We start from the raw sequence: 288,358 nt of genomic DNA, 5'->3' as shown, positions 1-288,358 counted from the left end.
GAAAAAAAATGAATCAAAGTGAATCTTAGTAAGGGTGATTAGTATTAAATTAGCATTGCTGTACCACAAGTCTGTGCATCTAACTAAACTTAACTAGAATATTCTAATATTCAACCTAGAATATTCAACCTAATATTCAACTAGAATATTCAACCTTTAGTTGATTCAGAAGAACTATCCCGAGCCTTGGTAAATTTGGCATTTTCTGTCTATCATTTCTGGAGGCAAACAGGTCAAACCTTACATGAACAGAGCAAGGCCCAGAGCTCCTGAGGACTGAGCTCTTAACACCCACATGAATCTCTGAGATTAGTATCACCATACTGCTTACACAATTCATTGGCTTTTGCCCAATGAACCTACTCCAGCTTCAGGAGAGAGACTTTGTGCTTGCAGTCTGTGGTGTTGCTCTGCACAAAGCCAAGAAATTCTTGGAAGCAAAGAATTTGTTTGCCAAAATCTGCAGTATATTTTCACCCCAAAACTATTCACAGACTTAAGCTGAATGCAGTCAACAATTGTGGCTGGAGGTACTTTTGGCCAAGAATAATTTAGTCTGTGATACACCAAAGAACACAATAGCAAGAACAGACTTTTACTCAGTGACCCAGTGATTCATGGTACCATACGGCTGCAGGAGACCACGGCACAACTTCTCCTTGTAGATATTTGTAAAAGAACTTGGAATATCTTTAATCTCTGTCATACCCTTACATTTATAGGCAAAGTAGGAAAGTTCACACTTGCCACTACTTGCTTCAGGTGACTAGAAGACCTAAAAATCTGAAGCACATCTTTGCTAACAGACCTCTGCTGACATTAGTGTTATGTATATTTTGTAAGCAAATAATCTGTCTCTTGCCATTAAATTACTCCTATTTTTTATTCTAATTGCAAGTAAGGAAAACTGGTTGTATGATATGATCCTCCTAATAAAAAAGAAAAACTGCCAATGCATTGACTCTTCTCCCTCCCTCCAAAGGCACATATCAACACTCTGTAGTGTTTAGATTATATACGTGTAAAAAGTAAGAGAAGAAATTGGTTAAGCAGTTAGTCTGCTTGGTCCAGTTGCAGATACAGCATACAATTCACAGAAGAGCAATAGTGGAGTGACAGTGTTGAAAAACAGGTCTTCAAAGGAAAGTTACTTAAAAAACACAGACAGCACACAGAAGAGTAATAACATCTTGGCTTAATCTGACTTCAGAAAGGAAGCCTGAGATGGCTGTGATCTCACAAATGATACTGGGACCAATATGAATGCAGGTGGGGGTTTCCTTCCTCATTTTATGTTCTTCTTGGCTTTTCTTCAGGGGCTGTTTTTTATCAGTTTGGAAAGTCAAAATCTTAACAAAGTGCTTGAAAAAGAAACAGTGAAAACCAGAACATGTCTGAAAATCCGGATAGCTAGAGGACTATTTTTCATTCCACCTCCTTACTTATCTGCATTTAGCCATTGCATATTAACATATTAATACAAGGAAATGAATATTAATAGCACTCCGCTTATCTGCCCAGAGCAAAAAGCAAATGAATACAGCATATAAAGGAGCAACACTAGGTGCAGAATTCAGACCCATGTGCCTAAGAAGAAAACAACACAGCCTATTCTTTAATCTGTTGGTGTTGTCATATTAATGAAAGGAGAAGTTAGCCCTTGTAGTTTAATCTACACCACACCATAGACCTATCTTGGAAGTAGCTTGTGTTAACTGCATTAAGAAGGTAGGCAAAAGGTTGCAAAAAAATGAATAATTTGGCATTCTCATGTTTGTCATTTTCCTTTTTAAAATAAAGCATTTGAGCTTGACTGCCTGTTTTACTTATTTTTATTAGACACTTTACCTGATAAATAAAAAATGATCCATCTCTGAGATATTTGCTGTCTATAAAATTCTCTTTCTGATAAAACCTTACTAATGTCACCGGATGCAAGGAGTGTCTGAGCCTGTTGCTGCCATCGGCGGGAGGCAGAGAAACTGCGTGCGTGAGGTGCGAGCAGGTGGATGACCTGCTCCGCATGGTGGCGGAGCTCAAGGAGGAGGTGGAGAGGTTGAGGGCCATCAGGGAATGTGAGCGGGAGATAGACTTCTGGAGTAACTCCCTGCAGGGCCTCAAGGGGAGGTGCCGAGGTGAGACTCCTCAAATGGGGGCGGACCCCCTGCCCTGTCCCTGTCGGGCAGAGGGGGGGGATCTGGGAGCTGAGGAGGAATGGAAACAAGTCCCTGCTCGACATCGCAGGCGATGCCCTCCCCTTCCGGCCCCACCCTCCCAGGTGCCCTTACACAACAGGTTTGAGGCCCTAGAGATTGAGAGGCCGGTGAGGGAGGAAGAGGTAGCAAATGTTCCCAGGAGGATGCCTGGGGCGAGGAGGTCGACTCCGCGCCTCAGGACTGCCTCCACCAAGAAAGACAGGAGGGTGATTGTTGTGGGAGACTCTCTTCTCAGGGGAACAGAGGGCCCTATTTGTCGGCCTGACCCTACCCGTAGGGAAGTCTGCTGCCTCCCTGGGGCCAGGGTCAGGGACGTTGCCAGGAAGCTTCCTAACCTGGTACGCCCCTCTGACTATTACCCCCTTTTGATAGTCCAGGCGGGCAGTGATAACATCGAAGAGAGAAGCCTCAAGGCTATCAAAAGGGACTTTAGGGGACTGGGTCGGTTAGTGGATGGAGCGGGAGTGCAGGTGGTGTTTTCGTCCATCCCTATGGTGGCAGGGAGGGGCTCAGAGAGGACACGGAAAGCTCACCTGTTAAACACGTGGCTCCGGGACTGGTGCCAACGCAGAAATCTTGGGTTTTTTGATCACGGGGCACTTTACTCAGCACCTGGCCTGATGGCCGCAGACGGGTCCCTATCTTTTAGGGGAAAAAGGATCCTGGGCCAGGAACTGGCAGGGCTCATTGAGAGGGCTTTAAACTAGGTAGGAAGGGGGATGGGGCTGAGGCTAGGATTGTTGGGGCTGTGCCAGGGGGAACAATGGCAAGGCTGGAGGATAAGGCTATGGCCCAGCTGAAGTGCATCTACACCAATGCACGCAGCATGGGTAACAAACAGGAGGAGCTGGAAGCCATCGTGCGGCAGGCAGGCTACGACTTGGTTGCCATCACGGAGACGTGGTGGGACCAGTCTCATGACTGGAGTGCTGCAATGCCTGGCTATAAGCTCTATAGAAGGGACAGGCAGCATAGAAGGGGTGGTGGTGTGGCTCTCTATATTAGAGAGTCTTTCGAGGTTGTAGAACTCGAGGTTGGGAATGACAAGGTCGAGTCCCTTTGGGTTAGGATCGGCAGGGACAACAAGGCTAGTGTCCTGGTCGGGGTCTGCTATAGACCGCCGAACCAGGATGAGGAGACGGATGAGGAATTCTACAGGCAGCTGACAGAGGTTGCTAAATCATCAGCTCTTGTACTCGTGGGGGACTTCAACTTCCCTGACATATCCTGGAAGCACAACACAGCCCTGAGAAAGCAGTCTAGGAGGTTTCTGGAGAGCGTGGAAGATAGCTTCCTGACGCAGCTGGTTAGTGAACCTACCAGGGGTGGTGCCCCGCTAGACCTTCTCTTCACAAACAGAGAAGGACTGGTGGAGGACGTGATCGTCGGGAGCTGTCTTGGGCAGAGTGACCACGCAATGGTGGAGTTCACTATTCTTGGCGAGGCCAGGAAGGGGCCCAGTAAAACCGCTGTATTGGACTTTCGAAGGGCTGACTTTGAGCTGCTCAGGACACTGGTTGGTAGAGTCCCTTGGGAGGTGGTTCTGAAGGGCAGAGGGGTCCAGGAAGGCTGGGCGCTCTTCAAGAGGGAAGTCTTAATGGCGCAGGAACGGTCTGTCCCCACGTGCCCAAAGACGAGCTGGCGGGGAAGAAGACCGGCCTGGCTCAACAGAGAATTGTGGCTTGATCTTAGGAGGAAAAAGAGGGTTTATAAGCTTTGGAAAAGTGGGCAGGCCACTAAGGAGGACTTTAAAGAAGTAGCGAGGCTGTGCAGGGACAAAATTAGGAAGGCCAAAGCTCATCTGGAGCTCAATCTGGCTACTGCCGTTAAAGATAACAAAAAACGTTTCTATAAATACATCAACACAAAAAGGAGGACTAAGGAGAATCTCCATCCTTTACTGGATGCGGGGGGAAACTTAGTTACAAGAGATGAGGAAAAGGCGGAGGTGCTCAATGCCTTCTTTGCCTCAGTCTTTAGCGGCAATACCGGATGTTCTCTGGATACTCAGTACCCTGAGCTGGTGGAAGGCGATGGGGAGCAGGATGTGGCCCTCATTATCCATGAAGAACTGGTTGGTGACCTGCTACGGCACTTAGATGTGCACAAGTCGATGGGGCCGGATGGGATCCACCCAAGGGTACTGAGGGAACTGGCAGAGGAGCTGGCCAAGCCACTTTCCATCATTTATCAACAGTCCTGGCTATCAGGGGAGGTTTCAATCGACTGGCGGCTAGCAAACGTGACGCCCATCTACAAGAAGGGCCGGAGGGCAGACCCGGGAAACTACAGGCCTGTCAGTTTGACCTCAGTGCCAGGAAAGCTCATGGAGCAGATCCTCCTGAGAGTCATCATGCAGCAATTGCAGGGGTAGCAGGCGATCAGGCCCAGTCAGCATGGCTTTATGAAAGGCAGGTCATGCCTGACGAACCTGATCTCCTTCTATGACAGAGTGACGCGCTGGGTGGATGAGGGAAAGGCTGTGGATGTGGTCTACCTTGACTTCAGCAAGGCTTTTGACACCGTCTCCCACAGCATTCTCCTCAAGAAACTGGCTGCTCTTGGCTTGGACTGGCGCACGCTTCGCTGGGTTAGAAACTGGCTGGATAGCCGGGCCCAAAGAGTCGTGGTGAATGGAGCCAAGTCCAGTTGGAGGCCAGTCACTAGTGGCGTCCCCCAGGGCTCGGTGCTGGGGCCGGTCCTCTTTAATATCTTCATCGATGATCTGGACGAGGGCATCGAGTGCACCCTCAGTAAGTTCGCAGATGACACCAAGTTAGGTGCGTGTGTCGATCTGCTCGAGGGTAGGAAAGCTCTGCAGGAGGATCTGGATAGGCTGCACCGATGGGCTGAGGTCAACTGCATGAAGTTCAACAAAGCCAAGTGCCGGGTCCTGCACCTGGGGCGCAATAACCCCAAGCAGAGCTACAGACTGGGAGAGGAATGGTTGGAGAGCTGCCAGGCAGAGAAGGACCTGGGAGTGATGGTGGATAGTCAGCTGAATATGAGCCAGCAGTGTGCTCAGGTGGCCAAGAAGGCCAACGGCATCCTGGCTTGTATCAGGAACAGCGTGACCAGCAGGGCGAGGGAGGTGATCATCCCCCTGTACTCGGCTCTGGTGAGGCCGCACCTCGAGTACTGTGTTCAGTTTTGGGCCCCTCGCTACAAGAAGGACATCGAGGTGCTTGAGCGGGTGCAGAGAAGGGCGACGAAGCTGGTGAGGGGCCTGGAGAACAAGTCCTACGAGGAGCGGCTGAGGGAGCTGGGCTTGTTCAGCCTGGAGAAGAGGAGGCTCAGGGGTGACCTTATCGCTCTTTTTAGGTACCTCAAGGGAGGCTGTAGCGAGGTGGGGGTTGGCCTGTTCTCCCATGTGCCTGGTGACAGGACGAGGGGGAATGGGCTTAAGTTGAGCCAGGGGAGTTTTAGGTTAGATGTTAGGAAGAACTTCTTCACTGAAAGGGTTGTGAGGCACTGGAACAGGCTGCCCAGGGAAGTGGTGGAGTCACCATCCCTAGAAGTCTTCAAAAGACGTTTAGATGTAGAGCTTAGGGATATGGTTTAGTGGAGGGCTGTTAGCGTTAGGTTGGAGGTTGGACTCGATGACCTTGAGGTCTCTTCCAACCTAGAAATTCTGTGATTCTGTGATTCTGTGAATTTGATAATATTTTCAATACTTTGCATGAAAAAAAAAAAAAAAAGATATACTCTCACATGAAAATAAGCTCTCCGAGTCTTCATTCAGGTAGGGCAATGTCGTGCTGTTTCATTGCAGATCAATATGCTGATCACAGCAACAATGGTAATTATGGAGTCCATCTTCTGGGAGGTGAGGATGCACAGCTCCCAGGAAATCTGCAAAAGTCAACAGCATTTGACGTCTTACATCAGGAGACTTTAAAACAGAGAAAAGCCAACAAACAAGTGAGCCAACAGACAAAATCCAGCTTCTACTTCAGAGAGGGTCAGTAGATTTTTCCTCTTCATCTATGTACTTGTGCCAGAGCTAAAGTACATCATTATGGACAGTCTCCTTCTCTGAAGCTAATTAATTCAGAGACCATTTTAAAAATAACCTATTGTTTTGTTTTTTATTTTTTTTCCCCATCTTGAGCGTGTTTATATCTCTGTACTGTGCTTTCTGAGAGACCAAGGAAAATAACTAGAATCACCTATCTTTTTGCCCATTTTTGAAAGAGTATGAGAAGCTGCATTTTTCTTTATAGACTGAAGCTTTAATCTTTAGGAGGCATTTGGATTTAGATGATAAGCTAAGTGGAATGTTCATGTTAGTGCTTTATATTTAAAAACACCTTAATGTCTGCACTAAATAAAAAAATGCTGGAGGTCCATAGGGATCACAATATTGATATTGTGGAACATTCTGTGTTTCCAAGTTGCTTTTTAACGTGACTCAGAATATTTTTAGTTGCTTTTGTTGTTGTTGCTGATGATGTTGTTAAGTATTTTTGATATAAGAAAGTAAAATCAGACTTGTTCTGACCAGCTCTATCACAAAATAAATTCTTCCATGACAAATTTTACTACCATACTGCAAGTAGCAATATGGGTCTATGAGACTTTTATTCCACCATGGCAACTCATTTTCTTTTGATCTTCCATGGTTTACTTTACAGGCTCTTTGAAGCAGGGGCTTTAATACCAAGTTTGTGCTGAGAAGCTGCCATGATCACTTTTAGGGCTATAAAAATAAATCTAATACAGCACTCTTAACAGCTTGTAACCCCAAATATTTAGTTGAGGCTGGGTAAACTTTCTCCCATAGGAAAAAAGTCTGTTAAACTGGTAGCAGTTGCAAGTAGACTGATATTCAGTGCCAGTAGTTAAATGAAAGCTATTGTAGAGAATTTATTTGTCATGCTTTTTGATCAGAAGAAGAAGAAGAAAGTGTAGCAGTGCTGATATTTTCAAACATTTTCAGAAACTTAATTAGTTGTTTTTGATGTAGGAAGAGGAAATATGAATTCAAGATACAGTATCTAAGTTTGTGTAAAGTATTTTTTTCCAAAATTAGTAGGTGACAAATCTGAAATGTCTTAGGGGTTTCATTTTCTATGAGATCCCAGAAATATATGACGTTAATCTCAACTCCTGTAAGTTAGGAAATAAGACTGTGTGTTCCAGAGGGCTTGTGTTCTTCCCGTGTCTGATCAGACATAAACACCCTGAGGATGGATTATACAGAAGGATATTGAAGTTTTTGTGAACACCATGAAAGACAGCCTTTAGCCTTCAGCTGAACAAGAAAAGAAGCCTCTTGTGGTATAGCACTCTGCAAAACAAAGCACATCAAGCTAGATTTGACAGAGAAGTTTTAAGTTACAAGTAAAGATGTTTTTTTAAAAAACTCACGTGTGGGAATTTTTATTTCCAAATTCTATTTTAAAGAAAATTTTAAACCTAAGAAAGTATGGGGATGGAAAGTAAAGGCTTGAATGAGATTTACAATTGTGTGAAGAAGAGCTGTGTGTAGCTGGGCAGTAGCACACACCATAATTGCCAAGTTCCTGCTTCACATCTGAGGCACTTCATTGACATCGGCCTTCTGTTTCACCCTTGCTTTCCCACTTTTTCTTCTCCAGATTCATTCTCCCAGAGGAGGTCCAGCCTCCTCATCAGTTCTAAGTGTCTGCGCTTTAGCAGGCAAAAATTGATTAACTGCCATAGCAAGTGCTAATGGATCATGGGCAAATGATCATTCATGGTGGCCAAGGAAGATTTATCTAATTTCTTACTGGACAGCTGAACAGTGTGAAGGAAAGGTCTCTGAGATGTAAGCTTCAAAAGGAAAGAATGAAGCTGAAAAGAAGTGAAGTACAGCACCAAATCCAGAAGCACCTGGAGCATCAATACTAGGAAACAGAACAAAGCATAATTGGGTTGGATTTGATTGACAGTTGGACTCGATGGTCTTGAAGGTCTTCTCCAGCCTAGATGATTCCATGATCCTGTGGCCTGCAACTCCAGCTACTCTACTCTCTCCCCAGGTGAGCTTATGGCTAACTGAATGTTACAGTTCATGGAGTATGCTGAAATCCAAGAGAGATACAAAGAGAACCAGAGCAAGAAACAACTGATTTTGACCAATTATTAACGGCCTTTTTGAAGTACTCTGTTTGTGATTACTATTTTTAAAGAAGCACAACTCCTTGTCTCCAAAGACAATTGAAAATATATAACTTTTTGCCACCTTGCTTGGACCACCCTGCAATGCCAATGGGTTCCCCATAGTTCAACACCATGAACAACACCTCCAATGCAAAGCTGCACCTATGGGTTGCAGGGAAAGAGTGATTTGGACCATTATCAGTCATCTAACATATCTACAAGAGCTTAGACAAAACACTCTCATACTTTTTGACACCATTGAGCTATGCTTAGGGGCACAATGCCCTATGTAAGTTGGTGGGGGCTGTGTCCCATGCGCACCTTTGAAAAGCCTGACATTCAGTCTTTTTAAGTACAGCTTGAAAAGCATCTGCTTCCTTAAGGAAACCAAAGCCGATTTCTATTTACATGTATGTTATTAGTAGCAAAATGGTTGGAAACATTTTTCATGGGATTCATCTATTGAACTGCTGGCTTTTCCCTGTCAGGATACAAGGCCATTTTGGGCAAAATGAATAGTGAAGTTTAATAAATATAGATCTCTGCTGACTGCACTTCACACAAGTGAGGTGGCAAGAATTAAAGTCCTTAATGGATATTTAATGGTGGATGAAATGAGCTTTCTCCTTATTAGTGCAGCGGCTTATTAGAGCAGGTTGCCCTCTCTAAAGCGGCCACCTGACTCACCTCTCAGGCTGGTGTTTAAAAGCCCTGCTCTGATTGCTAACCTCAGCTTCCCTGATCTGCAGCTCTTACATACAGTAAAACCCCTTTTCAAAAGGCTTCCTGTGAGATCCACAGTGGTCATATTTCTGAGATTTGTGGCATAATTTGCAATTTCACTGAGGTCATCACATTCTTCTCTTTGATGCCTCTTTACAGGGAGACTTTAGTGCCTGCTTTAATGCCTCCTTCCCACCCCGAGTCAAAGGCAAAAAAAAAAAAAAGTCATCAGTGTTTTCATTTTCATGCTCTGACATTATGCCTGCATGTGATGCTGAATTTTTAGAACGGGTTTCCCTGACCACCTCTCCTTCACCTGACTTGAATGCAAATAGAACATTTGTGGCTTCCCACTGGCTGGATGCTGAGCTAAAGGAGATCAAGATCAGACATAAGGTTCTTTTAAAATTTCCGTCTGTGTTAGTTGGGATTTCAGGGTTGTCACTTTTTCAAGAAATTAAAGCAATGACTAACATTTCCCTCAGTATGGTTTCAGCACAGATGAGGAAAACCCTTGGGTATGAGGGAAGAAATCCATGAGTCAGTTCTGACACACATGGGAACATGGGTTACTGCCATGGGTCAAGCAAAACTACTCACATCTCACATTTTCAAAGTGGTGGGCATCCGAGACCAAGGCAAGTGGGTAGAGAAGAGGTGGCTGCCCTGTGAAATCATTGGGAACCTGCAGAACCAGGTCCTGTTTGCAGCTCTGCTGTACACTCTGAGCTCTACGCTTGCTTGCTGTTGGACCAGGCCCATGACTTTCTGTGATTCGCATATGTCCTGGCCAAGTTAGTTAATCAGCTTTTACAGAGCTGTATCTAATCTGCATTTAAATACTTGCAGGTTTCCTTCTGTACTTGACAGAGGTAAAATATTACAATTTGTGAGGGGTTTGGAAACTGCAGTGGAGAGTGCCATAAAATATCTGAGTAGTAATTCACATCAAATAAGATAGCGAGAGATTACTGTATATGGTCGCATGAATGAAATTGCAGGTTCTTATTTGAGGGTTTAAATATGAGATGTGAAAAGCCATACATTTGCCAGCATGGAAAATATCTTCTTATGCATGTGGTTTGTGGAAATCTGGGAGGAGATTTTTAGCTCCACCTGAAGAAATTGGAATTTTAGTTATGGAGTTCATTAGATCTGAATTTTACCTCAGCTTTTGTAATGGGAATAAGAAATTAGATACTGATATGTACAGAACTTTGGATGTATAATTGGCCAGTGCCTGGCATTATATATTCAGCAGAAGTAGTGGTAGTTATGACACAGATTGTAGTTATAGCTTCAAGTCAATGAGAGGCACTAAGTCAGTCAGTCTTGTCAAATGAGCCAACTTTTTTTTTCCTGTTGAATTGAAATTCAAAATTCAACTCTGACAGCTTTGGCAGAGGAATTATTAAATGATGAAAATAGAAAAATCTTTGCTTAAACAAATTACCTAAGGAGAATATTGGAAAATCTCCGTGTCTTATTTTTGAGTGCCAGTTCTGGCAGAGGCACTCAACAGCTTTACTCATTTGAAAAATATATCCTGGTTTATAAGATTATAAGTAATTGATCTGTCTTAACATGTTCAAGCCTGGTAGTAATTCAAGAAGGTGTTTGGTTTTTGTCATTGTGTGTATATATCATCTGTACCCCTTTCGCACATTGCATGGACATAAAGACTTTTATTCTGCATCTGGACACAGAACGTTATGCTCCTTGCCCATCTGCCTACACTTATGGTTGGCCTTATCAGTGGCATCAACAGCTTCAATTCTAGAAGACGAGAAGGGTCTTACTGCCAGCAGCACAGCTCTCCTGAAAAGTGAAGACAAGCTGGGGAGTCTAGTGCAGGCAGGGGTTCAATCTGGACACACCACAGAGAGCCCAGAATTGAAATATTTTTCTGAATATCAAAGAGCTCATTCTTTTAACTCATCCCTGACCTGGAAGTTATCAGGGACAGTGTGCTACTGGAAACACAAAGTGATTGGAAAGGCACTGGAGGGTAGCAGAAACGGAGACTAGGGGGCTGGTGGGAAGTGTGGGAGTCCCAGGGCTGATGGCTGGGAGGAGAGAGTGGGCAGAGGGGATGATGTTTGCAGACCTGCTCATGGACAGGGGGCTGGGAAGTCTCCCCCAGTATAACAGAGGATGGTGTTTGCATCTGAGGCATTGGAAGAGCTAAATATCCACCCATAGCAGGGGTCGAGGGGTGGGGAGGTGGAGAGCGGAGCTCTGTTGGGCATTTTTGGAAGGGACTTGAGTGGGATGTAGGCACTTTTGCAAAGCTGAGCAAGGGAAGTTGCAGGAGCTGTGATGGAAAATGCGTAAGGGAGGTGAGAAGCGGGCTGTGAGGGATTATTGTCTGAGCAGAATGGGAAGGCCAGGTGTTGAAAAGAAAGGCTGTGGAGGAAGAAGCAGCAGGCTTCGGATCTGGCATTCACGCAGAGTGCGAAGTAGCTGTGGTTTATTTACCTTGGAAAGGCTCGAAGCACTTCTCCCTACTGAGAAAATTAAACAACGTGAGTGTTAACTACAAAACTGTGTACATTACAATCACCTCTCAGGAGGTCACACAAGTGACTTCAAATCTTGGCTCCACTGTCTTCCTCCTTCCTTCCCATCATGCACACACCTCTATTTGCCTCCACGATCATTTCTTTGTTGGAGGCTCTGAAGGGCCAACCGCAGGGGCTGGCATGCACGGGGTGGGCTGCGGCAACCGCGATGGATGCCTGTGCCTGCTCCTCTGTGTCCTCCAGGTTGGACGGGCTGCCCCTGCCCCAGGGTGCTGATGGAGACCAGGCCATACAGCCTGTGTGCTCGTATCAACAGGCCATGGGGCCCACATCGAGGTGTTGTCTGTCCACGTCCTCCAACATGGTCACCCCTTGCTGTGGCTGGGATCAATAAGGGGTTTGGGCTTTCATCTCAGGGCCTTCTTTTGTCTCCTGAGTGAAGACAAAACAGGAGAGCCTCTCCCAGAAGTGAGAGTGAGCCATGGCATTTCTATTCTTCACACATTGCATTTCCGTGATGCGGTGCTGAGTGTGTAATTTTATCTGGTAGGTGATCTAACACTCAGCTCAGTCCTTTGCTAAACTGCAGACATAAATGTCCATTTCTTACATCCCCGTAAGCTACACTCCAGTGAAGTATGTCTTTTTGGAATATTGCTCAGCAGCTCATGTGAGTCTCTGAAAACAGGTAAAAAATCCCCATATTGACCTCTCAATCAGTCTGCATCAAAAGAACATCCATCATGATTACTGAACTTCATAATTGACCTTATGAGACTGCTAGAGAAAACTCACTAAAATTATATTAATTTCTCCTGTGACACCACTATTTTCTTCCATGTTGTATGAAAGACAATTAAATGAAGGTCGCCTAAGGTCAAAACATCTATTCAATAGATTTGAGCCCATTTCCATACACGCGCTCTGTGAGCAGGGGTTATAAACATGACATCAATTTCAATTATATGTACTGATGCCTAAGAGATAATGAGCTGATTTATGAGGACGGCACATGGTGCTGGAACACATTCATTCATTCATGGACTTGCAGGAAGATTAGTGCCTCTGCTGTGCTGTATATGTTGAAAATATGCAACATTTCAGGATACATAAGCAATAGTACATTACTGGAACATTAATATAATGTAGTTGCACTTCTGTGATGCCTTATTAGTCAATGCTATGAATGATGTAATGTCAAACAGATATAACAAGTAATGAATAATCAGCAAATTTGATTATTTATGAAGAAGAGATCCATAGTTAGGATCCTTTTCCTGCCCATTGGCCACTCATTCTTGAAAAGAACAGGACTGAAGAAGTTCCAGCTTAGTGAAACCAGATCAGTTTAGGTGACATAAGGCAGCTACCAACAACAAAGAACTGACTAAATTTGTCTAAAATTTAGTTTTTATTTGGAATAAAACAAGATTTTTCTCCAACAGTAATTCAGATGACTAGACCTGTTTTATATATATATATATATATATATATATATATAAACAATAATGTTGTTTAAATAAACGTTTAGCTACAGAACGCATGTTTTTACTTTATATTAACTGTCATAGCTACACCGTTTTATCATGATAGAGGGGCTGTTCTGATATTTCTGAATTCATAATAACAAAACTGACCCTGTGAAACTAAGCTGAGGTTTAATAATGCATTTTCTCTGAAACTACCTAGTATTTTTAATCTGTACAGAATATAAAAATACATATATTTTATAGATATAACACACTGTGGTTGGGAGAAAAAAAAAAAAAGAGAGAAAGCATAAAGAAAGAAACAAGGAAGGGTACAGATGAGAAGCAGAATAGGAATTTACCCCAAATATCAGGAATGCTCTGGGTAATTTTTTATCTTGAAATAGCAGGTTGTAAAAGTAGCTTCTTTCTCCATTAACCTGTCCCAGTAGCTATCTGCTGCTGCACTGAAGGCCCTTTGTTAATAAAGACAGTTCCTGATGGTGGTGAGCAGATAACCCAGCTGATTGTAATCGAGGTGCTGATGCTGACCTTGCCGGCTGCTATCTCATTTACTGGTGCAAGGGGAAAGAAGCCTCCTCTGTCCTCTCCCCAGAAACCTGTAGGGCAGAGGATGACAAAAGAAAAACAGCAGTGGTTGGGCTCTTGGCACTGAGGAGTCAGCAGCCAGTAGGCTGCCTGTTTGTTGGATGGGAAGTGTGGGAAACACTGTCTTGTTGAAGAAAAAAATACTTTGAAGCACAGTATTAACAGAAGCAATGCGATTACTTATCTCACTGGATGGCTGATACACCCCTGCTGCACAAATAAATGCCGGGAAAAACATTTGTGAAGTGCAGGCCAACCATCCTGTCACAGGTGAATGGCCACCGGTCAAGCTGATGAAAGTCTGGGATGGCCAGATGGAAAAAAGAAGCAGGGAAAATTAAAGCTACTCCAAATAAATAAATCCGTTCCCAAACCGTGACAGACTTATCCCACTGAGATGCCATGTGTCATTTTGCCTGAACATTTCACAATTTTCTGCAGTAATTATGTGTTGCATTTACTATTTAATTTCTCTACTTTTAAATACAAGAATCCAGCAAATAATTGCCTGTTAGTTAGAGCAGTTGCCTATCTGAGAGTACATAATTAGTCCCTTCCCTCAGCAACTGCTACAAGCTACTGGCAGAGACAGGCTATAGGAGGAGGTGTTTCAAAGGCTTTTTCTTATGGATTGTATAAAAGATTAAAAAAAAAATGAAAATGATGATATTATTAATGCCATCATATCCCTGGAGAAAGGACTGAACAGCTCTGCCACCGTTCCTCCTGTGCTGACAGCTCGCTTGAATCGGTCCTCTTAACTGTAAATCATAATTAATGAAAATGACAAGAAAACATCATGTCTGAGCCTTTCCATTTCAGAGGGAGAGTAATTGAGTCCCAGTAGCCCTGGTTTGTGCCTTGGAGCCACTGGGAACACAAGGAAAACCGTACATGGGGCCTTCCAACCCTGCAAGCACACAAAACTCCCCGACCCTCGTTGATGATCCCACTGCACATGCCAGCAGTGTAAGTCAGAAGCAGTTTTCTCCTTGTGGAAAAAAAAAAATAAAAATAAACAAGGATGTTGATTAACAGAGCTGGAAGTGTTTACTTCAGCCATTCACATGCAGAAAGATTTGTTGCTCCCTGCTCGGAGACCAGCAGTGATGCTTGCCACCTCTCCCTTTTTGCTCTGGATTCCTTAGTTTTTGCCAAGTTCACCTACATCCAAAACATCCAAAACAATTGGTTGGATGAACAGCAATAATATATATATACATACAAGAACTACGCTAGGAGAGATCATGCTCAGGCTCATATTACTTGTTTTTCTTCCAGACAGGATTTAATGCACACTTATATCCCCAAAACTGGTCTGTCCATGAAAAAAACTAACACTGTTCTCATGGATTTAACATAGATTTCATCAGAATTAGAAGTGAACTGACACTGTAACCTCCGCAACAAATTGCTCATTACTCAGCACTGATGTGCCCTCCCTTATGAAGCAGCGGCCAGACACTCACCCCTGCTCCATCAGTGCAGGGTTCCTGCAGCACAGGGGGCATCCAGTTCAGCAGACATGTACACAGTGCTCCGGGAGCCTAATTGCAGTGGACTGAGGTGTTTCCCACTCAGATTTAAACAACCAAACTGGGCATCATTGATTCCACATGTTAACATGGGATTCCAAATTAATTTCAAAATAGCCGGGCAAGCTGCCTGCTTCGAAATCTGTGCTACATTGCTCTGTTGCTGCATCCCAGGGAGTGAGCTTAAAGGTAGATCGGTATGTGGACACAAACTGTAGTCATACCACCAGACTGCAAAAGAGACCTGCCCTTCATAAGTCCTGGATACAGCTGATTAGGTGTGAGGAAAAGAAAACAAGAAAAAAGAATGAATATTAGCTCTTTGGCTTTCAGCATTCAGCAGTGAAATAGCATCATGCTGGCAATTAAAGTAATAATAATAAGACAAAAATCATTCCAACAGAGAAATTATATTCAGCCATGTGCCCTTGCTTCAGTCAAGCAATACAACACAACATGTCATGTCCAGCAGTCTTAACTTTTGTCATGTTTTCTACTTTACAACAGTATTGCTTCATCAAGAAGGAAATCCAATGGGCTCTCACTTGAGTTGACTCCAGGGAAGAGTGCATTGCAGGGTTTTCTAGTCAAAATTTAACTATATAGCCAATCCATAACTAGCCTTTTATTTATTACTCTAAATCCGACATTTCATAAGCCTTGCCTCAAACCAGCAGAACACAATGAGGCCACAGAGAAGTACGATCCCAGAGGCTTTTCCCTCAGTTTTCCTTCAGACAAGTCTAAAGATTAAACCTGAAAAAATGTCCATCTGCTATTAGCAGTCACAACTCTGCTCTGGCCAGGATGGGATAAGTGCTTGGCATCTTCGGGGCCTTTTGTCCTGCTGAGGATGGAGTGTTTGGAGATGCATTCCTAATCTCTAACTTCAGCCTGGTCCTTCCCTGTTTCCTGATCTGGGGGGAGGAAGAGGAAGACAGAAATTTGGATTCTGCCTGGTTCCCCACCCGTAAAGAAAGTCTCATGGCCGCAGGGACTCTCTGGTGCCGTCAGGAGCTGGGCAGGACTGGCCGAGGCAGAGGATGTCTAAACCCACCCCTGGGCACTCCCCACTCCAGATGTCCCTGAAATGGCCCCTGCCCAGTGTTTCTATTTAAAAGGCATTTGGAACGAGCTTACCATTGCCAAGATAAAACTCGTTACGGGATTTTTGTCCAGTGATGCCTGCATGAAATCTTTTCATTTGGAGGTCATTGCAGTGATTTAATGGTGCTTGATGGTTGTATCCTTTTTGTTTTGTTTTGTTTTTATTTTCCACTGAATGTGGAACCAATCTGATCTCAGTGCTTACTTATGTGTTGCTGGGTTGTATCACCACGTGGCACCAAGTTTGCTATAAGCAAAGCCAGAAGATTTCTGTTCCATCAGAGAAACCATTTCCCCTCTTTTGTTTCCCATAAAATCCTGTTGGGGCAGAGTGGTGAACTTTAAGCAAGCTGCAAATTCATTGTATCAACACTACTTGTGCCCAGCTTTTCTTCGTTACACTCCTTTAGGAGCTGAAGCAGTCACAGCAAGAAGCTGGGATATGTCAAGAAAGCTGAGCATTGAGATTTTATTACCAAAACTGATCCGTGGCCATAACTCCTCAAGATCTTTGAAATTTACTGAATTTAAGTTAATATTAAAGTTGGTAACAAAGAGAATGGACTGCTTGGCAAATGTTCTCTTACTTGTGCTGAATAATTTCATTTTTGGGGGGGGGGGTTTATCCTACAACCTAATAGTAACTGGTTATGAACGCCACGAGATCTGTATTGAAGACAGAACTGCATCACTAGGCCAATATGTGATCGTGAATGATATTTTTCTGTTTCTACATACCAAATTGCTCTAATGCTCCATCTTCCAAAAGAGGTAAAGAGGTGCTGTGTTGATTCAGATAATTTTGACAAAGAATAATCACACAATGAACTATTTCAACAGATTCACTCTATAAATAGCATGGCCTCATTCCACCCTAACACATTTTCCATGCAACCATCTTTATAAGCAGCTTGGAAAGATTCTCCTGATGGCTACCAATAAAAACAACCATCCGTTGCAATTTCGACTGTGCAAGTAATGTCTAACCACTCCATCTGTATAAAAGATGTTGTCCAGATCTCCTGATGATGTATAGCACTTGCCCTGATGGCAATGTGTTAAGGATTAGAATAATAATAATAAAAAAAAAATCCAGTTCTATGATATGAAGCCTAAAAAAAACCACACAACACAGGACTTTTGTCTTTGGCTTTTTCCTCTCTGGTCTCCAAGGTGTCCAGACAATCTCAGCAATGTATTAATTTCTGCTCACTTGCCACAGCCCTAGAGGAACAATCAGTTTGTGGGAGGCACACATTTCCCAGGGACACATTTCCTGTTAGAGACAGCAGGGTGAGCCTTGCGTTCCCACAGAGTGCATCCAGCAAGCTCTGGCCTTCTTCTGGCAGTGCCTTGTGATGATGCCCAGTGGCTGTGGGCACACTGAGCTCTTCATGATATGTTTGGTATCTTCATTTCTCCCTATCTTTGCCATTTAATTGAATGGCATTATTTCACAGAACAAACAGGGGAATTCTCACCAAATTTACCACAGTCCCCCATGCTTTTAGGGGGTGAAACATAGTTTAATGGTTGAATTACAGAAGTTAATAGTCACTGTTGTCCAGTGATTATCAATCAGCTCCTTTCAATGTCTCTCAAGAGAAAAATTCCAGCTATCATCCTCATTAACGATGTAAATGCTCCTGGGGCAACTGATAGTTGAAATATGGTCTTTTATTTGTCCTGCCTCCCGTGGACACTAAGACACATTTCACTATGCTGATGTGTATTGTAAACACGAGCAAACACATTCAAAGGCAACCTTATCCTATAACTTTTTATTTCCAAACCTCTTAAAAATGAAAACTCTTCATTGTCAGGAGAGCTTTTAATAGCTTCCATGTTCATCTATCACAAAGAGGGCTTACTCAATCCGCCACCTCTGAGCTGTCAACCATTTCAGATTGCCTTGTTTATACGCCCTGGAATTTTGTAAGAAATAAAACTGATATTCTAAGTTGTATAGACTTGCAGACTTATTCTAAGGCTAAGGCCACAGCAAATTCTGGTTGTTGTATCAGCATTTAAAAACTAGCACGGAACAAATCTCTCTGCTTAATGGCTCATGTGCAATTTGAAATGGAAATAAAATTATACGGTTAAAGTCTGTATAATACATTTAAATGGTTTAAAGAGAGAATAAACAATCAGTGACAATACATGTGTGCATTAATGCAGAGGAGGATCAAGTCTTTCAAGTCTTTTAGATTTCTAAGGGGCCTCCCTGTTTTAAAAGTGGCAGGAGAGCTTGTTCACAAGAGGATCAAAATATATTATCCTGCAAGGAAAACACAATTTATCTCCACACAGACAAAAAAAAAAAAAAAAAAAAAAAAAAAAAAAAAAAAAAAAGGAAGCACACACAGATCACCAAGGAAAATGAAATGAAAAGCCAAATTCAAATCATCTCAGCCCAACATCTACTTCTTTTGGAGATCCAGACCCAAGAAGGTCCTGTGTGGTGGGTCTCCTCGCCACTGCTTGGAGAGGGCAGCGTGGTGCTACGTGGGACATGGTGCCACATGCTGGGTGTGAACGTGTGTCTTCATTCAGACCATGGGATGTCTTGGGAAACAGCCGCTGCCACAGCTTTCCAGTCAGTGTCCTGCATTCAGGCATTTGTGGTGCTGGCAGAACATGGTGCAGGCATCTCCTGGGTGCTTTATCCTCCCCTACGATCCTGGAGCACGCAACTGAGATATGCGTAATGGCTTCTTCCCATCCAGAAATACCAACAGGAATGGGCCCTGCCTGGCTTGCATCAGAGAAGTCCTGACTAAAGCAATATGGTAATTATTTACTGTACAGAGCTTTTTAGTAAGTGTTTTGCTATAAATATTTAGTTATACCACTGCAATTCTTTCCCCAGCTAGAGTGTTGCAAGCTGTAGGTAATCTTCTCTTATTGTTATTTTTCCCCTCTCTTGAGAGCTGCCCAGAATAACTCAAACTGAGTCTTTTTGGAGAAAGGACCATCTCACTACCTAAGCAGAATACCAAAACCTTTATGCCAGGTAGAGAAGGAAGCCAGAGGCTGATAATCAAGATGTAGTATGTAGGTTTAGCAAAACTGTAAATTTTCAGCTTTGGGAATCTAATACATTAAGTTACCAAAGGCCTGATCTTTCTCAAACTGCACACAATGTACTCAAAAACTGAGCTGAAGCTTCAAATTTTGTTGCCAGACAGTTAAGCTGGTGTGGCTTTTGTTTGACACCAACCTCCAACTGAAAGGCAGTGGGATTTTCAAAGGGGCTGCATGTGTTTGTGGGAGGGAGAGGGAAAAAAAGATACAAAAATGTTCTCTCAGTCTCTTAACAGGACCCTCATTTTAAGAGGTACATCTGAATGTTAGCTCAAGGATTTAAAACATCTGCTCCCATAGGTCAGTGAAATTACACTGTGATGTATATCCTTGGGTTGTGGCAAGGATGAAGCTTGGTGGGGAGATGGTGGTGCTGGGAAACTTGGAAAAGCTGGACTGCTTTGGAGGATGGCTAAGCAATGGCTTGGTTTCCTATGGTGCTTTGTCTTATAATGAGAAGTGTATCTCACCCCCTGCAAGACTTTTAGGTAGTGGGATCAGGCTGGTTTAGACTTACTGGTGATGTGCCCACCCAGCTCCTGGTCTGAATGTTCCCCCTGCCTCCTCCCCATACCTCTGACATGGCCCTGCTGGGTGTACTGGGGTCCCCATCTCTGCCCATATTCTTTCTCTTCTGTTCCTTGGGATATCAAAGTCCCTATATGCCTGAGGAAACAGTAGCATTTCTATTAGACCTCTATCAAACAGCATCAAAACTCGGAGAAGTATGTTCAAAAATAGAACGGGGTTCACAGGCTGAGGGAGGGCAGCTTCTATAAAGTTGTGCAAACACCCAAGGAAGCAGCCTCTCCCATGTGCTAATTTAAAACCCCTCTGCAAATGGATGATTATTTCTACATTAAATATACATGTACATACTGTTAATGTTTGATAAATAATTCAGTGCTATAATACCACTGAAAAAATAGGGCGCTAAGCACAGATTTGGTAATGCATTGTATATTATATTTAGCTTCAGTCCTCTATTTACACTAACCTTTTTCTTTTCTATTTTTCACCCATATACATGCATATACATACATACATATGTATACATATATATAATAAAGAAAAATAAGGTAAATTCCCTCAAAAGCTTTGTTTATGCCTTTATGAAATGCAAGCTATCCCATGGCAACTGCTGGTTCATCTCTCTGTTACATATGGTCCAGAAGTGTCTATCAGATTAAAGTTTAAAAGGTTTAAAGTCCTTAGAAGTGGTGGGGGAGGAACGGGACTGTGTTCCTTGTTGTGCTGTGATGAGTATTTCCCTCATCCAAGCTACAATCTTCATTGTATGACATTAGGAAAGGCACAGAGGGTCACAGCAGCTGGCTGCCTCGTGTAGCCACCTCGGTAGGGGAGAAGGCAGGGCTGGGGCAGATGGGGAGTCCTCTCCTCTGCTTGGGATTGAAAGTGGGGAGGTTGTCTTTTGCCCCCCGTAATGGATAAATATTCTTCAGCATTGGCTGATGAGGGTGGTATCACCATTTATTGAAGTACCTTGCAGTGCAAGAGGGTTACATAAATAAGGGCAGCATCCTGAAGACTTCTGAGGATATGTAATAGCTTTGCTTTCCCCTGGCACACAGAGATTTACCTCTTGCACTAGACATGGTAAATTTAGAGTGCCATCAGCCAGGCAGCTGGGTCAGCATTTCATCAGGTCTATAAGCCCTCAGCCTTCAAAGCACCAGCAGAAGTTGATGCTGTCAAACCAGATGGGTTTTGACATCAGAGAGCTGCCCCTGGGTGCTGCTTGCAGATGGGGGTTATTGACCTTCTGTATTGAGTTTGTGAAGAGCAACATCCCTTTCCCTGTCAAGGAAAACCTCTCCCAATGCCAGTGCTGAGTCTTCTTGCTGAACAAAACTGCATCCATACAACTAGCAAAAGGCCAAGGCCCTCCTACAGAGTGAGCCTTGATTTATGATTATGTTCACAAATTAAAATTGTGAATGATTCAGGGTAGGCATGTTGCCATTTCTCTGTGAGGACTCTAATCATGAGGGGTTTGTGAATGCTGAATGTTTCACGGATTGTACGATGAGTTATTATCAGTCCAACATTTTGCATCAGAAAGTGTAATTTATAATCAGAGCTCTCTGTTCCTTCCTCAGATCCTTCATTCACCCAGGTGGGACAGAAACAACACACAAGGTCAATGGCTAATCACACAGCCACCTATGAGACAATCCAAAGAATCCTTTAACACACAAGGATTATTCATCCAAACTGCTCTGAGTGTATTTATTAACAAATACCTGCTATCATGATCAGCTCACTAATGACTCACTTCGAATCTGGATAATTTTCAGATGAAAGGGAAAGGACAGTGGCAGAATCATAATTGCAACATGATTATGAGCATCTCCTCCCTTTCCCTCCCTCGCCACTGTGGGAGCTTTAAGGAGTAATTGGATATTCATGTAGGAAGGCTGAGGAGCTAAATCATGAGCAGGTCAGCCAAATGCCCTATCTTTTGTTCACAGAAAACTTTAAATGACTGTTGCTATGCAATCATTTCCAAGACAGCTCTTTTGAAAAAGCATCATGGTTACCAAGATGCTTCAGAAATACTGCACATAGACACAAGGAATCGGGAGTCTTCAGAATAGTGGATTAACTACCCAGGAGGTATCAGTGCAAGGAATGAACGTCCACACATGTTATCATCAGGAAAGCAACACTATGTAGCAGAAATGGTTAGCAAGGAACGCATGAAATGGAAAACTCTACCTCCATGGGTGGTAATAGTTGGTAATATTTCAATATAAACTATGGAACCATTTAGTTGCTGTGATGCATTAATATGATGTCTCTTAGCAATCCTTATCAAACTTGTTCCTCAAAAACTGAGACATTGCTGCAAAGATCTAGGTGGCTCTTTGAGGTCCCTATCAGCCTTTCTATTTGTGAATTTATTTTTAATTAAAAAATTAACAGTTTTCTTTGGAGAGCATCCAATGTTAAAGAAATTCCCATTCTATGTGGTTACAAGGAGTACTACTGCAAATATTTACTGCAGTGCTAAAACATTATTTCCTGCTTATCCATTGTGATTAACTGAAAATAAACCAGGATTTTACAAATTTGATCTCATAGTACCAGGACAATTTTTGTTGTTTATTCTCACATTTTATTGTTTCATATTACAGGTTTTGTGTAGACATTTCCAGATTTTCCTAATGTGGCTGTTTTTCTTCCTGGAAGATCTTTGTACCTCGGTGAGTTGAGTTGCATGACAGCTTTCCTGAATTTCAGAACTGATCAGTAATGAAGCATGTATTTTCTGTGACCAGTAATAAGTAGAAATCATTGGCTGAATGTAGAGTGCACCATGGAAAATTGTCTGAAGAAGTGCAGTGAGAGAGAAGAAAAGGTATCTTGGACAAGTTGCTTGTCTCTGTGTCTCCTTCCTTTCATTTTCATGCTTTATAACCCTGAAAAATTGTTTCTCTGTCTTGGTGCCAGCCAGGTACAGCATAAGCAGATACAGGATGAAGTGTGCAGCACCTGGCAACATTTCTGAACCCTGAGCTGAAATGACAACTGTGAAAGGACCAGAAGGGAAGTGCAATTTCTACAAGAGAATCCCTGTCATGCCCGCTAATTAATGCCTCCGGCATGTGAACCCCTGTCCCTATCACACTGGGCTGAAACTGAAGCTGTCAGCTCATTTGGGGCAAGTCACCATAAGGGCTATGAGGCTGTAATATCCCCTACAGCCCTGTCATGTTGTTTGCAGCCCAGAACAATATAGTCAGCACAGGGAAGCATCCTCCAAGGAGGAAAAAAAAAAAAAAAAAAAAAAAAAAAAGGTGTTGGAAAACAAGAGAACAGAGAAGCAAAATCACATAGCAGTAAGAATTAACAAGAAACACATGAAAATGAAAACTACCTCCATGTATGTCAATATTTGCCATCTCCAGCAGCATGACCCCCAGAACAAAGGCGACGGGTTCCCTGCTGCCTAGTGACAGAAATGAAAACAAACATTTCCTACAACCCAAGCCTGGCTGCAGAGCTTGCAAGTAATCTCTTATTTATATATTCTGCTCAGGGGATAACCTTAGCTCCAGAAACGCCTGGCATTTCAGCAGAACAAGCCCGTCTTTGGGAGGCACACAATGGCCGAGCTGCAGGCACAGGGCTCCCTGCTGTGTTCTGCAGGAAGGGCTGTGATTTCCCTTCTTGGTTTCTCTGCATTTGCAGGGGTATTACTGCTTATTCACATAAAACAAAAGAAGGAATACAGTGCATATGGTCCCACCTTTTTCTCCCCTGCTTCAGCATATTTAGCAATTACCACGAGACCCCATCCTGGAGAGATGACTTCTCGCCTTCACTCTCCTATCAGAAATGCATTTCCAGGATCATTCCCAGCAAATTAGTCAAATCAATGACTCGGTTGTCATTAGATGAGAATGTAACACAAACTCTCATTACTTTCCACACTGGCCTCCCAGAAGCACCAACTGCTTGATGAAAATGCTTTTGACTAAGCAGTACCCAAGGGTAAGACCTGGTGGCACTTCGAACTGACCCTTAGCTCCTACCCCGTGGTCCACAAGTGCCCGCTACCTCAAGGGCACTGAGACAATGAAACCATCCTCAAACCTTGTGTCTCTCTTCAGAAAAGATTACTTTTAGCTCCTTAACATGCCTTAAACCCATCCATGTGAGCTGTACGGATGGGTGGCCAAGGGACTCGGGAGAGAAGTATGGGACCACAGAAGCTTTGCTTTGTTTCTGGTGGCTCTCATGAAGTTCAGGAGGAGGCTCTTGCCAGCACAACAAACATCACACAGCAGTGTGGCAGGTTCCCACTCACACAACCCTTCTGATGGGGAGCCTCCCACTTACTTTTTTGTCATACTACACACACATAAAGTCTTAGGGCATGTGGTTCCTTAGTGCATTTAAGGTCTGGGTGTTATAGCTTGGAATAAATAGTAATGCCATGTAAAAAGTGGGGGGTAGGGTGAAAAAAGGGAAGAAAACTGCTTTCATCTCCACACCACCTGAGTTTCCAGTTCCTAATCAGCAGTTGCCTGAGTTTAACGAGGGGCTTTAGCTAACTTGTCTGCTTGGGATCAGTACCATCAGAGCCAGCCCCGTTGGTATTCCTGTCACCCAGGTGCTTCTCCCCGCACCTCTCGGGATGTCATACACCCTGCCTGGACCATGCTGTTAGGTCCCTGGATGCTGCACACCCCATCTCCCTCTGCTCTCTCCCTGCCCCTGCTCAGGCGATGTGGGAAGACGGATTCATTTGCAAATGTAAATACCGGCTGTCAGAGAGGGCAAGGGATTAGCTTTACATATGAAGAGGGAGGTGGCACTGCATGCTGTCAGGCTCATTAGGGAAGCAGGGCCCGTGTAGCTGGACCATTTGGTAATGATCTACCCACTCTATCCTTCCTTTGTTTCTTTAACAACCCTCCGGCTCAGGCCAGGTCCCCTGGGCTTTGACATTTTCCCTTCAAAAAAAAACCCTATAGCCCTGATCCATTTGTAAGACGGGTTGAGAAATCCAATACAGACGCAGAAAGGATCTGTACAATAAGAGATATATATATATATATTTTTTTAATTAAATGTAACCCCAGCCATACCTTTCCATCACCAGCCTTGTATCAGTTGGTGCATTCGCATAGCAAACTGGATCAGCTCACAGATCCTGCCAAAAATAAATTCTGTAGGATAGCAGTGGACTTCAGCAGGATCCATGGGCTGACTGCATTCACTGTACAGCTGCATGATCAAACGCACAATATTCAGTGCAAACACGCAGGTGGAGGTGGGAGAGTGCAGGTGGAAAGGATGGAGAGTCAGCAGTCTGCTTCGGGTGGCTGCGTCCTGAAACAGACACGGAAAGCTAAATTAACTTGACAGGAGCTCATATTGTGCTACGCATCTTGGGCCCAGCGGATGCTGCAGGCCAGAACAGACGTGATACAGAAAACACCTGGGAATTTCACCACGTAGCTCTGGAACCAAGCCCATAGCTTTACAAAAGCCAATATTTATTAAAAAAAAAAAAAAAATCAGATTTATTACCACTACAGCTGTGGATCACTGGGTTCCTGAGGACTTGTCATCTAGCTGAAACCAAACTTTGATTTCAGCTTTTTGCATCACTAGCATGAGCTTTTTGCAGTAGGGTCATTAGGAGGTGGAAGGGAAGTCCATGGCTGCTGCTGCACTGCCAAGCACACAGCTGAAAATTGGTAACATATTCTCTGGATTTCCATACACAGGAGTCGAAACCAGATGACCTGGGTGAAAAAAATCAGGAATCCTGACCATGAAAGAGTTCTAAAAGGATTCCCCTACACCCTGTTTTCTCTCTCATTCAGATCCCTTGCTTCTCTGCAGTTATTTAGACTAATGTAAAAACAAAATTCTCTGTAAGAGGACTTCTGTAAAAATTAGTTGAAAATTGGCTGCTTATTTCAGATGCTCTTTGAAGGCAGACATGCACAGCCACCACACCATGCACACATCAGCTCTGCGCTGCACCACCCATACAAGTTTCAGTTCCTGGTCCAGAGATGGCCAATCTCTTCAACATTCACGTTGTCTAAAATGAAATTCCTTAAGTCAACACCCACTGCCCAAACCATGGTTACTAACCCAGCCCAAACAACTTGGGATAAAATGCATTTATATTCTCAATTTGCATAAAAATTAGTACAGAAAATGTTCTCAAAGGCAGCAGTGGCATGAAATAAAATGCAATTCTGCTCCATTTCCTACTGGCTGCAGCCCATGCTGGCCATCCTGTTTTCCAATTTCAGTCTCTCCTTTGAAGTTAATTGTTTGCTAGTGAGAGCCGCTGAATAGCAAACCCAATGTGACTCACTGATAGCCTTTCCTCTGTTCGGCAATTGCCTTCCAACACCTCCTGCAGCCCAGGAACCTCTGGGGGCTCACACTTCCCCGCCAGGCATCTTACACGAGGACCTCCTCCCACGGCTCCGTGGAGGGACCTGCCCAAGGACGGCTCCAAGCTGCCCATGCTCTTACTGGGGCACCTGACCTTTGCGACTTGAAGTCACACACTGGTTTCTTTTGGCTAATTCAAAGGCTTTCACTGTTTAGAAACGAGGAGCAGGTGGCTCTCTGTTTTGGCAGGTGAGGTCTGTATACTGTTGTTTCTGTATGCTGGGGAACTGCTCGGTGGATTCCCTTTGTGAAGGGAAAAGAGCACTCTCCAGACATCTTAACAAACTCTTGATTTTTTAAAAGGGACTAAATTCTTCACAGTGTGAAAGTAAGAGGGAGAATTAAGATCTTTTTTTTCCTATCCTTTCAATAAAAGCCTACAGAAAGTTTTCTATTAAAAGCCCCTTTTCACATCCACACAAAGGAATTTGCATTTACATGCTTCTGCGCTCAGGAAGCCCGTGGTTTCATCACCTTGTCTTCCCGACTGTGAGAGCTGGGGTCATGATGCACAAGTTTAACCAACCATGTTTTTTTCTCCCATAAGAGATAGTACTTCATTATTTCTCTTAACAACTGCACATATGCTTGCAAGCAACACATTCAGGTACAAACAATATTATAAAGGAGAAAATAAATTTTCTGTAACAAGCCATGCATACAACATCATTCACAAAGGCACTCAGACAAGAACACATTAAAATACATGCAGCACAGTCAAAAAATTTGCAGATTGCTGTATTGATGGGTTTATTTTCTTTATTATTTCTTCAGCTCTAGCTTTTAGCTAATAAAGTCTTATTATGCACCTCCCTACACTGAGAAAGAATTATATTTACTAGGAGAAAAAGAATACTATATTGCATCCCAGACCGCCTAAGACATTTTTCTATTTCTGTGGGTTCTATAAATGGACTTTATATTTCCTTGAATACATTTTAATACATAAATGCAGGAAAATTATTCTCTTGCCTGAAGCAGACAACTTGGCAAAATGAAACAAAACAAAAGAAAACAAAAAAAAACCTGAGTGGAACAGCTGTGTTCTCTAAAAGCTGCTAAGAGCTTGGATAGTACCGTTTGTTGCTTTTGTGAGAGAAGACAGGAAATAAAAAGGTCAGAACTGTGTGAAAAGCACAAAATAAAGGGAAATAAAAGCAATTCAAGGTTTAATTTAATTTTCCTTTGGTTTCTTCTGGAAATGTTAAGACTTTCATAATACAATGGAATTTTGCCCCAACATTAAATTTAGCTAAGCTAGATGTTTTAAAACATATGATTATGTTTTATTAATTCAATGACTTTTCACTCTTTTGCCCTCCTGTTCTTCTCATCCCTGCTATTCAGCATGCTCCATTACCACAAGGAAATGCAGGAGCAGGAAATAAGAGGAACTTAATTAAATTGCAAATCTCCTTAGAAATCTATGTGATCTACTTTCCAATCACCTTTTGGATCTGTCTCTGAAATGACCACTGCCATTTTCTTCATTTTTACTATCTTCTAGGGTGTTTTTCTCTCTTTTCTAATCACAAGTAGTCATTCCTCTTTTCTGAGGAGCTATACTCTTCATATAGTGTACAAGTCAATTTTCTTGGCTAGCAAAATGGTTCAGTTCAACTTTGTTTTTTTCATGAAAATGTGTCTGTTTTACTCAGTTGAAGGGAGTTGGAGAGTTTCTTTAGCATCCTACCTTCTAAACTCGAGAGGTCTGCCACAAATTCAATAGTGCAAAACCTCAGCTAAGTTATAAATTATTGCAGTGAATTCATATCTCCTGGAAACAAACCAGCATTTTGTTTTGGTTTAGTTGATTTTGGCTTTGTATTGCTTCTATATAGAACAACTGTTTTGAGAAAGTGCTCTGGTCCAGGGCTGTGATGAGTCTCTGCCGCCTGTGCCAGACAGGGAGTTGCCACCACTGTGCCAACAAAACACAGGAAGAAGTACATCTCCCATCTCTGGAGCTGCCCAGCCCTGAGTTAAGACCTTCTCCTGTCACTAGTTGCTGCAGGGACAAGAAGGGAGAAGTTGGTCAGACCAGGAACACAAAAGCGATGCATGTGATGTGCTGGCCTGCATCACCTCCTCCCACCCTAACCCCTGCTTCCACACCCAGCCCGGCACTCTCCCCTCCCACTAGCACTATTTTGTATCTCCCTTCAGAAGTATGGAAAAGCAAGGCATGTTTTTCAAGCTTTGAACTTTAATGAAATAGGTGTGGGCTACACAATACAAATATCTATTTTCACTCAGGCCACTGCTGGGAGAAAGTGAAAGAAGAGACCAGGTGTTATTTGTTTGCTGCTCCCTGTAGGATTTTTGCTTTAAAGTGCTGTGTATCCCAGCCACTCTCCATTCTGCTATCCATAGCATGGCTAAATATAATTCTTCAGGACTGAGGAGGAAGCCATCAGCACTGAGGATGCTGGCAGCCTCAATGAAAAGCACTGATCTTACACAGCTTATGCTGTAAAGCTACAGGATCATGACATCTTAATACAAGCAAGGATGAAAGCAACTCTAAGCAGACCCTTAGGTGATGTATAAACTAGCAGCAACAAGCCGGTTCTCCAGCTAGGTCTACACTAGGGCGACTGGAAGAGCACTGAAGTGTGAGGTCCTGGTGTCAGACACGCCATGACTTCAGGCTGGGTGGCTGCACTCCATTTCCCTTGACTCCATGTCTGGAGTGTCCCCTGAACCAGCATGTGTTGATATTCATCTGAAACCCAAACTGGTCAGATTTAATCATGACGTGGTTTATTAGACTTACATTTTATTTTTAGTGTGGTGTGAACATGACTGAGGAAAACAAAGATGCAGGTAACTGCAGTGCACTATATCCCTGCCAAATTGACATTGTATGTGTCACTTCAGCTCAATCCAAAGCAAATATACTTCTCCACATGCAACTGCCCCGACTGGTACTCCTGAGTAAAATCAGCATGCAGGGCTTTACACCCTGCTGCAACCAGGCCAAGTTCACTTATGGCCAGACCACCAAGAGGAATAGAGATTTCAGCAGGAATTAAGTCTTTTTTCTCTTCTTAAATATGAATTGTGTTCCTGTTCCTACAGTTTTGCAGGGTACCTGGTGGCAGGGGAATTCTTTTCAGTGTTGAGCAGTAGAATCATTTCTATATTTTTGTAAGATATGGTGAAGATGGGTATCAAAAGACAGAACTGATACTGCCTGTATTTGCTTATGTATGATGTTTATCTCATTCTGAACTGAAAAGATGCAGGTTCCCTTATACAAATGTCTTATAAAATAAAGCACAATCTACCTCATCTACCTCTACTTGACTTTAAAACATAAAAGTGAGGTAATAAGAGAGAGAATCACCATTCAGGGTTTTCCAAAATCCCCAGTACAGACATTGTTTTTCATTTGGCATTTCAAACAACAAAGCTTGAGGGCCTACCCCGATGTTTCTTTATTCACCTGTTTTCAAAATAAAATAACTTTAAACATATTCCTTGTTAACTAGGAGTTAATCCTACACAAAGAATAAAGACTTGGCTGTGAAAGTGGTTTTTGCCCTGCTTATTAGTCTCCTGGGGGGGAAAAAATGTAATATCAATGCATCAAAAACTTGATGCAAGCCTCTAAGTCTGCAAATACCTGCACCTGCACTCACATGTGGAGAGTAAGAACCTGACCCAATGAAAGTCAGTGGGATTTCTGCCCACAGCTCCAGCATGGTCACTGCTTTACCCTGTGAGCAGTCAGATTAAATGAGAACTGTGCACAATCAGCTACTCCAATATTTGTAGGGGATTGTGCCCATGTTTTTAATTCTCTCCTAAATTAAAGATTAATTATTTCAAAGTGTCAATTGTATTATTTTGCTAATTTGTCTGTGTGTGATTCCCCATGCCAGCTGGGCACATAATAATGTAAGCACCACTCATTTTGAAAAAGGCTCAAACCAGGCAAAATGTTGAACACCCTTTGTAGCGATTAAGTCCTCTGAAAAGAGCAGAGGATGGTGTGGTAGTCAGCTTGATGTTCCCAGCACAGAGCTATATAACAATCTCCTGGTGTGAAACTTTGAGCGAGTTCCTGGCTGAAATGTAGAAAACAAAAGGAAGAGGATTTCTTGAATGTTTTGCAGTTTATGTTGGAAGCCAATTGGGTTTTCTTCCATAGTAAGCAGGTAATAAATACCTTGCAGAAGCAGGAGAGAAAAATCACAGTTAGCAGTTTTCAAGTGAAAACTGTTTTCAAGTGAAGTTCAAATTATGTTTCCTCCCAAATCTTTATCACTCACAATTCGTGTCAGGAAAAAGAGCAGACATTGACTTAGGCACATGCAGCATTAAAACCAGTTCCATCCATGTTCTGCTTCCCAAGGTGAATACAAATGTGGAAACTGGCAGAGATGTAATGCCTTTACCTTCAGGTAGTTTGTGAAACTTAGATCAAAACAGTCTTTGGGGGAGCTGCCATTATTCCTGTTTGTGGCAGAAGCACCCAGCAGCCTGACAAAGTGAGATGTAATGTAGACAGATGGAATTCAACCTCACTTTAGGAAGGAGAAAAACTACCTTAATGACGGTTTATTTATCTTAAGCCATTGCCAGTCCACATCTCAGGATTTTTGTTAAACCTTTCATATCAAATGGCACATCATGTGCGGCAACTCATGAACAGCTGCAACCTTGCTGTAAATATTTTATATGACTTCAATTAAACATCTGTTTTGTTGGTGTACTGCAGCCAATGCTTAACCTTGGCTCCCATCAGAATAATGTGCACCTCAGAGCATTTCAGTTTCTGAAATCACATTTAAATAAATCATTAGCTTCATAAATAGGGACATCTTATCATATGTATTGATTGTTAAATGGACCTTCTCCAGGAAGAACAGTCTAGTGAAGTAAGATTTCTTCTTACATGCACTGATGTTCAGCTTCAACAAACATGTGCAGTACATACATGGGCAATATGCACCAACAAAAGGTGTCCATCTTCTTGAAAAAGCAAGGCCTGAATCTGAAATGACTGGCACAGGTTTCTTTCAAAGAAAATCAAAGCCAGAATCCAGAGTGTGAGAGCCTCAGAAATAGTATCTTTCTGTTGCTCAGCAGGGTGTGAAGTTATCCACTGCCCCCATGAAAATTACCTTACACTTTCACTGTAATGGTTTTGACATCTTTCTGCCCAGGTGAAGAAAAGTTGATTTTCTTTCCCCTTAGTTTGATTTAAGATCAGACAAAGTATGTAGAAGTAGCAACACTCATACTGTGTTTATCAAAATGCAGAGAAAGAAACTATAAGCTCTAATATAAAAGGATGAATGATTACAAGAAGAGAGTTGTACAAATAAAGAAATGGGATGTAGAACTGCTTTGCCACACTATGCAAATCAAACTGTCATTATCTCTACAAGTTTAATCACTCAGCATTTATCAGACTGATTTTTTTCAAGAATTCAAATTAAGGGTCTGGTTTCTTATTTCAGGATTCAACACCTCCATAACCAAGTGGAAAAACTACATTATCAATCAGCAGAGAAAATGGAAACTGTATATCACAGATCAGAGCGGCCCTGCGTATGTCTCAGAAATGCACAACATATTGGATAAATTTAATAGGATGAGTTCACATCACACAAACAAACTCAGCAGGCAAGTTACCAAAAATTAGGTGTAAAGAACTGAAAATCTGTAAACTTCAGAAGACAACCACATGCTTAACAGGAATCCTAAACATGCTTAAAAATAGACATTTCCCTGAGCTGGAAGCTGCTGAGTCCCACATCCGTTGCTCAGAGCTATCTGAATGCATTCCCAATTAAAGGCGCTGTTAGCAGCAGTGCAAGTGCAAGCTCAGGCTTTCCATGAAAATGGGCCAAGGACACTGATTTTAATATGACAGTGAATGTAGTGAATGCTCATTATCTCTTGCTGATTTTGATGGAGAGCTGAGAGAAAACATCACTAGAGTGAGGGGGAAAAAAACAAGAACAAGAAACCTTACATAGGCATGTTTGATATTCTGATATAATGAAATTTGGGGATTCAGCTTTGGTGACTTTAACACAGGAGAATTTAGTCTAGCAACTTATATAAATTCCCAACACCCTGCTAGAAAGTAGAGTGGAGTTGAAAAACATTAAATGAAAGGTGTTTTGCTTCACATTTTAACTATGAATCCCAACACATCTAACATGCAGTATTAGGCCCAGCATCACCACATTGCTGGCTTGCTTTGGACATGCTCAGCCATGATTAGTGTTTATTTATGACACCATCAAGCCTTTAGCGCATGCCTGGGACCTGCTCAAAAGCTGTTTTTTGTGTCTGTGTGGGGGGCACATCCACTGGCGTGGATGAAAGCTAAGTTGGGGAGAGTAGCTGCAGCTTTTGTGTGATGTCTGTAACTGAGGTTTTTGGTCATTAAAACCGAAGGCCTTACTATTAATAAAGGCCAAGCTGTTCTAGTAGTGGATTTTACCTCATTTAATGCAGCCATGTTACTTGTGATCTCCCCTTCAGCTTCACCTATTTAAATTCAGTCAGAAACATGATGCCTGGTTGGGTAAGAAGGCCTAGGGCCTCTTGTGCCTCAGCTGTCCTTTCTTTCCCCAAGCTGTCATGGAGAAATGAACACTGCAGATGCCTATGGAAATAGCAAAGGAATCACTCGGTCATTTTGAAGAAAAATACATTTACATTTACAAGGCCCAAGGTGGGCAGGGCCTTGAGGGGCACATTTTAGAGGCCCAGCCAACGCTGGGCTTGTTCTTCCTTCCCTCCATGACACAACCAAGGCTTGGAGAGAAACCATGTGTCCTTGCATCAGAAACACCTCCACAGACATATATTCTTGTGCTGGAGGGGCACCTTCTGGTGTTTTGGGGATAAGGAAGAGAGGTTGTGCCTCTGGTTCCTGGTCAGGTAACGGGCACAGCCATCCTGTTTGCCAGATCATCTCAGTCCTCGGGCAATTACAGGACACATTCTTCATCTATCAAATGGCACCATGGCTCTTTCTGAACGCTGTTGGCCCGCTTGCCACAACTGTGAAAGGCACAAGGCCTGGGCCGAGAGTTTTTGTATTGAATTCAGTACTGATGCTCAGTGCCAGCCACCGCCTCAGATCCCTGGGAGAACAAGGCCCCACTCGCAGCCCAGGCTTTGTGAGCCCAACAGCTATTGGTGTTTCCAGCGATGAAAGGAGAGATGTGTCTGCCCCTCATGTTACACGGTTGTATGCTGTATTTTGCTAGGAAAGCTAGATGTGTGCTAGACCTGTTGGCAGATTTATCACTTGCTTTGCAATGCTGTAGGTTCTTTAGAGAACAGCACAGTAGCTTCCTGTGCTGTTATTTTAAAGCAGGTTTTCTGTTACCATTGATCACAGACACCGTCTGTAAGCTGAGAACTTTCCACAACTTAAATCTCGATGTGAGGGCTCTGAGGGACCCCTGCATCCATGGAAAGATATATGCCTTTGCTTTGGAGGGGAGGGGGGTAAAAATAAAGTCAACATGAGCTTTTTGTCCTTGACCAACTTCAAGAGTTTAAATTTCCTAGCAACAGAGAACTTTGCCCATGACAGAAATAACAATTGCCCTTCAATTCAGTGAGGAAACATTTCCTCTGTGCTCCCAACTAAGATTTGTGTGCCTGCACCCTCCATTCTTGTAAGGTGCAATATACCACTTTAGGGATGTCCTTGCTAATCAGTGCATAACGCCAAGGAGAAGTGCTTTTTTATTTTATTTTATTTTATTTTATTTTATTTTATTTTATTTTATTTTATTTTATTTATTTATTTTTATTTATTTAATATGTGAAACATTTACTCAGTTTATATGCTAGAAATCAATCTCTGCCTTCAAATGTATGCCTTCAAAGGAAAGAAGAAAAATAACTAGAGAGAGAAAAAGAATGAAAGAAAGAACTTCGCTATGAAACTTTGGAGAATATTTTCAGGTGTTGGTAAAATCCCTTAGAATCACAGATAAAGTACAGCATCAGGAAGAGTTGTAAAGAAAGGGTCCATGGGTATCCGTATAGCTAGTTGTTCCCTTCATTTTTTGGTGGCACTACATTTCTGAAGTAGGAAATGAAGTCTTTCCTTGTGGCTGGTTGAGTATGGGCCAAACTTTTTGAAAAAAAATTTGCCCATCAGTGAGTCCAAAATCAGATCAGTTCATCTTAATCATCTGCCACTGTCCTTTTGCTTAACACACGACAAATGGATGTTCCCAGTCCCTACACATCACATTTTATAAGGGATTATTATGAGAAAAGCTTATTAATCTTGTCAAATTGTTCAGAACACAGTTTAAAGGATTATTTAACACCAGGTTCTCTCTCTCTCTTTTTTTTTTTTTTTTTTTTTTTCCCCTTACCCATTTTATGCCTTTTCTGTTTGCTCAGCAGTTTACCACCTTAGTCATGGTACATTGTGTCTCACATAAAAAAAGACAATGCTTTCAGTGACAAGCATTTGACATGCTACATGGAGCAAATATAGGAAAAGATAGGGCTAACAGAATACCAGTGCAAAGACAGCTTTTCTTTTCTTCACACGTTGGAAACGTGAACAGGGCGTTTTAATTATCTAAAGTTTTTGCAAATGAAATTTGGATTAGTTTTGGTGGCAGTTTCATTAAGGTAAGGATTATTGCTATTTTCCTTCATAGTCTGTATATATGTACCTTTCTCCATATTTCTCTGCTCTCCAGCTCTTTGGCTCTCCTATCTCTTTTTCAGTCTGTCTTACCAGTAACTTGTCTTTTCCCTTTCAAGAACACCATCCATCTGGGATTTCTGACAATCTACTTATATTCAATCTTGGGAATTGCATCTAATAATTTGTCACCTTTATAATGTGCTAGTTTTGGAGGGTTCATTTCTCATATGCATGACAAAGCTGATTTCAACAAGAGAAAAAGAGAGAGAGAGATTTAGATGCTAATAGGAAACGACATGATGTGTGCCAGAACAGAGAATCTCCACTATCCCTTTCCACATAAAGGAGTGTCACACCACTCTAAGAGGGTCCAAAATATTTTTTACCAGCAAGAAGTATATGTTCTGTAAATGAGTGACACCAAAGTTAGAAATAGTTAAATATCTCTGAGTAGAGTAGCCTTAAGTTAATTTCACTGCTTTATTAATTAAGGACTAACTTCTGTCACCCCTTGTTAAGGAAGATGCTTTGATCTAACTGTATGTCTAAAATATGAAAGCTAAATTATAAATGACATATAATATATCTTACAGATATGTTTTACAGTGAAAAACTACAAAGCAGTTATATACTTTGTGCTTCTTTTCTGGTATATGTTGAAATATCTTTTATTGTGGGAAGTGTACTGCAATAGTGAAGGACAAGTATTGCCACCAATTGGCAATACTTGTGTCATCCCTGTCTGTCAATCAAACATCTTTGTCAAGAAACTAAAGAAACAGAAGGAATAAATATCTATTAAAACAAACAAGCAAACAAACAGAACAGCTATCATGATGAAGTAAAGTTTTATAACAATAGTGTGGTAAATAATTTGATTCTGTGCAAGAAAGCTATTTAATCATACCATAGAAAATCAAAATATATCCTGGTGAATGAAAAGTTTCATAAATGGCTGCCTCTCAGATGACTGGGCCGGGCAGGTCACACTTCACCCCAAAGCAACTCAGTATGTGTGCGTGTTTATGTATGTGTATACGTGCATACATATACACAAGTGTGTGCATGTGGGTGTATTTAAATACACATATACTCTGTAACAGGATTTTGGCTCCTTAATCAACAAGTTTATATTACTTAACACACTATTCCTGGCTTTATTTCTTCTTCTTCTCTGGATACATAGAGTCAATCACCTAGATACAGGTTGAAGAGGAAGCCAGTGGGGAATCCAGGCATCCTCGAGCCCTACCCAGTGGCTTTCTGGCCTCATTCACTGCGCCCCAGAGGACTGAGCCCTGACCAGCGACTCATCAGCCCTTACCTCCAAGCCAAAAGTGCTCGGAACAGCCCAAAACGGTCCTGCACCACAGGAAATAACATGGATTTCCTAAATTCACAAAGCACTGCAAGTTACTGATTTGACAGCATTTTTTTTCCAGTAATTCCTTTACATAAGAAGAAATAAAAAGAAAAAGAAAAAAAAAAAGAAAAAAAAAAAAAAAAGAGAGAGAGAGATTGGAGATTGTTTTGGCCTCAAGAAATAAATGTGATTCTTTATAGATATTCACAAGGTCTCTTGCTGTTCTCATTTTACAAGTCATTTTGTTACCTCCTTCTGCAGTTATCCCTACCTTTTTCCCTTAAGATATCCAAATTTTTTAGTGGAACTAAGGGGTCATAACTCTAGCTATATGGCAAAGAAGCAGACAAATATGTGAAGTCCTCTGATTAATATGCATATGTTGCTGAGTTTAAGGCCAGAATGAGTGTTATTCAAAATTGTAAGCCTCCAGCTTAAAGAATAGCTAACAGAAATGCTGACAGAAACTAAAGCTGCTCTAATAGCAAGAGAGTGCAAACAACTGAACATTTTTATGCCCTTGAACTATTAATTATACTACCTTGGAAGGATTAAAAAGAACTTCTGACTGACCTAAGTTCTGCTTTGAAAACAGAGAGAGAAATACAGTATTCCCTGAGTCCCTGACTAGTTTAAGTATGCATTTGTTAAATTTAAGACCTGCCAAAACCCAGTTATTATTTTCTAGCTGCTTTGTACCCAGAAGCTTCTTATAAGAAGTGACTTATGGAACATTTCAAGGCTTTTATACCAGCAACAATAACCATCATAAAACTTGTGGAATATGACATTAGACTCCAAAATACCCACAGCATATGTTCTGACAATATTTTGTACAGCAGCAGACCCATGAAAAGATTTTAATACAATTAACGAGGCCATTAAGAATCCTAGGGATATCATTACATTTGATAGGCACTCTGTGAATAAAAATAGCTTAAATTATTGTAGCTTTCCTTATTAAAGTCAAGTATTATTTAAAGATTTTTTTTCTGTGTGTGTATTTCACTGCTAACATGCTGGGCATAAAGAAATCAATGTCAGACAAGTATCAAACTCCTTCAAATCTTTATGACAATCAAAATAATTAATTTACTAACTCATTTTGACTATGACAATTCCAGCTGTTAATCTCACCCTAGATTTTATTTGGCTTTGAACAGACATTTAGTGATTTCCACTCTGGAAAACAATTTAAAAGGCCTGTCTTGAGGAGAGGGTTTGGTAAAAAGCTCTCACCAAATTAAGGAGAAGAAACCCTGCTTTAAGTCAGTGCAATCACTCCAGCTATTGCCGTAGACCAGTTTGTAATGTCTTTGGAAAGATTTGGGCTGTCTGTCTGGTGACTGCACTTGTGCTCTCTGAATCTCCTACCCACTGTGAATTAAATTACAATCGGAATAGCTGGAGTATTTCTTGCAGAAGAAATGTAGAAACCATCTCCGTAGCCCTGATGATGGGGAACTACTGCCAATCACAGATCAGTATTTGTATGCCCCAAAAGCAGCTTGTATGCTTGATCAGGACTCAGATGGGCAGCAAGGAAGATTTATACCAATCTTTGGTATGAAGAATTAAAGCAAACAGGCAGAAATTGATTTCCAGGAAAGACGAGCACTCCAGAACATAGTTTAAATAAATCAGCATGTTGATGATACCAATTGATTCATCAACACAAGTAAAATTAGGTACAAACTTCAGCCTTCTGCATTTTTATTTTTTTTTTGTCAGTCCTGTTATTTTCTGAAAATTAGTTACTAGCGAGAAAACTAGCGATGATAATGGTTTTGTTACAGGCTATGATTTATCATTTTGTCATTTTCTCTTTCTCTTTTCCTTTTCCTGTTTATTTTTCTGTGGAAATGAAGGTAAACAGTCCCAGCAACCAAAACAGGGAATGCATTGGAGCAAGAAGCCACTGCAAGCCAGAAGCTAGGGCATAAGTACCAAGGCTTGAGAAGCTCAGCCTGGTAATGAGCTTGTCCGTAACCACTGGAGAATTCCAAAAGGAGCTCGTCTGCTAGCAGAGGGAATCTGTGAAATTATTCTTAATCGAATATTACACTTTGTTGTTTAAATGGGAGCCAGCTAGAGGAACACAAATGCAGCTTCTTGTGTAGGTGTAGACATTCGACATGGCTCCATACGTAATTGAGTTTAAGTGGTGGGTGGATGAGAGATGAGGGGAGCCTGACTTCATGAATGCAGACCAGAGCCCAACTGCAGTGCCTGTCTGATGGTTACTGAGTGACCTTGGAGAGAAGATCTCCACTGGACATCTGTCCCTACCACAGTGGATACCAGAGCTGGTGCTGGAAGCCCTACCACTGCAATATCTAATCACGAACTGAAGATGTTTCCCTTTGGCAAACATTCCCCACAGTCCAACTCTGAGGTCCATAAATAACTAGATTAGGATAAAAGACAAAAACAACACAGTCCCTCCAGTGCCTCTATTCACCAGCCATAGTGCAGCTGCTCAGGCTGTAACAGCCGTGCAGGCAGCACTGTTGATGGGGACCCGACGTTTTGCCAAACCATTGTAAAAAATAGATGACACATATACTGCTGCACTAGGACTGACGTGGTCTTGGCTCCCGCGCAGCTGGAAAAGAAAGGCAGTGTTTCTGCCTACCATATTGCACCTCTGAGGTGCAAGAACACTTCAGCTTTCAGAAAAGACATGCATCTTGCCAAGGAAGTAAATTTTTAATGGTAAAGTCCTCTTGAACTTTATTTTTCTGAAACACTTCTATGTGCACCTTCTCTCTGCTGTGTTCCTCCTAGGTAATGTGCAGCTGTTCTGAGAGAAAATGGCATTTTTTCCTGCTGCTCTGAAATTCTGGGAAGTGTTTTCTGTCTCAAAAGTTGCTTGTTGGGGTTGTAAATTCAAATTACTGCCATACCTTATGGCTTTCTTTGGCAGCAGAGCAGCACCACAGAGTGCAGTGACATATTTCATCCCAGGGAACATATCAAGCATATGTACACTATGCTGGCGGTAAGAAAAATGGAGCCCCTTTGTGTTCCACTAGTCACGGCAGGCATTAATATGCAAAAGGAAAAGGCTATGCCAAATGAAGAAAAATGGGAGAGTGGCGTTGCAGAAGAGCAAGAAATTTACTTTCTGTAGGTGCTATAAATACCCATCATTGGCAGACTGAAGCGTGCTCTATCTCACACCACCACCAAGACAAACTGGTGGTACAACCCCCAGTCAACACGAGCTGCTTGGGAAGACATTTCATGCAAACACCAAGGCAAGGCCCCATCTCTGAGGGGGTTTGCTCTGTGGGAGTTATTATATTTCAACAAATTATTAGGGACCTAAATAAAGTAGAAAAATATATGTTGTAGGAAGACATGTCTGGAGGAAGATCAGGACAGCAAGGCTACAGCTAGGTTGTGAGCTGAGACTGTAACCATGAGGTTTCTCTTAAGAGTCGGGAATGAGCTGACAGACCTGAAACGGCCAAATGTTTTAGGAAAGCCTCACCACTGGCAGGGTGGGCAGGTTGCTACCAGTACTGCCTAGGCTGTGATGTATAGGGAGGTCGCCAGCCCTCAGCTGTGCCAAGAACAAGACCAGAACAAGGCCCTTGGGGGCACCTCTGAGGAGGGCGCAGACCAAGTAATATGAAGAGCAAGCTGAGAGACCGATAACTCATAGGCCACTAGGGCTAATAAAACATGAATAAAATCTGGAAAATTTAAAATAGAAAAGGAGTCTCTGGCCTGAGTCTCATACCTTTATTTATGAGTGGTCATTGCTAACCAAAACTCACCATAAAACACTCCTTGCCATTGCCAAAAAGGGCTAGCAAAGCTCGTTCTCTCCTCACACCCTGAAGCACAGAGATCTTCATATAGATGCACTGGAGACTGTTTATCCTGGTCATGCTCCCTCCATTTTTATCCCTTTCCTTCAGGTTTTGTTTGTGGTTTTGCCTGTGCAGATGTAAGCCTGTTCTGAGTGGTGTGTGTCTTTCTCTCATGTAGATATGCTATCATCAATCATTTGGGTGCAATGGTAGCATTTAATCTTTTTTTTTTTTTTTTTTTTTCTGTTGTAGAGGCTCAGAAAGCCAGTCCTGCAAATCCCTTGATTGCATTTAGCTTGTGTGATTTAGCCCTATACAAAGTGAGATAAGAGAGTTTCAACATAACAACTCCATCTGTCCACTACTGCAGCCCCCAACCGTGTGCCCAGCTGTTCCCACTGCCCCTCTTCATCCCTCTTCCTCTCTGCTTACCAGGTTACCCAAACCTAGATTATTTGGACATGGGTGAGGGAGCCCTCACATGAGTGAGAGCTGCTGTGGGGTAATGCCAGCAGATGCTGACACCAATAAATATTGTGGTGGCTCCTGTGGGGCCCATCCAGCATGTGTGGTGCTGACCAATGATGGGCAAACTAGCAGCAGCGCTGTTATAATTAGCAGTAACAAAATATGGCCATCAGAAGAAGGCAACATCTTTCTCAGGAGTCAGGAAGGGTAAAATACAATCCCTTTATGGCTCTAGGTTAGGTGACTAAATGAGACATCATCCAGCCAAGCCCCACAGCTCTCAGACACCTGGAGACAGACCTCAGGAAGGCTTTCTAAGTTTGAATTTCTATCCTTTCTCAGAGAAGTTTAAAAGTTTGAACAGCTTCACCAACTTCTTTCCACTCCCCTTTTTGTTTGAAATGTGCAGAACTACATGGAGGTCACAATTTCTACAGCATTTTGGTGTTCAGACCCCACAAGGCTCAAACTTTTTAGGGCATGCCATAGGCAGCAGAGAGCATGGCCTGCTATGAAAGCCCTGCATACAGAGTGCTGCCTATCAATCCTCTGTGTCTGGAGCAGACCAGGAGCACAACAGAGTGCCCTTTGCAGTGCTGAGAAATTGCATACCCCGCTGGCTGACTCGGTGAATTTATTGCTATCCATCTTTCTTCCCTGGATCATCACTCAAATCTTTCCTATCCTGCTGTAAAATGTCATTCCGATTAGACAGCTGAAGAGAACAAGAAAAAGTAGAGTCATAAAATGGCATAGCACAGTCAGAAAGTAAATTTTAAAGTTATGGGTCTCCTTCAGGTTTCCAGGAATGTAGGCTTTATTCCCTCTTTCTGCCGCTTACAGTTTGCAAAGTCAAATGACCAAAATATAACATCCAAACTTAACTACTCTTATTTTCTTATTTTGGATGCATTTCATTATCAAATACTCAAATATTTCTTATTTGGATATATTTCAATATTTCTGCTTTATCACTTGGCCATTCGTAACAGCAAACCCAAAACCTTGTGTGGAAAGGAAACATCAGTGGAATAAGACATCCGTGGCAGTACAGCTCCAGCAAATTAGATGACACTGTTCCATGATGAACAAAACAGCAGCTGAAGTAAAACAATACTGCTATATCTCCATTTTATATAGAGAGGGTGAAATTGATGCACAAAGATGGTGGCACTGTCACGATCGCTCTGCAGCTCAGCTGATAATGAGAAAAGGATTCATTAAGCCTCCTGTCATACTTTCCTCCCTCACATGTGCAGTATTTTCTCTCACCTTTTCCTCAAATGTTTGATTAATCAAGTTGAACTACAGCCCTGGCTTTACTAGTATATACAGAGCATCTGTATAGGTACACATTGCAGAATATCTTTGTCCCTCTTCAATCAGTGAGGATTATTTGCTGTGGCAGGGGAGCAGCCTTGTCACTCCCTGAGCCCCATCAAGAGAGCAGCAGCAGTAGCTATCCCAGTTATTAGTGAGAATGGTAATAAAAAAATAATCTTCTTGTGGCTTTGAAGGTCCCTTATTCCATTGAAGCAGTAACAGTTATATACTTTTTTTTTTTTTTTTTTTTTTTTAATGTTTAATAGATAAATTTGCTTTTCATTGTGGGGTAAGGGGATTTAGTTCTGCTTGGTGCTCCCAATGGAGAGGCTAAATTAACTTTCATTAGAGGTGGATCTGGCCCTGCATGGCTACACGCATAGTCCATGAAGTTGAACAAGAGGGACATAACGGCACCATAGCATCTAGTCCTGTAATACTGTAAGAATAACAGCAAAGTACAATTATTCATGATTCATGGTTCATTTATTTACAGTAATATTTTGCATAACAAATAAATGAGGATTTTGCAATCTGCTTGTGGACATGCTCATGGTTAGGAAAACTGGAGAGGCTCATCCAATAAATAATTAACTGTGAATTAAACATTCATCACCAGCAGTAGAAAAGTAATAAAAGCATTTGTTTGCATTCCTTTTTTATGAAGAGTAAAAACAAAGATTTTTTAATTGGTTTTTAATGACAGACCTAAGCCATAAGTGTAGATGTTGAGTTGAATATCTCTGAGGAATTTTTACGTGTTGAATTTTACTTCAATCTATTATAAAAATATACTTCCATATATACTTCCAATATACTTGCAAAATATACTTCCAAATACAAAGACTGTTGCTACTTGACATTTCAGTGACCTGGATCCTGGATTGCAATCAAATAAACCAAATGAAGGAAATATTTACAGTCGACAGGGGCTAAGCCTGTGTGAATTATGTTTAAAATTTAAACCAATTTATCATTTGCTTATTTGTTTTCTCTTTCAGATAACAAGAAAAAAAAAATGCTCAAAATCACCAGTTTATAGTTACAGATTGATACGAGGCAAGCATGTTTGCAACACCTTGCAGCTTGAGCCTAGCCCAGCCAGACACAGAGCTTTCCACGCTTTCCAGATGCTCAGGCACTGATGCTGTTTTCATGATCCATGCCATTTGGGTTCCTAGTAAAAATCATCCCACTGGAAAATGGAAAAATGCACAAAAAAAACAAACTCCTGTCAGAGTGCCCCACAGCCAAAAATCTTAATTTTGTATTTTGCTGAAAGGTTTCTGAGATTTCAAAGGAGCCAATGTTTTAATGCAGGTCAGATGGCTTTGTTTCTATGTATTATTGCATAGGAGCTTCCTTATGGACAAGAATACAGTTGTTGCTTTGTTTTATTTTTCTTAGAAATATTATGTCCAGGCAAATATTTGATGGCATTACTAAGAAAAGATTATTTTCTCAGAAGTAATTTTACCTCTCCGTGTGAAGTAAAACCCAATGTTTCATTTCTGTGGGAAAAAGTCGAAACACAAGACAAAAGTGTTTAGGATTTTGTTTCATGAAGCTATCAGAAATGTGGTATTTTATTGCTTTTGGCACTACCATACGTTGTTTCCCAGCTCCACTGCTCATGTCCCAGCACATACAACCTTACACAACATGACAGGCAAGTAACTTTGGGATCTTATGTAATACGAAATTCCCAAGAAGGAGAGTGGGATGACTCAGGAGAAAGAAGCGCAGCCACATAGTTGGCCCGAAGACAAGCTCTGCCACTACTAAAGCAGGATGCATTGCAGTGCTTATGACCACGAGGAGTGAAGCCTGGGAGATGTGTGGTGGCTTCTGCTCCCCATGAAGGTCCTACAGGACTGTGGGGAGCCACAAAATTTCACTCGTTTTGCAGCAGTTGCAATCTGCAGCATCGTGGATGTGGGATTTTTTTGGAGGACTGCACAGGCCTTGTGGTGCTCAATGTGAGCCCATTGCAGCTTTCTGCTGGCAGCCGGGATCAGCCCCAATCATTTGTCTCCGCAGCAGCCAACTCAAAGAGCTCGCATGTCCTATAGGCAGCAGCTTATTTCTGGGTCAGCCATGACCTTTCCCTGCTCGTATGGATGTCAGCTGCTCCGCACTTATCTCCAGCTGGAGAGGACTTGCATATTTTGCTTCAGCCTGTCACGGGGTGAATACAAAATGCAGTTTGCAAGCACAGAGCAGAAACGTATGTGTCTGTTGGTCTGGTGGAAGTCAGGCCAGCTCTGTTACGGGCCTCGACATTGACACTGCAGTGTGGGAACAGAACCTGGCTTGTTGGGGCTGATTTTCATAAAACACTTTTTAATGATTTATATTCCTTCTTTGGGTATTAATTTAAATGACAGAGAGAGGTTTGGGCCACTGCATTAAATATATTAATGCATAGTTTTGAGAGTATTTCTGGGCATGGATACCAAAATTGAAAATCCAGTGTACTTGCAAAATTGCAAGTATAAATCAAATAACATCTAAAGCATTTCCTCAGACCAATGGTTTTAAGTGCTCTCAACAGCTGGAAAAACTGCAGACTCTTTGCTATGCAAAATTGGCGTGTATAGATTTGGAGCACAGACAGACCTTTGCTAAACTGCAGCAATCTGTCATGTTTAAATGTGTTTGCTGTTAGCAGGGCACAAGCCTGATTTGATTACCGTGGTGTTCTGACAAAAAGAAAACCATGCTTTTATTGGGAAAGACAAGAAAATAAAGTTTTTGAGAACCAACTCAAGTTACCAAATATTAGAAAGGGGAGTTCTGGTTGTCATCTCCAGTATTCTCTGTTTTGGCTTTCCATTTATTTATTTATTTTGGAGAGAAATGGGTCAAAAATTAGAAAAATACTTAGATATAGAGGAAAGTACTTGACCTTTAGCTTCTGAGTGAAATTTGCAGTTGTAGCAGATAAGTCTCATATTTTTTACATTATTTATACAATTTATTATCAGTCTTAGCAGGTAAAAATAACCCCTTTTTTTTCGAAATAAGAGCTCCATGAATGGTTCTTCTGAAGGTAGATGTGGAACCAAAGAGAAGGAAATGGTGCTTAGCAGTTACTGATCATGCACCAAGTCTCTGTAGTATCTCCTGTAGCTGGCTGAATGAGGAATCCAGCTAACTGGAAGAATTAATTTCACTGAGGTTTGCTAATTATATAGTTCAGTACACATCCTGAGGTTTATTCTTCAGAACAGTTATTTATTTCAGCTTTCATTGTACAATTCACCTTTTTATGAAAAAAAGAATTTGACCTTTTGTGTTACTTTGACCAGAAGAGTTCATTAAAACTTGGAAAACAATACCAAAACAGAACAAAACAACAACAACAACAACAAACACACCTTTAGAGTTCAACTGAATTGCCATAGCTCTTCTTTGCAGGCACTGCTTCAGTTACCAGCATGCGAGGAGAGAGCCTGGACACCACGCAGAGGAGCACTGCTCACTAACAGGCTGCAGCATCCAGGCAGAGAAAGGCACATGCTGAGGACTAAGTAGTTTAGGTAAGATGCTGCCAAATGGTTAATAATCATCCCGAAGGCAGAGGAATCAGCATGTGGCCTTCAGTAAAAAGGCTACAAGCCCACAGCTGCACAGGGAAATGGATCCCTGGTGTTTCGGAGACTGTGGGAAGTGGTCAGTGAGCTGTGATGAAGCAGCTGTGTCAGGAAAAAGCAACAGGATGCAAATATCCCTGCCACAGGGACTGGGCTAACTTGTAGTTATGTTGTATATTACGGCTGCCTAAGTTTTATCTTGACACACCGTGAGAAAGGCCTTTTTCGTTACAGGCTAGAGATTCCTGTGAGCAGAGCTGTGCCCTGGGCTAGTCACTGCAACAGGCTCAGCTTTGCTTTGCATCTATGCTGGGCTGCACTGCAGCGTACTGCTGGCTTGGAATAATCCTGGCTACTTCGTTAGCTGCTGTAGCCACATATTCCATCTTCATGCAATGGTAATTGCTGCATGAATTCGAGGGAGGCTTAAGTGACAGCAGAACTCATTATTTATAGATCCACAGCCTATTCTAAAATGCAAGAGTGCATATGTTGTGTAAACAGGCATGTTTATAATGGGCAAACAGTTGCAGGAGATGAAAGCAGATACTAACTCAAAGGTACTTTCCTTTAGTTATAATACGCATGGGAATTAGGAATAATGACTGTGTCCCGGCACTTTTATAGGAGCCTGGGGAGAAGAGCTGCCAAAAGCACTACTGAAAAACAATTGACAAAATATTTATTATTTTCAACCATATGCATATGCTGGCTTTAACTATGCAAATGGTCTTAGATGCAAAGGTCCTACATGATAACTGAAAATAATTTCTGTATTGTTATTGTCCAAAGAGAACAGACAAACAAAAAACAGAAAATGAGAAATTCTGTTCTTTGTCTTTATGTTGGTGATGTTTCTAACATTCCCCAAGAGCAACAGGTATTTATCTAAACTTGGAAAAAAAAAAAAAAAAAAGAACAAGAGAGAGATTTAACAAGCAGGACCCAAGTAATATCTTCGTTTTTTACTAAATTTTCTTTTCCTGTGAACAGTGACACTCTTGTGTTTTCCTTTCCAAGATGTAGCTGCAAACCAGTTTATCAGATACAAATAAAATTTTCGTAACTTCAGCAGAGGAGAATAATGAATTGGCTTTATAAGCCTATAAAACAACCTGAGTCTGTGGACATTTGGAAATAATGGTCTCAATTAGGATCTGTAATGCATTCTGTGAGATATCATAAGAAATGTGGCAGCACGCTCATTTTTTTCCTCTCAAAATGATCACCTGCAATATGCAATAAAATGCTAGGATGTACTCATAAAAGAGCCATCACAGTATCCTCCCTAATATATATGCAAATATTTCATCACTTGGAAACTTTGAGGCACATGGGAAAGCTGTTACAAATTAACAGCAACTTCCAGCTGCCATATAAATCAAAGCAATAGCTCTTCTCTAAATAAAGTACCCGCTCAGGGAAGTAAGCTACTTGGATTAAATGGTGATATGAACTGATCCTGCTCGGCACCGCTGCAGACAAGAGACAGAGCCTGGCTCTCACCACTCTGCGAGTGTCTCACCACTCTTCGAGTGTTTCCCATCGCTGCTTGCCACATGTGTTAGAGCCCATTGTGGTGTTCTCACCTTGGGACTGTCACCTCTCTAAGGTTGAGGCTTTTACAGTTTAGAGGACTTTACAATCCTCTTTGGTCACCACACTGTACTGATACTGATCCACTGAGGCCTGACCACTCCTACTGATTCAAGGCTTTAGGAGGTGTCTCCATGCTCCAGGTGAATCCCAGAAGTTGAAAGGGGGTGAGGATGCCCTGGTTCAAACCCTTTCCTGTGAAAACCTTTGAAATTACAGACAGTGGCTTGTTCTGTGCACTTTGTACCAAAAAATAAGGTAGTACTGCAAGAGACTTCACTCTTCACAGCAGCAGGCAGCAGCAGGATGCCTGCCCACGTTAGCACATCTCTGGAATAAAGCAGCCTAAAGGAAGTAATCAACATTTTTCTAAAGTTCAGGGGAAAGAAAATATAAGCGTTTTGCTCTCTAAGAATCGTCACAACTAAATGATTACAGAGAAGATGAAGTCAGGCAGGCCAAATTACATTAGTGCCCACTGTGATACTGCAATGAGCAGTGTCCACTCAGGAGCAAGTGCTGCTCAAGTAGCAGCGTACTTTTTAAGGTCTGCTAAGTATTCTTGTCCTCAGTGCATGCAGAAAATGATCATTAAATCTGTGAAGAAAGACTGTAAATCAGAAACTACTTGTTCCTGATCAAACAGGGAAGCGCAGAAAAAAAATAGGACATTTAGGTGGCAAGATAAGATAAAAAACGAGATAATCCAAAAGACAGATAGTGTACCAAATTCATTTTCACTTGTGATGAGTTCACAATTCACTCATGTCCTCCTGTATGCACACTTTTCTATGTATAAGCTGCCTTTGCATACATCTACACTGGATGAACATTAAAACAATATCGAGGTCTGCACAGAACCCAGGAACTGCTGCCAGTTAATGAACAAAATGGATTTGGAGGCTGCAGGCTGTGCCGCCTGCTGGCTGGTGTTGCCCTACCATCCCCCAGTTCTCCTCAGGACACACTAAATGGCATCGTGGGTGTGGAGATGGGCACTCTGCACCAGCTCCGCTAATCCCCGGCCCTGCTAATGCAGGCTCATTCCCTACTGACAAACAAGTGTATTTCCCTCTGGTCTGACTTCAAATGTGTCAAGTAGTGCGGCTCCAGTAGAGGTGTATTTCACAGGATAATTGATTTCACTGTCAGAAATGGAGCAACTCATGGCACGTAATTCAATGGATAACATTTCTTCCCCTGCCCACGGTAATCCTGCTAGCAGTTCAGGAGTCTCTTGACTGTCTCTGCTTTGGGGAGTGCTTTGTGCACAAATTTGCTGCCAGGCAGAGAGCAGACCTTTGCAGGTGCTGTCTTGCCAGAGCCTGGGCTGGTTATTCTTGGTCCAGGGACACAGATATTCCTCACTGGACACAAAACCCCCATCTTCAGCAAGAGGATCTAAGCAAACCATTAGGGTTCAAAAGCTGTCTGGAGAAGTTAAAAAAAAAAAAAAAGGTGAAACAGGAGGGAGCAGCCAAAGGCAGGAAGACTTAATGCTGAGCACTGTATAAGCCCTATAATTCAGTATTGCTTCACAAGTATTTTAGGAGAGTAGGCCCTGGATCTGATTCTCAGCTCTTCTGGCTCAGAGTATGCTGAAAATTTTCAAAAGCACAACATGTCAAGGGAAAGCAAAGAAAGATAAAAAGAGCTGCTTGCTCTGAGATTTCAGAAAAGGAAACATTTTTGCAAACTAAATGTTGAGCATTTTCAAGCTAAACTCCAAGGAAAGTTACACCATTTACTAAAGATCTACTCTTGGTTTTGGAAAAGATTAAAGGCAGTAGTGCAGTTTGCATTAGAGAGTGTGAGTTATATCTCTGTAAGTTATATAGCATAGACAATATTGCCCATGAAGCAACTGTTATTGAAAGCTCATGGCTCCTCTCCAAGAACGAAGATTTCTTTTCCTTGCCTCTCTGGAGAAAAGTTTATGATTTATGTGCCCTATCCCCAGACAAGCTGGGATGTTGCTTATTTCTGAGGTGAGCTGTTTTGTTCTTGGACAGGGAGTGGGAGGGCAGCAGCAAGGTTACCAGCTCCGAGAAGCTCAGTCTTATGAAAGCAAGACAGACAGGAGAGGAAAGTGGGAAGAAACACTAGTGTTGGCTGCAGCCACGCAGGCAGGCATGGTTTATTAGCCGGAAAGAAGTAGCTGCTCACAACAGCAGCATGGAAAGTCCAGCAGTGAGGGGGCTCACATTAACTGTTTTACATTTCTTCATGGGAACAACTTCTAACCCCGTCCTGCTGATTCCAAAACCCAGGAATTTCATGCTTTGAAGAACTATAATAATGCCTTTGTATATGCTTACGCTACATCCATGTGTTGTGATATTTACAGCTGGAGCTGACAGAGGCTGCTTGCTGGGGTCTGCACATGCTGGGAGACCAGGCAGAACATCGTGCAGCTCCTCTGAGCAGGGCAGAACAGAGCAAGTACACGGAGCGTAGCCACAGCTGCCCAAGCCATCACATCACGTATGGGAGGACCACGGCCACACAGCCTGAGGAAACCAAAGTGACTTGGTGTTTGTCCAGCCCTTACAAGTCCTGTAGTAAGTTGATCTTCACAGCAGCAAGTGGGTACCGTCAGCAGCTGAGGACTCCATACATACATGTATGAGGACTCCATACATACATACATACGTATATACATGGCCTTCACTGTCTGACATCCAAAGGGGCCTTCAGCTGTAACTTCCCATGAAAGTCAGCACACTCTTTGCTCCTGTGTGTCTATTTTAGCTGAAGAATTAAGGATTAACAGGAAGGAGGGACTGAGTGAACTGAGTCCCTGCGGCCTGAAGCTCGTACCAGACAGGTGGACAGATCGGCCTGCAAGCTGCGAGAAGTGACTGCAGGCCCTCAGGAGCAGGTAGCTCCCTCTGCACAAAGTCAGGGGGACACAGCGAGTGTGCTGGCTCCCTGAAATACCCAAATCCCACTTGCATGATTCCTTTTAAAGAACCACAGTTTATAAAAACAATTTAGAGCCATGCATTTCAAAGAGAACATTGTGTCATGCAATAGGCAGCCAACACCTCGCCGGGTTTTTCAGGAGTAATTAAATTGGTTAGCTTGCCTAATAGGATGGACAGAGAGTTTAAAGGGTGTGTTTGGATAAGCATATAAAGCTTACTCCAGCTTGTGAGCCTGCCAGAAATGGGACTCTCAGATTTGCCAGAATGGCATTTGTGGCTCCTGCAGGCTGGCTACATGTTCTTCAGCAATGCCACCTTTTGTTGGACTGCCCTCTAAAAAATATGACTGCAAATTTGCAGAAAGTCTAATTCTGGCACATCTTTCAAACATTATTAGAGCTCTAGTCTGGCTCTAACTATCTCTTTCACTGCTAGTCACTAACCTGGCTAAATACAGATGGGTCTTCAATGTCACCTGCCGTGCTCTCTGCCCTGTCCTCCCCTCCTGCTCAAATGCTATTTCCACTGCAATAGATCCAAACAATCAAGGCTTTGGGAGGAAGTGATTTGTTAATGTGGTACCCATGGCATTAAAAACAAAAAACATCAACAATATCAGCCAAGTGCCTGAGCAAAAATCAAACGATGGAAAAAATAACATTTCTGTATACAGGAAGTGCACAGATGAGGGAAATAACTCTAGAGGGAGCATAAAGACATATCATTTTTAGGGAAAAGAGGAGACATGCAATCTGCTACATGATTTTGGGCTTTTTGTTTGAATGACGCTGAGCAACCCTTCTTTTTAGCTGATGCCTAGGAATACAAATTGTCTACTAAATATCCACAGCTGCAGTCTGTTCTGCTATTGAAGTGGCTGCAGCATGTCACTGCTGTTTGCATTGTGTAAGAAGAGAGAAGGGGGAAGGGTTCAAAGAGAGACAAAGACCACAGCAGCATTACTAAGGCCTGTTTATTAAGGCTGTGGTTTTTAATGTTTCCCCTTTCAATTTCCCCTGCTCCTCTTGGTTTGTTCAGTAAGAGAAGGGGAAGTGGCAGAACAAGGATAAGTGAAGAACCCGAGCTAGGTGAGGTCCATGTTCAATTTGAGACGATTCCTTTCAGTAGCACACAGAATTTTGTTTTAGGAAAAAATAAAAAATAAAAAAAAAATAATTAAAAAAAAAAAGAGGGGAAAAAATCATGCTGTTATGAAGATAGTTCGATGAAGGATTTGGAGGGGTTGATGCAATAGAGGTTAATGGTGAATTTTGAAAAATCATTCCTATGCAATGGAGTCTAATTGTCAGACTGCAGAATTATCTACAGGAAATGCAGGTGAAGGAGCTTGTATCAGTGGCAGAATGAGGAAGGCAGAGGATGAGGACAAGCAGAATCTGGGATGGTCAAAGCAGAAAAGGTCCATGGAATAAAAGGCTGAAGTGCTGTCATGGGTCAATGAACAGAGCAGGGCATGTCTTCTTCATCAGATCCAAAGGGAGAAAATACACAGAGTGGAAGGAGAGAAGAGATGCTTCTCCAGGAAAAAAAAAATATATATATATAAATAAAATAATCACAGATCCCTTCAAGCACTTTTGTTCCTCTTTAGGAGATATAATGTCTTGTAAGTACTTATGCCTCACTCAGGAACATGGCTTGGATTTCTACCTGGTCCACATCCCTGGTCCCTGTGTCTTTCATGTTGGAAAAGCCAATGCACACAGCTGAATGTGCTGTCTCCCTGTTGATTTCTTGTCATTGCTATTATTTATTATTTGTACTGTGGTAGGATATAGAAGTTCTGGTCATGGCCCAAGATCTTATTTTTCAAGGGACAAATACAGACAAAAGCAATGTAACCTTTTAGAGGACTAAAGATTTATTGATTTTTTTAAGGATGTCTGTAGTATGCAAAGTGTCTTCCATAATGCAGCAGACCAGATTATAAATAACACACAAATGGCGTATTAGAAGCCAAAGAGAAAGCAAAGCACAGATTCATCAAAAGCTAGAAACTCATAGCCCACATAAAAGACCACTGAAGCTCGAGGTACAAAACTCATATGAACTTCTGGGATTAGGCATGTTGTACGTTTTTAACCTTCAAATAAAAATGATTAGCAAGAGTAAAGGAAGTTGTAGGAATGTTATATATTATCATGTTGCTTAAGTTAGCACTTTCTTTCCAGTCTGTGCTGTTTTTAATTCGTGGCTGCTGAAAACCAAAATCACTTTATTTTAGAGAGTGAATCAGTTATAATACTATGTTAGACAACAAGACAAAGATCAAAAAGTCACATTTTTAACATTTTAGTGAAGTCATTTAAAATATAATATCTGCGTCAGGCCCTTTAGAACCAAGTATGCCAGTTGCACTGCGAAGTCTCAAAGCATACAATGTTTTTCTTCGGTTCTAAATTCCTTCATTTAATGTCCGATGGTATCACCACTCAATCACAAAGAGCGTGAATCCTGCTATCTTCCTACTGATTTCATGGGGGATAAGGGCTTTGTTCTTCTGACTTTGAGGGATACATTTGCACATAGATCAATACAGAAGGCAAGGTGAATTACATCGGGAAATAGAGACAGAGAATAATATAGTACTTTAAGTCATTTCAGCTACCTGCATTTATCAGATGAAATATACTAATCAACAAACTTAATTGACTTTCAATTAATAAAATCTGTCTAATTTGAGGTATTTTTAAGTCATATTTTAAAATCCAGACATTACTCTATTCAGACACACTTGGAATAATTTTGCTTGTGTTTTGAATAGCTAAAGAACCAAAAGATTATACCGGGGCCCTCTAAATTAAAATTACACTCACTAAAAATGAACCCCACTTGCATATGCAACACTTGAAGTTTTAGCAAAATTTGATTACTAAGAGATCTGAATGTTAATTTGCTTTATTTTTCATAGCAAATGTATTATTGAAATATAGACATTTATTCAAATTTGTGTAAGATATGCTATGTGTAATAGCGTGGGTACAGTTTTTGGAATAAAAATTGACAGTCAAAGTGCTATTGAGAGACAGAAAGGTACAGTTCCATGAAAATAATGTTTTAGACATGTTTCACAGCAGGAGAAGAATGGCAACAGAGAGGAAAAGGAGAGAAAAGGGGGGAGGGGAGGATTGAATCAGAGGAAAAAAGACTTAGAAAAATGTTGAAAGATGGGTATATATATTGAAAGAAAAATGCAATGGCTTTGCAAATGTTAAACTACTCTGAGTTTCTTGCTATAAACCTAAAACTTACAGTAGGCACACGGAAATAAATCTCCATTTACTGAAGTTATTTCTGGTTTCAGTGACTCCGTGTGGATATATGAGTAGCTTGACTGGGTCAGGGTAGAAGCATAGCTGAGCACCAAGTGCAGTCACTGACATGTCTGTTCCTTTATGCTGAAAGACGGGCTTGATGAGTTTCACCACATTTTTGCTCTATCAATTGATTAAGACATCTTTTCAAGAGGAATCATTTCCAAAGTCTCCTTCAACTGGTGCTTGATTAAGCGTGATTTGTCCTTACACCACAGCATAGCAATCTCCTGGCAGTGACTGCAGGCATCATGAAACTGTTCTCATCACACAAGCTGCAACACTCATCTCCATCGTTGTGCTCCCTGAGTGGAGACAAGTAAGGAAATAGATGCTTTGGGCCTCTCTCTTTTCATCTCTTCTCAGAAGGTGTTTTGTTGTCCTTTGTATTTCTGCATGGGAGAGAACTTTGCCAAAGGAAAGTGAACCATGGAATGATTTATTGAAGAAAGCATGTGATAACAGGAAGAATTTCGAGTTTGCTCGGTTTTGAAATATACTGCTGGTTTCCAATAATGTTTCTCATGGTAATATGAAGAGCGATTCTTAAGCCAGTATAATCTGCTAAAATGCAGCTTCAAGCTTTTTTTTTTTTTTTTTTTTTTGCTTGTTTGTTTTAGTATCAATAATATTTTACCTCCCTTTACAGCCATGAGAGCCTTAGAATTGTTTATGTTAGTGACCTGCTTTCTGAGAGCAGTTACTGAAATTGTGTTTAATTCAGGTTCTGGGTCCATGTATGTCTGAAAGCTCTCCTGGCCTTGCAAGAGCCCAATGGAGTGCAGGGCAGTTTTCAGACCTGCCCTCAGGTAACTGCACAGAAACCATCACACAACAAGAGCTTTTGAAACTCTTGGCCACCCCACATTCCCAGTTTCCTTCCAGATTTTTCACTCCTTGCAGAGCATCCCCTACAACAGAGGTGGTCATTGCACCATGGAAACAGAGACACAAATTCGGGATGGCTTTGACAGGTCTGTTTTGCTCTTCCATCCATAGGGAAGAGTTGCATACTAATTCACCATGTGCTCACTTATTCTGAGTTGGTATAAAAGGTGATCTAGCTTGAATGATAGTTCTGCTTTCCCATCTTGAGTGTATGTAGAGATCTGCAATTAAAATTACCTATTTTATTACTTTTAGTGTTCTGTTTCTAATATAATCACATCTGGCTTATATCAGACAGGTGCTAAGCATTTTGTTCAACTGCTTATGGAAAAAGCTAAAAGTGATTAGAGGTGACACACTGAAATTTGATTTCTTTACCTAAAGGAACAATGCAATTACAGGTATTACTATTGAATGTTTCAAAATTACTGTGTTCTTAGAAACAAATCATCAGTTTATGGGGTTGCTACTTTTCTCAGAAAGATAATCCTGCTGGCAATTTGGCTATTAGGAGCAGCTGAACAGAAATTAAAATCTAGGCTGAGCAACACTCATTGAAAGGAAATTATCTGAAGGGATTAATTGATTCTACACTGTAACATAGCTCTTCAAACAGCTCTTTTTCCCATCATCTCCTTAAAGTTAGCAGTGAATTTCAGCTGGCAAAATACATACCTTACAAAGACAGCAAAATAACTTTTTGGGGGGACTGTGGAGACCCCTCCAATGTCAGGATTAAATCTTCCAGCTGCTTAGCAGGTGTTGTCACAGGTCCCCATTGTGCAAGGCCTGTGCCAGCATCTTTAGGGCAATGAGCCACTGACAACACTGGGATACCGGGGAGCATTTCATAGAATTATGGAATCATTTAGGTTGGAAAAAAGCCTTCAAGATTATCAATTCCAACCATCAGCCTTACTACTGAGTCCCATCACTAAACCACGTCTCTTAGGGCCATGTCCCCACTTCTCTTAAACAGCTTCTGGGATGGGGACTCCACCACTTCCCTAGACAAAGTTGGGTCTGCTGCTGCCAAGGGGCTTCTTTTATTTGAAATACGCCTTTGTGTTACATTTCTTCACAGTGACATACTTCATTTGAAGTTAGAAGGAACTTCCCATGTTTGTGTGTGCACTTTGCAGTGGTTCCATTACATATGGTGGCTGTAATAACCTATGTGAAATGCCCTACCACAGAACTGCGCCCCATCAAATCTGTTGAATGGGGATTTCTATTGAGCATAGCTGTAGCTTTGCTTCATGTAACAAAAATTTCTCCCCTATGTTACCCATCCTCAAAAGTCATACTTCATATATGAAATTTTAGTGTGCTCTAAGCAACAGCATCTTCCTGTTGCCTGAAATAGATAATTTCTCCTACACTAACAGAGTGGAATAGCTAAAACACCCAGATCTGGCTTATGAAAAGTTTATGACTGCATTGAAAATACTTGCAAGTATGATATTTGATGGTCTCACTTCAAAATAAATTATTTAACAATTCATATTTTTTTTAGCCTTTTAAAGCCATAAATTATATTAGCATATTTAAAGAATTAAATTAATCCTCAAAAATCACCTTGTAATTGAAAAGCAAGTCAATTAAACCAAGGAGAAATCAGTCAGTCTGACTATACACTTTTGATGTTACTCCTACATGTACCAAAGCTTATTTACAATTAATAATAATGGTTTTATTCAAAAAGCAAATACTTGAAAAGATATGCTTTCTGTTGAAAGAAAAGAAAAGAAAAGAAAAGAAAAGAAAAGAAAAGAAAAGAAAAGAAAAGAAAAGAAAAGAAAAGAAAAGAAAAGAAAGGAAAAGAAAGGAAAAGAAAGGAAAAGAAAGGAAAAGAAAGGAAAAGAAAGGAAAAGAAAAGAAAAGAAAAGAAAAGAAAAGAAAAGAAAAGAAAAGAAAAGAAAAGAAAAGAAAAGAAAAGAAAAGAAAAGAAAAGAAAAGAAAAGAAAAGAAAAGAAAAGAAAAGAAAAGAAAAAAAGGAAAAAAAAAGGATAGTCTGATCTTTCAAAAATCTTTTTGCTCATAGACTTTTTGACAGAGACAGTTTGGGGCTGCTGCTCACCAGTTACCACTACTGACCTAGTAGGTGTAAATCCATTGGTTCAACTTGCTTTGCAAAACGGTTTCCTTCTCTTTGACACTTCTTTTGCAGGCATTTTACCTTTGTATAGTAACTTCTGTTTATTTCCCTTTGGGATTTTAAACCAGCAGTTTGGAGCAATAAATGTATTATTTGTTCCACCAATTGGCTGCATGAAGCTGTTACAGACATTTTACTCTGTAAAGGCATCTGGCTAGAAACAGGCAATGTTAACTAGTATCATAGCTATAAAAATAAAACAGAGCTTAAGATCATAACTGTAGCAATAACCTTGCCCTAATAGTATAAAACAAAATAGGACCTATTATGAATTTATTTATTTTTTTATTACCATCTGTCACAATTTCCATTTTGGATAACTGTGGAACAGTTTCATCGTTTCTTCACACTAAACAAGTTTGGAATAAAATGCAAGTTAGAAGGAAATGAGATAACATTAAATCAACTTGTCCTGCTAAGTGCAAGCATTGGTATCATCATCTTGATTTATTTCTTCCTACCCTTTAAGACGTTGGCTTATGATCTCCATTCCAGTGAGAAAGTACGAGACAGAAAGCAGGGAACAGCACAGAGGCACACAGTATTTCTGTTTTAGTAAATCTCCTTGAAATGACACCAGAACATAAGGGGTACATAAAGTAAAACCACCACAATGATACGGAGAAACAATATTCTTTCCCTGTTTAAAATGTCAATGCTGTTCATAACAGGTAGGCAAAAACTAGTGAAAGGATAGTTATAAGAAAAATTAGCACAAAAGCAAAAAAAAAAAAAAAAATTTTACAAATGGCACATCATGTGAGTTTTGGGAGGTTGACAGTTTCACTGGGCATATTGGTGTAAATGATCTGGCCAGAGGAAGAGAAATGGGACAGCTTCCACAGCAGAAGAGCCCTTCCTGGAGGTGATGCTTCATTGTCTTCCCACTGCCAGTCCCATTGCTTCACCCTGCCTGGCTGTCTCTGGCTGAACCAGAACACAACCTGCTGCACCGGGTCTGTGCTGTAGTCAAAATCACACCAGGGACCAGTCTGTCCTCTCCACTATCTGCCTCGTCAGCCTTTGGGCCACCTGGAAACTAGATTTGCTATGTTTTTAAGGTTATCTCTCCAAACCACTGATATGAATGCTAAGCAGTGCACAGCCAAACTTTCTGGCCATGCTCTGGCTGCCCACTGTGAGGACCCATAAGAAACCCTGCTGCCAGTGATGACTCCTCATGGGTAATTAATGTACTCTACCCTAACTGTCAATACTGACCCCACTTAAGTCAAGGCCACTGTATAAATTTCTGCCATCATATCTATCTCCTTTAGGAGTATGCAAAGCTGTGGTCTGTGATTTACAGTCTTAGGAGCTGAAGAGCCCAGCGTAGATAGAGTTATACTTTATCAGTTTAAGTTCATTCCAGTTTCTACCTACAAAAGAGAGAAGCTGCTGCAAGAAGCTGCTGCAGAAGAGCACAGCTGGATTAAACTAACTAGAGATACAATCATTTTTTGGACAGCATGGCTATGTAATTCTATCTATGCTGGAACAATTTTGTGTGTGTGTGTGTGTAGGTAGGTAGAGAAAGGGTGCTACAAAAAACAGTCCTTAGCAATACTCCAAAATATGAAACTAAAGGGTTCCTGTGTAAATATTTGCTACAAGATTAAAATGACTTCCTACGGATAAATCCATGCAATATAGATAGATAGATAGACAGATAGATAGATAATACCTAAACATTACAAAGGTTGTTTGCAATATTTTTTTTTTAAATTCCAATTGTTTAGTTGCTAACAAAGTGTGTTATAATAAGTACACACTTACACATTTTTACATACATTTCTAATTCATAATTTCACTGACTCTTCTTTCTCAAAGACTGGAATGACTACACTGTCACTGTAGAGAATTTCCTTGACTTTATTTTTTCCTTTTCTAACAAGATCAATATGGCATTAGAAAATCGGTTACCAGTAGGACACATTTTCAAGTACCCCTAAATGTAGGAGTGAAACTGAGTGTTTGGGTAGAGGTCCCTGAAACAAAGTAAAGCAGCTGTTGGCTTGTCAGTGTAAAACATCCTACAAATGCATAAATTTGTGACATATGTTCACTGAAACAATTTTGACATAATTTTGGCTCAACATACTGTATGCATCTTTCCCTAAATACTGTATATATATACTCTTGTTTAATATTCACAGAATTGTGTACCATTTCCCAAAAGCATAAATTAAAGAAGTAATATTTCTCTGTCATTACAGTTTATGTCCTAAAATAAAAATACAAGGTTAAAATGATTTCCCAATCACTGCACCAAAGGAAAACATCACAGAAAATGTATATGCACATGTAAATTGAAGTAAATTAAATCCACTGTGTTGCAGTGGCAGAAGGGTATTCATCACTTTTGTAGCAATTAAGACAACTTGGTACACAGTTTTCATCATTTATAGAAGTTGAGGGAAATCTGGCTGTTGTTGCTGTTTAATGTTTAACTGAACAGCTTTACCACCATTACATGTAATTCACAATGCTTTCTGAAGAGAGTTTGAAATTCACTTCTTTCAGGAAAATTATATCATTTAATATTTTATCGCCTTCCCTCCAAACTCCAGTTTGCCTGTTCAAAGCCGAAAACTACTCCCAACAACAAGGTATTTACACCCAGCAATCTTGTTCTTCTGAAGGTATTGAATCACAGAATCACAGAATCACAGAATTTCTAGGTTAGAAGAGACCTCAAGATCATCGAGTCCAACCTCTGACCTAACGCTAGCAGTCCCCACTAAACCATATCCCTAAGCTCTACATCTAAACGTCTTTTGAAGACTTCCAGGGAATGATTCAGAGCCAAGGCCAAAGAAATCCCCAAAGCACAAAGCACCCTGCAAGATCCCAATACCCCAATGGGCAGTGGGAGAGAGGATGGAAATTTGAATGGGAAAACCTATAACCTGGAGCAAAGCATGCCAAAAAAACTTTTGTGCCCATGTCTGGGAGAGGGGAAACAGCCTCCAGCTGGCAGCTGGGCACTTGGGCTGCCCACCTCTTGCCCCAGACAGGGCTTAAATAATGTAGTATTTACATAGTGGAAAATGATTTGTATGCTGCATGCCATTTTTTTTTTTCATTTCTTTCATCATCATCATCATCATCATTATTATTATTATTATATTTTTCTTTTCTTTTTTTTTTTTCTTTTTTTTTTTTCCTTTTCTTTCCCAGACTCAAGCTGAGTTTTTTGAGTCCATTTCATTCAGCACTAGAAGGCCTTGTCAGAAAAGCAGCAAGATACATAGGACAGGTCTTCCGGGGAAAGAAATATAAATTTTAGTCAGCATTTTTATGTTTTGAAGATCTAAATGTTTTAAAAAGTGATAGGTTATATACTATTAATTTTTATGTGAGTCATACTGTTAATTTTTATGGGATCCATATACTGGTGAGTAAGTCTATAACCCAAAATTATCTCCAGTTCCATAGTTTCTTATCTAGCAGAATGTCATTTCAGTCAGAAGCAAAGCTGCTCCAGTAAATCATTGTCATTAATTAGTTGAATCAATAAGTTTCCAAGTCTGATTTCAGAAACTGTAGTTTCCATTTTTGTGGACACTTCGGGACAAATCCTGCTTGCAGAAACTGTGGTGCAAGTTCTGAGAGGCAGCGTTTATGCTGGCTGAGGAGCTGGCCAAAGAAAAATAAATTTTACTGAATTTCGATTTGGCATATGCCCACTGCCATCAGTATCTTCCAGTTGGGATTTATTTATAATTTTATCGTGTTTTTAAGAAATCTGTATAGCTAATACAAACACGGTTTTGGCCAATCTGTTTGCACTGGAAATTCTCAGGCCTACACACCTCTTCAGTCCCAAGCTGAATTTGGAGCAGTGGCTGCTGGGGACAGGGGAGTAGGCAGGGCCTGGGGCCAAGGGTTCAGCCTACTTAAACCATGTCAGTGCTAAGGAGGCTTGTTAAGGTGTATAGTCTCCTGAAGTTGTCACACATACCCAAGCGTTTATTTCACAGCTTAATTTGGCCATTTAAAAAAGCACAGATGAACTCTTTGTCCATTCTAGCACATTAAACATGTTCAGAAACTTTCTAGAAATGCTTAAATGCCTTTAATCTCCTAAACTACATGTCTGCACCGAGGCTGTGGGGTTTGGTTTCTTGACTCCCAGGCCATGTCCAGGACACTGGACAGTGCCATTAGCCACAGTGAGAAGAAACATGAGCAATGTGCAAGTGCAGTGCCCAGGAGCAGCCACACTCTACAAAGTCCTTCATTTCCCTGTCACCAGGCCTGCCCTTCCTTGCAAAGCCTGTGCTAAAAATCAGTGGGTGTGTTAGGCTGGCTTTGGTGGAGAAGATATATATATGTGCCCCTGGCTGAGTATTTAATATTGGCTAACAGGGGAACTGAGCTGTTCCTGTGCCCTGGAGAGCTCACTGAGGTTCAAAGCATTAGGACGTTGACATACAAGTTTTCAAAATACAGTTTTTATATTAATCACAAGTGGACTCAAAACTTTCTTGTTTGTGTTGTACCATCTTCATTAGCCTGAGGAAAAATATAGCCTTATCTAGGTGGAAGCAAAAGAAATGAATCCCTTAATTCAAGAAATAACAGGCTTTTTCAGTCAGGCCACACAATTATGTTTGTGATTTAATTTGATATAGTTGCAAAGTTCTTCCATCATTTATTGGTTGTGCAACATTTGAAAATGCGCAGAATGAGAAGATACTGGAAATTGCTTGCAGCTAGTAGAAATATAATTTCATTCTGCGTTAGCAGAGAATGCATGTGTCATTCAGTGCCAGTGGAAAGTTTTGTATCTTTTCCTTTTATGTCTGTTGTTAAGAAAAGTCAGACAAGAGGCATTGTTCACAGTCTCATCAAGTCATGCTGCCATGAAAAGAAAGACAACAGCAATTAAACTAGGCTGATAATTATCAAGACAACAGAAATCAGACTCAGTTTTAGAGGACAAAGGAGTGGGCAGGGGGCCAAGAAGAGTTAAAGGATGTAGTCTCTCTACCTTGCTGAAAAAGGAACAAGATCAACTTTATTTTGTGTGTGTTTTTGTTTTTGTTTTTGTTTTTAGATTGCTTCAATATCTATAAAGGTCTACCCATTCTTTTCTTATGGCTTCCTTTCATAGAAAACCTCTTTCTGTTTAAGGACTAGGGCTTGTAGCAGAAATTACAGGGTGGAAGCAGCCTGTGCTATGTAGCAGATCACATTATGTGATCAAAATGGTCTTTTCTGCTACTAAAATACCATTGCTAAATATTCTCAGATTTAGTAAGCAGTTTATGAAGCACTTTGAGAGCCTCCTGGAGCAAAGCCTATAATTAGGACCACCTGATGCTGCCTTAACATAGAGGGATGGACAGCCACATCTATGGTGAGCAGTGAGTCTGTATTGCACAAATCATTGTTAATGAAGGTCCTCAGGCTTCCTTAGTCTGTTGCCTTCTCAATCCCCAGGATTTCTTCGTCTCATCCAGAAATCACCCCTGAAAAATTCAAGGCCAAGGGGAACTGTGTCCTAATTGAAAACAAAGCCCCACTGAGGAAGATCACTACATTTTACTCAATTAGAGTTTGTGTTTGACACTGTGAGCCATAATTTATCCAGGAAAAATGTGCCTGTAGTCTTACAACAGCCCCTCAAACTGACCTACATCCTCAGGGAATGAATTTTGTTCTTGGATTCCTTTGAATTTGTATCTACCAAATGTTGCTGACGGCAGGAAAGAGAGGTTTGGGGATTAGAGCTCTTTTCATTTGTCTTGATGCTGTCTGCCATAAATATTGTTGCCTATGCAATGATGGTAAGGCCACTATGCAAGCATGAGAACAGAGTAATTGTAACTATTAACGGTACTAAGTTTTCCACATCTGTGGGCAATAAACTCAATTTAACAGAAAGAAAAAAAAAAATGGGACCAACAAAACATTCCACAACAGCTAAACCTAAACTTGCTATTCAAGTTCAGTTCTTTCTAAGTACCTCTTTGTTAAGTCAACACTTAATCTTTTGACTGATGATGGTGAAATTATTACTTCCTCAGCTCCCACTCTTTAAAGCATTTAACCCCTTAAATCTCTTAAAAGCACACTTGTGGTATCTGCTGCTTTTCTATCAATACTGTCACTGTGGTTGCTTGGGACTGGACACCTTTGGGCATCTGGTCTTTGTAATACCAGCTATATCAGTCACAGGGGGACACTTGTGCCTGCTCATGCAGTGACATTGGTTCATGCAGTGACACTTCTAGAAGATGAGCTGTCAAGCTGTTTGGTGCCTGAGGGACATCACCTATGCTATTGGTACAGGAGCTGAAAATGTACGTGTTCTTTCTAGCAGCTGAACTAAAGGCACTTCATTGGGTAAATGACAACAATGTGTTGACAGATGTTTCAGGACCAGTACAGAAGAAAATTTCATTCTCAAGCTCTGTGAAAATGGCATGTTCATGCATGCACATTTGTGTGTGTGTGTATGTAGAATTTTGCTTTTTTAATGTTTAAAGAAAGTTTAAAGATCATTTAATGTCTTTAAAAGTGCAGTCATGTCTTAGAAAAACTGCATCTTCAGGTCATTTATGAACAGTCATATTTGTAAATTTTGGCTGGTATAAAACTCCTCACAGGCACATGCAGTTCTAGTATGAGACAAAGATTGGAGACTACGGTTACATTTAGGTGGCAGAGAGTAAAAGGTTTGCCACTGCTTAGCTTGTGGAGCATACAGCATGAAATTTTACAAAGCTCTTTGCCACTTCATTGTTTTGATTTTCATCTTATATTTATTGTTTCTGCTTTTTTTTTTTTTTTTTTTTTTTTTTTTTTTTACCCCTCCTGCTACTTTTTTAGATGAGGGTCATACTCTGCCATTTAACCTACACGTTACTCCCACTGATGTCCTACTTATCAGGATGGGACAGTGTATTTAAGAGTTAAGCATCTGAGATAACTCTGTTATTCACATATCCTTCCTGTGTGATGGCTACCTCCACACCCACACATTATTTTCCCCTTACCCGTACCTTTTCCCCTCCCTCTTCCCTTCTCCCCAGTTTTCCTGTTCAATTCCCACTTTCCAGTTCTTTCTGACTCACTCTCAGACTTGTTTTGTGCCTGATACTAGTAAGAAACCTTTTGCCGCTCACCAGCCAGCTCTCACACCATCACCTCTTTCACCATTTCCATCCACATGGAAGAAAAGGAAACTTTTAGTCTAAGAAGCTGCCAAGACGCCGTGACCAAATCTGAGCTGAGCCCACACAGTCAACATCTTTTATCAGTGGCAGATCCGGGCCTATATTTTAACAGCACACTTTGCCTTGGAAAACTTGAGGTTGTGGAGTACTGGGTGGGCAAGAAGCTTTAGTTTAGCAGGGAGAGTCTCACAAAATACATTCACACCACAGTCCTTGGGGCTGGCAGCAGTCACTGAGCATTATCTCCATGCACTCTAGCTGCTATGTCAGTTATTTCTTCACTGAGTGGTAAAGAACAGGCAGCTGTAAGTTATACATCAACAAACACGATCATTTGTGTCACAGAGCTTAGAACAAGAGGGAGAAACTGTTTTGGTCAAGTTTTTTAGCAAAAAAAATAAAATAAAATAAAAAAATCGACATCTATAGCCACAATAAAATATACAGTGACCCTGTGCTTGATAATTGTGCTCCTTCAAAAAGAAGGACAAAAATATTCAAAACTTGGAAAAAATGTTTCCCTTAAAGCAGTATCACCACACGTGTATGTGCTTCACTTGTTAAATGTAAAATTATGATGTTTCTTTTTAAAAGATCTGTTTCAGTTCTGATGCTCAAAATCTGAGAGGTACAGTGACACATTTTGCTTGAACTGAACAGTTTTGGTTCCTGGACGTCTCAGATAAATTTCTTCTCTTCTTTTCATCGCACTCCTCAGTTTTACCATCATTAGCAGTTAGAAAGCAAACACTTGCTCACACAGTTCAACTCAGATAGTCTGCAACTGCATGGGAAAGAAACTCAGGGAGCAAGGCTCTGCCCTGGGTATGGATGTGAGACTTTTGCTATGCATCAAAATCAAGAGAAACTCATGCCTTGGTCCCTGGGGACACCAGCACCACTGTCGAGCTTTGCAACAGCCTAGCTCCGTGCATGCACTGGAAGAGGGATTGAAATGCTTGACATGTGGGGAAAATAAGGTAAGTATCACTCCATTGTGTTTATTGATCACATTCAGGTTGTACAAGCTTGATGAGAAATAGTCCAGAAATTTAAGATAAGAAGAATTTTTATATTTCTCTGTTTATATGAATTCTAGATACGGAAAATTCATGTACGCAATGAAAACTTTACACAGGTTGGACAGTACTATTCCTAGTCTTGCAGATTGCTCTCCTACTGCAAATAGCTGCCTCCCTTGCTACATGTCTGAGAGATGACTTCATATTTTAACAGTCCTCTTCTCCTATTGTATGGATGGGAAGGACTTCCTACATTTTATGAATCAACATGCAAATTTGAGACCTTCCCATAAAATCCTTCAGTAAACAGGATAAGTTTGCTCTAAACAGTTTTCATCCAGTAACAATTCACTTTAAATTCAGCTAGCATCAACAAACTATTTTCCCTCATGTTCTTCTAATATCTGTTTCCTGGTGTAGAATAACAAGAAAAAATAACAGATATTTTGTCTACCCATTGAAGAATTTAAGTTAAGTTATAGGTACTTTTTAAATAGTTACAGTACTCTGGTAGTCAACTAAATTTTTTTTTCATTTTAAATGCAAAATAATGAATGGAATTAAAATTGGAATTGATTGGATTCAGTAAGTGTAGTATTGCAGAAAATTGAAGTAGGAAAAGTTTCAGAAGTCCACTACTTGGCATAAACAAGAATTTCACAGAGGATATCCTTACTGGAATGCATTAATAGAGTAAATAGACTTTTGTTAGATGTTATATAAAAGATTGTCAGAAAGATTGATGGTACAATAGTAAGCAAAAGAAAAACAAAAAGGCAATTTCAAATTTTACGCATATTGAAATTCATACTTGAATGTTTTCAGTGCCAAAGTTAACGATAATAACAGGATAAGGAATTGATAAAAACAGTACAAAGAAATATTCGCCCAACAGATATAACACTGCGTAAGGTTGGGATATAGAAATGAGTCTCACTAGGCATTTGCAAAATGCAGATTAATATGTATGTTTTCTTAATTCATAAGTTGCTATTTCAAGAGAAATACTACCAGGAACACATTTTTAGGCTTCTATGTAGTCTTACTAAGGGGTAAAAAGCAAACAAAGTAGATGCTCAAAGAGAAATGTCAAGAGTAACTTGGGCACCAAACTGGCGCTACATTAAAGTGGCTTGAGACCAGGATCAACAGTTGTCAGAGCAATAAGGGGGTGACAAAATGGCTTGACTTATTTTAAGAGAACCTAAACATTGTGTTAACGTTGACAGCTGACAGTGAAAACATTGCTGAAAATGGAGTGCGAGACAGAGTTTTTCTTGATAGCCACAGGATGTCCTTGGAACAGAGGCTGCATCTCAATGAACTTGATTCCATTCACAGTACATTAGAAAGAAATTAGTTAGGGTTGAACATAATCATAATGTCAATGTAGTTTCTGCTCCAAGATCCGTCGTTCCAGTTAAGAACCATGCCATGCTTGGGAAAAACAATGTCTTGTTTCCAAACAAGTCCAAACACACAGCAAATCACTTCCAGACCAAACACAATGTTTCTCTCCACCTTTCTTCTTCCCATGTTTTCTTCCTCTTTCAAGCACAGTTATAAAAACTCATGTTTTCAGCTGCTTTTGTCAGGAGAGCTAATAAGTTGGAGAGGGACTAAAAGAAAACATGGTAGAAATGGGTCACTGAGAGGTTAAACTTCATGAATTTATTCATTGGGATTCAGCTCACGCCCTTCTGAAATGAGATGTCATCATTAAAATTGTGGATGACACTGTTGCACAACGATGCTTCCTGACAAGCTGTTAGAAAGACATGAAGGAAATAGGTTTCATTTAGCCTTCAATACATCATTGAGATAAGGAAACAAGCCTAAATGAAACAAACAATGTCAGAAAAGTCCTGAAAACAATCTGTATCTGTGTAGGATGATTGTAAAAGAGAAATGTTCTAATTTCATTAAAAAAAAAAAAAAAAAAAAAAAAAAAGCATCTAAGCATCTTATTATTCCTTTCTTTCTTTTCTGGAATTAGTAGTTGTGAGACATGAATAGCACAAGTACCTTGGCAGTGAATATATTGCTTATTTCATCCTAGTACTTCTGGTATAGCAGAAATGTTAGCTGGGTGTTTTTTTTAAGAGAAGTGAAGAATCTAGTTTTTTGAAAAGGAGAAAAAAAGGAATAACAACCATTTCTGATGAAGCACGAAGGGTACAGACTAAGGAGGTGCAGTCCAGGGCTGATATAGTCCTTTCAGTGCACGGGCTGACACCACTGGCAGATGAATCAAACAGCTATCCCAAGGCAGAAATCAGTCATATCTGGGCCAGTCCTGACTGGTGCTGTTCTACCTTCTTCATTGGTGGTTGGCATCTTTTTCCAAAATGTTGCTTTAGTGCATTATTATCCTTTATTGCTAGATGGCTTTCAAGTGGCTAAATGAAATCTTCCTGGCGGTAATTGGAAACCATTACTTTGTGCCTTATCTGCAATAAACCCTTTCCTCTTTGCCCTCTGTACATTTAAACACTGCCACCCTATCCCACCCTCAGTTTCCTCTTCCTTTAATTCACTACACCTCTTCTCTCAGGCATGTTTTGGGGTCTCCCCTGGCTCCTGTTCCCCTCTGGATTCCCCCTTGTTTCCCATCTCTCTCCAAACCAGCACTGCAGGCATAGTGGTTTTTAGGCAATACCTCACCTTGAGAGGAAAAATTGCCTGTCTACAGCCTGCACTCTCATTTATGCAACCCAGAATGGCATTTTCTTCTCATGAAACAACATGCCATTTACTGTCTGATTCACCATCAAACACAAACCACTTCTGCTGAGCTGCTGCTTGCCAGTGTGCTCCTGACTTGCATGTGCACAGCTGGCCACTAACTTTCTAAAGTGGCTTAACTATCACTTGTCCCAGCTGAGCCTCCTTTTATTTGCTGCAGACCATACGTGTATTTAGGGAAGAACATTTGGAATTAAAATCCCATCTCCTAAAACGTTTCCAGCCCTTTCCTGCTTGCTGAAGTCTACAAATCTCATAAACCTACTCACTATTAATACCTCCAGCTTTTTATAACTGGATGTCTCAGTTATGAACAGCATTTTTCCTACCATCCTTGAAGGCTGCCTTGTTTTTTGGAGAATTTATGGGACTCTGAAGCTAACCAAGTTGCCCACAGAAAGGTTGCTGGCTCATCAGTGAGATTTACAGCCTGCTAACTACTCCATAATAAGGTAAATTGGGAACTGCTGGGCCATCAGGGAGTCTGACACAGAGAGAAAAAAAAAAAAAAAAAAAAAAAAAAGGCAGTTTCCTCTCCTTTCCCAAGCCCCTTGTCTTGTTATGTTAAAAAAAAAAAAAAAAAAAAAAAAAGTTTTAATAAGATGGAAACTTTCCATTTTAAGATAAAACTAGAGCTTTACTAAAAACTTTGAAAACTTTGAAAAACTTTGTAAAACTTTGAAAGTAGTTGTTGAGATTAACGGAAGTCAAGTCTGAATAAATACCATGGAACTTTAAATGGGATTTCTATCCAATGGAATCCAATGGAAACCAAATGCCCTACAGAAGAAAGCCATCTCTCTGATTACTCTCTGTGCTGTATAATTGCCATCCATTTTATCATGACTCTCCAATTCAGAACAGCCTTGATTTTTACAACTGAGAAAACAATGAATAGGAGAAGACAAAGTCCCATATGACATACAGCATTTGTTGGCAGGGAATGGAAGCATTCACATGAACCGTAGATAAACTAAGCTGTAAATTAATTTTAACAGAATTGAGATTTCTTGGAAAAAAAAAAAAAGGGGGGGGGGGAAGGGGGAAGGGAGAATATACCTTTTTTTCTGGAAGAATTTATGGCACTTTCTCTGCTCTACATTGGTGATGTCTCTGCTTGCACTTTGCATTGCTCTGGAGTAGATTAACTTTCTGGGTAGCCCTCATTACCACATTTCATTGTGTGACAGCATTTCTGTAATGCTGAGCTTTAAAAGACATTGCCGTACACCTACTGCTGGATCCCTTCTGTTCTGATTAGCTACCCTGGGAAAGCTACAGACTGAAAATGAACTCTTCTTTTCTCTTCTTCTTTTAAACGTATATACTAATATGATGAAAAAAAAATCACACTTGTCTGTGATGTTATTTGGAATAAACACCCACACATTGAAAAGAAGCTGTTTTCATCTCAGTACGTCTACTGACTATACCTGCATAACCTTTTCAAGTAAGACAACCACAAAAGGCAGGTGATTTTGGTATTATTTTGTTTGAGGTGACTTTTTCAGTATACTGTACAATTAAGCTAGCTGTTGTTGTTGTTTTTTTGTTTGTTTGTTTGTTTGTTGTGTTTTGTTTAAATCTCAAGAAAATAAGTCAAAAAAATCAGTGCAGAGAGGCAGAATTAAAAACTGACCTGGAAAATATCACATAACTGGAACTGCAAACATTGATCTTAGCAAAAATCTGAAGGGAAATGCCAGCCAGAATTACACATTATCTTGAAAAGAACAAACACAATTTTTTTCCTAGAGCTACCAAAGGATCTGGTCCTAGTCTATAGCAATATAGTGTGGTTTATATTCCAGGTGTCCTCAGTTCACTCCCTTTACTGCTGAACTCAGACATTTAGTCTGCAATTTGTTCCATACAGGTGGACATGTGCAAGCAACAGTTATGCTGATTGTGACAAATTAGCTCATTTGCTTGCAATTGCTGAGGTTGAGGCAGTTGGAAAATGTAACAGCAAGGATTTTCCAAGTAAATGGCAAAAACTTGTACACATATGTTCAAGATAGCTCATCTGCAAGGTAGTAGTAGTGGACAAACCACTACCCAAAATACTGAATATAGCTATTGCAAGGAAAACATTGTGTGCTGAAGAAAGAAACAGGGAAAGTGAAGGCTGAGATTCCTTTGGAAGATCCAGTTCTGCCAAGGGCTCTGTTTGAAGTGGCCAGCTTGTAAGTACTGTTTGGAGTGATGTGCTGAAATGTCATAAAATCACTTCTCTATTTTGAATAGCTTCACTTGTCCAAAAAAATATATTTTTAATGCAATAGGAGCACCTACATGCCAAACCAGAGCAAGCAAAAATCAGCAAAAAGGCCATGCACCACTTCCTCTGAGAAAGACAAGATACTGCTTCTCATAACCTCATCACCATCATCTGGGCTCTTTGAAGGCATTTCTTGCTTCTTTTCTGTTTGAAACCCTATGCTCATTTCAAGCACACTCTGTAGGGACAGACCCAAGGAACTGTGCTGTGTGGCCATAATGGTGATGCCAAGGTGCTGTTTTCTGTTCTGTTGCTTGATTTTTCAGCCCCTCACTTCTGTACACTGATATTAGGTACACGGCATGTATTTTGATTCCTAAGTGTTTCACGATAATGCCTTTCATATGTGGGTAAAAATTACATCTGTGCTCAAGCTCCTGACCCAAATCCATAATCCTGACCTGAGTTTCCTCCAAGGGGAAAAATGTTTGCATAATAATGATATGCTTGACCTCAGATCTTAATCTGGGAGACATGAATCAGAAGACAGGACTGTGGAATGACAAGAACTAACTTATATTCTCATGTCTGGCAACGGCTCACTCCGTGACCTGAGGGAGTCATTTCTTCCCTGGGTGCCTTGCTTTCTCCCTGTAAACAGAGGTAATAATGCTTACCCTCACAAAGGCAATTTGAGGTCTATTGCCAAAGGCTGCTAAGATGCATTTATAACTGCCTGGGAAAATTTTTGTTTTGTTTCCTAGAAAATGATCAGGATAGCAGCTTTTACATAGTTTAGAGGTATTTACATGCAGCAGTCCAAATCAGCCATTGCTAATACAAATCTGACTGGGTCTTCGAGGATCTCTGTGTATTTATTGTCCATCGACAGCCTCTATAATTAGGCTGCAAATACAGGAATGAGCTCATGTTTGGAGCTTCTGCCATTGTTTCACTGTTATAGGGAATTTCTACACCAGTTGCCCCACTACCAGTGAAGCAGGCATGTTGGAGAAGGAGGAAAGGGAACGAAAGGTCTTACCAAAGACCAGGACCCTTAGGACAGACTCTTCTTTCCATGCCCAGCTCTGCTAACGGGAGCTCTGACCCCCCATGGATCCTCTCCGTGATGCCAAGCTTGGTGGGCACCCCTCTCCACGGGTACACACTTGCTGTGACTGCCACCCACTCTTCAGCTCAGCCTGGCTCTCCACTGCATGGGTCTGAAGTTTATCCCCCCAAAATCACATGTCTTTACCCAGGGGAACACTGTTTCCTTAGAAGAGAGCTGGGTTGACATCTGTGGCACCTTCTGGGGGTCAGCTGCTGGTGGTGGGGCCTGTCACAGCTGATGCGGTGTGTTAGTGCAGCTAGGCCCTTCTGAGTCACTAACCCCAGGCTGGATATACAGGATGCAAACCCCTCGTTACAGGATCTTTGTCAGCCAGATACATGGTCTTTCTTCTTTCTCAGACTTTGAAGTGGTTTTGTGGTTGTATGAAAGCTGTTTAGTCAACACAGCTTCCCTGCTAGGCAGCAAAGTAGTTACTGGGATCAGAGTGTCAGGAAAGAAAGAAAATATAACGCTGCATTCATTTGGAAATTTTATATTCATCTATGCGTGTTCCTGCAAGGTGGGAAGCCTCCCAAAGTTCAGTTAGAACAGCCACCATCCTCAGCTGTTCCCACAGGGATCCTTGGGGCTGCACTGACCCCAGTGCCTGTGCCCAGGCCTCTCAGGCAGGGCCCACCTCCGCAACAGGGAAGAGCTCCCTCTTCAATTTACCAGGCCATAAAACTGGTTCTGCCTGTGGAGATCACCTCTCCCTGGGTTTCACTAGATTATGGACTTCACTGTTTTACGGGTGTGCTGCTTCCCATTTGAGAGCTATCTGACAATGCAAGTAAATAGGACAGAGTCTGCAAAGGGTTTTCCACATATGTAGATTTCTATCAAAGTCACAAAGCTTATGCAAATTAGGAAAAATTTAAAAAAAAACTGCCTGGAAAAGCATTTTACTAACCCTAAACATCCTTTGAGCTTAGAGAAATCCTTTCACGGGATCCATTTTGTATACCTCCTTACTCAGTAGACCTTTGGTCTATCTCTTATGTTGAGATAGATCCCTCTTCATCTAACAGGACACGGTCACTTCAAGCCTCTTCAAGAGATTCAAATCATTGTTGCTGGGGTAAAAAGAAGAGAAGAAAATAAAATAGAAAAAATACTGGTTAGATGTATTGAGAAATATTGTTGTGTTTGAATATGGGGTCTTTCTGGTTCATAACTCCAGATCTCAAGCCGTAGTCCAACAAAAGAGGGAGAAAAAAAAAAAAAAAAAAAAAAAAAAAAAAAAAAAAAAAAAAAAAAAAAAAAAGCAATATAGTTGCCTGATCAAAATATTGCTTGCAGGGCAAGATAGAGCTTTTAGTATGAGGTAAGACTCCATTTTTCTGGCTTTTCATCTAAACATAAAGTACCACTCCTATCTATAAATTAGTATTTATTTGTATTGTTGTATTTCTTAAGAATTGAGCCATGGACCAGAAATAATATGTTGTTCCTTAGCAAATACATGCATGCATAACCACAAAGCTGGAACCTCACTGCAAAGAGAGGATCTTAAAGGCTCAAAGAAAGAAGATGAAAATGCATCAGCTTCATTCCAGATCTAAATCACTTTTAACTCAATCATTTTTCTAGTTTCAAATGTTAAAGAAATTTCCTCTTGTGCTATGTAGCTGATTACTAGGTGTTTTCTGCCACATTTAATCATGATTAGATATAGTTTTATATCTTAGAAAGCTGTACTTTGCCTTTGTGCAATCTGTGTGTGAGAAAGGTTTGAGTAGATTCATTTCTCACCAGAAGATTATATTGGAATAACAAGTACACACTTGCAAAATTTTCTTCTGATTTTGAGGACCATCAGACTTTTATACGTTATTTTTTCCCTCTCGGTTTGGCTTTTCTCTGCTTTCTTTTTCAGTCCCTCAGTTCATTAGTCTCACACTTTCCCTCCACTCTCTCTGTCCTGCCATACCATCTTCTCAGGTTTTCCTTTTTGAAAGCTGAAATATAAGAAGGAGAAGATGCTTTTACTGCTACTTCTGACAGTACAAGTATGAGCCAAAGGGTGATAAGACTTCAACTAACAGCTACGAGTGCCTGCAAGGAGAACTCCCCTTCCTTCCCCACCCCCCCCACCCCCCCTTTTTTTTTTTTTTTCTTCCATTTCTCTTGATTTGGAACTAAAGAGAAATCAAAAAGCCTGATGCCTCAGCATTTGAACAAAAAACACAAGAGGAAAGAGACATCATAGAGTGTGGCATGGTCCCAGACCCACCTATGATACACTAAATCACAAGGGCCCAAGGCTGCTGATGTACTAGTCTACTGGGCAGAGCTTTAGTGGGACAGCCAACAAAATACTCCTTATCGTCTCTGAAAGTTTAAGCCACCTTCTTCATCTTAGAAGTCCTCATGATGAGAGATATCTTTTAGAGATATCATTTATTCTTCCATGAAACCTATTATTACTCCTTCTCCACTGGGTTGAATAGGTTTACACTAGAGAACAGAATCCCTTAAAGTTTTCAAGCATTAGGTAAACTAAAAGACATGAGAGATCCCTTAACAGAGGAAAGTATTATCCTAGAAGCTCTGAATGTTTTTTTCCTGTCATACAAATGAATATAGTGGATGTTAAAATCCAGCATCCTGAAGGTTAATATCTTGCCAACTGGAAGAGGAGGCAGCCTGGAAAGGTTCTTATACACACAGCTCCACCAATGCTCTTGGTTTTCAGCAGGAAAGGGGCACTTCTGAGCATGGCAGAGCTAGTTTATAAGATGGCCAGCGTGGCCATAGCTGTCTTTGCACAGCAGCAGGGCTAAAGCAGTGCCGTGGCTGAGAACCAAGGTCCACTTGGTTGAGAGCTGAGGTCCATCTTTATGGCAGAGCCCAGTTTCCCTGCTGGTACCATACCCACCTGTCCTCCCAACTCATTTGAGTAAGAAGCTTTGGTTCACTGTTATCTCTGCTTTAAATAAGTGATTTCAGCAATCACTTTTTGCTAGTTTGAAGTGTTTCAAGCTGGCTATTGCAGATGTTGAGCACTCGTCTGGGTCTCTGCCCAGGTATCACTCCAACCATTTGAGCAGAAGCATTACATGCTTGAGTGATAGCTCCCTCCATGTCCCTACCTGGACCTACCCCAACACACAAATGCTTCTGGGGCTTAAACCATCCCCAGCTGATCTTCCTGTCATGGCCAGCTGCTTGGTGCTGGGTATCACAGCACAGCGGTGGGGAATTGTTTAATATAACACTGCAACTTGAAAATGCATTCTTTTCAAGCCAAGGAGACTAGTCTCCTTCAAGCAGGACTTTGAATCATAAATAATGTCACTTGTCTTTATAGAAAAGATGACACTCAGTTAATAGGGTGGCAAAGTTCATACGTTACCCTATAATTAAAAAACAAGGGGAAAGATGGACCACTTGAAAGGGTTTCCCGCTGTGACAAATTCTGTAGATAATAACATTTCTGCGCTGCTGTAAAAAGCTACCACTTTGGCTGTAAATCCTCCAGCAAGGGTAATGAGTAACATAGTTGGCCTTTCATTTGTTTTGAAGCCTGATGCCCAATCTTTTTGGAAAATAGAAGCACAATGCCTGAATCATTGGATCAATTGATCCAGAATGTATCTTAAAGAAACAGCTTTGCTTCCGCTTCAGTGCTTAATTTCAGTTGTGTAATTAAGGCAGTATCATTTGCATTTTTGATGTATGTGCCTTTTGGTCTGCACAAACAAATGCCATGTCCATGATTTAATTCTTATCTTTATTTTCTGGTGGCTCACATTTCAAATCTCTCTGTACATTGACAATTTATGATTATTATTATAATTATTGTTTTTGTTATTGTTATTTATTATTGCCAATTGACTGCCACAAATCCCCTCCCACTAGAGACTTTGGTGGCAGGGAAACATTCTTCCCTCATCTGCCAGCAGCCTCTTAGCACACAACCCTAGATTAAGAGCACTTCACAGCAGATAGTATTTCTAATCTTAATAGGCTCAAACTTTAAGTTTCGTTTGCACCTTTGTTAACCTCAGAACAGAAATATAGCAAGTTCACAACTTTTTTTATTTTTTTGTATAGCGTGTAATGAAAGAGCCCCCCCCCACACACACACACACAACCTCCCATTTCCTCCTGCGATTAATTGAAATGCAGCCCCCTAAACCTCCACTAATTTGTTTTGAAGCTAGCTATTTCCTCAACCAGTTGCAGCAGATTAAAGTTGTTGATAGGAGACAGCATTTTTTTTTCCTTCCATTGCTACATGCCAGTTAAATCCCTAGCTTTGCTCCCCTATCTCTTGACACGTATATCGGAGCCACCACAGATAAACCCACCAGGCTCAGACACGAGTCCACTAGGCCTGTGAGGGGCTCACTTTGCTCTCTGCTGAACAGCCTGGTGACAGGCAGTGAATGTAGCCACAGAGGAGGAGGGACAAGGAGCAGAGCGCCTAGCACTTAAGGTTATCATTTCCCAGGCTACTTCAGGGGCCAGGTTTTTCCACCCTTTCCCATCCTGAGCACTCCAAAAGCAGGCAGCTGTTGAGCCAAGCAGGAGGCCAGTGCAGCTGCACGCATGTGAGGCAGGCAGCGTGGAGGGCTCTGTTGTTTGACTTGCCAAAAAAAATTACAGGGCACATTTATCTGAACTCTGGGATTCAAGGCAGCATAGGGAATAATTTTACCAAGGCATTGACTGGGAGATTAAAGCTTGTTGTTAATATGTGCATGGTTGTATACTAGCTAAACCTATTCTCCTGAAGGTTACACATGACTGGGTTGTTCAGACAAAGCCCTTGTTCTCTCTTTTTTTTTTTTTTTGGCACTACAGTTAGCTTGATTTCATCCAAGTCATTCTCATTCTTCATGTGTCATGCTCTGCGTATGCTTGCCGGCAAATTTACATCCTAAGGTGGTTGTGTCACAACCTTCCATACAATTTTTTTTTCCTGTTCTCAAATGTAGACATTTTCTTTCTGGGACTGAATCCCAGTTTCCTTCTATATATTGTTGTCTTTAGTTTTCGACTTGTTTGGGACAGGGGGGTTCCGCTGTCCTGCTGGGGCTGGGGGGAGCTCAGCTGCAATTGATCTAGCACTTGACTGACGTACTATGTTTCTGTTTCATCAGCTTTCCACACAATTGACCATAAAATTAAACCTACACTTCTAAAGCACTTAGTCAGCTGTAAGAATTACCCATTATGCCCATTTATTTGCTGTATGAGTTTTTAGTTTTATTTTATTTTGTTTTCTTTTTTATTATCATTATTTATTTTGTGCTGGTCTAGTGCTTTGCATCTCAATGTGGCTATTAGTGAAATGTAAAAGGGACATCTAAGGGCCACATAAGCAAGGAGACATGGACCCACCAGGCTCTGAACCATGTTGTTTTTTTTCTTTTTTCTCTGCTTTTGTTTCCACTGTCATTGACAGTGTTAGCCCAATAGAGTTTGTAAGAAAATGTCTTCAAAGTGCAGTTCTGTTGCTGCTTGACTGCATTTGTCTATGTTTTTTCTTTGTCTGTCACTGAAGCATTGACTCAAGAATCACTGAAAACTTACATCAATTTCTAATGAGTAAGACTTTACCAAGCAGGTATCTGGACAAAGAACAAACAAGCCCTACTTTTCTCTCCAACCCAGCTGCTTTGGATCCCATTGAAGACTGCCAAATAGGTTAGAGTCATGCGTGAAGTTTGTCACTTCTGAGTTGCTGACAGTACCTACCTCAACGTACTACAAGCTATGCATGTTAAATGATTTTACTGAAAGAAATTGAAATGTATTGAAGCATTGCTGCCTGTTATGTAGCACTATTCTTTCCACATGCAGTTGGGAAAAAACAAGAAGTGATTGTGTTTTGCCATTACAATATTTGGTTTTGTTAAATATGAACATTTCAGAAGCTGAATAAAAGTAGTCACTATAACATATTCAGCCCATCTATTCCAGCACATGTTTGATACTAAAATATAACCTCCTGCTTAGGACTGTCTGCGATTTTACATATATAAATATGCAATAGAAAGAGATGTTCTGTAGGCTTATAGTGAAATAAAAAGTTCAAGGCAGACCAAAATTACCTCCCTGCCTTCCTGCTTTCTAAAGGACACTTTTCATGGTACGTATGTCCTTGTGTCCTACCCATTCCTCCATGCAGGAGCTCAGCAGCTCCACCACTAGTTCCTTCAGTGGGGAAAGATCCAGCCTCTTTCTAGGTATTTCTGTCAGCATGTTTTCATCAGTGCTGAAGGATCATAAGCAATGACTATTGCACATCAGAAATCCCCCATAGTCCACGGATCCACGCAGCAGAGGCTATAACATCTCACTGACTCCTTCAATATTCAAAGACTCCTTGGAATTGTATTTAGCATTATACTGAAGAACTTTTTTCACAAGATATCTTCGCCACAGACGGGAATAAACAAGAAAAATATATCTGTTGGCAAAGATCAAGTCTGAGTATTAGAAATGTCATTATATCACTTACTGGTAAGAATACTCTTGTTTTAAAATAAGGCCACCAAGCCCCATGGTATCACTATTTCATTGCATCCTTTGGACCATTTTTTTTCTGATATATTACCATAAGTAACAAAATATACTCATCAGGAATGGCATCACTATGGTAAGAAATTAAGTGAAATTATTTTGAGGTTCTGTTTAACAACTTCTAAACAACAAGTTGGGGTGTGATATTAAGTGGTGAAATGGAAAAGGTCCTTTTAAATTTAGTCTCTCTACCTAATCCACAATAGAAAGAAGTTATTTTCTTTGGGTAACAATTCTTTGATAAGATCTGTCAGTACCCAACTATCTGATAATAGCTGGTAACTAGAGATCCGGTGTCACCTTTTATTTTATTTTCTTATTCTGTCAGCAATACAGGGATAGGCGGATACAGTAACTCCAAAGTTTTCAGAAGTTTTCTTAGCCATAATTTATAAATGAAATCCCAAAGGAACTTTCATTCTTTTTCATAAATCACAAATTAAATATGATCCTCTGAAAGAAAAATCACTACACAGTAAAGACAACTGACAGTTGTGACTGAAGCTCTTGCCAGCCAGCCATGTGTTTAGCACAAATGCATTTCTTACCCCTGTGGTTCCCTCAATTACAAGCTGTAAATCACATCTCCCAGTGATATGTCTTACCATTCGCAGTCCAAATCATAAGGTTTTTGCCACTACTGTTAAGAGCCCATGTGTGTTGTAGTGGCCTGGCACCTCTGGGGCTCGGGGCTTGTGTGAGCTGGGTTTGCTGCGGTGCGGCATGCAAGCTGCGGGGCCATCTCTGGGGAACCAACTATTTTAACCATTTTTATTAAAAAGGATTTTTTTCATTTTTATTTTTCATTATGCAATGTAGACTCCAAGGGCATAGCGTTTTGACTAGACCAGTAATAAACTCTGACAGGGGGTTAAAGAATTAATTAGGCTAATATGCAATTCTTAATTCCATAGAAGTCAGTAGTTATCTTGTTGCTCATAGCAAAACTTTGTGTGAAACATCTTGGGCTGGGATTTTGAGATGTAACATGAATGATTTCAAGATGCTTTCTACTTCGAACTGTCCACCTGACTCTATTTTAACATACTCAGTGCTCTGTTTTGAATTTTAGGCTTGCCAATTCAAAAGAAAATGACCTGGGAAGACAGTTTAAATAAATAATGATCAGTTATTTGCTATTATTCAAAGAAGACTGTGACATAATACATGTTTTAAAACCAACAAGGTGTAGATAGTTAAACTATTGTATTAATCATAGATAATAATGAAACTATTACACTAGTAATGTAATTATGCAAAACCACCATTTAAGTCTATTTATTTTTGCTACTGCATATGTATATAATGAACACTTTCCACAGGTCCTCTGTGTAGCTTTTTTATGCTTTGACTAGACCATATCTTGTCTTTCCTGATGAACACGCATTGATTTGCAACTCCATCTACCGTATTTAAACTTTAACTTTAAAAATCGGTATATCTGTGAGCATGCCCCCTCTGTGCCTTTTTATCAGACCAAATCAGCACGCAGGAGGAATCGCAGGAATCCCACTCCCGGCTCCGCTAGCCATTAAAGCTTGACCTGTGACTCTGTGGCATTCCTCACGTCTCCTGTGCAGTCATTCCTCTGCTGCCACAGAAACTGCCAGTTATTGCTGGCAGCAATGGCCAACTGCTTTGATCACCTGCCTTGCTATAGGGGAAAATTATACACACCGTTCCAGCACACCTACAAAAGGAATACTTAGCGTTTTCCTCAACCTCTTCCTAGGTCATTGGTCTGGTCCCTAAAACAAAACTACTGGAAGTTTCAGCACTGTTTTGATTGTGTCTGCATGGTGAGGAAGATGCTCAGCTGGTAGGAATTGTGCATTTAGAGGCACAATGAAGAGGACCAAAATGAGGATCTGCTTCCCTTGCTGGGGATACCCTGTACTGCACTACTATTAATGTTTAGTTAGTGATTTAAAATATGTCAATTATTTCATTTTTCTAAATCATTAAACCCCAAAATCTTTATTTCCATTCCTGAATAGTGAATACATCAGCTTTGATTCAAAGGTTTATCACCGAGCTTGTCCTTTATCTTGTGTCATATACTTGTGCTTTGTACTTTTCACATACCTGAATTGTACATATCCATAGAATGATTTATTTTTCCACATAGTTTTGTTTTCATTAATTTTTTAAGTTGCCCTAGTAATTCATTTCATTAACATAATCTTATAAATACTACTGAGGAATAAACCAAAACAAGTTACATAAGAAACTGAGTCTTAGTAGTGCCAAGATTTTATTTTCTGTGTTGCACATGCAAAGTTTTCCTAGTTAATTAAGAACAAACACACCCACAGCACAACTAGCTCCTACAACGTGAATTTCATTTCCTTCAAGCTAAATAAAGACCAAACAAAACTGTTCTTGTTACAATTCTGATCTTCAAAGGAGTTTATTTATTTCCTTTTATAGGTCTGGACAGCCTTGAACGCTCTGTGTTTAGATTAAATCAGCTCCAGAATCCCTCTGTCCCTTTTTGCTGTAAACAATGCTGAAATGGGAATGATACCTTAAGATTAAAGCTGAACCCCCTGAATCAGTGGGATTAAGTGAAAAGAGGTTGCCAAGAAGAAGGAGCAGCCCTACCCTAGACTCCTGCATTCTGGGCCCTTGCAGGTCTCTGATGCTGGGCAAACCACTGGAAACAAACACCCCATATCCCTGTTTACATATTGGAATGAGGATCTGTTCCTGCCTGCTCTGGTGTCTCTGCCAGAGGAATTTGTTTGGGGCAGGAACTGCCTTTTTATGGATGTTGGTGAAGTCCCTGTTATCACGGTGGTGTGAGGTACAAGTAAGAGTACATGGCTGCCATCTGACCCACAGGTCTCAGCATCGTCCTCCAAGCTGGGCACTGAACTGGTCTTCACACATGTTGGTGAATTTGTATGATGCTGTCAATAACACCTTTCATTTTTCTCTCTTTGCCTTAAAACTGAGAACTCTGGCTACATCTTCAAATTTAAATAAATAAATAAATAAATAAATAAAAGTATTTTTTGTCCACTTTCTCTTTTGTAAATGTTTTTTATCCCCTTCAGGTTACTAAAACACATAATCGCTGCATCAAGATCAAATTTTTGACTAGCCACAAATTTTTCTAATTGTTTCTCCATAGCACTTAACTTTACTGAACCTGTAAGCTGTCCATGACCAAAACAAAACAAAACAAAAAAAAAAACAAAAAAGCCACGTTTCTTCCTAAAAAAGTCTGTTATGTTATACTAAGACTAAGCAAAAGAAAGGAAGACAGTATTGTCCTTTGCAGGAGTGACGAATGATGAACGTCTGGTGGAGCTGTGATGAATCGTGGTGTCCTAAGGACACCGGAGGTAACACAGGGAGGGGAACAAGAGTCTATGAGGTCAGTTGGTATAGAAGGGAATCTCTCAGACATCTGCTACCTTCTCTTACATAAGTGGTCTAACACACTCATCAGACTCAGTCCTAAATAATTTTTCTCCACTTATATCCAGCTTTGAAACTTGCTAGTTTTATGTTCAGATCTGGAGAAGGCATATTCACCTTTGTATTTGTCTACATTGTAGAGGGCAAGTATTGTCATAACTGGAGGTGTGCTGTGTGCTTTATGTTTCTTGCCTGAGCATTTAGCATACTTTGCCTGATGCATTTAGCATACTTTGGTACACAAGAACTTTGCCTCTAATGGGTTGGGTGAGAAAAGACATTTTTTAAAGGCTGGAATAGAGGAGAATGAGAAATATTTCTTTCTAAGTGTGACATCTTTCTGTTGTATCCTGGGGTAGGTTAATAATTTTCAATATGCATTTTAAATTTTTTAATATGCATTATAAAATAGGATGGTATGTAAAAATTCAGTTTTCATTGTGAGGCACACTCTGCACAGAATGCACTTCCATTAAGACAGAGGGTCCCTGAGATTGAATAGCCTTGGCCCTCCATCCTGTATCTCCTAGCTAGCACTGGAGCACTTCTTTCCATTGCCAGTAAAAGCTCAACTGCTCACCTCAAGCAGACCACCTGGCCAAGTCTAGCCAGATGTCTTGCAAACTTGATTTTCATGATTGGATAGAAAATGTTACTCAAAGTAATGCTATTTCTAAAGCCGCTTATTATATTCTTGTTGTTTCTGTGCTGTCACTTGAGAGACTAGATGAGATTGTCTTTGATGGATGAGCAGTGGTTCATAATCCAGGATCTGTGTTCCCTCACATGTTTGAAAATGTCAGTACTAAAATCTCCCTGGAAGCCACTGAAGCCATCACAGATTAATATTAGAAAGGAAATTACAACATAACACAATATTACAATATAATACAATACTGCAATAACCCCATGTCACCACTCCTTGCTATTAGTACATTACCATTGCTGTTTCTTCCAGTGAGGTCTAGCTGTGTGGACCAAGCTGCTGCCTCTTCTCAAACACAAAACATGCACTTTAAGATCTCCTAGAGTTTTCCACCCTGCTCCCTGGCTCCCAAGGCTGAACATTGTTTTCCATGACCTAAAATATTTTTCCCCAGTAAAACTGAATAGTTGAATACACATGGAAAGCAATCAGTTTCACAAATCATTGTCAGTGCTGTGTGTAGCACTTGGGCTGACTTATGCACACATCCTCTTGGCTCATCTGGGGAATGCCCATCCTGCACATGCATGAAGTGGTACACTGGGGAATAAAGGACACTGCCTGCCCATCCCTGGTGCAAGCTGGGGGGAAGAGTGCCGTTTTGGGGACCCACGCCCCTGTCCTCCCTGTGGCTGTGATGGTTCTGCAGGGAGATGCCATGGCAGTGCACATTCCCCCACCACGTGGCTGTTTGTGAGGACAGGAAAGTTTTTAAGCTTCTACATCCCTCTTCTTGATTACCCCTCAATACTGGCATAGACTCAGTGCACTCACTGATATGGATGTGTGCTCTCACAAGTACACAGAAGCAGGTTGTACGCCCTTCAACACGTACACTAGCTGGTATCTCACGTGTGGCTGCTCAGAGGGAACCACCTCAGCATTCCCGCAGCACCAGCTGGTGCCAAGCCAGGGTGTGGACAGCCTGGATCATAACGCCAGGCTCGAGACTTACCCCCCTTGCCAGTAACAGGAACAAAATAATCTAGTTTAAATAATTCCTCAGCAGAACACAGGTCACACCAAAACGACCTGCTCACATCCTTTCATTAAGTCACTTTTCACACAATTAAAATAACTAAATAATAAATAAACAGGATTGCTAGAAGTTAACAGAAAGTAAAACAACGTTTATCAAGAAAATTAAGATTAATTATTCACTGAACTCTCATTAGGAGAAAGAACCTCATGAAGAGGGAAATGATAATTTCATTTGAAATGAAGACTGGTTATAAATGCGTTTGGGTATTTTTGGAACAGGTTCTGGTAAACACAAGATAAGCTGCATTAACTTACATTGGATAGCTGTTTAGTTGTTAAAATAAATATTCCAATTAAAATAACATGAAGTATGGTGGAAGCATGCTATGCATAAGCTTTATGCAGAGCCCAGTGAGCAGGGAACTGTCTGGCAGTGCTCTGTGATGGAAACTGGTCAGAAGAAACTGAAAACTCACATCGGGAGCGTGCCTCGTTGAGAGCACTGTGCTTAAAAGAACAGGAGGTTAATGAGGTCCTTGGTGGTATTTCAGGACCTGAGAAGAACATACTGCTCACTGAAAGCTTTTTAAGTTATTTATAAAGTGTGTTAAAAAGGAACTAATTCTCCTTAGATTACACCAGTGTGTGAGGAATTCTGTTCTTTAAAAGCCCAAAGCCATTTCTTTTAATGAAAGTGATGCTTAATTTATATAGACAGAATCAATTTAAAACACTTTCCTTTTACATTACTCATTATTATTGTCACAAGTAGCTGCTCTTCCGCAGCACTGAAAAGCTGGTAAAGGCGAACATCTCTACCAAGCCTGTCACTCATTTATATCATCATTTTGGGCATGTTTTGCAGGTTGTCTGTCTCTTAATCTCTTATAATTGCAGAAATAAGTGTATTTGCCCCCCTCTGTGCAGCACTTTCAGATCTAGTGTTGAAAGTACTGTGAAAGCATTAATTATTATCTTACTAGTGGCAAGTACATGAAAAATTACTTCAAATCTTGCACAGAGGAAATGTTTCCAAACCTGAATGTAATTTTTATTGCATCCTATTCATATTACACAGGCAATAATATCTCTGTAATAAAGCTGAAACACGCGATTCTTTTGTACTAGATGCAATTTTGTAATTAGTTCCATGGGATAGCTCAAGAGATGAGTGAAACTGATAAAAGTATTTAGCAGCTTCATCCTTAGCTTGCACGATGGTTCAAATGCTGCTAAAATGAACTTGCAGCCATCTCCTCAGCGTGCAGATTGGCCACGAGCTCCTGGAATGTTGTGCCTTCCCCAGAGAAGTGTTCTCTTTCTGCCCACCCCACCAACACCCTGCCCCATGCCGGGTGCTGTGCAAGCCACACACACCCCTGAGAAATAGACTGTTTGTTTTTTTTTTTTTTTTGTATGGCTAAAAAGCAGGAAAAGTCGGATGAGGACTGGAAACTTTTCCAAAAGACAAAGTTAGTCATAAGGAAGGTTTCAGTGTGATAACCCAGAGAAGGAAATCCTATCAGTGTGAGCAAGAGCTAGAATAAACAAGTCACCACAAATACTTCTTTCCCCTTTAATAAATATTTGACTGAGGTCACCAACCTCGCCTGAAGTGGACTTATATCTGACAATGCAGCTCATTCCTCCCACTTAGAGCTGAAAATCGGCTTTGCTGCTTTTAGAAGTCAGAGCTGGCAAATCGGTTTGCACACAGGCTTTTTCATCCTCTACATCAGCAAACAATCAGGAACTGTTATTACACTGGTGTATTAACAAAATCTAATGACATGGTCCTGAATAAGCCAGTTACTTAGCTTCGTCCCTCTGTCCCAGTCCACCACTCACAACTGTTTCCAGAAAGTAATGCTGATTGCGGTACCCAGAGCCACTTCCCCTTTAGGGGGAGAAAAAAACAACCCTTGGCAGATTAAAGCCATGCCACAAGGCCATTCTCCTCACTAATGGTCCAAAAGAGTTTCGGTAACATATCTTTCCACTTGATTCATCTTGAAGACACTATTTTGTCTATGGAGAAGAAATCATTCACATATTCCTCTGTTCCAAATTTCTTATTTTATGTTTAGGCACATTCAGTTTTATTGTGCATGTGTCTTGGCTGAAAAAAGGGGAACAATCCTGAGAAGCACTGAAAACAGTTATCACCAATTGATGCATTGCATTTCTAATCACCTTTGCTTTCTGAGCTTTCTACCCAAATATTAGACCATTTCCTATGGGATCTTAATTACCTGGTATTGCAAAAACTCTCTTGCTGGCAAAAAGTAGTGCAAGAGTGCCAACCCCTGCTTTGTGCTGTAGTGTTTTCACAGGTGGGATTTGCTGCAAAACCTCTTCTTTGTATGACATATATAAAGTGCATGGTTTCACTTTAAAATATACAAGTTCTCAAAATATTTGAAGTGCAAAACAGACAGTGGCGATCATCCTGAGTTTGGAGGAAGATGCATTTGATTCCAGAAATAAGCATGGAACACTTTTTCAAATTGTGTAAGCTGACCATAACTGCACCATGTTCTGCTTTGCTCTCTGAAACACAAAGCAGCTGATAGCTTATAAGGAAACTGCCAGGATTCCCAGCGGATAGAAACTACAACAGCCTCATGTTCCTGACACCAGTGCTGCTGAAACACTCACTTCTAAGCCCCCTATCTGTAATACAGTGTTCTGCATAGCCAAGTATTTCAGAAAAAAGCAGCAAAGGTTTTATAACTCTAGATATGAGAGAAGCAGTGACATATGGTATGTCCTAAAGGCTAAAGAAAATGTGGCACAAATCATTAAGCTGCCAGGAAGCCAACATGTTTAGTAATTTTCTTATCCAAAAGTGGGTCCTGTATGTTAGGTGTAAAAAGGACGTTGACATCCCTAGAGTTTGCTGCTTAAAATGCTACCACCTTTTATTGTAGCAGAAGACAGGGCATTACAGGCTATTGTTTCATGGGAATGTAAGGGTGAAATTCTCTTGTCCTAAAATATGCTCAGTGTCACAACCACTGTCTTACTATACGCTGCAATTCCCAAAGTCTTTGGCTGTGCTATGGGTGTTGATGTTCACAAATCTCCAGCTCCCTTGGACCAGTCATGGGAATGGAGAAGGCAAACTCCCCAAATGTGAAAGAATATCTGAAAATATACAACTGCAGACTTTCACCAGGTTGAGCATAGCCCAACCACTGACATATTATCCACATGGTCTCCAAGCAATGGCAGGATGCCCATGGCCAGGATGCTGGTTTGCTACTTGAACCATCAGTAACAAATGTATTGAAAAACGAATACCTGTAAGTTCATATGGAGAGAGGTATGGTCCTAGATTTCTTTTTACGTCATCTGATTACACATCACATCAATTTGACATATTTTTACGCATCAGATTTGACTTCCGTGACTCCATAGTATGTATACAGATCTGCATGTTTAGAAGTAAAAGGTTTAAAAGGTTTTGTCAAGCATTCTTCTGCTGTTATATTTCTTCTCATAGAATTTGTAATCTATTTCTCAGTATGTTCCTAGTGCATCCAAAAACAAGAGCAAAGTCTTTCTATGGTTAATCTAGTGACCATAAATTCTCAGACCGTAATGAAAACGTGTGTGACCTCATGGATAAAGTGTTTGATTCATATTTTGAAGGTCATAAATTCAAATCCTGTTAATAGTCTCTCTTTATTAAATGTCTCATAGCTTATTTTCATCAGTGTAATTGCACACGAGGTCAGTTAATTATTACTAAATTCCTCCAGCAACAACAAAAAAGGCAAACTATATACTAAAAACAACCTAGAATGTAATGCTTACAAAATGATTAGCAATTTAAACAGTCTAATTAAATGAGGTAATTAAGTTTAAGTAGATTCCTCATTAGAGTAATTTTCTGTACTTATAACTATACAAAACTCTCATAAGGCTTTTTGGGAACTGGGGAGTCTGATGCATTTCCATGAACTTAAATGTGCCATGATTGGGGCTCATATGCATGTACCTGATGAAAGAATTCAGCTGGGGGAATTTATAAACACAGGTATGGGAACTCTCAGTCAGAGAGATCTATTCTCTCTAATAGTATCTTGTTTAAATTATTGAAAGATATATCACAGGCCTTTCCTGAGTTCATTTGGAAGAAATGCCCTGTTCCATTGTATAAAAGCAAATTACACCTTGTTTTGAATCAATATTTCTAGGAAACATGAAAATATTTTACAAATAAAAATAGCTTTCTGTAGTATTTTATGTTTGTATATCAAAATTAATGTACTGCTTCATTAAGCAGCTGTTATATTTTGCATGGAAATACCTTGCCTCTCCTGACTTGTGAGAACATACAGTTGTTTCTCAGGACTCATGGCAATACTCTTGCTTAAATTGAATAACACTTGGCAAAATACATAGAAAATCAGGGAAAATGGTGGTGACAGAAAATGATGAGATGTTGTATTCCTCGCTGAAGGAAGAGGGCTTAAGACAAGCCGGTCTCGAAGGCACACCCTTAGCAATCTGTGGTGGTTTTACTCAGCTGGGCAGCTGAGCACCACCACAGCTACTCTCTCACTCCCTGCTCCAGCACGGGTCCCCCACAGGTGGCAGCTCCCCCCAAACCCCCTGTTCCAGCGTGGGCTCCTCTCCACTAGCTGCAGCTCTGGCCCGGGGCCTGCTCCTGTGGGGGCTCTCCATGGGCTGCAGCCTCCTCCAGGCCACATCCACCTGCTCCAGTGGGGGCTCCTCCATGGGCTGCAGTGTGGAGATCTGCTCCATGTGGGACCCATGGGCTGCAGGGGGACAGCCTGCTCCACCAGGGGCCTCTCCACAGCCCGCAGGGGAACTGCTGCTGCGTGCCTGGAGCACCTCCTGCCCTCCTGCTGCACTGAACTTGGGGGCTGCAGGGCTGGTTCTTACTCCTCGCTCTCCCAGCTCCTGTTGTGCAGCAGGTTTTTGTTGTTGTTGATGTTGTTGTTGTTGTTGTTTCTTTGTTTATTTTTTTCCCCTTTCTTAAATCTGCTCTCACAGAGGGGCAAACAACATCACTTATTGGTTTGGCTTTGGGCAGTGGCAGGTCCCTTCAGAGCTGGCTGCAACTGGCCCTTATCTAACATGGGGCAGCTTCCGGAATCTTCTCACACAGGCCACCACGTACACCCAGTACACAATCACACAGCACAACAGGCTGACATGCTTCAGAGCAAAAGACAACATAAAATGGCAGAATTCTTCTTCTGAACAGGTCAGCCCCACCTGCTCCTTCAAGCAGCTCCTGCTCGCTCCTCTCCAGATTCCCGCTGGGCACTGCAGCCAATGCGCTGCTTCATGTGGTGCATCAAGCCAACAGGGAAACAACCATGCAAGTTTTAGTTCACTGCTGTTTTAACAACTCTGGTAAAACAGACAAGGTAGGAGACTCTAACCCCAGTTTATATTGCCATTCACAAACATCAGACCATGAGGTTTAACTCCTGTGCTGATGTAGGAGTAAGAGAATCAATGAAAGAAAGGGCAAAAGTATGTCTTCATCTGTATACTGCCATAGGGAGGAATTTTTCTGTATTTTCTTCCACCAACTGGAAGTGTGCCTTTTTAATAGCACATAAAAATCATTTGCATGTGCTCAAAAAAGTGCCTATATAAAAGTACAGTGTTTTGGATTTTTAGAGTAGAGTTTGTTATGACAATTTTATCCTGACGTATCAAGAACTAAAAATAAAAATGAAAATGTAAGAAGTGGAATGAATAAGAATATAAGTATATTCTTTCTAGAGGTGACTTTCAATCTAAAGCCAGCATAATTTGTCTGGAAGCACACTTCACATAAATATGTGTCTCACAACATGTTGAGCCCTAAGGGAATGCTGAGGTGAAAAACGTGTTTTATTTATTTTGTATGGTTTAAGACTAGAAACTTTACAATCTACAGCTATCCATGCATGAAACAATGAGAATACTCGGAAACAGAGTACTCAGAGAAACAGAGTACTGGCAGTATGAGGCACAAACCCAGCACAGACTTCAGCACTGGGGGAAGAGGGCAGCTACTTTTCTATGTAGAAGTAATCCCACAAAACTTGCTGGTAAGGTTTGTCTACAAGAAATTGCTCATATGAGTGTCTTGTAAATTCAAGATGAAATTCATTGTCAGTAGCAAATATAACTATATGAGAACAAATGGAAGTTATCAGTGATAATGCACACTTTTGTTGATTGTTCCATGGGTGAGGATTTACTTTCCCAATCTGTGATATCATTAAAACAATATGAAAATATTCAGTTGGTATCCCCACCATATGGAATAATAGCAGAGGCAGGAAATGAGTCGTGTTTTCCTTTTCTGAGGCAAAAGTGAATCAGTGTTGTAGTCTAAGTTTACCATCCTTCATGGCTGCAATCGGTGTAGCTAGATATTTCCTCTTTCCAGACTACTGGCTAGGTTGGTGGTCTGGATTGACATTATAATGTCAATGGATGAGGAAAAACAAAACAAAACAAAACAAAACACTTTAAAAGTGATCAGTGATTAAGAATTCATCAGGATGAGCTGTGCCATGGAGACACTGAGGTCTTGATTTGAGATCTAGGAGTAAAAGCAAGACAATACAGATGGGCTGTGAGTGGTACTGCAGAGAGCCCTCTAGGAAGATGATTTTTTTTTGTTTGTTCGTTTTTGGTTTTGTTTTGTTCTGTTTTCTCTCATCTCTGTACACTGCCATACAGAATCTTCTGTCAGTAAAGGTACCCTTAATATTTTCATTGCAAATTTGAAAATACATGTTAGAGCACAAACTATGTATTTGATGAAAATTCATTTAGCTTTTTGAATGTTTCCTGATCTTTTAGACTTAATTAATATGCAGCTTTATCAATGACCAAGTTATTCACAAACTGTATACCCTCACAAATTTTAAATTACAGTATTCTATTTATCAACAAAAAAAAAGTCTCTGTTGCTTACATGATTGAAGGCCAAATGATTGCTCTTTTTTCTGTATGAGATATTTTAAACGGAAGAAATTAGAGGTGATATTCTAATAGCTGTATAACACTTGTAACTAGAAAACAGAACTCTGCATTGGAATATAAACTGGTAAAATTACTCATCTAGCTACCTAATTGGACATTCAATCAATTAAGAAAACTTTTTTTTTTTTGTCCCTATATTTTATCTTTGTTGTTGTTGTTTGTTTTGTTCCTTAAACCACAATTCAGAAGTCTGAAAGGAAGAAAGTTTTGCAAACTTGGTACATAAGCATATTATATATACAGTAGCAATTTCAAACTCATCTGTGTTTCTTTAATCTTGGATTGGATTATAACAACTGAGGTTATGTTAGAATGTAACAGCCACTGTCAAAAAAGAATCCTAAAAAACGTAATATGAGAAAATACCATACTTCCCTCTGTCCTCCCAGCTCCAGAAAACCCACGTAAAATCCAGAGCAGCTGTACTGTCTTATGAAGTAGAAGTCTGAATATTGGTCCTATCAAAGTCAATTATTATATTCTTCTATCAAACTATGGCAGTGATTATGGCTCCCTGAGGAAAGAAAAAAAAAAAAAAAAAAAAAAAGATGTTTTGCATAATTTCTGTTTATTTGTGAATTTGGCTTGAACCCAGTGAATGGTATCAAATAAATAAAAAAATACAAAAAAAAAATAATTAGACTGAGCAGTGGAGAAGAGCAGTTATCACCCCATGGCTCCTTGCAATAAGACAGTGCATTTTTATCTTTGGAAAATACAGAAAGTACAGCAAATTGGGGTTTCTAGCTTATCAGCCTTGCAAGGAAAGAAAGCATACTGAAATATACATAAATGCTGCAACTCAAGGAATTATTGCACATAGACTTTCAATTGGTAAATGTTCTTTATTGCAGATGTTATTTATTCTGTATCCACTAGTACTTTTGTCTTTCAATAAGAAGCAGAGACACAAGTTAGCATGTTGATGTGGGATGAAATAGATGGAAGATATGAAAAAGTTACGTATAGGAAACAAGCGGTTATCTTTAGTCTATTTGCCTGAGTAAAGCTAGAGACATCTGGGTTTGATCTTATATATGTACATTGCTTTAAAAACATTGAAGTAAATGCACACAAGTTGTTAAAGCTAATTATTTTTTATTTTTCACTATAATCAATAATCTTTCCCCTCTGGTATTTGGCATTCCCAAATGCCTGCCATTAGTTAAGAGTCCTAAGTAATGTGTGCCTTTCTACTGTTTATTTGGCTTCTGTTTTGTTTACATGCAGTTTTGTTATTATGCCACCCATAGAAATCTGGCATACCTAAAGAACAAATAGCACAGGAAACAAAGTACATAACATCAGGGGAAAATATAAAACTGGGAGAGGTCATGGGTATATCTGACACACACAAACACACAAAAAAAAAAAAAAAAAAAAAAAGATCATGAGCTCTGAATTCCAGTTCAGTGGGTGTTGCTTACCCAGCAATTACCTCTGACCCTTTGCATTGAATTTTCAGTATAAGAGCTGCCACCTTTCAGATAACCCATCCTCAAAATGGACTTCTGAGTAATCATTCAATGCAAAAGCAAAGTATACAAGAAAAGTTAAGAATGTTTCAAAAAGCAAACAAAAAGACTTGGACTGAAGTGTGCCAAACAGGACAAGAAGCACACAGAAATGGAAAAAAAAATAAATCTGTGTGCATTGAGACAGGGCTACATGCTGGACTCAGAAAGCTGCAGATGTAGGTTTTAGAAAGTGCCAGAGACTTCTGGAGGCAATTGTACTGTGTCAGCTAAATCTTCCCACATGGACACCTTTTCCCCAAGCCCTCATGCTATTAAAACTCCCATCAGTTTCTATAGATGCTCCAACAGCAAGGAAAAAAAGATCAGCTGCTGGAGAAGTGAGAAATCTTAGTTCTCACTCTGTTCTCACCAAAATGATTCTGATTCAGGGTGCCAAAGTGAATGGTACTGAGCACGGGCTTTTCACTAACCCTAGAGAAACAGTGAAGTGTGCCTTCAGAAAGAAGAAAAATAAAAGTGGCAAAGCACCTATATAAATGGGCCCAAGGCACCACGATAAAGCCCTGCTTTGGCTGGAATCAACAGAGATGGTGCCACTGGCTGCCCTTTGGATAGGGCTCAGCTACAAGGACAAGGGTGTTCAATCTACCTGTTGAAATAAAGGCTCATTTGCAATTATAGTGGCCTTCAAGGGAGTACTCACAGAAATAAGGCATCTCAAATAGTATTAGTTAATGTAATTCAAAACCAGTGGGTACTGAAGCCCCCTGTAAACCCACAGCCTAGACCTATTTGAACCAAGTGGGGTCTTTAATTGCAACAGGGTTCTCCATGGCTTCCAACTAGCAAAGAGGAAAGTATGTAGCAGAAAACAGTATTTCCATCTTGGAGTCACTGCATTAAAATATTCATTAATGGGCAAATAACAGAAACTAAAGTGAACTAAAGGAGTATACATTGGTAGATATACATGGTACATGCCTCAGGAGTGCTACAAAAGTAGAAACAGTGCAGTTGCTGAGTGACCTGAGACAAGTGCACTTCGGGACTGCACATACCAGTCATTATTCTACCTGCGCAATGGCATTAAGTGAATACAGGAATAGAACATAGGGTAAAAGTACTTAATGTTTTTAGTGTATACAGCCTTTTTGTGTAATAAGTATTTCATTGTGTTTGTATCATGGTATCTGCTGGTTATTTCTCTGCAGTGATCGATAACCGTGCTCAGACCTGTCTGTGTTCCATATGGTTACTGCAGCCAGAAGCAGGTTCTTTACAGCTCCTTAATCAATTTTAACTTTTGGTTTTCTATTTCCTATATAACTGTCATAAAATAAATATCAACTCCATGATCACTCATATGTAATGCCCTTGGCACCCTTTGGTGTGTACTACTACAGAGAAAAGGAAACAGGTTTTTAACTCCTTAAGCGCTGAGCCATCACCACCATATGAAAGGGCAAACAATGGTTAAGTATGAAGGAAGAGTAAAAATGAAAAAACAAGCTTGTGGAGACAGAAGTCAATCTTGCAAAGCGATGAATTCACTTCAAAAAGGGAAGAACATATAAAGTACTGCATGGTTGGAAGTAGTGTTAAAATAACAGCATGAGCAAAGGCATAGGAAAGGAACAACAAAACAAACCAATTAAACTCAGTATTTTATATTTTGACCTTCCTTTAATCCAGTAACATGGCAATCAGCAACATTGTTTTTAAAAGACTCAGGAAAACTTTAAAATCTGACATGCATTGATAAGCAGAAATCCTTTAAAGTAAGCCTGAGCTAACAGTTTAAAGCTAAATAATAGAAGGGTCCAAATTAAAATTCTGGAAAGGTTGTTAGGTTAGGTCAAGGAGTTTATTAGCACCTGGAAAATCTGTGCTGCTTTCAGATATTTGTTACAACACAAGAAATATGACCATAACTTGTGAGGTGGAACTCTCCTGAAAGGAGAAGAAGCCTCCCGGTTCCTGCTCTGCAAGATTTCAGATTTGAATCCAAGCTTTTGACATCCTAGCTTAATTGCTGCCTCCAACTGCATCTAGGTACAGTTGGGTATCAGGGATAGCTTCTAGGTCTGTGAAGCCCTTTTCAGCAGGCACACCCTGCCTCAGATCCCAACTGCAAATAAAATAAGAGATACTTCATTATAAATGGAAAATCAAAGCAAAGACACAATTATAAGAGCTACTCTTTCTTAGTCCTCTCAGTGGCAATAACAAGCTTCATTACAGCAACATTATAATCTTTGTTAAATAGAAACAAGTAAAGGAGAATTACTGTATTATAAATAAGGCTACCACATCTTAAAAAGCAATACAGCCCCACTACCTCATAAATTCCTCACTTTCCATTAACATAGAAATAAGAAAACAAGAAACCAATTCCCCCCTAGATTCCTTTTAAGAATTTTAACTCCCGTGCTCCACCCACTATCACAGGTGAAGGGCATATGGTCTGGAATCACGATGCAGGTGGGGTGATATATATAGTGCATCTGGGACAGGTAAGAAAAAGTTAATGCTAATTTCTGAGGATGGGGTAGCAATAGAAGGAATGGAGAAGCTCTAGTATGAAGTGGTGGTTATAGAAGCTAAATATAAAAGTGCATTTTTTTTTTTGCCTTAATAAGAAAATTAAGAAAAATGAAGCTAAAATGGAAGCATATTTTTTTTCTCCTCCTCTTTATTGCAGCAGTAGATTTTATAAGCTGAAAAAAGTATCTTTTATTTCTTGGAGTTTTATCATTTTCAATTCTTTAGTAAAAGTGAAATTTATTTTATATACTGCAGATTTCTCTTGTGACTGCCTTTGAGGAAAAATAAAGAAGAGATGAGGAATAGCTATAGCAAAAGCAAGGTAAGGCTAACTTATATAGCTCCCTAAATTTTCATATTGATTTGTATTAAGAGGTGAATATAGCCTGATACAGGACCTGAAGGTTGTTCTGTAGATGCACTCAATATTTGTTTAACCTTCCATAACAGTTCTTAGGCCATGTAATTATTTTTAAGGCTGTAGCTAAAATGTAAGAAGCTAAATTGGGGATTTTGTTGATGTAGAGAGGCTGTACTATTTCTTCATTGTTCTATTACTTATTCTAGTCTGTCTATTGATACTATGATATTAAGTGGAAAGAAAAGCTTCTGTAAACCAGAATGTAGACTCAAAGAAATGCATAAGAACAAAGCCCTTACTGTATATGTAAATATGAGTTTTGTGCATAAACAGTACTTTTCGTCTGTTGTGAAACATGCATGGAATAAAGAAATAATTGTGATAAAAGGCTACTCTATTAAGGCCGTATTTTTGCAATGAAGTATTTGCATAATGTAAACATGCCAGAAATTCAGTAGAGTTCAAAAGTAGTGTGATCATGAGCAGAGTAATTAAATTACAATTTAAAATATGTGAGCCATCTGCACTGCAGTGTGGGTCTTAGTACTAAAACTAAATCTACCAAAGCTCTGCCTATTTTTCAGTCACTTCAACACTTGCTATTAGTAGAGCCCTTGGCCTTGTTGAACTCTTATTAGGGTATTACACTTGTGTGGCTCCATAATTGCTTCAAAGGCCTTACAAAAGTGGATTCTAATGCATTTTATCCTAGGTAGGCATTCTCTAAGTTCATTAAAAGAATGTGAAAGACAGAGCTAGGTAAATGTGTAGGAGCATTTCAAATGGAGAATTTAATGCAGGCTGGAGGTTATTCAAAGCAAACACATTTTCCTACTGCTTTTATTTTCATGCTTGTAACAAATATATGAAAGTGTAGCAGCTGAACTTAACATCTAGGAGATGTCTCTGGTACTTCAACTTTAAATGTCTTTTGACCTTGAGAGAAAGGCATAGAAAATACACTGGGAAAAGACAGCTGACTGTCTAATCCAACAGATGATTTCATCTCATCTGCTGTGGTTTGCTTAAACAGAAGAAATAGTAATTCTCTTCCCTATTAAAACCAACACACAGCAACACTTCTTTTTGTGCTGACTTCAAGACTGAAACCCCTGTGAAGACCAGTGACATTAGGAGTGGCTGTTGGGAGTTTGTTGTGGATGCTGTTGTGGACCCCTCCTCCCAGAGGCTGTTTATCAGATGTGAACAGGAGAGATCATGTGCCATCTGTCCACAGCCTTATGGAGAGGCTTCTGGGTTTTGCTTGGTGCAAGGATGGAGGACTGAGACTTAATGTAATGGAGGGGTCCAGTAGCATGTTGCCAGGCAATGCTAAAGGTAGCCTCCTGCTACCATTTGATTCTGCTGTAGTTTGCACAGCCGATGGTTTTCAGCAAAATTTCAAGCTAATTTGAGGAGGCTGGGGTAGAGGGGAGGTGAACCAAAGGATCATCAGGGGCTCTAGTGGAAAGGGAGATTGTACTAAGTGGGAGCACTCTCTGAAAGGAATAATCAAGAAGCCATAACTGGGGGAAAAATGACTTATTTTCTAAGAAAACAGGAGAAAAGGTAGAAATAATTTAAACATTATGAGCTATGCTGTGCAAATCTTGTTAAACTAGAAAAGCAGACTAAATTGGTACTTAGCAGGATAGGTTGATGCAATTTCTGTTGCATTTCCCTTTAAAAGTGACTGTAGAAAGACTTCAGCATCTTTACTGACCAAGATAAAGGCAGGGAAACTCTTGATTGTTTTGTATTGTATGTGGTTTGAAGGTGTGAGCTTCCTGGAGAAATAATGTTTCTTCCTGGACTGTAATGAGGAAATAAAAAACAAACATGAACTATGTGTTTATCTTAGCTCTCAGATTCCTGAAAAACTGAGTACATTTAGAATTGAATTTGCCACGGCATGCTTTTGTAGAATTAAATAAGTGGTAATGTAGAAAGGTAGGGGGAGGGGGGTGAGGATGGATGTTTTGTGTTCTAGGAAAAAGCTGTTGCAAGGCTAAAATGAAAAAGCAAGAATGAAGAGTTGGCTTCACTTGGATAACTGATGCTTTAGTTTAAAAAAAAAAAGCAGTCATAACTAGAGAACATTTCACAGCAGAGCACTACAGGAAACTCAGCTACATTGCACAGGAGTGAGAATTTTTAGTTCAACATCACTTAGAAAAAACTTACTGCTAGTAATCCTTTTAACATTACAGAACAGCTTGAATTTGTTAAATTTAAAAGTATTAGGATATAATAATTTTCAGTTACTCCCATCCAAATGACAGCAAAGTACTCAAAGATCCCTGTCATGTCCATCAGGAGTCTTCTTCCTTCTGTCTCTTCCCAAAAGGGAGAAAGGAAAGATTTTACAATCTTCTTGTAGAAATCCATAAAGCTAAATATTTCTAAAAAGATAATGAAGACAATGGAAACTGGTACAGAATTTAGCTACTGGACCAAGTATGCGTCTTATGTAGTAGAGTTACAGGGAAGTCCTAAGGAAACAAGTGATTGAACACCAGAGCTATGATGGGAATCCTAGGTGGCTGGATCCACTTCAGCTATGGACATTGCATCTGAATTGAAACTTGATGTCCATTCAAAACCTCTGCAAAAGATAAATGATACAGTAGCCAGCTTTTTTCCACAAAGTTTTGAGTATACTGAGTAAAGTTAGTCACAAGCAGAATCTTACTGAATGAGGAAGTTGCTATAAAATATTTCAGATTTCTAAAATGCCTTAACAGTAATGAATTTCTAGTCTAGCTCCTGCAGCATGGGGACTAGGTAATTCCACTATTACTCTGACCCATTGTCTGTGTTAGTTGAGGGCTGTGAACCTCTGTGCCCAGATAGCAACACTGATCCTTAAGCTGAGGATGTACCTGAAGAATATTTTTGGAGTGGCTTTGTAATCCACATACTTTCATTACAGAGAAAGTGTAAAGTACAGTTGTACTGAGAAGCCCAGGTAGATAACTTCTTATAGTTAAAATAACAAATTACATAGACATAAATCGTGGAAAGCAATATTAGTTATTGCTTCCCACTTCTGGAATAGTGTGTTGGCAGGAGGGTGTATGGTTTGGGTAGTTTATTTTTCTTAACTGCACCTAGTGATTTTAAAATTTATCCTTTTGTATGCATTTAGATATATTTGTCTCTAAATTGTCTCTTTTTAATAAATATTTCCTAGGACTGGGAGTATAGATGGAGTCCTGTTTGTTTTTTTTGCTACAGCAATGCTAAATCTGCATATTATTCATTATTAGATGTATTATAGGCTGCTTATTATTAACCTGAGTGTTATTTGAAGATACATTGAAATGACTTTTCTAAATCTTCCTTACTATTATATACGAATCAGGAAACTCAATGCTGTTCTTCAGTGTGAAATACAGAGATTGACCAATTTTAATACAATATAGTGTTTGCCTCAAACATTTCTGTAGCTCGCTGGGATTATGCATGATTTGCATGCTTAATGAATAATGCGTATTCCTACTAATTTCAATTGATGAAACCCCAAAACAAAGATGAACTCCTGAAGGACTGTTGGCAGATAGATATTTAATAATAAAAATAATAATAAAATCTTATCCTAGTTAAAGTCTACTTAGATATCTAAACAAGATCACTAAACACTGTACTTCTTATTCCTTTTGACAGTTCTTACGTAAAAGTAGAAAGGCAATATATTTTTACTTGAGTAAATTCTGAAATTATCACAGCATGTTTTCCTGTGTTGAATACTCAGCATAATATTAAGTCATGCAATTATGTCATTATTAGTTTGGTAGGAAAAAAGAAATGAAGGGGAAGGGAAGAGAACTCATGTGGCCAGTTTATGAACTCAATTCAAGCTATGAGCTTTTTTCCCTCTGGTATATGACCCTCCAAAGAACACGAGGAACGGACAAATGTAAATACTTAGCCTTCTGTCCATGTCTAAAAGCATTTCCTGGATTCTGGGTATGTCTATATATGTATATTTGTCATGTCTTCCTGCAGAGCCCAATCAGAGCTGGAACATTCAGTTGTAATGCAGTGCTCTGAGACCAGTTTTTGACCAAGGCTGTTATTGCACCTGCATGGGGAGGCTGAGACATCAAAGGCAACACATGAAAGGGAGAAAAACAGTAAATTTAGGGATTTGATTATTTGTGTAAATCATCATAGATACAGCATTTCTCTTTGATGTAGCCAGCACAGCAAAGGGTTGGGAGGTCACACTTAAATTGTAAACTGCTTCTCGGCTCCTCCATGATCCTCCTCCAAAGCAAGATTTTTGTGCAATATAGTCCTATTCCACTTCATTTCCACCCCCCACTTCCCCTTTTCATAGTTTTACTGTGAAGTGGTTACTTATTACTTGTGTAATGCTGGTGGGATCAGTACTAAAAGATGTTGATGCAAAACCCAGTCTCCCTCTTGGTTAATGAAGTCTTCAAGCTAGTTCTTTGAATATGGCTTATAAGAAGGCATTTCAATAAAGTTGAAATCTGATTTCCAAAGAAACTGGAGGCAATCTAGAAGCAATGCAATGGACATTTTTGGCTCTTGCAAAACCAGGCTTCTGCTAGGGACAGTGAGCCGAGAAAGGGGTGCACTCACTTGTGCTCTGATTGAACCTGGGAGATGCAAACAGGGCTCCTGTCTCTGCTGAGGTAGCCTAATGCTTAATGCCACTGATGTTCCTCTGATCAATAATCTCACACATACTAGGTTAAGAATGTTTTTAATCAGTAAATTATACATTAAAATTTGCTAGTGTTCAAAAACTTAAATGAAATTAGTTATTCTAATCATAATTGACTAATATCTTTAGCTTGTTTGCTTAAGCTTGTTGTCTGGGATACTGTTATTAGTGTCCTCCAAAGAGAAGGATGTTTGGTACAAAGATCTCCATTAAAGGAAGTAGGTAAATTCTCACATTGCTGATCTATGCCACAACATTGTCTGACTTAGAAACTTGGTGCAATTATGTTTACATGAGCTGCAATAGTTGGATGGTACGTGTATGTGTGGCATGAGATCCACAAGGCAAATACAGGTTTGCTATGGGAGCCCTGGCAAGCTTCCAGATCACAATTTAGGCATTCTTTGCACTCATTTCTGTAAACTCTTCCTGAAAGTAAACCTCTATGAATTCAGGGGAGTTTATTTAGTGAAACAGTTTTTTGACATTGGTATTTTAAAGTTGTGATCCTACTCTTGCATTTAAGCCACTTTCCATGCTACAAGACATCAGTCTACCTGTGTTTAACTAATAAGTCTCTTACATACAGAATTTAAAGGCCATTTTCCCTCATTTCTGTTCTCAGTATAATGAGGAAAGGACCTTAAACCTGTGAACTTGGAGGAATAAAGATATTCCTAGACTGGAGCTTTTGGGCACCTTTGTTATTGATAATTCAATAGGTACCAGTGACATATTGATCACACTGGGGAATCAGCATCTCTGAGCTCAAGTCAAACTGTTTCAGCTAACTGGACAACAACTGAAGAAATGCGTAGACTAAAAGGGAAATTACCCACAGGATGTCACAAAGTAATTTATCCCATGGGGCTGTTGACTGGATTAATTAGTAATGCTTGCTGAAATCATCACAATTAATGTATTTTATTAGCTTGAATATTTTCCCTCCCTTCCTCTCCCCCCATGAAATTGCCTCTGAGAAGTCTATGGATTTTTAAAAATGCGTGTAATTGGGATAACAGTCCATCTGGATTTAAAATGCTTATCCAGCAAAGCAAGCTTCCTGTCTGCTCTGTCACATGGATCATGCAGACTGTGGTCCCAAATGATACTGAAAATACATCCCTCCATTTCCTCACCTGCCTTCTGAGTTAGACACTTTCCAGGACAGCTGGCTCCAGCTACCTAACTTTATAACCTCTCCTGCCTTCTGTCCAGCTCCAGGACACACTAGGAGTATTGCTCTCTCTATGACAGTGAATGATTGTTCTCTTACCTTGAAGTTTGTCACTCTACACCAACTTTTTGTTAGTGAGGAGTAGTGATGTACTATGATAGCGTGTGCATTGGAACCTTAATTATGCTTTCAGTGTATAATTGATTGGCCATTGTAGGAAAAGACATACACCCTTAACTTGATGAAGATGACTTGTAATCACTTGTTTTTTTTTTTTCCCTTCAGGGGAAAATACAACAGCTTTGGGTTAGTATTTGAGCCTCTACTTTTGAGGAAAATGGATGATATTTTAGATCAGACTATTAGTAATTTAGTCATACTGTATTGTTACAAACCAGAATTCCAGAGAGCTGTGGGAGGAAACTGCCATTTCCTATCCCATAATAATGCATTATTACTTTAAAAATACTTCAAATGCATCCTGAGGTATAGAAAATTATCCTGTCTTGAATACAGATACGTACAGAATACATGCAATAAAACAGGAAATGTTTTTCGAAAAGCATGTTTCATATACCTTTGTTCCAGTGATGAAACTGGATTTTCTGCTTTTTGCATCAATTTTAATTGTGCTGATCAATGCAGACTGGAATGCATGTGGAAGCCTGTTAGGCTCTAGGGAGGTAAAGAAAAGTACTTTACATTTTCTTTATATGCCTGTAGTATTCTAAAGCATAGTAATAAGAAAGCAACTATACCTATGTTATAGATCTTGTATTCTGTAGCAATAAAATGGGGCTCTGTGGTGTTCATTACACTTTAAATCTCGTGTGGTGCAGGAGCAGATTAAATAATATGCATGAAAGCAGGCCAGTCACTGTCACTTCAGAGAAAATAATCCCTTGATGACTCAAGAAGGACCTAGGCTCTTTAACACCTATGGGCAGGTGGTGTGTTGTGGGGGGATTAAACTTCTTGAATGAGTCAACTGCTCAGGATTAACTTTTAAATTCTGTGAAAATTACATCTAGGAGAAATGCAATGCAGAGTGTTTACTTATTTATTTCTGGCAAAGCCATTTATTCCCATGTGGATATATAATTACAGGCAAGATCCAGGTATAATTCCTGGAAGATTGAAATAAGACCAACAGCAGGAAAACTGCCTCATGTGCAAACTCTTCCTCTGCCCTTAGGAAGTGGCACTGAGGTCACATGCTTGAAGATTTTTTCATCAAAATTTTTATGATTATGTTCATCATAGGATTAAGAGAACATGTTAAAGTATATTTGAATACAAAAATGATCAAGTCTTTCTTTGAATATCTGTACGCATAGTGAGAGCATCATTTTTCAGAGGCAGTCTTGGAGAAGGAGCAAACCTCTGTGATTACAGCTGCACAATTTATCCCAGCAGAGACTCTGTGCTTTTGCGAGGAGATCTGTCATATCCCAGCCCTGTTTAAATTGGCAACACTGCTTGCGACAAGGTCCCCCAGCCTTTCTGGAGGGGCAAAACTGCTCCAGTGGCTGGGTCTCCAAACACTCCCTGCTGCAAGGTTGTCAGTCTGCTGCTACTCTTTTACACGCTGCTTGTGCTGATTAGTTTTGATGGAAGAATTGCTTTGGAAATAGTATTATACATCAGCGTGCTCAAAGTGAGTCTTTCATTCCCTCACGGACATGATTATCTCCATTTTCTCTTTGGCAGTGTTTTTCAGAGAGGAGTGAGGTGGCTTGCTTGGGAGGGGGAGGCTGAATGCACAGCCCTCGCTTGCTAGCCAGTGCCTCCAGATCTGCTTCTGTTCACCCTGTTGTGCCAACCCAAAGAGGTCAACAATATCAAGGAGTATTGCAGATTGCATTAACAGTACTCCAGGTTGCAGCTTTTGAAATATCTTGTGACTGATGAATGACTAAAACCATTAGCATTTCCTACTAATGATTTCCAATTGGTTTCTCTAATAAAGAAAGCCACAAAAGGGAAATGGAAACAAAGCCGAACACGCAGTCTGTGCTAGGTAAAGCTCCTCAGCTGGAAAGATGGTAGTCTTAATAATTGGATTTTTTGTAAAAGCGCAGAAGAAAAAATAACAAAGGAGCCCAACTACTAATTGGCTTTATATAGCTGTTACGAATGTAGCACTGAAGAGACAAAATCCTTCCAGAAAGCCCCAAGGCAGGCTTCAGGGATGTGGTTATGGCCACTTTGTGTCTGCTGCTTTAGCCCCTGGGCTGGCAGGGCAGCTGTTAGCTTTCTGCACCCACGAAGGAGCCTTTCCCAGCTAATTGTTTTGCATAAACACAAAGGATTTTTCCCTCAAATCTCCTCTCAAAGGCAGCCTTTGAAGAGCTGGCAAGAAGCCTACATCTCCAATGAGCAGGGCTCTTTGTGGGACCCTTTCTCTACTCTGCTGCGCCTTTGCTTTTGCAGCCCTACAAGCTCGCTTGTGGGTAAATTCAGCAAGGTAGCTCAACTATGACTTTGTGTGTGTGTAACTCTGCCATCTTCAGTGAAACAGCTTGACCATAGGTAGGTCAGTGTGTGACAGTTAACATCCAGGCTTTGGTCCATCTTACAACCTCTTCCCCAGGTACCTGCACACCTCTGGGTGGACCTGCACTCTCTGCCCTGCTGTGCCAGTTTCTAGGTGCGCAAATACCTGTGAATATATTTGTCCAAAAAGCTGTTATTCCAAAAATTAGTTTATATTTGTGCTATACAAGTTCACAAACCAAGCCTTCTGTTTATATTTTGAGTATATTTATGTACAATAAAACCACATCCAATTCCTTTCTTCTTACACGCTCATAACAGAAAACTCAATTAGGAGTTAATCTGCCCAGTGCAGTGCATGCTTTCCAAGATAGCAAACATCAAATTATTTTTAGGTGACTGCAGTGCTCTCTTGACCTTGCAGTTTTCCACCAGAGAAGCCTCTGGCTCATCTGCAGCACCCCATGGGCTGCTCTGTGCTCTGCACTGCTGTTCATCCTCACTGTGCACTCTTTCCAAGAAATGTTACTTGCCTGCACCTCTTTTCCCAGCTGCTGAGGTTTCTTCTGCCACACGCAAGTAGCAATCCGTCTCCACTAGCTGCTGTGGTATCTTCACTGCTCCTGTGTGCTCCTGCTCCTCTGAGCCTGTTTAGCAAGGTATTTAATACTGCCTCATGTCAAAATTTGGTTTCTGGACTGTCACTTGAACCCCATATTAAGGGAGACTGTGATATTTGTCTTAGGAACAGGAAAGGGTTGGCCAAAATGCTTAAGCAGGGTCACCTAGAGCAGGTTGCCCAGGACCATGTCCAGATGGGTTTTGAAGCACTTGGGTGCTCTGCAGCATGTACAGCACTTGTTTCAGGGAGAACAGTGCTTGAACAATTACAGAAACATCATTTATGTCTGTGTAATGGATTTACTTATCAGAGTTTATCACTTGGGCACGTGGTGGGAGGTTGTTTTAAAACCACAGGCTGTGTTCCTTTAAGACAACAAAACAATTCCCAAACTGCAAGTGTGTAGCATAAATAGAGACAGAAACACCAGGCAGGTGCAGGTGAAGCAGCCCCAACTGCAGCTGCAGGGCTCCCTATAGCTGCCAGGTCCCCAAGGCTCTGTCTCGTGGGGACTTCTGGGGACCACAGCACTCATCCCTCATATCAGAGACAAGTCCCAGGTTCCCAGGCCAGCACCTTTGCTAGGGAAAGGCCACTGGCTTCTCGTGTTACCTTATTTGTGATTGCATCTTAGGGCTGTGAGTTGGGGGGGGGGGGGGGGGGAAAGCTGGGCTAGACGTATCCAGTTAATCTGATAAAATGTCAAAATACTTCTGTGTATGAGATAACCATCTGCAGGCTTCCTATGAGTGCTTTGTGAGAAGAATGGCAGCCTTGTTCAGAGGAAATGCCTGGATAAAACAGTACCTTTTGAGGCAGGTAATCTTTGGGAAGATATTCTGTTAGACCAGCCCCATATTATAAATTATCTGCAGCTCCTACTGCAGAACACCCACAAATAAATACTTGCCTACCGGTAGCATGAAAATTAATGGAAGAGCCACCTCTTGTATGTAAAAACTGATGTAGACTTCTTGCCTCTAGTACAGCTATGTACTCTTTCACCAAGTGACTCTATGAAATGACATACTCAGAAACTGTGTCTTGGGAAGCTGTTTTAGACAGCGCAGAAAAAGATGATGGATGGTTGGCCTTCTTCTTCTTAGGTTTGCCAAGTGCCTCCATTCTTACAGTTTTAATTTGTTCTAAAAATGTTAAACCTAAATGCTGAGCTGAAATTTTCCATGCTGGATGTCAGCTTTCTGCTGCTCTTATTTACAATTTCTTCCAGTAGAAACTGTTCAGTAATTTTAAGCAAGAGAAAATAATTTTACTGTATTTAATAATTAAATAATTTTGTGGATGCTCTTAAAGACTAAATTCCCATTTTGATCCAATAAAAATGTATTTATGGAATGGATGATATCTGTATCACAGGAGTTTCCTGATATGGTAAACTTTTTGACATGACAACATCAATAGTATTATGCTATTTTTCATGTAGCATCATTTATAACAGTGCAATAAATAGTATTACTTCATTTCCATTCAAGCTGTTTCTCTTCTCTCATTTCAGTCCCTTATGGACAAAGAGTTGCAGGGCAGCATGACATATAAGAACTGTAAACTGCAAATAAGTCCTTGCTGTAAGGTGATGATTTAAACGTGACTTTCTGCATTTCAACCTCATACTCAAGTTTCACCCACTTCTTCCCTTTGCAAATTGTTAACAGTACAACAGTAAGGATAAAAAAAAAAATTTAAAAAAGTTTCCAAAAGACGTTACTATTTTGCTTCAGGAGTTCCCTATACATCACAAACTGCCTTGCAGGCATTTCGGAATTGCCTGTTGTAGGTTTTTCTGTACCTCTGTCTCCCATCAGGGACAGGGAACATTTGAGCAGAACCAAGAGGACGATTGCATTAGCTTTATTTTGAGGTTCATTTTGAGCTGGAATTGGAAACGCAAGACAATCCTCATGTTACTGAGAAATGAGGGAGAGTCAGTTTATAAAACTCTGAATTTAAACTCTTTAAACTCTAGTCTCTTTTTTTTTTCCTCACTACCTCCTGTGTTTTTATGAACACAGTCATGTAAGATGATAACGTTTAGTACACCATAATGATTCCAGAAGGAAGATATTTCAGTGTTAAATGTATCACTTGGAGGGAAAAAGCACACCTCAGTGAAGAAGGTTATTTTCAAATTAAAACCAACCTTTCCTCTGGATGCTTGAGGAGCAGTGCCTCAATTCTTCATGTGGGAGAACAGAGTCTGTGTAATGTTTTGGAGGTACTTACTAACAATGTATTATAAGCCTAAATCCCATACAATGCTCACCTGTGTTATTAAAGAAAGATGTCTGAGACTAGAGGCAGCAAATGAAGGCTCTTATATATATCATGTGCACTAGAAGGTTTCAGATAGTCTGGCTTAGATGCAGCTTATTCTTTTTCCTTATAAAGAGAGCTTCCAGTTTATGGCTGAGGAAATTTAAAAAAAAAGTTTTACATCTTCCCCATGTTGTTTTGGATTCTCTGCTTCCTTTTCATTACCACAGTCACCTAATTACTCCCTGTCCATGTGTGTTTCCTCTTCACCCTTCCACAATCTCCCTGCTGCATCCTTTCTGGGTTTCCCCCTCCATTTGTTTTTTTGCTTCAGCCCCACTCCTGGGCCTACTGATCCCAACGTCCTTGTCCTAATTTCTTTTCCAGACTGAACTCATTTCCTTTCTTGGCCATATTTCTCCTGACCCATTCCAAGCTTCCTTTACACCTGCCCAGAGCTGTTTTCCTGCCAAACCCAAAATACAGTAATTGTGCTATGAAAGTCTTTTAACAAGGCCAAATACTGCAAGATGAAGAAAATGACAGTGGTGTTTGCTGCATTGCTCTTCATTTACACGGCTTCTGGTGATCAAAGTGTGGGTGCCAGTGAAGAGTGTATTAGATGTTGGGTGCCATGTATCTCAAAAAACATGTATCTGAGAATAAAAGGACAGATGTATTATTTCAGTAAATTCATGTATCTCAGTTGCAATAATAAAAAGATATTTGATACCAGATGTGGATTTGATCCCTAGAGGAGGAAGATACTGGGGATTATGAAATAAAGCACACTGTTTCTTGCTGGTTTGCTTGTTTTCAGTGCACTAAACTTCCAGAACTTTGTTTTGCATTACAATGATATTACTGGCATGTCTGTGCTTTATCCCACAGAAAAAAAAAAAAAAAAGAAGGAAAAATAAAAGCCAACATCCTAGTCTGCACTGTTTTATTCTGAGCAAGAATTCCTCCATTTGCATTGCCCTTCTTATTTCTTGTCTCATACTTGGAACTCTAGTTCCTTTACTCATTTGACTGTAAAAGTCGGTCAAGCACTGAGTGTTAACCTTTTTAAAATCTAGATTTTACCAGGACTTGTAAAGTTTCATTCCTCAGAGCCTCTCCTGCTTTAAAATTAGCTAGCACAGTGCTTCCTGTATTACCTCTGCATCATAGGAAACAAGTTACTGTCGGAAGTTACTTCATGGTATTCAAATTGAGAAAGGAGTCTGTGGTCAGAGATTAGCTTTTGTTTTAAATCTGGATGAACTAACAAAAAAAAAAAAACACAGAGAAGGAGGGTACACCCCCACATGCTATACTGTGTATGTAATCTAAAGAGTGGTGATGGCTGCAGATGCTAATGTATGTTGCAGCCACGGTGTCTCGGGCTGTAATCTTGCCACATCTTTAATGTAGCATTCAGGCCTGGTCTACATCTGGGAAATTTCCAGAGAAAACCTAAGTGTTATAATGAGTGATGGTGGTGATTTAAGAGGTGACACTTTCCTCTCTGTATTAATCTTAAGCCAATGTCCCAGCATGATGCTGAAGAAAATTATGTTTCTAGAGGTGTTATGCTTTGAAGGAGATGTAAAATGGTGATCCGTTTCTTGTGTCTTTATTTTGTCATTGTATGATACCTCATGTGGCAGTTCTGTTCCTTCAGAGTCAGTTTAGAGGCAATTGTATTTCTGCAACAATACGTTTTGTGCTTGTGTTAGGTCTTTGAAGTGCATTAGAACAATGTTATTTTCTTGTGATATCTCATACTTAATGTGGGTTATGGCCACTGCCTCTTGGTGGTCTTTGATGAAATAGGGAGAAATGTCAGTAAGACTAACTTGCAGAAGACAACTAGTATGTGTCTGAGACCTCTTGCTAACCCTATGTTTCATCTAGCTGAAGTTTCAAACCTTAGCTCTTGTGTTATTTTGCTGAGGAATTTGTACATGCATGCTATGATTCTGAATGCACGTAGGTACTTATTCTTGCCAGTTGTATTTGGACTTGATGCACGTTGCATTGTCTTATTGGAGCACTGTTCCAAACTGCACCTGATGGGTCTGTCTGGGAATGCATCCTAGCACACTGTGTTTATCTAGAGACAGATAATGAATAGTTGGGAAAAAACACAAACAGGCGCTTGCATAGGGAGTCTAATAATGGCTCCCTGTTGGTGATATCTATAAGATGCAGATGTGGGAAACAGCAAGAGGTCCTAATTGATTGTGGTGGAGGGATACTGACAGTGTGAGGAATAAAGGTAGTTATGAACCAAATACTTCTTTCCCATCCAAAAGAACAATGTGTACTACTGGAAAATATGGGATGACAGAATCAGGTAAACACCAATTTCACCCTCATTTCTGTCTGTTCCATAAAATTTCACATGGTCATGTTTTCAGTATTCCCCCACTCCCCCAAATACATATTGGATTTGATAGAATATCTCCTGCTGGACTTCTCATTGTCCTGTGTATTCCCTCTACTACATCAACACCTCTCTGTGATGAAGATCAGCTGTACCATATCCCAGATGCTTATAGACTAGCCAAGATCTTGCTCAAAACTCATCTGTCTTCTTGGCACTTGAAGGTCGGGGATGTTTTTGAGATTGCTTTCTCTCCCTCCAGTCACAAATGACCAACTGCCTTCCAGCCTTGGAAGTCATCACTTCCTCTGGGCTAGAAGTCCAAAACCCTGTAGTGAAGAAAACCTTAAGGTATAAAACCACTGTGGACTGGGGGCTTTGTGTGCTTCGTATTTCAGAGACATCATCCAGCATGAGGGTTTCACTGAGCTCTGGGCTATGAGCACAGAGCAAAGAAGGTCAGGATGAGGAGCACTTGCAGAGGCAGCTGCAAGACTTAAATAAAAGAAAAAGAAAAGTAGGGCTTCAGCAAAGATTAATCAATCAGCAGGCAGTAATCACAACTGTTATATATATATAAGTGCAGTCTGCATAAAATGGAGACACGGCAATTAAGTATGCAACTTCTGTGCTTTTTAATGTGGCTGAAGGAGAGGTTTTAAACAGTGCTGCTAAAAAAGAAAAGAGGAGAGAAAAGGAGAAGAAAGGAAAAGGATATGCCCTCCTGTTTTAACACATTTTCTTTCTGAAACTTCTACTTCTTCCAAAAATGAGCTTGCCTCCATATGTCATAGCTATTCCTGAGGAAAGACGTATGATAAAGCATGCACACAAAATGCTTTGGCTGAGATACACGTTTGAAAATCATGTAGTTTAGCGCCATCAGCCACCATGCATAACTGAGATGGTATTTTGATATGCATGTATGGCATCAGCTGCATCTTTGCCAGAAATCCAAGGTGCAAACAACATTTTACTATGTTGCCCCAAGAGCAGAAACCAAATGCTCATCTTGTTGCCTTGATGAACTCTTGACTCCATAGCTGTGATGTGCTATGGTGCACCAACAGAGGACCACATTCTGTTGCACTTGCTGGCAAGGGTAAGAGTCCTACCTTTGCATGGCATTTCCTTACTGCCCTTTACATCCTTTGATGTAAAGGGTTTTATTACTTCTGAGATAGCAGGATATCTACATTCATATCAGGAAAAAAAAAAAAAAAAAAAAAGAAAAAGAAAATAATAAAAAAATAAGAGCCCTACTTAAAAACTCATCACTAAACCTGAGAGAAATCCTGATCACTTTTAAGGCAATTTCAGATATTCACATGTCAACCTCCATTATCCTGTTTCTTATGCTGTAGGAAATTCCACTTACATCATTGACTTCCTGCTGCTGTGGAAAATAGACATTGGTAATGGTTTAGAGTTAGAATTAGCCAGATCTCCAGTTCTCAGCTGTGTCAGTTTAATTACCCAGAAATTATCAGAGCAGTCTTTTTCTTTTTCCTCCTTTCTTTCCCCAGTTTCCACTCTATTAAAAAAAATCAAGTTTTTGCAAGCCAGAGTAAAAGTAGAATTTAAAGCTGTTGATGCTGCTCAGAGTAAGAATCTCCCTCAATTTAAAAGCCGTAGTGGGCATAGGGAATTCTCAAACTGCTGGGAATATAATTGGTTTCTACAACTGGGGAGTACTGCAATGCTCATTTTCAGAGCTTAAAGGTGCAGTAGTAACGCTTGTGTTGTCTGAGCCCAAGAAAAGCAGCTGTTTCTCACAATTTAATCCAAAATGCAGCCATGTATCTTAGATTAAAATAGCTGCTGCTGCAAGTCACAGTGCCTGATAGGACCTGCCTTTCTGAATGTTTTCTGACAGTTTCCAGAGGTACCATGTAGCTGATATGCTGGTGGGAAGTTTCTGCTGGTTAAGGATGTGGCAATGACCTTCAATGGACGATTTGGGGGAGATTTTTAATCCTTGTAAGACACATGGCTGACACACTGGTGTATCTGAAGCACATGGGATTCAAATGGGTGTTTTTAGGACTTGTGTTTCATCCCCTCTTCTCAGTCTCACTGTGCATGACAATGTGTATTTGCTGCTCATATCTGGCAAGCACAAGAAACAGAGGAAAAGAAATGATCCCTACATTACTGGTAGCAGTGCGTGCTTTTTGCTGTGTCACATATTTGTAGTGTTATCAGGGATGTTATCTTAAGACCATACAGCATCAAGAGCAGCTGATCAGTTTGACTTTGGAGAAGAGATTCAGAGCCTAAAATGGCAAACACCATCTTTGCTTGAGAGTAATTGCTTTGTGGTTTTTGCATTCACACCTCTATGTTATGGAGTGCGAATGCCATGGCTCCTTACCTTAGTGCTGGAATGACTATTTGTTGTCTTTCTTGCTGATCTTTATAACGAGCATTGCATTTTCTTTTTTCCTCTGTCCCTCCTCCCAAGTGAGAACACTTCCACATGGGGAGTTGTCATGCTCATCCATTCCCACTTTTTGGTTTCTTTTTCAGCTGACAGTGCTTGCCAGGAGCTCAATCCACAGGTAGAGCCTCCCAGTCTGGGCTGCGTTCTTGTTTACTCAGATTATTTTGCTGAGAGAAATGCCCTGCTGTGATACTAAAGGAGAAGAAAAAGTGGGAGATTTGATTAATGAGCTGCCCGTTGATGTGGGGATGTGCAGGCAGACTAGTCACAGGAGCTAAACCTGGGTGCTGAGAATGCTGCTCAAAGCGTGAGGATATTTGCATGTTTCATTCTCTAGACTAGCATCTCAATTCAGGCTCTTGGATGCAGCTCATTAGCAAAACTGGGAGGCTTTGCCATTTGTCAGATTACATGGTAGTAATTAGCCATTAGAGTGCAGTCCTATTTTTTAACTTTGTGTCAAAATTTCTCTGTTCATTATCTGTGGAAAACACTCACAAAACAATCAACATCCATTTTGCTGTAAGTACAGTTGAATGTCCTTGCTTTCTTCAAGACGTTCCTTTCTGATGTTCCCCCAGTTGTCCCTGCTGTTGCTCTCTTATTTTCCTGCCATGCTTTGGAGAGACTGAGGATGGCATTAAGTTTGAGAGTTTTATATCATCTCTGTGAGCATCCTTGAATGCTTACTAAGACTCATTTAATGTAAGTAAATGATACATAACTTTAATAATCTAGTAGCTGTGTTTATAGTCATACCCAGAGGCTTAGCATATGCCTATACTTTGGTAATATGGGTGGTGTAGTAAAGCAAGGCAAACACATGAAACCAATTCTGGTTTAGCCCTACCAAGATACAAAAGTTTGTTAGTGGTAACAGAGGTTAGGGATATGGTTTAGTGGGGACTGTTAGCATTAGGTCAGAGGTTGGACTCAATGATCTTGAGGTCTCTTCCAACCTAGAAATTCTGTGATTCTGTGATAAGTCTCTGGGACCTGATGTACCCTGCCCTGTTGATGCTGCCCTACAGAAGATGCAGAAGGTGAGTGCTGGAGACAGCACATCGATCCAAACCACTCTCCTTGTTTGATCCCAGGGGGAAAAAAAGCCATTTTGCAAGTCAAGGATGATGCACTGCATTTTTTCCTATACCCTTTGTTTCTCTAGAGAACAGAATTTAACACATTAAATGCAGCTTTTCAAACTGTTCTTGAAAAACAAAGGAGGAAGTGGGGTTGTTAGATGTGGTGATTGCAGACAAACACTCAAGGATGTGTCTCCTTCCAGTGAAGCCCTTTTCACATCCACGGGCATCATACAGGTATTGCAAGCATTCAAGACTCCAAAAGACAACAAAACCCATCCCACTTACAAACTTTATTCTTCTCACTCCCCTGTCACCAGCTGGAAATAGGTGGATCCCTAGCTTTGATGTCTAGGCAGTGGAAAAATATCCCTCTCTGCAAATACAGGCAGGGACAGATTGTCATAGCAATAGGCAGACACTCACTCCCACACCAGATAAATTCATCCTGTGAAGGATTGCTTTAGTGCTGGATAGCAAGAATTTCACTGGGAAATAGACATAGTGACGAACAAGGCAGAAATGCACTGAGGGAAAGTCTAATTGATCTAAAGGATATTTTTACTGCCAAATCAGAAGTGAGCTAACAAAACAAAAACAAAGCAACAACAAAAACCTCATGTGGAACTGGGTATTAGTTTTTCTTGTCCTGGAGTCCCAGAGGTGTCCTGTGCATGGATGGCTGGGTGCTGGCAGCCAGGGGCAGGGCACACACCCTGAGGATTCACTGGTGAATCTCACCTCCCCTTTGTTTTTTCATGATCATATGCCACTGCTAGGCAGTACCTAGAGAAAAGTGCACATAGAGACTCACAAAATTGTAACTGCTGAATTTTTGACAGCCCCACTACAAGAAGGTTCATGGTTTCTTTCAAGGTTTCCCAAGAAACATGGTGTGTACACATTCATAAAGGAAGAGCGGAGAGGTCTCTCTGATGCCTTGCCCTTGCTCCTGTTCTTTGTCCTCACCCTTTCAAGGCACCTGCTTAGTCCAGAAGTGGTCCTCAAATGCTCATATACAAAAGCCACCAAGGAAAAGACTTGGAGGTGTTCCTGTTTAAGTCCCCACAAAATGTAGGGACTTCTTTTACACTGTCATTCTGCATTGAGCCTGTAACAAGTATGCAAGCATAGCTGAGGCCATAGAGCAGCCCAGCAATCTCATGCAGTTTTGTCTCTTTACTTACAGCATCCAATTTTCCATTTTCATCCTAACAGCAAGTGAGAAAGGCAGGTATAGGGAATTTTTACTTTCAAGCAAATATATCACCTCTTTATAAAATCAAACCAAATCTTTAATAGATCTCATCCCCTTCATTTAAACAACAGACAGCTACCAGGGACAGCATTACTGCTGTCAGTAATTGTAAAAAAGCTTCCACAGTATAACACAAATTGGCTCCCAAGAGTCACCGGAACTAAACATAATGGTCCATCAACTCTAATTTTCCTAAAAAGTGGTCGGTAAGAAATGCATTAGAGGAGGGAGTTAAAAATTCTACATCCCAGCTATTTGCTTGACCTGCCCTCCCAATGGGCATTTTTTTCCTAGTTTTATGCTCTGAAATACAACAGTTCCCTTCCCTTCCTGTTAGTCTCTTGGGTAGGGAGGGATGCCTGTTTTTGAAAAGTTCTGATCATTCTTTCAATAAAAATAAATGCTTTTCTTTTTTTTTTTAGTCTTGAAATATCTTGGGGTAGTGAGTTCCACCAGTCACTGTGTGAATATTTATCTCCTCTGAAACATGGCAAACACAAACCACACACCCACTGAACACCCCTACCCATCATTTTTGAGTTTCTAAGAACAGGCAAGCCTAGCTTGCTTCCTTAATTTCCTTCTTTATTCTGCTCGGTTGTGTGTTTTCTTTCAGTCATCTCTAAAGTACAGAGGCCAATCTTCTCCGTCACTCGGGGCAGCTGTCCCTACCAGTGCACACCCATGTGAGGGCCATCTGTGGGCTGGCCTGAAGCCACTTGTCCTGCTGGAAGATACGTTCCCATCTCCTTGAACATACAGCAACTGCTTTAAAATAAAAGCCTTCCATTTGCTTGCTTCAAAGGAGCAATTTCTTGGCTGCCTCATTTCTAACCCTGTTGCCAGCCTGACATTTGAAAAGGGATGAATCACTTCACTTTAATTGTGGCTTTTTGTGGTGAGTAGCAGATAGGTTATTTTGTAAAATAGCACAGAAGACCATAAAGCTTTAGAAAAAGTTTTCCTATTTATTGCAGAACACCTTGTTTTCCTGTTAGTGCAATGACTAAAAGACACAAAGACACTCTTTCCCTATAATCAAGTTACAGCATCACAATATGGCTCTCTTTATAGGGGTCATTAGGTCTTTTATTTGGGGAAGAGAGTTCTTTCCATAGCTTTGGTGAATTAACTCTTTTGTCTGTAACAGAAGGTTCTTCCCTCGAGCAAGCTTTATTTAGGCTCTACAAAGCAATCTCAACTGCCTGGAACTTGCATATTTATTTTGCTCCCTTCGTTAGCAAAAAAAAAAAAATATTTTTCTGAGCAAAACACTACATAAACTGCATGCTAGCTCAAGTGTCTTTTTTTTTTAGATACCAGTTTGTTGTTTGTATGCCATTTGCCCTTGGGGAAAAAAAAAAAAAAAAAAAAAAAAAAAAAAAAACCTTGGAATAACTACTGCAATATTCAAAGAGTGTAAGACTGTACAGGAAGGCCACCAATGAAAACTCTCTGGTGTTCATTACCTAACCTAAATTCTGCAGAGCAAAAGGAATGTGTTTGGATTTCTATTCATCAAAGCATCAATTAAAAAAAAAAAAAAAAAAGCTTTTCAAGGTAAAAACTTGTCTTCATTCACTGGAGTGGAGTATTGTTTCTGATTTACTTCTTTCCTCAGCCTTAGCTTCCATCCGAACACAGCAGCTGCTGGCAGCACTCTGCAACTGGACTTAATGGAAATGGAAGTATGTACGTGTATATGTTAGAAGAGCCCTTTGCTACAGCTTTCCATTTGGGGAAATATGCAGCAGGAAGTTGCTGTTACCAGGCTCTTACCTGCTAGCTTTTCATGTCTGAAGACCTCCTCTGTGAAAAGTATCATTGAATTGAAAAATGTCAAAGTTCTTCTGGGCAAAGATTTTAATGTCTGCCACAACTAAGACTATGAAAATAACTCTCTACGCTTTTTGTCTTGGGGCTCGTTCTCTGCTGAAACCATGTTTTCCCATGAAGCCAAATGAAGCAACTCCTTTCCAAAAAGAGGGGAAACAACAATATGATTAAGCCAACAGATGAGTTGTTTTGAAAGAGCTACAGTGACCTTGGACCAGGCAGCAGTCTCCAGTAGGGAAACAATTGAATCACCTTGCTAGCGCGTGACTCTATGACAATTAACAGATTTTAGCAATGCCCCAGATGTTATCTACAAGGGGAATAATATCTCATTGTATTATACCCGCAGGGTATAAAGCTAACTCATGCCATCAATGCATACTCATTGCACTGAGTAGGAAGAGATCCAGTTGTTAAATTCTTTGCCTGTGCTCTGCTGTTGCAGCATTGGTGAGCCCAGATGGCCTTGGAAGCAGAGACCAAGTGCCCCTGGGAGGTGGGCGAGGGAGAGCAGTCACACAGCTGCTCCACTGGCCCCCACAGCTGACCATACAAAAGAGCAAGCCAAGCAGCACCAAGCAGGGAAATGTCCTGGTGTGGGTGCACATCAGCCAGTTTGCATTCTGGAAATTTGGGGGATGGAGAGGCATGCCAGCTCTCTGCCCATCCAGGCACTGAACCCTGCTCTCCATTGCACATTGTTCCCTTTACAGTAATAGACCCAGTCATATTTTTTAAAGAGGAAATGCAAGAATCATTTCTAGAGAATGCTGCTCTCCTGATTCCCTCCTTTTTTCCCCCCTGTCTAGCAGGAAATCCTGCTGCTGTCCTCCCCTGCCTATAGTGTTTTGTCCAACAGCCTTTGCATGCGCTAAACAATACCAAACACTCTTGCTGCTGCAAAAGGCCAGATTTGGATTGCAGATGGCAATCAAAAATCTACCAGCTCCTATTATATCCATTACATTATTCAGTAAGTAGTAAGAAGGCTAAATATGTTCAAAAGTAGAAAGGGAAAAAAGAAGAATGGAAAGATAATCTGAATAAACTACCTGGTTATTTAAGTATTATTTTTAAGCAATAGATTTTTAGGTTTTAAACAGGCACTTCTAAGTATTTTCCACAAAGCCAGAGTAAGATGGTGGCATCTAAAAAAAAAAAAGGCTGAAACTTTCAGCATTTCAGTCACAGAAATAAGTAAGGAAATCCCAGCAGATGATGGCACACTGCCATACAAGGGGAACCCACTGACTACAGGGCACGTGGTCTGGACAAGTAGCCTGAAGGTTGGAGGCCTTATACCGCCAGGCTGCGCAGGTGATGTGTGTGCAACCTCCACTGCTTATTTGGGTCACTTGGAGTCTACCTGGCTCTGCCTTTTTTGTATTTTTTTTTTTTTTTAGACTTTTTAAAAAATGTACCTTTAGAAGTCATTTGCTGTTCTCTGTCCATATCAAAATAATTATGGGCATTAGAAGAACAAGGATAATTGGAATCTACAGACACCTCTCTTCTTGCTGCCAGTACTTGGCACAAGTGGAATCTGGCCTTTCTTTGTCTCTCTCTTGCTGTGTTTTTCCATATACTTACCTAATGCACTAGAAAAAAAAAATGTAATATGAAATGTTAATAATACTTTGAAAAATTGAATAATAGTACAAATAATATGTTATTTGAAAATTATCTCTGAGACATCATGAAATTCCAAAATTTTTTCAACTGTATTAAAAGCATTGGCTGTTATTCAGTATTATGCTCATCCTTGTTACCACAAGTAGAAAAATGTTTTATCTTCCTTGAAGTCAATCTAATTCTCCTTGCACTTTATAAGGTCTCCTTCCTCCATGAAATTAATCTTTGTTCCACTTGTGGAGGAAATTGTCTCATTCCCAGATTATACTGAAAAAAATATCAGTGGCTTCAAGAGAATTTAGGGCTCATCTTGCTGCACTTTTCCCTTTTCCTTTCTCTTTCCTTTTTCCTTTCCCTTTCCTCCAATGGCTTCCCTTGTTTTCTATTTGTTTAATTTGTTCATTTGAGGTCTTATAGATATACTTTTTATGAACGTCAGGAGAGTATTTTGATTGTTTCTCTATCTTCAATTTCAAATACCTTCAATACAGATCTTACTATTTCATCTATTCTTCCCGATTGGTAAGATATTTGCATTTAAACATCCTGTTCCATTTGGTTTATTTCCCACATATCTGAATTTGCTAAGTAGTGTGTGCAGCCTTATCTTAATTAGCAGCTTCTGATCCAAACAGCTGTATAATTGAATTTATTATTTCTTATACTTCAGGGCTTATATTCCTGCCTTTGTGGTACAGTTGAGATGTGATTCTTCCTCCACAGCTGGGAAAAGAATGCTGTCAGGACAGTATTAGGAGAAGTAACAACAGGAACATGTAGAAATTCCAGCTGGAGCTGGGGCTCATTGTAGGTGTTGTTCACTGTATCCATGGTGTCCTCCATGAAAAGATTTGCAGACAAACCAGATGAGGACACAGGTAAGAAGACATGATGTTATTCAGACTTTATTATCATCTCTGTGAGGAAGAAGATGCCGTTTCCAGGCTCCTAATTTTGTACCTAATCTTTGATCATACTTCCTCCTGATAATGGGCTTTGCTAGCATAAATATTTATCATTATGTCATAAACTGAACAACCCAAAGAAAACAGAACAAATCCATAATGACAGCAGAAAACAAACAAGAAAGCCATGGCAACACAACTGAAAAAGTAGCGGGCTGCTCTTCAAAAGCCATTTCAAAACCAATATTGCCACGTTGTGCTCATTCAGTAACCTTTTAAAGAACAATCCTCTTATGCCAAACATTATTTTGGCAGGGAAACTTAGGGAATAAGTTAATAAATCTAGCAACATCTAAGAGCCTTTTGAAGAGTATTTGCTTCCATTCACGTCTCCTCCTTACTCCACTCTCAGTTTGAAGTCCTGAGTTTTGTTTGTTTCACATAATAAATAACAGGGCTAATTGGTAGCATGCTATTAGTCAGACCTCGATACTACATCAGGCTTATATGAGAGACTGATTCAAATGTCTGCTGGATGGAGAATGACCAGCTTGACTCCTGGAAGCCCACCAAAGCCTGCATTTGTGTCCCCTCTGCGGTGTACATGCATCTGCTGGTGGAGAAGCCAGTGGGGTCAGGAGGGCACATGCTGCAGAAATAAAGCCATACACTGATCTCTCCTCCCCCTCTTCAACATGATAGCGACTGCAGTGGCTTTTCATCCATGAAGGCATACATGCATCATTTATTTATAACATGTCTGTTATATCAAAATATGTCAAACACAAGCCACTGCATCCGGAGTCATCCAAGAAATTGAACTTCAGGGTGTAACCGAGCGTGAAATAAGTCAGCCAGCACAGGTAAGCTGCACAAGTACCAGCACAGTGAAAAGGAGCCTTCCTCCTCTGACTTCTAAAGTCCAGACCACTGTTTTTTCAGTTCATAAACCCGCTGATCCTGATGATGGTTAAAAATGCAACTGCCGACAGTAACATGTCCTGTTAGCCTTTATAAAGTGCATAAGAATAGCTGTTTCTCCTAAGAATAACTGCTACAGCAAAACCAACTTTAAAGCTGTCTTTTGAATTAAAAAATATTTGGCTGAAGTTTACGCTGATGTCAGTGAAATATCTATGAGTGAGGACTGTTAGCAATAGACGATGGTGAGGCGATGTTTATTGGGGCAATAAACAGTTATAGAAATAGGGCTGTGGGTGGAGATTGCCAGACCTGAGCCTGGTGGGGAGAGGCGATGGAGGGGAAACGCATGCCTGGCTCATCCAGGGTGTCATTTTAACACCAGCATCAATGACCAGCCCTGAGCTGGGCAGGATTGCTCCCACCTTGCTTCTGGTTTATGATCCTTGCTTTTTTTGCCCTGCAGTTTCACCCTGAAGTTGTTTGAAAACAGACATCATTTCAAGATTAGTAGATCCTCTTTCCAGTCTCAGTTCTTCTTGAACCTTGGTTAGAATACAGAAAACAAATACATTCCACTTCTTAACCAAAAATCATCAATTCAAGCCAAAGGAAAATTAACAATTTTTCCTTCACAGCTTCTATCTTCTTACTCAATGAGACAGCTTTGCTGTTCCAGTCCATTGGGTTTATTATATTTACTTGTTTCCTCAGTTTCATTGATTCATTCATTATCACAAGTAACCTCATGTTTACCTCTCAATGAACACAAAACAAGCTGTCAGAATACCTGGGGAAAATGAATACTCTGGAACTGCAGTGCTCCTGGTGACATCTTTGCTGGGGCTGTAGTTACTATTTTGTGGGGCAGGGAACTGGAAAAAGCAAGCCACTCCTTTAAGTCTTTATTTACTTATCTGACATGTGAGTTTGTACCAAAAACAAAATGATGATAGTATTTAATGGTGGTGAACCAGTTCTTTAGCTGATGCAAATAGTCATAGATTCTGACTTTTGCATAGGTTCCTTAGCAGCTAACGTACATGTCAAAGTCAAATGGTGTGGTAGACCACCTGTGAGCTCATACTTTTGTGCTGACTTAAATTCATCTGTACTATATTTGACCTTAGTTGAAACACCAAGGAAGAAGGAAATTCGCCACCACCAGGTCAAAACTTCTTGCTCTGCAACATATCCTATCACTATTCAATTTTCTATGCTATTCACCTTTATTCATCAAGCTTACTCTCCCTCTTTTTTTTTTTTTTCTTGTTCTTTATGAAAATGTAGATGAAAATATTTCTCTCAGGCCAAGGACAGCTGGTTTTCCTTTTCTGGGGGAACTGCAGGGTTTGTTGACCTGAATTATGATGGAATATCTGTAGCTACAAAGAAGAAAATTTCTAATAATCGCTTCTTTTTTATATTGTCTTCTGCAGTATGAATACAAGATCCATAGCTTCTATTACAGTAACAGATATGTTTGTTGAAAGACAAACAAATAGCTCTAGTCTGGAAATAATATATATACTAGCAACTCCACAAAATGTTACGCTTACTGCATACAAATACTTGATGTTTTGTCTATGATTTGCAAAACAAAACAGTTGTGTTAAAAGAAGAACAGTATTTATTCAGATACTTGTGTATTTTTTTAAAAAAGTTCCTTCAATATTCAGAGCCATGCACATCTAAAAACAAAGAAGAAAAGTAAACTAGAAAGAAGCTGTCCAATGGCTTCCCAAACTTCATTTTTAAAATCAGCTCCCTGCAACTAGATGACAAATAATTTATTGTCTGACTGGATTATGCAGATGTTGAAAATACCGTAAGGTTTTTTTTTGGTTCCACAGAGTCCTGCGAGGCTGTTTGGGCTCGCCTCCACAGTACTGGGATTTGGCCAGCCTGGCTTTCTTGGCCTCTTTGATGTTCATATGCTCTGCTGGGCTTCCTGGGATTTGCTCCTTCCTGATTAGAACAACTAAGTACTTTCCCAAGCCCATCAATTCCTGGCACTACTCTGCGCCGTGAGTCACAGGAGGCTAATTGAATCAGTGGTGTTCAATTCCCTCCATCCCAGGACCTGCCCCCAGCCCCAGCAGCCAGCACTGACATCAGGGAATTGTGGCTGAAGGCTGCTGATGGACCGGATATGTAAAGGGGGGGGGAAAAACCACCAACAAAAAAGGATGTTGTGTAAGGAGTGAAACAGTGACAGGTAGGGGACATCTGAGCAAAAGTTTACTGCAGAGGATGGAATAATGCACATTCTTAGAGATGTTCTTTGGAATGTTTTTTTGTTTGTTTGTTTGTTTGTTTTTTCAGGCTAAGGTAGATTTCACATCTCCCTGTTCATATTTCTAGATATTCTTTGCTAGCTATGCCTGAGCTTGTTTTATCTCCTGCACCTTGTCCTGTCTCCCCTTGATTTCAACTAGACAGAAGGTTCAACCATGCCCCTCAGCAGTGACTGCTAGCTAACACTTCCAAGAGAGAGGAGCTTTGGTACTGTGCTGGCCACTTTTTCCAGCTCCTGTGGTAGTCGATATACTTCTCAAAGGAGAATAGAAAGTTCCCTGGCCTGGAAACTAAACTGCACTGAGTCCTTGAGACAGGGATCAGACCACAAGTCTCCACCTGCCAGGCAGTGCGGCAACCACAGGGGCAGGAGGTCGTGTTCCTGCTTGCAGGCTCCCCTTTTAGAGGGGAAGTACATCTTGCAACACCTTTGATTGCAGTTTCTGAAGTTTACGGAGGAGCCAAAACATACAAATGTTATAAAACAACAACAGGAGCTGAACCTTAAGGTTTAGCTCAAGGTTTGCATAGGAGTCATGTGTCTGGAAGGCAAAGAACTTCTGAAGCGTTATGCAGGGACGTAAACTTTTAGCACATCTCCTCTTTCTTCTAGAAGGCCTGATTGCAGTGTGCAGGTAGTGGCACAATTTCCTTTTACCAAAAAGTGCAGAGGAGGAAAAATATGCCAGCTGCGACTGTCTGAAGAAAAGCCCCATTGATTTATTTGCAAACGCAGCTGTCACTCGCCGGCTGTAGCCAGTAAAGCCAAGCAACAGGACGCGGTACTAAAACACTGCAGGGCACTTGCACTTTTCTGTGCTTGCAAAGCACCTCACCCTGCTACAGGCCCACAGGGATAAAACAGGACTGTAGGAAAAAGCACACTCCTATGCCTTCCCTTATCCAGCCATGCTTGCTGGAGATGCAGGGGCTCCATCTGCTGCAGGGAAGGGGGCACCCCACTGCAGGCACAGCATGGGGAGCTGGGTGGTACAGTGGGATCTGACATGGAAAGAAGTGGAAAAAAAGCACCACGGAGTGCAGTCTGTGCTTTAGCAAGCTTCTGCTGATGAGGAATAAGGCTCAGGCTCCCAAAGGTGTGGCAAACAATGGGTGTCCCTACATGGCTGTACTTTGGATGTGATGTAGGTACTCCAACTCGCCTGCCCCAGCTCAGCGATGGCCCGACAGAAAGCCCATGGAATAGCTGAATGAATATTGTGTTAAACTGCTGCTGTGCTGCCTTCTCGTATTTAACTTGGGATGGCACATGGGATTTTTATGTGTAATTCTGGGGGCTCCCAAGCCCACTGACTCAGCTTGGGGTGTGGAGTAACACGTACCAACGATAAAAGGGAATGTTTCCTGAGTGCTAGTTTTCAGTTCTGTACAAAACAAACACTTCTTTCTTTACTATTTCACTAAACTCCATTTCTGAAGTTGATTTAGATCTCCCTCCTTTTTTGCTCCAGTTTCAGTCTGTTGGCCACATTCCTCGCCAAGCCAGCCTAATGCCCACATGAGCCCCATTAAGCTGCATGCTTCTGTGTATGCAGAAGTACATGTTTTTCTGGGCTGAGTTTTGTTTGCCAAATCTGGGCCTGTTTTCACAGATAATGACCTCATTTTTTATCTCTTTCCCATTCTGTGTCCTTCTTCTCCGTTTTTGGTCTTTTCAAAATGTAATGTGACCCTCATACATCATTTTTAATGGACTTATAAACCTAGTATAGTATGGTTGTATGTAAATTCATGCATTTAGAGGCAGTAAGAAAAAAAAATCAGTTCTCTCTCAGGAACTGAGGATACCTCTGTCGTTCAGAGTCAAGGAGTTTTTATTTATTTATTTTCTATCTGAAGCTATTAGTTTCAACAGTGATATATTTAGGGTAAAAAATAGAAATGTCTTCTTTTCAAGATGTCATCATTCATGCCTGCATTTTTTGAAAGGCAAGATTCTGACATTCTCTCACTTTTCATTTGGAAGCATATTTGTATGTGGTGTTATAAAACGCATGAAATCAAAATATAAAAAAGATTGATGAAATTAAATTTTTTTATTATTTTATTTCACAAAGTACATGGAAGTTCTAGTTTGTTCTTCTCACTAGTAATGAAAAATATTTTGGAGAAATATACAAAGTATACTTTCAGAGTAGTATTCATCACAGTCATATTGGTAGCCTTGTGTCTGTGTGCTGGGTAGAGAATTGTTGCTGATGAGGTCTTGGTAAACTGCCCTTGGCCACTGAATCAGCACACAGCTTTGCAGCAGTAGTCAGCAGCAGTTTAAATTTTGAAATGAATTTCGTAAGAAGGACATTAGTTTAGTTAAGGGCCCCCTGAGAAGGATGGGGAAGGGTTCCCCGATGCTGGCAGCACTACAATGCCGTGCAATGGGGACGTTCAGGTCTAAGTGCCACAAAAGCACCCGTGGTACACATGGGGCTATGAGGTTTCAGTTGGTTATGCTATACTCCTGTCTATTGATACTCCCTGATAGCATCTGGGATTTCTGAGCACTACAGGGACCTTTGTAAATGAAGTCGCCTCAACAATGTTTGTCCTAGACTGAGTGCGCTGGGGCAGACAACTGATAAGGGACCTACAAGCTTGACATCAATACACAGTTGCTCTGCCATAACAATACAACAGCTACCTCAGCCTCTAGGTTACAACTTCTCAGAAATAAGGAATGCTCATTAATGTGGAAGATAATTGGAAGTGGTTTCCTAGAAAGGAAAGCCACTGCAGGCAGCTGCAATGTAGAGGGCGGGCGTTTACAATGGTGGCTTTGTTTAGAAGCCATTGACGTCTGCAAACAAAAATCTATTTAACTTCAAGAGAAAAATATTACAAATGCCTTGTCCTTCCACTCTAAACTGAGTTGACAGAGATTCAGCAACACTACCTTCCTCTGTACATAAAACAGGTTTATGTTTCTAAAGACATTAATGTGAATGACATGGGTTTCTTTTTAGATTTTTTTCCCTTCTCCAATAGATGTGTACTAAAATATCTTGGCAAATATCAGAAGTCAGTCAGGGCCAGGGCAGTAGAAATATTTTTCAGCAATAGCTGTGTTGCAGAGTGCCATTGTTTCTTTTCACTTGGAAATAATTCTATTTAGGATTAAATGGAAATGTTTATTTGAAATCTCATTCTCATCATATATCTCTCAGATACTTAAAATTTTATAGGCGCAAAATGAAGGCATTTATTTAAAGAACATCTACCAAGCACTGAATAAGAACTGACTGACATACAGACAAGTATCTGTAATATACAGACACAGATAGGTAATCCTTACTCAAGAGCTCTTCGTTTTAAATCTAAAAACAGTCTGAAAAACCTGCAAGCTAAACAAAAATACCTCAGAGATATCATTTTTATTAATAATTATTCTTTCCAATTCAACAGCGGAGATCACAGCCATGTTCTTTTTGGGCCATATCCTGCACTTGCTGAATAGCTAGCGTAATTCTTCCTGTGGACTTTTACACCACTGACCTTTTAATGACGTAACTTAGGTAACATGCCACCTGTGAGTACACAGAGCAAGGTAGCCCCTTCACCATAAATTTCATTTCCTCCATCGTTCTTCCTGATTTAGGAGAGCAGTCTTCTTGTCTTATTTCTCACCTCCTGCCTATGGAGTTTCCATCAAAATCAAAATTTGCCTGTGATATTTGTATGAATGCTGCAAGAAATTCCTTGCTGAAAAATATCAAGGGAAACAAAATCTCTTCACATGCAGAGGAGTCCATTCGTTATTAGAGCTAGAGTTATAACATCAGTATATCTAACTACATGCACAGGGTGCACATTTATGTAGGTCTGCTTCATGTGCTTTTAGTTAAGGTGAGGTTGAATTTTCTTATCAAATGAAAAAAAAAAAAAAAAAAAGTGAGCTTTAAATAGACCCAAGGATGTTCATAATAGTTCTGTTTTTCCCCCTTTTCTCTTCTTCCCTTTCTCTCACTCTCAAGAGTTCACTTCCCTTCTCCCTCCCTCTCTCTGTAATACACATATATATTATGAACAAAAATGAAAGGACAGAAATAAAAGAAAACTGCAGAATATTTCAAATTGCAAAGTAAAGAAAATTTAGTGCTATTGTGGAACCAACATCATTTATAGTTTTAAAATTATGATTTTTTTTTAGGTAAACCCACTTTTCCCTGTCATCAAGAAATGATATAGATGGAAGAAAATTTTTGATAGCCAATGTTTGTGTGTCAGTAATTCCAGCATGCTTAACACTTGATGAACAGAGAGGTAGAATTAAGGTGTATTTTGTTTTGTTTTTATGCCAGATCTATAAATAAGTATGAATATGAAAATAAAATATATTATGATATGTTTTGTCCCTGAGGATTTTTCAGTGACTGTTCTGAAATGAGAAACAAAACAAACAAATAAATAAAGACAGAAAACAAAAACAAACAAAACAAACAGGGAATTATTTTATTCCATCCTTTACTTTTAATGCAATTCCTGTGACAGAGAATAAATTATTTAAAGAAGAAGTTGGTATCTGAGATGGCACTTTTCAGTTCTTGGTTGGAGAGTTTTGCTGTCTGTGCTGAGCAGGGGTGGCATTTTCCTCTGCAGTTTTTGGAGCATGTGCCATGTCACTGCCTTACAAAGCCAGCCTGAACAGTGAAATTTTATATGGAGATTGTTAGATCTTTCCAGATGCCTGAAGAAAAAAAATATATTTTTGTATCCTTTTAGCTTCCTTTCTGTTAATTATGGAGTTTATGGACTGCTGTAGATAAACTACACTCCTTTACGAAATAAAAAGCAGAGTGAAAAGTAGGTACTCTCCCCCATTGATTGCCCAGATGAATCCTTTGGAAGGGTCACCGTGTGGTGCCATCTCAGGTGGCAGGCTGGGGAAGGACAGTTTGCCCAGGCTCTCGCCAGCTGAGAGGTGGGTATGGGGCTTCCCCCCACTGCTGAGCCTCACCTACCTGTCACCTCAAGCAAGACGTTTCTCTGTGAGACTACCCTGTAGACTTCAAGGAACAATCGAGCCATAAAAGCAATGACAGGAAAGTGCCTCTGATGTCTTTCCACTGTTTTCAGTCCCTTGGTAAGTATCACATTGTCAATAGGAGTCAAAAGCTCAAGAAGCTCATAGGTGATAACGTAGAAGATAAAATGTAAGACTGATTGATTCCTCAGTCTTCTTTCAACTCTACCATGAAAACTTTAGATTTCATCTCATTTTTTTCTTCTCTGGGACTGTTGATGGGTACAAAAAGGAGTGATTATTGTGATGGTAAGGCTGCACTGGGAAACCCTGACAGCATGAGTTTCTCAGCCAATCTGGATATTAAAGCACCTCCTATCCCTGCTGTTTCAGACTCTTTTACCCTGACAGCTGAGATGGTCTCCGGGCTGCATCTCTCTTCTATGTATGACCTATGAGCTAAAGTACATCAAATTTTGTCTGGTATTTGCTTCAGAGTTAAGCATGATGCTTTTTTTTTTTTTTTAATGAACTGTCATAGAAATTTAATACTGACTAGTCTACTGGTTTACAGATACATTTTGGTAATTACAAGAACCTAGTGGACACGCATAAGGTGAAATCCTAGGATTTTTTTTCCATTAATTTAAATAAAGCCTTGATTCAGAAGAAAGAACATGAACATTATTTTCTTAGGCATTTCTCTATCTTTTGAAACCTTTCCTCTAACTTGTAGTATTTCACATATGTATAAATGCAAAATTTTATGGTAAGCCCTTGGCTGATCATATCTACATCTTCTAATTTTCAATAATTAGACTTATGGAAGTGCTTTGAAATTGATGAATTTGCCTAAGTTCAGTGCTGCTTCAAATTTTCTTCACTTAAGGAATGATGGTTTAGATGTTTCGTGTTTAAATCATATCTGGTATTCTGCTAGATTAAAAAAATACGATACTCTTGTTCCTCTCTGCTCACAGTACAGACATTGATTTCATGTTATCCTTACAGCCTTTATTACCAAATATAATTTGTTTTTCAGATTCTGAAGCCAGATGCTATTATCTTGAAAAGCATTTGATGTACATAAATGTAACAGCCAATTCTATAAAACACTTCATGGGTTCTTGTGTTCCAGGGCAGCATTGACAAGATTTTGCTAATTAAGAAAATTAGTTTTGCCCAAGGAGGGAGAAAAGGTCATCAATATTAATAATAGCATGATCTTCCTCTCATAATCTGAATCACACTTTTCATAATAAGAATCATAAAATTATATTCTTTGGAAGACAGAAAAAAAAGATCAGTTTTGCCAGGCATCCACTGAGCAAAGATAGATAGGTACACTGCAGGCTATACTGAGCAAAGTATTTGTTGTCTATGCTGTGCGTATGGCAGCACAAGCTTTCAAATATGATTTCGGGCTCCAAGAGGAATGATCAGGAAGCTCTGATCTAAAATACCTGTTAATGTGTAGCTAGAAGTGAGCATAACAGGGCTTTTCATTTCTGTGATGCAGCATTTCCAAGAATATTAGAATTTGAGATGAAATTTGGCTTGACAGGATTAACTCTAAATGAAAATGAAGGGAAGCCGCCAATGTCCAATTAGCAAACATGCAGAGGAGATAGCTGCATAAAATAAAAGTGTGGCTGTTCCACGGGCACCAAAGCTGTCTGCAGGACATACTAGCAGGGCGCTGCAGGTCTGATGTGCACAAAGCAGTGTCCACGGGGTGTTTGACAATCACTGGCTTCAATTTTTTAAACAAACAAACAAACAAACAGGGTTATTACATGATACTAATGGGGCTCTAAGGAAATACACCTGCTTGGAAAAAAAATACAGAAATCAAAATGTAGCAAGGACACAAAACACTGTCTTTAAAACATAATAGGAAAGGAATGAGTAGTATGGCTGGATGATGAAAAAGAGGAACCCCAGTGGAAGCAATTCTTACGGTGTTTGCTTACTAGCATGAATAGATTTTGAAATATATAAAAGCCCCTTTGATAACTGAGTTGGAATCAATTTTATTACCTTGAGACTTTTTTCCTGGAAAAAAAATAAATAAATAAAAAGAAGGCCAGAGTGGTACCTGGACCTGCAGCTGCCTCCAGCGGGGACAAACACAAGTCGCTGTGCTGGAACCACTGTTGCCTGCTTCAGTGGTAGAGGGAGATTCCACAAGCACAAGCCAACCTATGGCAACCACCATTCAGCAAAACACTGGTTTTGCAGCATATCCCATGTATGTCACAAATTTATTTTATAAGGAAGCAATATATGCAGGTTAAATCTGTACTTTCTAGGGGAAAAAACAAACAAACAAACAAACAAACAAACAAAAACCTCAAAGCATTATAATCCAGAGATAACAGGAGGATCTTAAACAAGAATTAAAAACTATTGTTCCAGTAAACAGTTAGAAATTGTTGTATTCTTTTTCTTTCTTTTTTTTTTTTATATATATATTCAGACATCACTTCATATATATTATGTTTCCTTCAGAACATTGCGTTTAATGGTGGTGAAAAAGCTGGTGTGCATGGATCATGCTTGCTGCAGGACTTAATTGTGCCTTATGGGGATTCCCTTCTGCCAGTGATTAGATGGATATTGATCCATGTAGCTAGAGGACCTTTTTATTTTGTACTTATTTATTTATTTATTTATAATTGATCTATAAACAGATATTTGAAAGAAAAGACACCAGGAAAGGAACACTTTCATCTTTCCAAATTCAGCTATTAGAAAGCCTACTAACAATCTGTAGATATCTTGGACCGTATCTCTTACTCACAGGCAAATTTGACTATTATTTCAGGGAATGAACTGGAACCAGAGTCACAATTTCCCTTGCAGCTCAGGTACTTGCACAGCACATGGTGCAGAAGTCAGCAGCTGGTAGGGACTGGCCGTGGGAGCAGAGGAGACAGACCTCAGCTGTGGGCAGAAACTGCTCTCAGCTGTATCTGCATAGCAAATCCACCTGTGTGATATTTGGACATATAATTTAAATCTCAGGTGCTACAGGGCTTCTGTGTGCAAGTCAAACACAGCTTTTCTGTGTGAGCAGAAGAGGTGGAGAACCTCCATTTATGTGGTGGCCAGGGAAGGTGCTGAGGTGCCATGGTGGCCACCAGGTTTTTCCAACCACTGCCTGAAATCACACCACTCGTTGAGCTCACTAAAACAAAGATCTTCCTCAGCTGTTTCTTTTTTTTTTACAATACATCACATTATTTTCGTGGGGTACAACAGGTGCAGGGGAGATTATTCAGCCTAGGGCAGAGAGGCCTAATCATAGGGCTGCTGTTTAGACGGTACAACCTTGATTATCCAAATGTCGTGGGGACACTGAATACGTTTGCATAATTAAGGCCTTGGCTAATGGTAGTGCTTCTAAATGTAATTAATAGCTTTCTGGGGATATGATTATTTAGAAAAACAGGGAGATTGTGGTAAATGAAGTTCAGAAGACAGTGGTACAATTTACAAGAGCTAGCATGAAATTAGTGGGGAATTAATGTGAAATAGCAATTTATGAAGAAATATGAAGATATCATTCATTCTTAAAGGTGTTACTCAGGTATGTTAGAAGAAGACGTGCAGCTACATTATGTGTTAAATTTAACAGAAACTGTAATTGGAAAATCATATTCGCAAAACTGAAAAAAAAATGCCATATTAGGTTTATGAAGGCAGCTGCCAAATGTATTTCATCATTTAATAACATCTTTCTTCCTTTTTTATTTGTGTGGAGGTCATTCTCATTTTGTTCAAGGCTCCTTCCAATGAGCATAGCAGAAGTAGAATATTTTCTTCCTAACAGTACAACTTGCACTTTTAAAATGAGATACAGGCACATGGTCATGACTCCAATGAGAATTTATTGCCTTTTTTTGTTTGTTTGTTTTGTGTTTTGTTGTTGTTGTTGTTGTTGTTGTTGTTGTTTTGTTTTTGTTTTTTAATGTCAAGCAGACTTAAGAGTGACTATGCAATACACATCCCCACCAGATCCGAGCAGGTCCCAGCCTTGTGCCCCTTCTCCTCTGGCAAGTGGGAGGGTGCGGGCGGCCCCAGCGTGGCGGCCAGGCTGGGGGGAGCATCCCCCCTGCGCTGCTCTGCAGGGAATGCAGAAAGATGACTTTGTGTCCAGCACGGATTGGAAATAGAGTCCAGCTTTTCAAATGCCTGGATCTGGGCAGACAGCTTGAAGGAATTCACATAGATGCTCCAAGAAAATACTAAGGGTATTAGTTTTTGCAAAATCTTTTTTTTTTCCCCCGTTTCTCAGAAAATAACAGAGAGCTACTGTACCCTGCTGAGACCAACATCTGTGCAGACAATTAAACCCTTTTAGACTCTGAGCAGGGGAAACTCAGAGTAACTGGCCCTTTTCTACTACATCCTCTGAAGGATTACAGATAAATAAAAGATTTTGCAAATAGCTGGGCACATACATAATTACAAAGAGGTCCTGCTGATTTGTTTTTAAATAAATTTGGTTAACAATGAAGATTTATTTTCTGAAAAATACTGATATTGGCACTTGGGTCTAAAATGTAGCTCTGACATCTTTGTTGTGTACCTCCTTTGGAAGGGAGCCAGATCTAAGGTGACAGAATAAGCAGTTGAACAAATCCTTGGGTTTTGTTCTTCACATTTCACAGGAAATAATTTTTTGAAACTTGCTTCACAATGATATGACACCACAAGCTCATTATACAGGATTCTGTTTTCTTCTCAAAATGTCTTTCATTTTCCTTAACCTTTTCTATCATTTAGCTAGGGTAGGGCAAATGGCGCAGAATATTTCTGCAATTTAAATTTATACCTGAGATTATAGTGTGAAGGGGTCTCCAAGCAAGGACAGGTGCTGGTGTTTTGTGGGTAATTTAAAGGTAAATTTAGTCACTGCTCCGAAGGGCTTAAAGCCTAAATAGACAAGGTAAGTGAGGAAACTCAAGTGAAGAGCTCTGCAAAAGGAAGAGAAGTGGAAAAGACACAATCGCAGATATCATTTTAGTGTCACTTTCTAAGGGAAAATGCTTCTGTTGAAATTATTCTGACCCAGGGCTGTTATTAACAGTGTTAATCGCTGTACTTTTCCCAGTGCACAAACCATTCTGCAGAAACAGAAGCTACATTAAGTTCTAGGAAATCACCACCAGCAATTTCAGGTTCCTAGGAGAACAGACAGGTTAGCTGGGGCCAGCCTGCACCCCTCGTCATGGCGCAGGAGGGAACTCCACCACCTCTGGGGACAACTAACAGGTGGGTGCTTTTCACACAGTGATTTTGGGAGCCTTTGGTTCACTCTGATAGATGGAGGTACTGATAAAAGTACACCATGGGAAATATGCACTCCTTCAACTTGGGATGAAAACATGTGATGGATGGACCTCCTACCACAGAAAAGATGCCTGAAAAATTCTGACCTGTCAAATTTTAAACCCTTGGCATATCTACAGCGTAAGAGGAAAACGTCACCTCTTATGACATATCTTTTTTTAATTTAAAAAAAAAGTAAAGCCCTGTATTCATGGCACAATATCAGGAAACGTGTTCTGCTCCTTCTAATTTGTCAAAACCAATGCAATTCTCTGTACACAAGCCCATCAGGGAAGTTATATAAGTTATATTTATATAAAGTTATATATATTAAAAGTTATATATATACATATATATAAACATATATATATATTTATATATAACTATATATAGTTTAAATATATATAGTTATTTATAGTTTTATACTTATTTTGTTATATATATAAATAAATATATATATAAAGTTATATATATGTATAAAGCAAATGTGAAGGTAGAAGATAAGATTATTAATGTTTGGGTATGCCCACCATGCAGGACAGAGTATGTTCTGCAGTACAGCCGTGTTTGCTTCCTGCAAATATGACCTAGGCAGGTGGGAGCACCCACAGAGAGAGCAGAAGTCTGGATAGGAAGAAGAGTGTGCTTATAAACAAGGAGACCAATCTTCCTTCCTGAAACCGAGATTCTGCTTCCTATTTAAATGTAACCCCCGAATCCAACATGATGCACAAAGGTACTATGATATTAACAGTGTTGTTTTCAGGAGGCACCAAAACTGCAGTGATGGAAATACTTATTTCAGTGTGAAAATGTAAGCTTTCCTAATATTTAGTGTGTATCTAAGTATTAGTTTCAAAATGTGGCTGTGATTATAGAGAAAGAAGACTTACATGTTTTGAGAGAAAATAATAGTTTAATTATGTTTGCACACCAGGTTAGCTTCATAATAACATTTGTAGAACATATAATTATAGGCGTTTTTCTAATAAATGATCATGAAATGAAAGAACACCCCTGCCAAATCTGAACTAGTCAAACTTTGATACCCAGAGTGCCTCCCCATGGTTAACCGTGTGCTGTTCATGCTCTGGGAGAAGACTCCACTGGCTGAGACCCTCTGCTTTCAGGTACACTGTGTATGAAATAAATGGCCTGCAAACAGGCTTCTGCTGGCTTTTGCCAGTGCTCAGCAGGACATGGAGACAGCCTTCGTCTTCTCTGTCTGAACTGAGTGCAGTGAGCTCTGTCAGAGTTCCTACTGGTTCCTGAAGCTGGCATATTCAGGAAGCATAATGGGGAGCAATAGAAAAAAATAACAATAACAGAAACAGCAACAGTTACACTGTGAGTGGGGATTTTCATTCTCATTACTTCAAAATTAAATTGAAGCAGCCAACTGTAAAACAGAGGATGGATCAAATGTAATGGAAAGTGTCTCTTCCATATGGATAACGAGTCCTTGAGAAATAGAAACAGCTTAGCCTCAAATACAACTTGCATACAAAAAAAAAAAAAAAAAAAAGTAAGAAAAAAAAACTACAACAACAAAAAACACTTTATTAATATAAGTGATTCTGTAAAATTGCAAATGATTCAAGACAGCATTTCTTCTGGAATAATGCAACGAATGCATACTGCAGTATGTAAGCAAAATACTCCCTAAGGGTAATCGAAGCAGAAATATCAGTAATTACCACTACAAGGGCATTTCAAATGAAGAGGGGCAAAAGAATTACTTGCTGTGCTCATTCTCCCTCATCTGGTTTTCTGTTTCTGTTGCTATTTCATTCTTTGATGGAGACCACCCAACCTCAGCTTCCCTGTTTTGGTTGCTCTAACTGGAGAAACCTCAGCTCACACTTCAAGAAATAGGAGATGTCTGAAGCACACGATTAACACACAGAAGTGATGCGAGCCCACATTGAAACACTGCAATTTCACCATCATTGATTGCCAAAGGCAATGCTGACTAGCCTGGGGGAATAAAAGCCATGCATATATGTATCAGCCCACGTATTGTTTGGTTGTGCTTGATGGTAGCAGGGATGAGCAGTGAGTCCCAGCTCCCTTGGTCACTAGCTGGGTGCTGGGGCCACTGCCCTGGGTTTGGTTCTGAAATCCTCAGAGGGTTTTGAGACTCAGCTAGTGGCTTTTCTTTGGTGTTAATGACTTAGTCTGAATGCTTGTCACTGGATGCAAAATTACTGGATCCAGCAACACTCACAGGGGGGCAAACTAACCACATCCACCTGAGTTTTGCATTCAGTATCAGTCAAGAATTTATCTCCTGTTTTAAAAATTGCATGACAATAGAGCATGACAATACAGCGGATCTAGTATCAACACTATTGACTGCTATGCTGGAGAAGCCTTTATTTCACAGGAAATTTAAATCTAACTATGTGGGAAGCAGAAGCTGCTTCAGTAGATGATGATCTATCCTGTAATTAGCAGACAACAACACACTGACAATCAATACTTTTTAGCTGACGTGGCTCTTCCAGTAGTATGGCAATATTTGTCAAAAGAGGGGACTCATTTATGTCTGATATTTCTTTACTTCTTTATGATGTTTCAATGGCAATTATATTAAAACACAATGTTTTGAAGGAAAGTCTTGTTTGCAACAAATACTGCTCTCAAACCTAGTGACCAGCTAGCCATGCTTGTGAGCCAATCATAAAATAGGGCAAAATATACCTTTATGAATTAATCTGAGAGCAAGAATGCACCCCCAGCCTGATATTATCCCTGTTGCTCAAGTAGTATTACAAATGTACTGGGCTGAAGCAAAGCCAGGGTGTTCCTGCCTTCTACACCACTGCATAATCATATTATTAATTTGGCACAGTATTTTTGTGAGACCAAATGGATTGCCTTAAAGCTTTGTTGGATGCATTTAGGCCCTGAAACCTTTCAAAACAATGAAGATAGGAAACTTTCTTTTTGACCCTAGCAAAGAGGAGTAGGAGAAAACAAATCAGAAAATAATATTCTTAAAAAATATAAATCAATTAAATGAAAGTTACACATAAATAAAGTTTTAGTGTACAAAAAAAAAACCAAAAACAAACAACAATATATCAATGTCTCTATATTATTGGGCTTAATTTCTAATTTTTAGACCTATAATAACTCATATGAAATCTATTTTTTTTTAATGTTACATTGATTTAAAAATAATTAATAATGATTTACATTTCCTAACCACAAAAGATGCTACAATTTTATAGAATTTAGTACTTTGTAATCCGTGTTGCAGTTACCAACAACCCCTAGATATTTTTTCTCTAGGAAGTACTACCTGCAGATTTTGCATAATACTTTGCGTTTGCTAAAGCTTTCTCTCTTCCTGTAGTTCACTAACCTCACTACAAAATACATTTCTGTCTCATAGTCTATTTTGTAACATTGTGCATCCAAATGGTGTGGCATAAAGCTCTTATGAGGCTTAGTTAATCAGGTCAAAGTCAACTAAGTAAAAATATTCTGAGTGTATTGGACAGGCTCTATGTGCCCCAGAGACTATTCACTATGAAGGAGGGGTAAGCAGTTTCTAATCTGTATATATATATATATATATTTGCATAATTGTGTCTCTTAAAGTCTTAAAGTTAAGGCAAGAGTAGCCTATTTGCATTAGGTAATGGTAAGTAACTTCAATTCCATTGAAGTTCATGTTATATTGTGTGTACTGGAGTGCTCATATGAATTTGCACATATGTATATGAACATCTTGAACATATTTCAGGACAAAGTTCATGTTTAGACCAATATCAAATTAACCCATCACCTTGGTGTCATCAAATTCCACTTGTGCTGCAGAGGGCTGCCCTGTACAGCTATGCTTTGCTGTTTCTTTCTCTGCAGACACCTATTCTCTGGAGCTGCAAGCAGCCCTGCAGGGAGGTGAGGGACCTGGTGTACCAAGGGATGTGTGGCCACTGAGCTGTTGGCAACATCACTGCCCTGTCCACAGGGAGCGGAGCTCACGGGGTGCACCCATGCAGCTGCTTCTCAAGTGATAAGTAACCATTCCTCATTCATTGTCAATTTATGTAAGTTCCCAACACCCACTTTCAGTCCCCATTTAGCACTTAGTTTGTTGTAATTACACCTTAGTGTAATACACGTGTACTTTAGGATGAGATTAAACAGTGATATAAAGTAGCTATGCCTTATCCTAACATTCATAATATGTTAGAATATTAATATTACTTTTTTATTTTTTTTGGTAAAAATAAAATTCCACCTTAATCAATAAAATATGAAATGAATGAATTATGATAGACCATAACATATTTCACCTTCTGTACAGCCTGAAGGCTCCAAAGTTTTACCTTTTAGGGGGGAAAAAAAAAAAAGCCTTCATAATAAATCTCCATGTCATGTCATTCTAGAAGCAAAGACATAAATATCTTGTTCCATTTTATTTTGAGCCTGATCTAATTCTGCGAGCTTTATTTTTTTATTGAGTATGAAATAGTCACTTGCTTTAAGGAGATGTAAGGTAAAGCCTATGCAACACTTACATCTCATACAACTCAGTACAGAGCCTGCATGCTGTTTTGCACCCTTGAACACATCACAGGTTTTCTAAGGTGTTTAAAAAAAATGATGAATGATGTCTGCTTTTTTTTTTTTTTTTTTTTTTTTTTAATCTGTTACTTCCTATAGACTGTATGCATTTTTGAATGTTATGCAGATTCTCTTTCTTACATAAATTTACCCCCTGCTGTTCCTTCAAAGATTATTACCTATTAGCAACTTGGGTTGAGCAGATAACAACAAAGTATTCCAATGATGAGTCTAAGAATTTAATTAGCATGGACTGAGCTTTGTACAGCTGTTATCAGTCACTGTATCGATAGCTTAATAGAAGCTCATTTATTCAGGTTTATAAGCAGCTGCAAGCGAAGCCCTGAAGAAAGGGTTTAGAGACTCAGACTGCTCCAGGACTTCAGTGCCTGACTGGGAGATTGCAGGGTGCTGGGAACTGGGAGCTGCTTTTTGGACAGTGCTATCAGCTCTGCAGATCAGAAATACAATGACCAGTAGAAATAGCTCTTGAAAATGTATAAATTAAAGTAACATATGTGAAAACCTTTATTTTTTTTACTGTTCCTCTCCTTCCCCCCTCTTTTTTTTTCTTTATCCTCTAATTACATCCATATCTGTGATTCTGTGATACTGAAATAACTGCCATTATATGCCCAATTTATAACAAATATTTCTTCTTCTGAACTCCAAGTCAATTTTAGCTGAATGGATTTGCTGTTTCAAACACTGCATTTGAAACATGGGTATATTACTCAGCTTCCTTAAAAAAATGGCTTCATGAGAAGAGTCAGTAAAGCACCACATATCACACATATCAGTAAAGCTGCTGGACTCCAAAGGACAGATTTAACTTTCAGATTTGTTGATTTGCACAGCTGTTGTACTGGATGATAGGCTGTATTTCTGATTTAAAGGCATCTTTTTCTTATGAAGACAGAGAAAAAGCCCAGCAGCTTCACAGTAATTGATACACTAAACCAGATTACAGATTTGCAGGATTCAAGACAAATAGTTGGTTTTCTGAATGTCCAACTGTCAGTGGTTACTAAACAGATTGGACAAGAGAACCGTATCCAAACAGTGTGGTATACAGATGTCTGAAGGAGTATCAAGATGCTCTCATTCTCTTTCTTCAAAATAGATAGCAAGGCTAAACAAGCAATGAAAAGTTCTCCAAAAGTTCACAGAAATTATGAAAAAAAAAAAAAAAAGTTGAAATTGAGCTTCTGGGATATTATCAAAATTAATTATTATTTATGAGTTAGCAATAGTATCTGTTCATGGCATAGGCAACAGTAACTCAGAGATTATGCTACTTCGCAGCTGTACTACACCATCTGGTGGGTATCTAGGAAATTACAGTTTCCGTATCAAAATCATTAGTAGGTTTTTCAGTCTAAAATTGATGAGAGCATTGCCATTTCTTATAAGCAGCACACTATGAATAGAACACTACCAAAGCTTTTATGTAATTTGTGCTTCCCATTTGTCATGTGCTGAGTCCCAATGGTGGGTGCACATGCCACATATTCCAGTATCTTCCAGTTCTCTTTCAAACTTCTAACTTGATCTGTGGAAATTTTACAGTGAAAGCAGAAAAAGAGAGCGATACAAACCTTCTGCTGCTATTTAGGGTCTTAAAATGGTGTGCCAAGGAAATCAGAACAATAAAACTTAAAAGAAATGAAAACAACAAAGACAACAAAAACAAAAACAGTAAAGAAACATTAGTAATACCCTGGATAATTCCTTCCTGTCTCCTGGCCAAATCAGATGTCCTTAGGAAGTCCCAGTGTCCTGTCTGGGAAGCAGAGGATTTCTATCTGTTTTGGGCTTTTCTATGGTTTTTATTTTGCGTTGTGTTTTGTTTTCAGAATCTCTTTAAAAACCTTTACAAATGGGGCAGCTGCTGACTTCAGTAAGATTTCACCAACAACCAGGCCACGGCTGTTAAAAAAGAAGACATAATTTTGAAACAACAGTGCCACAGCCACCATACACAGTTAAGAACACTGCTGAATACTCTGGCTGTTAAAAGAAAAAGAAAACATACTGTTGCAGACAGATGTTGCAAAATAAATCTACTGGGCTCAAACCAGTATATTCCTAGGCTATAAAACATGGCTGGAAAAAAACATTCTAATGTTTTTTTTTCCAAACACTGCTGGTCTATTAAGTGCTAAATATCAAAAAGGCCAATTCATCTCTCATTAGTGTGACTGGGAAGACAACTGAGAATTGAATCAGACTCAAAAGGGTTGATCCTGCTGCTACCTACCAAAGATGCTCCTACCAAAGACAACATGCCCCTCAGTAACACATTATCAATTATGCCAGCCTAAAATCTGCAGGGTCAGAGCAAAGAGAACTTGAGTCTTGTGGAGACTAAACAGGGGCATCAATAACAAGGCTCTGTGATGAATTATTTTTATTTATTTATTTGTTTGTTTGTTTATTTTGACACGCTGCTTATAGTGACACATGAGTCATTGCAAGCTCCCCTGCAGCCTTGGTAGGACACAAGTGCCCTGCTTCCCTTTTTGTAAGGCAGAGAAGACAGCAGGGGCTGTGTAAGGGAATGAAGAAAAAGCAGACTTCCGTCAGCTGTTTTTGTAACCAGTGAAAAGTGGGTGTTCATGTCAAGAATAATAACCTTGCCCACGACTGAAGATAGGGTTTCCCATATTTCCTATGTTGCATCAGTTTCCAGAAGGATTTTCTGCATTGAGGTCATAGCTTTGAGCCCCATGAAAGTGTTTACAAAAGCGTATGAGTGGAGCTGATTATGCCAATCTAAGTCCCTGGGAGCCCAGGGTTTTCTAGGCATAATAGTAATCGCATATACTCACATCCATGGATTTTAATTAATTCCTTCAACCGACAATGAGTGGACCTCAGGAGATCCATGAATGCCATCTGAAAGTCCTTATGAAAGGCAATGGAAGAGAAACAATCCTCTTGTCAGGAGGTTTAAATTATCTACAATGACACCGCTGCCTCACTTGCTCATGTCTATGGGCTGGCTTGTGCTAATTCTTACCTAGACTGTTGTCCACATTTGGCCACTTATGTGCAGACCTGTTTTTTTGGCAAAATGATAATAATGAGAAGGTTGTAATCAATAGTGATTGATTTAAATCACTATTTGTTCTGCTTCAGTTACTGATAAACTTCTTCCTGAGGAAAATATTATATTGGTATGTCACAACTAAAAGCAATGGAGTAAAGCTGTTTTTTTCCCCCGTATCTTCCCCTGACTGAAATACAAAATGGTGTTTCTAATTTGAATGAAGTTAATCAAAGGAAGCAACAGATAGAAAGCTCAGCAGAAGAACTGAAGAAGATTAGATTTACCCATTCATCAACAGATGCTTCACCCTCTTAAGAAAAGGGTGTCTCAGATGAGGCAGAGGAATATGACAAGTAAATACAATTCAGATAAAAAGCTAGGAAATCATGAAACTGTACAAGTGGGTGAGAGAACATGGGAAATTGTCCTTTGCAACTGTGTATTAAAATAACTACAACAACAAAAATCCCAACACATTTAATAGAACCCAGCTTTGCCATCAAGTTTTGTAGTGGGAAATTCGCAATTTTATTATAAGACCTAGAATTTCCTATCGCCATGCTGGTCTTGGGCCTGAAATAACACTGTGGGGGGGAAACAGATTCCAAAATGTGCCTGTGATAAAACTGTCTGAAAACTGATCTCTTGGTCTCCTTTGAGGATGTTCCCAATTCTCAAGCAACTTGGTTGTCATAGCACCTTCCATAAAGCTCTGCCAGAACATCGAAATATCACCTCTGAGGGAGGGGTTTTATGGGCTAATAAAACAAGCTGTCTTGGACTGTCATTAGCACGTGGAACATAGGTTTCAACAACAACAACAACAACAAATTATCAAATGTTGGTTTATGTGAGTAATGGCAAGGCTAGTCCTGTGGTAAAAGCTCCTGGAAAAACACACTCTGGAACAATGATGAAGAAAACGTTTGCTTGCTTCAAACACAAAAAAGGAGAGACATATAACAAAAACAATATTTACAGTACAAGTCAAGAACTGTAAGCTTGGCTTCTGCAGAATACTTGACAAAGCACATGAAACTCTAGTGGCCATATGTGGTGGTGCCAGGGCACGATGCCAGCAAGGTGCCACCACCACCAGGTGAACGGTGGCTGAGGCTGCACTCCCCTGGTCCATCCCCAGGATAAACAGAGCTTAGGCAATCGACCTCAAATGTGGACCAGCAAATGCAGCTTGAATCTTAACCCCCACATCCAGTGCTAGTTTAGAAGCCTATAGCATATTTCAAGGTCATAAAATTAAGCTTATTGAATTCCTACATAGCACTAAGCCTAAAGGACAGCATGGCTTAGAGAAATGACTGATACCTACTGAGAAAAAATATAATAATAAAATAAAAACAAATATTTTTGCTAACTGCTTTCAATGGACTGAAAGATAGCGTCCATTCCTGGCAGCTGCTGTACACTCAACATGTAATTATATGACTTGTCTCTTTTCCTGGCATCTTATGACTGGGTACACAAATGTCAGTAAAGCTGCATTAAAAAAAAAAAAAAAAAAAAAAAAAAAGTGAAAAAAATATTAGAATAATTCTTGGCATGCAGGACCTGGATTGCTCATTTTAAAAGTCCTTGAACATATCAGTAAAATACTAAGAGACAGTTAAACAGTTAATAATGTACGTTCAGACAGGCTGGAAAGGACAAGCTGGTTAGTCTGTTGTCTGTCATACAGTCATGGAAGACTTGTGCTGGGCGAGGGCAGAATTCGAGCAATGAATGCCAAGTTGATTTGTGACACATTTTGAAATAGGCTTTATCTAAGAAAAAAAAAAAAAAAAAAACACAACCAAAAAAAACAGACAAAATCACATAAATATTGAGTTTGATACTAGTTTTGTGAGTAGTGATACTAGGGTTCTTTATAGCATTTAACTCAATCCCATATGAGTCCTGATAAAATATCTCTGCTCAGAGAGCAGACTGTGTTCAACAGGCTAACTTAACTGGACTGCTGGAATAGGACAAAAAAAAAAAAAAAAAAAAAAAAAAAAAAAAAAAAGAGGTATCCTTGTTGTAGTAGGGTGTTTGTGGCAGCTCTGTCAGAAACCATCTAGTCTTGGTCAAATATCGTTCTAGATTTTTATCAGTGGTCTGGGAGAAAATGGAATTAATTTTGATAAAAATGTCAGAAAAATATGTGGTATAGCCAAATGGTAAGTCAGTTATGTCATTTATTCTGAACAATCTGGAATGTTTTTTTGACTGAGGTATAGCCTACACCATATGAAAACATAAAAAGGAGTGGTAGCATCCCCACACAGCCTGCTTTGTCGGTTATCCTCACTGTGCGGGGAGCTGAACTCAGAGCAGCCTGTGTTTCAGTGTGGTGTAACTCTGTATGTATAGGAACAGGGAGCGTCAATCACACCAGCAGGACAGCCGAGGGTGCATCTCTGGGACAGGCTAAAGCTGGAAAATATATCGGCCCCATTTCCTGACTACAAAGGTCCCCGGTGCAGGGCTGACGATAAGAAAATGGATTCAGTTGCTGTATGTAGGAGTACAGGAATACCCTCCCGGAGCTGTGAGGTGAAATTTCCTTTATATATCATATGGGTGAAACTAGTGAAACTAGAAACTGCTTCCTGGGAAGACCCAGGCTGTCCTGTGAACAGCTTCCAGCTCTGCCACCCACCCTCACAGGAATGCCATTAGGCAGGCACAAAGATTGAGTTCTTCCGAAAAGGACTGACACCTCCTGCCATAAATGAAGCCGCGGCACGCAGAGGATGGAAATGTGGGGGGATTCCAGCTGCCTTCAAGGAATAGGGGAAATGCCCAGTGCCGAGTCCCTACTGAGGAGTACGGTGCATCAAACAGGCAGAGCTTTTGTGGTCTTGCCTTCAGCACGGCAAGTGCAAAACACAGAGACAGATCCACCAGATCTGCTGAATCCATAGCTGGTTTCTACTCTGGCTGCAGGGTAAAATGCTGTCTTTCTTGTAATATCTGATCATAAGCCTGAGGCCTCTTAGGACTCTGTGTGATAAGAGGTACAGATTCAATCTGCATTTAGCTTACACAGGAAGGAAACGTGCTTTATTTATTTTTTTTTTTTAATTATTTTTATTTTTCCCTATAATGTGTTGCTCCAAAACATGAGTGCTTCTTATTTCATTCATCAGCTTCTGTGCTTTTGGTGCCTCCTTGCACAACGTTTCAGCAGTATCACCGGCCACTTTTGGTAGCACAGCGTTGGCAACGCATGAAACGTAACAGCCAGATGTGCTGATCTGTTGACACTGGACCCTGTGAGGGCACTATTAAGGTTTTGCAGGGGAGTGTGAGCAGGACGGTGTGAGGATTAGATTGCTTTTCTGTATCTGGAGGTGAAACCCTGATGAAGTGTTGGGCTGTGTTATCAACAGGATTTTAGGCAACATGAAAAGTGCAAAATGACCTTTTCTTCACTTTATTTCTGTATTTACAAGGTTATGAGTGGTGAAACACTTCCTAGAATAGCCTTAACGGTGTCTAAAGTTGTTATTATTTTTAATCTAAAGGGGTCAATGCTTGCACTGGGCTTCAGGGAAGTTTTTGGTTTTTTGTTTTTTTTTACTTATTACTTTTTGCTGAGGTTTAAGACCTTTTTTTTTTTTCTCTCTCCAACTTTATTCAAGTTAAGCAAAAAACTTTCTTGAAGTGCTCAGAACTGCAGTTGGTTGAAGCAGCTCAGGTAGCACAGGAGATGGCCGTGATTTCCACGAGCTTCAGTTATTTAGCGGCTTTCGTATGCCAACAAAATCATAGGTTTGTTTTAGTTTCAGGCTCAATAACAGGGACAAAAGCTACCAGGGGCAATAAATGATTTCTCTCCTGCTATATTGCTTCCTACCTTGGTGAGCTCCTCATAGCCACTCTTTCTCAAGGCAAGCTGGGGGGTCCTTGGTGCCGTCAGGATTGTTGTCATCTGAGCTGCTCGGCACGACCTGCATGCAGGGGAGGTGCTGTCTGTGATCCTGCGGCTGGCAAACGAGCTTTTCTCACTGGCTTTTCACTTCTGTCACAGGCTGTCTTTTCTACTGATGGCATGTAGAAGTAACAGCGTGTGTGTAACATTCACATCCGAGTCTTCGTATAAACAAATTGTTCATTTTTCAGGAGGCAAAATTAGGGGTAGTGACAGAGGAGAGAACTGAGCCGAAGGAATTTATTGCGCTGGTCCATTAACTCCTTTAAAACACATCCTGCTGACAGTGCCAGTGGCAGCACAGAAAGTTTTGTTTTGTTTTATATCTAGCATAGCTGCTCCGATTTCAACAGTTTTTTTTTTTGTTTTGTTTTGTTTTTCCTAGCCCTTAAAATAACTTTTTGCTAAAACTAAAATAAATATATAAATTAATAATTGCCCTTAAACAATTTCATAACTTTGGATACATAAACTATTCCTAAAAATCTAATACAGCTGTTATAAGAATGTTATCAACGTTTTCTGCCTGAAGTTGTTTTGGTAATTAAAACTCAGCTGCAGAATTTAATCCAATTTTCTGTAAGCATTTTGATTGCAAAAACACTTTCTGAATCCTATGAAATTTAGATGTGCTGAAACACTTCAAGAACATTTTTTTTTTTTAATGGTTGTGGGTGGCTGGTATCTAGAGATACACCAAGGATAGTTTTACATCCATAGGCACAAAAGGCTTAAGCAAATTCCGTTTCTGAAACAACTTGCTGATATTTAAAGTCATCATGTGAGATCAGCAACATAATTGCAACTATTAAACTGCAAGGCCTGTAACATTGCTATGGATATTGTTTAGTTTAGTATCATGCATAATTGCACAATCTTGCATTTACTGTTTGTGCTTATGCAATGAAAGAGGCACCTTCCGTTAGTCCAGCACCTGGCATTGACGGGCGTTATTTGCAAGTGTGTGCGATAGCATAAACCTGGTGCTTTGAACTAGCTCCCCGTATATTCGCTTTCCTTCTCCTGTTCTTTTCCTTTGCTTCGGGCAGCGGCGGCCGGTGGGCAGCAGAGGGCGCTCGGGGAACGCGGTTGTGCGGGGCACCCGCGCTGCCCCCCCCGCTCCGCCGGGACGGGACGGGACCGGGCTGGGACGGGGAAAAAGAGAAAAGGTAAGGCATGGGGAAGGGAAAGGGAAGGGAAATAATAAAAACAATAATAAGAGAAAAAAAAAATATCAATTTTTTTTAAAAAAGCAAAATAAAGTAAAATACAGTAAGATGAAACAAACGAAATAAAAGCAAGCAAAGTAAAACAAAGTTAAATGACCCCCCAGCAGCCGCGGAGCGCTTCTGGCCGCCCCGCCACCCGTGTCCTGGGGGTCCCCCGGTTCCCCACCCCGGTGCCCGATGCCCGCTGCCGGGTGGGGTCGGTCCGTGCCGCGCCCCCCCGGCGGTGCCCGCCTGCCCCAGGTGCCGTGCGGTGGGCGGGCGGCGGGCGGGGATGGAGGCGTTGCTCGGCGCCTGGCGGCCAATGGGCGGCGGGGGGGGAGCGGTCCTGGGCGTCAAGAGGGAAGGGGTCCATGAGCGCGCCGCAAAGTTGGGGCCGGGCGGCAGCAGCGGGCGGCGCGGCCGCGGGTTGCGGAGCCGGCTGGGGGGCGGCGGGGGCTCGGCAGCGTCTCCTGGACCGCCGCTGGGCGCCCGAGCCGGGCATGGAGGAAGCGGTGGCGGCGGCGGGGCGGCCGCTGCTGAGCAGCTTTGGCGGCCGCTGCTGAGCGGCGATGCGGAGCGCAGCCCCCGGCCGGCCCCCGGCCCCCGAGCGGCGGCGGCGGGCGCAGGAGGAGCGGCGTGGCCCCTGAGCGCGGCGCCGGGCGGGCAGGGCGAGCGGAGCCTCGCGGGGAGGGAGCGAGGGAAGGGGCGCGGAGCGGCGCCCCCCCGGTCGCCATGGGCCGCCCCGCCGCCGGCCGCGGGGCCCCGCCGCTGCTGCTGCCGCTGCTGCTGCCGCTGCTGCCGCTGGGCGCCGCCGCCGAGCCCCGGCAGGTCTTCCAGGTGCTGGAGGAGCAGCCGGCGGGCACCTGGGTGGGCACCATCGCCACCCGGCCCGGCTTCACCTACCGGCTGAGCGAGCGCCATGCCCTCTTCGCCATCAACGCCACGTCGGGCGCCCTGCACACCCGCGCCACCATCGACCGCGAGAGCCTGGCCAGCGCCGTGGTGGACCTGGTGGTGCTCTCCAGCCAGCCCACCTACCCCAGCGAGGTGCGCGTGCTGGTGCTCGACCTCAACGACAACGCGCCCGTCTTCCCCGACCCCTCCATCGTAGTGACGTTCAAGGAGGACACGGGCAGCGGGCGGCAGCTCATCCTCGACACGGCCACCGACGCCGACAGCGGCACCAACGGCGTGGACCACAGCTCCTACCGCATCGTGGCCGGCAACGAGGAGGGACGGTTCCGGCTCAACGTCACCCTCAACCCCAGCGGTGAAGGAGCTTTCTTGCACCTGGTTTCCAGGGGTGGGCTGGACCGTGAGGCCACCCCCTCTTACCAGCTGCTGGTGCAGGTGGAGGACAAGGGCGAGCCCCGGCGCCGTGGGTACCTGCAGGTCAACGTCACTGTGCAGGACATCAATGACAACCCGCCCATCTTCAGCCAGACCCTTTACCAGGCACGTGTTCCTGAGGATGCACCCGTCGGGGCCAGCGTTCTCCAGGTGGCAGCAACTGATGCTGATGAAGGCACCAACGCTGACATCCGCTACCGGCTGGAAGGAGGTGACGGTGGCGGCGGTGGTGGGGAGGGGGCTGGCAGCCTCCCGTTCGAGGTGGACCCTGAGAGCGGGGTGATCCGCATCCGGGAGCGCTTGGACTATGAGACGCGCCAGCAGTACTCGCTGACGGTGCAGGCCACGGACCGGGGGGTGCCTGCACTGAGTGGCCGTGCCGAGGCCCTCATCCGCCTGCTGGACGTTAATGACAATGAGCCCCGGGTGAAGTTTCGCTACTTCCCGGCCACCTCCCGCTTTGCTTCCGTGGATGAGAACGCAGCCCCTGGCACCGTGGTGGCCCTGCTGACGGTGAGCGATGCTGACTCCCCTGCTGCCAATGGGAACATCTCTGTGTCCATCCTGGCGGGCAACGAGCAGCGGCACTTTGAGGTGCACAGCAGCAAGGTACCCAACCTCAGCCTTATCAAGGTAGCAGCTGCGCTGGACCGGGAGCGCATCCCTGCCTATAACCTGACGGTGGCGGTGGCTGATAATTACGGGGCCCCGCCACCACCCCCTGGCTCCCCCACTTCTTCCTTTTCCTCTGATGGGGCGGTGGCGGCTCCTGTGAGCCGCTCGTCGGTGGCGAGCCTGGTGATCTTTGTGAATGACATTAATGACCACCCCCCTGTCTTTGGGCAGTCGGTGTACAGGGTGAACATCAGCGAGGAGGTGCCGCTGGGCAGCTACGTGCGGGGCCTGAGTGCCACAGACCGTGACTCAGGCCTTAATGCCAACCTCAAGTACAGCATCGTCTCGGGCAACGAGCTCGGCTGGTTCCGCATCAGCGAGCACAGCGGGCTGGTCACCACAGCCGGCCCTGAGGGTGGCACCGCTGGGCATGCTGCGGGTGCGTCCCCCTCCGTTGGGCTGGATCGAGAGACAGCTTCTGAGGTGGTGCTCAATATCAGCGCGCGTGACCAGGGGGTGCAGCCCAAGTTCTCCTACGCGCAGCTGGTGGTGACCATCCTGGATGTCAATGACAACAAGCCTCGCTTCAGCCAGCCTCAGGGCTACCAGGTGTCCCTGGCTGAGAACTCCCCATCAGGAACTGAGCTGCTGGTCCTGAGCGCCACAGATGGGGACCTGGGGGATAACGGGACTGTCCGCTTCTCCCTGCAGGAAGCTGAGCCAGCAGTGGCAGCAGTTGGCCCACCCCTGGTGTCCCCTCGCAGGATTTTTCGCTTGGACCCAGTGTCGGGCAAGCTCAGCACCATCTCACAGCTGGACAGGGAGGAGCAGGCTCACTTTTCCCTGCAGGTCCTAGCTACTGATTTGGGTTCTCCTCCCCTTTTTTCAGTAGCTCGGGTTAACGTGAGCCTCCTGGATGTGAATGACAACAGCCCTGTGTTTTATCCTGTCCAGTATTTTGCCCATATCCAGGAAAATGAGCCAGCTGGAACCTATGTAACCACAGTGTCTGCCACTGACCCTGATCTGGGACCCAATGGGACTGTCAAGTACAGTATCTCAGCTGGAGATACCTCCAGGTTTCAGGTCCATGGCCAGACAGGGGTCATCACAACTAAAATAGCTCTTGACAGGGAGGAGAAAACTGCTTACCAGTTGCAGATTGTGGCCACTGATGGTGGTCATCTGCAGTCACAGAACCAGGCCATTGTCACCATCACTGTGTTGGACACTCAGGACAATCCACCTGTTTTCAGCCAGGGCATGTACAGTTTTGTTGTATTTGAAAATGTTGCCCTGGGTTACCATGTAGGTACTGTTTTTGCTTCCACCATGGACCTCAATACCAATATCAGTTACCTTATTACAACAGGTGACCAAAGGGGCATGTTTGCCATCAACAGAGCGACGGGGCAGATCACCACAGCCAGTATTATTGATAGGGAAGAGCAAGCATTTTACCAGCTGAAAGTGGTGGCTAGTGGCGGGGCAATAACTGGAGACACCCTGGTCAATATAACAGTCAAAGATTTAAATGACAATTCACCGCACTTTATTCATGCAGTGGAAAGTGTAAATGTGGTTGAAAACTGGAAAGCTGGGCATACCATATTCCAGGCTAAAGCTCTTGATCCTGATGAAGGTGTTAATGGCATGGTTCTTTACAGCCTTAAGCAAAACCCAAAGGGCTTGTTTTCAATCAATGAACAAACAGGTGCTATAAGCTTAATAGGACCACTGGACATAAATGCTGGGTCTTACCAGGTTGAAATCCTGGCCTCGGATATGGGAGTGCCACAGCTGTCCTCTAATTTTATCCTGACCGTCTCTGTCCATGATGTGAATGATAACCCTCCTGTGTTTGACCAGCTTTCCTATGAAATCACTATTTTGGAGTCAGAGCCTGTGAATTCCCGGTTTTTCAAGGTGCAGGCTTCTGACAAAGACTCGGGAGTGAACGGTGAGATAGCTTATAGCATAATTGAAGGAAATACTGGGGATGCCTTTGGCATTTTCCCAGATGGACAGCTGTACATAAAGAGTGAACTGGACCGTGAGCTTCAGGAAAGATACGTGTTACTGGTTGTTGCCTCTGATAGGGCGGTAGAACCGCTCAATGCTACTGTGAACGTTACGGTAATTCTGGAGGATGTAAATGATAACAGGCCATTGTTCAACAGTACCAACTATGTGTTTTACTTTGAAGAGGAGCAGAGGGGTGGTTCATATGTGGGTAAAATAAATGCTGTAGACAAAGACTTTGGGCCAAATGGTGAAGTCAGGTACTCTTTCGAGCATATGCAACCAGATTTCGAGCTGAACACGGTAACTGGGGAAATAAGAAGCACTCACCAATTTGACAGGGAAGCTCTTATGAGGCAGCGGGGAGCTGCAGTATTTAGTCTTACAGTAATAGCAACAGATCAGGGGTTGCCAAAGCCTCTAAAGGATCAGGCAACTGTACAAATCTACATGAAAGACATCAATGATAATGCCCCCAAATTTTTGAAAGATCTCTACCAAGCTACAATATCAGAATTGGCAGCAAATCTAACGCAGGTTCTGAGGGTTTCTGCCTCAGATGTTGATGAAGGGAATAATGGATTGATTCACTATTCTGTAATCAAGGGAAATGAAGAAAAACAGTTTGCAATAGATAGCAGCACAGGCCAGGTGACCTTAGTAGGCAAGCTAGATCATGAAGCTACTGCATCGTATTCTCTTGTCATCCAAGCGGTAGACTCTGGAACAGTTTCCCTAAGTTCAACTTGCACATTGAGCATTGATGTATTGGATGAGAATGACAACAGTCCTTCCTTCCCTAAATCAACTTTGTTAGTGGATGTTTTGGAAAACATGAGAGTTGGTGAACTTGTTTCCTCTGTCACTGCCACTGACTCTGATTCAGGTGACAATGCTGACCTCCATTATAGCATTACAGGGACAAACAATCACGGGACCTTTAGCATCAGTCCCAACACTGGTAGTATTTTTCTTGCAAAGAAATTGGACTTTGAGACGCAGTCATTGTATAAGCTAAATATAACAGCAAAGGACCACGGAAGGCCACCACGGTCATCTACAATGTCAGTGGTAATACACGTTAGGGATTTTAATGACAACCCTCCTAATTTTCCTCCAGGGGACATTTTTAAATCTATTATTGAGAACATACCTGTTGGTAGTTCTGTCATTTCTGTGACTGCTCATGACCCAGATGCGGATATTAATGGGCAGTTGACATACGCAATCATTCAACAGATGCCGAGAGGTAATCATTTCCGTATAGATGAAGTCAGAGGAACAATATTTACCAATGCTGAAATTGATCGTGAGTTTGCTAATCTCTTTGAGTTAACAGTCAAAGCCACTGACCAGGCTGTTCCTGTGGAGTCCAGGCGATTTGCCTTGAAGAACGTGACCATTTTAGTGACGGATCAAAATGACAATGTTCCTGTGTTCATATCGCAAAACGCTCTTGCGGCTGACCCTTCGGTTGTGATCGGTTCGATCCTAACAACAATTATTGCTGCAGATCCTGATGAGGGCGCCAATGGAGAGGTGGAATATGAAATAATCAATGGAGATACCGAAACCTTCATTGTGGATCGCTATAGCGGAGACCTAAGAGTAGCATCAGCTTTGGTGCCCTCTCAGCTCATATACAATCTCATAGTTTCTGCCACGGATCTTGGCCCCGAAAGGAGGAAATCTACCACTGAAATGACTATAATTCTGCAAGGGGTTGATGGGCCTATTTTCACCCAGCCGAAATACATAACCATCTTAAAAGAAGGTGAGCCTATTGGGACAAACGTGATATCTATAGAAGCGGCTAGTCCGCGGGGTTCTGAGGCCCAGGTGGAATATTACATCGTGTCTGTCCGGTGTGAAGACAAGAGCCTGGGGCGCCTCTTCACCATCGGGCGCCATACCGGTGTCATCCAGACTGCTGCCATTTTGGACAGGGAACAAGGAGCACGTCTCTACTTGGTGGATGTTTATGCCATTGAAAAGTCGTCAGTTTTGCCCCGCACACAACGAGCAGAGGTATAGCTTTTATTCAATAATTATGTGTTTGCTCTCTAAATAAGCTGTTTAATGTATATGGTTTTAATTGAATATTTTATAAATATTAGTGCACAGCAGAACACCTGAATGCCAAGTCTGCTGATTCATTAATTAGAGAAAACCTTTCAGCCTGTATACTTCAAACATTTTTTTTTTTCCCCTCGAAGCTGCCTCTCTAGGAATTTCAGAGAGGATTGGCCATAGTGCTCAAATTTGACTACTATAGGCATAACATTAGCCAAATACATTTTGGGTACTGAATGCTTTAGGTCCTAAAAGCTTTAATCACAGGCATATCATGAGTTTTGCACACCTTCTCATTTTAGCAATCATTAATTATTTTAAGTCTTTGTATTCCTGTGTGAGTTACAACCAAAATACTGACATGATTACAGTAATGAAAGATGTTGAAGATTGGCCAGGAGGGGATTGCTCTCTGAACAGTTCATTTAGTGTCTCCAGCCTGCCTTGTGGTTTTCCTGGTGAAGCCCCTCAGACAGATCTCCACATGCATCTCTAATCTACCGTTACTTCTTTACCCGCACAGATGAGCATGAAAATGCTCTTGTTTCTCTTCTCTAGTGTGACAGACTGAAAAAGTGTAACAGTTTAGCAGGCACCTTTCCTTATTAGAAAGCAATTTGCTTTGGCGTTGACTCGAGGGTCTTTAAATGTGCTCTATATCACTAGCTTGAGCAGCAAACAGGTTTGAGACATCAGCACTGAAGTGCAAGTATTTTAATTGCCACAGAGTATGGCAATTGGATGACAGAGCTGAAATTTTACACCATTCTTGCCGTCTTGCACGTGAAGACTGAGAGACCTGTTGTGAAAGGGGGCCTTGTGTTTGGTTTAGCTTGCACCACGTTACGGAGATGCCTTCTGTGCTTTGTTATGAGTCATTTAACTTGCACTCGCTGGAAATTTGGGTCTGGCACCACTGAGTGTGTCAGCCAGTGGGGGATGCTGGAAGTACGGTGGTTCAACCATTTCCCCCGCCAGCTAAGCCCATTACCTCAGTATTGCATAGCCTTGTGTGTCCCAGGTGTTACCCCCATCTATATTTCCACTTCAGAATTATGTCTTTGTCTTGAGTCACCAAGGTGCTTTTTTTTTCTTCTTTTTGATTTTAGCAGATGGGGTATTTCTAATTCTTGCTTGACATCTGTAGCTTTTTCTCTTGTCACTTTCTTTGTTGTTGTTTTTACTGTTTTTAGGTATGGTCTGTACGTAACCTGATTTTCCTGTACTGACAGTGATTAATGCTTTGTAAAGCACTGTTGTCAGACAGGGAATCTGAGCAGAACTCAAAGATTTCTCAGTGTGTATGAGTGAATTTATCTCAGCAGCATACGTGCTGTTTGCTGTTGATTATTGTTTTGAAGTGTATCGGAACATGACCTGTTTGACTGCTGCTGCTGGTTTATATAGTATGCTGTTTTCATGGGTAGATTTCTGTCACACTGGTGCCTGCATCCCTGCTAGCAATTTGTAAAAGATAAAAGCAAAAACTGATTTTAAAAAAAAAAGAATTATTAGTTACATTTTGTCTTGATGGACAGTTATTTTAAGGGTTAAGCCTTTGTCAGTGAGCTTTTGGATCGCGATCCTGCAGCTTGGAGTCTGCCCACATGACTGAAGAGTTTCTTGACTGAAGGGGGACTCACAGGAGACCCTATGGTTGCAATAGGCTCACACATTGTAAAAGTATTTAATATGAATATTTGGTGAGCAGCGAAAAGAACAACTATTGAAACTTTAAACAAATTTTACATTGTTGAATACAAACCACTCCTGAAATCAAAAACAAATGTTTTATTCTGTAAAGAATATTGAAAGCAATGGTTGGGAGCTAGGATTTCATATTATTACTTACATGTTTATAGCTTCTTAAATGCGTCTTTTCCCAAACATAATTAGCGTACAGCGCTTCTTTAGAAATATATTATAAATTATAATCAGCTATCAACCTTAAAAAACATAACCATATGCAGTATTTCTCTTGACTGATTTCACTTCTCTGCAATGGCTTTTGCTGCCCTGCACTTGAACAAGAACTACTACAGTGAAATTCCTTGCATAAGCTGCCTGTCAGTGGGTGCTGAATAAGCAACGCAGCTTTTTTCCATGTTGCTTATGGATGTTAATTTTTTTGCTCACTGGGACAGTGGTTTGATGAAATGGGTGTGCTCGATACAGTCTTAGAGTTTACTGCCAATCTTTTATATGAAACAGCTGATACCCAAGTAGATGACTAGTATCTTTTACCTTTAAAAACCCACCTTAAAATGCACTCATGCTACAGTCTTTATGCATCAATTCTATAATCCAGAAACTTTAATGTTTTCCTTCAGCTCTGATTTTTATGGTGATGGTTCACAGAACACAGACGAGGGATAGTGAATGTGCATGAACCTGTAGAGGTTATAAAGCCACAAAACCTAAGTGTTCTTTCACACATAATGTCTTCAACTTTTTTAACATTTACATGACAAAATGAGGACTGACCAATTTTGGATTCCCCTGTGAGAAGCAGGTTATAAAGCATTTCTCTACACACACAGACTAAGCATAATGGGTCTGGCTGGTATCACAATACCTGACAGTTTTTAAGCAGATAGCTGTTATGAGAAAAAACTCAAGTGTTGTGCATTATCTTTCTTTCTTCTCATACAGCGTGTTGTTTTGCTGTTGCATCTGGTTAAGGAGGAGGGAAAGAGCAGCAATAGGTTATGCTTAATAACTTTCTATTCTTACTGCCTGTAGCACCTTCTGCCCCAATACCAGACATCATCCTAATTAGAGCGTGGCATGTGTGTGAACCAGAGAGCACTTTGAGCCACTCAGCAAGAAGTTGTTATTCCGTCTTTTTTCTAACTTGGGCTTTAGGAATGGTTTTGGGTGGCAGGCACCTGGTGTGAAGTAGGGTTTTTTGCAGCTTCAAAGCAATGACTAGGCATCGTCTAAGAAGAGCAGGCTTGTGTGAAACCACTTATAAAATAAGTGAATCCTTGTCCTTGGGAAATGGCTTTTTTTTTTTTTTTTTTTTTTAGGTTCTGTTATTAAACTCTTTCTTTCTTTTTTATAGTATCAACTATATTGAAATGACCTACTCAGTGCTCCAACTGAAAAAGTCTCTCCCACCTTTCACATCCATCCCTGGGGTTTTCCCTATATGATCCCACTACAGAGCCATTCATTGCATAGCTATCCGGTTTGTACTCTACCCCTTTCTGAAGGGAGGGTCCAAGGTAAGAGCTATGCATTGGCTGAATCCCCTTCTGAACACAAAGCAGCTGAAATTGTAGACTTGCATTCTTTTCAGTAAAGCAGGTAAACAAGCTAAGAACTCTTCGCCTCAGTTTCTTTTTTGAGGTGACAAGTGATAGGATGTAAGACAATGGTGTCAAACTATACAAGGGGAGGTTTAGATTGGATATTGGGAAGAATTTTTTCATGGGTGGGGGTGGTCAGACATTGGAATGGGCTGCCCAGGGCAGTGGTCGAGTCACCATCTCTGGAGGTATTTAAGAGCCACGTGGATGTGGTGCTTAGGAACATGGTTTAGTGGTGGACTTGGTTGTGCTAGCTGATGGCTGGACTTGATGATCTTAAGGGTCTTTTCCAACCTATATGATTCTATGATTTACAGTTTGTGGGTTTTTTTAGCACTTAGGTCTCATATTTGTGCATAATTCTGTGCTCGTTATTGCCATATGGAAAGAGAAGTGTGAGTTTTTTGGAAAAATGCAGGTCATGAGGTAACGTTTATGCTCAAAGTACTACATAGTTTGAGATTTGCAAGGAAAACAAATGCTTATTCCATTGTATTTTACAGCCAATTTGTGTAATTTTGGATAGTTATTAAATTTGAAAGCTGCTTTATTATTTTGATTTAGCCTATTTCTGTGTAATCTACAGTGATAAACCAGATTATTTGACATTGTATGAAAGTGTTCTGTGATCAATCTTATTTTTTTTCCCCACTTGTATTAGTTATTAGGTGTTGCATTGCTCTTCTCTGAGAGAAAAATAATGTAGGTGTCCCAAAGGGAGCCCTTCTGTTTGCTATTTTATGTCTTTTAACATACTCGTGCTGGAAAAACAAAGAAACAAAAAAACAAACGCTTAGCTCCTTTCTCCTGGCTTTCCAACATAAAATCTCTTTTAACCTCTTCCAGCAAGGATGAGGATTTCATCATCGTGATCCTATATATGTTACAGAGTGACTAATGCGTATGGGTATCACTGGAAAAGCATGTGATTATATTCAGTCTTGCCTTCCAAAGCAGTCGTGTGGTGTATGTTATTTTGGGGGATTGTATGTTGTAATCTGTGTCTGGGGTGGCAGTAATGTAAGGAACCTATGGACGATGTTGTTATCTGTGCCATGTTACTAGGGATTAAGCAGAATTAGACAGAATCTTAGTTTGCATGTTTAACCCTTAAATGAACAGATTCATTGGGAGGAGTAATGAGCTTGCTAGGGACCAGCATTGCTAATGTGTCTGTCATGTGTTACCAGGAAGAGGGTAACAGTTGGGGTGTTGGACTAGTTCAGTCCTTTTATCAGACAAGATATGGGGATTTCAGACAATGCAGACTACTGGCGTGGTAAAGGTCTGGAAACTAACGGAGGCAGGCAAACTGTGTAGCCATCTCCCTCTGGAAAGAAAATCATAGCACATTTTACCATGACTCTGTGTGAACTGCAGCTACAGCCATAAAACCCTAGCTGCATAGTGTAATTAGTTTGTGCAGCTTTTGACTCAGCCCAGCCTAGGTGCTGTGGCTTAGCTAGCTCAGGGTCACTGTAGCACCACGTGGGTCCTTGCTCAAGTGAGATGGAGGGCTTCAAAAGCGTCTCCTCTGTTTCGTGTATATTGTGCAGAGCTCCAGAAACCCAATGGAAAGGAAAGTGATACTAAGCAGGAATGACAGGATACATTGGAGAAGATGCAGGCAGAGCCATAGGAGCATTCTTGTCTCCCTCCTGTTTAGGTTGGAGGCTGCTTCAGAGATGTGAAGGTGTTGCCAGGGTTGCACATGGCCTAGACTTAATATCTCTCCCAGGGAGGGAAAGGTGTGAATTGGTAGGGCAAGCAAAACATTGAAGGTGTTACTTCTCTAACAGAGCTGGCCAAGGATGGAGGGCTTTAAACTTAGAGAATGTGAACCATTTTACCAAGTCTTATCTGGCTTTTCTCTGTATTTACCAGTGCAAATGGGAACAATGGAGTACTCCCTGTATTCATACTATTTATAAGTCATTTTATTCTTTAATGATACATGGCACGTTAATTGTAGCTTGACAAAGGAAACTACTTATGAAACATTTGAGTAAACAATGAAAATCAGCCTTCTTGTCCAAGTTCCAAAACCTTTTTTTTTTTTTTTTCCCCCCTAGTGCTGGTATTACTGATGCTGAGAAATCTGGAACTAAAGGTATTGCTGTCACTTGCACTGATCTTAAAAAAGGGATCTATAAGCTCTCCTTGAACTAGTGTGAGATGGATGTGACATGTTGAAAACTGTTCCAAACCAATTAGTGGGTTTCAGTTCAAAGCTTTTAATCTTCTCTCATTTCTTTAATAATTCTGCTTTTCTACATTTTCTCAATATCTAGAGTTTCTAATTTCTTTGCTGTTTTTGCAGCTTTGGGGCATTCTTGCATGTGAGGTCACTTCGTAATTTTTATGTTAAAAATCACTAGACTTTAAAAACAACATTCTTTATTATGGAAAATATTTTTCATGTGTCTCTAATGCAAGCATTAGAAATAATGGCTCACAACCAGTGTGAAACGTTTGTGTGCTTATTTTTGCTAAGTGTTAAATTCTTCATACAAATCTCTGACTGATTCTTAGGTTCTAGTGATGGTAATTAGCAAGTCCTTTTCCACGTAAAATGATACCCCCCCAACCTTGATGGAGTGCAGGTTTCTTTCTAAATGCTAGTGTTATGTGAAACAATCGGTGGCTGTTCATTTTGGAGAACTTCAGAATTTAGGCACCTCAGCATGCCTGCCCTCTTGGTGTCTCCTGCTCTCATCCCCAGCTTTGCTGCAGTAAGACAATGTTGCTGTTGGCTCCTTAAATCTTTGTTATTGTCTCTGCCTGTTTCCTGAGTGTATCTTGAACTTTGAAGTAGCGAGTGCCGCACCTCATCAGAGGATGGTTCGTACCCTCTTGACTGATGGAAAGAGGCTCCAGAAGTTTTTGTGGTCTTTTAGGTGTGTTTTTTTCTTCTTTTTTTTAGGTCAGGGCTGAATGTTGTTAAAACACCACTCCAAGGGCTATTCTTTCCCTCTCCATAACAAAGTGCCTGTTTTGTGTATATCAAAGCAACCCTGGAGCATGACATAGCTATACTAGTGTAGTTTGTTTTAGCTGTGTCTAGACTAGGGAGTAGCATTACCGTTAACTCAGTTTGGTTTGTTACCCATGTAATTATGTCTGTGCAAAACCTGTGTGTGGACAAGCCCTAATACTCTAGGGTTCTAATTAGAAACAAAATTTACTGCGAAGAAAATTGAAGTAAAACAAAGACTTTTCTTAACATTTAGTCAGGAAAAGTGATGCCAGATCAGTATGGTACATCGTATGATTTGTTTCAGTAAATTTATAGCCTTAATTCACTTTGCCAAGAATAATACCAGATATGTTGGGTAACTGTGTCTTTGTTTTACTATGATGTTTCTCTCTATTCTAATAAATCTTGTATTTAATTAGATCACTTAGTCTAGACTGTCACCCAGGTTTGTTTTTGTAGTGATCTATTTTTGTTTACCTCCTCAGAGCAATAGCATACCAAAAGGAGAGTAGAACAGATGGAAGCTGATAGTTCTGATTATACTGTAAAAATACATACAGTTACATTAGTTAATTCAAAGGAATTTCAAAGAGTCTGTTATGAAGTGGTAATTTATATGCCAACAACTATGCAAAAGGTAATGAAAACAAGCATTTGCAGTAATATTTCATATTCTGCAGTCTTCACGTGTGTACACACTGTGAGTAGGCTATTGTTTGTATTGACATAACCATCTTGAATTGGTATATCATGGTTCTGCTATGTTTACTGCAGACATCCAGCTCTGCAGACAGGTAGCCATGCTTGTGTTATCTGTTGCAAACATTCAGTAGCCTCTGAGGTTCAGACAGATGGAAGGAGCTTTGTGGCTGCTGCTGGTTGAGAGGAGCATCTATTTTCTCACAGTGAATCACCTTCCCCCTCTCTCTACCCTCTAGCCTGGAGGTGGTATCCCTGGCAAAGTCTGGGTTCCCTGCAGCAGCCAAGCGAGGGAAGCTAACTCCTAAGAGTCCCATGAAGTTGGTCTGGAGAGGGAAAATCAAAGACTGGAGATAACTCAATGGCAGAGAAGGGTCTGTATAAAGATTGCCTTTTGATGGTGCCCAGGAAATGAGCAAGGGCTGCTGGCTAGCCCCTGCAGGTTGCTAATGTGATGGAAGGCATTCACTGTCTATTCCCTGTGATTGCCATAGTGGGATCATCTCTGAGAGGTGGGTTGTGTCTATCTCCTTGTGGGTGGTGTGTTTAGCATCCTTTTATAAAGCTAAAACTTGAAAGGATTTTTCTCACGGATCTGTGTTAAGTAAACAAATGAGAGTAGTTTTGAGATGTGCCATATGACCAGCAAGTGAAGTATCATCAGCATTAACACAAAACTGCCATCCTTGACTTCAGATATACACATTTTCCAGTCTCTTGTCTAACTATGCTGCCCTATAAATATGCATGTACGTGCATGTGTCAAAATAATTCTCTCATCAGCTGCTCAGTTGGAGCTGCTTAGAAAACAACCAGTCTGCGTCTCAAAGAAAACTGTAGTCTCCCCTGTAGCATCCACCTGTACTGTTTTCAGATCTCTGTCAAGCCAGGCCCCAAGTTGCCATTACAAACACAAAGTGTCTAATAGGCAAGGGGAACATGGCAGTGCAACTCGGTTCTGTTCCAGTTTCTCCTCTTTGTATTTCTAACCTTCTGAATTTCCTAAAAATCGAGGACACATTTTTCTGTCATAGTACCTCTGGTACAAGATACAACGAAGGTTCAGACCAATGTTGTCGTATGTTGTCTTTGGTGAGGCACATGTGGGCCTGCATTGCAGTGCAGTATGTCCCTAGAAACCTGAACTCAGATAGTTTTTGATAAATGGAAGGCATGAGAGAGAACAGTAAACTTCTATTTCAAGGGTTGATGTTGGTAGGTGTCTTTCTGGGCCTTTGCAGCCTACTGCTCCAGCATGGCCAGAGGTCAAGTGGGAGTTGTACTGGAGTGCCCAGCGGGCTGGGCCGTGTATCTTCTTGCTGCTCTACTGTTTTTCTGGAAAGCTTCTACCCAGTTTAATACTGCACATCCGTAATCTCTCTCTTTCACTGCTACGTTATATTTAATTTTTGAGGATTAAGGATGCTACTTCTTGCTTGATTCTATTTGGCATTGAGGAAGCCAATAAGATGGAAACTTTCAGTGTCTTACAAGTGCCTTTTGACTCATTTCTAGGTTCTTAGGTGGATATCTATGCTTTATGGGACAGCTTATTAGTACAGAGAGTAACAATCACCCTCACTAATGGGAAGGAAGAGTGGTTTGTTCCTGACCCTACTTTGGGAGAGCAGAGCAGGACCAGAGCTGAGCATGGCAGTACCCTGGTGCACCTCCTGCCCCTGGGAGCTGGGTCAGGGATCATGCCAAGGGTCTTCTGCCAGGTATCGGGGGGAAGCTGCTCCCAGCTGATGCACGGCTCTGCTTTGGTACTGCTGCATATGTGCTTTTAATGTCTACTGTGAAGTGAGGAATGAACAAAGGACAATTCTCATTTAGTGAGTTGTGGTAATTTTAGTTTTAAAATCATTTCAGGTTTTTCCCTTAAGGATTCATTTGCAGCTATATTCATTTTTAAAGCCTTTGAAGCATTTTCAAAACATGTTTTTGTCTAAAATATGCACAGGTAAAATTTTAATTTACAATTTTAAGCAAGCACATCTACTCATCTTTCAGTTTTTAACTGAGCAGTATACAAGTTTGGGTTTTGGTAGTTGCAACATTTCTTAAAATACAATTCAGAAGAAAGCTGTTAATTGAAAGAATGCATACATGCTGTTTCACCTACCCAAATCTGTAGTCTCCTTTTTAACCTGTACACAGAGTTGATAACCTGGCTATGCCAAATTAATTTGTGTAGCATCCAAATCTACATAGTGCTAAACTTAACTCAGCTATAGCAATTGGTTATCAAAACGATAATTTGATGTGTAGCATCCAGTAGCACCTGGAGAAAGAAAATACCAAGTTCATATCATAGGACATAAGAAAAAAAAAAAAGTTTACTACTTAGAATTTCAAGCTAGAGGTGTAGGTTTGCAACAATCACTGTATATGGGGAAATATGTGATTATGTTTCCCTTACAGTGTACCAGGAGATAAATTGTTCCTTGGAGAACTAGAGAGAAAACGGAGGTGAGGGCTTTTCATGTCAACTCCTTTTGGATCATTTTTGATAAATTAAGAGAATTCTGCAGAAATAGTTTGGAAGAATAAATAAAATGCCTGAACGATGGCACATGTCTGTAGTGTATGTGCTTAAAGCTTGTATTTTCCATAGGGGATTTCTTGTATCATGTTACACTCTGGGATTCCTGGGGCTTTTCCCCATTCCACATTCTTTATTCTTTTCAATACAACAAATCTTTTTAATCCATCAAAATGTCACACTGTCTGAAATATGGAGACATGTTGCAATTACAAGGCTGTTTAGAAACAGAAGACAAACTCAGTAGTTTATTGCACTCTTATTCTTCAGAGACCTGCATTTTTGTTTGTGTGTTTATTTAAATGACTTTTTTTTGTGAGCATGTTTTTATTCCCTTTGAAAGCTGCTAAATAAAGTTTTTATGTCTGTCTGGTTTGAGAAAAGAATTTGAGCCTTTATGATTTCAGTGAACAAATTAATGAAAATCCAGATTTTAACCCCAGCAGGGTCATGTCAGATTGTCTGGAAACTAATTTATGGTAGCGATGATCTTAAAAGAAGTTGAGGTTTTCTTTCCACGTTTTTTTCCCTCTCTAACACCACTCTTAACTCATGTACTTCTAGCTTTCCAGGAGTCAGCTTTTATTTTATTTTTACATATAAATTTCTTAACACTGAATAAGTCCTATGATCAGCGCTGTAAGTTGCAGTTTTTTATCATCTGTTTATTTCTCTACATTGTGTTATCAAATGGGGTTGCAGTTATTCAGAATATGGCTAAGTGATAGTGTTGAGATCGTAATTAATTAAACGTAAGCAACGGTGCCTTCTAATTTCAAGTCCTGCAATCGACAGATTTAGACGGCTGTTTGAGCCATGCACTGGTGGAAAGAGGAGGAAGTGGGAGTGAACGTTTTCTTTGCAGGGCAGGATGATATTGGGTAGGAGAAAGCTGCACACATGCCTGCCAAAATACTTGGATCAGACTAAAGGAACACAGATGGCTGAGGCTGATAAAGGTGTCTCTTATTGTTTTTTCTGCTCAGTACTGTTTTGAGTTTGTGTGAGAGAAAGAGGTAAGAGGGGAGGAAGAAGACTACATGAATATGTTTATTTTAATACATTTTACAGCATAGAGAAGAAGTTGCATAAATTCAATAATCCTGTATGTCTGTGCTCAGTAGGACGCCATATGCTGGAGCTAAGCCTTCCTTTTAGGTTTCGGTAACAAATGAACAATAACGAGCCCTTAGGGATTTGCGCTGCAGTTCTACCAAGTCCTGCTGTCTGACCTTTGGTTCTTATCTCCTCATAGGAAAATTACAATGCAGTGCTGGAAGCAGCTCCTAAGAACTGGACTGAATGTGTTGGCTGCCCTGGCCTGCTCATAACCAGCCCAAATGCTAGTGCTCCTCTTGCGTGGACCCTGCATGCCTCCTTGTTTTTCAGACCACTCATTATCACGTTTATTTATTGTATGCAATCTGTGTGCTTGTATGCATATGTTTGTATGTATAAATAATATCTTGCCTGCAGGAAGGTAGTGCATAAGTCTGCAGTTTGTTTGGCACAGGAGGAAGATGAGCTACTGCAGAACAGGGATGTGTAAAGGAGCTTGTAAGGGATGAGTGAACCGCACACACTGTTCATCTGAGCAAAGTTCATTTTTTTTTTTTTTTTTTTTTTTAGCATTTCTGCTATTTATTGTTGTAGAAATCAATCAGTCACCACTATCTAGGTAGTACTTTATCTGAACTTTAAAGTTGCTTGCAGAAATGAGTCATTTTCACCAGACATAGTGGTTGTTCCAAGTCATCGGATCCGTTACACCCCTAAGCAACAACATCCATCAGTGCAGAGCTGAGAAGGAGGGACTAGAAACAAGGCCTTTTTTTCCCTCCATGTATTTAAAGCAAAGTCTTGAACAAGCATCTTCAGTAAGAGGACTTAAGAAAGATTCTTGTTTTGTAAGTGTAATATTTACCTGCTCATGACAGCTGGAAAGCCACAGGATGTGCCTACAGGTGAGCATGAAAGTAAGACTTCATGCTAGAGCAATTTAATTTCATTCTGAACGTCTTCATCAGTTGCTATCAATAAATTGACACTGCAGTTTTTTTCAGAGGAAAAGGCCAAACTTGTCCGAACCATCTTTCTTGTCTGTTGTCTTCTAAATGTTCTCTCTACTTCCTTGATCCCCCCCTTATACCTGTATTTTTAAAACAATGAAATACATTTTTTGGTGGTGTAACACTGTCCAAAACTGCTGGAGGCAGACAGTGTTTCATTCTAAGATTTGCTGCTATAAAATGAATGAGCTTTTATGATTCCTTGAGGTCTCACATGTGCAAACAGTCTCTCCTATAAATACAGGATAATATTATGAATATTAATTATGGCTACTACTATACAAATAGAAAAATAAATGCAGCCCAGATACATTCTTCCTGGGAAGAAAAAAAAAAAAGTCCATATGTTGTGAGCATTAAAAGGCTGCTTTTTTCCGTGAAAATGTATCATTGTTATTACAGCTTTGGCTCTCTGAAGGACTTACAAGCATAGGAATCTGGAATTTATAAAAATGAATCCTTAAAAAAAAAAAAAAAAAGACTGGCTTTTCTTTCACTTAGTTATGTTAATTTTCCATCATTATAATTATATTTTAAATTAAATTCCTCTTCACTTACACTGGTACAACCAAGCAGAAAATGAGTAAATCTGAAGGACCTATTTGTGTAATTTAAAACCTATATTGAAAGTGACATGGGATAAACACCAAACAACTAGCAAAATCTTGCCAAGGAAATAAGGGAAACAAGACATTCTGCGATCTTTAATTATGCATTTTACATGGATGTAACGTAGTAAAAAGAAATTATAAGACAATGCTATTAACACATTGCTCCCATGAAAAGAACTACCAATGGTACGAAGAAGGTTACAGGACAACTTTATGGAGCACAGTTCTGTAGAAACTGTCAAGAAAACGAACTCTAGAAGTTTTTAGATATTTAGACATTTCTAGTTTTAGATTTACATTTTTAGATGGTCATTGTTCATATAATTCTAAAAATAAAGTAGAGCTTTATCTAGTATTAGAGTGCTTTCTGTTGTGGTGTAGTTTTTAAAAAGACAAAAATTACCTTCCCTGAGCTAAGTTAGAATTTTGGTATGTGATATCTACATAGGCTGGTAAAAAGAATGGAAATTCTAAAGTAGTTTGGTAGGGGCATGTTGGCAGCCTAAAAATTGTATTACCAACACACGTATTAGATCTATTCCAGCCAGGAATAGGTAAAAATAGCTTTCTTATGGGAGGGGAAAGATTCAGATTTTAAAAATGTAGTGAGTGAGAAACTTTATGCATGCACACAGTCAAGACCCAACTATAAAATCCTGTTCTTTTCACTCCTCTTGAAGACTAGGACTACTAGTGTAGAACTAGCAGCTTGACCTTCTGGTAGTGCCAAGACAGGCCATCTCCGAATTTACAGAAAAGTATTTCCTATGTAAAATAAAATGGGCTGCCTACTAAAATGGGAATTCCTTGAGGAATGATTATGTGTTCGCTGCAGAGAATGTCTTCACTAAAGAAAACTTGAGTTGAGCTGTTTTCTTCTTTTACTGCGATTGGGACCAGCAGTCCTTTTGATTCAGCAGATGGTGGGCTTTGGGGTCACCTGCAAGCTCTTGTGCCCTGCAAGTTTTCTCTCTCAGTATTTGCTTACCAGGGGAACCGTAACATCGTGGTTTAGGTATCTCATTGTTTGGCTCCCCAGATGCATCTAGGAGTTGTAATAATATCACTAATAAGCTGTTTGTTGAGCCTTCCAGTATCCCCCCAGCAAAGTGAAAGGCAATGAAGAAGGTGAATGCACCTATCTGTCATGGCTGGGGGACTCCTCCCAAAGTGCCCATCCTGGGTGGCTGGGACCTGCATGCCTTGCTTGAACTAGGCTGCTGTGTTCAAGGTGGCTAAATTTGGGTAGCGAGTCCCATTGCAGGTGCAGGTTTCTGCTCACATGGAGAATAGCAACCAGCAAATGCTCGTAGCATGTTTGAGAATAGGTTGGCGGTAGCAGTTCTTCCTTCTTCAACACCTCCTGTGGCCCCCATGTTCAGCTGTAAATGGAAATGTGTGAAATGGGTGGTGTGTCCAGTTGCTCAAAAATGTTTAATAAAGTTTACATGGCAATCTTCTCTTTAGAAGAAGCTCAGTTCATTAATAGTGTTATAATAGTGTTTCTGTTTTATTTTTTATTTTTTTATTTTTTTTATTTTTTTATGTTTTTATTTTTATTTTCAGCCAAGAAAGTTATATTGGAAAGAAAGAACTGTGTTAGTAGGCTGAAAGATACTATCTTTCTCCACCCAAATTCCAAAGCATATTTTAATACGATTATAAAGTGTAGCTGTGTACTTCTCCATTAAAAAAATAAATAAAAATGTCTAGGGTTTAGAATAAAGGATTCTGAAACAAGGAAACATTGCCTTAAGATTTCCTCTGTGACACCAACAGACACTTTTTAATTGGGACAGTCAGTGTGGCTTTCTCTTAAAAAGAAAAAGCTTAATGATTAACTAAATTCTTTTTCTGTCCCTCCCACTGAGCATATAAAAGAATGTAGAAATGAGGCACTCAGTTGTTGTTGTTGTGTGCACAATAGAAACACAGCTGAATATTTCATAATATATTTTATATAACCAAAAACATGAATTTCCATGTGATAGTTGTCAAGTTTTGAATATAATAATGTATGCTCCAAGTCACGGAATGTTTTCTGGAGAGAACAAAACTAACCTTCTCCCTGGGGTGTAGAGAATGTAACACCTACATTGAACAATTTATGCACTATATATGTGCATGGCAAAATTGCCATTGAAAATGGCAAATTTGGTAAATTATTACCAATTCAAAACCCAATGACATTGCTCTGGCTCGACGTTTCTAAATGCCCAGTAAAAGGTAGTGAGACTTGAAATGTGCCTGCTGTGAACATGTAAATTCTTTTGTTGGTGTCATCAGGGGAAATAAGGCCTTTGATAAATGAGGGGATTGTCATGCAGTTGGCAACGACTGTCATCTTCCACTTGAAATTCCATGTGGTTGGTGACTGCCAGACACGATGGTGTGTCGAAAACATAGGATTAAGCATCTCTTGAATGATGTCTACATAGTATTCAGCATTCTTTTACTTGAATCAAATTCAGATCCCTTGAAATTACATTTTCAAACAAATGTGTAAGATCTGTGCATATGCTTTTGCAAAAATATATTCTTGATATTTGTTATTTTGAGATATTTCCCTTCTCATTTTGTCTCTCTGAACTGGCATTTGGTGTTATTTTAGGGATACATTATCTGGGGTAGTAAGAGGGCAGCAGAGCTTGCATCAAATTTTTGGAAATAGTCTGCTTTTACATTGTACAAATCTTCTTCCAAATTACATAATAGTGGCTCCTTCATGTAATAGGGTTGTTAGAGTAGAGGTGCACTCAGGAGGCAATGGAACAATGAGAGGTGGCTGAAGAGGATCAATGGACCTTGTACAAATTGGATTCACCCCAAAGTGCATAATAGATGTGAAGCTTTCTGAGATACCGTGTTACATAGGGCACTGCATTTTTAGCTCCTGTTCAGTGGAATCAGTTGCATTTCTCTGTTCTTAATCTCTGTCAAGACCCCTCTTTTACTTACTGGGAAGTAGTCTGCTCTTCTGGGGAAGAATTTTCCTTGTATTAGCTGATAGCACTTTGTAAATGGCAGGTTTTCATTTGTTCTTTTCCTAGTCGTGTGGAGAATAATTGTAGTATTGAGCTATATGATTCACCACAATCATTAAAATACAAAACTTTATGTACTGTTCTGGTAATCTAACAGATGTTATGTATAGATCGAGGTAAAAATTACAGCAGGGTGGTTTCAATGTGGTTACTTTAATTTATATATTTTTAAAGTTACATCCTTCATAAAATTACCTTATAAATATGGCATTGTGGGTTTACATAAGAGATGTCTGTCAGTAGCTTGCAGCTAAATATCCTTACTTTATGAGTCCCCTAAAAGTCATTTTTCCTCTAATAGTCAATCAGTGGTAGTTTCATAGGTGCTAGCTTGCACACACCTAAGCATCTGAAATTCAGTTTTACCTTTATGGATGCTGGATTTAGGCCTCTTATGGCATGTGAACTGTGCTGTCAGAAAAATTTACAACTTCACATCCAAGCCTAATGTATATACTTCTGAGGGAGTGCTGTTTGCATTACGGGCTGGTAGGTTTTGCCTGGCTCCACTGGCTGTCTAAAAGATGTGTGGGATGATGGCACACTGGTGTGATGGTCAGCTGGTCTCATCTCAACGACATAATTTCTTTTGAGGGACATAAATTCTGATCCAGGCTCGTTTGTTTCTATCATGGCAGTTCTTTCCTGAAAGTGGCCTTCACTGGATTTTTAAGGGTCCTTTGAAAGGAGCCTGCATGTTGCTCTCCAAAGAGGCAGTTTAAGGAGGTATCTGGTGGGGGCTTCCCTGGCTCACCTCCTGCCCCCAGCTGCTCAGTGCTGCCCTTGCTCGCTGCCTTGGCACCAACAGTTGTTCTCAGCACACTGTAAAGTGGCTTAGGAAACAGATCCAGCTGAAAAATAGGCCCAGAATAATTATTTTTTCAGCCAGGTCAATTTTCCTAACCCATTTTACAGCCTAGTGATGCAAGAGCCTGTGCTGGCTGACAGTAAAGGGCAGTGGGGGACTGGGGATGAAAGGCTGGCAATAGAGCAGGGGGATTAGCAGTGGCTTTAGCCAGGATAGTTTCAAAAAATGTTATACAGGCTATTTTTCACTCATGGAATATTTTGATACTGCTGAAAGTTTCATTTCTAAGTCCTGGCATCCGGGCATTTAATAGGTTTGGAGCGTTTGGGGTTCTGGAGCATCTCCTGGGACTTGGTTCCTATATCTTGTGTGCCTCTGCTGGATGGAATAGGGTGCATTGAGTAGACCTGAGATAACTGGAGCCTTGGAAGAGAACCCCATTTTCTCTAGAATCTTCTCAGTTCTAAGTCTTCATCTAGTTCATTGGCTTTTTTGTTGTTTTCTATAAAATCCTATTTTCTGTTCTTATCTATATATATACACATATGTATATTTAATAGAGGCTTATCTTTTTCTGGCTTTATCAAATAAGCAAGTTATTTAAAACGAAGCAGAACACGGTTAGCTTTTGGATTTGATTGCTATTATTTTGAAGCTGAAAATGCTGTAGAAGTCAGGTTTTAACGATGGCTTGCAACAAGTCTGCCAAAGAAAATAACAAAGCTATCTAAGGATTTAGTTACTAGTACAACTGTTTCCTCATTTCAAATTCAGGCAGTCCTGGGTGAATAATGGCATACAGGAATGAGTGGAATGAAGGAATGCAGCTGGATGCTGCAGCCCCAGGAGAAGTCACAGAATCGTGGAATCAATCATCTAGGTTGGAAAAGAGCTCCAAGATCTTCTAGTCCAGCCTTTAAGTTGAGGTCATCCAAAGTCAGGGCTTCAGTGGTCAATGAGGAGAAGCACTTAACAAATTGCAAAATGATCTTCCCTAGGCACAGGGGGTTCCTGGTTACTGAGCCTTCGGCAGGAGAAGAAAATGAGCACATGTCTCTCTTTCAGAGTACAGAGCCTTTGCAGCATCAGGCAGGAGAACTGCAGAGAGGTGGTCATGGCATGGTGTTGGAAAATGTGTTGATGTATGGTGCACATCACCTTCCCAAGGGGAATAGGTGAAGTTTAGCCCCTTCTCCACCTAACCATAATTGCAGCCTCTATCTTTTTTTGCCACCTTCTTTGCACTGCTACAAGTCCTGCAGTCACATCTCCAAAGCATAATCTTTGGAGGTAAGGCAGGCAGGCTGTGGACTCGCTGCGTGTGTATGCAACGATGCTGTGGTGTAATGGAGGCTTGTCCCACGGATTCCCATGGTGCCTGCCTCACTTTTTTGGTCTTGTGAACTTTTTACTTGAGCACTTGCCCAAAGTAAACTCATTGCAAGTTAATTCTGAGTGTAGGAAGTCAGGATTTGTCTCAAGAGGAACACTGAAAAATAGGAAGATAAACCTTCAGTTTAGAAGAAAGACGCCATTTTTTCTTGCTATTGTACTCCAGTTTTCTGTCATTGTCTGCACCCATGGGTGCTTTCCTCTTCTGTTAATTTCCAAATGTAAATTTCATATATATGTTTATTTATGTGTATGTATGTGTATGTTTATTTTAGTGTGTAGTCATTTTTATTTATTGTTTTTATTTAACACTTCTTCCTGCTCTTTTACTGGCAGCAGTATTTGATTTATTTCTGTGATTAATTCTTATCCCTTTTAAATCCATGGAGCTTTTTTAAAAGGAGAAAGAAATCTTAACAATAATAGTAGCATTCAAGCTTCTTTATCTTCATTTTGTTCCAGTGCAGTGGTGGATATTCCAAATTCTCCATGGTAATAGAGAAGTATTTCAGAAGCAAATATCTTGCCAGATCTTTGCATTTTCATTACAATTATTGCTAAGGAGAAAGAGTACTTTATCAGCCATAGGCTTTGTAGCACTAGAACATAGATGTTTAAAGCTGATGCAAATTAGTGTTCTCTTTTCATTGTGAGTATACTGCTGAAGTAGTGCAATTTTTTTAAGAACCAAAGATCTTTTCTTAGAAAGACTTCACTGGCATCTCTTTGGTACGCAAGCAGTGCTATGCATCCCTGCGGTTTCTTACAGGCCGAACAGAAAGATCTCCCTTACTCTGCCTATTTTGTTACTTGCGGATTATGTGCATTAGCTGTTATCCCATTATATGGTACATTCATAACTGCTCTGTTCGAGTTCTGAAGTAACCAGGTTGGGACTGTGTATAGTCCAGCTAACATGAAAAGAGTACAGGCAGGAAAAAAAATGAGTGTTTGGCTACTGGGAGGACAAATAATGAACCAAAAATATCTCTTTAAATTTGTTCAATGTTTTTCTTGTTCTCTGTCTGGGAGATGTCTGCCTGACTTCTGTCCTTAGACAGACATTTCCCCTCTTTCATTTTGCCTGTCATATCTGACCTAAGCCCCAATCAGGGAATAATTTTTGCTTCCAGAGGCTCTGCCTGGTCTTACAGTAGTTTTTCTATGCTGTAAGTGTGATGAAAACAAGGGTTAGGAACTGTGGTATTTCTCTAAGGTTATCAAAAAAGCAGATCCAGCTCTGTTTTGTGAAAAGAAGTTGTTTCCTAGAGTGAGCCCAAGGAGCCTGGCTACAGCGGTGAGTGGGTTGAAGCCTTGCAATACGTGTGCAGAGCTCTGCTGGGGACGCTTGGAGGGTGGGTGGTGTGCACAGTCAAGTTGCAATAACAGCTACGCTTCTTTTCCTACAAAATGTTGTATTTTTATTTTGTTTCATTTTCTTAAATTAATCCCACTGTTGAGGTTTTACTTAGGACTGAATTTAGAATTAGCATTTTAGCGTTAAACAGTTTTAGTGTCTAGTTTTTCTACATAGACAATTTATGGGACAAATACACTACCTTTTCAAGAGAAATATATGTATTTAAATGTAAGCCTTCTTAGATCAAAATAGTTCATATCGAGTTAAGGTTAATAATGAATGCAATACTGTCCTTGTCTGGACTAATTATTGAATGCTTCAAATTAAGGATATTCATCAAGGCAAACCAGGAAGAAAGTGATCTAATAAAAAAATCGTGTTCAAAGGGCATTCATCTCCATTGAGATTACATACACGAGTCAGTTTGAAAACACTCACCTTTGTTCACTGACATTTAAGAAATTAAGTAGCTTGGAGCTACTCATTATGTTGCAGTTACTTAAGACTTGTTTAATTAGTGGTGGATAAGATGAATTCTGGAGAAGTCACATATGATAGCTGTTTTGATACTTGAGACCTGGTTAATTGCATAGCTAAATGATTATTAACAGTTAAAAAAAAATGGAGTCATACTTCACAAAGTAAAACCATATAATTTCCCTATATAATACAGTATAATATTTTATTAAAAATTTGTCCACCTACCAAATTTTACCTGCAAGGCAATGGAGGTTTGTGAGAATTGTGTAGAATAAGGATCCAGTCACTCAGTTAAGGTATGACAAATGTAATAAAGCAAGGCAAAGTGCATGGAATTGTTTCTGTTTGGATTAATTCCTTATGTACAACTTTTTATTAGACTTCTTCACCATGGTTTGGTGTGCATTCCTAACAACATAAGAACATGCATGTGTGGCAAGAAGAAAATATTATACCGTGTTGTGTAATTGTAAGGGTTGAACCTAGATCAGAACATTGCAGCTGGGTCTGCTGTGTCCCTGTATCAGCTAAACATTATGCCATAATACATAAGTAAAGAGAAAGGAGTTCTTTCTTTCCTTATGGGCTTCATGTATTTACGAATTTTCATACTGATGGATTTTTGAAACATTCTTTTTTTTGTAGATATGTTGAAAATTTCAAACCTAATAGTAATGTCAACTGCAGAGTATCTTAGGCATAGCAGCATGCAGTACTATTATGTAGAGGACAGGCAAGGTACGGAAGTAATGCTCTTAGAAGGTCTTTTGACTTTTGGGGGTTGTTCACTTTGTTAGCCCAAACACTAAAACCTTGTGTTCTTGGGTTCTGATTAGTGACACTTTAATAAAGTCATTTGAAGTTCTGTAGACTGAATTTTCCACCTTTTCTAATGTTTCTATGGTCACAGGGAAGCGACCTGTATTCAATCTTTTAAATGCAGATCTTTGAAAAGTTACTGTGCAATTTTGTATACCAGACTTCTTCATGGGTTACAAAAAGTGCCTTTTTTAAAACAGCTACAGCAATGTCTTTTTCTTTTCTGTTTTCCTCCACTCTTTCTTTCTTCTGATGTGACAGCAATTGACTAAACTTGGGTCTTTTAGGGTAACAAAGGATTGAGAAAAATCTTAAAGGTTTTTATTGCTGCACTTTTTTGGCTGGGCCAGGACAGACAAAGGCCTTTCCACTTGATTAGATAATAAGGCTAACGTAGGCTTTGAGTGAAAAATATCTTTGCATTCTCCTCTTCTCTTTCTTCCAACACCCCCCAAAAAAAAGAGAAAGGGAAAAAAGAAAAAAAAGAGAACTATGCCTAATCAGCCACAATTAAATCTTTCATGGCGAACTCACTTTGGAGGAATTAATGCATTTTGTATTGCCTAACAACTCGAGTGAACATTTGCAACACGTGAGAACTGAGGGGAAGAAAAATTATGGTCGTCTCTTTGGTTCACAAGAACCAGGGAAGGCAGGTCATTGACTTGATTTTCATGGGAAGATTGACTCTGGAGTGCTCGCAGATTCAGAAGCGGAGCGAGCTGGTATTGACAGCTGCGGCGTGGGGAGGGGATCGTTGATTGTGCCATGGCTTGTTGGGGAAAAACAAGGGAAGATGTAAAACAAAGCGCAGAAAGGGAACAGTGGTTGCAGTGTCTCCAGGCTGATGAACAGCTTCTTGTCAGTGCTGGCTAAGAGATGCACTTTGACTCAAGAAGCTGGGGTAGAGAAATATTAGTATTAACTAAAGACGTTGTCCTTAAGTGAGAAAGAGCTTGCTCTTAATTAAGCTGAAGAAGTTGTACCATGTTCCTCTGCTGTATACAATGGGAGACTGCATGGGATGCTCCTTCAGTCCTGTTGTCCTCATCGCTGAAGAATAGCTCATGCAAAAGACACTGGAAATCCAGGTGTGTTTTCCCAAGATAGCCTGTAGTACATATTAAGAAAAGAGTAATATCTGAAATGGTTTTTAATTATTATTTTAAAGATTGCTTTTCTGGAACCTGTTTTGTGAGTAGACTGTGTTTAAAATTTATCTGGACACTGAGGTGTGCTCACATAGATTGGTCCACTTATTTCAGATCATTGTTTGTCTCCTGTTGCCCAATTAATCTCTTGCTTTCTCATCTCTCCCTCTTCCTCTTAATCCATCGTTTCCCACTCTCACGGTGTGCCAGTGGCTGTACCTTCAGCCAAGTTTCCTTCTAACGTAGAGGGTTTTCCAACTTCCTCCTCAGGAAGGTTTTGGTCCCTTTTGAGTGTCACATGCAGGATACACAATTGTTATTCAAAGTAAATATTTTTTTTTCTGATAAGAGGCCCACTCTTACGGTGAAGTTGCAGTTAGGACAAAATATATTACAGCCTAATCTCACGAGCTAGTAAAATAGCTTAAACCAAACAAATATGCAGATTGTATGTGATTTTGCAGGTAAAGGAAACATGGCAAGAGCCAAACCAAACAAGTCTTACACTTAAGAGCTGCCTGGGAGAAGGCTTTTGCTATTTTTCAGGCGTTTACCTTGGTGCTTCAGCCCCGTGGAGCCAGTTAGTACTGAGCCCAGGCTGCCATCTGGGCTCCACAAGATGGATGCCCCCCCTAGCAGCCAAACTCACCCCTTGCTCTGACCAGGGTCGCAGGCCGGCTCGTGGAGCCCAGTCTGGAAGGCTTCACTAATGTGTATGTGGAAAAATCGCCTCACAGAAGTTCAAAACCAAAATAATGAAATTGTGAGAGAATGGGGTTTGCTTGTTTTTGGGCTTCTGGAGTGCTAGGTGGCCAGAAACACGGAGGTGGTGGCTGGCTTTTTCCTTCCCATCTCAGGCCAGAGGAAAGGGGACCAGGTAGCTAGCTCAATGCTATCAACTTTTGTCTGACTTGCAAGTGAATAACTGTTTTTTTATATATTGCTCTGTATTCATCAGACCCTTTCTCTGTGTGCCTTGCAGGATCACCACACTGTCAATGACTGCAACTTCATAGGTGACAGCAGTTAAGTACATCTTAGCCAAATTTTGACCACTTCTTTTGAATCCCACATAGAGGACTTATGTATATGCATTGAGATATGAAAACACATGAAATTTATTTGTTAATTAAGGTGTATATATGATGTTTCCATAAACTGCGACTTTAAGAAGTTATTCCATCTGGAATGTGCTGCCTCATTTTTTTCTCACTTCAACACTTAGTACTCGTTCATTATTTTATCTGCTTTTCCATGAATTACTAGCTGGTCTTGTACAACTATTTTTTATTTAAAAAAATAAATTATAAAATTCACTAACTGAATTTTCCATTTAAAAAAGCTGGAAGTACTGTTTACACATGTAACTAAAACAATTTACATAGTTACTCTGGTTTGAGCTGTTCTTTGCAATGGGATATAGCAGTTATCCAAAGCAAAGTCCTCAGTTTCTGATGCTGACTGAAAGCAAACCAACCCACGTTCTCCCGCCTCCAAAAAACCCTGGGGTTAGTGCTGCACAAAGATCACCATAGGAAGTGGCTGGTTTTTTTACCACTGGCTTTTATCTGAATCCCTGCTTTGCTTGAGCTTTAGAAGTCAAATGAGCAGAAGAAATGCAGCAGATAATTTGAGATGTGTGTGGGAAGAATGGAAGCTGAAAGATGGGCTTTCTTAAGGCTTCACTCAGTTCCTGCCTTCCCAAAGAGAAAGCAGGGAGATTATTCTTACTGGCTGTATTCCTACAGCAAAATAATAGCCTTGAGGATGCCTGTGTGGAAAGATACTTATTTCAGATTATCTTTGTATTAAGTGGTTGGGGGGAAAGCAGAGGTAGACCATTGGGTTGAATATGTTAAACTGCTTTATTTTATAACTACGAATGTCAGTCCTCAGTTTAGACCTGCCATGCCTTAATCCATTTGTCCTGCAAAGCACTTCCAACTGTTATTGGTCTGATCTGGGGTCTTACACCTTGCCTGGGAAATGATCTGTTTTTAGCTGATTTGTGGGCCAGCAACTTGCACATCCCAGCAAACCTGTTCTGTCAGGTCACTGCTGCCTGCAGCACTTCTGTAGCTGCTTTTTTTCCTGCCTGAAAAAAGCCTGCTCCTCTAAACCAGGGGGAAGAATGGACTGCAAAAGGAACATCAGGTCGTGAGAAGGTGGTGTACGAGGATTCAGGGAGAGCTACATGTTATTGCTATGCATTCAAGCAAAAAAATTTGCTTTCATTGAATTCAGAGCTGTCGTATTAACATGTCAACTCATGGTGCAGTATGTTGCAGATGAACAAATGTGGTGTAGTAATATTGCATTAAAATACAGCAATATCTGTACAGAACTAAAGGCACAACAAAAGGAAAAAAATCATTCTAAGTAACAGGTGCCTGCAGAAATACCATTTTAATTCCAAAGCTGCTCTATAGCTGCTACTTAGTGCATTTGTTGTATTATAACACATACATTTCTGTACAAATACAGAAAAGCAAGCACAAAAGCATTTTCATTACTAGCCCCTAGGCTTCAGACTGTACTGGTGGCCTTTCTGCACTCCAAACTTTCTATTTAGAAAGGCTGAGGATTTTGTATCTCAACCCCTTTCTAACCTCTTTCCCACTGACAGGGTGCAATCTCTGATTTATCACTTCCATTGTTTGCGTTAATCTAGCCCTGAGTAGATCTCTTATCTGTCTTCAGCTTTTCTTAATGATAGTTTTCCCAAGTTGTTTGGCACTTTAAGCAGTTGCATGATTGGATATTGCAGGCGATGTAACTTGTGTTCCTAACTTCAGTGCCCCATTGCCATTAGTTGGACTAGGAATTCATCATCTTGAAGAGGAGGCTGATTCACTTAGCAGTTTCTTATTTTTTTGTGTGTGCATTAGTCAGAATAATGGCACATTTATACTTGCAATGCGGGATAGACAATTTAGATGGTGTAGTTCTTGTAAGTTAGCTTTTATTTAAAATGCATGTAACTGATTAAGTGGCTTGGCAGCCAGTCAGAGTGATTACTTAAGTACTGCAACTTCACAGCAATTTTAAAATGGAAAAACAGCCAGTAATTTAGTGATATCATTGAGAAACATAGCATTCTTTCAAAACAAGCAAAGACTTTGTTCACAAGGGATAGACGTCACCCCTTCTTTTGGCCACTGCTGTTTCATACATTCCTATATGCTGCTTTGTTCCATGTGAAGCAGAAATGAATGTCAAGTGTTTCCTTTAATCTAGTGCAAACTTTACATTTGCTAAAGCCATATAAAACGTTAGAGTTCATCCACCCTAAAATTGCAAACTCTTGTTTTGTGCTTTGTTAATTGGATTAAGTGATTGTTGTTATCTCTTCAAAAAGAAAAAAAAAAAAAAAACAAAAAAACTTTCTGGGTATTTTAGTATGGAAGAGCTCATTTACATTTGCTTTGTCTTGGTCATCAGGAAGCTACCTGTCAACTTTGGCTTGCCAGTGTTGATATTTCTCTCCGCCTGTCAAAAACAGTGCAGACCATCATCCAGGGAACCCTACCATTCAGGTAGAGCAGATCATAGACAAGCTGAGCAGTAACATGGCACAGCAGTAATACAGGCACAGAGAAGTGAGTCTTCTGAGTCTTGCTCCTCTGCTGTCACTTAGATTTTGTCGTTTTCTATTTAGGCTTTTTTTTTTTTTTTTTTTTTTTTTACTGAAGTCGTAGTGCAGACCCATGGCACAGTGTAGTCCAGTATTAGATGGAGAATTCCTGTTCTAGCTTAAAAAAAAAAGTCACCTTGCAGTTTGGCAGTACTGCTCCATTTGCTTACTGTTCATTTTCAAGACTAAAATGAGTTACTGTCAGGCTTGCACATAATTCTGTGCTTGGTCCTGATGCAGTATCTGCAGATTTTGCCTGTAAGCTGCACACAAATCTATATCATAGGAAATTTGTCGTCTTGAAAGTGGATAAGGGGAAGCTAACAAACCATGGATTGTCCTAATTTTCTTCACAGAAAAGTTGAGCGAATCGTGTAACTCATCTCTTAAATGCTACTATCTGGAGGCATGCATCAGCATCTAACAGTCTAAAGATTTGTGTGGTTTAAATAAGTGTATGAGCCTACTTTAAAGTGTGTACAACTTAAAAAAATAAAAAATAAAAAGGATAGCTGCAAAGGTAAACTTGTCTCAAATTCGCAGAGGCAAGCAGGTATCAGTCAGGCTGCTTTTGTAAAGAGCTGCCTGGATCCCAGCTGCATCCTGTGATTGACACTGCTGCATCCGGATGGCAGCAGTCCTGCTGTTTTCGACATGCTGGGTTTTCTGTCCCCAGCAGGTCCCTGTGTGCTCTCCTTGATGGGCACTGAGCGGTGAGCTGATTAAAAGCCTCCTTGCTGCTGTGTCTGGCTTTGGGCAATTGCAAAGCTTTGCTGAATACCGCTCAGTGTGGTTTTGGTCTGTGTGATTTGGTGAGTCCTGCCTTAAATTCTGTGTGTCAAGGGCATTGAGAAGACACTTCTGTTTCTCCCCATAAATGAAAGTGATCCCTGAGAGCATGAAAAAAAAATTATTGTTTGATAGGAAGTATTTGATGTAGAAATGACAGCTTTGAGTGTTTAATGCTTGTAAAGAACAGATTGTTGTCATGAAGATTTCTCAATAGTATTGAGAGTTGAGGTGCTTACAGAAATGTCCTCAGCAATGACAAATCAGGAAAAAAAAAAAAACACACCTAAATAATGTAACTAGAAGACAATTTAGGCAAGAATTGGTTTCTTGAGCCCAGTTCTTCCAGCTAATGGTTTGTCTGCAGTCAGGGATATCCTCAGACAACATCCTGAGACCTGAAGCTCCAAGGAAGCTGGCTTACACGGTATGGTAGATTGTATCTGCAGACTGCACTGCTGATTTTATCTGTGATTAACAGAGCTACAAGGTAGTTTGTTCAGAAGGAAATCTACCATGTTACTGAGAAAGAAATAGGGAGAAAAAGATAGTTTAAATAATGACTTTTCATCCTCCAGCTCACAGGCCGAAAGTACTAACAGACTGATTGACTAAACATGGAAGAAGAAGTCCTTTCATAGTCACATTGCAGAAGAAAACAAAACAAAACAAAAAAACAAACAAACAAAAAAAACAAACAAACAAAAAAAACACCTTATGATCACATGGTATTTTTACTAATTTGCTCAAAAACAAACAAACAAAAAAAAACCACCAACAAACAACTACTTTCAATACCGAGCAGCACTGCAGCACTATTGTCATTCTTCTTCCCATCAGTAAAATGAAATGCTGAGACCGTTCCCCCATCTAACGTTATTCCTCACATGGTGACATTCAAAAACCCATTGACAAGCTGCAAATGATGTGTGAAGCAAACTCCAGGATTAAGTTTTATAACCTTCCCCAGGGGTAAAGAATTTGGAGACAGGAATGAACTCAGGATAGTAAAACAAAAGGGCACAAGTGAGATGGATCAGGAGAACTCATATTCATATTTACCTAAATGAGAAATACCAGCCAGTTTTAGTTTATGTGGTGTCCTGGGGGTTTTACACACAGGTATGTAGGACATTATTTTATAGCTCCTACTCACAGGTTTTACTGCTCTCACTAATGAGAAACTACATCTCTCTCTCCAGCTTTGCAGCTGGGATTTGAAGGTGTGATAAATAAAATATAAACGGTAGAAGACCGAGGGCTTATGTCCTGTGGATATGTTTGCATCTTGGGTTTCAAAAGGCATATACCTTCCTCCTGGGGGGCTGTCATTTACTACTGAGTTTGTTGTTGGATGGGTGTGAATAGGCTTTGGGGGCCTTTAGACGCAGTTAAATTGCACATGTTAATGAAATGGTGGGGCTAGGGACCTCCTTCCCTGCAGTAATCAAAGAACCAGCTAGTTCCCTGCCATATCTGTAAGATTATTTCCTTTCATCTGCTAGCATTAGCTTCTTTTGAAGTCATTTAGGCTGTGACTCAGCAGAGAGGATACTTGGCTTTTAAGTTCGAAGCACACCCTCTGGGGTTAAAGTGAAGTTCAGCCGTGCCTACAAAGCACACCGAGCACATTAAGTCCTATGGGGGGGACGACAGTTTGATGAGAGATGGCTTCCCAACGCCATCTGCGTGCAGACATCGCTGAGCGAGGCTTGATGCTTGGGTTTGTTTCCAGGAAGTGTACTTAAAAAAAATGAAAAATTGTGATGGCTTCATAACGGTTGCCAAAAATGCAGAGACCTCCTGTGTAAAGCCGAGCTCTGTCAGCAGGACAATACCATGGGGAGAGCTCCTGTTGCCAAATTAAGATCTATGTCAGGAATGAGAGGTTGGGACCTGACGTTGTTACTCTGTCTGATGCTGCGTTTTCACCAGTGTGATAAGTTACTGTCCTCTTTATAGTTCGCAGTGGAGTGGCAACACTGTCCCTTCTAGGTTTCTGAGCCATGTGTCATGTTTTGTATGCAGGCATTTTTAAGGTAATAGTTTTTTTTTTTTTTTTTTTTTTTTTTTTTTCCTCTTTGGATTGCTGCATGCTTTTGTGCATCTGCTCCCTTCAATACAGGTCATTTTTTAAGGAGGGACCAAAGTTTGGAAAGACCAGAAACATGTGCTTTCAGGAATTTGAGACAGAAAATATTCAGCAAGATTCTTCATTAGATACCCTTTGGAAATATGCTAAGTCAAGAAAAAGTACAAAGATATAAGTTCAGCATGAGGAAAAAGTTTTAGTAATAACTAAACAGCCTTGTGTGTATACGAATGAAATCATGTGGATTTTAGTTACAAAGCAGGACTCCTTGCTTGCCTTTCCAGCCCTTCTTTCAGTGTGGGTCCCAAGCATTCCTTCTGCCCAGGGTGCAGGAGGAGGCAACAAACGCTCGTCAAAAACTAACCAACTGAATTATGGAAAAATAAGCATTGTCTTCTGCTGTTCCCTCGAGTACAGCAGAGTTCCTTACAGCCCTAACAAAGCGAGGACATAGCTTGGTCCCTGCAGACCCCAACCCACATGGGTCCTGCCCTCACTTCTTGCCAGTCCTTTTGGGGAAGTGTAGGGCTGAGCGTGGCTGTGACCATCAGAGGCTCTGTGGTGGAAAGGCTTGGGGTGACTTTTTACAGTCGTTTACTTAGCAAGGTTTGTGTAAACAACTTTACTTGCTGCATTTCAGAGAAAGGAGCTTGTATGCAAGTATCTGCTCTCGTGAGTGTTACTTCCTGAAAAGAAACTGAGTTATTGCTGAGCCTGATGGGCTTTTCCTCCTAAAAGAAAGGAGGCAAAACATACATGTGCAGTCTTTGGACAGCTTATTGTATTTGAAAATGTGGTTTTGATTTCTTTCATTCTTTTTTTTTTTTTTTTTTAATAATGTTTCACTATGCTTTGTGAGCAGTACATGCATCACAGCTGATTTTTTTTTTTTTAATTAAAATATCCCTAGTGATCATGGGTGATCCAGCATCTGCCCTTCTTGGCCCTTGATGCTGTGTGGGCACAAGCCCAGGTGTGGCACAGCTGTCCCCTGTCCCCAGCTGTCAGGGGTGTTCCCAGTGACCTGACACCTGGCTGGTGTCTCCAGGTGGTAACCTGAAGGTGGAAGGTTGTGCCCCTCCAGCCCCAGCTGCCAGCAGTCTCCTGTCCTCTGGCAGGGAAGTTTCAGCAGGGAAAGAGTGGTGACAACAGGTGACATTTTACAGATCTAAAGTAAAACAGGGGAAGAGAAATGGCCCTTCAGTGGGATACCCCTAGCAGGAAAATAGCTGAAGACTGTGTTTTTTCTTTAGCAGTGATTAGCACTCTGCAACAAGTGGGGTCCTACACCCCAAATATTTTTCCTGTGATCAGTATCAGATTCTGAATGTGATACTTTGGTTGTTTGACAAAGATCATGTTTTAGAAGTCTTGTTCCTATTGAGTAATGCCTTTGTGGCAAAGGAGACCTTCCCAGAATAAGATGCTGCTCGGTGGAGATAACGGTTTGCTTCTAGATGAGGCAAATTCATCCATGAATTAACCAGGAGTGGCATACTGGTGTTGGTGAGCAACACGGACCTTTGTATGGTAAATGAGTGCCTTTCAAGGTGGCTGAAACTTCATTAACTCAGCTTCTCATTAATTGCATTTAATTCCTGTTATTGTTCACGTTTTTGTTTTTACGTATTGCTGTGTTGGAATGCTGTGTGTCATCCTGTGGCTTTGACCTGTAATACCCATTAAGTGCTTCCCTATGATTGCCTAAATCCTACCAGCGGATTCCTTAGGCTGTTCCGCTCAGGTCTCGGTGTTGTTGCACCTGTTGCTATTGTCTAAGCCAGAAGATGAAGATGGTAAAAGCAGATGGAAATCACAGTTTTCCGGAGACATTGCAGCAACCAGCTGTGAGAGTCCCTCAGGCTTGAATGAGGAGCTTGTGCTTGTGTGTCTGGCCTTCTTGTGGTCAAACGGGCTTTGTTTTGCTTTGCTGGGTATTGTGGTCCTGTTTGGTAGGTAGCCACAAGAAATAGGAGCAGGAAAGCGGAGACTTTTGTGCACATTTCCTTTGGAGGTCGTCTCAGATGGTTTTCAGATGATCACAGAAAGGGAGTGTGCCAAAAAGTTGAATCACTGCTACTGTGTCGTAGTGGAGACTTGACTTTTCCAGAACACTTTTGTGTCGCAAGTAATGGCCACAGCTTGGGTACTGAGCTCTGAAATGTCTCATCGGTGATCCTGTGGTGCTTTGATGAGGAAAAAGTCTTTTTGAATTGCAGGGATTGGCTGTCTGTCTCTTAGAAAAATAAATTCCAAGTGGTCTTTGTTAACCACTAAATTACAGGTTATTGTGGCATAAAATAGAAGTTCATTTAGACTGCACATTTTTGTTCTGAAATCTGCAGGAGGAGGAAATGCTGTTATGGGTGTATACATAGGAGGAAGATTTATCAAAGACGCATACGTTCACATACCCATTTTTTTAAAGCTATGGTCAGTAAATGATAGGCTTCCTTCCCTTGTTTTTGAATGTCAAGTAGATTTCTAACAAAATTATTTATATACACATCCCTTTTAAAAATATAAAGCACCACCAGGTCAGTGCGAGGCCTCAGTGTCCAGTTTGAAGTGGGCAATGAGGGAACTTCAGACTCAACCTCCAGGCTTTCCTGCCAGCATAGCTTCTTGCCGGGATGGGAAGGAGAAAAATATGAATTAAACATTTCATTATCAATAGGTTGTGCATCTTTCTGCTTATTTTAATGTGTATTGAGTCCTACAAACACTCTTCCCAAATACAAATTATGCAGATAGCTTAGAGTTACTTTTTTTTCTTTTTTCTTTTTTTTTTTTTTTTAAATACAAACAAATACAGAAAAAGGGAAATTGCATAACCTGCAGTCCTAGAACTCCAGATAGTGAGTAAACTATTTTCCCCAGACTGAGCAAAACTATACACATAAAGAGTTCACACTTCATTGCTAGACCTACTAGACACACGCTATTTATAATTTTGAACTTGCCAAGACAGTCAGGATGTAGGTTTCAAAGCAAATAAATGCGTATATATGCTTACATAGCCTTCCTTCTTCAGGGACATTCTTCCTGTTTCCTTTTCAGTGTTTCTCCTAAAATTAGTTTCTTTCTTGCAGTAAACACAATTGGGTACTTCTAAATATTGTGTAGGGGGGAAATGTTACTGGTTTCAGTCATCATGCTGTGGGTCTGAGTGATGCTGGTAGCAATTAATTAGTACCACTTGTTTTACTTGGTGCTGTTTAAGCTGTAGAAACCAAGGGCATGCTTAACCATAAATGACCAAACCATCTCCTGAAGGGCTTTGTTTATAGCTGCATTGGATGATCCGTAATTCCAAAGAAACGTTTCTTTCTTTAGACTTTGTTACTGATTCTTACATTTTAATGGACAACCATAATTAGTTTTATTGTTCCCGTTAGTCTAAAGATTTTAAACAACTCTTTCCCTCCCGTCTGCCCCATCGCCCGCTGGGCTCCCCATCGCTGCCCCAGCGGGACTGTGCCTGTGGATGGCTGCGGCACATCAGCAGCACGAGGAGGATGAGCAGTGGGTGTTTGTGTGTGCAGGTCCCTCATGCATCCTCCGGCTGGCTCTGCCTTGTCCCATCAAGGGGACACTTCACACCCCGTGCTCACCCTCCTCCCCTGCCCCCCCTCCCGTGGAGCCAGAAGTACTTTGGGGTCTTTAGCTGCTGAGGCTTCCACTTGTGGCTGCTTAAAATTGGGTTGAAATCCTTCGTGCTTTTGCATACTTCACCACTCTTTTTTAAAAGGTACTCCTTGTAATAGAATGGTAAAAAAAATGTTGAAACAAAGTAATTGGAAGAAAACCCAGTGATCTTTAGGTTTGATCATGCTATAGTTTGCTATGCTGCAGCAGGAGCAGCAGAGGGAGCACAAGTTAACGCATGATTTCTTTACTAAGAGCTGTGCTGTCATCGCTGATGACATTTTGCTTAATGGTTAAAAATCAAAACCAAAAAAGACCCAGTCTAGTGAGTTTTCCAGAGGACAGGAGGATAATGTCCCCGGCGTTAAACCCGGAGGGGCAGCAAAGGCAGGCTTACCCTTATGTCAGGCTGTGATGTGGGTTGCAGGAGGGCAGCGTGGTTTTGTGCCAGGTTGTGGCCGGCGGCAGATTCACACTGTGCGGTTTCAGGGCGCCGTAGTGCCTGCCCTCCTGCCTCTCGGTATTTTCCTGCTGGACCTGAAGCAGCAAATTAGTAATTGTAGGTATTGAAAAGGAAAATGATGGCAACAGGCAACTGGCCAAGTTCATCTTTGGTGGGTGAGGTCAGAGCCACGAGCTGCTGAAGCACGAAGCAGCCTGGCCTGGCCTCCAGATAACATTTAAAGCACAGCCTCATCTGCAATTGCGTACAGAAATATTTTTTCCTTGGAGTTTGCTCTGGCCTTTCAGCCCTGGGAAATGTGGGCTCCCTTCATCCGCTCAGCCCTTGCCACCCATTGGGTCACGCACGTGGGGCAGGCTGCTGTGACCAGTGTCACTGCGTGGCATTTGTCATTGTCTGCCCTTAGGCCAGCAATTTCACTGCCTGTTTTCCATACAAGCAGAGTTTTGGACAGGGCTGAATCTCCAACTTTCTGTTCCTAAAGCAAAGTCCCCAGTAAGGTCAAAGAGGAGAGATTCCGCCCCCGGAGTTTTAATAAAATGCAGGCTCTAAGTTTTCCCTTCAAATTAGAGATTGCCAATAACAAATCTTTGTTGAATTATTAAGCAGAAGTAAAGGCTGTTGAAACATGCAGATTGATGGCAGGAGACCCAGAGCTATAACTTTAAAAAGCACTGGGGGCAGCAACCATTTTTGGTCTCAGAGAATAGAAAGAATAGAAATTTCTTTGTGCGGAAAAAATAAACCGCTCGTGTACTTTCACTAATTCACTCTTTCCACCTTGCTGTTTTATTCAATGGTCAACTTTGTTTCTGAGGGCACTGCTGACTGTGTGTAATGGAGATAGGCACAGGCTACTAAGAAATAAAAGGTTATCTGGGCAGGTCAGGCGGTGAATTCATTGTTTTCCAGGAACACTTTTTAAACATTGAATTGTGTAATGCTCAGAGCTGTGGCACAGAAGTTCGATGCACAGATGGTAGCCTTTATTATTCATCACCTATAAAATTAATTACCAACTCCATAGATTTTTAATGTAATTTACTTGATAGCTGCTTTGAAATACCTTCTGGAAGCGGCTATTTATTCTCCTTGGTGTTGCAGCTCATGTTTCTGAGAAGCTTCCCCAGTGTATTTTATTCAGTTTTCCCTTGAAATTTTCCAAGCGTCAGCTGGACTCCGAGCATGTACCCATGCTTCTCAAACCTCTGCAGGGTCTGAGTGTCAGAGCACTGGTCTGCTGCTCCCATGGCCACCGAGAGGAGATTAGTCGATGAAGCTTGAGGCTTCAAGACCAAAGAGAACACTGCGATGCCTAGCCTGATCCCTGGCTTTCACAGAGCTCTTCTGTGGATGCTTATGCAAATGCATCTCCCAAAGATATCTAATCTTTTCTAAAATGCTGTAACTCCAGCATAAATAGAAATACTTTGCCTATTTTACTCCTTTCAGTGGTGTGTTTTATTTTTTTTGATCTAGGGTCTCATAGGAAATTGTCGAAAGGTGAGATGCAGTTACTGACTCATGAAGAATCTGATGATAAAAAAGGCCAGTGTCTAACAATGTAAGGCCTTTGACGCCAAGTATCTAACACAAAACATGGTTGCCTATTGTAGTGTGTCTTTAAAATAACTCTTCTTTGTCAGAAGCAGGAAAATAAAGATCAGAAGCCATAAACAAGGATCGGCATGGCCACCCCAGTTACTGATGACAAATGAAAAGTTGGCTTTATGCAGTGCTGTTCCTTTCACATTTTAAGAGCATTAAATGGTTATAGTTTTAAGGAAAACCTCTCGATGCTAATTCTGGAGAGGTAGGTTTTTTCCTTATAATGATGTTGGCTATATTTCTGCCATGGATATGAATATAATTTATCACATGCTTTGGTTAAGCTTCAGCCAGCTGTTTTTTATTGAAGAGCTGATCTTGTTTCACCAGCAGGAGAGCTCAGAGGTGATATAAGTAGCACCCGAAGTGCAACCAAATATAAAGCCTAGTGTCATTTGTATATGTCCAGCTCTGGCTGTTATCACTTCTAACCTTTCCTGTTTGTTTAAAATAAAAGTTCAATATTGATCTGTGGCATTTTTGTGTGAGAGAGCTGTGAAAGTAGTTCTCTTCATATATGCCTCTGTCTTACCAATATCCTGTGTGGGGAGAGAAAAATGTACGTTCGTAATGGAAAACCAAAATCATTGTAATTTGTGAATAAGTGTGGGTTTTTTTGAGGTAGACAGTACAAAAAAAAAGGATATGAGCATATCTGTCTGTGCAGATGTACAAAAATTCAGAGCTTTGGGGCTGGATTTGCACAGACGTCTGTGCAATTGAAAGCTCTCTATAGTGAGGCAAACACAATCAGGTTTGTCACATTTCATTGCTTTTTGTCCTCCCCACCATGAGGGGCCAGGTTTGCTCTCCAGACCTCTGATTAATGGTCAGTGTGAGCAACGTCCACCTTGTACTGCTCCACTCATGCTACGTTTTGGTAGGTTTGTGTCTTTGTCAAGTCCCTGTCAGAAAGTGGGTAGTTTGCTATTGCAAGAAATAAGAAATGAACAGTCACACACCTAGAAGATTCATTCTTCTTAGACCCAGAGAGTGTCTTGCTTTATCCTAATCCAGTATTGAGTTGGCAAACTGTCTGTGAAGGTACTGATCCTGTTTCCAAAATCATTTTCCTGGGTCTTGAGACTCAGGACAAGAGAAGCATAGGCCTACTTGGTCAGTCAGAACAGTGCTTGCATCAGCACATCATTATTATCTGGGGTTAGAGGGGAAAAAAAAAAAAAGAAAAAAAAAAAAGTGGAGTAAGGAGCTGGCAACTTGCTTCATCTCTGAAAGCTGTAGAAGGAGGTAGTTCTCTGCACAACTGATGGAGCTACACAACAGAGCTCCCCCCAAAAAAGCACTGTGCAGCTAACAGTTGACATGGGTTCAAGGGAAGATTGGACAATACATAGAAACCACATCCTGCTCGAGAAGTGCTTGGACTGAAGCTGGCTGAAAGCTGGAGAAGTGTGAAGGCAATTATTCTTATATGTAGGCTCGTGCTTTTTTTATTTTTTTGGTTTTAGACTTGTGTTTTCAGCCCCAAGTTATGGAATAAAAAAACATCTAACCAACCAAAGAAAAGAACAACAAAACGAAAAAGCAATGAAATACTTTTTACTAAAGAAATGTATTATACATGCTTTTCATAAGTCATATATTTCAAAAATAGTATATGTATGGAATTGAATCTGGGCTCTTGCTTACAGCACTGCTGGAGGCCTGAGCTGGCGAACCTTTGGCCTGACCCAGTATAGTTATTCTCTGATTATTCTTCAGGCTGAAGAGCTTTTGATGTTTGCAGCTATTTAGAATAAGAGCCACATCAGTGCTTCTCAAATACGATGTTCAGATTTGCTGGACTGTTTGCATTGTAACAGAAATGACTTTCACACGTGTTAGTGGAGGGGAGACCATTTCTGTGCTCATCACCTAAATGATGAAGAAGGGAAGACAGAGGGAGAAGATGTGCCAGCCCTTGGAAACATGGGTGGTTCCTGCAGCTCCATCGCTTTATTGGACAACAAAATAAGTTGCTATCGGCTTACCACACCAGGGGAGGGATCACTTACTCACTAGGACAGCTTTTTAATAGCAAAGTTAGTACTGCCTCGTAAGGGCATGTCCAGGGAGTTCTGTAAAACGTTTTTCAGTATGCATTTCTTAGAGTGGTTACAGAAGTGTGTGTCTGGAATGCCACAGGTACAGTTGATCCTCTCTTTGGGCATGGGGATGAACTAGCTAGTTGTTTTCCAGATTTTTCCAGCCTTATTTTTTTGCATTTGTAACATGGGACAGAAGAACTTGGCACTGTTTTTAGAACTGCTAATCCTAGCATGGTTGGATAACTCAGATGTACCAAAATTTTAGGCCAAGCCAAAACACAGTGAAATTAATAAGTAGCAATTCAAACAGCAGTGCCCCAGAATAGGACAAATGTATTCTGAAGTGGCAAATGCATTAAGGAGCTTATATTGCTGTCAGTGGTAGGAAGTTTTTATACGGCTTCTTACCTTTTCTATCTATTATTGATCCTTTAAAGTTTTCCGGTATGTTTAAGGGGGAGCAGTTGGAAGATTTTTTTTCCCTTTCCTTTTCTTGACGGGATTTGACAAGAAACAATCCCTCGCTTTCAACCATTTGTCTTTCTCCAGCAAAAACTCACCCGAGATGTTCTGGTAGTCTCCCAAGAAGCATGATTTCTCAGCAGAGCAGGGCATTGCATTGTTTTGGTACGAACAAGGGCTGCCAGAAACAATACTGTGCTGAGTTTTCAGATTCATTTCTTATCCACAGTTGCCTTCTTGTTGTGCATCCCATTTTCAACTAAGAGGATGTGTTTCACAGTGTCAGGAAGGGCAGTGTTTTTCCGGCGCCTCTGTTCTGAATCTTTTTTTTTATTGTCAGAATTTTTGTTAATGATGAAAGCTTTGCACAAATAAATATTTTGGTGTTCATTTGCAATTCTTCAGCTGCTGCTGAGTGTCAATGAAAAGAAGGGGTTGTGATTTGTGGTGCTCTGTGGGGCTATAGCCAAAGGGCACCATTTCAGAAAAGTGAGCAGAAGCCAGCTAGCTGGCTGCCTTTCTCAGGGCATTTCCTTCAATGTAAGTACACACCCAGGGCTGCTAAAATATTGATGTACTGGAGTAACTCTAGGAAGGAGGGCATGTCATCTGGAGAGGTCAAAGTGAGGATAAATAAATGACAGACACCCAGAAGCAGTAGCCATTAAGTAAAGGTTGAGAGAACCACAGATTTCCTTCAGCTAACACAAAGTTGCTTGTGAAATCTGTAGTCTGGGGTGGGAGATCTCTGTTTTCTTGGTGTCAGGGTTTGGTCAACATTGCTTGGCATTATACAAATGCAAAGATTAACGTTTTTACTGTGTAGTCTTAATACTTGCTACTACAGCATATGAGTTTTTGAAATACATACAGGTATATATACATACACTAGGTAAAAACATCATATAGATTTAAACCCCTCAAAAAAAATCACTGAGAATAGGTTTTAATTTTTTTTTAATTTGTATTTTAATATTTGTTTATTTGATTAGAAGTGGAAGAAGCAATATTCCTTCATAGACTTTGTCATCTAAAATAGTTTTAATAGTTTTGTTCTTTTGTAATATGGAAGGTTTGTATTTTTTGAATGTTTTGTCACGGATGTAACTCCTTAGGATTTCAAGCTTACTGATTTATTTTTTTTTAATGTCCTTTACAGGTGGCATGCCAAAATAGATAAATACTATTCTCTGAGCTTTACAGATGATAATCTGTCTACCAGGGACAGATTTCATGAGAAAAGTGATGGGGGTAATCAGAATGAAGGACAGACTTACAGAAATGGGAGAGATTTGTTACTAAGAGCCCTATAAAAATATTTCCTTCTGTAAACACAGCTGCTGTATGAAATGTTATTTTAAAATATATTGTGAACGTCATATAAATGTCTAATTGACAGCTGAGATATTGCAGAATGTAATCTGTGTGTGTAGGTCAGGAAAAGAAAGTGATAATTCAGGGACAAGTGTTTCTGACACAAGTCACAAATCCAAATTTTATGGATGCTTTTTGCTCACAAATTTAGATAATGTGTGCCTTTTCTCCTGGGATTTAAATCTTCCTGCCCTGTAACAGCAGTTTCAGCTTCATCAAAAGCCTGTTTCAAGGCTGTTGTTTGATGGCCGGGCCTGGCACAACAGCCTTTAGTTGGCCATGTGTAGATGGCAGCATTTACCTACCAGACTTTCTTCTTAAATTACTTCAGGCAACAGGGATGATTAGTTTCTCAGTGCTGAAATAAATCACGTTTCAAAAAAACAATAGGGGTAAAAAATAATTTTGTCCAAACCCTGCTCGTTTTCCGTAAGTCAGCAGAATGACTAAAATAAATAGGGTAGATGAGGGGGTGAAAGAACATGTATGCGCTTTTGAAGGCCTCTCTCTGTGCTGGCCAGAAAGACAAGAGTCCTGCTCTGTGGGGATGGTATTTTATCTACAGGGAAAAAGCTAAAAGTGGTGGCTGCCTTTGAGAGTTTGGTTATTTGGGCTAGAAAAGGGCGGCACTGAGTGTTTGTGGGCCCTGATAATAAGCTTTGCCCTGGGACCTCGCCTCTCAGCCATCCTGTCCAGGCTAGTGTCTTGACTTTCCCAGAACCACTGCTGGTTTGCATCTCAGCTATGTCTCTGCTGTTCTTCACAGAAAGGGAAAAATAATAATAATAATAATAATAATAATAATAATAATAATAATAATAATAATAATAATAATAATAATATGGGTGCTCTCCAAGCTGTTTCCATGTACTTGAGGTTGGAGTTTTTTTTATTAAATGGCTTATTTCTCAAAAGCTTTGAACTTTAACATGAATAACAAATGTGAATAATATAGGAATTCTTAGAGATCTGTCTGTAGGATTTTTCTTATTTATTTAAAAGCATTTTAAGTAATTGTGTACAGAAGGATTAGGAGGAAAAAAAATCTTTCCACAAAGTCCAGTTTCTGGACAAATAAGATACAGTTTTGAAAAGTAAACAACATATGGCACAGAATTAGAAGAGCTGGAAAGCACCATACAGTGCAACCCTCTTCATTTAGCAGCAATGGGAAAATTTTTAAAGGAAAGCCTTTAAATTGTGATCCTATTTGCTCTTGAGCTATTTTTTCCCCCTTGACTTTGTAACATGGTATAATCTGTTAAAGTATTGCTGTTATTACTCCCATCACCTTACGCTAAGCAAAATGCAAGCAGCTCACAAGCAGCAGATCGGGTGGTGCTGAGCAGACAGAGGTTGGTACGTGCGTGGTGCTGTGAGAAGTGTTCCGTGTTGGTTGTAGGGACACCTGGTGACTCAGGTAGGCTGTAGGATCAGCTGAAACGATGAAACCTGTTCGGCGTGTGCTAGCTAAAATCTTAATTCAGCATTATACTTTTTTTTTTTTCTCTGCAAACTGAGATTAAGAACACACATTGCAGGCTGCCTCTGCCCCACAGAGTTTGCAGTATAAATAAGATCATCAGAGTGTACTGGGGAAAGCAAAAAGGAAATACCTACGATTAGGGGAAAAATCTTTAAATTATTATTGTTGACTCATATTTCTGGCTATTCTATTAAATATAAAATGAGATGAGAACAAAAACAATACCTGGAAACCCCACGGTGTCCAAAAGTAGGAGGAATCTCACTGTACAGGGCTTTACTATTATAAGATTTTATAAGAGTCCATGACTTTGCAAGTTCTGTTGCCATAAGGATTGGCAGTGAAGCATAGTAAAGTAATAAAAGGGCAAGGCGTGGAGCCAAATACTTCTGTTTGTAATTGTGGTGGTGATGTGCAGAGCAGCAGGAAGAGTAAATCAAATGCAGATGTTTTTTTTGTATGAAGTCTTGACTTTTATTGGTGATAGTGCTCAAGGTGGTGTTGACACTGAAACAGCGCTAAATAAAGACTCGTGTTAATAGCATCTAAAAGGGATGTAGATGAAGATCCTGCCCATCATGGGTAGTGCCATGCAGCAGTTCAGAGCTTCATTTCCATTCAAAATCCCTCAGTTTTCTCACTCTGGTCACTACCAGGATGGTCTTATCAACTGTTTGTAGCAACCTTCAACTAAACTGTTCCCTGGGCTTCTAGGGTGTCACAGGAGAAAGGCTTGGGAGGAGCCATGTGGGGGAGCACACATGTTTTCCAGCACGGAGGCAGGCCCTGGTGTACCTTTGTTGTTCCTGGCAGAGGTTTGTCCTGCGATGTTCAGTCTTCCCAGCCTCTCCTTCCCAGCACTGCAGCGTTTCCTCCAGTTTCTAACCAAAATTCCTTTTATTACTATTTAAGTCCTCTGTTCTTCAGACTTGCAGAATAGTTTATTCCATCTCTTCATGCTCTGAGGCTATTTCTGTATCATTTCCCCCAATCTTCTTTTTCTTTTTCTAGACTAAATCTCAGTTCTTTCAGTTCCATGCAGTTTGTTGGTCATATTTAATGGCTATATTCATTGGTGCTCCCCTTTTCTGAGCTCTTTCCTTTGGATCCACACCACTATTGAATCTCAGATCCACATTACTATTGAACCGAGCTTGGATCAGAGTGTTCTAGCTAAGGTGAGTCTCTGACTAGCAGGGTGGAAGGACCATTTCCCATGCCACATGATCAGCACGCCTGTGTTTATGTCTTGGCATATTATTTGCCTTTTCTACAGCTGAGGCATGTTAATGGCTTATGTTCAGATGTGACAAAAAGATGTGACATCTGTGGCTTTTCCTCAGTATGGATGGTCTGTTGTTCCAGCACTGCAGGAAATTAGGTCTGACACAGTTGGTTTTCTGCTCTTTATCTCCATGTCTTTTAGGTGGCTACCAACCCTTTCTTTGGTTGATTCGCTGTCATCTCTCCTTTTTCTTTCCTCTAGAAAAAAAAGTCTTCATTGTAAAATGTTATGCCAGTGGCTTGGGCAGGTATTCCTTCCTTCTTCCTCCCTCAGTTCTTCTCCAGGAGTGCTCAATCATGACATGGAAACAATGCCAAAATAACTGCTCTCAGGAAGGGACCTCCTGTGTCAGAGTCCTATGTTGGAAGGTCACCTGTAAATTATATTGACTGGGCAGAGCTTTCACATGGCTTTGCCCACAATATCATCTGCTGTATTGGTCCTGCTAGCTCAGGAAAGATGTTGAAGCATGTGAAGAAGAGCAGTGAAAATTATGAAAAGATTGCAAGTAGAGAACAAGGCTAGTGAAGAAAGCCTAAGAGAGCTAGTTATTTTTTTAATAGTTAGGAGGCAGATGTGCTTGTATTTAATCAGCCTTTTTGTATACAGACACAGACATGCGTATTAATGGCATTGAAATAAATAAATAAAAAGTGGTGAGGCTAGGAAGGAGCAGTGCCTTGATTCAACAGAAGGAAATAGGCAGGTAGATTTTTGGAAAAATGTACCATCTGTGACACCACCAGTGCTTGTAGCATCTAGGAGAGCAGGGGTTGAATCATGGATGAGGTTGGAAGCAATGGTTTGGGTGATCACTTCTTCTCTCTTCCCTGAGGAAGCAGTAGACCCTGCAGATCCTACATTCCAGTGTGGAAGTACATGGATGCTCAGCCAAGGAAAGCAGTATTGCACTAACCCACAGTCACGTTAACCCATTTATCAACTGTGCAGCTGCATTTTGAGTGAGCTACAAATAACAGAAGAGCTCTCACGGCATTTTTGAAAAAAAAAAAAAAAAAGGATGGGTTAGGTTAGCAAGTAGCAGTTACACCACAAGGGTATGTACCACCCCTGCTTCAGTAGGATAAGGACACAGATGGTAGGAATTGCACGTCTACCAAAATATTTGAACCTCATCCACTTGGTTCACATGTTCTTGGCAAAGCCAAGACTGAAACTGAGATAAAAGCTCTCATTTGCCAGCCCTGAAATAAATCTCGATAGTGGGCACCCAGAGGGGAGCAGCAACTCTTGCAGGATACTGCTCTGTGTGAAGCTGGCAACAGGGAATAAACATGCGGTCTCTCTTAAATACTGAATGTATTTTACCCTCTGTTTGGCATGATCTTGCTGAGACTTTTTGTTAGGCTTTGAGGACTTTCTGTAGCTTTCGGCTTTGAGGTGTGTTGCTTTTCAAAACTCCCACTGAAATGACTCAGGTGGCCATCCCTCTACTGACATCCCCTGCAGCTAGTCAAGGTTCACCCTGAACCATGTGTCGATTTTACACCTTCTGAAACCTTCTTCCTTAAAGTGTTGGAGAGGGTTAATGCTAGCAGCTCTTCTAGGTTTAAAATTTGGGGCTTTTCTTTTCATGAGCATAAAATTTTTGTTTTGAGCAGACTTCTTGCTAAAGTATGTTTAACTGAACGTTTTTATTAAGGTCTTCATTTGTAAAACAGCATTACTAACCAATGAGTATTTCTTATGAAGTTCTCCAATGAAGATTTTCTTTTGATAGTAAGTTTCTGGAAGATGGCCCTGCTGGTTGCACACAAATCTTTTTGTCTTTGAAAACATAAAGCTCAGTTGTACTACCCAAATCTTTTTTCTTTTTTTTTTTTTTTTGAGCTGCACTTTTATCTAGTGGATTAGTAGTTTAGCCCATGCATTGGATTCATACCCACCACATGAACTTAATAATGATTTTTTTTTTTTCATTTTACTTGTGTGAGTTGTCAGATCCCTATCTTCAAGGTTGTTGCTGAGCAGGTATGTACAAGTGCATGCACTGGCTTAAGTGCAGATGCCATGATCAGAGTTACAGGTGTAATTTGTTCTTGGTTTTAATACACACGTTGATAAGTTGTTGGCAATTGATTTTTCCTTTTATTATATATATTTTTAAGTGTACATTTATAAATGCAAGTATTTTCCAGCGGTGTCTGCTGTGACAATGGGTCTCTCTGAATCACTGTACTGAATCAACTGGATTTTAAGGCTGTATTTGCTGGCCAATGCAGTAACAACAGATTTTTCCCTTGTTCATCAGCCCTGTAAAAGTTATTTAGGTTACTGGAGCATTTGGCACTTGGCAAGCATTATCTGGCAGTATGTCAAAAGATACACACAAATTTTGTTGCTGTGGAGTGTGAGTTGTTCAAATATGCCGACAGGAAAAAATACATTGACTGAAATTCTTAGTCACCTTTTCTGAATCATATTTTAGAGAAACAAGATTGTATCATAGCTATTGTACGGAGTTACACGATTCAAATGGGCCTGTAGTAACAGTAAAATAAATCTTTTCAGTTGGCCTTATTTTGTTAGATGTCTGCTGTTTTCTGTTTTGTAGCAGATAACTAACGTAATGGCCACTTTCTGGCCTAGCTATTGGAGGCAAGAGCATTTACTCCAGAAGAAATTTCGGTGTAATTTAATTATGATTTCAATACCAGGAAATAAGCTCAAGTTTGGAAAAAATATTAGTGCTGCTCTGCTTCTCTGTTGCCTGATAATATTATTTGTGAAAATGATTATCAAATTGTCGGTGTTAACCAAGTTGCTCTTAATAAGATGCACACATAAATGTACCGACAAAGCAGAGGATCTGAGTTGACTTTGTACATAAATTAACAAATTTGATAAGCTATGTATGCTAATCAAAGCTAAGTATGGATAAAAGATGTGTGGTACAGAAAGCTTAATTATGCAGTACCAGTGAGGTCAATGACTGTACAGTATAAAAAATAGGGCAGAAATCCAGTAGATAAATGTAATTTTGAATCTAATTCCATATTCTTACATTTTTTATATGCAAAGTAAATTACAATAACATGCTTAATAAGAGCTATTTCACCAGGGACTGATATAAAAAAAGAAAAATCCCGACAGGAAAAAAAAAAAGGATGTCTTTACATTTTTCAGACTAGTTTAGATAACTTTCTATCAGTAGAGAAATGATCTAGAATTCCCGTTTGCATCTTTTTTGTGCGTTACAAGAACATGTTCATCTGCCTGAAAAAGAAGAAACAAGGAGGTGTTGGGGCAGCAGTGATGGATTTACCAGAGATGCTAAAGGGGCTTTCAAGCCCCGGCTGTGTAGATCCCATGCTCTGCATATCGATACGTCTGCCTGGCACCCCAAAATGCTGCCCAAATGGTTGTTTGAGCAGTTGGACCCGCAACGAGCTAGACCCCAAGAGAGGGGACTTTGTGGTCCCTTTTGCGTGGCTGCCCACCACTGAAATTGCCTGTTGTCTTTGTGCTGTTGGGCCTGGCGGGGGGTCATGTCCCACTGGAAGGCTTGTTCCACTCTGTGAGGTTTTGTTTGGTCTGGAGGACTTTCCCCCCCCCCCCCCCCCCCCCCCCTTTTTTTTTCCCTGTTCTCTTGTTTTACTCTTTGTAGTGGTTAAGGGCTGAGATGGGAAAAACTTAAAACTAACATAGGGTGTAATCATCATAGGTCGTAATTGTGGCTTTTCCAGGGCTCTACATGAAAGGTAGTGCTCTCTGAAGTCTGCAGATCGCGGGGTAAATAAGTTTACTTTGCTGTGGGTCAGACCTACTCTGCAGGGCCAAAGAAGGGGTCATTTTCTTGCAGCTGGGCCTTTTTGGCCAGGACAGGGTCATGAGGATGAAAGCAGCTCTGTGACTATGCTACCTGCACAAGATGGTAGCTTGGAGCTACCCTCCCACCCAAGGCCAACGTCAATATCCAGCACAGAGAAGTACAAGGATTCCCTATGCTTTTGTGGCTCTGCACACCAGCACAGCAGAACAGGCTCAGAAACATAATGCTTTCTGCCATACATTAAGCAGAGGACTCACAGAGGTGTTGTGGCATCACTTCAATACATACAGAAAAGCTGGTTGGAAACCACCTTCCTTGCTGTGATTTGAAATTCTTGCACAAAATCAGCAAGATTAATTTCACCAGTGGTTACCAAGAAGGGCAAGAAGGAAAATGTCAGCTAAAAGTAACTGGACAGAATGAATACTGAAAAAAATAGTAAAGCTCCTACTTCTTATCCATCTTTAACAATTTTAGATAGGAATAAAAGTTTATTTCATTGGGTATTCAATTCCCCAGAATAAATACGGACAGAAAGTCATTGTTCTGAATTCATACAACCTATTGTGATTATTATGAATTTATTTCTTAACAAAGCACATACTCCTGATATTACAAAAATTACTGAAGTGGGTGGGTGGACAGTGTGTGAATTGCTTAAAGAATAAGCTATTAAACAAAAGCATATTTCAAGTATTTGTTGGTTTCAATCCATATCAAGAAAGCAAACTGTTTACAAAACTTTTTCTTGTTTGCCTTTCTATAATGTCAGCTTCCCTGTAGCTCTAATGGTTTAGGTTGCTATATTCTCTCTTGTCTGCAAATGTGGCTATTTTGGTGATGATTAGTTAGCGAGATAGATTTGCTCCTAATCTTTTCCACATTTATTCAGCAGTAATTCGACAGACTTTGAGACTTATTATGACTGTTCGTAAGCCAGATTTACTTCTTGTTTAGTTTCATTTATATATTGTTTGCACAAAATATGGTTCTTTGGGTACTTTTTTTTTTCAGTCTCACCCAAGGCATCCAAGATTCAGCAGTTTCTTATTAACTCAGTAGATGCACGTTTTCCTTTTTTTCTGCAAATTTTCCTTGAAATGGAGAGAGCAGAAGAGGCCACATTTAGCTATACTTTGCAGTGTTTATTACCTCATTTAACTAATTATGACCAGATGTATTTCTGCATGACTTGTTTCTAGGTCCTGCATGTATCCTTCTTTCAAAGTTAGCTACAGTAGCTAAAATCTTTTCTCTAATAAATAACCCAAGTGCACGTATCCCACTTACAGGGGTATTAAGCAGATTTTAATTTGCAAAAGCCTTTTGCCATAGCCCTTCCCAGGAAGCCGTCTTCATAAATTGGAGGAGAAAGCTAAAGTTTCCTTCCCCAAGAGAAAACAAACAAACAAAAGTAGCATGGACTATTTCTCTGTGCAGATGGAAAAATCTTGACTAAACATGCAGCTTTTCCCATGGAGTTTGGTGTTTAACTGTCCAGATTCCAACCCTGAATCTTTACAGTACATGGGCTCTAGAAAGGCAGCTATTATATTTGGGAAGTGTAGCACTGGCTCAAATAGGAAAGGCTGGCTACAATGACTACAGGTTACAAGAAGCTGGTGTATCTTGTTAATTGACTTGCGTTCATGTTGGGCACGAGGAGATGGCTGTCACAGGAGACGGGAGAGGTGGTAGTGTGAAAAAGAAGGATAATTAATAGTCCAGATTTAATTCCTAGGGAATTTGAACTCTCACTGGATGAAGCAGAAGCTGCCTTACGTTGTGGCTCTAAGTGTGAAGTAGATATGTGTTCATACGTGTCGTGGGTGGCTGGTTCTTCTCAATTCAATTCACTTTGTCATTTTCAGTATATAAAATAGGCTGGAAAATGCACGACACTGAACATTTGTGTGATTAAAATTGGACTGTCACCCCAATGTATCAGCGAGTGGCATCTCACTTTGAGTGGTGGAGCAGGCTGGCAGAACAGTAACTTCTCATGAAAACCTCCTGTGAAAACCACGTTTCTCAGCCTGGCTGTCAGTAGGAAATGCCAGAGAAGTCCCAAACTCTTTCAGCAGGAAGTTTAAGCAAGTTTAAATATGGTATGGTATGAGTGGGGATATTTGTCTGGTTCTGAAATTTCTTGATCATCAATACAGCAGATTACAGTAACACAACTTCTGAGTCAAGCCTTCATTTCTGACAAACGTGTTGTGAAAAGTGCAGTTGGCTACATGAGCTTTGTTATCTGAGGGTGCTTGCCAACTCCTTGGTAGACTAAAGATGCAGGAGGTCAGAGGGTCATTGCTGTGACCAAAATGGTGGAAAATTGTTCATGTACTGTCTGCCTGCTGCCTGCTCTCTGAGCTGGAGCAGCCTCCTTGTCAGCTGGCTTTTCCTGGCAGCTGGAAAGGGAAAGAGGCAAGGCGATGGGTCCATGTGCAATCAGCTCGGGTGAATCTGCGGTGTATGGTAGTGGATATCTTGTGTTTGCTCAGAGGTGCACAGCTGAATCGACCCCCAGAGGAACAGCCTGCATTCTTCAAGCCACCTCCTGGAAGTGGAGGCCTCGGGCCTGACTGACAAAAGGGCTATAAGAGGACTGAGCCTCATAGGGAGCAAGAGTGCACCACTTAGCTGTAATTTCTCAAGTTAGCACATTCTTTCCTTACTGTGAGAACTTTTTCCATGGATTCATTGTTTTGAAATGAATACCCGTGGCTGTTTGCTAGCAAACAGAAGGGTTTGGCTGGATGAAGTTGCCCAGCCTCTGCCCTGCTTTTGAATGTGAGCACGAGGTTGTGTTGCCTGTTTGCGGGCTGGGATGTTCATTGCTCTTCTGTGCATATTTCTCTGCAAGGCAGTTAACAAGTTTGGATTTCTGCTGTGGCCTAAAGGATGTCATTTAGCAAAGATCATTGAAATGGTGGTACATTGCATTGTTCAATGAAGTCCTCAATGTTGTATTAAAAAAAGCAAGACTGTAAAATACAAATACCATAGCTAGGAGAAGGGAATGTATTCTCTATAGCATGTACATGTATTCACATGAAGCAGGCAGGCAGTTCTGGCAGGGTAGACAGGAGAACTGCAGCGTTTCTTCTTGCCCTTCTCATTAGCTTTGACAGATTTGAGGGGTTTGCATTTATGCACAGACAGGTTTCAGTTAACTCTTTTAACTGTCCTGTGTTGTAGGCTCACTTTCATTCAGAAGCATTTAGCAAGTACATGAGGCTGCACAACACGTGAAAAGAAAGGCATTCACTTTGCCGGAGTCTTTCTGGATTTGTTTTGGGGTAACTGAAAAACATGAATCCAATCATCAGGTAGCATCACTACAAGCATTTTCTCTTTGTTTCTTTTTACTGTTATTCCTCTGACCTGAATTAATTTATGCATAACCTGTACCTTTCTCCCTGAAACGCTCAATGAATACTGGCTGCACTTTGCAGACAGGCATAATGCGTCACACTGGGGAGTTACCAAGCCTGGTTAGAGAGCATTCATGAACTACTGGACCTCCAGAAGCCAGAAAGCTGTTGTTTGCCATTTGGTTACGCCTATGTAAGAAAGATGTTTGAAAAAAAAAAAAAAGAATAAATGCAGAGGTAATAGACATCACAAAGACATTCTGAATATATCAGCAATCCATTAAGTAATCACTTTAAGAAATGTCGTCTTATTTTGAGAAAATAAATAAATAAATCAGCAAATAGCACACAGCAAGGCATGACATTGATTCATGCAATAAAAGGATATTTTTCCTTAGAGTGAATCACAGCCCACCTTGATAACCTTGATAGAGGATGGGGTTAGTCTAATTAGGAATCTTGTGAGATGTGACTTGGGGTGGGGGAAAGAAATACCATGGAAATGCTTTGTTCCTCATGAAACTTAATTTTGGATACCTTTTCCTTGAATTTGAGCACAGAATACTTTATTACATAGTCAGAAATGTGTTTGTGTGTTGTTTTGGTAAGTCATCTCACCACCAAACACTGATACCTTTGAAAAGGCATTTGGATAACATGCTGAAACCTCTGTGAATAATCAGCTAGAAGCCACAAAGCAAGATAATGTATCTGAAGTTGAGAAATGTGTATTATGTTTAATATTTTTAAGCCTAGATGGCAACACAAATGCATTTTTGATGTTAAAAGCACCACCCTCAGCAGATACATGAAAACAACTTTTAAGTATTTGCTTCTGTTGCAGAAAATAATTTCCTGGCTATTTTTAATTTCTGCATCATTAAGTCTCATTCTAATGAGTTTCTAGTCAATTGCACATTAAGCCTATCCCAAAGCTAATGATTAGAGGGATCAAGATCAGACTACATATGGCAAATTTACCATATGTATTCCAGGTTCAAAGCCTTCCATTTCTTGCCTGCTTAGCAGTCAGCTAGCGTTTACTGCATGGTAGCAAATGTAATAGATGTTCATACTTCTACAGTACCTCAGAAAGAGAGCGGCATTTCTTAGCTCCATTATCTGTAGCTGTTGAAGAATCCCCAGGGCAAGTTATTTTAAGTCAAATTGACCTGGAAGATAAAGACATTAACAATTATGAATATAACTATAATATAGTGGGGATGAGGCATAGTTTTTTCCCCAGCTGGTCATGTACGTAACTTTTACCATGCTATATTTGCAGAAATATTTACAACTTCTGATTTTCATCGTGCCCATTAGGTTTGAGCAAATTACTATACCTCTCCTAAGGACTGCAACTGACCCTATCTCAAATAAATACTGATGGCTCAATCAAATTTAGGAATGTCCATGATTTCTGAGATAAGCAGCAAACAAAATTATGTTAAAAGGTTGTCCAAGATGTGGTGAGTTCACAAACATGATGATTTTTGTCAGAACTCTCCTGGAGTATCTAAGATAAGATGCAGTTTGATTATTAAAAGCCAAACTAAAATAAAATTCTGCTGTCTGATTTTGCTTGTTTTTCTACTACTTTAAGACAGACATCTAAAGTTGCTCAGAAGTCTGTGATGAGCAACAAAAATGAGACATTTTTCAGTATTAGTACATTGTGAAATAGTTGCTGGATACACTTTTTTTCTTCTGAATTTATTATTCCATAACTTGAAATAAAAATCAAATGCATTTTAATTCAATATCATATAAGTTGTCTTTTAGGCTTTAGATTTTTTTTTTTTCTGTTGAAGAAAGCAAATCCAATGCTGACTGTATAAGTTAAAATTTCAAATTACATCTTGCTACACAGGACTAATCCTTCTACTGATTTCAAGGCTTCCATTATTATTATCTATAATTCAGGATTTATGGGTTTAAATGTCAGTTAGATATCCAAGAACAACTGAAAGGCAGCAGATGCTCTGCTTTTTCCTTTACTCATAGAGGAGTTTATTTCGTTCAAATGCTTCGGGCCTTAATTCATCTGTTTTTGATAGCGAGGTTTGCAATACAGGTCATGTTATACAGCAGTGGTTGTAATGCACTTAATGCTGAATTCAGAAGGAATTTTCAAAAACATTAATTATCTTCTCCATTTTGTTTTTGTTTCATAATGCAGTTGCAATGGGTAGAAGTAGTGGTATCTGTGTTTAATGATTGCTATAAAATAGAATGATTCAGATCCATTATGAGTGGGGGTATACTGGTTTAAGCCAACTGTTATTCGGTTGGTGGTAGGCTTTGTTAAGATGCTGGATATAGTTCAGGAAAGTACAAATAGCTTTGCTAGTGGATTAACTGAGCCAGTTCTCAGTGAGTTCTTGCCTTGACTTATTAACATTGACTTCAAATGACATTTGACCACATAAGAACTGAACAAATAATGGAGAAGCTCTGCAAAATGTTTAATCTATTAGAGGTTGTGTATGCCTGTATGATACATATTTGTTTAATAAATGGCATATAAGTTTAATATACAGATATTACATATACAAGTAGAATAATATTTTTCCCTATGAATAGAAAATCATAACAGAATGCTGTCTGTTCAGTTTTATGTATACTTGAGGAGTGGAGGACCTATATCTAAACTTATTTCACTGTGATGGTCATCAGTGTAGCAATAGGCAATGAATAAACTTTGAGCATGTGGCAGTACATTTCCATGGTGGTTTTACAGATCTAAAGTTATTGATTGCTTGTTAAAGAATAATGATTATTTTCTCATCCTTCTGCTGATGGCTAAACAGTTTTTCAAATTATGGCATGTCTTTTTTTGAATGATATACCTTAGGAATCCAAAATAGGGATACAGTTCAGCTCACCACCCTTAAATGTATTTTCTGTATTAATATTTTTAGGGTTGCAACTGATTGGACACATCCATTCTGCTAAGCATTAAAGTCCTGAGAAAAATCATGTTTTTTCTTCATTTTATACAGTATCTTCAGCTATCAAACAGAATGGAACTGACCTTCAGTCATAAATACAATAACTACACTACAGGAGGTGCTATTACTGTCAGAACGCAGTCAGCTATATCAGTTCTGGTTAGAGTGCAGTAAAAATGGAGTAAGAAAGAAAAATGAAATATTATACTTAGAGTGGTATTGCATCTTTAGCTCTTTCCGGAGCCTTATCAGGAACTGCTTTAACCAGTTAACTTCATCCTTGTCGGGCTGTTTCCATCCCCTGCTTATAGTCCTCAATTTTCATTCATCTTCAGTAGCAATGTTTGCACTGACACTAATGGCCACAACATCTGGCCTTTGAGTTACACTAATTAATTCCTGTGCCCATGTCTGGAATGAAGCATAGTGTATAATTTTATTTCATATTACAGAATCACAGAATTTTCTAGGTTGGAAGAGACCTCAAGGTCATCGAGTCCAACCTCCAACCTAACGCTAACAGCCCTCCACTAAAACATATCCCTAAGCTCTACATCTAAACGTCTTTTGAAGACTTCCAGGGATGGTGACTCCACCACTTCCCTGGGCAGCCTGTTCCAGTGCCTCACAACCCTTTCAGTGAAGAAGTTCTTCCTAACATCTAACCTAAAACTCCCCTGGCTCAACTTAAGCCCATTCCCCCTCGTCCTGTCACCAGGCACGTGGGAGAACAGGCCAACCCCCACCTCGCTACAGCCTCCCTTGAGGTACCTAAAAAGAGCGATAAGGTCACCCCTGAGCCTCCTCTTCTCCAGGCTGAACAAGCCCAGCTCCCTCAGCCGCTCCTCGTAGGACTTGTTCTCCAGGCCCCTCACCAGCTTCGTCGCCCTTCTCTGCACCCGCTCAAGCACCTCGATGTCCTTCTTGTAGCGAGGGGCCCAAAACTGAACACAGTACTCGAGGTGCGGCCTCACCAGAGCTGAGTACAGGGGGACGATCACCTCCCTAGCCCTGCTGGTCACGCTGTTCCTGATACAAGCCAGGATGCCGTTGGCCTTCTTGGCCACCTGAGCACACTGCTGGCTCATATTCAGCCGACTATCCACCATCACTCCCAGGTCCTTCTCTGCCTGGCAGCTCTCCAACCATTCCTCTCCCAGCCTGTAGCTCTGCTTGGGGTTATTGCGCCCCAGGTGCAGGACCCGGCACTTGGCCTTGTTGAACTTCATGCAGTTGACCTCAGCCCATCGGTGCAGCCTAAACAACAAAAAAAAAGCAACCTGGATAGAGACTTCTAATCAGTCATTGTTGCATTTTTCTCCCTTTGTGAATGCGGATTGTTATGTAGAGGACTAATGGAGCTGGCTTGTATTAGCAATGGTGGAATGGGATTTGGCCTGCTAAATTCCTAATGAGAGCTTGTTATACGAGTTAAGAAGAAAGTACATTTCATACACATAGTGATTTCTTTTTTCCAAATAGGAGACTAATAAGTTTGCAATAAATTCTGTACTCCTGCTTGTAGTGTTCTGCTACTGCACTTGTCCCATCAGAATGCTTGCAAAATAGCGGCATCAGAGCTTCTTGGCAGTCAGTGTAAATAACCAGAGGACATCCATCAAGGAAGAGGCGAGCCCTGGGTCTCTCTCCCCAAGCACCTTTTTGCTTGCTGTGGTGGCAGCAAGGATGGTATTCTGGGGGGGAAGAGTACATCCTGAGCCAGCCCTGCTCCCTGGGTTCCCCTCACCAGAGCAGTGCCACCCGCATGGTGAGGAGCATCCTGCAGCCATGCCCACCTTGTTACCCACTGCCCTGATGGCAACTCCAAAGGAGCTTCTGCTTCTCTGAGCTGTAATTCAGTCATGGGCACCATGGGAGGAATGGCTGCATTACATGCATGCTTTTCGGGAGGCTTAAAATAGGCAGACTTCTTGCAAGAGGTTTCCTTCCTCTGTTTGTGGTCAGTGTCCATACAGCTTTTGGATAATGTCACATTTTGACTGTGGAAATGAAGAATGATTAGGGCTTAGGCCAGCAGCCAGATCTGCCATGAACTGCATGATACTGATCATATCACCTTATTTCTCCATTCCTAATGTTTTCTTCCTGCAAGACAAATACTATAATAATAATCTTACTGTTAAAGATGCCTTTAATCATGTTTGAGAAATCTTCTGAAAGTCTGTAGTAGATGGCTATTGATAAACTCAAAAATTGATGTTAACCATTTATGAATGCTAATATTGTTTTTCAAACAGTATGTTCCTAGTTACATATTTATATTTTTAGCTATAGAATATTTTAAAACACAGTATCCCCGTCTTTACCTCCCATGTAATTGCTTGTAGGAAGAGAAATAAATCCCTATAAAACACACTAGGATGTCTTTGAGGCATGATGCTTTCCCAGTTTCCCTCTCAGCAAATGTTCATTATGAAGTTACACTGGTAATTATGCTGTTGTCACCATTAACTGTGTGAGCTAGCCGAGGCTTTGAGTCATTGCCATCGTTTAATTATTCAGAACTCTTTGCTCGCCTTGTTTTCTTTCTCTCCACTGATTGATGACTTTCTCAGAAATCGTTAAGAGTTATTACATTTGTAGCTGGAAAGTGATTTTCACATAAAAGTTTAGCTCTGGCATTCTTCTACATTATGCTGAGAAAAAATAAGCAATGTCATACAAATTAAACTGGGCTGAGACTTGGGATTTTTGGTGATGGGGAAAGAATGCAAAAAGGGGGAGTAATGCAGTGTTATTTGTTAGACCTCTTCATGATGCCCAGGTTCACTGTAATTTTCCTACTAAGAGTCAATGTATGACTTTCTTTGGTTTCATTTATTAATTTTGGTCACATTCTCTCTGTTCTCCTACCCTTTAATATAAGGCAGTCATTTAACTGTAAGTCATTCAATTTTTTGTTCTCAAAATACTTTTTTTCTTATTGTTTGTAAAACTATTGAAATGCTCCAATTGTAGAAGTACAATGAATGATCATTCTCTAATCTGTTCCACATGGATAGTGGGCGAGTTTGTACATCCAGAGCGTAGAACTTCTTTATTCAGTTAGAAACCACCAAGACTGATGCTGTTGCAGTTTAACCTACAAGTTCACTTAGAAAAACTAAAATGAATGCATTTTTAAAAACTTATAGTATACCACAGCATTAACAGCTTATTAAAGACATGGCATTTATTGTCAGTAATGGCAAAACAAAACAAAGCATAAACACAAATAAATTGAGCTTAGGTTAAATCTTTCACAGAATTATATTTTTTAGTCATGTATTCATAAGGGTGCTTATATATATATGAAGGATATCTGATTCTTTCATAGTTATATTTGAACATCCATTGTGACTTTTTTTTTTTTTCTGAACATATTGGAGGATCTGTTGTGTCCTAAGAAGGGAACTGCTGTTTCTCAGTACCACTAAAATTCTTCCCATACATTCTGTTAAAAACCTGGAGGCTTGTAGTAATTACCAGTGGTGGAGAACTTTCAGAGGATCAAAGATTTGGCACAGTTGAGATAACAATTGAAAAACCAGAGTGCTATAATGCAAGGAATAGTTGAGTTGCTGTAGCTGGGACATCCGACTGGAACCTGAGCAAGAACAGCCTCTTTGGTTTGACTTGTGCTGTAAATACCATGAGAACAGTTCTTTTGTGGTATTTCTGCTTCCTGCCACACTAAAATTAAGATACGCAGAAATACCAGTATATTTCTTTCTTTATTTTTTTTCTCCTTTAAAGCATACTAAGATTATCAAACTTCAAAGTTAGTTTTGACTTGATTGAAGGGAGGCTTTGATTTGGTCATTCTTTGTCTGGAGTAGCCTGACTAGCCCTCCTAGCAGCTGTGTTTGTTGCATAATTGTTAAGTGCTGATGATATTTCTGACTCAGTAATCAGGGCTTGCTTAGAACTGTGCCACAATAAAAGCACGTTCTTGTAACATCCTTTGGGAGCAAGTGGTTGTGTAGCATCCCCAGGTTACTCATGGAATGTCCCAGAGGAGGGCTGCAGGGCAGCACGTAACTTCGTGGTTTAACCTGTCATCTCTACCCAAACTGCACAGAATTGTGCTACACTGAAGCTAGAAAAGAGAAATGCATGTCAATCAACCCTTTGAGAGGGGAATTAACCACAAAAACTGTTGAATAAGTTCATTCTATTCTTGTGTTGTATATATATATGTCTACAGTTTCTCTTTTCTCTCTTTCTGTAAGTTGTCACCTTTGAACATGTTGAAGTCAATGAGAGGTGCAAAGTTATTGGTACTGGGAGAGACAGCTGTAATATAGCACTTGAATATTGGTATAGGACGTGGACTATTAAACGTTCCCAATATTGACTCTGGAGGCCACAGTGTGTAACTTCATAGGTAGAAGTAGTTTCTACCTATAAGGAAAGATGTCGCAGACCTACAGAAACCAATAAAAGTCAAATCTCTGAATTTATGCTTGCACAAAACACTTCATATTCTTTATTGAGGTGACTGTAAGAATCACACGCAAACACGCTTTTCCAGCTATTTCTGTGAATGCCTGTTTTCTTTTGCTTTATTTTTCTTCAGTGTGTAAGCTCATATATGTATATTTCCAGGGGTACTGAAACTGGTTCTTAGTGACTGGGTTTCTAACTTTTTCCATATCAAATCTGAACTGAAAACTGAGTAAGAAAATTCAAAAGATCAGAATAGGAAATAAAATTCGTAATTGACCTGAAAAAAAATATAGTGAGTGTCAGCCACCTTTTGCATTGTCAGGACAAAAACGTGTCATTAAGCTGATCTGAACATTTCTGGAGATCAGAGTGTGCAGTTATATAAACTTGAATCTTCACAGTTTGCTAAAGATCCAAAACAGTTGTTCAGCTGTTCAGCTTTAGGAAGGCTCTTATCACAAAACCTCATCACTAAAACCAGCAAATTCTTAAGGAGAGATAATGTAGATGAGTTGAATGTTATTGTGCAGAAAAACAAAGCTGAGGCATACGGGATTTTGCTTTTTTTTTCTTTTATTTATTGTCCAAGTACATCTAATATGTTCTGCAGTGGTTTTCTTTTAGCAAGGACTTAGAAATAGAGGTCATGATTGACCAAAAAGATAACTGGGACAAGATTTGCATGAAGATACAGCTGTTTAAACAAATCTACTGATATATGGGAGAAAAGTGAATAAGGAGGGCTGGTGTGTCCAAAAGATTGAAGTTCCTGGCTGTTTCATTCAATTCTGATGAGATCAGCCAGGGAAAACAGCCTAACTATATGCTTTTAAGGTGCAGACTTGGAAACAAAGATTTGGAAACAAGGACATACTGCTGCAAAGATAGTTTCCCCAAACCTGCAGCCCCAGGGGTTAGCCTTTTTCATCACTTCCAAGCCCTTGGTAAGTCTGGAAGACCTTTGGGGCAGGGGGCAAGGAATGGCAGTGGAGTCCAAGGCCTTACCTTCATGAGCACTCATCCCATGGATTTGCATTTTCATGTCCTTTTACCAAGATGACAGTGTTCATGGACTTGTTGTTTCCTCTGGGAGGAGGAGGGAACCTTTCCAACCAGAGCTCAGCTGCCTGACCGCATGGTGGAGTGATGCTCACGTTGTTTGTGGTGACTCAGGGGACACGGCCCTGTTGCATGGTGCTGAAAGCAGCCAGGGGACCCTGGTTGAGTGCATGTGTTCCCATTTTGGAAGAGACGACCAGCTCTGGTTTACTTGCTGTCATAACTGTTGTAAAACTCCCCATCACAGATGGCTGGAGACGGTTGTCTTGGTCCCACAAATAAAAACCACATGTTTCTAAACTCCTAATCTGATTAGGCTGATGCCTTGTCTCTCTCCTTGGCAAATTTCCTTGAGACTAGGGATGAAGCTGGATGAATCTAAGATGAATCTGTTTTAGCCTTCCCAGGACGAGTGTTTGCCCCCAAAATATTCCAGAGAATAAATAGTACCATAAATGTAAGCAAAATAACTGTCTGGTTTTTTCCTTTTTAATAATGCCCAAATTTTAATTGAGTTTAAGTCAGAAGTGTCCCTTAAGAGTCCGATTCACATGGAAAGGTGATCTCAGATTAAGGATGCTTTCCTAAGTCCCGTGTGATGTACGTTCATTTGAACAGACCAGCAGAGGCTGTTGCAGCCCTGCAGAAGAGAGGAAAGGCAGGGACGTCCCGACCTGCGGTGTCAAGCAAGGAGGTGTGGATTTCCTGTCACTAAGCAAACCCATCTGAACAGCCCTTTTTGGGATCCTCTGAGCACCAAGGACCTTGCCCTGCTGGCAAAGGAGACCACACAGCCATCCCTTGATGGTCAGCTGGATCTGCTGAGGGCAGCCACAGGGAGAAGGTTCATCTGCGGCCACCTAACAAGGCCTTCCCGGCCACAAGTGGCCCATGGCCATGGCAAGGGAACCTCCCAGGAACAGCGGGAGCAGATGCTGAGCTGCTTCAGAAAACTGCAGTCTGCAAACAAGGAGTGAGGTCGAGGAGAGCATTTCCCTGAAACTTGCAGAGCGTATCTACATGGAGAACGTGAAAATATTTGGAGTTCCTAGCCCTGCTGTTGCTTATTAGCAGCCTCTTGATGCTGTGGTTGAAAAGCTTTTAGGCCTTTCTGAGAAACGGCCCTGTTCTTCTGAATGTGAAGCCCCCAAGTAGCACTTCAGACTTGTATTTTATTTACCAAAATCTATTTAGACTTCTGTAGTGTTTCTTCTCTGAAAAGTGTCGCTATTAAACTCTGGTAACTCTGCATGACATCAGTCAGCATTCAGTCCTATAGCTTTAATTTGTTTCCACTCTCAGAAAAGAAAATATATCCCACCATCAAACTGTGGTTTCTTAAGTGACTACAACAATGCTTTTTCTACCATTGCCCTTGGTCAGGGAGCTTTTCTTCTACTGTTTCAGCAACCTTCAGTGATGGGGTGGATTTATCCTATTGTCCTAATGATTGAATGTGCCTCATTATTATCAAATGTCACACCTGTAAGTTTAATTAGATGATTTGTTTAATTTAGAGGTGTGACATTCCCATCCTTGAATTGCTAATGCTTGCTTTTTCTATCTTTATGTTGTTGTGTTTTTTTTTTTTTCCGTTTTTTTTTTTTCTGGCATGGAGTGAAATGTTCTTACCAAGTCAATCCATTTATTATTAAATGGCAGTAGACCTCATTTAATTAAATGCAAAGTTATAAACTAAATGGTTCCCAAATGTATAATGTTTAGAGAATTTAAGAAAAGAAAAAAAAAAGCTCACTAGAAAGTGTTTGCCAAGTGTTTCTATTGGTTTGGCAGGTATTTGGAGTGGTTTTTGTAACTAGAGGCAGTGCTAGATGCAAAAGAATTAACGTCTTTACGAGAAAATTACCAGTTTTACCTGGGAAAGTGACATGGGACCACATATGTGTGTGTGTCCCAGCATCAGTGGGTAGACAGTGAAAGGATGGGTGCAGGAGCTTTTCCTATGCCTCTGTGCTCGGACGGATGGAGTGGCTCTGCCCTCACTGCCCTCCTCTCCATGTACCATGCCCCAGAGCAGTCACACCTCTCAACACGCTTTGTAGCAAACTGCTCTTTCAGGCACACGTAGCAGTCCCTGAGGTGAATACCCCTGTAATGCTCCCCAGGGCTTGGCCTTCCTATGGTGAGCAGATTGCAAGCTGTGCCCTGTGTACTCCAGGACTCTCAGTTCACCAGGTATATATGGTGTCTACATATACACACATACATACATTTGGGCTTATGGTCCTTAGTGCCAGCCCAGCTATCTGTTGGTCCCAGCAGCTTGCCATTTCTGGGTGGAAACAGAGGTCCTAGTGTATTTGCTGATCCTATTGAAATGTTAAAAAAAAAAAATGTTTTTTGAGCAATCAAAAAAATTTTTTGTTGTTTTAAACTATGGGAATATTAACTGAGTTACACATGTTACTCATTTAGCAGTACTGACAAAATAACCTGTATTTCGTTACGGCCTTGGTGTTGAAGGGGGAAAAAAATATGGCTGCTTGTGGCATTCCTTATCGTTCTTATTCCTTGTACCACTTTGATGTTTATCTCTCACTTATTGTGAAGTTGGATTATTTCGATTTTCCATGTATACAATTATGCGTGTTTTGATGTGTGTTTTAAAATCAGTGTGCTGTTGCTTTCTGAAATTAGCCAAGGTTTGAGTATCACATTCCTTAGCCCAGTCTTAATTCCCTCTGCTACATGCAAGACTGTGCCTCTTTTTGGAGAGCAGTAAATTATGCAGCACTTAAACAATTACTTAAACAATATTGATTTCAGGGGGAGCGGGAACAGCAACACAGCTTGCTTTGCCTTTAGCAAAACATTTTTTCTGTTCCAGCTTTTCAGAAAGCAGAGTCAGCCTCCAAAGCCTTGCTCTTCAGTATGACCCCCCTGCACTCGGCAAGGCACTCCGGGGAGGGGAGCAGAGGCACTCGTGTCCTGTCCTTGCTCATGGCCCGTGGCCGTTCCTGTGGGTTTGTTGTGGGCCGCTGACTGCCGAGGATGTCATGTGGCACGAGGTTGACAGGAGTAGTAGCTTTTGCTTGAGGAATAACATCAGTCATGGTTGCGTGCATACAGCATGCCCAAGCAATAAATAATTGAATCATAGCCTTAACTGTTTGCTTTACTTGCCCTTTCCAAAGTAAAGCTGCAATGATGCTTAGATTTGAGCATATAACTTTCTTTCCCTGTGCCTTGGGCTGCTTAACACATCATGACAAATCTTTGCCTGGACTGACCTGGCAGGGTATCCAAACATGAGTGACTTGGTCGGGGTTGAGGCAGTAAGTTTGGGCAGCACAGAATGCATCTTTGTTTGCAGTTTCTGAGTAGGAAGCCAGTGTTGTCGCGGAGTGACTGGGACGAGTGCCTGGATCCAGTGTTTATTTCATTAGCTGGGGTATCAGAATACCATTTGTCTTGTCCTCAGTGATTTATGGTATGCACGCTAGGATTAAGTGCTACAAATAATAGTTTCTGAAGTTAATTTCTGTATACTGCCTTAGTGTTTATTCATCTGTTTCCGTGAACATGTGGAGGGATACAATTTATCAGCCACATATGTTTACTCATGAGCTAATAATGCAGTTTCCCATGTCTCTGGTTTTAATGAATGCCCTGCCCAGGTACCGATGGGCCCCTAGCATGAACAGATAAATCATATAATTACAGAATGGCTTGGGCTGGAGGGGACCCTAAAGCCCATCCAGTTCCAACCCCCCTGCCATGGGCAGGGACACCTCCCACTGGATCAGGTTGCCCTGGGTCCCATTCAGCCTGGCCTTGAGCACCTCCAGGGATGGGGCATCCACACCTTCTCTGGGCAACCTGTGCCAGTGCCTCGCCACCCTCTAAGTGAAGAACTTGCTGTTAACATCTAAGCTAACTCTCCCCTTGTTAAGTTTAAAACCATTCCCCCTTGTCCTGTCATTATCTACCTGAGTAAAAAGTCATTCTCCAGCTTTTTTGCAAGCCCCCTCTACGTACCAGAAGGCCACAACGAGGTCACCCCGGAGCCTTCTCTTCTCCAGGTTGAACATCCCCAGCTTTCTCAGCCTGTCTTCACAGGAGAGGTGCCCACTGATCATCCTTGTGGCCTCCTCTAAACCCACTCCAACAGCTCCACGTCCTTCGTGTGCTGTGAGCCCCAAGAGCTGTGTGCAGGACGCCAAGTGGGGCCTCATGAGGGCAGAGCAGAGGGGGGCAGTCATCTCCCTTGCCCTGCTGGCCTCACCTCTGTTGATGCAGCCCAGGATGTGGCTGGCTTTCTGGGCTGCAGTCATACTGCATGTCTGCTAAATGCAGTATTTGCAGCTCTCTCACAGGAATGAGCCACTTCTTTTCAGCGGTGGTACCATCTGGGCTTTGTAGATGTAACCACAGCAGGTAACGCGCTTCCAGACAATGCCTTATTGTCTGCATAGGCAGCCACATGCTGCAGTCGGAGACCTTGCATACCTACTTAGAATCAAGATTAAATTACCAACCTTTTTGACATTTTTATGTAAAATGTTCTTTATTATGGTCTTCTCATAGCTAAAGTATGAGTCACTTGCAAGCCGTAATAGATTTTGGCTATGCCGCATGATGAAGTGTTCTGGATGCAGTGAAACATTTAATCAAGACTCCAGGCAGAGCAACTCCCAGTGGTCACCTTAAAAAAAAAAAAAAAAAAAAAAAAAAAAAAAAAAAAATGAGAGAGAGAGAAACGAATTATGGCACCTTTTCTTTGCAGTGTTAAGGTTAGTGTTTGTTAGGGACATCACAAGAAGGTGACTGTTTTAGCTTTAAATAATAACGTAAGCAGATTTACGCCTAATTTTTCCAATAGTGTCAGTTAAATAATTGGGTTTGTGAAAGCACTCTGATCTCCCAGTGTTTTTTAGAAGATATTGATGGTTTATAAAAATGAGTTAGTTGTAAACCTTCAAATTGCCTTACTAAACTGTACTTTACAGTATGATTTCACCTCCAGGAAAGTTATGCAATGTTAATATAGTGGAATTGCAGCCCATGGATTAAAATTACCTGGGAAATTACAGCATTACTTATAAATCCTATTCATCATGTTTATGTGCACATTTTTTTAATGAAGAAAATGAAATGTTGGTAAAATATGTTGAGACCTATGTTTCCAAATGATTTCAAGGCTGGTAATCAATAGTAACTCCTAATTTTGTTAGGGAAGAGAAAATCCTGATAGAGATGGGCTCAAAATGTTGTATTTTGCTGTGTCCATGTATGATTTCCACACTCTACATAGGGGTGATTGGAATGGGTGATCACATACCCTGTGACTGCTTTCACATCCTCTCTTTCCTTAAGGTACTCTTTGAAAATGGACCTTTGGGCTTTGACATCTAAATTAAGTCTTGTGCTTTGGTATCCTCCTGTGGAGAGATCTCAAGTATATGGTTTGACACATCCATGAGTCACCATCACCTAAAATCAGAGACTTTGCCTGAAATTTACTAGGAGGAGTTTAGATTACATTCACTACACTGATTTTTACTGATTTTTTTTTTTCAGATATGCTACCCCAAAACTGAAAAATCAAGTGGTTGGAGCTGCCACCTCCTAGACATTTTAACTTGTCTTTTTTCCAGCACTGCCTATTTAGTTTGCTTGTTTGTTTGTTTTTTGTTTGTTTGTTTTTTGTTTTGTTTTTTTAATTTATTTTTTTTAGTTCCAGCCACAATCTTCCCACTGTTAGTAGTGGGATTCTTAACAACTTTGTATTTCTATATAACAGGTTTGCTGGCCTGCAGTACAATAGCCTAATGTGATTTTTATTGTACTAGCATGTCCTGGGATTGTTTGCCTCCTAGAGAATGGAATATTCAGATGCTTCATTCATCTTCTGTCTAAGCAAAAGCTATCATCTTGTCCCAAGGCATTTTCTTTAGAAGTGGGCTTACCATCCTGTTGTGGAAATTGTAAATATACAGGGTCTGTGGTTCAGGTTTCCCACCTTCCTGAGCTTTGGTATCAATGGTTATTCAACTAAATTTAAAATTAAAAACTAGCATTTTTTTCTTGCTAGTACTCTGATTCTTAATCCATTCCTTTACCTTCACAGTTTGGAGAAAGCAAATGCACTGCTCCTGCAAGCATTTAGTACAGCTTTAACTTTACTGATGTGAGTAGCCAATAAGATTACTCATGTCAATAAAAAAAAAAAGGGATTGTACACATACATGTGTTGTTCAGGATTAGCAAACCATTGCTTGCTGGATGAACAACAGGCCAAAGTGATGGAGACAGGAGAAAAATAACTAGCGTTGGCCATGTTCTTGTGTTAGCTGCATGTATATGATAAATTAATAGTTGAATTTTCTCTTTTTTATTATTTAGAAGAATATTATTTAGAATATTTGACAGGAGATTGGGAACAGAGTCCTTTCACTTTTGTTCTGCTAAAATTATTTATGATAATGCACTACCACAGTCTCCAGCAAAGAAGAACAAGCTCCTTATGTTTTTTAATATGAAGGATCATATAATGGCTTAAGCATAAACACAAGCCTTCAGGCAGTGTGTGCCAATACTGCCGTTAGATTAGATGGTATCTCTCGAGAGATGCAGTGTATATCACGGCAGCAAGCAAAGGAAAGAATGACTCAATATATAAATTGAAAGAAAAGCTGTTGCCTTTCCATTCTGTTTGATCTTTAATCAAATAGCTGTAGCATTTGAAGGAGTATTGAACATGTGAGACATCTGGGACTTCCTTTCTTCTTAGATCATCTTCTAGCGAGAGATCTCTGATGAAGCATGGAACACGGACAGGGTGGCTGCAAGCAGGAACGACTGCACATGGTTTTGGGCTACCAGTGAAACTTGCTGCTGCCACATGAGCTAATTCAAGTTTTCTGTGGCTTTTTTTCCCCCTCATTTTTGTTGATTAGATGGAAGAACTTTAGAAAAAAAAAAAAACACTCTGTCTATAAACCCTACTCACCTTGAAATAAAAGAAAAACAAATGTTAATACATGCAATAAAACAGAGGGATAGATTCTGGCCAAATGAGTCCATTGGTTTATAGAAGGCGTTACAACCAGATAGAATTTGGCACGTTGCCTTCCAGTGCAATGTTTTATTTTACATACCTTTGTAGCTCATAAACCCAGCAAGTTTGGTCACTGGAGTAATTTCTTGTTCCAAAATAAAACTCTAATATTAAGCTTTTTATGTTGAGTATGGAATTTGTCTAGCCTGTTCAGTAGTAATTCTCTGGGGTACTAGTATTTTTGAAGTTGATTGGTTCTTTTGGTCTTAGAAATTAAACTCAGTCTTCTAGTAACTGTTTCTTAATTCAACACATTATTTTGAGTAAGTGTCAGAATAGATTATTCGAATGCAAACTCTATTTATAGCATCCAGATAGTAATTCTGGTTAACAAAAAATAATAATAAATTATTTTGCATCGTAACTGAGTTTCTTCTTGGGTCCAATATTGTTTCTTGATCTGTGCACAAAGTGTGAAGACTACACTGCATTATCATTCTTTGTAGTCTCATTCACATAGACTCTTCATAAACACCCTCAATTCAAAGAGTGTGTTATTCAAAGCAAAGACCACCTTTAAAACAACAAAATCAATGAGTTTCCCACTACTTCCTCATGTTCAGGTTCATGCCCTAAATGCTTAAATACTGTAGGCTTTATGAATTGATGTCCTTGTTTGATTCTTTATATGTATTTGTTCTGCATTTGTTTATTTAGGAAAAAAAAAAAAAAAAGCACCAATTTGAGCAGCAAATAAGAATCCGAACAAGATTAAGGTCATTAATACTTCCTCTGCTTTGAAAATGAGACAGCAAGCTGCAGCAATCAGGATGTCACAGATGAGGATGGGTTGGCCATCTGTAATAGTGGCAGGGGTATTGCACTGTTGCAAGGACTTACTACATAGAAGACATAGAAGAAGTTAAAAAAAGAAGTTTTACACAGGGCTGGTGATGAGAACTAGCCAACAGTGAATTATGAAGCAATATATATTATCAAAGCCCTGTGAATAAGCAGCAATTATGGTGTAAGCCCCCTTAAAAATAGTGGTCTCTATCTACAAATTTATCTCCTTATATGAGCATTTTTTTTTTTTTTTTCTGACATTTAAAGCATGTCTTTAATATAAAGTAGTGTCTTTGTTTACTTGCCAGGTGATTTTCCGGGATAAAACTATTTCTATAAAATCAATCATTTTTACTTTTTATTTTCAGTCCTCCAGAATCGGACTTTATAATTAATTAATTTCTCACACAAACCATACCTAGCCATCTGTATCCTTGGATTCTTATTATTTTACATGATGCAAGCTGTAGGCAATGCAGATCTCCTAACCCAAAACCCCAGAAGTTCTCATATATTTTTCATGTTTTTTACAAAGAGCAATCTCTCATTGTGAAATTCGGTTCCAGTGCTGATATATCACCAGTAGCTGTAACACTGTAGTTGTTCGTGACATACAATGGTATTAATAAATAAATTGCAGAGCTGTGCAGCTGCTTTAGCTTGAAACTGTACCTGGTGAAATGCAATACTTTCACCAAGGAGTGTGGTTTGTTGTGCCAGTTCAGGGGGAGGACCTCCTTGGCAGGTGACAAAATCCTTCGTCTGTCACTTCTGCTGTGTTTCTCCCCTTTCAGTGAATAATTGTCGGTCTGGTGCAGCAGTCACTATGAAAACCATCAGTATTCTCTGAAAATTTGTGTCTGGTTATTTGATTGTTTGAATCATTGTTTGTGATGCTCTGGTTAGCACTTCTTGTACTTCTGTTGTCACAGATGTGAATTTCACAATAAAACGTTAATTTTTCTCAGTCCATGAAGCACAGTACCATTTGCAAATGATCAAAGGAATTATATATGGTGTAAATAAATAACAGTCTCCTATAAAAGGCCATTTAAAGCCCAGTGTTTTGTCTGCATTTTCAGCAGATTTCTCTAATATTGATGTAATATAGCCTCTGTTTTTAAAAACTTGTCAGTTCCCTTTAATGCCATGGCAGGCTGTCTGCCTGAACCTTCTTTAGAAACTGCCTCAGAGAAGCAAGGTGAGATCCCTAGCTTGGGAAGCCCTCAGAGGATCGATGGCTTTGGGGTGCAGCCACTGGGATCTTGGGGAGAGATGCTACCAGCAAGCCTGGCTGACTCAGTTGTTCTGCAGACAACCGAGCCTCTGTCACTAACACTTACTTTTGGGATCATCCTGGTGATTGTCAGCATGGTTTGGCAATTACTGATCTGCTTGGGGATGGGGAAAAAATATGGCAGTTGACTAGAAATAGTAAAAATCATAGACTTCATATCACCAGGGGTGTCTGCATTGATCATACCCAGAGCAGGCCTGTATGTTTTCAACGAACTACAAGGAGAACCTCTGTGGACAATGGCATGGCAACTACATGCAAGTACAAAGTAATATTTTGCCTGTCAACCTAGGTATCTTCTTTAAGTCATCCATGTCTTTGCCACCCTTCCTGTGGAATGGCCCTGTCTACTTTTCTCTATTCCTTAATGAGAAATAAAGACAGATTGGCTTCCTCCAGCTACTCAGTTTTCTCTATAGAGGTTCTTCAGAGTTTGGTGGCCATTTAATATTTTGAGACCCAAACCAGCCCCTTTTTCTGCACAGGAAAAAAAAAAATTAAAAAATGATGCCAAATATTCAAAAAAAAATATTTGGAATATTGTATGTCATACCTAGCAATCAGGGAAAATCAAATTCTATGGCTTTTTGAATTGCCATCAGCAGAGCTATGAGAACTCAACAATCCTGCTTATGAAAAAAAAAAAAAAAAAAAAAAAAGAATAAATAATACAATCTTTCAGAAACCATCATTGCTACTTGGGAAGGCATACACATACAGCAAGTGAAAACAATATGTTTAGGTGTACATAAGAGAGTGGATGCTAGTTGCTGCTTCTAAAGTAACATTTGTGTTTGCAATTAGACAAGAGCTTTGAGAGAGGGAAAAACACATATATATGTATATTTTAATATAAAGTGCAAGGGTGTTTTTTCCTCCCTCAGAACTGAGAGTTGCCAATACATAAACATTTCAGAGAGAATTTTACACCACCTCATCTTTATGTCAAGCAGCATTTAATGGTTGAATGATCCCCTGCCCCGGGACTTGGCAGCTATCCTCCAGGGGCCGACTTTGGGGATTACAATGACAGTCTATCAGTGGATCTTTTCCAATATAAACTAGGCTAGGACCATTTAAAATCAGTCGCTATCAACAAGTCAAATTATCTTTATTTATGTTAGAGGTTTTCCTATGAGTATTTTCTAACAATGTGGAATTTAAATATCCAGAGGGGCTGTTCCTGTTGTCAGTGTTATTTGGGAATGTTCTAATTCATGCGATTAGGCACAATTTACCTGATTTCTTTCAAAATTATGTGATTTGTAACATTCGAGTCTAATCAACATCTAACTTGCAGTGCTCACACAACTTTTTCTGATTCTTCCTCTTTATAGGTGGAAATAACGCTTCAGGATATCAATGACAACCCACCAGTTTTCCCCACAGATATGCTTGATCTGACTGTAGAGGAGAATATAGGAGATGGATCTAAGATAATGCAGCTGACAGCCATGGATGCTGATGAGGTAGGAGCATGGTTTCATATTTGAAGAACTGTACTAAAAATGCAATTCTGGAAATTCATTTCTTTGAGGACACTGCAACTAAGGAGCTGTTAAAAAGCCAGCAAAAGCCTTCTGAGCTACTGATATTAAACAGCCAGTTGGCTTAGCGTGGGATATTGTAGTCTCTTGTATGTGTCAGGCAAGTATATCCAAATATAATTTAATGTATTCATTACTTTTGGAAATTAAGTTATGAGAAAGTTAATCATATTGTTTTTTTCACTTGAAATGATTTTCTTTACACTGGGGAAAGACCTAAAAAGTCAGTATGAGCATGCAAAGAAGCTTGTGTTGTCATTAAAATATAGTGTTACACTTAACAGCAACAAGTAATTCTTGCATTCAAATAATAATGTAATTCAACCCCCTCAGGAGATTTTTTTTTTTTTTTTTGTGGTAGCTTGGTTATTCCTTCTGTGATTGTTAATTGATGTAATGAATCTTGCTTCTACATAGGGATGCACTAAAACACGCCTAGGAATGGTATGAATGATAAGAACTTCTTCTTTCCTTTGTTTTCTGGGAGCAGTCTGATGTACAGACAGAAAGCAGGATTTTGGAAAAGTGCACAATCATAACAAAAGTTGTAACAGTATATATCTTCAGGTTAGGAAGAAGTAAATCTTAAATGGCCACTTTCTGCTGAGATACAGCAAACTGATATCTAAGATTTTAGCAATGTATTACGCTCAAGCCTCTTTTGTGACCATTCCTGCTGTGTTATGCATTTCTGTCTTCTTTTTTCACATGTGCAACCCATATATGTAGCTCAGTAAAATGCGGGTGCCTGAGCATGCTGCCTTTACTACATGCACAGCTGCTTTCAGAATCAAAGGTTTAACTTTAAAAGGGTGACAGAATGCTTAAAAATTATGGTTGAATGGTGTACATGAATCCCTCTTATAACTATGATAATGATTTTCAATGATAGTATTAAGGCAGCAAATTTCAGCCCCTTGTCGGTTATAATAAAATCTTTGTAGAGATCTGAGAGACGATGTAAAGACAGACTCTAGCTGATAGATGTTACTAAGGGCTTTAACAATTACAACAGCTTCTAGAGCTTTGCAAATGCATTTCAGACAGTTGTTGATGGGAAGTTTCTATACAGCTTTGTAATAGGTTTCACAAACCTTTTATTTTGCTTTCCTTCTCACCTAATTGATGTAAAGTTACTAATTTGATTAGGCCAGAATCACATGTAGCTGCTGTTTTAGCTGTGCTCTGTTAGGAGAAGGCTGCCTAGTAAAACAAATTGTGGAGAAACTTGGTCACCTATGAAATCTTAAATTATTATCAGCTGTTTTTGTTAAGCCACACAATAACAGGAAAATGAATTACATACCCCAGGTACACCTGAGCACACAGAGTCTGTGTACACTGAAGCTCTGCGTGCAGCTGTCAGAGGCTGGGCACCTGGAGAAGGGTGTTTTCTTTTGAAATTTCATTTTATCAGTTAGCTCAATCCAGCTCTTTGAAACAAAACTCCAGAGAAAAGGTTTGGCACGAGGTGCTATCGTAAGGCCAGATAACTAATGCTTTCCTCTCATCTCACAGGTATAAGTGAGTATTTATCTCCCTTAATTTGCTTTTTTAGGCAAGAATGTTTGAAACAGCTGTAATGTCTCTTCCAACCTAGAAAATTCTGTGATTCTGTGATTCTGTGATTCTTTCTCCCTGATCTCTTTGATTGGGGTGGTATGTGGTGCCCAAACAGAAGGCGTGGGGGAAATGGCCAGCCGCAGCATTAGTTGCTCACCAAAACACACTGCTGGGCATCACCAGCATGTGGAGCACAAGTGCGCCACTCCAGAGGCTGCCAAATGCCAAACCTTCAGTGCCTATTTCTGATGGGGTGGGGCCAAGGCAAAACACATCGTGTCACTATGTTAGTTAGAGGTTTTGGGTTTTTTTGTTTTTTTTTTGTTTTTTCTTCCCAGAGTTTTAATTTCAACCTTTAAGGAAAAAGAAAAAAAATGATTTTTCTGTGTAAAATTACTTTTCCTTCATTTTCTTTTTAACCAAAATGCTCAAAGTGCACATGTATCCCTTTTTTCCCCCTTTATTTCATTTATTTTTTTTCCACAAGGTCAAATGAGATATTTTGTTCAACCCCCAAAGCTAATGTTTTTGGCTTCCAGGGACTGGCAGCACAACCCAAGAGATCAGAACTGTGATTTCAGTGACACATGACTTGTCACTTCAGGGCTGCTTATTCACGGGGATGAATGCATTTCCTTGCATAAATTGACCTTTTGGGGGCTGCTGTATGACACCTGTGCAGTCATTGCTCCCATGAGTTTCTCCTGACCAGAAGCTGGTAGAGCTGGTGCTTGGCTCCCTCTTTTTCATGCCTCCCTGTCTTCCTCCTTCCACACCCCACCTCCTGTGACTGAAGGAGGGCAGAGTTGTGCCCACTGGCAACAGGCTCATTTAATTTCACCTTCCAATTTAAAAGAAGAATAAACACTAGTCACTGGTAGAGGAAAGGTGTAGCATTGCCTGCTGATGCTGGCTTGAGGTTAAAACAGGTATTAGAGCTTTGTGGTCTTGGTTGGATGAAACCCTTTTATGAACAGTGGAGCAAAAACTATCCGAACAATCTCGTCATTTCACGTCTCATAAATAAAAACTGTGTGCGTAGGCATCTGTATTGGGGGACTGAAGCTGAGACTGGGCAGGAAGGCTGTTTATTAAAGGAAACTGTTCTGAAAATTTTCGCCAAGTGCAGTTACTGGAACGGTTCTTGCCTTACTGAAAGTTACGATGTGGTTTTCCTGGCAAATAACTTGATTTGACCACTTCTGTTTTTGCTTAGGGAGCCAATGCCCTTGTCACATACACTATTATCAGCGGTGCAGATGATAGCTTCCACATTGACCCTGAGTCAGGAGACCTGATAGCCACCAAGCGCCTGGACCGAGAGCGCCGTTCCAAGTACTCCTTGCTGGTTCGTGCTGATGATGGCCTGCAGTCCTCAGACATGAGAATAAACATCACTGTCAGTGACGTTAATGACCATATCCCCAAGTTCTCCAAACCAGTGTATTCCTTTGATATCCCGGAAGATACCACCCCAGGTAAATAGGAAATGACCCTAAAACTGACTGAAATTTTCTTTTCATCCATCCAGAGGGACTTGAGAAGGAGAAAGAAAACCTCTCTGACTAGTCCAGGAGGCAGCAGTGGTCAAAGGCATCTCTCAGATGGGATGGAGAGACAGAGAGAATCGCATCATGCTGAAAGTCTGCTTGCTAGCAAATCAGTATCACTGGTGCAGTACAATAGGGTAACATTTATTTTGGGGAAATAGAGAAATAGTTGCCACTCAAAACAAAACAAAACAAAAAAAAAAGCCAACAACACAAAAACAAACCTTAGTTCCTAGATGCAGAACAGGAATTATGCCTGTATGACAGTGGAAACCTCTGAGTGCTACTATTAAAACAAACAAACAAACAAAACAAAGCAAAACCAGGAAAGTAATAGAGGGAAAAACTTACAGAATGGAAACACTATACTCTTACGGAAAAGATGCAGAGTTGATGCGAGTATTGAATGCATTGCAGATAGGATCACAAAATTGGTTGCCATTGAGCTGCTGATATTTTATACATTGATTTCTCAATAGTATTTCTGACACACACTCAGTTACTAATCCTAACATCATATTTTCTTAATATCGTCTTTGACTCCTAGTTTTGACGACTTTTTGTACAAAATGTGACCTTTAGATAATTAATTCCTAGATTCCTAGAATTAATTGCAAACCTTCTGAGTTGCTCTTTTCCTCTTTTAAAGCTTGTTTCATTTGTGATAGTGGTTTGATGTTTACAGGTTAGGTTTTAAGCTAGAAACTATTTAGACCAACTAACCAAACAACAACAAAAACTTTTCAAAGCTGTGCTATATATTGTGGGTCAAGATGAGAAATGAATATTTCTCTCAATAAATAGTTTCCAGTATTCTATACAGAGTGCTTTCATAAAAGCAGTATCTGCTTTATTAGTTACTGAAGCATCTTAGAAACTTTTTCTAAAACATAAACAAACAAAGGAGATGTAAATGACATAGTGATAGCTTTGAAGCTTTTATTAGGGCTTAGACTCATGAGTGTGGGAGGCTCAGCTTGGGACAACGGAGATTACCCCCATGCCTCCAGTTTCTGCGCTCTGTCCCACAGTGACAGTTCCAAAATTCAGTGGTGTTTTATGTTAAAGCAGTATACTGTAGTCAGCTGTGCTTCAGGAATTTGGAAGTAATCGAGACAAGACATCTGCGTAGCATTGGGCAGTTTGGTTGCTGATCCCCAGCTATGCTATTCTCTCTTGCCAGTCCTAGTCCTGAGGCTCAGTCTGTTTTAGCAGGAATAACCCTGTAAATGGCGAGCATATTTCCCTCCCTGTTGAGACAAAGCTTCTCTCCTTAATTGCGTATGTGGGGTATAGATCTGTGCCTTATACTGGGCTTAGTGGTGGCAGGCCAGTTGTGTGAAGTCATGCAGAAGGAAGAAACAGTGTGAGGTTTCCCCTCTGAGAGTCTGCTTTCTATCCCAGAGGGTATGCGCAGTGAGTATTCCCCTTCCCCTTGCAGCCCAGCAGCTGTGGTTGCAAGTTGCACCTTCCTGGGGCCTCAAAGAGGGTCCTTGCTGTGTTTCCCTACCCCTGTGTGCTGCACAGAGGTTAGCACTGCTCTGATTCTTCTTTGCTGCAGGCCCGCGAGAGGGTTGGTGATCCGATCCGGCTTAGGAACAGCCCTTTTTGCCAACTAGCATGCAATCAGAAATGTTAAAGCATTAGGTAATCAAATGTATGGAAAAGATACCAGAATATTCAGCTAGATTAAACAGAATTGTAGCACTATTCTTCATCCTGATGATAAGCAATTTTTGTTGTCACATTGCTCAAAAATAATTAACTGTGCTAGAGCAAATGTAATTCATCTGGTTCCAGGAAAAAGAAGTTAAATGATTAACTTTCTTGGAAATGAGCTGATCTTAATTATAGTTAGTATTCAATATACTAAAAACTGACACTGAATTTCCAAACTTTAGTAAGATAGGTCAGTCATGTGAATGCAGCTATGCAGAAACGAAAACAATGGCACAAATTCATAAGGAGTTGAATTTCAAAAAACATTGAAGAATGAACCCCTATAAGGTTTCTGGCTTTCTAACCGCAGTTACCCTGCTAAGGCACTTTTTTTCAAAAAGTAGGGATGGGATTTTTGGTGTGAGTACTGACATTTCAGTTTTCTGCATTTAATAAGAAGTATATAGAAGGTTTCAGAACTTGTGTTTGTCTGTGGAGAGAAAAAGATCCTTTGAATAGCAGAAAGAAAATACAGAAAAGGAGAACAGCTATTTTTGCCCCAGCTGGTATCTGGAAATGCTCCCATTTAAAGATAAAACCAAATATTGCTGACCATTTCTTGGTGTATTTTTTTTAGTTGCCATTGAAAATAAACATCATACTGAATATTGTTCCTCTCAGCGTTGAAAAAGCTGTCACAAAATTTAGGCATACAATTCTGAGGCTTGAATGTTTACCAACCGACACCTTTTGTTCTACAGAAATGCTTGTTAATGAGCACCCCGTGCCCACGTTGGTGACGTGCCTTTTGTGAGTGACTTGTTTTGCACTCTTATGCTGTGCAGGTTCATTAGTGGCAGCCATCCTAGCCACAGATGATGACTCCGGTATAAATGGAGAAATCACCTACACTGTGAGTGAAGATGATGAAGAGGGTACGTTCTTCCTGAACCCCGTTACTGGAGTCTTCAACCTGACTCGTGCATTGGACTACGAAGTGCAGCAGTATTATATTCTGACCGTCCGTGCAGAAGATGGAGGAGGCCAATCTACTACCATCAGAGTGTACTTCAACATATTGGACATAAATGATAACCCGCCAGTATTCAGCATGGCTTCATACAGTACGTCTTTGATGGAGAACCTGTCTCCTGGGTCTGCTATTCTCAACTTCAGTGTCACAGATGCAGATGATGGTAGGCTTTTCCTTATATTCTGATGATAAATGCATATTTCATGTTAGCAGTGTATTAGCAGATCAAGTAGAAAGGGCAAATTAGGGCTATCCTTAGGACGCCATTGTGTGCTTACAATTACTGCATGCTGTGTAAGTAGAGGTAATTTTCCTCATATTTCACATCAGGTTTAGGAGGGTGGCTTCATATTGCTGTTGTGGCAATGAATTGCAGAGAAGCTGTGTTTTATCTAGAGCAAGTTTCAAGAATTAAGCACCAGCAGACAAATTATGGTGTTCAGGTTGCACATTTAAATAAGACCTAAATGTGCTTTCAGGTTTGTTTTTTATTTAATTTCCTGAACTGTACTATAATTTATAAGTATATCATTAAGAGGATTGTGATCTACAGGGTATGGATAGCAGAGTTTAAAAACTGACTAAAAGAGATCATGGGAAATTTTCTCTTTAAAATAAGCTTTAATTTGGGGATTATTTATGACATCTAGAAGGTGTTAATGTGTTGGAGTGCTAAAGATACGATCTTTATAGCTTGCTTAAGCATTTTGCCATATAATTTATGCCCAAACAAGAATAATTGCAGAATATGGTCATAAAATACATAAAAGTGATTTCGTAACATACTGCACATTAAGTGTCCATAGACGTTACTCAGAGTGACTTAATACAAAGTTATTTATAGCACTCACACTGACTTACAGGTGAAGGATATTTTGTGACAAATTAAGCAAACTTTTCTCTCAACTGGAGGCTCAGGAAACCCTGTAATGTCTTATACTGAAATGTGGGCTTCAAGAACAAAGCATATACGTGCTTCAAGGAACCCCAGTTTATGTATGTATAACAACAGAGCTCATCAAGATTGTTCAGTGAAACATTTTTTTCCTCAGGAAATGCTTTGTTCAAACTCAGACATTTTTGTGGGAACATTCAAGTGCTGATGGATAGTGCTTTCAGTGATAAAGGGTTGTACAACTATTTTTGAGATCAAACTGAGAAAGTGAGAGAGAGAAGTTTCCATAAGATAAGCCAGCAAACTAGAAATTAGACCTTCATGATATTGGCTGTTCTTGTATGGATCTCTTCTTCATCACTCTTGTCAAAGATTTATTTTTTTGTAAGCTAACTATATATTGGAGGAGGAATTTGTACTTGCATCTACATATCCAGGGAAGTTATTGCTCCTTCAGGCATGTAGAGAAATGGGTTTGTGTCTCATCTATCCCCTCTTATAGATTGTCTTTTCCTCTCCAAATATTTTTGACTTCATCACAATATAAAGTGGGTAGAAAATGAAGAAGGAAAAAAACAACTGCAAACCCTAACAACCAAACAAGGAAAAAGAAAAAGTTTTAAAAAATTAGGATTATGATGCTTGGCTTCAAACATTTTTGACAGTTAATTTCACTTAGCCATTATGGGTCTGTTTTCCTTTTTTCTTGCACCTCATACATTATTTTCCATCTGCATGCAATGGATGTGATCTGTCATAGCACTGACGTATCATTTTACATTCATCATGCACTCAATTAGGAAGGAAGTAAATGAGCATTTGAGGAGCAATGCCATGAAAAGTAAGACAGATATCTTGCCTCTTACGTTTTCTGTCACACTGACTTTTCTAACAGGCTGGATTTAAAATTTAAAAGGGCAGAAATTTCATTCCAAGAACATGCCAGGCTGAACTGCAACCCCAACAGAACTGCAACTTTAGCAAATGTGGTCATCTATTTATGTTTTTGTTTGAAGCCCCAAACCTTTTATCCTGTGTTTTCTTGAATTTATCTGGAGTACAGAAATAACCAGTATTATACTGCACTGCATGTGATTCAGACAGTGCATACAAATATGATTTCATTGATTATGTTACATGATCCCCAAATAGCTCTGAAAACACATTGTTTCCTAATGAGATATACCTGTTGCTTTAGGATAAGCACTGATGAACAAATTCACTGTGATTGTGAAACAGCTTCCACTGTCATTTTCTTGTTTGACACACCACTGGGATTTATGTCAGCTTGAACCATACAAATCCATAGTAAACATCAGCTCATCTACAGAACAATAAATGACTCGGTTTCCTTAGATACATTCATTTTGAGACTCATATATTTGTATATATATATATATATATATATTTCCATATGTAATTAACAGAAAAATCAGTGTTTCTTCTTGGGACAAAGCACACATGTCAGTTTGTTAAAATTTTTCTGATGGCAAAAGCCGTCAAATTTCCCTTTTAGACTAGGAAGTGAGACTCTATAGCATACCTATAGACTATAGGTATTTTTATTTATGGAAAATAAATAAAAAAAGTAGGATTTTTTTTTTGTCTCATTAAATAAAGAAAAATAGAAACAAGATCTTTAAAAGACCATCATGGAAACTAGTGGCTTCATGTCTGAGCTGTTACTCAGAGTTTTACTGTATTAACACTGGAATGAAATAAGCCTAAACCTAAGCAAAGAGGATGCCCCTACATTCACCATAAGAAAAATCCAGCTCCTAACCTGGAGAGAGAGGGTGGATGAGGTACATAATTCCAGATTTGTGTGCTGTTTGAAACAGAATAGTTCAAGTGGCAGTCCCAGCTCCAGTGATATTTAGGAAAATCTCCTTCTGCTTCAGGAGAACCACAATTTAATCTATATAAACATTAGCAATGTTAAGACCTATGAGAATACAGGACAAGGAATGAGAAGTTACATGGAGGTGAGATAAAGAATAAGTAGTAAATTTAGTAGGAATACACCACCATAGAAAACAATGAAAAAAATGTATTTAAAAATAGTAAAAAAAAAATAATTTTATTCTTTAAGATCTAATTCCTACCCATTTCCAAAGTCAGACGTCAAAATCTTGAATTGCCAGAAAGTACTTTACTGAAATCAAAGACTTCTATAATTGATCATTTTAAAATACAACTGAACAAAAAATAGAATAGTACTACATTTTCACAGTAATTCACTTGGTCAAAGTAACATAGAAACACTAATATCTGGCATACAAGTGTATTTTTTTTAAATTGTGTTAAAATATTTTGTCTTTCATGTTTGGTTCTATTTACTTTTTAATTAAGTTTCTACAAGAGAAGAAGAGAAAGATGCTGATTAGAGTAGCCACTCTAAAAGGCAAGTAGGACTAGAGTTCCCAAGTCTGAGCTTAGTAAACACCATTGATTAAAAAATCAAATACAGGGGTAATTTTGATACCTAAACAGTTCAGTTGGAGGGAAAAGAGCTCCTGAGTAAAAATGACTAAATGCACAATGAAGTAATCAGCTGCTTAATCAGGTGGCTTGGTTTCTTTGCAAGAAAACGTGAGTTTGAGGTGTAAATGAGTAGTGAACATTTTGTTAATCTGCTAATCATAAATCACATTTTTCATGACCCAAAACAAGAAGAAAAAATCAAAAATAATTAAAATATTAATAACATGAATGTATACTATATTTAAAAGTGTGTATATATGTAATATATAATTTTTTTGACTGTATGGCATATTTAGGGACATTTTGTAGCCTTGTCAAGACTCACAATGCATTTCCCTTACCAAAATTATAAATCACTCCCTGACCATAATTGCTAGTTATGTTTCAGTCATAAGATGAAGGCTGTTCATCTGGTATTTTTGAACACTATTCCATGTATGGTAAGCATACCTCTCCACTGTATTCACTCTTGGCCTGCTCCATCGAGGCATAGCAGTTTCTGTTTTTTTGTTTGTTTTTAATTGGGTGGAAGAATTCATAAAATAATTAAATCAATGATAACTTTGTAGCCTAGAAATGGGAAGAAAGGAGCAAAAAGACTGTTCTGTAAGAAGCAGAGCTTTTGGGGCTTGGTTTCTGAAAGAAAACACTTTAAATCCTTTGTCCATAACCATCATAGATGGAACAAAGTACACATGTTCTCACCACGTGGCTCCTGCTGAAAGAAGTACAGAGACAAGCTCTGATGGCCATTCCCTCAGTGGGCTCTAGTAGGGCACTAATTAGTGCCCTAATTAGTTCCCTCTAATTAGCAACATCCTTCCCTGTCTCTCTTCAACTCATGTCAGAATTTAATTATTTCAAAGGCTTCTGTTCCACCATGAAACTCGCCTGAAATTAGCTGATGGATTCAAAAATGATGATGGGGAAGCTGAACAGGCAGCATGATCATATAATCCTTATTTAGATAGGAAATGAGGCTAGAAACATTTATATCTAGTTCAGTGAAATTAAATCATGCTCTTACCTTTTTTCTCCCACTCCACCAGGCCCCAACTCGCAGCTGTCCTTCAGCATCACCTCTGGGGACAGCGCAGGACATTTTGGCATCGACAGCAGCGGGGTGCTGAGCATCCAACAGCCTCTGGATCGGGAAAGCCAGTCTTTCTATAACCTTGTCGTGCAAGTCCATGACATGGCCCCTCTTCCGGCCTCCAGGTACACAAGCACAGCCCAGGTTTCAATTATTCTGCTAGACGTGAACGACAGCCCACCCAGCTTTATCTCTCCGAAGCTGACCTACATCCCAGAGAACACGCCGATAGATACGGTTGTGTTCAAAGCACAGGCAACTGACCCTGACAGCGGTCCAAACAGCTACATTGAGTACAGTCTGCTTAGGCCTTTGGGAAACAAATTCAGCATTGGCACTATCGATGGGGAAGTCAGGCTAACTGGGGAGCTTGACAGAGAAGCTGTGTCCAACTACACATTGACCGTGGTGGCTACAGACAAGGGTCAGCCATCCCTTTCTTCATCTACAGATGTGGTAGTTATAGTCCTCGACATTAATGATAACAACCCCCTTTTTGCACAAAAGCTTTATAAAGTAGAGGTGGGAGAAAATACTTTAACGGGGACAGATTTAATCCAGGTGCTTGCTACCGATGGAGATGAGGGTACAAACGGGCAAGTCCGCTATGCCATCGTGAGTGGAGATACCAATAATGAGTTTCGCATCGACTCTGTGACGGGAGTGATAACAGTTGCTAAGCCTTTGGACAGAGAGAAGAAGCCCTCCTATACATTGACTGTTCAATCCTCCGATCGTGGAAGCAGCCCAAGGACTGACACCACAGCAGTCAATATTATTCTGAAGGATGTCAATGATTATGTTCCCACATTTGAGCTTTCTCCATACTCTGTGAATGTCCCTGAGAATTTAGAGACACTTCCCAAAGTCATTCTTCAGGTGAGTACGTTCAACAAATAAATATGTGTTTGCTACAATTATTAGTGAGCCTTACGATATGTTGTTAATATGTAGTGTCTTTCCTCCACAATTAAAAAAAATAAAAATAAAAAATTGAAAAGTTCTCTTTTGGCTGTAATCTAATATGAATTGTTTGTTGTTTTGTTTTCCTTTTTGTTTGTTAGTTGTTTTTTACCAAAATTTTATATTAGGCTTTGAAGGGTCTTTTTGCATCATTTTTTTCACTTGACCTATCTTCCTATGTACACTGGGACTTTAAGAGTTTAGTATATTCCCTCATCTCAGGCTCAACTTTGATGCAACAGGTCTCTCAATCTGATCATTGCCTACATAGGATGAGGCTCTGATCCAAATGTTGAAAGAGCACTAAATGGATTCAGACGGCAGGACATACAGTGCTTTCTTTGATACTCAGCCCAGCCTATACCAAATCATCTGCGGTTTTCACTATATCCCAACGCAGCCTTTACTATGTTTATGCTAGAGAAAAATAAGTAATTAACTATTTAAAAATTTTCAAACAACGCTTTTGAGTCCATCACCACTGTGTTAAGTCATTTTACAATTACAGCTAGTTTATAATAGTCCTTAAGGCACTGGGTTTAAATCAGTCCATTAATTTGGATTAATGTCATAGAGAATACTTTTTCCTTCCCAATAAAATTGTACAGACCCTGCATTTACCAGATACTGATATTTCTCCCCATATCTTTGTGTTGCTATTGTAGGTTGTAGCAAGGGACGATGATCAAGGCCTAAACAGCAAGCTTACCTATGTTCTCGTGGGTGGAAATGAAGAAGGAGCCTTTATTCTCTCAGCCAGTGGAGAGCTCCGCTTGGTGCAGAGCCTGGACCGAGAAACGAAGGAGCAGTATGTTTTACTCATCACCGCTGCTGATTCAGGTAAAATGTGCAATCTCTTCTGGTTAAATCTTGTATCACTTGAAAACGTTGTGTTCTGGGTGTAAAAGAAATACTTTTATGGTGGTCTGAAATTTTACTGCATGGAGATTTGTACCCAAGTTTCAGTTTAGGTCTCTGGGGTGAAATCTGGGCTCATATGTTGTCAAAGGGAGTTCAGTTTCTGGAAGTCAGGATTTTATCCTTATGTCTAGTTGCACGATACTAGGACTCACTACAGCTTTAGGCGGGTTGGTTTATTTTCCCCCATAGTAGTAAGTGATCCTATGTGGGTCATGACAGCTTCATGAACGGCAATGAAAAACTGTATAACGTTGTCGTTGGAAGTGTGCAGACAGGTCAAATCAATGGCCAGAAAACAGCTATGGACTACTCAGTTAATCTTACTGAAATGTTACCCCTGAAAAGTAATGACAATTTAGATTTCAGCATTTTAATTTTCTGCTTTGCTCAGCATCCAGTCTTACGTTTGCTCCAAAATCCCTAATGTATACTAAGTTCCCTCAGTTTAAAACACAGACATGAATTCTTGTTATGAAGATTAATCACATTTTTACTTTAGGTGTCTGAGCATAAAATTTTGGTTGCAGATTTGGGTATGAATATTAGTAACAAAGACATTCTTCATCATATTCTGGACTGATCTCCAGTCCCCCAGAGTCTGATGGGATGTAATTTATTGCAGAATATGTTCTTACTTTCTAATAATAAAAATAGAAGCAATCCTAACTTGTTGACAAGTTGATGCAATTTTGTTTTCTGCCATATTGTGTGCAGGATCTTATGTCAGTGACAATATCTATGGCTTATATTTTCCTATTGCAGCAGTGCTCAGGTATTTCACAGTCTGGGCACAGCTGAAGCTGTGAAACACAGTTTTAGGACTTGACGTATCATTTGTCTTTTACTTTGGCTAGATATGCTATATTGCATTGTATTTTTACACTGGCTTTCCAGTGTAAAGTATAGCTGCAAAGTGCTCACTTGTGAGTTGTATGTGCTTGGGCTTGAATATCCTTTTGTTCCTTCAGAAGCTGAGGCTGGATATAAGAGAAATCAGATCCTTGATGCCTGTTTACTGTCCCAGTCCAAGTTAGCAGGACTGGGCATCTATTAGGACCCTATAAAACATAGCCCTACACAAAAAATACATGATGTCTGAACTGATAAGGGATGTGTCAAGTGGCAAACAATTATTACTCTTCCCAGAAAAAGGAGCAAGAAATCTGTTTCACCCTATGCCTAGTACCTTGTATAAGCCAAAAGTTTGACAATAGCATAATCTTTTCCTAAACTCTGGTTACTAAAAAATATGAAATCCCCCCCAAAATTAACCCAACCATAGCAAATGAAAATATTTATTTGGGTTGGGAGACATCTGAGTTTCAACTAGTCCAGAGGAGATTTTAGTTCATGAAGTGTTCATCGGGCCTTTGCCTTAAGTAGCTGACAAGAATAGCAGCATATTTCATCAGTTCCTATGTTTAAAAACACAGGTATTATGCTGATTAGGAATAATTTGAAGATTTTTTATATAAAATAATAGCTATGTTATCATAGCAGCATATTTCATTTGTTCCTGTGTTTAAAAACACAGATATCATGCTGATAGAGCATAATTTGAAGATCTTTTATATAAAATAATAGCTATGTTATCATAATGCTAAATCACAAGATATTACTCCCTCTTGTCAATATTAAAAGATGCTAGCAAAAGTGTTCAGAAACAGTTGCTAAATAGTAACTTAAATTTAACTGTTTTAGAGTATTTGCTTTATTTAAATATTTAATTAAAACAATTAATTAATTATAAGTAATAATTAAAATAATTAATATTTATTTAATTAATTATATAAAATTAAATATTAGATAGAGTATGTTATCTAGAGTAGCAAAAGTTTACAACCTGACTAATGCATAGGCTTTATATGACTTGCTATATTTTTTTACCAACCCTGTGAATAAAGTTAGACGGTAACTTTTGATCAGACTGGAGACATACCCTAAATTCATACTATCAAAGAAAGCATTTAAAACTGTTAGTTATGATTTGTCTAAACTAAAGCACCACGGAAAATCTCATGGTCCTGTAGAAGTCAATGCCAAAACATCCCTTTATTTCATGGAAGCAGGTTGTGGACCACAGTTATAACAGGTACTCTGAGTACTCTAAATATATTACATACTGAGGAAATTCTATGGGATCTCTGTTATGTTTAAATTAGTCATACTGAGTTCAGCAGTCTATGTGGTAAAGAACACTCTGGCATATAATTCGTTTGAGGCCTCTTAAGGAGTGAGGTTGTCACAATAAGGTGGAACAAACGGACCAAGCTACAGACTCTGAGATCTCTGTCTAACTGTGTCTCAAATTTTATATTACTATATATTACATTATCAGATGTCAAATGTACATGCACTACCGTGGACATTTGGCAGCCGAGTTAGAAAAATATTATGGAGGAGGAAGCCTCTTTTAAAACGAGTTGTAGCTTATCAGAAGAAGAATGTATTACTTTAAAATATACAAGATGTTTTAAAAGCTACCAGTATGGGTTTGTGATGGATTTCCAGGTGCTAACATACTGACCTTTGCTAGTTGGTGCATTCATTAAATAAGGTAGTTCTGGCTGTACTACCAAAATTATAGCAGTCACACTATCGTGAAATGTGTAAGAAAAGTGTTTTAAATATTACATTCTTGAGCAGCTGATAAACATTTATAGAAAATATTCTCACAGGCATGTCCAGTTCTTTGCCTAATGTAATTATTTCTTTCTAATATCTTAGCTTGAATTTGTTAGGTAATGCTTCTGTTCCTAGACAGCAGAATCCTACATAGAGTAAATTCAGTGAGAAACACACATACAGAACTGTTCTCCTCTATAGGAAAGCAGTGCCTGCCAAAATGCTGAAGAAGGCAGGCGTGTCTGAATTCATCCACATCTGTATTATCTCCGAAAATAAATCAAGGGAAAGGTATTCTACTTTGCACTTTGAGTATGGCTTTTATTAGCTGTAATAAACAGTCTTTCTGGTTGCCTTTAGCAGCCCAAGCAACAGGCTTGCCCATAGATGGTGCCTCTTATTTAGTTTTATTTTTTTCTAGATAAAAATCATGGTAGACATCCAGATGCAGTTAGCTCTGGAAATGTCTGGGTAGTACATCAAGGGCAAAATTCTTCGTCCAGCCCACTTCCCATTCTTTTTAGGATCTACATCTCAATTTTTATATGCTGCACTGGCTAATTTAAAACATTCAAGGATGATACCTTACTCCTATAGAAGTCTATGCCAATTCTTCCCTTTGTTTCAAAGAATCAGATGCAATACATGCTTAGAAGCAACTTTAGACGTAAGGACTGATGGATTCTCAACTTTTTGGATGTCTTCCTGATCTCCCTAAACATAAACAAGGATTTCTTACTTATGTTTATTATCAGTTCATCAGTTTGTGACTGTGGTTCTAATAGTTCTTTTATAATGTTTATGGAGAAGTTGATGGAAAAATTATTTTTATGTAGAGGTGTCAGTCTAATATATTGAAAACAATCGATGGTCTCTCTACAAGGCATAGACACTTTGCTCATGCACATTGCTTCACCCCGTACCTTATGGGTTTTGTAACACATACTGGCGGGATGTACCCTGAGTCTATTTGTAGCAGATGGAGGATTACGACATGGCAAAGCATCAGCCCTCATATGTGAAGCATGAACTAGCTAGCAGGGCTGCGTGGGATCGGGTGCCTGTGCTAGCCTCTAGGCTTCAAAATGCCGTGCAGGCATGCTCTCCTGGAGCCTGGATTTTGGTTCAGGACATATGAGAAGAGTTCATGAGTTACTGAGTATTAAGAGTTGAGCCGAGCCGCTCATAAGAGTTTTGGGCAGGTGAGACAGGGAATGCTGTCATGACAGCTTGCACCAGCGATGGGAATTGGGCACTTGTCGGAAAAATGCTTTCCCAAGGATTATTCTCAGACCAGAAGCGAGTGTCATGATCTATGTATCGTCCTGGCTCTGATCCAGCTATTCCTTGACCTGCTGTCCTCCACCTAGTCCTCTAGGTAGATCTTGGGTCTACAGAGTTTTCCCTTTCCCCTGGGGGAGGGCAAAGACTGATGAAATGTTTTCAGGTGCTTAGATGAGTGTGGCAGATGACACAGTGAGTTGTGGCCACACAGTCTGCTTCATGCCCAGTTTCCATGACACAGCCTGCACAAAGGTTCATGATTTCAGCCTCTTCCCTCACTTTTGCATTTCCACCTTACTGCTTGGTATCAGGAGACTTCTGCTCTAAGCAGTAGGGTTTTACAGAGAGGCACAAGGCATCTTCCGGGGCTGTACACCTGTGGCTTTGTTTGAGAAATAAAACATAATTCAACCTCAAAGTTCACCCATCCCAATTTAGAGCCCCTCTTGCAGCACAAGCTGTAGATCAGAGTGTGTGAATTATAAATACAATGACAAGCAAAATGATGGACTGTGGAATAACACGATAGTGTTTAAATTGCACATGCTCCCCCAAAATATCTGCTAACATAAACGCCAAGAAACCTACGTGCAGCTATTTGAATGTGTCTTTACAGGACTGTTTCTACCATATAAATCATTTGTTTCGCTTAGCTCTACCCTTCTTCGTGGCAAAATGGTTGGGAAAAGAGACTTTCTAAATTATTTTTTTCACCCCATCTGGTGGGGACCCAGCAATGGGTAAACATTCAGTCCTGGCAGCGTGACAAGGACTGGTGAAGCTGCTTTTATCATCCGGGGCTTTAACTCTTTGAGCCATTTTCTGGAGAAAATGTTAGCATTCCAACAGTCCTCCTCCTTTTATGTATTGGTCACAGGGAGGTAGAGTAGCACGTCTGGAAACCTGGTAGCTGCCCAGGACTACTGTTTAAATAAACTGCAACCAGCATATCTGTTTTGGTTGAACAGAACGGCATGTTGCCACAATAAAACCAAAATCACAGTGTGATGTTTCTAATTAGCTGCGTTGCTGTGTGTTTTTTAATTATTTTGTTAAATAACCTATTTACTGATTTAGATGATAGTTCTAAAAGAAATAAATCAGTGGACTGATAAATATATTTAGTTAGCTGATCGTCGTATACCTCGCTGGCCTGTGGAAAAAAAACAACCATATGTTTTTTCTTTACAAAATGTTGGCCCTCAACTTATGCATTCTTTCCTTCAAGAATGCAGGAGGGCAACCAAACATAGAGGTTATATCCTTCTCAGGAATTCTCATTTGACATATGCTTTTGGTTCTCTTCAATCTTAAAATCAAATTAAATCTGACAATGCAGTTGTATTGTTCTTCTCACTCTTTCGTCTGACACATTTTGAAGTATTTCCTGGTTTGGGGTGACAAGTAAAGGACGACTGTATTTTCAAATTAGAAAAACTTCAGCCTCTTTATTTCCTAGTAATAGTAAGAAAGAGTCTCAAGGGTTAACATTTTGTGAGATTTATATGACAGGGCTTAAAGACATTTATACTCATCCTGTTTTCTTAGCATACACTGTGTTTCTACTTAACAGGCAGTCTGCAGTGTGAAAAGATGTTGCCTTAAAAGAGTGAGTTGTATTTTTAAAACAAATTCAACTATTTTTAAATCTTGGTGCTCTCAAAACAAACAAACAACTCAAAAATCTCCTTTAGAAGTGGCCTGTTTTCCATGTTTTTATATGTTATGTCTAAATATGCACATCACTTCGGCCATTGGTGAGCTAAATGAAGCTGACATATGCTTACCTTGGTGCTTAGCAGTTTACATAATGAATGCTCTCTTCTCTGCTCTGTTTTATGCTACAGCTGTTCCACAATGAATGTTGGTTTCTATCCCAGCCCCATTTATTTCCATGCTGTTAGGGAAGCTCTTCCTCATGCCAATACTATCTACTTTGAGCCTGGTTTTGCTATTTTACTAGTTGTATTATTTTTACTATTATGCTACTGGTACTAAATCTATTGTTTTAGTAGTTTTGCATGATTTTTTTTTATTTCTTTATTTCTGAAGCACACTGGAGGAGAACTGGCAGCAGTCTCATCAGGGAGTTTGCAGCATTTATTTTGTGTTGCCATCATCTAAAATCAGGAGAGAGGGAAATCAATAGCATCTTTTTTTACTTGTGGGAGGCTAATAGCAGGATCCTACCCTTTCTGAGAGCCTAGAAAGTCTTGGCAGTGTTTTAATTTTTCTCTAGAAGCCAACAGGCTCAGAAAGATGTTTAGGCAGCAGGAGTAAGGCAAAGTCAGTTGGATGTCCCCCAGGGAGTAATTGTCAAGGAAGAGAGTGTATTCATGTCTATACGATGTGACATATTTACTCCCCAGAGGAGATGAGGCTTTAGCCCATCCCTTCAGAGAACTGCCCTACAAGATGTGTAATCCAGCCCCAGAATACCATTTGAGGATTTTGGTCTTTTATTTCAAGTTAAACCTTCTTTATTAGATCACTTTTTTTCAAAATAGTTCATCGAGAGTCTCTGGGCTAAATCCAAGTGTATGTGTTCCATGGGGTGGGGTGCAGGAGAGGTGTGTGTTCGTATTGGCAAAGGGCTTAAGCTGGTCAGCACAAGCTAAAATACCTATGAAAAGAAGGAAAGTTACTTTTTCACTTAGGTTAAAATCACAGGCAGAAGAGATCTTTGAGATCAACTTCAGCTGATGGCGGATTTTATTTGGACAAGGCAAGCAGAGTTAGAAATGTGTGTTAACATGTTTATCCTCTTTAGTTCAGGCATACTTTTGCTACTTTTAGAAAAGTACTCAGTTAAGTACATGCCTCTCCATTCAAACATTTCTTGTGTTGAGATTGTAGATAGAGAACCCAGCAAGTCATTGGCAGGTTTAGTTCAAATGAGATCATCTGTTTTTAGCTGAAGGTTGTTGAATGAACTGGTTTCCATTTCATTGTCTTCTGGTTTTGGTTGGGTTAGAGGTAATATACTTCTTTTGTTTCATCAAAAATAGTCGTGAGAATTCCCGTATCTATTAATGAATATAATTTGATGCCATGTAGAAAGAATGAATAATGAGTGTGGATGATGTTATTGCTTGCTCTATGAGGTTATTGCATTATAAATGAAGGAAAGAGGAATATTCTGTATTTCAGTGTTGTTAGTTATTATACAGGATTTCTTACCACAAAAATATTTATAAAATATTCTTGTATTTATTTGTAAAAATAACAGAGAAAATAAATAAATAAATAAATAAATGGCTACAAATAACAGCTTTGCCAGGCATGTATGTGCCATGAAATGTTGAAGCTGGTTTCTGCTTCTTTTTAAAGGGTTTATTTAATAAAAGCATTTAGCATCATCTTTAACTCAGTATTACAAATTTATCTGATTACTGACAGAAAATATTTAAAATTTTAACAATAAAAGTGTTGAACTACGGTAAACTGGGATCGACTGTACTATGTACTGTATTGTATGGAAGACATAGTTCAAAGAGTTCTTACCACTCAGTTTTTCAAATAGCTTATCTACTTAGTAGGGATGTTTCTTCTCCTTTATTTCCATCCATGCTTTTTTTTTTAGACAGCTTGCACTGCTGTGAAATACTTTTCTTGCTTTCATTGAAACACCATTATTTTCTCAAGTTCTTCAATTGTGTCTTGTTTTAGTTTCTTGAATGTCAGCCCACGTTCACAAAAGATTCATTGACACCTACTGTAATATGTAGCAAATGCAAATGGGATTCAAGCATGAAATGTTTATTCATAGGCCAAAGAAGATTAATACAAACTTTTTTTTTTTAAGTTCCTTATTTGCTTTGTATTCTTTCCCTTGTTTTTCCCTTTCTCACTTTTTGCTTCTCTTGTCTGTCATGAATATATTTCACCTACCTTTGTGCTTCTACTGTGACCAGTTCACATCTGGTTCCATTGGCAATGGTTTCCTTCTGCCACTGGTCAAACAGAAAGTACCACCGTGCTTTATGGATTTTGGATTACCAGCTTGACCAGCAGTCAATCCTGCTCAAATCAGCATGAAGTACATTAAACAAGCTAGATATTCTCTTGATCCTCGGTGTCATCTCTTGTAGGATCTTAAGATCTACTTCTCTCAGCCCCACCACCATTGCAATACAATTTTATTATATACATGTTGGACTGGCATGTATATATGTCTGCTGATTACCAGTAAATGGTTGTGGATGTATAGAAGGGCAGTGATGAAAAAACGAGAATTGAACTTCGGAAATATGCCAAGGCAGTTTAATTTTCTTTGAGTTTTTCACAGTACAGCAAAAACATTGTGCATTGTTGATCCAAATGAATGCGAACAAGACTGTCAGACATTTAAGATGCCTTCAGTGTTTTCCTGGCTATTTTTTCTTTACTATTATTATTTCTTAAAATGTTGTTGCAGGTTAGAGGGGGAAAAAGTAGGTTTATCTGTTTGAAGAAAAAAAAAAAAATTCATTTATATAAACTGGAAACCAAGCAAGAATATAATGTTTAATTTTTAGGATTTAGCAGTCAATAAAAAACTTCAAGGAAACAAGAGCTTTAGTTCAGTAATTCTGAGGTTGTTACACTCCTCTCATCTATTCATTCATCCATATTGCTATGATTGGCTCGGAACAAGAGTTGAAATGAAAATTAATGTAAAATGTTTGCCATCCTGCTTACATCACTGTTATATGAAATCCTACTGCAAATGTGCTCAGTTTGCTGAATATAATTTGTTTTTCAAAACAGTAAGATAACAAAAGTAGTCACTATGCTATGGAAGGAAAAATTTTCAGCCTTTGATAAATACTAAGACTTTTCCAGTCATCATGATCTTAAACTATTTTCTAAATCAAATATAACACCTCACAAATTGAAAGTTTGCTAACTGATTCTTCAACAGCAAATCTACAATTTCAGGAAGCTTTAATTACAAGGATAAAATCAGTAAAACATGCATATATGGCCAGAACACTTATCCTGCTGGTTAATCTTTGCTATTTATAAAGGGTGTTTTTAAAGCATAATTCAAAATCATGCATTACAGGAATTTCGCTGTGGGATATTCAAGAGTCACAAGCAGTCAAAAAATGACTTAGTCAGCAGTCCCTGCAGGAGCCAGCTTTTCTGTTTTTTCTGTTTATAGCAATAACTTATAATAAGGATAAGTAATTTGGTGGTTTTAAGAAAATATTTTTTTTTAAATCCCAGTGCCTTTCTTTTAAGTTGTTCTTTAAATCTAGCTACAGTCACCAGAGGCCCTGGTAGTGTGTACCGTCATGCCTCCCCTTGGAGAACTGCGTGCACTGTGGAAACATGGAGGTGCACCCTAAAAGTAGTCCTGTACCAGTTTTTGTTAAAAGCATTATATTCAGTTGTGAGAAATTGGCCTTAAGGATTTTTCTTGTGAAACTTACTTGGAAGAAGGCACTTTTTTGCTCTGGAATTAAGTTCAGTTCTTGCAAAGAAACCTGTGGTAGCTTCATGGATCTTTTCTAGGCACCATCCCCAGTGAGTGACCTGTACCTTAGATGTTAACAGACTACAAGTGTTTGTCGAGGGTTGGAGGGTTGTACAGCACATGAGATAAATGGTTGTGGCTTTTGTGGAAGGCAAACAAAACTTGACAGCCACGAGTTGCTGCCATCTGCTTATATCAGAAGCCCAGCATCCATCTGCATTCTGCAACCAGAATCTTTCAGCCTTTCCTTCATCAATTTTAAAGTTTGCTAAACAAAAGTAGCAATGGGGGAAAAATGCTTAACTGAAGGAATATAACAGCTACCGTTTTTCAGCTGAATAAGTTATAAATTTATAATAATGTGGATGGGTGTAGAACGAGGTTGTTACATGGAACAGTTTGAAGTTGGGGAATACTGTACTTTTGGTTTATTGTGTAGGTTTTATTTTCAGTCTTTATTTCTGTTCTGCTGGGTCTGCTTCTGTAATAGCATTTTTTCTCTGTTGGTAAACAACTGCATGTAACTTGTTCTGATGAGCAGGTCAGAAGATAAGAGAAAGGAAAGGGGAAGATGTGTATACACTGAGGAACTTAAAACTGTGCACACAAGTCCCACTCTTTTGATAGTATAATCAGCTATCAAGTAGCTGAATAGTATATTGCAGTTCAGTGTTGCCCCTTTTGTGAAACTGCAAAGCTTAGAGAATCCATAGAGTGCAGTTATTCAAATAGGCAATTATCAAAATGTAAAAATTGTGTGGATAGAAAGAGTTGAGGAAGCCCGTAATGCATCATTATTTGGGACACGGATTTCTTTTTCATAGAGATAAAGATGGTGTCAAAGCATTCCTGAGGATGTGTGTGCACATGTATGTATCTAAGTGGGGCTGAACTTGTAATTGCATGAAAGAGCCTGTACTCTGTCTTGTGAAGATATATAAAAAATATATTTGATGACTTGAAATGATGGATGTATTCACAAATTTATGTCTGTTTGTTCCCAGCTTCTTTAGTCTAGGAGGATGAAGGAAGATGTTAAGATTTCTAATATCTGATGCAGTAATGGAAAGTCTCTTTTTCTCATTGGGTGATGCTAGCAGACATACAGAGCTACCCCAGCAGCTCCCTTGTTCTCATGAAGTGAAAGTTCAGTTAAATCAGCTTTGGGAAGCTTGAGGTGTAAATGCTGCTGCTTTGTACCCACTTATCTGTCTTAAAATTCAGATCTGACACTTTCAGAAATTTGTGAAAACTGGGCACATGCGTGGTTTCATTTGCCATTCATCTGCTGAAATGAATGACAGTAGGGCTAACTTCTAAGCTTCTTACTACACATGCTTTTTAAGCATGTATTTCAGCTTTTCCTTTTAAGATTTAATAGGAAAGCATATATGAAAAAATAAATAAGAGGAAAGCAAAGTACAGTCTGTATATCCAGCAAGGGTGAATATTTGTGGTGCAACTTGTAAAACTAACTACTCATTTTGCTCATTTGCATATACTCTTGTGTTCCAGGTAAATTAATTAAAGCTCATCCGTGTTTCAAGTACATTTTCTTCTGTACTGAAAATCAACTAGTTGCATTTTAACTTACTTTATCTGCATGTTTATTTTAAAATTCCTCACTTGTGTGAGGCTCAGCACACTCTATCTGCATTTAAATGCAGATAGAAAGATTGGCTGCTTTATTATGAGACAGGCCTTGTTTACTTGAGTGAAAAAGTTAGTGCTCTGTAATAACACATACAGCTTCTAGCCCTGGGACTCATTCATTGAGTGTTTGACTGCAGAAGTGAAATCCGCTTTGTTGCAAAGCAACACATTTCAGTGAGGCAAAAATTCCACTTCTGTTAAATCGCTTTCCAATTTTCAGGATAATGATGTGTTTAATTTACCACAAAACATGGTAAACTGCCTGCAGTATGAGTTTGGATTAGTTGTTTAGATTCATTTTATTTAATTTTAATCCTTTTTTTTTCTTAGCAAAGTGTATCTCTAGTTTTTTACTTAAGTTTATTGTTAGTTTTCTAGCACTTAATTTTGATATTTTAATGCTGGCAAAAACTTTGTGTTCCTGGTTTCTGAAAGGAATGATAGTTTTACTATCTGCTGTGCTAACTATGGCACAGACAAAACCCAGGATCCATTAAAACTTCAAACAACTTGTGGATAGTGTTCTGAGCACAGTCTCCTATTTCTAATTTGTGCCATAAGCCATGCAGTACCCCACTGCTGAGAGGATTTCCAAGCACATCATCTTTTCCCAAAACTTCTTGAAGCAACTAACTTCTAGTTACTCTCTAACTTCTCTTTAGGTCCAGTTTTAACTTCTATAGTGGCACATTTCCAGCATCATCCTCTTTTTGTGGCCAACAGCCACAACTGAGGACTGGTGGATGGGGCAGAAGACGCGCTTGGCGATCCCTGCCAGTCCTGCCTCGCTGAAGCAGGCAGAAGTGGAGGGTAAGAGAGAAGAGAGCTCCTGCCCCTCTGCTGCTCCCTGCCCACCCCATGGTCCCCTGCTGCCATTTTGTCACATCACCTCCTCAAACATTCCCTACAGAGAGGGGAGCTGCGGCCCACAGCTGGATGAGCCCGAGGTGGCCTCTCATAACCTCGTTCTGCAACTTGTCCTCCACCACAGGCCTCCAAGGAGCAGGCTCCCAAGGTCTGCTCCTTCTCTCCGTCCCCAGACACATGTTTACTTTGCAGATGTAAGCAAAAAGCTTAAATTTTTGGAAGAACATCCGTGGGAAGCAATTTTCTTCCTGAACTCAGCGTTGCTATTTTGACACTATCCCAGGTTAATCTTTATTTCAACAATGACGTGTGGACATTTGCGGGGCTCTCTGCTTAATGTATATGTACGGCTGTCACCTAGAAAATAAACTGTTCAGTTCATAAAAACAGACCACAGCACACAGATATTGGAAAATCAAAATAATATTAATGATATATTGATGCCATCTTTTAAGTTTTAAAGATCTGATGGTCACTGAACAGTCAATCTGATCTCTCCCATTTATTTCCCTGAGTTAACGTTCTCTGGCTATTAATCATTCGATGTCTGTTTCATTCCTTCGTCTGTCTAGAAAATGCTTTTTCAACATGGATGTTTTAAGCCCTTGTGAGAGACTGTGCTTTGAAATCTGAAGGAACTAGTAGTATAGCTCTAGGGAAATGCTCTAAATAAGAGGTGGGTGTCTGACAAATAATTACTACTACTGCTGAAAAATAGTCCAAAATACTATGAAAAAATGGTAGAAATTTTCATGCAAGCTCACTAAAAGAAAAGTGTACGTTTGTGGCACTCCAAGCTGTCTGTAGGGGTATGCAAAGTCTTGTGTGACTACATATGACAATGTTACGTAGATTGTAATCATGCCTGATTTATCAAAATGGGGGCATCCTGAGTGTTTGGCTAATAGAGCAGAATTTACACAAAATTTACTATACTTATTTATGCAAAATGTTAAACACAGTTTGGAAAAAAAAAAAAAAAAAAAAAAAAAGAAAAGGATGATGCTCGAACATAATTGGAATAACTGACTTGAGGAAGATTTGCTATCGAAGCAAAACTAAGAAATCTGGGAACTCAGCCCGACCATGGAAAGTACTTCTTTCACCACAAATATGACATCTACATTTTATGAAACCTACTTATTACCAGGGGCCAAATTCTGTGGTCTTTATGCAAGCAGAACTTTCACTGGAAGTTCACTGAGGACGGTAGAATTTGGCCCCAAACTATTTCTTTTCCATAGAAAATTACTTCATTTGTAATTTCCTCTTCTTATATTTCTCAGTAACTGCAGAAATGTGAGCTGGTCATTTAATTTCAAGTGAATGCAAGCTTTAAGAACTCTGTGAAATTGCAACTTTATCTTTCAGTGTAATAGAATAAAGGAGTAAATTTGTGGACGTGATGTTTTAGTTAGAGGGGAAAAAAGGTATACTTGGAGAACTACATAGATGGGAAACCAACGTAGATGTGTGAGTTTTTCCATCTAAGTAAAATGAGAATGATTTTTGGTTTTGAACTGAAGAATGGTGACTTAGGATGTTGCAAACAGCTGAATTAGACTTCTGGGATACTTCTGCGAGCCACAAGCTAGCACTGAATGAGATCTGGGTTACTTATATTACCCTAGCTAATTTTATTAGTATGGTGCTCAACCTTGGCTGGTAAATTCACTTCTCTAAGGCTAATACAAATGTGCCCTTCCTGTGCTATGCCTTGTAGATACACCCAATGGGGAAGTAATGGCCATCAAGTGCTTTACAAAGAGCCAACTTCTGCCATTCTAGTTTATGCTAGTGCTCTGATTTTGATGAGTGTGTTGCATTGATAAGGAATATATAGACAGGTAACAGTTATGGAGTGAGGCCATAAGTGAACAAAAAGAGAGTACAGGGATATATTTATATATATAAAACTTTGAATTTTATTGGATATATTTAAACCTAAAAGTATGATGAATACTGAAATACCAGGCCTGATGGTTGTCTGCAGCTAAGTTTCCATGGCTTTCAGCAGGACTGGGATCTGACCCTTGGAGCACCTGCTTGGTACCCTACAAATTCATGTTCCTCACAGAGGATAGCAGACTGAGGTTGGTTGGAGGCAAATAGCGAACCAAAAGCTGCTGCTTGGTTGAAGGCAAATAGTGAATCAAAAGCTGCTGCTATCAGTGTAACTCTGAGCCGGAAAATATCCACATCTGGCATCTCTTTCTATTACAGGACCATTTCCATTATGGGATCAAGGACTTAACAGCCATGCAGGAGAAAGACACAACCCATCACAGCATGTTGCTTGTAGCGCATGTCCATGTGGTAGTGTGCCAGCAGTCATGGACCATCCTCTTCCCATTCCCCATGCTGTCTTGTGAATGCAGCTAGCATGGCACTGAGCCCCAGCCCCTTTCAGCCTGCAGAGTACCCCACTGGCATGCGCCTGAGCTGATCCCACCTCTCTAGTATTGTGTTATGTCTCACGGCACCTTCTAGAGAAGCTTCCACTGTGGAAGAAACTGTGAAGAAACTCAACACATTGAATTTTCCAGCATTGTTTTTTTGAGTGAGCAATTACATTTAAAACATTTAAATTACATTTAAAACAATGAGATTCAGGGCTTAGCTGCAAGTTTGCTTTCTTTACCAGGCTGCATTGCATTACTGATGCTCTTTGAATAGGACTTACCCAATATTAATCTCTGAATTATGCATAATTTGTTTTATCACCTGTGAAACTTAACAACTTTCAGCTTTTCATTTCATTAGCTGTGAGATGGATGTCGATTAAATGTGTTTGGAAGGCCAGAGCTTGATGACACACACAGCAAATACCACTGAGGACTCGATTTCGTTTAATGCAGTAATAATAAACACTCCATGGGCAATATTTCAGCAATCGGGAACGCTTTTGCAGCCCTTTCTATCTATAAGTGTTTGGCTGAATGACAAAATCGAGAAAAAAAAATAATAAAAAGAGTCTGCCTTAATGTAACCTTTGAGGCTGAAAGTATATTAATCGGCAGAATGAATTACCTCAGAACAGAGCAGAGAAAGGGCTCCATTGTGCGCGGCCGTGGCGTGAAACGTATCCTCTCTGGCTCTCATGTTCTTTCCTCAGCATTGTGGTCCAGCCTGTCCCATCAGCAGTCTTGTAAGTGAGCCCTGCAAGATTTATAGCTCGTCTCCACTGGACACTTGTTCGTTCGGTCTGTTTGCACATTATGCTGAGTTGCTTTGTGGTGGGAAACCTCCTTCCCCTGCAGAAGCTGCTCCCAGCTCCTCCTTGAGATGGTGTGATGCTCCTTAAGCCTGCAGGGGTTAAAACGGGGAAAAAAGAGGTCATTAGTTGCTCTTCTCTACAGAAGCTCAGTGTCTGGAGCCCTTGCCAGGGCCATGTGAGCCCCGAGCCCTGAGATGTTGAGGCCCAGCAGTAACCTCGTGCAGCAGTGACCCGATCATCTGCTGGGATGGAGGGATTAGGGCAGTCACACAGGGACTTGCCTGTGTTTTATCAAGTGACAGTTCAGTGTAATAAACTTGCCTTTCAGCAAGGACCCGAACCGGTCTCCAGGGTGCTGGCCCAAAGCATTTCATTAGCGTTGCTTTTTCCTCAGTCCAGCCAATAATGAGTTATTGTATGTCTTTGAGATTGAGGGGGAAAGGAATCTAATCTTGGGTAAACCAGGCATGGTCATCATCTGTCTTTTGAGTAAAAGTGCTGTATGCTGGGAGTTTTGAGCTCTTCTCTCTTATTGCCCCCTGTCTCAACACACACACTTTTGCTAGGTATTCAAAGAATAACAGAATCCCATTTTTTCAGGGACCCTCAGTGAAGAATTTAGTTAGCAGAAGGTGTCTTGCTGATTGTTGGCTCAAAACAAGAGCAATAAACTATTAAACCCAGCATGAACTTCTACAATTTTTCAGTGTCTTTTTTTTTTTTTTTTTTTTTTTTCCAGTTTTGACAAAGGAAAAGTTACTTGCTGCTAGTGATGCCTGCTTCTACAGGGAAATCAAGGCTGCGTGAGTCTAGAGACCGTGCAACCTTCTCACCCGTTCAGGGAAAGGTCTCCCTAGGTCAGGGTGTGACCGGCAGTGGAAATGCTGTGCGGAAAGCTGGGGTTTGCCACTGTTTCCACTCTATTTGTTCTGCGGATAAGTAAATTGAAGGCTGGAGTCTTCACGGCTGTCAGTGTGCCACCTTTGAATGACTTCTCAAAGGCAACCACATGTTCAAATTGGTCCTAATTGTTACAGGAAGGTTTCTGAGTGGTTCCAAGACCATCTTTTTCCAGTGAGCTTGTATTACAAAATGTTGCTGGAATTAGATGAAACGAGATTAAAAAAAATATTTTTTTTGTTTGTTTTTTTTCCTTTTCTTTCACAGCTTGTACTTTATGTCAAGATGCCTTTGAAACAAATCTGACCCTGTCCTGTATGTTGAATTGGCTTTCTCACTTTGTGAGCTGTGACATGTGCAATCATTAGGCTTTAAATCGGAGATGGCAGACCTCAGATTAACACTGTGATATTCGTAACCTCTGGCATTCTCTATCCCACTTTCCCGCAGGATCTCCTGCCCTCACTGGCACTGGAACCATCGCTGTCACAGTGGATGATGTCAATGACAACGTGCCCACATTTGCCTTTAATGTGTATTCTGCCATTGTTCCTGAGGATGCACCTACAGGGACAGATATTTTGCTAGTAAACTCCTCGGACGCTGATGCTTCTACAAATGCCGTTATTAGGTAGGTCGTTTAGCACCACTGTGTGCAGTCCTGCCTTGTACCTCGCCTGAAGATTTTTTTTTTTCATAGTATCCATCATCAACAAGACATAAAGCTTTAAGGCAGAAAAGGACCGTGTACAGCTAACTCTTTCAGCAAATCTGATTTTTGTTTTTAAATAAGCTTTTAGAAATGTATTAAGGTCAAGGAAATTTGCAGTACTGTTTTTTAATTTTTAACTACATTAAAAGCAAATGTGAGTCTAATTCACACCTAAGCGTTATTGTTGATGGGCTAAATGTCTTGCTAAGTATAGAAAAACAAACAAACAAACAAACAAAAAACCTAATATAATAAATGGATTAAGAAATTAAGCAGGCAGTCCTTCCGTATACATTCTTTGACTAAAGAAATATGACATAGGCTGTGATTATTCTGCGTTACTGACTACCGTCAGATTTTTTAGCCTTTTTAAAGCTTTAGCATTATATTTAGCATAGCATTTAGAACTGAGGATTTGTAATTAACTAGCCACTGGGCTGAACACTGGCCATTGCTAGTTCACAGGCAAGAGTAATTAAGATGCTAAGTGGCAGTGACAAGGTAAAAATTATCCACTGAGGACAGATTTATTGGTAATGGAATACAAATCAGATTCTAATTAGTTATTAAATCACAAGAACATGTAGGTTATCTCTTCAAAATTAACTTTTGTTAATGTAAACACCCATGCCTGTTTCCAAACTTTAAAAAAATATATATATAAAAGTAGCTTATTCATTTGCAATTTCTATTCATTCTTCAAAGTGTGTAGGAATATAACTGTGCTCATAAGGAAAAAAAAAAAAAAAAAAAAAAAGGAAATAAAGAAGAATTATGTTATAATGAAGCAAGTGTATATAAAATACTGCAATATTTTATTTCAAATAGCTACAAGCCATAAATAGGAACTTTATGTCTTGGCATCTTTAAATATTTGAAAAGTGTCCAAAATTTCCATTTATTAAATTGTGAAACAATGAAGCTTTTAATCCATTTCACTCTCACTCAGAGAAACTATTTCTGGAAAGCTTCTTTAGAAAAAAGAATTCCATACAAATCATGAATGATTATAATGATTTCATCCCATAACCAAAAATTATCAGAGCGCTCTCAGATTTCTTTACTATGTTTGAATTGCTTTGATATTTCTGCTATTAGTCTTTAGTCACTTACTCAATACCTCATAGCAGAATAGTTGATTAAGATGGTTTTTTTTTTGTAAGAAGCTATTTTAAGACTGTTTTGAGGTTTTGTTTTGCACTTTTTCGACTCAGAAACATACTTTGTTTTTCTTTGACAGAACTTGTCCAGGTTTAGTGTTTAGAATAATGCAAACCTTAAAATATGACTGGTATTACAGAACTAACAAAAGCTAGAGGGACCAGAATACATAAGCCCTTCTTGTCAGAAGTGCTGAGCACTCAAAAATTCCTTCGCAGTCTTATTAGACCCCATTCCAAAATCAAATCTTTGATTTCCATAGATGGGATATACAATTCCATGTTAAGATTTTCATATAAAGTCAAAAAACGAACTTCATTATGCAAAAAGTAGCTAATCTTCTGCAAAACTGTAACATATCAATATATGCCAACTCTTTTTCCTCTTATTTCTGGTGATAACCTGTGAAGTCATTACAAGGAGCTGATGAGGTTGTTAATGGTAATGCATGCTTGAATAGTATCGTTGAAGGCAGTATGGATAAGAAGGGTCAGCACAATCAAAAGGCCGGATTTTAAGCACTTCAGTCAGTTTCCTGGTATACTAGTTGCCATGATTACAGTTTCATGTATTTATCTTTCGGCTTAGTTTGGAATTTATTTTTTTTTAAATACAGACACTTGCATTGTCAATTTAATTGGTGTGAAGTTATACTCAGCTATAACTCAGAATATCCCATGGCAAACGTATTTTTTTTTTAATGTCTCTCACAGTGCCTTTCCAACAGTAATGCTTGAGCCATTCTTCGTACATGGAAGTACATGAGAGAGAGACTGTCTCACACAATGTTAAAACACTGCAAAACACAGATGAAACGTGTCCGTGCTGCCGGCATTTAGAGAGATTTAAGTGGTGCTTTAAGCTTTGTGCACATTTCTTACACCCTAGATGCACTTTTCTTTGGCTGGAGAATAATTACATATGGCCATCATATTGAATCATAATTAAGCAATTAAAATATGCTCCTGGCATTCTGTAGAGATTAATGACTGAGCATGAGAGGTTGCCACAGCCTATTACACAGGCTGGCTATCAGTCCTCTAGGAAAAGCTTCTGGCCTGTGTTATTATTTCTGTCATAGCGTGTTTTGATTTTGAAAAGTTGAAGATGTGAATGTTACTCTCTTTCATAACAGTAGTTTTCTTCTGAATATTTTATATAATTGTGTACTTCAGAAAAGTTGCTACTGTGCCATAACAGGCTTCTCTGAAGAAACAATGCTAATCTCAATTGTAGGGGCTGTAATATGAGATATGGGATATGAGAGTTGTTCATTTTAGCCAGCTTTTTTTTCCTGTGTTTTGTAGAAAGCCCATTTTCTGAATTAACAGAAATCTAATGTTAACCAGTTATCTTTAAAAATACAACCTAGTGCTCCAGGTGCCTTTGAGATTTGTTCTGTACTAACAGAAGATGCGTAAGCATTCAAAAAGCAAGGACAAATTCACTGTGCTAACAAGCCAGAAGTGCAGTACAACGAGGTACAGTAAGCACAAAATCCGTTCTTACCACATTTTTGCACACTCTCTCATGATTAGTTGCTATTAGCATAGTTTTGCAGTTACTGATTTACTCTGATTTATTATGAATTACTATAAACTATAATCGAAATCTTGAATAGCAAAACTTTGCTCAGTATCAGGAAACTATAAATTATAAACCCTCATATTATTTTGTAAAAGTCATCCTTTTATTTTAGAAAGTAGTATTATTTCTAATTGTATTCTGCAGTTTCAGTTAAGAAATGTCAGTCCTTTGGAGTAACACTTAATGCATTAGCCCAAGGAAATCAGTACTAGAGGCTGCCTCTAGCAGGCCACTTGCAATTTTGAGAGAATGCCCAGCTGTGTCTCCAAACGTACAAAGGCTCAGTCTACTCCTCATTTATTAGAAATCTATCAGTGTTAAGCAAGTGCATTTGGAAATCCCCAGAAATGCCATTTCTGAGAGGTCTCAAAATATGGAAGAGAAAAAAAGTGAAGACAGATGGATAGGCAGAAGAAAATCTTTATGTCGATGTCCATCAGCATGGTGGTCTGAACAGTATAAAAAATTGTTATTATCCTGAGGCAGCAGCCTGCCTTATGAAATACTAATTGATTTTTTTTTTTCTCATTTTTTTTCTTTCAAACAGCTATAGGCTTACTGGTGGCAATTCACAATTCACAATCAACCCATCAACAGGACAGATCATCACCAGCGCCCTACTCGATCGAGAGACGAGAGAGAACTACACTTTGGTGGTGGTGGCAAGTGACGGGGGCTACCCCAGGCCTCTCTCCAGTTCCACCAGTGTGCTCGTTGCTGTTGCCGACGTGAATGACAATCCTCCCAAATTTCAACACCATCCCTATGTCACCCATGTCCCATCGCCTACCGCTTCAGGTAACCTGATAGGTGGCAGTACTTAGGATACTTCAGATTGCATTAATATATTACTAAATGCAAAGCTATGCCACAAGAAATGTTTCTGAGATATTCCTCTGAAGCTATTTTCTAGGTTTTATATTTGTGTTGCACAGGAATGAATACAAGGCAAAATATATGACCTGCATTTTAGCATTTTTTTTTAGTTTGTTCCTTCCATCCAGTCCCATTTGTACTCTTGTTATATAAAGAGGACATAGTATAAACGAGCACCCAGCTTTCAATCTGATAGGCAAACAGGTGATCAAATTTAATTGCTTTGTTAGGGTTAGGAAGGCAGTAGCCTTTTTTTCCTCTTAAAGTCACCTCCTGCATGTAGATATTTTTTGGCAGCCTTGAGTAATTCTTAAAGAGGATTTCGTCAACATCTTCTGAAAAGCCTTCCATATCTTCTGTCTTGGATGTTAATTATGTTGCTTTTCATTGAGCCAAGTGGTGAAGTAATGTAAAAGTAAAGCCAAACAGCAACCCTACTTTTGTTGAACGTGCTCCTAAGTTACAGTTACTTCACTCAATGCAGACATTAATTTCTGTTTTGGTTTATGTTTAAACAAGCCTGATAAATAAAGAAACTAGAAATGGGTAAGTCTAAAATACTAATATTTTCTATTTACAAAATTGGCATTACAAGGGAAAAGAAAGAGGAGAACATATGCATTTGCAGGGAGATAGGGAGAATATACTGAATGATTCTGATACTAAGATTTTTCTAAGATTTAAAATAGACTGATATTGAAACTTCTGCTATCCCAAAACAGTAAAAGGTTTGTAAAGATGATTACGGTATTACCACAGATTCACCAAACTGCAGTCGTAGCAGTTGATTGTAGAAGCCAGCAGTTCTGTCCATTTTCACATGCATTTGCATACATATGTGATTCTTACACAGAGCAGTCCAAGACAAATGGTTTACAAAACAAATTTTCCTTTAAAAGAAAAATTTAAAAAAGCTTATTTCTTTGTCTTGGGGTTGTCTTTCTAAATTTTAAACAATTGCAAATACTTCTTCTTTTTATGGAAGAATGAATTTGTTTTTATTTCTTCCCTGTTTCCAGAACAGCATAATGGGAGTATATGATTATTGCATTGGTGAATCTTTGTGTACCCGGACTAGGGCACAGTGCCTTTGTATGGTTCTTTCTGGGTTGTTTCCTTAAATGTGATTATGAGGAGCATACATATGTTTAACTGATGTATTCAGGCAATGCTGGTTTTGGACACTTTTTGTATGAGACCCCTTATAACTAAAAGTGCATAGAACACTTAAGCCATTTTTACTGTTTTTCACTTAGCAAAAAGCTTGAGATACAGGCACAAATTCCTTATTTGATAGCTTACTTTCATTAAAAGGAAATGTTGATATCTTTTCAAATTAGTTTGAAAGGCTGTTGACAGTGATTTTACTACCAGGCATAGCATCCATTAGAAAAAAAAAAAAAAAAAAAAAAAAAAACACTTCATTGCAATGTAGCTTAAAAAAAAAAAAAAAAGAAAATAATAAGATCACACCACCAAAGCCTCAAAATTTGTATGAGAATTTTGCTTTTATTCCAGTCAGAATATGTAGTGTATGGTTTGAAAGAAAACAAAGCTTAATTTGTCAACATTTTTTAATCAAGACTAAAAAGAGAAACTAATAATAGTAATTAATAGTACAATTTTTTTAATTGAAGCAAAAATCTATTTTTTTCTATCTCATTTCTCACAAGAATTTGAATATTGTAATTGTCTAAATATTCCTCCCTATGGAGTACATATCATTGCACATGACAGATAGTGACATCAAGTATAGTTTTAAGGAGACACTGTCAAAGTAATTCCTGTGTGTAACTGATTTTGCCTTAAGAGGTTGAAAACAACATTGTTTTTTATACATAATAGTTATTTTCTAAATTTAAGTACTAGTAAAACATCAACAGAGTGTTCTGCAAATTGGTAGGACAGTATCAAATTCGAAAAGATCTGCCATGTATTGAATCTATAAACTCCAGTGCAAAAGGAAACTTCTTGCAAATAGAGATGCTAATAGGGTGCCTGTACAGTGAAGCTTATTGGGAAACATAAATGTGAAAGATACGAAACATAACATATTGATGTTATTGCACTGGAGTTTTCTTATTATTATTATTTCTGTGTGACTTAGCACCCTCATTCCTGTGTGACTCAGCACTCCTATCTCAGATGATCAGCATGATTTTAAAAATGTGGTCCCATTAGTTATTGTCATCTTAATACTCTTAAAAATCAGATGTGTGAGGCTATTGGAGACAAAGGAGGAATATCTGGGAAATAGGAAGAAACGGTTGCAAGGGAAGGTGAGACATTACATAAATAAATATCCAGTGGTGCTGCCTGTTCACTTAATAGTTGTTGAATTGCAGAAAATTCTTTGTTGTTGTTGTTGTGTTATGTTTCTTACATGGATAAATAAATGATGAGTAACTCAAAAAAATCAAAATCCCATTCAGTCTCACTTGATTTATGGCTTTTGCAATGTAAATGTTCTAGAAATAGGATGCTAGACTTCCAAAAAATTGTAGGTCCAGTTGCCAGTGCAGATGTATGCACAGACACTGACATCCATACTGACATTTCCCTGAATGCAGTGACCTAGTTTTCAGACCTACATTTTATGGCTGCATGCATGTTTTGTGGGCTCACAAACTCAGCTTGTTGAACTTAAGATTTTGCGAAGCAGTTTGTTTTCAGAGCAGTGTAAGAAAGAGCATGCTTCTCCAGGAAGAATATCAGAAGGGTTACCCTCACAAGTGTTTCCAAGTGAAAAGCTGGTATCTCATTTTCCACAATCACACATTTATTCATAAACTGACTTGTCTCTGTTCTCCATTTCAGGCTCATTTGTGTTTGCAGTGACTGTCACCGATGCTGATGCTGGCTCCAATGCTGAGCTCCATTATTCCCTTGTGGGGAAAAACTCCGAGAAATTCCATATTGATCCAGAAAGAGGGGCAATCCTATCTTCTAATGCACTGGCAGGAGAGTCTGAAGTCACCATTTCTGTCCACGTGAGGGATGGCGGCCGGTACCCCAAGACAGACTCAACAACAGTCACTGTGAGATTTGTGAACAGAGAAGAATTTCCACGTGTTCAAGCCGAACAGGAGACTTTCACATTTCCTGAAAACCAAGTAGTCGGTACACTTGTCACCACTGTTTCTGGGTCTTCAGCCAGAGGAGGCTCCTTGTCCTACTACATCGCCAGTGGTAACCTGGGCAACACCTTCCTGGTCGATCAGGTAACAGGACAGCTTTCTGTCGGTCAGGCTTTGGATTTTGAAGCCATACAGAAATACGTGGTTTGGATTGAGGCCAGAGATACAGGCTTTCCTCCTTTTTCCTCGTATAAGAAATTGGAAGTAACAGTGGTAGATGTCAATGATAACGCACCGGAGTTTGAGCAAGATCCCTTCATTGCTGAAGTAGTGGAGAACCTGTCCCCACGGAAGATACTGACGGTGGCTGCTGTTGATAAGGACAGTGGTGTTAATGGACAGTTAAATTATGAAATCATTGAGGGCAATACGGAAAATAGTTTCAGTATCAATCGAGCCACTGGTGAGATCAGAAGTGTCAGGCCCTTGGACAGGGAGAAATTGTCTCAATACACACTAACCATAAAGGCTTCAGATAAAGGCACCCCCCTCCAGAGCACAACTGTCAAAGTTATCATTAATATTTTGGATGAAAATGATAATGCCCCGAGGTTTTCCCAGATATTCAGTGCTTCTGTGCCTGAAAACGCACCTCTGGGTTTTACAGTAACCCGAGTCACAACTTCAGATGAAGACATCGGTGTGAATGCCATCAGCAGGTACTCCATAAGGGATACCAGTCTCCCATTTATCATAAATCCAAGCACTGGGGATATTACAGTTAGCAGACCACTAAACAGGGAGGACACAGATCGCTACAGAATCAGAGTCTCTGCACATGACTCTGGCTGGACAGTGAGTACGGATGTCACCATATTTGTCACAGATGTCAATGATAATGCCCCGCGGTTTACAAAGCCATCCTATTACTTGGAGTGTCCCGAGCTTCCTGGGATTGGGTTGAAGGTCACCCAGGTTTCAGCCACTGATCCCGATGAAGGATCTAATGGTCAAGTCTTCTACTTCATAAAATCCCAGTCCGAGTTCTTCCGGATCAACGCAACCACCGGGGTAATTTTCAACAAGCAATATTTAAGGTACCAAAACTCGAGTGGTTCAAGCAATGTCAACATTAATAGGCACAGCTTCATAGTTACTTCTTCAGACCGAGGCAGTCCTCCGCTGCTGAGTGAGACAACCGTTACAATTAACATAGTAGACAGCAATGACAATGCACCACTGTTCCTCGCTCCTAAATATTTTACACCTGTTACTAAGAATGTGAGAGTTGGCACAAACTTAATTAAAGTTACTGCAGTGGATGACAAAGACTTTGGTTTGAATTCTGAAGTGGAATACTTTGTTTCTGATGAAAGCAAAACTAATAAATTCAGACTGGACAGGAGTACGGGCTGGATTTCTGTGTCATCTTCACTAATGGCTGATTTGAACAAAAATTTTCTATTTAAAGTAAAAGCAAAGGATAAAGGTAATCCACCACTCTCATCTGAGGTAGCTGTTGAAATAGTTGTAACAGAGGAAAATTACCATACACCTGAGTTTTCTCAAAGCCGCATGAGTGTCACTATCCCGGAGAGTCACTCTGTTGGAACAGTGGTCAGGACGGTTTCAGCCAGGGACAGGGATGCCGCCATGAATGGGTTAATCAGATATAACATTTCCTCTGGAAATGAGGCTGGCACCTTTGCTATTAACACAACTACTGGTACACTGACACTAGCCAAACCACTCGATTTTGAGTTACACCAAAAGCATGAGCTAGTTGTTACTGCCACAGATGGAGGATGGGTGTCCAGAACAGGCTACTGCAGTGTCACCATTAATGTCATTGATGTGAATGATAATTCTCCAGCATTCAGCCCTGAGGACTACTTTCCCAATGTATTAGAAAATGCCCCGAGTGGGACAACTGTTATTCGTTTAAATGCCACTGATGCTGATTCTGGACCTAATGCTGTGATTGCATATGCTATTCAGTCCTCAGATAGTGACCTCTTTGTCATCGACCCCAATACAGGGACAATCACCACCCAGGGGTTTTTAGATTATGAAACAAAGCAAAGTTATCATTTAACAGTAAAGGCTTTTAATGTTCCAGATGAAGAGAGGTGCAGCTTTGCTAGTGTCAACATCCAGTTAGAAGGGACAAATGAATATGTGCCCCGTTTTGTGTCCAAGCTTTATTATTTTGAAGTTTCTGAGGCGGCCCCCAAAGGTACCATTGTAGGTGAAGTTTTTGCAAGTGATCGTGATATGGGAACTGATGGAGAAGTCCATTACCTTATCTTTGGCAACAGCAGAAAGAAAGGCTTCCAGATAGATGAGAAAAGTGGCCAGATCTATGTTTCAGGACCTCTTGACAGAGAAAAAGAAGAACGAATCTCTTTGAAAGTTCTTGCAAAAAATCTTGGAAGCATTCGTGGTGCGGATATAGATGAAGTAACAGTTAATATTACTGTACTGGATGCCAATGATCCCCCTGTTTTCACTTTAGCAACCTACAACATACAAATCAGCGAGGGTGTTCCTCCAGGCACCCATGTCACATTTGTAAGTGCCTTTGATTCAGATTCTGTCCCTAGCTGGAGCAGGTTTTCCTATTTCATTGGGTCTGGCAACAACAACAGTGCCTTTTCCATCAACCCTCAGACAGGACAGGTCACTGTCACTGCAGAACTGGATCGAGAAACGCTGCCTGTGTACAATCTGTCCGTGCTGGCCATTGATTCGGGAACGCCATCTGCTACAGGCAGTGCCTCTTTATTGGTAACCTTGGAAGATATCAATGATAACGGCCCCACCTTGTCCACCAGCCAAGGAGAAGTCATGGAGAATAATCGTGCGGGAACTCTCGTGATGACACTTCAGTCGTCAGATCCTGATCTCCCTCCAAACCAAGGTCCTTTCACATACTACCTGCTCAGCACCGGCCCTGCAACCAGTTACTTCAGCCTTAGCACCACTGGTGTTCTGACCACAACAAGGGAGATTGACAGGGAGCAAATCAGCGATTTCTACCTGTCGGTGATTACAAGAGACTCTGGGGTTCCTCAGATGTCTTCCACAGGAACTGTGCAGATAAAGGTAATAGACCAAAACGACAACCCGTCTCAGCCCAGAACGGTAGAAATCTTTGTTCACTATTATGGCAACCTCTTCCCAGGTGGAATTTTGGGCAACGTAAAGCCGCAGGATCCAGATGTGTTAGACAGCTTTCAGTGTTCCCTCACCTCAGGAGTCACCAGCCTCTTCAGTATTCCCGGGGGCACCTGTGAGCTGCACTCGCAGGCAAGGTCCACGGATGGAGTGTTTGACCTGGCCGTCCTCAGCAACGATGGGTTGCACGGTGCTGTCACGAGCAGCGTCCGGATTTTCTTTGCAGGCTTCAGTAATGCCACCATTGACAACAGCATCCTCCTCCGCTTGAGCATCCACACCGTGCGGGATTTCCTGACAAACCACTATCTGCACTTCCTGCGAATTGCCAGCTCACAGCTGACAGGGCTGGGCACGGCCGTGCAGCTCTACGGGCTGTACGAGGAGAGCAACCAGACCTTCCTCATGGCAGCCATCAAACGCAGTGGCAACCAGTACGTGAATCCCAGCGGTGTGGCCACCTTCTTTGAGAGCATCAAAGACATCCTCTTCCGCCAGAGCGGGGTGCGGGTTGAGTCCGTGGATCACGACTCGTGCCTGCAGAACCCATGCCAGAATGGAGGGAGCTGTGCGAGGAGGCTGGCTGTGAGCCCAGCTCTGAGGACCCACGAGAGTGTCCCCGTCATCATCGTAGCCAATGAGCCCCTCCGGTCCTTCATGTGCAGGTGCATGCCAGGATATGAGGGGAGCCTGTGCGAGACCGACATCGACGAGTGCCTCCCATCCCCCTGCCACAATGATGGGACTTGCCACAATTTGGTGGGGGGCTTCTCCTGCAGTTGCCCAGAGGGTTTCACCGGCATGGCCTGTGAGAGGGACGTCAACGAGTGCCTTTCCAACCCGTGTAAAAACGGTGCTGCCTGCCAGAACTTCCCTGGAAGCTTCAGTTGCGTTTGCAAAACTGGATATACAGGTATGCTTTCAATTCTTTTCATATTATAGTGAAGAAGAATTAGAAAAAGGGCAGAAACGTTCCTTTTTAGCCCATGATAAATTCCAGCTGCAATTATCTGAATATGTGCATTTCCAATAGGTGAAGTGGTCATGCAGAAGAAAGTATTTTTAGTTATGAAAACTGAGAAGACGAGGTGCCTGCAGTATTATTTCTTCACTGAAAGGGGTTGTGAAGTATTGGAACAGGCTACCCAGAGAAGTAGTTGAGTCACTATCCCTAGAGGTCTTCAAAAAATGTGTAGATGTAGAGCTTAGTGACATGGTTTAATAATGGAATAGGCAGTGCTAGGTTAAAGGTTAGACCAGATGATCTTAGAGGTCTTTTCCAATTTAAATGATTCTATGTTTATTTCATTTTAGCTCTGTCCTCCAGCAGATCTCACTTACCTGATTCGTATTAGGGCAGAAGGATTTTTCAAGAGCTATTTTAATTTATTAAATATGTAGAAATAATTTCCAATGCTTAAATACGACTTTTTCTGTTCTTGTTATTGTTATACATACTGTAGTGTATTTTGAGTCTGTTAGAAGTGTTCCAAGCAAGAAAATCAGCCTCTGCCCCAAATTGCTTACAGTTGTACAAGACAGAAAACAGATGAAGGATATGGGAAAGAAAACAAAACTCAGGCAAAATGATCAAACATGCATATATGCATACATACATACATACATATATATATATAATAACAGAAATGGCTTCAGCATTCCTACCTCTTCTGAGTATTTTTTCTCTAATATTTGTTACATATTATTCCTAGAAAAGCAGACTTGGCTTTCATGGTAACAAGGCTCTAGTGTATAGTGTCATGTGGAAACTACATGTATTTCATTTGCAGTCATCAAAGAGCACATTTATTAATTAAATTATACTAAATTAAATTCCTGGCTCCTCATGTAAGGGTTCTGGATGCTTTCAGTTATTTTAAGATAAGTATCAACAGATTGAGATTGCAAATTATCTTAAACCACTAAAGTCGCTGTAACATATATAGTGTTAGGGATTGGATGAAAATACAGTAAGTCCTTTTCTAGCAGTAGAAAACTACTTGGTTGTCATGAGTAATTATACCATCAGAACTTTGGCCCGCTGAATTTGCCTGCTTGAAATTATTCTAGCATGACTGCCTTCCAGCCTTAGTCTTCATTTATTGCTTAGGGTGAAATTTGGGAAAACAGCCCTATGCCAAGTAGCCTGTAAACTTAGGTCCATATACATAATTGTTTTGGTTTTTTTTCTGGCATAGTCTTTGTCTGCTTGGGTCTTCCTCCATCTGTGGTTCTTGTGTGTATTAGAAAGTTGTGCAATACTTTAGCTATTAGCATTGAATGTGAGGCACTTTCAAGAAAAAAAAAAAAAAATTAAAAAAATCAAATGTCTTTTCTACGATATGTGAATCATATATACTTTCTCTAGAAAATCACCACTTTATAAGCTGATACAGTCTGTCATATATTCTGGTGGTATTCCCCTCACCAGCCTTCAGGTGGCTATGGCTGTGGGAGAGGCACGTAGGTTCCCACTGCAGTCAGTGGAGATCTCTCTTCTGTCAACAGATCTTCAAGAGAAATTCAGATCACCCTCAAAAAGATTTGATCAGGGGATGAACTTCCAGTCTGTAATTATAATTTCTGAATGACAGTTTCTCAAGCGAAAAAGAGACAGGGACTTTGCAGCTGGATCTTTGTGCAAGGTTGCATCTAGCCTGTCTCACTACTTCAGTGAAACACTCCAGTTGCAAAATGGGTGTACTACTGCAAGGCTTCAGCCTTTTTGTGCATAACCTTTGGATAAAATTCAAGTTGTAGTATGGTCTTTCTATAATCTGTTCATTGTGTGCATAGAAAACAGACACAAATAAAAAATACAATTTACAATTAAACTTTATTTAGGTACAGGGTTGCCTCATTCAGACATTTCTATTGTGCTTAGAGCACCCTAAGCAAATAAAAGCAAAAGAAAATAAAACATTTTTGTCTGAGTACGTTCTTTAAGAAAGGTCTGAACAATGTTAATTGTTGATTATGGCCAATTTTTAGAGACATATTAAAGAGCTTAACTAGAGAAGATATAATAAAGCTTCCATTACCTCTTCTAAAGTGTATTTCTGCATCTCAGATACCCTGGGGTAGCCCAGGTTAAAACAGCTGTGCTCATTACAGTGTGAATATTTGGGCTTGCCACCATTGCCCCCAAAACTTGTCTGTAACCAGTGCAGCAATCGGGGGATTGGCTTTTGTTTTTGTTTTGTTTTGTTTTTCTTTTTTCTTAAATCAGATTAGCACAGGAGATATCATCTACTTCATTGCAAAGAAGGTTAATCTATTTCAAACAAAGGCATGACTATGTCATTTAAGGCATAACTACAGCAGTTGATACGTGTTCGATGTGAAAGGTCTCGTGATACAGAGGATGCTGATGTGATCTTTTGTGTGAACCTTACAAACGTACTACTGAGCCTCAGGCCAGGAGCAATTGTTGTTAATTGTCAAGCAGTTCTAATTAAGTTACTGATCCAGGAGTTTATTTTATGTTGTATTAGTATATCCAATTATTTTGCCAGGAGCATGGCAAAATAATTCTAGGGTGCCTCTCCCCTGTAACTCTTCAGGCCATTAGGACCAGAGGTTAAATGGACATATGTTTGATATTGCAACTAAGCAAAACACTTCATTAACTCTAGCAGCATACTGTAATATATGCCTCTAGCCTACAATTTGAAGCATTAAAGAAATGTCCAGGTCATTTTTTCTGGTATTAAAGCTTAATGTTCACCCTTTATGTCAGCTAAAAATAAAGCTTTACATGTGACAAACACTTGAAGAAAAAAAAAAAAAAAAAAAAAAAAGAAAGATGTTTTAACTAAGAAAATGTGATAAGAGACTTTTACAATTTGAAGTGTTTGATTTCTTTCATGGTATGAATTAAATCTGGCATCTGATATGAGCTTCCTTAGACTACTTGTCAACACAAATAATTTTGAAATAGAGTACGACTGAGGCAGCTGTTTATATTTGGGAGTCAGATCTTTTTAAAATCAGTTGGTCATTGCAGAATCAAGAATTATTTAAGTGTCTTGGGATTAATTGGTCAAGACAGAAAACAAATGGCGCCAAAGTATGTAATTAAAAACCAAAATATCTTTGGAGTTGAATATCAGTAGAGCTTATTAGATAAGATCACAATTAATATTCAGTATATTTAGACATCTTATGTCTGCAGAAATGTATTTGATATGCTGCAAATTTAATATTCAATGGGTTCTGCAAATATCAGAATACAGATTGAGAATGTCAGAGAGAATGTTATGTCATTATCATACTACCGACAGAAAAAAATCACAGCTGTTTGGGATTTTAATCATGATTCATATATGATTAAAGATAGCCATAGTGCATGTAATAATAAAGCTAGGAACTGTTTCTTTATGAATATAATCCCTGAGTGCCTCAACGAGAAAAGAGACAGCCAAAATAGCAGATTTTTAATTCAGTGTATCATATACATAGCTTTGCTGCTTCTCTTGGAATGAAAATATTCTCATAATTGAATTTCCATGTTCTGTAAAAAAAAAAAAAAAAAAAAAAAAAACATCAACAACATGGTATTGCATACAATTAGAAATTAGTATTTTCTGAGACAGACTTTTTTCACTGTAAATTTGAGTGCATGAGCTATAGACCCTTATAATGGCTTACCTGAAAATTGAGAGTTTCTTTACTTGATTTATTATGTTTTGTCAGCTGCATTTCACTTCATCACACTGCAAAGGTAATTTAGTTCATTTCACTGAATAGGATTATGGAGAGCGATTACCTCAGAGCAACATTACTAGGGTTTGAACAATCTGTTATAATTACATCTCTTAATGATGATCAGGTTTTGTTTTTAAAATAATCACTTTCTAGAAGGAATATACTTTGTGATTTACAGTAGTTATCTGCCCTTCCTTTGAACCCTTCTTTTCCTGTTTTCCAGGACTCATTAAGATGAAGGAATTTAGGTTTGTGAAATTGTTTCAAATGCCAGATTAAAATACCAGAACCATTTTAAAAGATGGACATGGAGAACCACAAAAAGTAAAATTCTCAAATCAGCTGAAATCTAATCCGAGAGCATTCAGTTGGTATCTGTTCCTCCTACATCTTTTAATTAAAAAAAAAAAAAAAAAAAACAAAAAACCTGCTCTCAGGAAGTTTGATTTTTGTATAAGCTCATGCACGTGATATCATCAGTTTGAGGTGATGGATGATAAATGATAGTCCGTTATCAATTATCCTGTGTTATCCTAAAATTCGTGTTCTTCAAAAAAGGCTTTTGTGATACAAAGATGAATACCCTGACTCTTTTGATACTTTGTTTGAGAACAAATCTCCAAACTCATCTAACCACTTCATTTACCTGAACTGGAGTTCCCGAGACGGCTCAGATTTGGGGTCTCTGGTTCACAAAACATTGTCTGAGACATTTCCTTCCCCTCATTGGATTTAATAACCTGAAATTCTAATAAAGGTTATATGATTAGCCTAGTTCTTTATGCTGTCCTAATGAAACAATTCCCCAGTTGAGAAGTGCATAATAATCCAACTCTGTGAAAATACTTCTAGAAAATTAATTCACATAAGCCATGAAAACTTGTAAACCTCATAATTTTTCAAAGCACATTGCTTTAGTGAGACAAAGGTCTATCAGAACCGTACTCTTAAATTCATGTTGTAAACCTTAAATCAGCAGACTGCTGTGGAAAATGACCTGCATAATCCAAAACTGCTCTAGCTGTATGAGATTTTAGCAAAAATCATTGGCTTCATATTTTTGCAAAGTAGTAAAACTTCAAGTTTGGGTTCAAGTGAAAATGCTTTTGTGCATACTGCCAGTTTCGTATTGTCTTCAATCCAGTAAGGTTCCTTGAGTGATTTACTTTATCTGTGGGGGTGAAATTTCAAATTAACTAGTGTTTCTGTCAATTCTTAAGAAAAACATAATTCTCTGAAAGTCCTGTTGTTGTTTTTGGTTTGCTTGCTTGCTTGTTTGTCTTTTCCCTCTCCAGAAAAAAATGTGTCTAAATAGAAGCATAATACCTTAGGCAGAACAGGAAAAGCAATAGATGCGCAAGCTATTTTAATCTTAATTAACCCCCCCCCCAAAACTTAACCTTAATTTAAACCCCCAAACCTTAACCTTTATTACCTATATTAACCTTACTGTGTTGGTAACTCATGAGATAGGCAACCAGGTCCAACTTGAATAAGTACACTTTTCAAATCAACTGTTCACAGTTGTGTTCAATGGAGTTCTAGGATATTAAGCAGGAGTATCTTCTACAGTACTTGTACTAAAATACTGGAAAGCCAACATAGCATGCTACAAGGGAGATAACTGAAAGTGGTAGGGCAACAGGTTCACACCTTAGATGGCTGTACAAGCTAGAAGAACAAGGTGTTAAAACAAACGAACAAACAAACAAACAACAACAACAACAACAAAGTAGAAATTTAGTAGAAGTTTGCAGGACCAAGTACAATTTAACTAGTATCACAGCAACTTTCCTGGAGGAATCCCAACAGTGAATAAATGCCAAACAAGCAAAAAACCCTGCTGGGTAAAGCCCTGAGTAACCTGATCTAACTTGGAAGGTTGCCTTGCTTTAAATGGGGGTTGGACATCATGACCTCTGGGGTCCCTCCAGCCTAAATTTTTCCATACTTCCAGAGCTTTTGTCCTTGTTCAGACATCCAGAAAGATCCACTTCTACCAATCAAGTCTGGGCAAAGATAACAGTGGGAAAAAATAAGGATATAGGAGGAACATAGTTTAGATTAAAAGGGAAGAGTAAGGAGGTGCAATTTGAACACTGGTGGACTATCCAAAAAACAGAAATTGATACATGTAGAAAGTCCCAGCAGACTAACCAATGCAGGCTGCCAATAACAGCTTGACATACGGAGACCTTTCCTTTAAGGAACCACCGGAGTTTCTGTCTCAGAGGAGTCTGGGGAGGGACTGACTGAAGATCTGAAGGTAGAAGGAAATTTGAATGAGTTGATGAACTTCAGGATTTTGAAGAAAAGAGAAAATGAAGCCTTCTAACAGCAGCTGTCTTTAGAAGAAGCTGACATAAGGCAGTTGGTTGATAAGGTTAACCTGGAGGTATGCACATAAGAAAAGAAAATCAGGAGAGTTGGGATTTTGAAGGAAAAAGTATAGCTGAGAATTATCTTAAGGCCATATTAAAAAATACAGCTGTCTAAAGAGCTTTGAGTGGTCATACCAGGATCTTTTTGGATGAGAATGAATTACATACTGAATAGAAGTAAGTTGCTGTTCTTCTGGTACATATGTGGCATTATATTGTACTGTTTACCTACTAACTTACTTATCAATTCCTAGTTTAAAACTCCCATAATCTATTTACCGTGTTTTTCTAATAATCTTGCTTTATCAGACATTTACTTTAAATCCTCCTATGGTACAGCCATAGTGACAAAACAGGATAGAAGTCCCAAATTATACTTTTCTTCTGCCAATACGACTGAAGAGGCGGAAGGACTCTTGCTTCCTGGAATAACCATGTTTAACATGCATTTAAAGGCAAAAAGTGAACTTCAGAGACATCTTTTGCTGGATCACTATTCCAAATATAAATAGATACATTTTTCCCAGGTCTTTAGCACTTCAGTGAATGTCAGAGAATAGCCAAAATTTCTTCTTCATTTTAAATAAATATTAGTTTTAATAGCTCTGATGAATTGTTTAATCAGAGTATTTGTCTTCTCCTGTGTCAAAACAGTTGGAATAAATGCAAACACGCTTTTATTAGTTTTATGAATTATTCAAACAATTGTTAAATATGAAAAAGATGTTGTTATTCACTGGTTAAAATATATGCAGCTAAAATAAACATCCATGGTCTGTTGCTGACTCAGCAAGTATGCTAGCTTTAAGAGAGCTGATACAAAGAAGAGTACTTCGGGAAAAATTTAAAAGACTGAGTAAGCCCTATTAGCTTAGATTTTTCCTTCTGAAAACTAAGAAACGTCATTGAGCTAATTTAAGCATCTCAGCCTCATTTTTGCTACATGTTCTCTTTGCTAAGTCAAAGATCAATGTTATGTGTCATGATTTTTAAATAAAGAAAATATCAAAATCTAACATAAAAAGTTAGCTCATCCTTCAGTCATGCCCATTAGACAATAAAATACAAATAATACCCCCAGAGCATAATTAGATACAGACACTGGAAATGTTTCCCGGATTTATGGTGAATCTACAAGTTACATGTTAACCACAGGAATCCTCCAGTGCTCCGTTTCCATCCTGCTTGCAGTCACACAGGGAGGGCTTCTGCTTACACGGAAGAACAGTCTCTAAACTTCTTTAGCTTAAACAGAAAAGAACAGAAAAAAGGAGGTTTTCTCATTAGGAGATAAGGCTAAAAACACCAGCAGAGTTAATATAGCGCAGTCCTATTTTTCTTCAATTTTAGAGGCCAGCGATCTTCTAAAGCCTGAGGACTGCATATCAGTGTGCATTGCTGTCATGTGCCATGTAAGAATTATAAAATATATGTGACACAAAAGGACGGACAGCCTCTATGCAAGTTCATGTGTTACTTCTAACTTAAACGTACTTTATGCTTGTATGGTGCAAGGAATAAAATAATTCATTATCCGTGCAAGAAGAAGCAAACAGAAGTCTTACCCTTTGTTAAGTGGGCCTAAATGAAGATCAAGGAGAGATTTAGAAAAGCGTGTCTGATTTTACAAATTTTTGCAGAGAAATAAGAATGAAAAACATGACAACGCTTTCAAGTTTTTGCTGAATCGGTGGTGAAGACTGGGAGTACAGGCAGAAAGTAAGGTACCAAGGTTGGCATATAGTGGAAGTGCTGACAAACTGGTAAAAACTGAGCAATGAAAAACTGAGAAGTGAAGACAAAACACTTTTGTAGTTAATGTTTCCAGACAAAGAAAATCATAGTTTTGTACAAAGAATCCCCTTGTCAGTATTCAGCATCTGTTAAAATCTTCACTTCTTCTCTTGGTTCCCTTCGTTGTTGAAATGAATTATGTGATTTCAGTATATTCTCTAGTGAAGAATATCTACCACTTGTGACAATGCCTGCTTAGAAAAGGACCATGTATCCAGGGTAACATGTTTTAGCTCCAGAGGACTGTGGTCCCTCTAAGTCAGGAAGGAGGTTGTAATTGATGAGGAAAAACAAATATCATATAATGTACAATAGCAGCCTGTGTTTGCCCTGCTGTGTTCATACAGGTTCCAGCAAGAGCTGTCCTTACCTTTGATCCCCTTCACACTGAGTACATTGCATTCAATAGGGAAAAAAAAAAAAAAAAAAAAACACTTCTTGTTTTAGTACAGCATCTCTTTTTATTTCATGATCTCTCTTGTATGGACACCAGTTAATAAAAAGCAATGCAATACCTATATGAGATAATTACAGTGAAACACTTTAAAATTTCTCTCGGTTGGTTAGTTAGCCTGGGACATGGTTAGTATGGCTGGGACAATGTCTGTGTTTCCATCCCTCCATCCCTCCCTAAACCTCAAATGATCTCTCCTTTCGTTATTCTAATACAACCCTTGCTTTGCTATTGACCTGATTCTTCTGACCTTGAAATTGTTTTTGTTCCTTGATCACAGGGAAAACCTGTGACTCTGCTGTCAATTACTGTGAATGCAACCCCTGTTTCAATGGTGGGTCCTGCCAGAGCAGTGTGGAGGGGTACTACTGCCATTGCCCCTTCGGTGAGTATGCTCTTGCATCTTTATCTTCCCTTCCCCTATTAATAATTCTCAAGCATGCTATTTATGTTTACCTATATGAAACTGGTGGGTATGTGTATATGGATCCCTGTCCTGTTCACAGTAAGAGAACTTGACTCAGCCAGAACAGCTTTAGTAGTCCACACAAGGTCTTGCCCTTTCACTTTATTGCATGTTAATAAAGTTTTGAGTTCCAAAACCAGCATACAATGCCGAGAACTGGAGAAGCATGTAGTACTGCCAAAATAGTTCAGTAATTATTAGAATTTAATTATCCCAGATTTGTTTTGTGGAATGAACCCAATAAAGACATAAAACAACATCAATGTTTTAAGGTATCATGATGTAATTGCAGCAAGTTTGGTTCTGAATGCAAATCCACCCAGAATTGTCATTGTTCATATAGAAAAGCGTACATGTTATAAATAGCTTTGAATATGGTTTTGAACTAACATGTAGAATAACTTCTTCATTCTACTTTCCATGTTTTGCATGTTTTAGAGTTTATTCGTTTCCTTAAATTTATAGTCATAGTCCATTATAAATACAACTATTATTCATAAATTTTCTCATTGTCATTGCAGTAAAAAAAAGTCAAGGGAAATTGTGACAGAGAGATATGAAAAGAAATATATAAAATGCACCAAAATATTCAGATCAACAAAGACACTGAGAAGGCATAACTTTTTTATCACATATATGTTTATATTATAAGTATCAGAAATGGATGGCTGAAGTTAGAATTGTTGATTGAGAAATAGTTCATATAACATCTACAGAGAGAAAAATCAGCTGAAGTTGAAAATTTATTTCTGTATTTGGGTTAACAAATGCCTGATGGTAATTAATAACTCCTTTTGATATAGCTATCAAACTTTTTTTTCCCCTTACTTTCTTAGGAAAGCATAGAGGCTCAGTGTAGTGTATCTTGTTTTCCAATACATTTAGTTGTCATCTGTAAGTTAATTTTTAAGTTTAAACAAATAAACTTCAACACCTACCTATGGGTAATAGGACTTTTCTGTTCAGGTAGCATATTTTTAATCATACATTAGAGGCTTTTAAAAAAGCCTGTGTATTATAACCCTATCTAGAGCACATTAATACTTGGTTTCTGGGAGTATGCTTGGAAGGAAAAAAAAAAAAAGCTAGCTGCTACCAGATTTTATTTTTTTATTTTTCAGGTGTTTTTGGGAATCATTGTGAACTGAATAGTTATGGATTTGAAGAGCTGTCATATATGGAGTTTCCCAGTATGGATCCAAACAACAATTATATCTATATAAAGTTTGCCACTATAAAAAGTAATGCCTTAATGTTATATAACTATGATAACCAAACTGGAGAGAGGGCAGAATTTCTGGCTCTGGAAATAACAGAAGGAAGGATGAGATTCTCCTACAATCTTGGCAGTGGCACATACAAGCTTACCGCGACTAAGAAGGTGTCTGATGGACAATTTCACACAGTTATTGCCCGGAGGGCTGGAATGGTAAGAAATGCTAAAATGGGTACTTAAGACAAGTTCAGCCAAGTCACTTTGGCTTCCACATGAACTCAGAGGAACATAAAATTAGTAATGTTGCATTTACTAGCAGAACCTCCAACTTTGGGGAAAAAATAAAAATAAAAATCCCTCATTTCTGTCTTACTCCAACTGACTCAAAGGCCTATAATGGTTTGTTTAGTATCATGATAATAAAAAATAATTAAAAAAACATGTGCAATGCCCTGGATTCTAAATGTGAAAGACGAGAACCAGGAATAATTAATGAAGTAAATTACTGCACATGAGGCTAATTAACTGATGCAGATTACAGGAATTATATTAGGGAAAGCTAATTAACTATAGTAACTACAAAAGCCCTTAAAATTACCTTACCCTTTGGATAGTAGAAACAGGCAAACATAAAATTCCATCTCTGACCTCCTTAAGCTAGTTCAGAAATTTTGCAAATCTCATCAGACTAAAAACCTTTTTTATTTTTCTTTCTGTCTTTAAACTCTGTAAAATAAATGCAAAGATTTCAAAGTTGTTACGTTGTAAGGGTTTTTCTGAGAGAAAATAAGGGAATTACTTCCCTCCAGTCCTCCCAGAGGGAATGAATTTTGCCCAAAACTGAACGGGAACAATCGATTGCCAGATGTCTGGTACCTTGACCCTTCGCCTGCCTTTGTTTTTTTCCATTAAATATTTTCTATTCTTTTCTAATTTTTAATATTTCCAAAGCAGAACATAAACCAAATGCTCCTTGAGTTCAAGCCAAGCTTTTTGACTCCACAGTGTTTGAGTTAGAAATGAAACAAAATATATTTGCCATCCATAATCAGTAGCTCTTGCCCAACAGCTCCCTTTTCAAGCAGATATGGCCAACATATATGGAATCTCATATTCTCCCCATGTTTGAAATTAAAGTCACATAAGAATAATATATGGTCGGAGCTCAGATTTTGTTTTATATTTCAAGACAAAATTATATATCCAAATAAGATGAAAGATAATTGTGATGTTGAGTTATGATGTTGTTTTAACATACCTTAATATCAGATAATTAATAATTTGCCTCTCAGCTTCCAAATGGTTATACTCAAAGATGCAAAGATGCACTTAAATCTTGAAAGGCACCAGATTCACATTTTAGCAACTACATTAATGTGATATATCTATCAATATGATTGACATGGCTAAGCGTAGAAGCCCACCTTAAAAATTGCAACAAATAAATGAAATACACTTAAGAAAAAAAAAATCAAGCAGAAAAAATATTTTACTTTACTTGGATATGCCAGAGGGATAGACTACAGAAGAAGAGAGAACATGAAAAAGACTATTTAAAGAAAATTTCAGTTATAAATGTTTCAGACTGAAAGCAAGCATTTAAGACAACCTATACTTCTGTGTGATTTTTAAGTTTAAACCATCCCATTAATGTCAGCTGTTTACAAACACAGTATGCAAGTAGAATCACCTTTGTCTTAGATATTTCTGCTTCAGGAAGAATGTCTCCCAGGTGTCCAAAACAGTATAAAGTAACCCCTCATCAGGGTTCCAGATCTGTCGTTTCCTACAGCACAGTGGGATTTTATCGGAAACTGGTAAAATCATTAAGTTGTCAGTCCTGAGATATTGCAGAGTGACAGGATAGAAAGTCTCATAATGCAGCAAGGTAACCGTAGAGTAATGCTTAAGTAACAAGCAGGAACATTTGACTAACATTAGAAAATAAATTGTATGAACTCTGGTCCAAGTAAAATATATTCTCAAGTATCTAGCTCTTCAGCTGGGGTTGCAGCTTGGCTTTCACAGTGCATAGCGATGTGAGTTAGGGAGATTACACTGATTGAGCTAAGAACAAAAAACTCATTTCATTTTTTGTTGTTGAAGCTCTGAAGGAAAATATGTATGCGTATGATGGCATACAGACCAGTCAGCTTATTATTCTTTCTATGAATTGTTCCATTTATACCGGGCACATAATCTGCTTTGGAACTGCAGACTGACATTTCTCAGAAGCAGTTTGCTTATTATGTATGGAAAGAAATTCAAGATAAGCTTTCATTAAAAAAAAAAGCAAATTGAACAATTTAGGCATACTGCAGAACATGATTTAGGGCTGAGAGCTATGAATGCATTTGGTCAATATAATGCGTCAGCTTGCGGTATGTATTTGGAAATAGCATGGAGAATCTGTTGGGATTCCCGCAAGACGTTGTTAGTGAACTTCATTGCAGGCAGGAGAAAAAGGCATTGCACAATAATGGCATACTGATAGCTATTGCTGTTTGCTCAGCTCCTGTGGAGTAACCTAAACCAAAATAGGAACCCAGGCATTTAAAAAAGTAATGTTTGATTTAAATTTGCCATAAAACTGTACCACACATCTAGTGGAAATGTGAGAAACCGATATGTACAACTTGGAGATTATGTTTATTTTTTTGAAAAATTTGATTTAAGGAATAACTAACCTTCAGGGTTTTTTTTTGCAGTGCATCTGTTATTAATAAATCACCATGAGGAAATTTCTTTACTAAATAAGGAATATAATAAAAACTCCTTTTTAAATTAACAGGAGTTATTTCATGATTTTAGTGAAAGCTTTGGTTAGGCTCTTAGTACAGAAATTACAATTAAAAATGCCATGATTGGCTTGAGTGTAAATGACTGGTAAAAAACATTCCATTCTCTTGGGATTGACAGCTTTGAGACAATAATAAGTTAAAGAGGAAGACTGCTCTCAGTGCCGATGATGTCCAGCACTTTTTTGAATGTAAGCTTGGTCCTGCTCACCAAGCAGTATTTGCATGTTTCACTGTTATCAGTGTGGTCCACTTCGGTTATTATTTTAACCAGTGATCCTAGTATTTGTACTCCTAGCTCTGGTAAGGCACATTTTTGTTAAGTTCAGGATCAATATGTATAGTATCATGGTCAAGCCCCTGAAAGAATGCCCTTTGTGTTTAGAGGGAGCAGCTCTCTGTTAAGATCAGGAGTGGGGTACTGTATGAGCCAAAATAACTGCAGCTTCAAGGAATAAAGCAAGCAAATGAGAAGAAATCCAAAACTAAAATTTTGTGTTAAACTCTCTCTGTATGACCTAGTCACTTAACTCCTCCACTAGTATCCACATCTTAGTATTCCCTGTGGTGATGCAGAATGGAGTTGGTCAGTGTTTCCAAAGCACCTTGTGATCCTGAGTGACATGGTAATATACAAGTGCTCTTGTGCTCAAGTGCTTGTTCTAGCCAAGTTCTTGATATAATATATTTAATCATAAACATTTAATGTGATTGGGAACTACACCCTTGCAATAAACAACATATTTGTGTGTGGCTTTTGCAGGCAGCATCACTGACAGTGGATTCCTGCTCTGAGGATCAGGAGCCAGGCTATTGCACTGTTAGCAATGTGGCTGTTTCCACTGACTGGTAAATAATTCTTCATTTTGTGGGGTTTAGTTCTGTAAAATGAAAAATCACACTCTAAAATCAGAAGTTTGGAATAATATACATGCCCTTAGCTTAGTCTCTGGGAAGGGATAGATGCCTAAGCTTCATACCTTCAGGAGGTGTGCAAAGGTCTGAAATGCCTCCCATCATCGTAGAAGCAATTTATATTTTCTATGTGTCTTGCTGGTTGCCAGCTCGGGCCACATTCCCATGTGCATGGGATTTATTCATTACAAGGAGTTTAATCAAAAATTCTCAATTCTCTACTCCATCTCTGTCCCCAGGCTGTGGGCACACATAAAAAGCCCACATAAGAAGCTGTGGGTAGTCCAAGCTGTGATATAAATGGGGGTAAGACGTTTTGCCTAGTGGTATGAGATTTCACATCAGAATCCAGACAAAATTAACAGATCAGAATATCAGGCATTTGTAATTACTGATAACTTGTAAATCTTAATTAGAGAGTAAAACATAAATTTATTCATTATAATGAAATTGCTTTTAAATATACATTGCTGCTCTTAGTTTGAAATTCTACAATATTTAGTACTACAAATATTAAACAAAACCTACTCCACTTTTACTTTTGCAACCCTAACTATCTTGCCAGAACAGTCTTAGACTCAAAATGCTATTACTGTAGTAGCACCTATATTTCACTCTGGTGTTGTTCATTTTGGGTCTTCTTTTTTAAAAAATATACCTATAATTTCTCATGAAGGTGTAAGAAATAGCATTACCTGATTACTTTTTTCTTTATATATATATATATATACATATAACTTTGACATTTTTTTTTAGTACTTTCCAGATTTCTTTTTTTATAACTTTCATTTCTTAAACATCAGCCAGTACAGAAAGCAAACATTGCTGTTGTTGTTATTTACCGTAGCTAACTCAGAAGCTCCTTTTTCAGAAGCACTTCACTTATTTAGATCCTCTTTACAGGTTGCAAAAAATTTAATCCCAGCCATTGTTGCAAATTTCTTACAGTAGTCACAATCATATTTCCTGACACAGGTGGCTTCCTCACTAGCAAAACAGTTATATATTTGTAAAATAATGAATCCATCTTCCAGCTGTTTAAATATCATCTATAATTTAAACCATAATTGAGTGAAAATCGTTATTCATTTTGTTTTCAAGCACACTGCTTAGTCAAGTGAATAGAAATTTTGACATTCGATAACTGAGTGTGAATTTAAATGTCATAGAGACATCTGTTTCCCCTCCTAAAGATAAAATGCAAATTTTGGAAGTGGAACTTCAGCCACAGACCTTAGCTAATAGTTACAGCTCCCTTGTTGTCATTGCTATCTTACGTCTGTTATTGCTAAACTTTTCTTTCTGCCTCTTTTATAGGACTCTTGATGTACAACCAAATCGAGTTACTGTTGGTGGCATCAGGTCAGTTGAGCCCATCCTTCAAAGGAGAGGACAGGTGGAAAGCCATGATTTCGTGGGCTGTATAATGGAGTTTGCAGTCAACGGACGTCCCCTGGAGCCCAGCCAGGCTTTGGCAGCTCAAGGAATCTTAGATCAGTACGTCTGCTATATATGGTATCAAATAGACAGCATTTACGATATAGAAAGCCAGCATGAAAACCAGGCACTATTCCATTCAAACACCGCTAGATATTTCTTGTAAAAAAAATGGCTGTAGACTTTATTATAAGGTGTGAAAAATTTAGGCAGAAATTGAATTTGGATGAAAAATTCACAAAAGATTATAGAAACTTCAAAAAAGCAACATCATTACATTTCTGTTGCTGATTATTATTAGTGTTGCTTTGCAGGCTGAAATCGAGTAGCCCTGTTATTGGATTTCTTTATAAATTCCACCTGGTTTTGACAGTCTCATATAGTTTACTGAACCTCTACTCCCTCTTATTTCTTTTTAATTCACAATGTCTGTTCTATCACTTTGCCTCTCAAGTATCACTGAATTTCCCTCATATCCTCTGAGTGGTCTTTCAGAAATGATCAACTATTTGATTCTATTGTTTTTCCATCTCACTATTCAAAGCCACAGTTGTAGCAATAATGTCAGTCTTACATCCAAATTCACTGGCTCACCCTTCCTCTTTTGACCCCCAAGTTTGCACTGTTCTTTGTGATATGAAGTCTCCGGAAGTCTGCAGTGTAAAAAGCACCTAAAAGAGTTCATTCATCTCTTGCGTAATGGAAGATAGGAATTTTACCGTCTCTAAATTCCTTTCCCTTTCTGTTATAACTGGATGCTGAAAGTTGTGATCTGTTTAGAAACATCAGCTGTCCGAGGAGAAAAGCCTCTCAGTTTTTGCACCTCTGGGGGAAAGAAAGAGAATATCATTCAAATACATGACCCTTTCCAGCACACTTGCTCTGCTTGTTTGTATGCAGGTACTTCAGTATCTTCTTCTCTGATTTGTTTCAGATGTCCCCGGTTAGAAGGTGCTTGTACAACTAGCCCTTGCCAACATGGTGGCACGTGCGTTGATCACTGGTCATGGCAGCAGTGCCACTGCAAAGATGGACTGACGGGAAAGCACTGTGAAAAATGTATGGAGAGGGTTTCACTCTTTCTTTTTAATCTACACCTAACTATATGGTTGAACTGATTGCTATTAAGAGTTTTTTTTCAGGGGCACAGGGTAATGAATTTTATGAAATAATGAAAACAAGTAACATGCCTGCCTCTTAAATAATTATGAAGGAAAATTCCACAACGAACTATTGTCCTTTCATGAGTTAAAAATATCAAGTTGCGTATATTATGTTTCCATGTCTGTATATCACATTTCAGGTAACTTGCACTCATTTAAAACTACTGCTTCCAATAGGGTGTAATCACTAATCAAAATAAAGCTATCCCGTAGGGAGAGATTTGTTTATTGTAGGGAGGTAAGAGGGTAAGGGAGAAGTCTTCCCTTTGCATAAACACTATGTACATGTGCTTATGGCTCCTCTGAACTGTAGGCCTTTTTATCAAATGACTGTCACATTATATGCATGGAAGTATGGCAAATGTAAGTAAATGCAATGGGATTATTAACTTCAGTATGGATAGGTCTGTAAATCAGTACAGGATTGTCTAGGAGAGCAAAGTGATTTATTTCCATGTAGTTGTAATATAACAGCTGGGCTTTGTTTTCTTACATGTCCCATTATTGTTTAGCTGATTTATATGCTTTTATTGTGCCAGTTTACAAAATAATTTTACCATAATTTTAACAGCATTTGGTAGTCAATGCTCTGCCATTTTTTATTCATTTTATGCCACCACAAATAGAAAGTCATTATCTCTGCCCTGAAGAGCTTAGAGTTCAATATATCATGAAACCCTGCTTGCAGTAATGGAAATAGTAACATCCCTGGGAAGGAATTACAGTTCCAAGAGCCAAATTTTTTTCCCTACTCCCTCACTTGTTCCCTAGTGAGTTTTAATTTACTATTGACTGATACCAGCAGTAAATTACTAGCACACTCCCACTCTCAAACACACATTCTGGTTCAAGCCAAAGAATAGAGGGGGTGAAATTGCCATTCACTCCTGCTCTCCCCACTGACCTGCTCTGAACTTGATCTCCTCCCTGAAGAAAATGGTTGTTATCAGGAAGATGGTCACTGTACTATAGCTACAATGAGCTGCACACTCAGTGTTTCCCTGTCCTTGTCCCAGATATTACTGCCGACACTGCCTTATCGCTGGAAGGCAAAGGACGACTTGACTACCACATGAGCCCAAATAAGAAGCGTGAATACATGATGAGACACAGTGCTAGAGGCGCCAGCCCACGACCCATGAATGTGGACCGCTTGGAAGTGAAATTCAGGACAAGAAGTGAAAATGGGATTTTAGTTCACATCCAGGAAAGCAGCAACTTCACTACTGTGAAGGTAAGATTACAGCTAATGTTGAGTTTGATTTGATTGGACTGCCTTGTGCATAGTGATCAAAATCACATTTTTCCATTACTCTTGCTGTTTCCTTTCTAAAATACTAGGTCTTTAACTAAAGCTAGGCACTGCTCCAGTATCATTAATCTTCTCAACAATTCCCTTGCTATTTGCCAAGGTATCAGAAGATCTTGATGGCTTTGTATCTAATCAGTTTTGTCCAGACTCCAAATAGTGACTGTTTTAAGGCAGCAGGAATGGTACATATTGCCATATTTGTTATCATCATTAAGTTACACTCTACAGATCAAATAATTTCATTATTGGCCTTTTATCTTCTGATTTTTCAGGCCTCGAATCCAGACCCTCCTTAAGCTAAAAAACAATTGCCAAAAAGTTTTCATGAATTCCTACTAATGTGGCTCATGCTTATCAAACTAGGAAGTAAGGGATAACTTGAATTCATGAGGTTACCCACAGAGCGATGTCAATATCAGATTATTTTGAGATACGTAGCTGAATTAATGCTTCAAATGCCACACGGTTTTCTTTCCCAAGAGTTTATTGCTGCAGAAGTTACCTTTCTCAAGAGAAAGAGATGGTTCAGTTCCTGGCTATGACTCAGTCCATTTACTCATAACTCTAAATGAGTACAGCAGCGATGTTGGCAAGCCCCTTTATTGGGTTGGTGTAAGCTCCAAGTTTCCTTGACTGCTGTAATGCTTTCCAAGTTTTTTTCCCTGACTTTTAAAGAAACTCATACAGAAATTCACACTTTCTAAGCTTCAGCCCCATTGATATTGTCCACCTGCCCAAATCCTGTGCTGATCAGAGGTACAGAGCATTTCTGTCACACTGTCTGCTTTTAAGAAGCAAGTCTCCTGTAGTTCACTGGCATATGCTTTTACCATGTCATTTGATAGGAAGTTTCTGCCACAGTCATATTAGCTGATAAGATCTAATTATTTTGTGTTCTGGAGTAAAAATAAAGAACACAAATACTACCTTTTTTTCTCTGTAGTAGATTTTGCAATGTCAGCTCTCAAGCTTTAATTAAAAACAAAACAAAACAAAAAACAAGAGAGAGAAAAAGAGAGTTGCCTTTCCTGGCCGAAAGCACTAGTGGTGTGTTTATGCAAACACTCTTATTATTGTTAATAGTGGTGTAGTTATACAAGCAAGTGGAGAGTGTCAAGTCCCAGACCCAGCTGCACAAAGGCAAAGAGCAGAGGTTCGCCTAGTAACAGATGCAGTCCTTTAAGGAAAGAGAGGTAACTTCAGTGTACCGCCTGTTGCCAAAAAGTTCCCAGATGATGCTAGTTAATAAAACAGAAGGTCTGTTTCACTGTAGTTAGTACAGTGCAGCTCTTGCACCACTGCTCACACCCAGGGCTTCCCATGGTGGTGGCCCAGTATGTCAGCAAATCCAGATATACGTAGGTCTCCCTTGCATCTCGATATACTCCCAGTGCAGAAGATGAGTTTTAGGAACTTCTGTTTATAACTTTTTCATCAAGCTTCAAAACAGACAGTTTCTTAACCTGATTTTGGAGTATTTTAATATGCTTGTTATCGAAAGTGTAAGCGTTCAGAGAAAACCTGCATGTGTTTTTATTATAAAATTGTGCTAGAGAAAAGCTATACGCTCTGTGACTACCTCCATGCCTTCATGTTTTTCATCTGTAGTCAGTTGAGTTTGGTACAGCTGGGATTGGGATAAAATTAGAGAAATGGTAACAAATTAGACCCACTGAGATTGCAAGCATTGCAATTCATTAAATGATGGGTGTAACCTCCCTCTAAAAAAACCCTAAACCTGGAGAAAAAGGGTCTTATTTATGATATAAAGGGCTTCTTAATCTTGGAAAAATGAAAAAACTAGTAGATTAAATTAAACAATAGTCAAATTCATATGGAAAGTGCTTCTCAAAAAAGCACAAAAAGGAAAAAGGCAGGGGTTTCTTTATTAGTAAAGCTCTTTGTCACAGCATATTTTCTAACAAATAATGCGCACTACAACTAATTCAATTAGAAATACGGGCAAAAATACATCTGGTTAAAAGTGAAATTACCTGTCTTGTTTTAGCTGAAAATCTCATCTAAAATCAGATTGGATTCACATAATGTACCGCTAAGATCTATGAATTGTATGAGTAGAGAATGTGGATTACACATTGCCTATATATGCTAACATATGCACATAGTGAGTTGCAGAAATAAATCAGAACATAGCTCATTTCAACAATATCTTATCCAATGGGCTATAAATCTGTAAAGGCTAGTGCTCAGAGTTAAGACAAATAAGAAGCAATTTGCTCAGTAAAGGAGATTCAGAATATTAGTAAAGTTGAATCATTCTTATAGTTAGAAATATGTTCTCTTTAGTGGCTCTTCTTTTCATTATAGCCTACTTACCAGTTACACAGCCATTTAAATAAAACCTAGAAATGAGTATTATTTGACATTGTCAGCATCAGCATTTGTTTCAAATTTAGAAATACTTTGTAACTCAAGGAACCAAGAAGAACATCCCTTATTTTCTCCTGGTCAAAGAAGTCATGGACCGGTCTTGTGTCTGGAAATTTTATTTTGTAAATACCACTGCTATAATATTTATGAACATTAGTCACATGAATGCAGAAATAGCACTTTAAAGTCATAAATCAGTATTGAAATTATCAGTTGTTAACAGGTAAATAGTAATACAATTCTTCTCTGATGTGGAATTAGAAGATACAAGTCTGTGCTTAGTCCTTCTGTAAGCGTAGAGGATATTGTCTGATATGGTGTTTTCCTTTTTGTTTACATAAAGACCAAAACACAATGCAGTACTTTCATGGAGCATAAAAGACAAAATAAAACTAACAAACCAATGAAAGGTTGCAAACATAAATATATGTATATATTCTTCCCAATTAGTCTTTTTATAAATACTTATGATTGTGACAAATGGTATTTAATATGTAATGATCATCTGTGTGACTGCGTTTCCAAATACAGGGTTTTCTTTGGGCTGTGTGATAGTTTAGATGTCTGCCACCTCTGTTTGCGAATACCAAAAAGCATCTTGTCTTTGAGAGGGAATTTTATTAGTGAGTTCCCAAATAGTCCATCTTCAAATAAACTAAATTATGGCAGGTATAAGCACAGTGTGTGCACATATTAACCATTGCTTTTCGTGATCCAAATGGAATACGTGCTAGATACATTCAGCACAGGCTGCTGCCAGGACATGAGCGTGGTCTTACATCCATCTTAAAGCTGATCTGTATGAACAAAGGTTGCATCACTAAAGAATTAAATCCAGAGCATTTAACAGTTTCTGGAAGATGGAACAGCATTCTTGTAGTCGGTGTGTCACCTCACAGTTCTTCCCAGGTGAACATTATTTTTCCTGGAACAAAGCATGCAAGGCTTTCAACAAACCAGTGTCTCTGACCTCTCCTGGACAATGCATGTGCACGTTCTGCACGCTCCTGTTGCAGATCACAGCAAGGAACACAGAAGGGAAAGGAGTTGTCTTATCTAACACGTATGAGCAATGTGCAGAGTAACAGAGATGCATATGAAAGAAAATCTGCAACAAGTTCCAGAGCCACCTTATGAGCTTGCATAAAGCTTACAAGTTTGTACAGCCCTTAGGAGGTCAGCTGACAAGCCCAACTCTTAGACAGTATTTGAGAAACCTGTTTTTTTTTCACTCCTTTATCTTAAATCTCATTTTGGGATCGTTTAATACTGAACTGATAAGAGGTTTAAAATCCTGCCACACAAGCGTGGCATTATTTGCAATGAAAAAGCAAAAAAAAAAATTCACGGATATATAATAATATATATTTTTTTCTAATAGCTCACAAGTTTAAAATCAGTTTGCCTGATGAAGCACCATTTGAAAATGCACACAAAATAATAGACTTTACAACTCTTTAGAAAGATTTTTAAAATACAAATATTTTTCTGCAAAATGCAAGTTAGCAGCAAACAGTTAGGAAATTGGAATCTTGCTCAAATCCTGACATACATATTCCTATTGTGTCATAATGAGAACTAAATGCAAGCTTTTGGGACAAGAACAGCATCTGTTCATTCTGTAGAGCATTTTATTCACTTGCATTGATGGAGAAGGAAGAGTTTGTCTTTAATTGGTTAAAATGTTTTGTCATGCGCATGCCCAACAGCTGGGTTCTCAATAGGTTTTCCTCTTACGAGAGTAGCTAAAGAATGAGTGGATGGCAATTCTAAGTTTTCTACAGATGCAGTAATGAAATTAATTGCAGCCAAATTTTTAGTGCTAAATAACTAATGCATTTTTAATACAAAATGGTTGTTTGGGGAAAAATAAAACCAAGCTTCTCACTACAACCAAAGCTATGTGTAACTGTACTGAGTAGGCATTACGTTGCTTATGTGTATATGGGGGCAAAAAGTAGTCTGTAAATATCTTTTAAAATTATGCCTTTTGCTTTTTTGCTGACCAGATTAAAAGTGGGAAAGTGCATTATGTATCTGATGCTGGAATTGCTGGGAAAGTGGAGAGAAATATCCCAGAAGTGTACACTGCGGATGGCCAGTGGCATTCTGTACTCATTGAGAAGAACGGCTCTATCACTATCCTGTCGGTCGACAAGACTCATAGCCGAGACATCCTCCATACCACGCAGGATTTTGGTGGACTAAACGTTCTTACCCTTTCTCTGGGAGGAATCCCACCAAGCCAACCTTTCAAGAGCGCAGTTGCAGGTATTATTATTATTTATTTTTTTTTTTAAATATAGTGCACATGAGCACGTTTGAGCAGACAAAGGGTGTCTATTTGCTTAAAGGTTGCAGAAAGTACTGTAATTCTTTATCAGTAACTAATATACTTTCACACTTTGCCAGGAAAATTGCAATTCGAATGAGTAAGGATTGCAAATTTTTCTTCCTTTAATATACACTGCAGCCTTGTTATTTTGAAAAGACGGCATTCCATCTGCAGATCTTGTTGGAGGCAGGGTTAGGGTTTGCTTGCTTGTCTGCAAATGAGTTGTAATGATTTTGTTATGTTAATGGAGAAGAAAGGACCCATTCTCTACCTGGGTCAGAATCTGGAAAATCAAGGCAAACCTACTGAGGCAAAAATTCTAAATGAGAACTTTGTCTCTGTAGGGGTTTGGTAAATACTGCAGGATTTAGCCTGTTATTAATATGATTAAAATATTTTCTGAAACTCCAACTTCCTGCTGTCAGATGAAGAATAGGATTTATTTCTGAGCAACAGAAACCAAGGACAATAAAGAACCACCCTCTGACCAGCATCTAGCTGTAAAATCAGTAAATCAGTCTCCCTTAAGAGTTAAAGCAACTGTCTTAGACCCTGGCAAAAGATGTAGATAACATATATTTGATATTATTCCCCCAGTAATAAGTAAAGATGGAAGTGATTTTAGTTAGAAACTGTGAGATATTCCAGACAATGCAGGCATAGGTTTCACAAAGTTTTTTATATTAAAAGATTGTCCTGACTATAAGAAATGCGACCAGAACTTTGAAACTTTGTAACTTTGAAAGCTGCAAATTCACACTTCATATTTGTGTATTGTGAACTGTTTTGAAATGCGGTATGAAATCATATGAATGCTATGCTTACCTTTACCCTTTTTACATGTATGTTTTATGAGCAGTGTATGCATGGAAAAGCCAAAGAGGCTTTTAAGAAAGCTGGAACAAAGAAAATTGAGGACACTAAGTTCTCACTGTCTAATGCAGCAGCAGACAAGTTATGATTGTCTGCCTTCCACTATGATAGTATAATCCAAAATCTCATATTCATATGATGTGTTTTTTTTTAATACTGGATTACAATGTGTACGACATACCAAGGATTTACAAGGGGGAGACATAAAACTCTGCATGAACTCAGATGGTCAAAAATATCTGAAGCACTGTTAAAGGCAGACAAAAACATACATGGATGATGATTCCAGGGCTGTGAAGCTGGGATATCCAATGTTTTCAAACCTGGGTAGACCTGACAAAATCCCAGTTGCTGTGTGTCATGTCACTGCTGAAAGGGACCACCAAGCACGAGGCAAGCTAATCCTCCATTTTGCTTGGTCTCCAAAGTGAACCTAAATCCTCAATTTCCTCTTTATTTGGGAATGTGAAAACAGGAGAAAATGAAAATATAAGTAATGCTGAAATAAAATACAGCTCTTTCAAAATGGAAGTAATACAGAAATAACATACTTGCTTACAAAAATGTCTTTGGACTTTCATGTCCCTTTACACTATATGACTTGCATCTCTGAGTAAAGCTTACTTGACGTTGATGCCCACTCATATTTCATTTCTGACATCAGAAAGCATTCAAATTTTAAAACAACATCCTTTGAAGCTTATAAATACATAACGGCACCTCATACAACTCAAGTATATTTGCTCTTTCAGGACAGTCAATATTAATAACTTTAATCTCTGCATTAGCCATTTTTATGGAGATTTCCACAACTATTCATGAATTTACTATTCATAGTGGCTATTCTCTCATTCACGAAGTACATTTGCAGAAACTAAACTTCCCCTGACACTAATGATGCATGGAATATTTGCTCCTTTTTATTGTTTCACTCAAGTGCAGTGCTTCAAAACTGAGTAGCGGCACTTTCCTGCTCCTTGTAGATTACTTCTGAAGCATAATAGCTGATAAATTTGGTCTTAAATATTACTTTCCTGTAAACCTGGCACTGTGAATGGTATGCCAAGGACCATCCCTCAGAAATTAAGGAGAAAGAAACATGTTTCTTACAGCAATCGCACATGTTATACCTGGGAGTATAATTTGCAGTCAAATCTGTGCATACCATTTTGTCACAGCTCTGAGAAGAGGTCAGCGTTATGTTGTACTATACTAAAACCCTTGCAGAAAGGATTAACTCTTAGGAACACAGAGAATTATTAGGCTGGCAAAAGACTTCACACACAACTGCACAAAGGCCGGGGATAATCCATCTCTGTGGGCTCTTGCAGCACTGAAACTGCATCACCTCTGGCAGGGTAGCACTACAACTAAGCTATGGGAAGTTTGGGAAAAGCTCCCTTTAGATTCAGAGGCATAGAAGTATTGCCGTGAGCAGTGCCCTTCCTAGCGCTGTAAGACAGGAGGCTTAGCTGAAGCACAACAGGCAACTTCAGCTCTGAAAGGGTAAACTGGAAAGAACACAAGGGAAATCATAGCTAATGTTTTTTGTTAGCACAGCCAAGCCAGCTGTGAACAGGTTTCTCTACATGTGGATGATAAGAAGTTATAGAAATATGGGAAAATTAGAAAAGGAAAACATTCACATATATTGAATGAAGTCATTAGAGGAAATATTTGTTCAAATTCATTTGAAAGATATTAAATACTATTGGAAAAGATGTTTCCCTATAGTAACCATTTGAATTCTTGGCTTATTTACTGAAATAAGTGGAGCCATTCATTTAGCTTCAATGAAATGGGTCTATGAATTGAAAATTAATTGAGTTACTTTAATGATATATTTTTAGAAAATATAATGTTTCTGCAAAATCCAAAGATCTCATTGCATAGTATTTTGCCAAAATGGTTGCTTAATATTTTAGCAAGATAACTTTGCTCTAAGGGGAAACTACTTTGTAATAAAGATCTGAGAATGTTCTTCAGACTTCCTTTGATGAGCCTATCTGTAAGAAAGGCAAGCTATAGGCACCAAAGCATCAATTTGCATTGCAAAGCTCAAATCTAATCTGCTCAGCAAGTTACAAAGTTGAGGTTATGCGTGGGCAACTTGTTTTTACCCAAAACACATTTTTTCATTTCATTTCATAGTATGTTTTTCCTTCGTTTGAACTATATTGCCAGTTTCCAAACTTGAGGTACATATTTCCTAATCAGGCAGTAGCTCCTCCTCCTGTGCAGCTTAGATAATTTCTAAAACACAAAGCAACATTTTGAATTGTATGTAGGCTTCTGCTAACATTTGCCTGTTCTTTCAAAGCAATGGAACTGCCAAACATTTTGCAGGGCTTCTAGAAAACAAGATTCATTTGTTTCAGTTTCTTAATTGCAGGTTTTAATACATTTTGTTTATTCACATTAGAATACTTCTGTTGCTTTGAAATCTTAGCATTGAAGTTAAAAGCCTTGAGCTCTTTGAATTCTGATTTGGCAGACTTAAAAAAAAAAAAAAAAAATTTTTGTAAGTTATAAAAGTTACATCAGAAGCTCCAGGGATGAGTAGCCTTTACCTAACCTTCTCTTGCTTAGAAGCAGATTTCAGTTCCTTTTTAATATGTACCCCCCCCCAAAACCGTCAAGTTTATGAACAAAATAGTCATTACAATCAAGAGGAAATATTTAAAGAAAGCAAGAAAACATTTCGTACACCGTACTCTAAATGATTCAACAGATTGTTAGATAGTGAAACATCTGAACAGTCCATCCTTCAGGTGAAACAAGTGGAGTTACTCCAAATTACACCAGTGTCCTTAATATCACAGATACTTCTACAGTAATTACAGTGGAAGGTAAAAATGTGGGGAAGCAACCATAAGCTCAGTACACCCAAGATGCACTTGTGAAGGTAAGGAGGCTTTGTGTAGTAACTAAATGCACAATTTGCCCCACATGCTGTTTGATATAGCATCACAAAAGAAAGCTGCCACCTCCATCATGGCCTCGGGTTTTGCAATTTGTTGCCGGTGTGTTTGTTTTACCTTTTGTTCCAGGAGGTAAAACACATACTGCAAGGCTTCTAATCTGATCAATAGCAGGCTTTCCCTTTAGCATGGCATCAATGCTCAGAGTTTCTTATGCGTCTTCTGACAGTGCATGCTCAATCTCCAGATCCCAAAGTGACTGCTGCTTTCTTTCCTAGGCTTCGACGGCTGCATTTCCTACATCAAGTACGGTGAGGAGAGCCTCCCCTTCACCGGCAAGCACAGCCTCGCCACCCTCTCCAAAACAGACCCCTCGGTTAAGATTGGCTGCCGTGGCCCCAATGTCTGTGCCAGCAGTCCTTGCTGGGGTGAGCTGATGTGCATCAACCAGTGGTACGCCTACCAGTGCGTCCCGCCGGGCGCCTGCGCCTCCAACCCCTGCCAAAATGGAGGCAGCTGTGAGCCCGGGCCGCACACTGGCTTCACCTGCAGCTGCCCCGAGGCCTATGCAGGGCGGAGGTGTGAGACAGTGGTGGCGTGCCTGGGGGTCTCCTGCGGCCCTGGCCATGTCTGCAGAGCGGGGCTCAGTGGTGGCCACGTGTGCCTGCCGTCCCCACACCCTGCCGAGCTGTCCCTGCCCCTCTGGGCCGTGCCGGCCATTGTGGGCAGCTGCGCAACGGTGCTGGCACTGCTGGTCCTCAGCCTCATCCTCTGCAACCAGTGCCGAGGGAAGAAGTCAAAGGCCCCGAAGGAGGAGAAGAAAACAAAGGAGAAAAAGAAAAAAGGAAGCGAGAACGTGGCATTCGATGACCCTGACAACATCCCACCCTACGGCGATGACATGACAGTCAGGAAGCAGCCCGAAGGGAACCCAAAACCCGATATCATTGAAAGGGAAAACCCCTATCTCATCTACGATGAGACCGACATCCCTCATGCCACAGAGACCATCCCCAGTGCCCCTCTGGCCTCCCCCGAGCCTGAAATTGAGCACTATGATATTGACAATGCCAGCAGCATTGCCCCCTCGGACGCCGACATCATCCAGCACTACAAGCAGTTTCGGAGCCACACACCCAAGTTCTCCATCCAGAGGCACAGCCCACTGGGCTTTGCCCGGCAGTCCCCCATGCCCCTGGGAGCCAGCAGCCTGACGTACCAGCCGTCTTACGGCCAGGGCTTGAGGACGACGTCTTTAAGCCACTCGGCCTGCCCTACTCCCAACCCCCTGTCTCGGCACAGCCCTGCGCCCTTCTCCAAGTCGTCCACTTTCTACAGGCACAGCCCAGCCAGGGAGCTGCACCTCGCCATAAGGGAAGGGAGCCCACTGGAGATGCACAACGATGTCTGCCAGCCCGGCATTTTCAACTACGCCACTCGGCTGGGGAGGAGAAGTAAGAGTCCGCAGACCATGGCGAGCCACGGCTCCCGACCAGGCAGCCGCCTGAAGCAGCCCATCGGGCAGATCCCTCTGGAGTCTGCTCCTCCGGTGGGGCTGTCCATCGAAGAGGTGGAGAGACTGAACACCCCTCGCCCCAGAAACCCCAGCATCTGCAGCGCCGACCACGGCCGGTCCTCTTCTGAGGAGGACTGCAGAAGGCCCCTGTCCCGGACGAGGAACCCGGCCGACGGCATTCCCGCACCCGAGTCCTCCTCTGACAGCGACTCCCACGAATCCTTCACGTGCTCCGAGATGGAGTATGACAGGGATAAGCCCATAGCCTACACCTCCAGGATGCCCAAATTATCCCAGGTCAACGAGTCTGACGCAGATGACGAGGACAATTACGGTGCAAGGCTGAAGCCTCGGCGGTATCCTGGCCGCCGAGGGGAGGGAGGGCCCGTGGGGGCACAGGCGGCTGGCACCGGGGAGAGCTCCCTGCCTGTGAAGCTGGGGCAGCAGGCAGGAAGCTTCAACTGGGACAATCTCTTGAACTGGGGCCCGGGCTTCGGGCATTATGTAGATGTTTTCAAGGATTTGGCATCACTTCCTGAAAAAACAGCAGCAGCAGCAGCAGCGAGTGAAGACAGCAAAGGTGGTACAACGAAGCCTGTTTCCAAAGAGGGGGAAGCAGAAGAGTATGTATAGGCTTTGTCTCCAGGTATTGCCGCAGGGCAAGGCCACGGGACAGTCAGACCATTGTATGGTTGTAGGAAAGGAAAGGTCAGCATTCGCACCCCAGGCCAGTTTGGTTGGAGGAGACTTTGAAAATAATAACCATTATGCTGCTGAAAGAGACTTAAAACATTTTTAATTTAATTATGCTTGGATGAATTTATTTCTCCTGCATGCAATCTATTTGGAAACAAGATATTTGGCATGCAGCTTTTTAAAAGGGTTTCCTATTTACCATTGTTTGGTTTGTGATTCTTAAATTAATAATGCTTTGTTCTGAAAATGAACTAATTTTTTTTTTTAATCGTGAAGGATGTGCATATTGTCTCCAGCTACTAACGTGCTTTACAATGCAAAAGTATTGAGGATTTAATTTTCCTTAAGAAGTGCATGGAAGAAGGATGATGAATGAAGGAATTACAGTAGTAAGGTGTCTCAGAAAACATAGCTACCATATCCTGCAGTTGCTCACATGTAAAGATTATGGAAGAAATCAGCTTGAGTAATTGCTGGCAACAGTGCTGTAAGTCTTATTCCATACAAGAGGTGCTTGAAGCAGCTCAAGCTGGTCAGCACTTTAGGAGATATTGTTCTTTTCAGCTTGTTAATTTGTTTGGGGGCTTTTCTGTCTTCTTTTGGGGATTTTGTTTTTTATTTTTTAATTGACAAAGTTGTGTGAGAGCTTCTGAATCTCTGTAAAATATTTGGGGATGCTCAACCCTGCTCCTTGCCTGCCCCACCTCAGTGCTTCCAGTGGAAGGGCAGTGCTCAGCATATGTCAGCACAGCACAGCCAGGTCACCTGGCTCACAGCATCATAATCAAGGGGAACGAGGAAAGAAACTCCATTTCCATATCTCTTGGTCTCTCATCGTAGCTGTGCAGCTGCTGCAGCCCATGCTTCTCCCCAGATCCCATTGTCCCATCTGTACTCTGGAAAGGTAGTAGTAACACTCACCTACCTCACAGGGTTGTTGTGAGGACTAATTAGTTAACTCATCTGAAGTGCTTACACATTATAAAGCACTATAATAAGTATTATCATAATTATTATTAAAGCACTGCCTAGCCTTTGTGACCTTTGGAGTGGCATTTTCTGCATTATATAATTTTCTATGATGAAAACTTTGAAGAATTATTTATTGTATAGAAAATTACTGCACTCTAGCATTTTGGAGCAGATATGAGGGAAAACTACTTGTAGACTCATTAATGTAGCTTACTGTTTGACCCAAATTCCCTAAGGTTTTAGGATAAGTAGAACTTCACAAAGTCCTTACATCTTCATGCAGATCTGATGAACCTATCGTACTGTGTAAAAACTTCAATTTTTTTTTTTTTTTTTTACCTAAGCTGTGTTTTTTATATCGATATTTTCCTATGCTGAATAGTTTTCTTACTTTCAGGGAAGGTAAGAAAAATACCTTTTTTACATTTGTTACTTATGTAACATCCATATTTTTCACATTTTGATAAAATTGTAACATACTGTATGCTTTCTACTTGTAAATGCCAATAATAGAATTAAAATATTTATTTAAAATCTTTAGTGTGTGTTATTTGAAACCTTTCATGTGTCTATTTCTCATTCCTTGATCTTCACTTTTATTAACTTTTATTACAGAAACTGGACTTTAAGAAGCAAGTTGGTGGTGTAAAATATACGTTCAGTGTTCAGCCACAGTGAAGGCAGCACAAGTATCACTGTAAAAATTAAATTAGTCCTTCTGCACAGTGGCAGCACCAGCCCAGCATGCTTCTTAAGGTACTGCCGAGTATCATAGGGTTCTTCCTCACAAAGGGGCAAGTTTTGCCAAGGGTGAGAGAAGCATTCAGTGTATCTGTCTTTTACATCATGAATGGCCTTGATTGGTTCAAAAAGTAGCAGGTTTCACCTTTCTCAGGGAGATGGAGAAGAGTTAGTATTGCAGCATTGTGACATTGTCAAAATGTACAAAGTTTGCTTTCAGAGTTCCAAGAACATAACAAAACTGCCTTTTAGTCCATAGAGGATTATTAATAGGAACCAGTTTTATATTTGTTAATCAAGACTTCTATCTCTATTCAAACCTGAATCTTTCCAGTGGATAGTTATGAGTGTGAGAACAAGACTCTTCTGTAACAAAGCAGCAGTTGGACAATAAATAACTGCATTCCTGTATATTTATAAAAAAATAAATCAAACTTAGACAACTTGTTGGAGAATGCAAACAGTGAGGAAGTTAAGGCTACAGTACAAGCAAGAAGTGAGTTCTGAGGTTACCATTTTTATTGATGGTATTTTGTTAAAAGAATTTAGAAGACGAATAACAAGTTTTCTTATCCGTTACTTGTTTGTTTTAGAGTTTTTTGGTCATGTTGTTTTGGAATCAGCAAAGAGGAATCGATACTCTCTTTAGGTAAAAATGCTACCAACTATGTCTTGCCCCACGACAGTGAAAAGATAATGGGGCAAAGTAGCACACATTTGTATATAAGTAGTTTCTTCTGAAATAACTGAGATCCACAAATGATTTCTGAGTTTGAGAAGCTGCTGTAATTAAACATCTGTTAAAAAGCTGTATGTTTAGTTTGAATATTATCCTTTAATACAAACTATACCACATTGAAGCATTGACTTCAGTAACACATGAAAACTTTAACAAATGAAATCTTTTAAATATAACACCGAACATATTGAGAGCTACATTATTGAGAGCCACTTAAATATTCTGAGATGATCAAAAAAATTTTGTTAAGGGAAAATTATGGCCTTGCACAAAATTTGTCATACCTTTAATACAGTTTGCAGTTTATTGAGTTGCAGTGCATTCTAAATGTTGACAGAGAAAATTATAGGTTTTGCTGATGTCCTTGTTTCTCTGTTTCTGAAAAGCATAGAGATGTTTTTGATACTTAAATATATCCATTTCTGTCTCGATTCCTTCATTAAGGGAATGAGACAAAGGCTCCAAGTGAATCATGTGAAACAGTCATTCAGAACTATTCAAGTTGTAAGGAGCAAGCTGCATAATTCCCCTGCTTCATCATCCAAACTGCATGGTACTCTTTCAAAGTCTGGGACGTTATAAATCACATATCAGGAAAGGAAAACAGTCTGCACTGCTCACTTCAGTGCCCAGGAGCTTTCCAATATATCTTATGTCAGCAATGTGACTTTAATTGACTAGTCTTTCTGCAGTCAAGCAAGATTGTACTGTGGTTAAAGTTGTACTATTACTTGACTGTTTGCAGGACATGGTTGATGGTTTCTGCCATCAGCTGCATAGGACAAGACCGATTAATGGATGTTGTACATACATCACTCCAGGTATAACATCTACACATTTGCATGATCAAAAAATTTGTATTAAAGCACACTTTAGAAAATATTTTAAATTTAAAATGCTGCAGTAATTTACACATTAAAAAAAAAATTACAATGAGTACTGAAATATTTTTGAATATTTGAAAAATAGAATGGCTGCACTGTAAAATTAGTGTATAATGTAACTCTTACAGGTAAAGACTCCTTATATCTCCCAGTTTCTTATTTTAATCACTCTTCTAATGACTGAGTTAAATGTCAAGGAGATCATTCCTGTACTCTCTTCAGCCCTGTGTCTTTTTGAATAAAGTCCTTTCCGTGTCTCCCCATAGCTCTGAGTTTGTGTACAGTTTCAGTGATGGAGCATGCCATGCAGCCAGCCTTTTGGGAAGCCAGGGCAGAACAGGGTACCCCTGTTGCACAGAACTGTAAGCTCCCCACCCCATGCATGGGGGACTAGGACTGTCTCCCATCACTACTCTGCATGAACTGACATGGGCTCAGGCATGGAGATTCGCTCTGTTTTCTGCCTATAACCTCAGGGAGGAGTAGGATTAATATGTCTCTGTTCCCACTGCCTATTGCTTGGCCACTAGGAGCTTACAAACTCTGGTTTCTTTCCTGTGGGATGAGGAAGGGAGCTGTGCCACTGTTCAGCTTCTTCTAGAGGGCTAGAGTTAATCTGTTATTGTCATCTCAGATGGGGATGTTTTCTCATAGTGATTAATCAGATAAAGATAGATGGGAGTATGTCACATTTACTCGGCATTCACTTGCACAGCTATGAAAGTGAAAACGCAACAGTCTTTAATAACTGTAATTTCTGGTTGGCTCCTAAATTATTAAAAGATGTGAAATCTAGATTTGTCTGATTCAAAACTTTCAAATATTTTTCATCTGTTATACAACTTGAAACACACAAACACACACACACACGCACAAAAAAAAAAAAAAAAAAAAAAAACACAAAAAAAACAAACACAACAGGCACAATACATTAACACGTAACATAAAGTCCCACATCCTTCTAGTGAAAACATCCCATGTCAACAAGCTGACTATGAATATGACTGCAGACTGCGGCCAACAACTCAAAAAGTATTGGTTAGCAGTGTGAAATCCAGCTGGGGATGTATTGTTTCGGCCTGTAAATAAGAAAGCTTGGGCTAGTGAGGAGTTGGAGATCTCACAGTTGCCTTCAACAAAGGAAGATGTATCCAGGTGTTCTTCAGAGGTGTAGAGCAAAAGGACTAGAGCCACAAATGGCAGAAAGGAAAATTTCTGTTGAATGATAATGAAAACTATTATGGCACTGGAAATAGTTAGGTGCTGTGAGAGGTTGCCCAGTGATGTTGTGGCATTCCTGTCACTGGACGTACTCAGAACTTGCTTGGACAACATGCTGATGAACCTCATCCAGCATCAAGGCTGGCCTTGTTTTGGACCGTATGACCTCTAGATGTTTCTTCCAGCCTAAG

At 39.9% G+C, this 288,358-nt stretch overlaps 1 protein-coding gene across 1 annotated transcript; it reads left to right on the top strand.

Annotated features, from left to right (window-relative positions):
- Positions 1–143,654: 143,654 nt before the first annotated feature.
- FAT4 (FAT atypical cadherin 4) lies at positions 143,655–283,547 on the top strand (the record flags this gene model as incomplete). Its single annotated transcript, XM_084286708.1, has 17 exons — positions 143,655–148,937; positions 215,268–215,399; positions 218,257–218,518; positions 221,095–221,445; positions 225,711–226,633; positions 227,383–227,557; positions 244,096–244,276; positions 247,653–247,903; positions 250,799–255,148; positions 263,852–263,956; positions 265,159–265,466; positions 268,815–268,900; positions 270,284–270,463; positions 271,338–271,462; positions 272,583–272,800; positions 277,279–277,540; positions 281,677–283,547. 17 exons carry the CDS (start codon positions 143,655–143,657, stop codon positions 283,545–283,547), a joined length of 15,063 nt encoding a protein of 5,020 aa, XP_084142834.1.
- Positions 283,548–288,358: the final 4,811 nt, after the last annotated feature.

This window comes from Netta rufina (genome assembly GCF_964035555.1).
Source record: "Netta rufina genome assembly, chromosome: 4".
Lineage (NCBI taxonomy): Eukaryota > Metazoa > Chordata > Aves > Anseriformes > Anatidae > Netta > Netta rufina.
Note: the sequence above shows the minus strand (reverse complement) of the source record. Positions and strands in the feature narration are given on the sequence as shown.